The 288358-nt window shown below is 39.4% G+C and overlaps 10 protein-coding genes, 5 long non-coding RNA genes, 1 other non-coding gene and 1 pseudogene across 27 annotated transcripts in view; 11 read left to right on the top strand and 6 right to left on the bottom strand.

Annotated features, from left to right (window-relative positions):
• Window positions 1-1650, top strand: part of LOC122651924 (chalcone--flavanone isomerase-like) — a 19653-nt gene extending 18003 nt beyond the window's left edge. For 2 of the 6 annotated variants that reach the window (XM_043845503.1, XM_043845502.1), the window contains 3 exons: window positions 719-877; window positions 1004-1227; window positions 1339-1636. In XM_043845503.1, the coding sequence (XP_043701438.1) occupies window positions 719-877; window positions 1004-1227; window positions 1339-1602 (647 nt within the window). In that variant the 3' untranslated portion in view covers window positions 1603-1636. Of the gene's footprint in view, window positions 1-391; window positions 544-718; window positions 878-1003; window positions 1228-1338 lie in introns of those variants that run through there. The other 4 variants (XM_043845497.1, XM_043845499.1, XM_043845500.1 and 1 more) reach the window with 4 other exon arrangements.
• An 8960-nt stretch (window positions 1651-10610) lies between these two features.
• On the bottom strand, window positions 10611-34582 carry LOC122652327 (probable NOT transcription complex subunit VIP2). Its single transcript, XM_043846037.1, has 15 exons — window positions 34439-34582; window positions 31866-31980; window positions 31611-31789; window positions 31373-31421; window positions 31039-31257; window positions 27268-27477; window positions 27077-27178; window positions 22213-22301; window positions 21809-21997; window positions 21276-21707; window positions 21135-21187; window positions 21005-21046; window positions 11034-11178; window positions 10846-10936; window positions 10611-10807 (listed from the first exon to the last, which is right to left on the bottom strand). Exons 1-14 carry the CDS (start codon window positions 34454-34456, stop codon window positions 10877-10879), a joined length of 1902 nt encoding a protein of 633 aa, XP_043701972.1. The 5' UTR covers window positions 34457-34582; the 3' UTR covers window positions 10611-10807; window positions 10846-10876.
• On the top strand, window positions 31866-31952 carry LOC122653325. Its single transcript, XR_006331758.1, has one exon. It is a non-coding gene; the product is annotated as a small nucleolar RNA snoR35 (small nucleolar RNA).
• A 12144-nt stretch (window positions 34583-46726) lies between the features above and the next one.
• Window positions 46727-48482, top strand: LOC122649895. Its single transcript, XR_006331339.1, has 4 exons — window positions 46727-46913; window positions 47981-48038; window positions 48141-48197; window positions 48278-48482. It is a non-coding gene; the product is annotated as an uncharacterized LOC122649895 (long non-coding RNA).
• A 13934-nt stretch (window positions 48483-62416) lies between these two features.
• Window positions 62417-64822, top strand: LOC122649894. Its single transcript, XR_006331338.1, has 5 exons — window positions 62417-62511; window positions 63122-63275; window positions 64346-64403; window positions 64513-64569; window positions 64653-64822. It is a non-coding gene; the product is annotated as an uncharacterized LOC122649894 (long non-coding RNA).
• Window positions 64823-105904: 41082 nt separating this feature from the next.
• On the top strand, window positions 105905-119647 carry LOC122649896. The gene is made up of 2 exons (XR_006331340.1): window positions 105905-105940; window positions 119586-119647. It is a non-coding gene; the product is annotated as an uncharacterized LOC122649896 (long non-coding RNA).
• A 13013-nt stretch (window positions 119648-132660) lies between these two features.
• On the top strand, window positions 132661-133045 carry LOC122650191. The gene is made up of 3 exons (XR_006331394.1): window positions 132661-132714; window positions 132804-132848; window positions 132935-133045. It is a non-coding gene; the product is annotated as an uncharacterized LOC122650191 (long non-coding RNA).
• A 6226-nt stretch (window positions 133046-139271) lies between these two features.
• On the bottom strand, window positions 139272-174237 carry LOC122650095. Its single transcript, XR_006331378.1, has 3 exons — window positions 174147-174237; window positions 151800-151815; window positions 139272-139560 (listed from the first exon to the last, which is right to left on the bottom strand). It is a non-coding gene; the product is annotated as an uncharacterized LOC122650095 (long non-coding RNA).
• Window positions 174238-184194: 9957 nt separating this feature from the next.
• On the top strand, window positions 184195-184961 carry LOC122652408 (protein RGF1 INDUCIBLE TRANSCRIPTION FACTOR 1-like). Its single transcript, XM_043846138.1, has 3 exons — window positions 184195-184308; window positions 184414-184614; window positions 184718-184961. The coding sequence occupies exons 1-3, from the start codon at window positions 184306-184308 to the stop codon at window positions 184889-184891; spliced, it is 378 nt and encodes a 125-aa protein (XP_043702073.1). The 5' UTR covers window positions 184195-184305; the 3' UTR covers window positions 184892-184961.
• Window positions 184962-199941: 14980 nt separating this feature from the next.
• Window positions 199942-200454, bottom strand: LOC122649782 (mitogen-activated protein kinase kinase kinase 20-like). The gene has a single exon (XM_043843022.1). It carries the CDS (start codon window positions 200452-200454, stop codon window positions 199942-199944), a length of 513 nt encoding a protein of 170 aa, XP_043698957.1.
• A 522-nt stretch (window positions 200455-200976) lies between these two features.
• Window positions 200977-204246, top strand: LOC122649856 (receptor-like protein kinase HERK 1). The gene has a single exon (XM_043843108.1). The coding sequence runs from the start codon at window positions 201407-201409 to the stop codon at window positions 203918-203920; it is 2514 nt and encodes an 837-aa protein (XP_043699043.1). The 5' UTR covers window positions 200977-201406; the 3' UTR covers window positions 203921-204246.
• A 2871-nt stretch (window positions 204247-207117) lies between these two features.
• Window positions 207118-209644, bottom strand: LOC122649857 (annotated as a pseudogene).
• An 8767-nt stretch (window positions 209645-218411) lies between these two features.
• On the top strand, window positions 218412-219160 carry LOC122649860. Its single transcript, XM_043843113.1, has one exon. The coding sequence runs from the start codon at window positions 218711-218713 to the stop codon at window positions 219155-219157; it is 447 nt and encodes a 148-aa protein (XP_043699048.1). The 5' UTR covers window positions 218412-218710; the 3' UTR covers window positions 219158-219160.
• A 4274-nt stretch (window positions 219161-223434) lies between these two features.
• On the bottom strand, window positions 223435-234894 carry LOC122649859 (protein RDM16-like). 4 transcript variants are annotated; one of them, XM_043843109.1, is made up of 7 exons: window positions 233882-234155; window positions 225829-226110; window positions 225600-225694; window positions 225221-225521; window positions 224909-225103; window positions 224648-224808; window positions 223435-224492 (listed from the first exon to the last, which is right to left on the bottom strand). In XM_043843109.1, the coding sequence occupies exons 1-7, from the start codon at window positions 234020-234022 to the stop codon at window positions 223616-223618; spliced, it is 2052 nt and encodes a 683-aa protein (XP_043699044.1). In that variant the 5' UTR covers window positions 234023-234155; the 3' UTR covers window positions 223435-223615. The 4 variants fall into 4 exon arrangements, with proteins under 4 accessions (XP_043699044.1, XP_043699047.1, XP_043699045.1 ...); XM_043843112.1 differs by having other exon boundaries at window positions 225221-225694; window positions 233882-234894; XM_043843110.1 differs by lacking the exon at window positions 233882-234155 and having other exon boundaries at window positions 225221-225694; window positions 225829-225952; window positions 226030-226110.
• A 23609-nt stretch (window positions 234895-258503) lies between these two features.
• Window positions 258504-267735, top strand: LOC122650382 (calcium-transporting ATPase 1, endoplasmic reticulum-type-like). Its single transcript, XM_043843799.1, has 8 exons — window positions 258504-260034; window positions 260298-260367; window positions 260446-260567; window positions 261683-261964; window positions 262084-262461; window positions 263195-263304; window positions 266487-266715; window positions 266842-267735. Exons 1-8 carry the CDS (start codon window positions 258622-258624, stop codon window positions 267421-267423), a joined length of 3186 nt encoding a protein of 1061 aa, XP_043699734.1. The 5' UTR covers window positions 258504-258621; the 3' UTR covers window positions 267424-267735.
• Window positions 267736-270424: 2689 nt separating this feature from the next.
• Window positions 270425-275075, bottom strand: LOC122651488 (metal tolerance protein 1-like). Of its 4 annotated transcripts, none has more exons than XM_043844882.1 (2): window positions 275004-275075; window positions 270425-271899 (listed from the first exon to the last, which is right to left on the bottom strand). In XM_043844882.1, exon 2 carries the CDS (start codon window positions 271894-271896, stop codon window positions 270655-270657), a length of 1242 nt encoding a protein of 413 aa, XP_043700817.1. In that variant the 5' UTR covers window positions 271897-271899; window positions 275004-275075; the 3' UTR covers window positions 270425-270654. The 4 variants fall into 4 exon arrangements, with proteins under 4 accessions (XP_043700817.1, XP_043700818.1, XP_043700816.1 ...); XM_043844883.1 differs by having other exon boundaries at window positions 270425-271896; window positions 275002-275023; XM_043844881.1 differs by lacking the exon at window positions 275004-275075 and adding an exon at window positions 274492-274533 and having other exon boundaries at window positions 270425-271896.
• An 11314-nt stretch (window positions 275076-286389) lies between these two features.
• Window positions 286390-287662, top strand: LOC122649779. Its single transcript, XM_043843018.1, has 3 exons — window positions 286390-286413; window positions 286508-287093; window positions 287208-287662. The coding sequence occupies exons 1-3, from the start codon at window positions 286390-286392 to the stop codon at window positions 287660-287662; spliced, it is 1065 nt and encodes a 354-aa protein (XP_043698953.1).
• The last annotated feature ends 696 nt before the right edge of the window (window positions 287663-288358 follow it).

Genomic DNA, 288358 nt, shown 5'->3' with positions numbered 1-288358 from the left:
GGGGCTGCTCGCAGCGCACCGAAGTGGGGCCAGGCACACATCCCAAAGCACGCTACGAGCAGTTGGATGCCTCACTGGCACGAGAGGAGCCGAATCCGTGGTTCAATGGTGGGGAGTGGGGAGTGTCGCTGAAGGACAGATCCAAAGAGAAGAATGATGGTTGTGCTGTGGGAGTACTTGTCCATGTGTATGAGCGTTGCTCCACGTTCTCGCTCTAACAGTCTTTCAGCTTGATCGTTGTGATCTTAAATTCTAACCTAACCTCCATTACCTACCTACCCTCTATTGCCGGATTACAGAGATACCTACCTTAGTTCCTTTATTACAGAGAGAGTTCCTTTCTGTTGTTGTTCGAGCTGCGAGTAGAGCTATCTTACTATCCTAATTGCGATTTGTTTGGAGAGAGAGAGAGACAGAGAGAAATGGCTAAGCTAATGGCTCCTGGTCCAGTAATGGTATCGGAGTTGAAGGTGGAAGACGTGAATTTCCCTGGGAGCGTGAAGCCTCCAGGTTCAACCAGCACCCACTTTCTGGGTGGTGCAGGTGGGTTTTAGGGTTCTAGCAATTTCTTCCCCCAACTCCTACACCTCTGCCTTTTGATGACATCTTCTGCTATTAGGACGGAGAAATTTTTTCACTCAGTCCGTCGTCGATGGCTCTGTTTTCAAAAACTGAATGAGAAATAATGGGTGGTGTGGTTTGTGTATTTTAATTGCAGGTGTGAGGGGATTGGAGATACAAGGACAGTTCATAAAGTTCACCACCATCGGCGTCTACTTAGGGCACGAATCCCTTCCCTCACTCGCATCTAAGTGGAAGGGCAAGAACCCCGATGAACTCAACTCCTCCATCGATTTCTTCACTGATATCGTCTCGGGTCGGTAAACCTCTCTCTAGATACCCTCAAAACAGACACAAATTACAGATTACGGATCACTGAGCTCTCTAACTAGAAGGGAAATAGAAGAATTGAAATTGAGCATTGTTTGTATTATTTGCGCAGGTGAATTCGAGAAATTCATAAGAGTGACGATGTTAAAGCCATTAACGGGACAACAGTACGCTGAGAAGGTGACGGAGAACTGCGTAGCTTACTGGAAAGCTGTGGGGATTTACACAGATGCAGAGGCCAAGGCGGTGGAGAAGTTCACAGTTGCCTTCAAGGATGAGACTTTCCCACCTGGATCTTCCATCCTCTTCACTCTCTCCCCTCTTGGTTCCCTCACGGTTCGTTCCTTTCTTTGATCCAATAATCATTGCTTTTTTCCTTTATAGTGATGTGGGTTTGATTCTTCCTTTTCTCTTACCTCTCTCTTGTCACTGTGATGTGATTTGAAGATTGCATTCTCCAAATTAAAAGATGGGGCGATACCAGAAGTGGGAAGTGTTGTGATAGAGAACAAACAGTTGGCGGAGGCAGTGCTGGAGTCCATCATCGGCAAGCATGGAGTCTCCCCTACGGCCAGGCAGAGCTTGGCAGAGCGCATTCATGGATTGTTGCTGGAATTTGATGCTGTCAATGTCAATGGTTTGGGTGGGGACAAAGTTGAGGTTGCCAAGCAGGAAAATGGGGAATCTCTGCAAGCAGTAAAGACTGCATAGAGAGAGAGAGAGAGAGAGAGAGAAGGGGACTATGGTTGTGTAATGTGTTTGATATTTTTCTTGCTGACCAAATGAATATGAATCAGAGATAAATAAAGAAGTTTTTTTTCAGATGAAAACTTTGAATTTGATTGCTCCTTTCCTTCTTTGTTTTGTACAAGTCTCTAATTTGCTATTTGCTCAATGCCTTGTTTCTGGTCATGGTGAGGACTGGGGGTATCCTAGAATAGCATGGATTAAATGCCTCGGAGAGAAAAATCGGAGTGTGGTGGATTGGGCTACTAAGAATAGTTTAGATCGCTTTGCCATGGTGGAAATGAGTGTCAGAGAGGAAAATTTAGATAAGATCTACCACCTTAGAAGATTTCCAAAGCACATTTTTGACGTAGTAAGGGTTTTGTGGATTATTATCCTCTCTAATTCTTAAAGCTCAGTAGTGCGGTAGTGTTAGGTGGAGATGTCGATACATGACAGTTCGGACATCCAAGCATTGCCATGTGTCTGAGCTGCCACGTGTTGACATCTCCACCTAGCACTGCCACACTACCTAGCTTTAAGGAATTGGAGAGGATAATTTTCCGGGTTTTGTAGGTGAGGGGAGGGACTGGATCTTTATCGTCGCCATTTTTTCTGCCCCTCCATTTCCTCCATTACATCTAATAGGGGGCAAAAATGACCATCCTACCCCTTACCTGAACACACTACCCAGGAGGGGTCCACTCCCCCCTTTTAGATGTAATGGAGAACATGGAGGAGCAGATAAATGGAGACAATAATTTTTCGGGAGGGACCATGGGTAATAGGGATTTGAAGTTAAAAAGGTGAGAAGAGGAGTAATAGTTTACTATTCTGGCAGAATCGGAAAAGAAATTTCCCCTATCCTTCTTCCTAATCCTTAGTCCATACATGTAGGGGGTTATATTCTTTTTGTTTGGTTGAATAGGGGGTTATATTCTACAACAAAAATGGTATTACACTTATAAAAGGGAAAAAGAACACTGTCCGACAACATAGTTTCTGCCCAGACACAAAAGGGGGCCAAAATGATCGCGCTGCTCCACAACCCCCTCCCCCCAAATGAAAAATCCCACTCATGTTGATGTTCCAACATGTGTTGTGATTGGTCCCCACGAACATAAAGGCCACACTGCCAGGAAGACAAACCTATCTACACTCAATTAAAAGTTTTTTAACATCAGATTATATAATTGTTTTCTGTCTTATTTGGTCCACAACTTAATAAAACCATGCTATTATGTGATTAATTGTTAATTAGTTAGCCACGATCTTTCATCTGTCCTTAATCACATTTAAGGACTTTCTTCTGTCCTTGATGGGGACTACTAATAAGAACAGGCTAGTGTTTAAAGGTAAAACTCTTGATCCTTGCCAACCAATTACTCTTGCACATTTTCTTTTGGAATCTTATTTTTGGCATGCTACTTGTTAGGAGTGCTCAGTTCATTCCTGCATGTGAATGATTTTTGTGTTTTCTATAAATAATGAGACCTATATGACAATTACATCTCTCTTGTGAATTCACTAATAAAATTTTGGAAAACAATCCTCTTGGATTAAGATTTAAACTTTGATTGCATCTTCTCTATGGGACTTTGTTCGATCAACCTTGATCGATCCCTATTTCAACAAATCTGACGAATCTTGGCTTGTGGGTATTTTTGGGATTACCTTTTACTTCATATGGTTTGCTAGGGAAAGATGTACCTTTCAGAATGACAAACCCGGCGAAATGAGTCTTATTTCACTAGCACATAAAGGCATGTTTCATTCAATGTTGCTTTTTTTTCTTCCTTCGGTGTGAGTGTGATTTTCTTCCTCCATCGTGAGTGTGTCTCCCTTTCTCCGGAGTGAGCGTCCTGATCTGCAGCCATGGCTTACTTCCACGACACCTTCATTGAGGCCTTCGTAGACCCTCTAGTGTGTCACCTCCTCATAACCACGCTCCTGTTCGCTCACTGTTGTTTGGAGCTTTTTGGAGCACTGGTTTTCCTGGTCGAGTACTTACTCTAGTCGCCTTTCCCCTTGTCCCCTTCTTCTTTAATCCCCTCCTCCTTCTGCTTTGCTTCCTGTATTCCGTGTTGTTTTTTCCCCCTTCCCTACTGGGCAGTTCGTTTCTCCTTGCCTCATGGATAGGGGTGAATCCTCTCGACCTCCCCCACCTGCTAAAGGTAAGGCACCTCTATACACAACCCCCTCGCCTGACTCGAAGGAGGATAACTCGCTACTCCTTGACGATGAAGCAGAAGACCTTATCAACTCTCACTCTAAACTCATACTCGTCGAAAAAGTTCTCGATGGTAAACCCTTCCGCCAACAGGCAGTTCACGAAGCCCTTATTGCAGCCTGGCATCTCCTCCACGACGTTCGCGTCACCGCGATGGATTCTCACCGCTTTCTCTTTCATTTCAGCCATAGCATCGATGTGCGAAATGTTCTTGAACGTAGCCCTTGGTCAGTTTCTGACAATCTGCTGCTCCTGGAGCGAGGCAGTGACCCTAGCCAGTGGTCCTTTACCACCGCCGAGTTTTGGGTCTAGCTACACGGTATTCCAAGTGAACTACTGCACCTGGACTTTGGTCTTCAACTGTCCTCAAAGTTAGGGACCCCTTATAAATCGATGTTGATCTCGGGAGGTCGTGGGGCTCAATGTGCTTCTTATTTTCGATCGAGAATCCAAGTGGACATCCACAAGCCCCTGAAGAGGGAACTGGTGATAAAGCGTCGGAATGGCTCCCAAATCCCAGTTCAGGTCCACTATGAGAAGCTTCCAATATTCTGCTATTACTGCTGATGTTTGGGTCACGACGAGAAGCGTTGTGAACGTTTTTTCGTTGCACAACAGCAACATCAGAGTAGCCATGGATGCAGAGAAGTGACCAGGTGTTGCCATGCCCCCCCTCTCCCTTTTGGCCCGCTGCTTCGAGCCTCGATTCCTGAACCACGGCTGCTAGACGAGGCCCCCCTTATCCTGGCCGAGGGCCCAATTGAGTCAGGGCAACAACTGAGGGTCACTATGCTTCCATCACCTCATCATCCCCCTGCCAGTGCCGGAGAAGAAACTCAACCTTCTGAGAGCCTCACAAGTAAGGGCACGCGTGATCTCTCCCCAACTTCCACCACGACACGCGTCAGGTACAGGCATTACCCGGCACACCCTGCCACCTTGCAGCTCTGTCACCCTAATTCCCAGAATCAGTCTATCTCTGTCACACCATCAGACCCTAGTTGTCTGTCCAACGAAGCAATGATTTCTGCTTTGGATCACTTCCATTTTCAAATCCCATCCATTAATCTCTCTCCAATCAATACCCTGACTCCAATCGTTAACATTGAGGATTCTTCCAACACCCTGATCGCTGCTCTCCAGTCCCACCTGAGTCATTTTCCTGGGGACGTTACCCCCCTTCTAAGCCTTCTTCCAATGTTATCCAGTTTCTCTATATCCCCACTTGGACCGCTTCCTAACGCCCTTAACCCCATCGTGACCTATAAGACTCCAAATCCCAATGGGCCTGGACCCAATACTGCTGTCCCCTCCTCTCTATCAGGTACAACAGAATCCCTTTCCCCTGAACCAATGCCTGCGCCGAACCTCACACCAACCTACCAGCTGCCCTCATCACCCCTTCCTGCACCCACAGTTCCCATCCTCCCTTCACTTCGGCTCAAGAAGCTGGCCAGAGAGAACCAACCTAGACTTATTGATCGTCTGAAACCGTCTGATAAACGAGCTTTTAAACCAAAACCCAAAAGAGCTAGAGTCTTACAGCAGGAGGTTACTGATTCTCTTAAGACCCCATCCTCTCAGGTTAATTTTTTAACGGATGGCCCCTCGGTGGTTGGGGGATATCAACCCCCAATGGATCCATGAAGGTCATCTCTTGGAACTGTCAGGGACTAGGGAGACCCCTAACGGTCCAATCTCTGTGCCACCTCTCCCAAGCCGTTCACCCTGACATCCTTTTTCTTATGGAGACCCATAGTTCGCGGAAGAAGATCTCGGCTATTGGGCGGCGACTAAAGTTGATGAATCAGTTCTCGGTGGATTGTATTGGCACAGCAGGTGGTCTGAGCCTTCTTTGAAGTAGTATGATATCCATTGAAATTCTGTATTCGGATCATAATATTATTGATGCCAAGGTGACTTCCAAATCAAATCCCCCTTTCTTTTTTACTTGTGTTTATGGTGATCCAATGAGATCTAACAGGCATTTTGTTTGGGAGCGTATCATCCAATTTGGAGCAGATAGACATGAAAATTGGATGGCCATGGGGGACTTCAATTCCCACTTATCGTGGCACGAGAAGTTGGGGGGAAACTCTAAGGCTAGCAGGGACATCTCCATCTTCAGGGGCTTCCTCGACTCCTGTAGTCTTTTTGACATAGGGTCCCACGGTCTTGTATATACATGGAATAACAGAAGAAAAGGTCCTGCCAATATCAGAATTTGCCTCGATCGAGTTCTTTCTAACCAAGCCTGGAAGACTTCATTTTCGAATGCCATTGCTGTGGTGCGGTCTATAATCGGATACTTTCCTGTAGTCGTCGACACTGAGGGTGGTAGATCTACTGGAAAGAAGCCATTTCATTTCGAGGCAATCTGGTTCTCCCATGCTGAGTGTAAAAATGTGGCCTCGGATGCTTGGAATATCCTAGTTACCGGTTCTGCTTCTAATCAAATTCACCTGAAGGCTCTGATTTGCAAAGATAGCTTCTCCAAATGGAATCGCGAAATGTTTGGCAATGTGCAACGCAAGATCGAAGGTTACATGCGGGAATTGGAAAAGATTCAAGATGACCTGTCTGAGATCTCCCAAGCCAGAGGCCGTGATATTGCAAAACTTCTCGAAATCGCGCTTCAACGTGAGGAGACGTTGTGGCATCAGAAGTCTCAAGCACACTGGCTGACCTGCGGGGACAGGAATACTCGCTTCTTTCATGCGTCTACTATTATTTGCCGATAGAGGAATAAAATTTTGCAGCTTTGATTGGGAAATGGCCAGTGGTCCAAGTCTGAAGACGAGGTTTTCTCAGAAGTTGTGTCTCGATACCAAAACATATTTGCATCTGAAGGGACTGACGACGCAGCCCTGTTTCAGGTTCTTCAGTGTGTCAAACCTTCGGTGTTGGAATCTGTAAATGACTTCCTTCTGAGAACCCCGGATAGCATTGAAATTAAGGCTGCTCTCTTTGCTATACTACCACTGAAATCCCCTGGTCCTGATAGTCTTCCCCCGGCGTTTTTTCAAAAATATTGGGACATTGTTGGATCAGACATTTGCAACTTTGTGGTTGAGGCTTTCCAGTCTGGTGTTCTTCCTAAGATTTCTAATGAAACATTCATTTGTTTCATTCCTAAGGTGGACCAGCCTGAGAATGTCGATCAGTATCGCCCGATCAGCCTATGTAATGTCATTGTCAAGATTGTCACTAAGATCACAGCTAACTGTCTCAAAGACCACCTGGAAGACATCATCTCCCCCTCCCAGTCAGCTTTCGTTCCTGGGCGCGCCATATCTGATAATATACTTCTAGCCCATGAGGTATTTCATTTTATAAAGAAGAAAAAGAAAGGCAAAAAGTGCTTTATGGCTCTCAAATTAGATATGGCAAAGGCGTATGATCGCCTGGAGTGGGCTTTCGTGGAGGGTGTTCTATTGCGCCTGGGTTTCTGTAGCAGATGGGTCTCTTTGATCATGTCTTGTATTACATCGGTTTCCTACAATCTTCTAATCAATGGGGCGGTCCGAGGTGCCATTACTCCTTCTCGAGGTATTCGGCAGGGCGATCCCCTCTCGCCGGCACTCTTTGTTCTTTGCACCCAGGCTTTGAGTTCGGTCCTTGAGCAGGCCCAAAACTAGGGGTCCATCAATGGCATGAGGGTACGCAATAGAACTTCCCCCCTTTCCCACCTATTTTTTGCTGACGACAGTCTGTTGTTCTCCACAGTTTTTCTTACGGAGATTCAAAATTTGAAAGACTGTTTGGATCTCTATTGTAAAGCTAGTGGTCAAGCTATCAATTGCCATAAGTCCTCTCTCACTTTCAGCCCCAACACGCCTCCAAAGTTCAAGAGGTGGTTTTCTCAGATCCTCAAAATGCCATATGGGGAGGGTCCGAAGAAATACTTGGGTCTTCCAAGCGAGTTTGGTGCTTCTAAGGTGAGGTTGTTTAGAGATATTTCAGAGAAGTCTTTGGCTCGGCTTCAAGGGTGGAAGCAGCAGTTCCTTTCTCAAGCCGGTAAAGAGGTTTTGATCAAGTCAGTAGCCTTATCCATGAACACTTTTGCGGCTTCCCACTTTAAGCTGCCAGCATCTCATCACTCAAAATTGAATAGGGTTGCCTCTCATTTCTTTTGGGGCGAAAAGGAAGGACGTAACAAGATGAGCTGGATATCATGGAAGCACCTGTGTAGATCGAAAGACAAAGGAGGGTTGGGCTTTAGGGATTCAGCTATCCACAACAAAGCCCTCCTGGGTAAGCTAGCTTGGAAGCTTTGGCAATGCCCTTCCTCTCCTTGGGCTGTGTTTATGAAACAGGTTTATTTTCCTCACTGTGACTTTCTTCATGCGGGGCTTGGCTCCAATCCTTCTTGGGCATGGAGGGGGATTATAGAAGGTCGAAAATGCATCTTGGATGGCTTGCTTTGGGTTGTCGGTACTGGGGAACAGATTAATGTGTGGAGTGATCAGTGGATACCCACCTCAAGTAATTTTAAAATCCAACATGCCCCTAGGCCCAATGCTCCTAATGCCGTTTTGGTTTCTAATCTCATCGACTTGGTGAACAAAGTGTGGAAGCAGGATTGGCTAAGTCAGGATTTTCACCCTCAAGATGTCGAGGGTATCTTGAATATTAAACTTGGACTCTTCCCTTCCTCTGATAAGCACGTGTGGGGAGGCGCAAAATCTGGAGTTTATTCTGTCAAGTCGGGATACCATTTCCTCTGCAATCAGAGAGATCGTCGTGAGCTTGTGGCATCCCCTCCCTCTACGACCTCCAGTTCACCTCTCCTTGTTCCTAAGTCGGTCTGGAGGAAGATTTGGTCCTGTAACACTATGCCTAAAATCTGGAATTTTTTGTGGAGGGCGTGCAATAATGGGTTGGCTACTAGGGTAGCTCTTTTGCAAAGACGCACAACCATTGATCCTTCTTGTCCTCGTTGCAGTGCCCTGTCTGAGACGATCAACCATATCTTATTGGATTGCCTGTTCGCTTGAGCTATCTGGTTTGGATCTTCGCTGTCTTATAGTCCTTCTTGCCTATCACCTTCCTTGGTTACTTTCATCAACCATTGGGGGGACTTTGATAAGCAGGGGAAACAAGCTTACACGCATGTAATTTGCAAGATCTCCTTCTTGTGCTGGAGCATTTGGTGCGCTCGCAACCGGCTTATCTTCGATGGATCGTGGTCTACCCTCAGGAAGTCCTTCATTAGGCAGAGAACCTTTCCCTGGAATTTCTTATGACTACCACTCCTCAGCATCGCCCCTCTAATCTCTCAGACTCAACGGATCCCAAGCCCCCTAGGAAGGGAGTTTGGTCTCCACCTCATCCTCCGTCCTTTAAACTCAATACTGATGCAGCCATCAAGTATGGGAAGCAAGGAATCGGATTTGTGATTCGTTCCTCTCGGCAAAGGATTATTTCAGCTGTGTCCAAGCCTACGCCTTTCTCTTTAGTGCTCTAAGGGGAAGCCATCGCGGTGCGTGAAGGATTGCTTTATTGTATCTCGTAGTGTATCGACGATGTCCTTGTGGAGTCAAATTGTAGGGAGCTCATATTGTACCTCACCGATCCTAGTCTACCCCCCCCCCCCCCCAAATTGAGCTAATCAACATCATGCAAGACATCCGTTGTTTGAGTCCTTGCTTTAATGCATATAATTTCCACCATGTTCCAAGAGAGATTAACAGCGTGGCTGACTCTCTTGCTAGGAAAACCGTGTCTATAGCGTGTGAGTCAGTCTAGCCACCTTCCACTCCTTGGATTTCAGACTTACGTAATTCGGATTCCTCGTGCTCGACACGCTTCAATGAATAAATTTACTTCCTACCAAAAAAAAAAAAAAGAATGACAAACCCAATCCCTCGGGGATCATGCAGTGCATCTATAAGTGTGCTAACGAACTGGGCTTTCTGTCTTCTTCATCTCATTACTAAAAACAAAAATCTGTCACTCTTCAGAATGGTTTTGATTCTATCCCTTGCACGAACAAGCTTGTGACGTTAAGAGATGGAAGTGATTCTAAGGGGTCTTGGCAAAGACCACCACCTCAGAATTAAGAGGTTATAAGTTCAACACTCCTTAGTACTAAACTATCAGAAAAAAAATGGAATTTTTTCGATCTTGACTCTGAAGGATCAGGTTGAGATCAGTTCTCATTATCAATGGCAATGTGTAATCAGGTCACTTACATTGTGGATTTTGGATCATCCCAAGAAGCCAAGATCCAACCATCAGACAAGGCCTCAATGGAACAATGCCAGTGGGAGCGAAGCACATAGAGGTATGGTTGGATGACAGTCAATACTTCAGCTACTTGACTTGGCAAAGGCAAATGATGAATTTCAAAATGAACACACTACTATTTTTTATTACAAGAGTTGAGAAAAAAAAAAAAAAGAGCTAATAAAGATAAGAAAAGAACTGAAGGGTCGGAGCTTTTGGTAAGAAGCATGGGTTCCACTGCTGTTTATATTGAAGGAGGCACCCTTTATGTCTTTAGACTTTTCAGAGAGAGATTCCTTGTCCCGTTGAGTTTGATGTGGTTATCAAAGACATTAGTATACCTTCTAGGTTGGGAGATTTCTTCACTGCCCAGTCTTTGCTGCAGAGCCACTCAATGCCAAATCACAGGCTGCAGATAGGCTTGCTGTTAGGGTGAGCTCTACGTACTCTGTTTTCGTTAATAATATAGTCTTTTTTGGTTTATAATAATATCCAATTTCAATTAGCTTCACATTAATATCTTAGCATTTGCAGGGGCCAAGAAGTTATGGACATTTAGACCAATGAGGTAGGCAAACTACAGCTACGAGCAGCAAAATGAAGGAAACCAGTTATATAGTTACCGAATGAAATAAAAAGAAATTAAATTACACGGCAGCAATGTGCCTAATGAGCTTCTTCTTTCTTTTTCTTTTTCTTTTTCTTTTTTTTTTTTGGGGGGGGGGGGGGGCGCGGGTGTGAAGGAGTGGTGTGGTGGGGGTTTGGAAAAATGACCTGAACCTTTACATGCAAAATGTTCTGTTAATGTTGAGGTAGCAATGGTCTCTTCTCCAACAACTCATAATGGAGAACAAAGTTATCCTGCACCATAAACCTTCTCGTCAACAGGGCAGCTAACTTCAAACAGTAATTCCTAAATTTTATATGAGAAGGCATGAGGGATGTGTTGGATCAAAACCTTGCGAACTGTTTCCCATGTGTTTGGATCAAAACATAGGTAGGATCCCCTCTCGTAAGTGTTTGTCTTAACAAGTGGCTCCATGTTAGTGATCCTTATGAACCATAGACGGTTTTCTTTGTGGTAGAACCACCCTCTATTACACCTGTAAAACAAATAGTAGAGCATCACCCCAAGTGATTCTTATTGCAGACAATTATATTAAGCTAGAGGGAACAACCCTAAAGTAGCCACATCACCTTTCCAGGCGGAAAAACTAGCTGAGCCCGTCTTAAAAAGTGTTTGGACTATCGCAACCCATAAAAAACTTTTGCCAAAAATAAAATAAAATAAAAAGCAACTACCACTGCTGCTACACAGAGAGCCTTTGCATTATCAGGCAGACATGATGTCACTATTATCAAAATACAAACAACCCAGATGCAGCTGAAAGGCTTTAGAAACATAACCAATAGCACTGACAACATCCTACTGCCACTGAGGTACAGTCCAATTGCTAGGATGATACATTAAAAAAAGAAGCTCAAGGGCTCCAATACTGTAGTGCTGCATCTGGATATCCAATGCTGCGAGAGTTGAAGGAACCTTGGTGATGAATGCTAATCAGTCAATTTGACTGCAAGGGGAAGAAATGTATCTAACATGCCTTTACCCCCTATTCCTATGCCTTTCCCCCTGCTCCTCCACCCCACACCCCACCCCAAAAATAAATAAATAAATAACATACTCAGCAGGGTCTCATCCCCTTGTTTGGTATGAAAATTTTATTCTGGGCCATGGATGGGGGCCTAGTCATTTCTCACACCACCCTCATTATGTGAGGGAAAGGAGGGCTGATATCCTCTAGCTACTACAGAAAAATAACATACTCAGCAGGGTATTATGATTGTTTTACGGGACTTCTATGTGGCAGAATGGTCGGCCTAAACAGCTAAGGCAATTGCTGGGGACTACCATTGGGTCAGAAACCACAGGAGGCAGAACGGTTCTGAATATCTCCCATGAAGAAAGCTAAACTGGGAAGATCTGGAGGAGGCCAGAGAGTAAATGTCTAGAGAGTGGATCTGGATTGATATGACCTATGCTGGCTCTGTTATAGTTGTTTGAATATCTTGTATAAGGGTAGTTCTGTCATTGTCTTGTTATAAGACTTGACCAAGTTGTTATTCAAATATCCTGTATAAGGGTAGTTCTGTCATTGTCTTGTTATAATACATGACCAAGTTGTATTTTTCCTTTTCTTGTTTTATTTCTCTTTACCTCCCTAGGGAGGACTGTGTAATTTGGAAGACTTTATTAATGAAGTAATATGTGTGTTGAGAATAACTCAACACACACAATCGATTCTCCCATCCTCTTCTCTTCTCTTCTCTCCTCTCCTTATTCTTCTTCTTGCTGTAAATCTCTTCTCTCTTACTAGATTCGATCTATCTCTAAGTTCCAACCGGCTCCTCTATTTGCGATTCCGTTGGAAAGATGGCTTTTTGTGCAACTCTCAATCATATTTGGATTGAGCGCAATATAAAGAAATGGACGTCCAATTCTCAATCTTACCAGAAGATTTGGGATTCCATTTCTTTTGAAATTAAAGCAAAATTATCGCTAGCTCCTCCTTCCCATTGTTTAGACACCCCAAGGAACAGGCTCATTGTTGATTCCTGGGATCTCTCAAATGTTTCTTTTGTTGCTCCAGCCTCCCTTAGCTAAGGCTTTGGCTTGCTGTCTTTTTCTTTTTCCCCTTTGGGGTCCCTCGTAATTCTTTTTCTCTTCCCTTTTGGTAATGAATTTATTTATTCACCCAAAAAAAAAAACATTTCATCAAAGAGAAGATTGACTTTGGTGACATATGCACCCCTTTTGTGAGGACAAGCGATCAATTGGCTAACATCTTCACCAAAGGGCTCACTCCTCATCTATTCAGTACCCTTTTGTGCAAGCTGGGACTGTATGACATTTATTCTCCAACTTGAGGGGGAGTGTTAGAGTTTATGTAATAATGGTACTGTGGGAAGTCGTTTATTATCTAGCTGACTTGTATTGTATTTTTACTTATCTTTGTGTATGTAATTTTTAACATCATGTTACTAAGTCAATATAGGTGGGGAGAAATCTTCTCTCTCACAAGTTTGGTTGGACATTTCTTTCTCTTCTTCTCTTCTCCTCCTCTCATCTTCTCCACTTCTCTTCTAAGCTCTTACCTTCTCCTCTCTTCTCTTGAATCAATCCTTAACACTATTTCCAACTCAGACGGGGTACTAATAGAAGTGTTGAAGAGCATTGCATTGTATGGTTGATCTTGGTTAACCAAGTTGTTTAACAAGATTATGACCACAAAGAGAATGCCAAATGAATGGAGAAGAACCATTGTGGTCCCGATCTATAAAAATAAAGGTCATATTCAGAGCTGCAATAACTATAGAGGCATAAAACTAATGAGTCATACTATGAAGTTATGGGAGAGGGTCATTGAAACCCACCAAAGAAAGTAAACTAATATTTCAGTGAACCAATTTGATTTTATGCCAGAAAGATCCACGATGGAAGCTATTTTCTTACTTAGATCCACGATGGAAAGATATAGAAAGGACAAGAGGGAGGACCTCTATATGGTCTTTATTGACTAGAAAAAGCATACAACAGAGTCCCTAGAGAGTTGATTTGGAATATACTGGAGAAGAGAAGGGTGTTATGTAAATATGTGGACATAATTACAGATATGTATGATGGCATGGTGACTAGCGTAAGAACTATGGGGGGTCAAGGTAGTGAATTCCCAATTATAAGTGGGTTACATACTTACATCACGGATCAGCCTTAGGCCCTTATTTGTTTGTGCTTATCATGGATGATTTAACCAAAGACATACAAGATGAGGTTCCTTGGTGTATGCTTTTTGCAGACGATATTGTTTTGGTGGATGAGACAAAAGCAGGGATTAATGCCAAGTTGGAGCTATGGAGATCAGCATTGGAATCAAAAGGTCACAGGATAAGTAGAACTAAGACTGAATATATGGTCTGTAACTTTAGCTACACTAGGACGAATAATGAGGTGGTGAAAATAGACGAGAGGGAGATTCCGCAGAGTGATTATTTTAGATATCGGGCCTCTATCATAAATAAAGATGGTGACATAGATGATGATGTTGCTCAGAGGATTAAAATAGGCTGTAGAGAGGCGCATCCAGTGTGTTGTGTGATCGGCATATTCTTTTAAAGCTTAAAGGAAATTTTTATAGAACTGTACGACTGGTTATGATGTATGGTGCGAAATGTTGGGGAGTTAAGAAGTGTCATATGGATAAACTAAGCGTAGCGGAGATGAGGATGTTGAGATGGATGTGCGGCAAAACTAGGAAGGATAAAGTAAGGAATGACCATATTAGAGCTGGACTGGGTATAGATCCAATCTAGGATAAGCTTCAAGAGAGTCGTTTGAGGTGGCATGGCCATGTTCAATGGAGGCCTTCAGATGCCCCCGTAGAGGAGTGATTTGATTCAGATTGAGAGAACCAAAAGAGCTAGGGGCAGGCCTAAAATTACCACAGGTGAGGTGGGAGGAAAGACATGCTTAGCTTAGGCCTAGTATCATGTATGACTTTGAATAGAGCTGTTTGGAGAGCTAAGATCAATGTGGCCGACCCCATTTAGTTGGGATAAGGCTATGTTGTTGTTTTTGTTGCTGTTGTTGTTGTTGTAAAGAGGAACTGAAGTGCCAAATTTGAAGGATTTTGTAAGAAGTAACATAAGAGATACAGAGATAGAAAGCAAGTGATAAATAGATCAACAAGGGTACGCAGACTAGGAGTAATCATAAGAAATGGGATGGAGGAAAGATCACATCTGGTCAGCAGGAATTAGTTCTGGAGGAAGGAATAGAAGAGACACATAATAGGCCAGTTCTGGAATATAAATCCCGTATGTGCAGCTGCACAGCATCAAAACTCACAAACTCAAAATTCTTTGCTCAAAATCCTGTGTAATTGAGGGGAGGGCCATACACATATATAGTCTTTCAATATTCCTAAATCAACTCATAAAAAGACTCCAAATCACTCTCTCACACTAAAATTAAGAAAAACAAAACTCAAATCTGGAGTCTATTCTAGCTAATAAGAATCCTAACTAACTCAAACCCATCTCACTAAACAGAACTAAGACTTAATACTACTATACCCGTATGTAAGCTTAATTCCCCCAAATTTGGACTTATAAATTAGGCATGTTACAATGGAACCATAAAAATAAAAAGTCCAACCTATATTATAACTACCTATAGCTTGTCCTCAGTGATTGGACTACCCGCAGCACCTTGTGGGCCTCCCAAGCCTGCGCCTAGAATGGCGTCCAACCAAAAAGCCCGAGCTTCAGGGTGAGGAGGCCTTTCCGAGGTCATAAACCAAACTGCCGCACACTACCCGACCGATGTGGAACTAAACTCCCCTCCCATTCCTGGCCATGGAGCGCATTCACTGCATCAACTCCCCTCAACTTTGGGCCATGGACCCCCACATGGCCGGTGCACGGACAACCCACTCTGATCATGGTTTAAAGTATCGACCGATACGATATGGACCAATACATATCGGTATCGGTCGATACCGATACGATACATACTGATACGTCTCCTTTTTTTTTTAAATGAACTGTCTCGAATTGTATCGAAATGTATCGACCGATACGGGCCAATACGATACGATAAGATCGATACGTCCAGTAAAGGGTTCAGTGAGTGGTTTAATACGAATCGACACGTATCGACTGATACAACTCGATACATACCGATACGCACCGATACATACCGATACATTCCATAAAAAAGCCATTTTCACTCACAGACTCGATACAATTCCTAATCTAACGAAAAAATGAAGGAAAACTCTTAACCAAGAGTCTAAAATCTTGCATTTAATCTTGGTTTTTCACATTTTAAACTAAAAAACGAATCAAGGAGTGCTACAACATCATCCTTTGCATTATCCTATACTCTTCATGGCTATAGACGATTACTAACATGTGAGAAACTTCATCTTTTATAACAATTTCAATTTAATGCACTTGTTTGGTTATACATTATTCACCATTTTAGGTTTTATGCATGACACTTATTATATATTGCTTATTTATATTGTTTTTTGTTCCAAAAGTGTATTTCCATGTGTATCTTGACCATTTCTATGCGTATTTGTATTGTTTGATATGTATCTCCGAAACGATACGATACGATACGTCTCTTAAAATCACCCAACCAATACAATACCCGATACCGATACTTTAAACATTGGCTCTGATACCATTTAAAAGTGTCCAACCCAAAAGCCCGAGCTTCAGGGTGGAGAGGCCCTTCCAAGGTCATAAGCCAAACTGCCGCACACCACCCGACTGTGTGGGACTAAACTCCCCTCCCATTCCTGGCCATGGAGCGCATTCACTGCATCAGCCTAGGCTTCCATATTGGACATATTGATCCATCCACTCAAAATGCAACTGCATCAAGGGGTGAGGAGAAAAATTCAGCAGAATTGTGCCTTCAACTGCTACATGGAAGGCATGTGGTTGAATAAGCAATCTTCATTCTCTATCAATCATAAGATTGGACAAGATTTTCACTATAGTTGAGTTGGGGAGGTAGCCTAACATAATACAACAGCTATTAGTGACCACGATTCCATCACTCCCTAGAGGTAGGAGATAAGTGGCAGATCTAGAACATAATGATTTGAGAATGTCCTATTCGTTAATAAACGCAGAAAAATGGCAAAACCATTCAATTATGGAATTCCATCAAAAGCTGCAATACTTACAAAGGATTAAGGACTGGAGTGAGGAGAACATGGGAGATATAAACAGAAGAGTGGGGGGAGAGGACAATGAAAACGAGGGGAAATTCTGAGAAGAACTCAGAGTTGCATGGAAGAGGGGAAATGGCATAAGAAGGGGGGGGAGAAGAAGATCGCACAAGCCACAGCCACACGGGTCTTCAAACTCAACTTTCAATTCATTCTCAAATCTAACCTTGCTAGTTACAACCAAGGTTCAAGATCTCGTCTAGTCTCACCATTTTGGGCAAGTCGAGATTTCCAAACTATCCGAAATTTACCGAAATTTCGAAGAAATATGGTATTTTTTCTGCCATATTTCGGCAGTCCATCTCGATAGGTTTTTGGCCATATTAAGGCCTGATACTTCATGTACACCCTTATTTAAGCTAAATAAACACATTTAAATCTTCATATTGCAAAAAAGTGAGCTCAAAGTGGTGTTTTGGGTTTGCACCCTTGACACCCTTGACTGACAATATACGGTCGGACCCTGATGTATAAATAGTTAAATACACATTGTATAAGTACTAAAGGACATAATAACAAATTTAAACAAAGTAATTAAACAAAAATAAAATCAAATGTAGCCTTTAGTTTAAACTTTATACTCATAAAGTCATAAGTACATAAGTTCATAAGTCATAACTCAGAAACTCCATAAAATTCATTAGTTCAATAGTCAATACACAAAGTCACAACTCACAACTCATAAGACTCACAACTATCATAAAACAAATCCTAGTAATAATTGCTATGCCTTCCTGGATCGACCCCACTCATGCTCCGCTGGAGTCAACGTCCATTGCTCTCTGTCTGAAGGACATACGTGGACCACGGTATAGTTTCGGAGAAGAAATGAGTGTAGTCATCCACAATTGCCAAGTAAATCCCGAAATTTCGCCGAAATTTGTACTTTTTTCATTTCGTATAGCCATTTCGTCTCGGTAGTGTCGAGATTTCCGAAATATGCCGATATATCGGCAATATTTCACAAAATCTTGAACCATGGTTACAACCATGTATTTAAAGACTCAAACAACCCATAATCCTAATCAAAATCTAAAACTGAACATAGACTTTAAAAGTGACTCAATATAAATCCAAATAATAAAGAAAACCACAAAAGACTCATCCGACTCATACTCAACTTCTACAAGACACCCAAAGTAAATAAATTACGAATGTCCTACTAGAAACACTCAAAGTGGACCCAGTTCATCTCCGTCTGGATGCCCAAATGGGTTTGGGTTGATCCAAGATGGCGTATTTGTATCAATTCCCCCAGTGTTGAGAAAAACTTGCCTACAAGTTTTGTAAAACGAGAGAATCAACACCACGCGATCGTCATCTACAAACATCGGCTTTGATAGGGAAATGATCCAGCACATCTCATGATCAACCGTCACGATCTTCTGATGGTTCTTAGCAAATGACATCTCTTCAATGGGAATCTGATCATGGGATTTCCCAACTGAAAATGGACCGTTGATCAATTCTTCACCTTCAAACTTGATCAGACAGTGTATTTCAGTTTGATCATCGCTTTCGTTGTCCACCTTTTCTAATCCGCCTTCTGTAGATTGTATCATGTTTGACACCTTATCATAAAAGCAGTTATTATTATCAGCAAGCTCCTGACAACCTGTCTTCAAATCAAGAAGCCCTGTATGGAGATTACAAAGTTCTGTTTGAAATTCATAGAAACCATCTCTAATCGATAGGAGTAAATCATATCGATCAACCTCCATAATGTAGTCTCAGGATTGGCTTTGCTGTAAATAAATAGAATTTCTAAGGGCTATTGAGACATTAGAATAAGGAAGGAAAGGTTCAGAATTAAAGATGGAGGGTAAACTAGGAATGGAGGTTAAAATAAGGACAAAGTAGAATAAGGATAAAGGGAGGGGCAATTCTGGAAAACAACAAAAAATGAATAATAAGAAGTAACTGACGAATAAGTGGGAGAGAAGTTTAATTCTGAAAATAAGGGTAGAATAAGAATTAAATGAACTAAAAGAATAAAGTGGGGGTAAAATGGGGAAATTGAGTTTAAAGGGGCAGGGGGTGGAAGAGGTGTTGCAATTGTCTTCTTCCTTTGTCGGTTGGAGATGGCGGAATCAAAGAGACCAGCGTGGGACTTCGACTCCAACTAGGACACGAAATCAGCAAGTTCAACTTGGGCAAGGGGATGTTGCAACTTCGAGGATCAGGGAACTGAGACTTTGATTGAAGAGGCGGCAGGAGCTTCGACCCAGGTATGCAATTTCTCCTCTCTTTTTTTCCTTTTGCTTTTTGTTTGTCTCTCCCTCTTTCTTCTTCTTCTTCCTTTTTTTTTTAATGCTGGAGGAACCCTAAGGCGAGGGGGTAGGTCAAACATTGTTGCAGGAAAAAAAAAAAAAAAACTAAAGGACGACGGTGGAGCTATCACTGGGAATCGTGGAAGGGGATTTTGATGGTAGGAACGAAAAGGGCTTCTGTAGGATTCAAAAGGTTGGGATAGGATAGGGTTTCAGTGGGAGATGGTAGAGGGAGAAGATTATTGCGGGTTAGAATTTTTTATTTGGTTGCTCTCAGTAGAGGAACTGAAGTAGGTCTAGGGGGAAGGGAAAGAGAAAATGTTGATCGAGAAGGACAAAGGAGATCGATCCTTAGGCTCTGATACCAAATTGGTGGAAGGGCCAATGAGCAATGAGAAAGAGGAAATTCTGAGAAGAACTCAGAGTTGCAGGGAAGAGGGGAAATCAAATAAGAAGAGGGGGGGGAGAAAAAGATCGCACAAGCCACAGCCACACGGCTCTTCAAACTCAACTTTCAATTCATTCTCAAATCTAACCTTGCTAGTTACAACCATGGTTCAAAATCTCGCGATGTATCGCCGATATTTCGGTATATTTTGGACATCTCGACACTGCTGAGACGAGATGACCATACGAAATTTAAAAAGTCCAAATTTCGGTATATTTCTTGAAATTTCGATATATTTCATGAAATTTCGGTATATTTCGTGAAATTTTGGTATATTACTTAAACAATGTGTATTTAACTATTTATACACCAAGGTCCGACCGTATACTGTCAATCAAGGACGCAAACCCAAAACACCACTTTGAGTTCATTTTTTTGCAATATGAAGGTTTAAATGTGTTTATTTAGCTTAAATAAGGGTGTACATGAAGTATCAAGCCTTAATATGGCCAAAAACCCACTGAGATGGACTGCCGAAATATGGCAGAAAAAATACCATATTTCGGCGAAATTTCGGTAAATTTCGGATATTTTGGAAATCTCGACCTGCCCAAAATGGCGAGACGAGAAGAGATCTTGAACTATGGTTACAACCATGTATTTAAAGACTCAAACAATTCATAATCCTAATCGAAATCTAAAACTGAACATAGACTTTAAAAGTGACTCAATATAAATCCAAATAATAAAGAAAACCACAAAAGACTCGTACGACTCATACTCGACCTCCACAAGACACCCAAAGTAAATAAACTACGAATGTCTTACTAGTTACAAACACTCAAAGTGGACCCGGTTCATCTTCGTCTGGATACCAAATGGGTTTGGGTCAATCCAAGGTGGTGTATCTCTATCAGGGGGGAACTAAAATGTGAATTAGCAAAGCTACAAGAAAAGGAAGAGGAAGCAAAAGTGAAAAAAATAAGTTATTCAGAAGTTTAGAGTGATTGTTCAGAGGAGGGATTGGTTGAAGAACAAAATTGCAGCCTTGATGGTTAAAAGTAAGCAACAAGAATTCAGGTTTCTTCCATGCTTTCGCACACGCAAGGGTTGATCATATTAGCACATTAAGGGTGAATATATTTTCATTTACAGAGAAGCACGTGGTAAAGGAAGCTAAAGAAAACTCTACAGACAGTGAGTGCACAAAAATAGATAATGTCCTTTGATAAGCCTATCACAAGAGGGAGCAGAATATTTTGAGAGGATGAAATATAAAAAACCATCGAAGCCTTGGATGGCAACAAGGCTCCAGGTCTGCATTGGTTGATCATTGCCTTTTACAGGTCCCAATAAGGGCTTGGACTTGCTCAAGGAAAAACACGCCATCCATTCAAAATGACCAGGCATGGAATAATATAAAACAAATACAGAACTGCAGAAAATTTTAGTTGTGAAAGCATACAGTTCATTAGCCGCATACAACTGGGCCTCATCTTTCGGCATGCTGCACAAACACACAAAAAGAAAAAGTGTGGATCATTTTATGCATCAAACAATCATTGGGAAAAATTAAGACATGTAAAATAGTGTACCTGTAAAAGACATAAAACAACGTTTCCAACTGGTACTTCGAAAAATACATTTGCTGCATCCATCAAACAAAGGTCGGAATGAAAAATATGGATAGGAAGATCTAAAAGGAAACTCTAAAATAAGAGTCAATGTCAGCTTACATGTAGCACAGGTGGTGGCTTAGTATAATAACATTCTGGCACACTGTACTCTGGCTCTCCCTTGGCAGGCTCATCGGACCATGGGGAACCAAAAGTTTTGTGAAGGTTATCCGTTGAGTTCAAATTTAGCCCAAGAGTTGTCAGATCAATTCCAAGTGCAAGGGACATCAGGACAGGATCACTCATCTTTATCACACTTAGTAAACCAAGCAAACCAAATCGATCAGGAACAGCTTGTGGCACCTGCATTGACTTCGGGCCCTGATCTCTAAACGACTGATTCACAGCTGACATTTGCTGCAGCCGAAACTGTGATTGATTTTGGTGTTGTTGATACTGTTGAATAAGCTGATCATAAGAGCCTATACCAGATACTGAATTGGGAGAGTTCAAAGGTCTCAATCCAATTCCAGGTTGAGCACCAGTCTGAACCTATTAAGGGGACCAAAAAATCCAAAAAAAGTTGAGGAGAATGTGTGCAGTATGAATCAAATGCCATAATACCACATTCATTGATGGAATTCAATGATCACCTGTGAATGATAGGCCGCATGGGAAGATGGGACCCAATGATCAGAGTTATGTAAATGGAGCATATCCTGACTGTTAGCAGGAGTAAAGGAAACCCCACTGCCACTGACTGATGGCGCATGTTGCTGCTGTTGCTGTGGACGATGAGATGAATATGTTCCCCCCAAGTTGAATCCAGCAGACCTACCCATCTATATTTTGAAGAAAGTAACAGTAACTACAAAATTTATTGTATGTGAAGCAAGTGAGGCTAAACTCAAAAAGCACAAGAAAGTCACACTTATATAGTTCCTGGGAATAGCCAACCCAAAATTTATTTTTTGTTTCTCACTTTTTATATTTTAATTGCAGGGTATGTTAAGAATGGACCAGTCATCTAAATCTTGCATATAGAAGCCATACTTACTGGGTAGTGCTGAGACTGCATCATGGACACAGCATTGTCATGAAGCTGTTCTTTCTGATGCAAATCCATTGCATAATCAGAATTTCCTCCTGCACAGCAATGAAAAAGCAGAACTTAAACAAAGAAATATGCAACCAGTTCAACATCAGAAAGATATGATCTCCAATGTCAGTAACATATTAAGAGGTTTTTTTTTCCTCTTAAACCCTTTTATGCACAAGAGAATTCTAGCTATGGATTTCAATAGCTGTAACAGTAGATCATAAAGCAAACATGTCAATATGTTGCACGATACTTAAAAAACATAGCAAGCTGTAGAGCCCAGACAATTCTACCATTCCTCTCTGTGTTACATTCTTTCATTTGCATATTTCTGCGTCCATAGATAGTCTTAACCCCCCCCTCTCTTCCACATACATGCCTATTTCTATTGTTCTACTGTACATCATTGTTGATCCACCCAAACTTCAGATTTTGAAGCATGCTGAAAATGAAATGGGGACATCTTATATGACAGGTATACGTTGCAAAGCCAGGGCCATCTTGCTACCAAATTTCAGATGTGGGGACCATGGATTTTGACACACAAGCGCCATTAAGTTCATTGAAATGCCAAAAGCCCCAGCTTTATTGTTACAATATTCATTTAAATCTTCTTAACCTTCCATCACACCACCCCCCAAATCCACCAACAAAAAAAATTAAAGAACAAAATCTGACCAGAAGGGCATTCCGATAAATGAAGGAACCAACATCAGGCTGATCTTAAATTTGGGCTGGTTCATCATATTTAAAAAAGTAGTCAGGCTGTTGGATTCCCTTGGATCATTCTATTGGTGATCCATCAAAATTGATCTTATTTGAGAGCACAATGGTCTAAGAAATCCAAACAACTAACGTCAGACATGAGAATCAAAACTCTTCTGCTTGATCTTCATCACTTGGTCAACAAAATACATGTAGTTGGAGGGTTTGATTGAAGCCAGGCAATACCATCATAAACCCCAAGGTCAAACATGATAGATAAAATGTCTGATCACAAAAATGTCATTGATGCAGAAGCCAAGCTGTTTGGCAAGAAATACACTAAGGGAACTCATGGGAGAAAGGCTGGTTCACTTCACTAATTGGTGGACCAATCCAAAAGGCCATAGGGCCAACCAACTTTATGTTGGGCCAGCCCAATAGGGCTGGGAGTTGCTGGGTCTCTCAAACCAAGAATCGTGGGGGCATTATTGTCAATTTTATTGACAATTTTGTGACTTCAAGTGCTGGCCGATATCACTTATGGTGGGGACCACTTGAAGGAGTGAAGATCTTATTATGTTTTTAATTTATTTCAGTCATAGTTAATTAGATTAGTTTCTATTTTTTATGTTGCAGTTTATTAATTCAAGTTTCTATTTTCTTCTTACTTGAGGTGCAAGTTCTGCCCTCTTTATATTGTAAGGCTGTTTATGCCTCTCCCCACAATTTCTATAGTGAATGAAGATTGCTGTTAGCACATTATGTTTCCTTTCTCAAGTTTGACTGTGACTTGAAGGGCTGAAGGAGCCTGGCAGAGAGAGCCAAATCCACCTATCCCAACCCCTGCATTGTCATCTTCTAGATTCTCTTTCTTCTCCATCGAGTCAAAGCTGCTGTGATCATTCCACTGCCCAGAATACCATTTGAGTGCTGTTGCTGCTGCTGTTACTGGAGATCATCACTCAAGGTTGAAGACACCTCTCCATCATCTCCTTCGGGTGCAACTTACCAATTCCATAACTCCCCCAATCCTTCACCAACACTGCTGGGTTTTGAAACACAATTTCCCTCCACTCAATCTTCACTCCCACCCTATTCCACGGGCTGAAACCTTCTATTTTCATTCTCCTTCCATCTTCACTTTTATCCATCAAGATTGACCCAAACTTTCAGGCCAAGCTTCAATCATCAAGTCCAACACCTAGTTACTGTTGGAGTCCTAGAACAACACTGTTTTGAGGATCTCTCATAACCTTCTAATTTGGTGTCTCACTAATTAATGTAGCCTAGGTGAAATAAATCTCACTTAGGACCAGGTTCTGTCTTAGGGCTGGCCGAATGGACAGATTAGGGTTACTAGGGCAGAAGTTAGGGTTAGGAATGGGAGATTGAGTTAGGGTTTATTGGATAATGGTCTGCAGATTTTTAGCAGTCTATTAGTATAGGATCTAACTAGGTTTAAATAAGAAATAGAAATTCAGAATATTAGGGTTAGGGTTTTGGGTTTTAGGACTAAAGAGGATAAAGGGATCTAGGGTTTCTAGAGGGAATCAGGCCAAGAGCTTCTGGCCGAGTGTCACAGAGGTAGGGAATAGGGTTCGGCTGAAGTATGGGATGATTTGGATGGCTGGTTAGGTCTAGGCAGGTTTAGGGTTGTTGCGGTGTAATGGAGAAGAGAGGAAATTAGGGTTTAGTTGTTGAGATGAAGGCTGCAGGTTAGGTCGAGTGGAAGGTCTGCTGTGAGGGATCTGTGGTTAGAAGTTTAATGAAAACTGATGGTCAGATCTGTAGTTACGAAGGAATCCTAGTTAAAATAGGAGTTGCAGATTTAATGGGGTTGAGGGTTATGGAAATTGATAGAGGATGTAGGGCTGGGTTAGGGAATAAGAAGGAACTAATTAATTGCAGAATTCTGTAACAGCTTACTTGTAATAGAAGAACTTCAATGGCAGCAACTCGAAGAGTTTGATTGAAGAAGAAGAAGAACCTCCCGATCTGCGAGATGCAAGGAGTTGCTGGATTTCTTCAACCCTAGCCCTTGATATAACTCACAAGGGGTCTTGATATGACACACAAGACAGAGAAGCAGCAGCAGTCATGGCGGCAGCAGCAAGAAGAAACAAAATTTCAAACATAATAGGTGGGGGAGCCTCCCACGAATCTACCATTTATAATAATAAAGGGGGGCCAAAAGGCCTTACAAATAATCAATCTAAAGTAATCCTAATCAGATTAGGAGTTCGGATTCCTAATCTGAATCCTAATTATAAAACATAGAATAGACTTATACTCTAAATAGGAGTATAAGTGTAAACAACTAAAACAAATAAAATACAATACTAATCCCTCTAAAATCGTGGAGGGGAACTAAGAAGATAAACCATGAAAAAGACTGTTTTAACCCTAGGCTAAAAGAACAAACAAATACAAAGGCTCCAACGAAAAATCAAAGAACAGCCAAATTAATCATGGTTTCGGCTTCTGCATCACTAATATCTCCACACCATGGAAGAAGAACTTGCGAGATCTTGACGAGTTTCTCGCTTTTTGAATTTGTCGAGACGAGATGCTACACGAGTTGAGAAAATACACCATCTCGGTTGAAATCTCGGTCGAGTCTCGAGATCTCGACCCGACCCAGATTTTGACCCTTTTTCCTTTAAAAACTTCTAGAACTCGACAGATCTCGCGAGTTCTCTATCGAGTTCTACTGAGACTGCCATATTTTCCCCTGTGAGCTGCTGCAGCCTCATTTTGCACCTGGATTCCAACATACAACCTACCGGAGACTACATTCAGCTACAAAATTGAAGGATTTGCATCATATTTGTGATTTTTCATCTCAAATTGAAGGATTTGCATCAAATTTGTGATTCTTCATCCTAAGTTTCGGAAGCATGAGAATAGATACTACCAGTGAGCATCAGTCGTGGCATTCATCTCAGCCTCATCATGACTATGATTATGTCCAAGAGAGCACCGGTTCCGAATATATGACCATGGTCAGTTTGGGCAGTCAGCACTTGAGTTCGACAATCAAAGCAATGGGTCAGGTTTTGTGGACATATTCCTAGTCCCAAACCAGCCACATCCATACATGCCTCAGTATGACAGTAGCAATGGATCTCATGCCTCATGGCAACTGGCTCTTCTGTACCCTTAGGGGACTTGGAATATGTGGATGACAACACTTATATGAGTTCTGTGGCAAACTATGTGCAACACTACGGCAGCATTATGACATGGGAAGAATATGTGGACCGAATTGTTCTAAATGAGTGATTCGGTCACATTTTATGGGATGATAGATGTAATATGTTAAACAGATTGATGTATTGTACACTTTAACATTTGTAATGTTTATTTAAGTTGTTTTAAATTAATTGTATGATTTTTTTGTTTTAAATTAATTGTATGATTTGATTGCTTTTAATTACTAAATTATGTGTAGAATAGGCGCTATTAGTACGTCGTCGCCTACCAACCTAGGGTCCGAAGTGAAACTCCTATTTGGACTTTGTTTTTACAAAATCTGATAGTGTCATTGTGTTTAAATGGCCTAAAATAGGCTGAGTACCAAGTTTCAGCCTCAAAATAAGTCTAAAACCTATCAAAACCAGCCATTGAATTGAAAAAAAAAAAAAAACTACCCCAACTAGCTATTTTGGCTGGTCGAAACCTGTACTCGAGACAAGTTCTAGTTCCTTGCTCCACATCAGGCCATCAGAATTGAACCAAATTTGGAATCAAGCATCCTCTTACCATCCTATACACTCGATCCAAGTTTGGTGACCATCACTAGGCTGGTTTGGTTTGAAACCCAAACTTTTAATTCTGAGTTTATTCTAATTTCAAATATTTTGTGTGTTTTTGGGACTAGCAACCTAATCTTACATTAGTCATTATCCCATAAAAATCAAAAAAGATCTTAATGGCTGGATCTTCTCCATGATTAAGTATGCAAGTACTAAGATTTCCACTATAGTAGATGTCAGCTACAATAGTTCTGCTACTGATATCACCAGGCAAATATAAAATTGAGAAAAGCCAAATTATAGGAATAAGCATAGCATGTAGCTTGACCACAATTGCAGCTTCTCAGAGAATAAATTAGCACCGTTAAATCCAGGTAAAGCTGGGAAATCTTCATTTTGGATGCTGAATTCTTGGTTCTGTTGGACGATAGGACTAACACCAACATTTTGCTTCCGTATAGAACCTGCAAATTCATGGCTCAAATGTTATCCCTGTCGCAAGAAATAAGCACCTAAAGAATAAATCAGCAATAGCAAGGGAACTTTCTATTACCAAATTGTCCGTGTGGCCCTCCAGCAGAATTAGGGCGCCCAGTCAACTGAGGGAAATCATTCATGTCAAAAGGAGAACTGTCATTGGAGTTCACATCATTAAACATTCCCATTGAGCTTAAATTATTCCCTGCTTGGACTTGGCTTTGAGGTAGCGGGCCTCCAGCTGTAGGATATGAATTTCCAAGCATTGAAATCATCTGCAGTGATGCTGAATGCAGTAAATGTTATTTTCATAGCAAAAATCCAGCTGGCAAATCAATAGAAACAATTAATCTTTCATCTTGGAAAAATACAATCTTTCAAGTGGACTACTTCAATAAAATAGATAATAGGAAAACAAAATTTACCTACAAGGATCATACAGAAACATATTCTGAGAAAGATTTTCTTAAACATGGTAACCTAAGAGAGAGCTTGTTCAAAACAGATTCATAATGAACTAACTAATACAGACAAAACTTCTAAATATAAGCATCCAGGAAACTTACCTTAAACATAATATCCTTACATAACATTCAACTACAAACTCAGCCTTATCCCAACTTAATGGGGTCGGCAACATGGATCCAAACAAAACAAACTGGGAAAACTGAGGTCTAAGCAAAACAAGGGAATGAAGAGATGGGGGAAAAAAAGAAGGAAAATGACAGATGACAGATGAAAGATGGAAAATAAAAAAAACAATGAAAGATTAAAGTTTAAAGTAAGAGGAAAGAGGCATAGCCTAGTAAGTCAGGAGAATCTCAGCTAGATGGGGTCTGCTACATGGATCCTTGCCCTCCAATAAACTCTATCTGAGGACATACTAGGTACAAGACCTAGACAATGCATGCCCTTCCTCACAACTGCTCCTATAGGCCTGCCCTTGGCTCCTTTAGCTCCTTCAATCGTTATCATATCACTCCTCCTTACTGGGGCGTCCATAGGCCTCCGTTGAACATGACCATACCATCTCCAATGACTCTCTAGGAACTTGTCATTGATCAGGGCAACTCCCAAGTCAGCTCTAAAACGATCATTCCTTATTTTATCCTTCCTAGTTTTTCCGCACATCCAGCTTAACATCCTCATCTCTGTTACACAAAGCTTCTCAATATGACACTTCTTAACTGTCCAACACTCAAATGACATTTATCTCATATGACATCAAAAACAGTGAGTAGAACAAAGGTACACCAAACAAAAAATGAGTTTTCCTTGTATTTACTTACAATAAAACCCAGTAGTACAGAGAAAAGTGGGCAAAGTATTGTACTCTTGCCTGTTTGTATATATCATGCCATAATCCATATAAGCAAGTCAATTGTAAGTTTGCTAAAGGCAACACATACATACGAACATATATTTAAATTCATTATAATACATTTTAGTAAAGTGGGTTTAAGGCTGCGTACATTACGACCCTCCCCAGACCCCTTAGTGGCGGGAGCCTCGTGCATTGGGTATGTCATTTAATACATTTTAGTAAAACTAGTTAAAGCAAAAATCTAAAACGAAATTTTGGACAGAACAGAAACGTCAAACTACGAGTTAAAACATAGCAGCCTAGAAAGACGTATCAAGAGAGAGCTTATGCGAGATGCGACCATAGTTCAAAATCTCGCCAAAATTTTGGAAATTTTGGATATGTCAAGAGATGAGATGCTATGTCAAAATGAAAAAATACAATATTACAGAAATTTCCATTTCAGTCATCTCGTTTCGGAAATTTTGGTCTAAAAATGCACCGTTTCGTTGAAATTTCGGTCATCTCTGTCATTTCGTTTCGCTATTCCGGTCATTTCGGCATTTTACACCCCAAAAAGGCCAAACAAAACTCATAGAAAAAATACAATGTTTTGGCGGTATCTCGGAAATTTCGGTCTGGCCAAAATGGCCTTCTGAGACGAGATTTAATACTATGGATGCGACAGCTGTATCCAAACAAGTGTCTAACAGTGTCGACATGAGGGTCCAACACATACCTATGTGTAAAATAAGAAATCTACAAAGGCTAAGAAGGGGAATTTGACCTAGTAATGTAGTCCTAGATAGGTAGGAGACCTACTAGGAGCCAAACAACAAGATCAAACAACAAAAGAGGCTGCTGGTTCGAATGGACAGCACTAGGATTTAGGTCAATTCCTAGGGTTTGGGTTGGATATTGGGAAAGGGGTTTATAGGGTATTAATGGGCAGGTCTAGGGGGTCAATATGGTATTAAAAGGTTAGGGGTTGGATGAGTTTTGAAATTCTGCAATTCTGGACAAAATTGAGTTGCAGGTTTTGGGTTTAATGGAGTGGAGGAATGGAGGGGTTAGAGTGGGAGTTTGGGGCTGAAACTTGGATCGAGTGCCAACAATGATGTAAGGGATGTATGCTGAAAGTTTGGTTTGAAACTGATGGACAGATTTGAAGTTATGGAGGTTTCCTAGTAGAAGTAGGAAAGAGGGGTAAAACTGTAATTTTAGACAATCGACTGGGTGGATGGTGCTGAAATTTGAATCGAGTCTCTCTTAGGGTTTGAGGAAGACTCGATCAAATTTTTAGCAGGTTCTAATGGTTAAATTTGGCTGGGCAGAATTCTCACGAAAATCACCTTGTATGTGACCTTCTAGAAGGAAGAAGAATAGTTGCAGAATTTCTTAGTTGTTGCAGGTCTTCAATGGCAGCAGCTTTGAAGATGAACAATGAGGTCTCCCGATCTTCACGATGCAAGGAGATAAGTAGCAGCCCTCCCGATCTTCACGATGCAAGGAGTCGATTGGAGATCCACCAATCCCTTCAACCTTGATATTACTCACAAGGCACACTGAAAATGGAGCAAAGGCAGCAACAAAGGCAGCAAGCATAAAGATAATTTTATTAATCAAATTCGTGTTCAATACATGGCCCCCTTAGAACCTTATATAAAAGACTCAAAATTAGACTTAGACACTAAAAAGGAATGGCCTAACCCAATCCTTAACCTATTAACTAACTTAAACTGACTAGGAAGCTGAAATAGACTCAAAATAGAGTCCTAATGACTTAAAAACAACTTAACTACTTAAAATAAAAGAAGATTCCCTAATAGCCAATAGGATATAAGAACCTCTTAGCCAATAGGATCACTTCACTTAAATTAGACCAATTGAACCAATTGGATGCAACCAATTTAAACCGGTTCAATTAAAAACACTAGATAAAAACTAAGTATTGGGCTAATCCCGTATGCAACCTATGTACCCCTATTTTAGGCCCAGAAAAGTGGCCTATTACATTAGAAACCCATGGGATCAAAGGCCCAACATGTATGTAACCCAACCCTAGACTTATTCCCAGTGAAACAAGCCCTATTTGGTGATGAATCTGCATCACCCAGGTATTGCCATAACACTCAAGTCAAGAGAGATGTGATGGACAAAAACACAAAAATCCCCTTAAGCGCTACTTACCGTGCAAATCAAATCAAAGTATAAGTAGGCACATAGCAAGCAAGTCATGCAATAAGGATTCCCAAATCATGAAGGAAAACATGAAGCAAAGCATTATTGCACATAAAATCTAGTTAGCCAGAGAAAGCATGATAGCCAACTCACTCATAACCATTCTTTAGGGTAATGCAGCAGAAACATGGGGGAAATGAAAGGAAAAGTAGCAAATAGTGACGTCTTTTTTCTTCTTTTTTTTTTGGGGAGGGGGGGGGAGACCCTCGAGGCCTCAATGATGACATTCATCAAAATGAAACCACCCAAAACAAAAAAGAAGAAGAAATCAATGATGGACTTTAATAAGGCTAAAGCCACTACCTGGTTGAAGCACACCACTCATTAATCTGTTAGGTCCATGCACACCCAGACTTCCAGATCCACTATTAGCAGTCAAGTTTAGGCGTGAAGCAAGACCAGGTACTGACAATCCTCCACTAGAGTTTATGCTCCTTCCAATGTTGCCCCCGCCAACAATGTTTCCCATCGAGCTTGTTATTCGAGGACCTGCATTTCCCAAAATTGGAGAGACTCCCAATCCTGGAACAGCAATTTGGTTACCAATTGCAGCAGAGGTTGGGAGAATCCCAGGAATAGAACCACCAACTCCATTAAACGCTACTACTTAATACAGGATTTAATACAACACTTGTACCTCCTCTATTTGTGACCCCTGAATGTCCATGTGAGTTGCCATGAGATATCTGCATCAAAAGGGCATAGAGCCAAAGTTCACAACTAAAGGAAAAAAGAAAGCTTACCCAACACAACTCAATTCAACTAAGTCTTATCCCAACTACATGGGCTGGGTACAAGAAACCTATCCCAACAGAATTATTTATAATATTACAACCAATTTGAAGAAATCGCATGCAAAATGTCTGTATCAGTACCTGTGAAAGAGCAACAGGAAGATTGTTCGATGCAAATCGTCCACTAGAGAGGCTTCCCATTGGTTGCTGAATGCCACTTGAAGGGACACCATTCAGTGTTGAATTTCTTGATGCTACTGTGCCTGGCATGTTGGGCACATTGAAACTCCCATGCACGTTATGCAACCCTTGTATGGTTCCTATCAACAAGAACAACTGAAATTATTTATGGTATATTTATAAGCAATATTTACAAGATCCAGCAAAGGTACAAACCAGCGTGATGATAAACAGGGGATGCTGCTCCAGATGCAGATTGGGAAGAAAAAGATGTCGCAAAGGATCTAGCTGTCGTGTCTGGGAGATTTGAAGTTGACCCATTCAAAGCAGACTGCAACCATAAGTGCAATACGCTTTAGAAGAATAAATAAAAATGAAATAAGAAGATACATGATAATCCAAATCCCTAATGGAGACAGTAGTAATAGTAGTAGCAGTAGTAGACTAGTAGTAGAAACTGCAGCACCAATATTAAAGCATTTATCTCAGGCATGTACATTGCACTTTGGCACTACTTCACCAAGGCACACACCTTCCTGTGCCTTTAGCACCTTCTGTACATTTGTGTGCTTCCTCAGCTTCAATCACTACATTATCGAAGAGCCCAGTGTTTCTATTCCATAAGAACCATATAACTGCAAGACAGATACTCCATACATTTTCCCTTTTGATGTTCAGAGCCCTTCCTTTCCAGCTCTGAACACAGATGATAAACTACGAAGACAGAGACAGATACACTAGGTTGCAGAGAACTCAGCTACATAACACCAAATGCACATGGAATAGGGATCATCACTGCACATGCGGCACAGACTCCTATTTGTCACAGGAACAGCATGCACTTGGTGTCCCAACCTCTTCAAATGAGTTGTATCAATAGCCAGAATTGTCTTTATATTTCTCCAAATGAAGAACTGTAGTTTACTGAGGAATCTTCAATTTGTGAATCATTTAAAATAGGTTACTCCTGTCCCCATCAGCATGTTGAATATGGATTTTATTGAATAGACTCCCTCATAAGTCTCTCCAGCCAGATTCTCTGACAAGGTTAGACTCAATACATGAAGATTGTAGCACCCCCACAAGGGACGGAATAAATTGGATTTCCCAATCATTAGAATTACAATGGAGGCCCTCAACAAGTCATAGAAACTCTACAAAGGCATCTCTAAAGTCAGATAAGTTAAAGAGATCTGGGAACCTTGCTTGAAGTTTGCTTCACACACCAAAGATTGGAATTTCACTCCACAGCTCTTTCCTACACTGACCCTGGTCCTCCCTTAAAAATGTTTAAAACCCACATGCTAAATCCAAAACACCCACCAACCGCTCTCCCAACCCCAACCACCGCCAAAAGAAGAAAAAAAAGGAAAAAGGAGAAATTAAAATCCAACAATCAAAATTGAAAATTTGCCCAGGAACTAAACCGACTCTACAACTCTATCTTCAAATAATAACTAAATCGTACTACTATTTTGTAATAAACTAAAAATCAAATTCCTGTTACAATTCCAATCTTTTAATATTAAAAAAAAAACAACATAAAATAGTAATAGGACCCAAACAACTTGAGGTGGGTCTCATAATGGGAGTGGAACCCATACAATTCTCCTTATGTGACTGCTAACATGGAGTAACGAAGTTGACACACTTGGAAGTCACATACAACTCCGGCATTCACCCACTCAACATGTATACATCAAGTAATAAAAGAACGTATATAAATAATAGTATCAGACGTGAATAATTAAACATCCACATTAAATTATATAACCAACATAATGAAGGGGGGAAAATGATTAAGATTTGTGATAGTAAAAGATCATAGTAAAGGGTTGTGTCCAATGATGCTTGGGTCATCAGTCCAGTAATCATGTCAAAATATCCTACCATAACACAACCTGTTAATAAATGAGTCATGTTTAGTTCTCCCCCTCCCCCCCACACGCACACAAAGCTTATCATGTCAACGTCATGTCAGTTCCATGCCAACGTGATGTACCGAGTACTGTTCAATTCATAACAGATGATCTTATGTAGTGTTTTTTCTGTTAATGGTTCAGTTCACATCAAGGTTGATTCATGTAATATGAACAGTTGTATGTAATTGAATTCAATACCTCTTTACAAAATGACGATAGTAAGACTTGAGCTTCAAACCTTGTGCATTGAGATGCATAAATCAAACACCGAGCTACACACTCCATAAATTTTTATATCTTTTTAGTATCTATCATCAAACAGTTCTCATGTCAAGAGGGTAGCATGGGCTACACACCCTCAACCCTGACATAATAACCCTTAGGAAAAAGGTTCCCTGAACGGCCATGCACCGTGCATGGTCCGGTCCCCCTCTCACAATAGGGGGTTGAAATGACATAACCACCCCCCATTTGGCACTTCGTAACACGTCCCCTAATGCGGTCGTGCATCCCCCTAACCTTTATTAATCATTTGTTGTGTTTGGTCATATTTTTTCAATTTCATTAACCCAAACACTCCAACATAGTGTCTTGTTCACATCAGGTAGGAAGGTTATGTAGGAAATTGCCACCCTTAGTTCATTGTATCTAGCAAGGATAAGTCAACATTAACACCAAAATAAATAAATAACACAAAGCATCAGCATGAAGAAATACTAATAATTGCGCATAAATCTATGGAGCTAGGCCCACATGAATCCATTCACAAAAGTGCTGTAGCCTTAGAAGTTACAACCCAACCAGCACATGCAAACTATTTCCAATACCATATAATATTTAAAGAGTAGTATAAAGAAGGAAATGTACATTAAGTAGCCCAGACATTGTGGAGATATCAAAAAGATCTGCAGGAAACCATTCTTTGCCTAGAAGCACCCCTTCCTTGTCCTGATTGTGACTTGACAAGGGAGTTTTCTTTCCTGCTGAACCGCACTAGTCTGAAAAGCCATCCATGACAATAAGAGATGAGTTTTCAAAAATTCTATATTCAGATAGCAGCTCTCACCTAGTATTGGACATCAGCAACCAAGGAATGAAACATTTAAGAAAATTACTGAAAGTAAATAGAATTGTAGTTTCACATCTAATACCCCTCCCCCCCCCCCCCCCAATAAAACAATTTAATAGGCCATATATAGCATGCGACAGTTATGAAACCTCTAACATTTAGCATTTTAATGCCCATTATTTGCAGTATACTGCTTTCATTTCTTTGAGGTTGCCGCCTAATGTATAAGAAAAGAATATCATTGGTAGTAACCAATACGTACAATGTGTAAAACTGCAGGAACAACACAACAAAACAGAAAATCAGTAGGGATGGCAACAAGGTGGGTCAAACCTGAGACCGTTCTTGCTCCACCCCTAATAGTTATAGGTTTGGTTTAGACTTTTCGTATTGACAAAGTCCATCCCAAACTGAACCTGCTTCCACCACTAAAAAGGCGCACTTCTTTAATCATGACAAGGCTGCCAATACAGCACTTGTTATAGATCAAAAGATCTCATAGTGGAACAGGCTCCCCACAGCTAATATGAACTCTGCTACACTGTCAGGAAGGGAGATAGTAGATCTACCGCTCCACCTGAACAAGATGTTTAATATGAAAGCAATGTCTGAAATCCGAAATGTGCTCAAGCGTCGAAAACTACAGGTTTTTAGCACCCTTCGTATATTAAGTTAAGTTTCTTCACCCGTAACCTCTCATTAAATGAAAGATCACCATGGGTCAGACATGTCTCTGAGAAGAAAGCCACAACTCCTGACCGATCACCTCCAACCAACAACCCCTGAAACCAACAAAGCTCCCATGCTAAAGATCAGTTAAGGTTTAAAATCTCAGTTCAAACTTAGGATTTGACCTGGTTTAAAACTGATTTTGTTGTCAATTTTAACAGAGTTTGATGCCCATTATTTAAAGGGAGAATGTTTATGAAAAATTATTAATCCTCATCATTTTATCTCTCTCCATGACCTCATCTTTTCCTTTTCCCTTTCCCTTTTCCTCTCTATTTCTCTCTGAATTCTCTACTTTTACATTTTCTATACTAAATTATTTGAAGTCCTAGTTTTACAGATTTTGTTCCAGACTCGAAACCCAAATGAAGCACCAGAGTTCCAATATCACCAATAGTTTTTAAAACTTTGCTTCTAGAATGGCTAGTGTCCCTACCCAAATGAAATCATCTCTGCAAACCATACCCAAATATCCACATAGGCACATACTATTAAGCCTGTATGTAATCTTCAAACCCCATATACCTAACAGCCCAAGATTACCAATAAATCAACCTTCAGACTTTTATGCCGAGCTAATCTCTTACCAGTGGAGATCCAGTGGAAGATCAACTTGTGATACGATCGCACGTAAGGAATAAACGAGATTCCAAAAGAATTTTAGTAACAGAGAATCAAGGGATTAAACTCTGCAAGTGTTTGCTGCTGGTCCCAAACTCGGATAAAGGAGGAGGGTTGGTGCGTCAGGTTGGCAGCCGACACCAGGAAAAAAAAGAACCACCTAGACAAACCCTTTTACATGGATTCTACAACCTTATATTATTGTTGTTGTAGAATCAAGGGATTAGATTCAGCCCAAATTCTAGTCAAAGCCTCTAATTGATGGAAGAATGTAATATTAGAAATCAAGCTTGTGTTGAGCACAGGATGCATTGTGCTAGTGTTGTCATTGTTGTCAACATACTCAGTCAAGGGTAGAGCATGCATAAGTTTGACTGAGCAAGTAGTGCACGTATCAATGCAGTGGGCAAAAGCTGTGGAGATGTGTTGTTGATAGTGTGGCAGCTACTGAGTAGATGAAAGGCGGTTGGTAGAGTGACAGAGAAATTGAAAATACTTGTTAAGTTATGAAATGTAGCAGTGGTAGGTGGCAGTGGCAATGTCAGTGTCAGTGTCAGTGAGATGGCTCAGTTGGCATATCTGGAGAGTTGGCTAACAGTCGGCAGCAAGGCTGGTACAGTTGGCATCATCACGAGGTGATAAGTGGCAGTTGTAAGCCTTTGAGTACATGAGGTGTGTTGCCAAATGTGAAGGATGCAATTATGTGAGGAAAACTGCAAGTTTGTGTCGGAGCAGCAACTCAAATAAATTCTGGAAAAATAACAATGGATCTCTTAAAAAAATAGGATATCTTAAAAAACTCATGGATTCACCAAAAAAAGAAACCTTCGGTGGAAGAAATCACCACCGAGGGGTGGGAAAAAAAAGGAGAGCCGAGAGTGGGGAAGCATTAGAAGCTGGCGGCGGAGGCGGTACATGAAACCGAGAAAGAGAGAGAGGCAGCACTGGAACCAAGGAGGGTGGCAGCACTAAAGAGGGGAGGCAGCGCTGGTGTTGGAGGGTGGTGGCGCTAAGAGGTGGAAAGTGCTAGGGTTTTGGCATTAGGGTTTGGATCCCAATGTTGATCCTCGCTCTGATACCATGATGGAATTGAGAATAATGGCTTGTGACGTTATGTCCACAGCCCACTATTTATAATAGACTAGAGAGTGTTCTAGAATACGTACTAGTACAAGAATACCCCTAAGGGAATAAAATAAGACAAATAAGACAAAACTACCCTTGTACTCATATTACAACAATTTCTTTATTGCAATGAAGACTAAAGAGGAGGTATCTACCCATATTTGGTGGGCCCATGACAGCTTGTGTGGAGTCCTTAAGAGTCTAAGAAATTTGCTGCCTTGCATGGGGTTTGAGAAGTTTATTATTTATATATTTTCTACTATTTTTTTGTAATACTTAATCGGTGAGTCTCTAATTTCATATTAGGAATAGGAGTTTTATATTAATTGGGATTTTTGTTTTGAGATATTTCTAGAAGAAACTAGGATATAATCGGTGGATTTATAAATAAAGGTATAGGCTGATAACCAGCCAAGTCAATTTATAGACCTATGAGAGGGTGAAATACAGCGAGGTGAGAGGCTTAACCCATCCTATCTTCTTCTATTTGTCATCTGTATTTTCTATCGATTTCAGCGAGTAAGCTGTTCAAATCGGTGTATCGATCCTCCTGTAGAGTTGGTTCTTAGTTGAATTGGCATCTACATTACTCACAATCCTGATTTGTAAAGTAGTTATCTTAAATGACTTTCAGTATCATGGTGGCACTGTTGTGTCTATGTGAGTTTTCAACTGATTACAAAGAAAAAGCATTTGTAAGCTGCAAGGCCTATTAGAACTACACCAGCAAAACAAATGTTGACTACGTTCTACGGGTGATTACTGTAACTCTGTAAGTAAAACCAGTAACACAGATCACTCCTAGCCCAATTCCCATCTTCCCACTACTCACTGTATAATTTTTATGAAGACCCTGTACACATGCATCAGTAAAGAGCACAAAAATTGTAACTATGACAAAATATGACAAATGACCTTCCAAAGTACCCTCACAAGTCACAATCATTCATCTTAATTTTTGAAATTCATCATTTGCCATCTAGATTTTTCATAACTATGACAACAGCATAGGAGCATCATTTCACTGGAATTACAGAAGAATCACCAACCGCCAACCTAGATCAACCTTCTAATCAGAAGAACCTCCAACTGCAAACCCACAGAAAGGTTGTTGCAATTTGTAACAAAATCTAGAGCATGTCTAATCACACAATTCTTGGACCATAAGCTGCAAAGAATACAGAGCAAATAAACTTCCCACTTAAACATATTCCTTTCCCCAGGCCAACAAAACCTTAGACGTACACCATATGTTCGACACAGCGACAGTTTTTCCCCTGACTACCTCTTCCACCCCGAGGATACAACAAAAATAAATCATCAAATGAAGCCAAAAGAACAGGAACTACCAGATTCCTAATTTTGTTCATCGGATTTAGTTGGTATAACTCGAATTAAAAAATAAATAAAAAAAGACGTGGATGGTAAGCACTGATAAATAGCATATCGTGAACTGGTCTCTTCGATTTCAAGACCCTTATCAGTAGCTGAAAACATCATAGTCTTCACCTTCAAAACGAACCATCAGAATCTGAAATTATCCCTTCAAGACCAACAAATTAAACTGGATTTTTCCCGTCCAGCCAGTCTAGCGTAAGCAGACAAATCACGAGTTCCATAGTTGAATTATAAAGGCAATATAACTATGATTCTGATCTAAACTTGCTACAAATATATGTAAACGAATTTTTCATCAGGTATCTCATAGCATACTCACTGATATTAGACAACAGAAACCCTTTCGACGAAGAACTATAGTCCCTGAAATCTTTGGGGGTTGAGGAAAGAATGGAAGACACTGTAATCTCTGCAATACCTCAAAATACCCTGACTACGACAGAAGCGACAATCAGAAAGGAAGAGGGAGATCGACGAATAAGGTCCAAGAGGATAAAAGTCAAGCTATGAGCTTCGGCTGTTTTGAGTATAAAGGGCAAAAAACTAAGGGGCAGTTTCCTAGATCTACGAGTAAGAAAAAGTTACAAACAAAAGTAGGTTTAAAAGAGTATAAGTGGAAACAAAGTCAAACTTACTTGTTTTGTTGTTAATTTTTTATTTTTTTCTTTTATTTCTTTGTTTTTGGAGATAGGAGGTGTATCCGACTTTAGGCCAACTAAATCCCCCGGGACTCGTATATGACCCCCGTATCACGCACGAACCGGGAGCTTTTGGGCCCTAGTGAGCCTCAGGCTGGTGGCCCCAAGAAATTATGCAGCGGCGAAGGTTTGATTACGAGACCTCGCTTCCTGAGGCAGAGTCTCATGTCCCCTCCAAGCCAACTGCGCTAACCCCTTGGGGTTTTGTTGTTAATTTTCTTTGTGGGGGCGGCACGAGAGCTCGCTACTACATGGACGAACTCTCATTTGGACGATGCGGATCGATTTGGAAATCCTGAGTGTGGTACACATGCAATGGACATAATGATTTCTTAATTTTGGAACCAACTCGATCTGCACTTGCCAGAAGAGAGCTCATCCATGTGGCAAGCTCTGGTACCGCGCCACAAGATCTGTAATGCACCCATGCATTACGGAGGAGCCGGATCCTATTTCAGGTGGGGCCAGGCAATTCAGCATAGACATTGTCATCATGGGGATCTTGTTCTTATCTCCTAGATTTAAGCAAATTTTCAAAAAAAAATATTAGTAAAGAATGATTTTTTTTCTTAGATAAAGTGTTTCTCTCTGCATGCACACATAGAGTAGTTCCAACCATAGTTAGCAAAAATGATAATGAAAAAAAAAAATAGTCATACAATATGAGTTTTAAACTGTAAAGTGCAGATGGATAGTCAAATAAAACGGACAAAAAACCAAAGAACGGACGTTACGAGCTTACACATTTATATTTTAAAAAAAAGAAGCGACACTATTCTCATATAAATTGAGGAAATATTATTTGAAAATACATGCTTCTAATTTCAGTCTGTGCATTGACCTTGAAGTGAAGGTGATATTATGAAAAATGTAGCCCTTCAAGTCATCTTTACGTCGGTGAAAGAATCAGGACAATCAAAGTTCAAAAAAGAGATATATGGTCAGTTAAGTAAGTAATTGTTCAAGAAGTCCACAGTCTTAAAAAACGCTAAAAAAAATAAGAACGTATTTTAAACGTGTTTAAACCGTTTAAAACGAGAATGCTTGTCGTTTGTTGTCTTTTCCCATATATTTGGGATACATACGTACGGCAAAGCGTGTTTACAATGGTAAAAAATGGGAACGGTTTTTGCTAATAGTTCCAACACAAAAAAGTTTACATGTTTAGAGGCATCAAAGTTGCAAGATTTATTCTTGGGGTTTCTCATTTACTTTTTGCTGATGATACTTTTATTTTTGGTTGGGAGAGTCTAGATGATATATTGACCATCCAAGAAATTTTAAACATTTTTCATGATTTCTCTAATTAACGCATTAACATTCACAAAAATAGGTGTTTTTTTAGCAAAAATATGCCCTAAACTCAAAACCCAAATTTGTAATCAATTAAATATGAAAGAAATCTAATCTTCCTCCCTTTATTTAGGATGTCCCTTATTATGTGGTAAGAGTAAAAGTGGAATTTTTTCTTATGTTGTTAACATAGTCCAATCTAAGCCTGCAAATTGGAAAATGTGTACCTTTGCTCTCCTAAGCTGGTTGGTCCATCCACAATAAATATGTTTAAAGCTCTGACCCCACTTATCTCATGTCTTGGTTCCTCTTCCCTAAAACTATTTGTTACAAATTCGATACTATTGATGCTAGAAGAACTGTCATGGTGAATAAACGAACAAGAAGAGACTGGCTTTAATCCATTAGAAAGAGTGTTGTAAGCCTTGATCCATGGGAGGATTGGGATTTCACCTACATAGGGTTCACAAATGAAAGTCCTTTACAGCATTCGGGATGGCAACTACTTACAAACCCCTTTACTCTTTGGGCCAGAATCCTTTGAGCCTGATATCTCCCTAAGGAAGATTATCTAGTTCTAATTTTACTACCAAGAGAGGTTCATGGCTTTGGAATGGGTTTTTCACATTTTCCTTCTACGATGAGACTTGTCTATTGGAAAATTGGTATTGGCTCCTTAATCAATATCTGGACCGATCCTTGGCTACAAAAGTGGTCAGAGGTATACATTTGGCCGGGGGAGGTGGGGTGGTTTACCTTTCCCCTTGTATCTATCTCCATGATTTATTAAGTGGCGGTTAGTGGAATTTTTCTCTTATTTGTTCGCTTTTTCCTCATCATGTAGGAAAATTGATTTAAAAAATTCCTCTAAATTAGAGCATGATAATTTTATTTTTTACCATTTTGCAAAGAATGACATTTTGACCACCAAAACTACTACACACTTTTTGATTTTCCATTTTCCATTACACAATGATACCATTAATAGTGACGAACCCCATGATTTCGAAATTTATAGGAAAATTCTATGGGTTTCAAAAGGTCATCCAATATTCAAGCAGTGTTTGTGAAAACTCTTGCATGAAGGCCTGCTCATTAAAGATAAATTGTTGCGCGCGTTTTCTTTCAGTTGATGAGTAATGTGTTTTTTGTGGTGAGCACAAAGAAATCGTATGGAATGTTATTTTATTTGCCCATTTTCCAAATGAATTTGGGCAGTTGGTCCTTCGGGTTTAAGAATGAAAAACCTTACTGCCCCTTCAGTAAAAGCTTTTTTATTATTTTTTTCATGTCTTTGATTGGTAAAGGATAGACAAAAGGTAATATCCTCTTCATCTTTGCAATCATTCATTACTTTATTAGGAATGCTAGAAATCAATGTGTTATTTCACCTTCTAATCCCAATTCAGACGTAATCTTAACACAAGTTAATATATGACTCAATGACTTGTATCTTTGAGAGGGTTTATTACTGTGTACTACAAAACATCAATTTGCCTCTCTAATACTTAATCTTTTCAATTTTTATGCTGTATTCGAAGTTAATTTGTTCATAATAATATTCGATGAATGAAAGTTTTTCCAGCAAGACTAAGGGAGGTGGCAACCATCTGTGTATCGGATAAACAATTTACTATTGCGATAATAAAATCTGGTTTTTTTAGGAAACACACAAGAATTCGAGGCAAGAGCCATCTACTATCGACTACAAAGAGCCAAAGATCTAAGCTCTACAACCATCGATGTTTGGACTGATAGTCGTAATATGATGGACTGGTTGACAAATGATCATGAGAACTAGCCGTAAGAAATATTTTCAATCATATATAATATTTTTTGGTAAATAACAATCATATAGAATAATAAGACTCTAATCAAGTTTTTTTTTCTTTCAAAAATCTATTAAGTCAAATAATTTTTTACGGTACAGTTTCATTACATTCGCTCATAACTTAAAATACGTTTTTGGTGAAAAACGGAACAGAAACGGACGTAACGTTACACTTGAATGGAGAAGATTAGAGTACGTCTGAACGACAATATTTGTAATTTTCTTTCTTCATAAATAAAAACCCTAACCGCTAGCATTCTTCTTCCTCATTTCACGATTTCTTCTCACCCGTCTCCTCCTGCCACACTACCACTCTACAAGCAGTGGCGGCGGTGGCGCTTGGGCTCGCCCGCTGCGAGACTCCAGAGAGCGGTTGCCGGTGCAAGGGCCAGAGCAGCAGCGGCGCGGCTTCTTCCAGTTCCAGGATTCTTTCGAGCAGCAGCGACCGCCTTGCAACTTCCAGGTGTGGGACTCCTTCGAGCTGCAGCCACTTTCGGGAAATAGGTTAGATTCTTAAATATCTCTCCCCATTCTACAGAGACCTGCGGGCCCATTCTCCATTGTTGTTCCATGGACTGGGAAAATAGTTCTGCATTGTTATTCCATGGATTTTCAAGTGCTGTATTTTTAAAGGACATTGGTTGATGTAATATTGATATATTTTGGATGACATGAATCTTTGGATGATGTGTTTTGGATCTTTTTATTGATATAATTTGGATGACATGAATCTTTGGATGATGTGTTTTTGGATCTTTTATTGATATGTATTTTGGATGATATAATAAGTTGTGAATTTGGAATGGAATATGGGTACCATCTGCATTTATTTTGGCTGTTATATTTGTTTTAAAATGTGGATGCAGTAATTTAGGTAATTGTCTCCCAATTTATGAATGTATATTGCCTTATTTTTGTCCCGTATTGTTCAAATTTAACCGTTTAAGACTCGTACCATCCGTTTTCATTTTTTTTAAAAATTTTTATTGTTCTCGAAAAGTTTGACCGTCCGCGTTCTCAATCTGATCCATCTGCCCTAGCCGATATAAATAGATTTGGGGTGAGGGAGGGTCTCCACTCTCCATCTATTGTGACAGACCCCTATTATCTTTGCTTTACCACCGGGAAGCTCTCTTGTGGCTCCATTCTTTTGAGGCTTTTAGTCTGGTTCTTCTTCAGTCTTTCTCTCTCCCCAAGCTTTAGCAATATCAAGATGTGATTCTTCAATTTAATTTTGTTGTTTCTTTAAATACTCTCTCTCCTTCTTGATTTTTAACCTAAGCAAACTCAATAGATCTTGGTTGGGATTGTAAAATGGATAAATTTATATTGATCATTGGCAATCCATCTCCTTCATTTAATTCTCCCCCACCTTTTCTGCCTTACTTTGCTCCATGTAACTTTAGATCAAGTGATCAACCTTTTCCTTTTGCTAATTACTCTTACTTTCTATGGCATGTTAATTTTTTTGGGGGATGAAAAAAAAAAAAAGCATGTTAGTCTTAGCTGTTAAATAAATTTAGCCTGGTGGAGTTCTTTAGGGGATCTTATGCGTATAAATCAAGGCAAAAGAAATAGGCATTGCCTTATTTGCGAGTGGGACTAGAATGACCTCTTTTTCCCTTTAATCCAACGTGTTGGACTTATCTATCTGGGTCATTTAGAGCGCTCCAGTGATTAGCTGATTTGGTTTTCCTTTTTCCTCTTTCGCGTTATTTCTTATCCATGTTTCTCTTCTACCTTAAAGATCACAAGGTGGGATTGATCCTAAACTATCCCATTACCCGAAAGAAACGACTCCCTGTAGTAAAGAAGGTTGCATGGAGAAGAAATCCAATAAAGGGGCAGAAAATCCACGCTTATGCTCAATAGTTCATCCTCAGAAACTGGTTTGAGTTTCATGTTTTAGCATCTGGTTCTACCTTTATCCTATAATTTAGGTTGCAAAGGTGGAAACCACCGTGGTGTATTTTCATTTAAGGCAATTTAGAGTGCCCACTGATTAAAAACAATTGTGTGTTGGTATACTCCTTGGAAGGATGGAGAGGTGGCAACAATTGTATAACATGGAAGATTCATATTCAGATCTTATATTTTAGAATGTGTTATCCTATAATTTTTTTTTAATAGGTAACCCTATTATTGTTGTCTTGCAGATAATTTATGGCCAAATACCTATGGAACAATCTCCTCTCTTGCATTGTAATTACAACTTTCAAGGTATTGGCTGTTCTTATTTAACCCATCTTAATTCATTGCTCAATATAGTCATTAAATGTATGATGCATGGAAGTGATAATTATCTTTCCATTCTCAGTTAATCAATGATATCGAGGATGTGTGCACAAATCGGACCAACGATTTACCAGAGGATTTTAAGGTTTGTCTATTTCTTTTCATGCAATTAATGTTTTTTAAATTAGAACTTATATATTTTGTGTGTGTGTGTGTGTGTGAACATTGAGATGGCATTCTATTACCCATGAAGCAAAAAGCAGTAATATTTATAACCCAAAAGAAAACACAGCCCAACAGTAGGTACTGGATTTCTTACATCTAATAAATTCTAAACATAATGTGAACTTGATGTACTTGTAGCAGATATTCCTTAATCGTTTGCAGAACTTGTAGCAGATCACACAGTGAATTCGATTGAAATAGAAAAAAGAAAAAATAGAAGATATGATAGAAGGATAAACAGGATTAAGTCTCTCACCCTCTCATAGCTTAGGCTTCTTGAAAATATTTCTCCAAATAAAGCTGGAGGGGAATTAATCGCCATTCAATTCAGTAAGATCCATAGCTATATTCTCCCCCAAAATAAGGCTGTCTGATAGCTATCCTTGGGCAGAATATAGGCTAGGGAATTGGAATTAAATAATCCCATAATATGGGCCAGGTATGAACTCAGTTTGAAACCCAATCGAAATACCAATTCTGCATCAATAGAGACGGCGGTTTAGAAACCGGAACCATATAGTTTCTAATACCCTTTCGCAATCCCGCTTATTTTCCCTCTCGCGTGCTCAATTCCTCTGTCTTCTGTTGAAACCCTACTGCTCTCGCTCTTATCTCTTTCAATCTCTTTCACTGAAACTACTGAAATCCTACTTCTCTCTCTCTCTCTCAATCTCTCTTTTAGCTCTTTCTCTGATCAATCCCTCTCTTTCTCTCTCACTGAAACCTCTGACGCAATATACCCTTCTATTGCGGTAGAAAATAATTCAAGAGGGGGGGGGAGTTTGGAGTGTTAGGGCTTCACACTTGCGCTTGTTTGTTGTTCTAATTCCAATCGACAGTGTAGAACGATCATTGTGTAAATAGGTATGCGTTCTTACCTGTTCTTCTATTTCCTTTAGCCCCTTGCCTTTGGATGCTAGGATTCAGTTAATTATTCTCTCATTGCATTCCTACCATTACTAGATTCATTTTCCCTTGAGCCTGTAAAGGTCAGCTAGCTGCAGTGGATTTGTTTCGTGCACGCAGTAGGGATACGGTGCATGCATAAAAATTCCCAGAGGTTCAGATGTCATGTTAATACAGAATTGTAAGCCATTGTTAGTTTAATAACAAATAAGCTTGAAATTTATAGGTGGATAGGCTATGCCAAAGTGGGGAAGTGGTGCCTGACATTATTAAACGGTTGGCTGAATTACCAAACTAGGAAGCATAAAAATACAACAGTTACTTTTATAATGGCATAAGGTATCACACAAAGGATCATAATACCAATCGACGCTCTTAAAACAACGGGGTCTTAGTAACGACAATAACGCCAAGCTATTCTGGTTCAACAGATAATCGGCCCATCGATGGAGATGTACTCTATGTGTTGAAGGAAGTTCTTGAGTTAGAATATTCTGGGAATCTGAGAACAATGCTATTTTGAGGTGATTGGTTTGATACAGAGGGGTTTGTCAAATAAGACTTCGGGTTTACACGTGTGAACTTTAGTCGTTTGATGCATTCCGGCGAAAATGTTCTTGATGAGCCATTTGTCTTCCCAAATCAAACAAAGCAAGTGTTTTATGTGTCAACCCCTTAGACCATTTTTGGTTTGTTGCTTTAAAAGCATTGATACACGATATGTATGATATAGAGTGTGATGTTGTTGAATTCCAAATTCTAAATGTGAATAAGTTGCACATACCAGGGTCTTGTTGTGCAGTAGGAAGGTGATTGCAGGTTATGCAAGAATCTTAGACTTCTGTCCTTTATAAGGGTAGTTAGCTACCCAGAGTACCTTTACAGTCATTTTTTCCCCAAGATGATGCCATCTGGTGTGCTCTCTGATTTACTGGCAATATATTGTGCTTACTTGATGTCTCTCTTTCTTTTTTTTGGGGGGGGGTGTTTCTTCTTGGTTATCTCATGCATTTTCTGTGTTTATACAACTTGTTTGGAATTACAGAACATCCCAGAAGGTGATTGGCATTGTCCATATTGCAAAGATAAATTTGGCTCTGGCAGAAAAGCACCTACTAGGGATTCTTCAACCACTATGAAGCCAATTACGATTAGGTTGACAAGAGTTGTCGGGGCACCAGCAATCCAAATAGGTGGTTGTGCTGTTTGCAGGTAGGTTGCCATCTCTAGCTAATATAAATGGTACAGTATTGGTACTCTGACATACAAAGTTTGCTATTTTAATGGGTTTGACTTTCAGGTGATGTGGTCCTTCCTAGAAATCTTTTAGGCAAGAAGATGTGTTAAATCAGTCAATCCAATGGACCTGGCAACCCCTTGGAGATTATTTTTCTTTTCCTCTTTTTGAACCCATAGTCTTTTTATGATCCAGAAACAGTAGAGCATTATTGGATAGGAGAAGTCCTGCTAGGTTAAAATGACCCTTATTGGTTGGTCTTGATTATTGTAGGCAGTGGTTAAATGTATAATTGCATATCGAGAAAGATTCTTTTGGCTATTCGGACAACTGTTATATATCCAATTGGACCTTTTACCATATAGGAGTTGTAGTAGCATGGGCTCTTGAGTTCATCAAGTTGTTCTCTTTCATTCTCGTGTATGTAGAGAAGGTAAATGAATATATTTTACTGAGACCAAGGTTTTGAAAACCAGGAAGGAGCTCAACATGGTCACATGAGCATGTTTCCAATCTTATCAGACAGAGCAGCCCATGGGAGGGTGTTTCCATATCTTGGAATTATGATAGAACAGGAAGAATTAATTATAATCTGGTTTTAGCATTCCAACCAGTTGGATAATGTTTATGAGTTAAAGTGGAGTTTCGGACTGGCCTTCAAGTGTGTTTGGGCATGAGTTCAAGCCATATAAAGGCTTGCACTTGAGAAGTTATGTCCAACGTTCTGATCTAATTTTGTTTTGAAATACTTTCCAATGTCCAGAGTTTGTATTTTATGATATATAACAGGGATTGGTTAATTAACCTTGGTTACATGGATGAGGCCTGTGATCTTGACATGGTCATTGTTGGAATTTCTAACTTATTTGTATATTCTAGGAGAAAGTTTGTTCAACCTTCATATGCAGCTAATATTTCTATTTTCAGTATAGATTAGTTTAGTGATTCTCTTAAGGTCCAACTTTATTATTAGAATGAATATTCCCTTCTACGTACTTGTATGTCTACAAAGTGATTTTCTTCTCTGACATATTTCTTTTAGGGCCCATGACTTCATTGACAAAACATTTGATGAGTGAACAGTTTTGCTCTGTGACCAAGTATGTATCTATTTTCCTTGTTTGGTCATGTGATTGTACCCCCCCCCCTCTTTTTTTTTTCTTCTGGGATTCTCATCTTACTCTTTTTTTTGGCATTCTTAGTGTGAGAAAGAGTTCCATGTTGTGTGTTTGAGGGAATGTGGACTGTGTGATTCGAAAGTAAGTATGGAAGCTTTCTACCATCTTCACTAGCGTATGTGTGCAATTGAAAATTTTAATGCTTATCATGTTCTTTGTAGGAAATTCCCAAAGGCAAGTGGTTTTGCTGTGAGGACTGCAATAGGATCCATTGCGCTTCCACAGAACTTAATTCTCCGTGGAGCAGAGATGATTCCAAGTTCAGTTTCAGGTGTGATAAAGAGGAAGCTCATAGAGAAAGGCCTAGTTGATGCAACCGAAGATAATGTGCATTGGCAACTCATAAGCGGGAAAGACGACTTTCCGGATTGCGCTTCACAGAACTTAATTCTCTGTGGAGCAGAGATGATTCCAAGTTCAGTTTCAGGTGTGATAAATAGGAAGCTCATAGAGAAAGGCCTAGTTGATGCAACCGAAGATATTGTGCACTGGCAACTCATAAGCAGGTAGAATATCCACGCTTATGCTCAACAGTTCATCCTCAGAAACTGGTTTGAGTTTCATGTATTAGCATCTGGTTCTACCTTTATCCTATAATTTAGGTTGCAAAGGTGGAAACCACCATTGGGTTTTTCATTTAAGGCAATTTAGAGTGCCATTGGTTAAAAACAATTGTGTTGGCATCCTCCTTGGAAGGATGGAGGGGTGACAACAACTGTATAAGATGGAAGATTCATATTCAGATCTTATTTTTTAGAATGTGTTACCCTATAATTTTTTTTTTTCATAGGTAACCCTATAATTGTTGTCTTGCAGATAATTTATGGCCAATTACCTATGGAACAATCTCCTCTCTTGCGTTGTAATTACAACTTTCAAGGTATTGGCTGTTTGTATTTAACCCATCTTAATTCATTGCTCAATCTAGTCATTAAATAGTGTGATGCATGGAAGTGATAATCTTCTTTCCATCTCAGTTAATCAATGATATAGAGGATGTGTGCACAAATCGGATCAACGGTTTACCAGGGGATTTTAAGGTTTGTCTACTTCTTTTCATGCAATTAATGATTTTTCAATTAGAACTTAAATATTTTCTTTGTGTGTGTGTGAACATTGAGATGATATTCTATAACCCCTGAAGTAGAAAAGAGTAATGCATTTTTGGCTCAAAAGAAAAAACAGTCCAATACAAGGTACAAGATTTCTTACATCTAATAAATTCCAAACATAATTCCCCCCCCCCCCCCCCAAAAAAAAAAAAAAAAAACTTTTTGAGTCTTATTAATGGTTTTAGGAATTGGTATTGGATTTAGAAACCTCAGTCATATAGTTATATTTAACGGAGAGATCACGATGAACCTAGCCAGACAGGATCTTCTTGAACAAAGTTTAATGCTGGTTTTGTCTTAAAAAACTGGGCAATAATTGATGAACTTGTAGCAGATATTCCTTAATCGTTTTGCAGAACTTGTAGCAGATCACACAATGAAATCAATTGAAATTAAAAAAAAGAAGGGGAAAAATAGAAGATAGGATAGAAGGATAAACAGGATTGAGTCTCTCACTTTCTCCCTTGGGCCTCTCACCCATTATTGATTTTAACCAAATTCATTCTTTTTTCTCAATTGTATCTCACAACCATTATGTTCATTTTTTCTTTTCATTGTCACCTTTCTTTTATCAGCGTCCATTATCCTTTTTTTTTTTGGATCCATGTAATCGACCTCATTAAGTTGGAATAAGGCTGAGTTTGTCGTTGTTGTTGTATTCTTTTTTCTCAACTCAACTTGGCTGGTTATCAGCCTATTCCTTTATTTATAAATTCAACCGATTACATCTTAGGTTCTATAAATATCTCAAAACAAATAATGGATGCTTTTTAAAAAAAAAGTTTACTCAATATATACTTATTATTGGTAAGTAGTTTATTGTCCAAAACATTACTTTTATTTTTAAGTTCACAGTTACCAAATAAATATACTTATTGTCATTGGGATCTTGTTGCAATGCAAGTTTAGAGAATGAAAACCTCTAATTCTAATCGTACCAGTATGCCAGGGATCTCATTATGTATTACCATTTATCTTTAATTTTTGAAAAGATATTATCATTGGTTTCATAAATTGACACTACACTAATGACTAATTTGGTTTGACCATTAACTGTAGACTCTGGGCCGAAAAGAGGGTATGATATTCAAGATTCAAGGGCCCTCAAAACACTTGCCATGAAGCCCGGAGAAAAGAGGCCAGTGAGACCAAATGACCGTAACCAATTTGTTGGCATTAACTGTGCTGAATTCGCTATGTACTTGGGCACATTAGTTTGGTCTGCCAAAGAATTGCCAGTCAACTACCTTGATTAAAGATATGTGCCCAGACATCATGAAGAGGGTTGGTGGTTCAAACTTCTGGTATGCTGATAGGCTAGCGAGAGATTCAATCTCTTAATCACATTATGAACATATATATATATATATATATATATTTTTTATTTCTACAATATTTCTCCATTGTCTTGTAGGAAAAATTTGCAATAATGGAAGATTCTAAGAAATAAGGGCATAAAAAAAGAGGGACAATGTGGCGGGCCTACAAACTCGAATTGAAGAACCAAACATTAGCGAAATATGGCAATTTTGATGATGCCATAGCCCATGTGATGATCAAGTTCCTGCAGAACAGTGGGTGTAACTCATCTATTTGGAAGTCCGAGAAAAAACAGGTAAATTTTTTTTCCTAAGATGCATTGATAAGTTGTGTACTTTTGACCCAACATATTTTAATGATGTTTTCAAATATTGTAGGATATTAGTGTGGAAATTATAACAGAAAAGCTCAGACTATGAGTCATAATGCTGGAAGGAAGCTTTTTGCTCAGATCTACGACGATGAGGTACGTTTTTTGAGCAAGTATGTACTTTAGATAATGATATAGGGTACTTGTGAATTCTGGTTTTGATGCAACACTTCTAGCTGCTACATGGTAATTATTTATGTCCAATGTATTGGTTATCACTGCAGTAAAAACTTGTATGTTTGGTAATTTGGTTTACATTGAGTTTAGGTACTGCTTGAGAAGGAGATGTCTCAGGTGTCACCAGAATTGAGAAAAGATAGCGATACCGTCGACGACATCTTAACCAAAGTGTTGGGTAACGAGGGTCACAGCCGAGCGCACTGTTAGGGCTAGGCGGAAGCCTAAAGCAAGTTTCGCTTACAAAAGCTAGTGTTGAGGGCAAAAAACAACAGAAAAAGCATGAACAGAGGATGCCAGAGGAGGTGCGGGAAGACTTTGCTGAACAAAGTAGTAAGTGGGAGAAAAAGTTGGTAGAGCAAGAGCAACAGTGGAAGGACGATATGGCAAGTTTGCAAGCCCAAATAATTCTATTTACACAACTCTTGGCTAGAGGAAGCTCTTAGAATACCGTTCATTTGTGTAAGTCGGAAATTTAGGATGCATGTATTGACACAACACTAGATTGATCCCATTCTGTTTTGCAACACCAAGAAGTTAAGTAATAGACCATGCAGCTCCTCTGCTTCTCTATCAGTCTTCAACATGACACTATTGGGTAAAGCCTATTCTCCCCCCCCCCCCCCCAACCCAAAAAAAAAAAAAGAAAACGAAAAATTTCTTCCTTAGTCAATTAAAGAAACATGAATCTTAGACCTTTTCCTGTTGTGTCCGTATTCTGTTGAGAAGTTGTTTTATGTTCTGTTTTAAGCCACAACATATTCTCCATTGTTGTCATATCAGTGTTCAGTTGCTCTTCCTTTGTCCCCTATTTTTGTTCTTGTTTGATTAATGAAGACAACTGTTTTGACTGTTGACCCAAAGATGTGTAATTTGTAATTGAGCGGAGGTTTTCTGTCCGGGATCATGGTCCCTGCGCCAATGTGGGGGCCAATAGGAGTGCGCACTGAAGTATCAGCATGGGCGGGATATTAACCTTTCATAGGTTGTGGTAGTCATTTTGCCCCATCCTGTGTCTGGGTGCAGGGACCGCGATCCTTGACAAAGTCCCTCCCTTGTAAATACAGTGACAGCCTTCTCTGCAAAGCTTCTGAACAGGTTCTAGGTGTTGCTGTCTGTTGGACCTTGAGGAGAATGTAAAGAACTAGAACCGATTTCATACAGAAATTCTTCTTTGAATTTTCTTTCTTTGTTTCCTGTACTTTTACGAAGGCAAATCCAGACATAACATGATCTTTGGGTGAAAGATGAAAGGTGCTGATGATGAAGAATAAGAAAAAATGAGGATATTGGGGGAGGGGGTGGGGAGGGGGGGGGGGGTGGGGGAAGAGGATATTGGTACTGAGGATTATGTGGTTCCCATACCTGCTTCCTCCTGCATGTAAGGTAAGGAGCAAAACCACCATGAAGTAAGAAGACCAATGAGGCTTTTTTTTTTTGGGGGGGGGGGGGGAATATTTTCTTCAGCATTAGGCAAATAATAGAAAATTGAGGGACCTGGTTGGGATGAGTGTCGTAGGGATTGTGAATGTAAGGAAGATAGCAATTCTGCAAGTTGTATCTGGCGGTAGGAGTCAGATCTGTTGTAGAGTTCAATCTTACATTAGGGGTGATGTTAGGGCCTAAGATTCTAAGCTTTAGGTCACCTTTGAAGGGGCTTCCTCTGCTCCAAATCTCAGGCCAAAAGGCCTATGATAAGGATATCCAACAGTTCTCATTCGTGCTTATACCAGAGCCCAAAACAGAGGACCCGAAATTTACTTAAAACAAATTGGATGTAGCAGAAATAACCATATTATAGCTGAGTTGGGAGTTGCCCAGAATTTTTTACCTATTAGCCTCTGCACAATAGCTTATAAAATTGTAGCAAAATTAATTGCTAATAGATTTCAAAAAGTTATCTCCGATATTATTTCCCCTTTTCAGACAACCTTCACTAAAGGTAAGCAAATTTCGGATAACATCATTATTGCTCATGAGATCATTCATAACATGCGTCAGGTAAACAATATTGGATTGTTGTTAAACTAGACAAGTCAAAAGCCTATGATTGGCTTGAATGAGATTATAATTGCGGTTTTTTGGAATTTGTTGGTTTCTCTAGCCATTGGTGTGACCTAATAAGTTATCTTATTTCTTCTGTAACTTACTCCATCAAACTTAAAGGTTTGGCCTTCAATTTTTCTGAACCATCTCGGCATTTTCTTAAGGATGCACCTTTATTTTTTGTCGGGCTATGATGTAATGATCATTTAGGAAATTTTAAACCTTTTTCATGATTTCTCGGTCAAGATATTAACATTTATAAGAGCGAGGTGTTTTTTACCCCCCTAAACTCAGAACCCAAATTTGTAATTAATTAGATATGAAGGAAATGTCATCTTCCTCCTTTTATTTAGGATCTCGTTTATTAGGTGGTAGGAGCAAAAGTGGATTTTTCTCTTTATGGTTTTAATAGTGTCCAATCTAAGCTTGCAAATTGGAAAGTACCTTTGCACTCCCAAGCTCATTGGTCCATCTTTATTAAATATGTTTTGAGCTCTATCAACACTTATCTCATGTCTTGTTTCCTTCTCCCTAAAACTATTTGTCATAAATTGGAAACCATTAATGCTAAATTCTGGCGTGATGAATACATGAACAAGAAAAAAATTGACTTTAATACTATGGAAAGAGTGTTGTAAGCCTTTATCCATGGAAGGATTGCTATTTTGCCTACATAGGGTTCAAAATGAAAGTTCTTACTCCATTTGGATTGTGACTACTTACAAATCCCTTTACTCTTTGTGCTAGAATCTTTCGAGCTTGATATTTCCCGTCAGGGGATTTCTTGAGTTACTACTAAGAGAGATTCATGGCTTTGGAATGAGTTTTATCACATTTCTCCTTTTCTGAGGAAAATTGGTATTGGCTCCTTAGTCAATATCTAGATCGACCCTTGGCTGCCAAAGTAGTTATCGGTATACCCTTGGCTGCCAAAGTGATTATCGGTATACATTCTGCTTGGGGGGGGGGGTTTACCTTCCCCTTGTATCTATCTTTTTGAATTATTAATTGGACGACAGTGGAAATTTTCTCTCAACATGTAGGAAATTTGAATTAAAAAATGGGAGAAAGAATGCCACCTGATCACGCAGTGCGGCGTGTACCTATACCCAGACACAGCCGTACCATCAAAATTGTTACACACTTTTTGATTTTCCATTCTTCCTTATACAATGATACCACTGATAGTGACGAACCCCATGGTTTTATATTTCTTTGGAAACTTCTAGGCTTCAAAAGGTCATCTAAAATTCCTATTTTTGTGAAAACTTTTGTATGAAGGCTTGCTCACTAAAGATAAATTGTGTTTTCTTTCAATTGATGATTCTTGTGGCTTTTTGCGGTGAGCACAAAGAAACCATCTGACATGTTATTTTTTCGTGCCTTTTTACTAAAATTTGTTTTACTAATTTTTTTCATGTCTTTAGATTGGTCCAAGAGAGATAAAGTTAATGTCCTCTCCATCTTGGCACTCTTCTGTTATGTTTTTTTGGAATGTCAGGAACCAATGTGCTATTTCACCCTCTAGACCCAAGTCAAAAATAATCTTGACACAATTTAATAAATGGCTCAATGACCTGGAGCTTTGGGAGACTACATTTCAATGTACTGCAAAACATCCCTTCGTTTTTTACACTTTTTTCGAACCTGATTTATTCATAATTGTATGTGATGGAAGTTTTTTCAATGAGACTAAAGTGGTTGGTTGGGCAGCCATCTGTGTATCGGATAAATAATTTAGTACTGCAATAATAGAATTCAGTATTGTAAGGATTGCACAAGAGTTTGAGGCAAGAGCCATCTACTGTAGACTACAAAGAGCTAAAGATCTAGATGTCGCAACTGTCGATGTCTGTAATATGGTGGAATGATTGACAAATGATCATGAGAACTAGTCATGGAAAATATTTTCGAGCATATAGGATATTAAACGAATCGTTATCATCTACGGTTCCTTAACTAGTGCGATTTCCTAGTGCCTCTCACAAGAGGGGGTGGGATCCATCCAGGGCACCTGACGGAACACTCTACCCGGGTAGGATCCACCCTCCTCTTGAGAGAGGCACTAGGGAACTACACCAGAAACCGCATACGATAAAAATTTGATATTAAACTCTAACCAAGTTTTTCTCAATAAAGCTTTCCCCCAAAAAAAAAAAAAAAAAAGAGATTCAAATAAAGCTGGAATGGTGAAGATTAGCTTTATGTGTAAAGGACAATATTTGTAATTTTCCTTTCTTCCTACAAAACCCTAACATTCTTCTTCCTCGTTTCACATTTTCTTCTCACCCTTTTCCTCCTCCCACACAAGCATTGTACAAGCGGCGGCTGTGCTTGTGCTCGCCTGCTGCCTGACTCCAGAGAGCGCCGGCCGGTGCAAGGGCCAGACCATCAGCTACGCAGCTTCTTCCAGTTCCGGGATTCCTTCGAACATCAGCGATCGGCGTGCAACTTCCAGGTCTGGGATTCCTTCGACCTGCTGGTACCTTGGATAAATAGGTTAGATTCTTTAAGCCCTCTCTCCCTCTCTGCTCGTGGGCTACGCCGCTACAGTTACCTGCGGGTCTGTTGTCTATATATCCAGATCGTCATCTATAGACTGCAAATTTTCTTAGAACCATCAAAACATCAGTGTAAACTGCTGCCATGTTCATCATACCCATCCTTTTTAGCTTGGTCCTACTCATCCAATATGCTGAATGTTTCTCGCTTTGGCCGATTTACAAGCTTTGCCCTTTTCCCACTTCTTGCACATAACCAAAACCTATGAAAATTCTAAACTGAAAATCCAAAACAATCCTATCTCCATTTCTACAACTTTATGATGGTAACATTAGACTTTCATTGAAATTCTGTAGGTGTGCTTCGTTCTTTGTGTACTAAGGTTCATTGGATTTTGGGACTACCGAGACCTGCAGGCCTTTTCTGTACTATGGTTTCTGTGGTTCTCATGGATGATGCAAAATGAAAATGTGTTTCTTGTATTAATTGCTGTCTGTGGGACTATCTTCCTCGTTTGCATTGTTGTCCCATGGACTGAAAAAAGAGTTCTGCATTGTTGTTCCATGGCTTTTCAAGTGCTGTATATTTAAATGACATTGGATGATGAAATTTTGATGCTTTTTGGTTGAATTTGGATGATATTTAATCTTTGGATGATGTGTTTTGGATCTTTTATCGATCTCGGGATGATGTACTTTGGATAATATTTGATGATATAATTGGTTGTGAATTTGGATTCCATCTGCATTTATTTTGGCTGTTATAGTTGTTTTAAAATGTGGATGCAGGAAATTAGGTAATTGTATCCCAATTTATGCATGTATAATGCCTTTTTTTGGTCCCGTATTGTTCAAATTTAACCGTTTAAGACTCATGCCATCTGTTTTCATTTGTTTTTACTGTTCTCGAAAAGTCTGACTGTCCTCGTTCACATTCTGATCAGTTTAGAACATGCCCGTACCGAACACAGATTTTTTGTCGTTCCCGTTTTAACTAACTAGTCTCTAACCTTTGTTTTTAGTCTATTAAAAAGTTGTTTTGAGGCAGGGGAGTGCCTCCGTCTACCCTAGCTGATATAAAGAGGTTTGGGGGTGAGGGAGGGTCTCCAATCTCCATCTACTATGGCGGCCCCTAGTATCTTTGCTTTACCACGGGGAAGCTCTCTTGTGGCTCCATTCTTTTGGGGCTTTTAGTCTGGCAACAAGTATACGATGGAAGATTCACATTCAGATCTTATTTTTTAGAATGTGTTACCCTATAATTGTTTTTTTTCTCTCTAATTTTTATAGGTTAGCTTATAATTGTTGTCTTCCAGATAATTATATCCAAATACCTATGGAACAGTCTCCTCTCTTGCATTATAATTTCAAGGTATTGGCTGCTCTTATTTAACCCATCCTAATCCATTGCTCAATCTAGTCATTAAATAGTGTCATGCATGTAAATGATAATCATCTTTCCATCTCAGTTAATCAATGATATAGAGGATGTACGCACAAATCGGATCAATGATTTACCAGGGGATTTTAAGGTTTGTCTATTTCTTTTCATGCGATTAATGATTCTTCAATTAGAACTTATATATTCTCTCTTTGTGTGTGTGAATATTGAGATGACATTCTATATCCCCTGAAGAAGAAAGCAGTAATGCATTTATGGCTCAAAAGAAAAAACAGCCCAATACAAGGTGCAAGATTTTTTATATCTAATAAATTCTAAACATAACCCCCCCCCCCAAAAAAAAAAAATCACTTTTTGAGTCTCATTAATGGTTTTAGGTATTGGATGATGTGGATCTGCCGTATTTGCAGATCTGTATTGGTATTGGTTTTAGAAACCTCGGTTATATAGAATGGATCACGAAGGACCTAGCCAGTCAGGAACTTCTTGAACAAGATTTATTGCTGGTTTGGTCTTAAAAAACTGGGCAACAATTGATGAACTTGTACCAGATATTCCTTAATCGTTTGCAGAACTTTGTAGCTGATCACACAATGAAATCAATTGAAATTAAAAAAAAGGGAAAAAAATAGAACATAGGATACCCTTCTCAATTGTATCTTACGGCCATTATTGATTTTAACCAAATCCGTTCTTTTTTCTCAAACTCGACTAGGCTGGTTATCAGTGTATTCCTTTATTTATAAATTCAACCGATGACATCCTAGGTTCTTCTATAAATATCTCAAAACAAAAATCCCAATAGAACTTCTAGTCCTAATCTTTTTTTTTTTTTTGACAAATCCTATTCCTAATCTAGAAAATAACTAAAATAATAATCTTCTAAAGCTCCACACACGGCAGCAACCTTCTTGGATTCAAAGTACTCCACGCAAGCTGTCATGGGCCCACCTATTCTGGGTAGATACCTCCTCCTTAATCTTTATTGCAATAAAAAAAATCATAAATTATCTCTAACTCTAATTACATTAAATAACCGATTAATATCCTAATTAGAAACAAAGACTAATCTATCTAACAGCCTTCCACTCAATTGCATTGGTCATTAAAAGTATGTGGCCATGGGGCCCACAAGATCTTGCAATTATCTCCAAGCTAGCTGGCCGTGGGCCCGACATGATCCGATCATTATCTCCCCCTTAACTGTGATGCAGTTGGGCGTTGGAAAATTTTGGAATTAAATTTTTTAAGCTTAATTTCAGTCGTGGATACAAGTAGTGTTTGAGTCAAAATTGTTCTAGTTTTACAGTCCAATTAGAGTTGCAATTTTGTTTCGTATTAAGTTAGAGTTTAGTTCTGATTTCAGATTTAAAGTAGGATTAGGATTTCTTTTGCTTAATACTATAAAATAGAATGTAACCCACGATGGGATTCAGTTTTGGATAATGAAATATTATGTGGTTTAGTTTGATGGCTGCCGTGAGCTGTGCGTGCATCTCCTCCCACGTCTAATTCTTTCTTCTTCTTCCTCTTCTTTTACCCATCTGCTGTTTGCATTACTGTACTGAGAAAGGAGTGATCAAACTCCTTGCGGTTCTCTGGTTTTGGTCTGAGATCCTAATTGAGGGCAGTACCCACATAGGCGATCCTAATCCAGGGGTTTCATCACTCAAATCAACCTCTGTTTGAAGATCAAGTCGAAGTAAGGACCTGCTTCCCTGTTTTACTGCCAGATCTGGTTTCAGGTGTCTTTGGTCCCTCTGCTGCTACTTTATTCCCACTGGTTGCTGGTGCTATTGAGAGGCCTTGGGGTGTGGTTGCTATTCTCAAATTTTCAGAACGAAAGACCTCCAGTTGAGCGAGAACTCACAAGAATCATGAAGCCCTGCTCCGCCTGGTTCTGTTTGCCAAAGGTTGAAGATGAGTCCCCTTCATGCACGATCTAATTAGGTTCCTCTATTATATTACCCTCTTATTGTATTTTAATTTCCCTTAATACCCCTCCCTTTTTACCATAATCTCTTTTGGTCCTTATTTTGTTTTATTTCCAAGTTTCCCCCTTGTTCTATTACGTTGCATCCACTCACTTTGTTTCCATTAATTTCAGTTCTGCTCTTCCTCCTTTATAACTTCTGATTAATTACAATTCTGCCATTAATCTTTATAAATCTTGATTTATTTACTAGTTTGCCATTCAACTTTGGATTTGAGTGCTTTTCTTGGGTGGCCCCTTAAGCAACCCAATAGGGGTTATTCCAACCTGGGTCTGCATTAAATTGGTATCAGAGACGAATTTCTGGCAGTTACTAACCATGACAGGTGGTCATGTCACCAACGCCGAGTGGCGCTAGTTGTATCTAAAATTGCTTGTGAATCAACAAAAGAGTGAGGGCAGGTTTGAGAGGAATGAAGCTAAACTTGACAAATTTATGGAAGAGATTCTTGCTTTTATGAAGAGACCTGACAAGCTAGTTGAAGCACCACCTCCTCAGTTTCATACCTTACAGACCGAAGGTACACCTCTAAGGCAACCTGATCCAGTTATACCCCAAGACATCACCCTACAATTTTCTGATAGGGACTATGGCATCAAAGTTGAAGTTCCAGAGTTTAGTGGTGAAAAGGGTCCAGAGGAATTTCTTGATTGGCTTACCAAGGTTGAAAGGACCTTTGCTTATAAATCCTTTCCGGACGAGAAAAAGTGTGAACTTATCCTCACCAAATTTATTGGGTATGCATGTTCATGGTGGGATGATGTATTACACTCGAGGCTTATCAGGCGACTTGGATCAGTTACCAATTGGGAGGTTGTGAAACAGATTCTGACCGAGAAATTTTTTCCTCCTAATTATGAGACGAAATTGTTTCACGAATTGATCAATATTCAATAAGGCAACAAGAATGTGGATACTACACTCCGGAGTTCCACAAATTATCTTCAAGGTGCCGACTTTAGGAGACAGATCGACAACGGTTTATGAGATATATTAGCGGGTTAAATACTAAGATTCGATTAGAGTTGGCTAACATTGAATTTAGGTCCGTTGATTTGGCTGCAGCTCATGCCAAGACAACTGAAGAAAAGTATAGTTAGCTGAAGAATATGCTCAAGATTCCTTCAGCGTATAAATTCCCACTACCATAGTTGTCATGGCGTTGCCATAGGGCCCTGGTGTTGGAGAAATGGCCATATCGACCTACGCCATGGCGTCTGTTTCCCTAAATCTCCATCAATCTCTTGGTTGCAAGTTTTTTCAATTAGATTCTTGGTGCCCTTGAGAGAACAGGTTGTGGCGACTCTTGCCTGAAGCTTCTTATTGACTAGGTTCTTACGAGGAAGGCCCACCTTCGAAATAACTTCCATTCTGCCACTGGGTTATGGTTCCTTCTTTGGCTGAGTCGTGAGGTTGAAGAAGACTGAAATCCTTTGTTTTTTGTTTCTCGATTTCTCATCTATTAAACCCATTTTCCTTAGTTCCCAACATTTCCCTTTTCTTTTACTTTTATTCCCACCATCTATTATTTTCCATTTTGTTTCAAGTATACCCTTTACCCATCAAACGTGCTATCCCACTTCTTGGTTTATTTTCTTTATTAAATTGATTTCCATTAATTACAGTTCTGCCACTCCTTCTTTAAAACTTCAGATTAATTACAATTCTGCCATTACTCCTTTAAAACTTCAGATTGATTACAATTCTGCCATTGCTCTTATAAATCTTGATTTATCTACTAGTTTGCCGTTCAACTTTAGATTTAATTACAATTCTGCCATGGTTGACATGATCGCCATGGCAATGCCATGGCAGGCGATGTGTCGATATATCGATCAGACACCCCTCCACCGACTTGGATCGCCGTGACGCCGTGACAACTATGCCCACCATGGATCGAAGAAAAGAAGCTTAAATCCCATAGAGTGGACGGAAGAAGCTGGAATCTAACAAAGACAATGATTGGTTGAAGAACATTGTGTGCCGTAATTGTGGCGAAAAAGGGTCATTTTGACAATAAATGTCCCAATAGAACTCGCCCCATAAATATAGTAGAGAAACAACCAATAGAGAAGGATGATTCTGATGGTGAAGGTTTTGAAGCTTACCCACCTGACGAGAATGACTTCACTTATGATGATGATGAAGTTGAAGCTCACTCTGCTAGCCTTGCATCATTTGCAAAGGGGCTTGTTGATAAAGCTCCCCTCTTCAGGCAAAAGGGTATACTTTTGTACGGTTGGTGAATGAGAATAGACTACGTTGGAAGGCAATTAGAGAGGCCAGGTAGGGAAGCTATGACGAGGGTTGTGGCCCTTGAACCAAACCAACATGCAGCAAGGAGCGATTGGGGCATGAGTTCTGATGAGATCCTAAACTGACTTAGAACTAAACAAACCCGTAGAGGAAGGAGACAAACAACAACATCAAAATCCAAGCCTTATCCCAACTTAATGAGGTTGGATACATGAATCCTATAAGATGCAATAGATTAAAAATAAGGAAATAAAAGAGGGGGGTGGGGAGGGGACAACATGGACACAACTAAAAGGGTGTCGATAGAAAACATTAAAGCAGGGGGGGGGACAAACAACATCGACACAAACTCTAGGGCATCGACCCGTCTTAGCTTCATACCACTTCTTAACTGCCCAACAAGTCTGCTCTAGGTCTCGAAGAGGTGTGAATACAAAAACAACATCACAACAACAATGTCCAACTATATAGGGTCGAACGCATGGATCCTTGATCTCCAATCAGAGGAAGGAGACCAAAAAACAGTATCACCTGAACCTTTAGTTCTTTGTGGGATGGAAGGCAAGGCATCCCAAACAGTGGCCAACTGGGGGGAAGGGAGAGGAGCCCAACCATCAAGGAGAAGAATGTTCGCAACCAAAGGATTGCTTGTGGAGCCTCCCAAATTGTAGATGGTTCTGTCACTGACTAAGGGAAGGAGCACACTAAAAGGGTGCCAATGGTCAAGCCAGGGACTTGTGGAGGCACCATTATCAATCTTAGAGATAGCAACTCCAAGAGCTTGAGGTCTGAGATTTATGATCTTCCTCCTAACACAAGTATCAAGACCAGGAGCCACAGTCCAAATAAAGTCATTACACAGAATAAAATCAATTATTGTTTTCTTTAAGGACTTTACAGTATTCTTTTTCTTGGATGAACAGATTAGCCCCTCACAATTTGAAGCTCATGCTGGATGGGTAGCTAGGCGTCAACTGTGCCTCTGATGTACTTTTTAATCAATCATAGTTGGTTAACATGGATTTCTAATTAATTTTTTGGTGTACTTACAGATACCGTCACATCTGTACATCAAATGGACTGTCGCTTCATGATCTATCAATTTCATTGTCAAAATGGTAGTCTCACTGCTAGTGACAATGATGATATTTGTACAGTTTGTGGAGGAGGAGGAGATTTGATCCTTTGTGATGGATGTCCATGAGCATTTCATGCAGGTATGTATTCCACATGAATCATATATGTTCTTTTCAGGCATTTCATATTGCTTTCATCTCCATTTAGTGCCCTTTAGGTATCCTGTTCTTTGAAAAATTCTGTTATGTAGTGGTTCAAATGATAAGGGGGCTGGAAAAGAGTTCCATTTTCATGGCTAAGTTCCATTTTTATGACTATCTCAAATCAATTATGGTGAATAGATGTTCTAAGGAAAAGAGAAGTGGTAAAATGCATAGTTATCAAGGCGGAAGGCGACCATGGCGTTTTAGAGGGTCAAAATTCAAGGCGACACCGCCATGGCGACCAAGGAGCCTGGATGCCATGGCAACGCCTTGATAAGTCTGGTAAAATGTGAATAAGTTGCACATACCAGGGTCTTATTGTGCAGTAGGAAGGTGATTGCAGGTTATGCAAGAATCTTAGACTTATGTCTTTTATAAGGGTAGTTAGCTACCAGAGTACCTTTACAGTCATTTGTTTCCCAAGATGATGCCATCTAGTGTGCTGTCTGATTTACTGGCTATATATTGTGCTTACTTAATGTCTCTCTTTTTTTTTTGGGGGGGGGGGTCTTCTTGGTTATCTCATGCATTTTCTGTGTTTATACAGCTTGTTTGGAATTACAGAACATCCCAGAAGGTGATTGGCATTGTCCATAATGCAAAGATAAATTTGGCTCTGGCAGAAATGCACCTACTACGATAAGGTTGACAAGAGTTGTCAGAGAACCAGCAATCCAAATAGGTGGTTGTGCTGTTTGCAGGTAGGCTGCCATCTCTATCTAATATAAATGGTACAGTATTGGTACTCTGACATAGAAATTTTTTTATTTTAATGGGTTTGACCTTCAGGTGATGTGGTCCTTCCTAGAAATCTTTTAGGCAAGAAGATGTCTTAATCAGTCAATTCAATGGTCCTGGCAACCCCTTGGAGATTATTTTTCTTTTCCTCTTTTTGAACCCATAGTCTTTTTATGATCCCGAAACAGTAGAGCATTATTGGATAGGAGAAGTCCTGCTAGGTTAAAATGACCCTTATTGGTTGGTCTTGATTATTGTATGCAGTGGTTAAATGTATAATTGTATATAGAGAAAGATTCTTTTGGCTATTCAGACAACTGTTATATATCCAATTGGACCTTTTACCATATAGGAGTTGTAGTAGCATGGGTTCTTGAGTTCATCAAGTTGTTCTCTTTCATTCTCATGGATTTAGGGAAGGTAAATGAATATTTACCGAGACCAAGGTTTTGAAAACCAGGAAGGAGCTCAATGTGGTCACATGAGCATGTTTCCAATCTTATCAGACAGAGCAGCCCATGTGAGGGTGTTTCCATCAGTTATCTTGGAATTATGATAGAACAGGAAGAATTAATTATAATATGGTTTTAGCATTCCAACCAGTTGGATAATGTTTATGAGTTCAAGTGGAGTTTTGGACTAGCCTTCAAGTGTGTTTGGGCATGAGTTCAAGCCATATAAAGGCTTGCACTTGAGAAGTTATGTCCAACGTTCTGATCTAATTTTGTTTTGAAATACTTTCCAATGTTCAGAGTTTATATGTTATGATATATAACAGGGTTTGGTTAATTAACCTTGGTTACATGGATGAGGCCTGTGATCCTGACATGGCCATTGTTGGAATTTCTAGCTTATTTGTATATTGTAGGAGAAAGTTTATTCAACCTTCATATGCAGCTAATATTTCTATTTTCAGTATAAATTAGTTTAGTGATTCTTTTAAGGTCCAACTTTATTATTAGAATGAATATTCTCTTCTACGTACTTGTATATCTACAAAGTGATTTTCTTCTCTGCGACATATTTCGTTTAGGGCCTATGACTTCGTTGACAAAACATTTGATGAGCGAACAGTTTTGCTCTGTGACCAAGTATGTATCTATTTTCCTTGTTTGGTCATGTGATTGTACCCCCCCCCCTCTTTTTTTTTTTTCTGGGATTCTCATCCTACTCTTTTTTTTTTTTTTTGTGCATTCTTAGTGTGAGAAAGAGTTCCATGTTGGGTGTTTGAGGGAATGTGGACTCTGTGATTTGAAAGTAAGTATGGAAGCTTTCTACCATCTTCACTAGCGTATGTGTGCAATTGAATATTTTAATGCTTATTATGTTCTTTGTAACAGGAAATTTCCAAGGGCAAGCGGTTTTGCTGTGAGGGCTGCAATAGGATCCATTGCGCTTTATAGAACTTAATTCTCCGTGGAGCAGAGATGATTCCATGTTCAGTTTCAGGTGTGATAAAGAGGAAGCTCATAGAGAAAGGCCTTGTTGATGCAACTGAAGATAATGTGCATTTGGCAACTCGTAAGCAGGAAATACGACTTTCCGGGCCATCGATTGCTGCTTTCCAAGGCTGCTGCAATCTTTAGAGTAAGTCTCTTCTACTAGCAAGGTGTTTTTTTAAGAGGGGGGGGGGGAAGAGGGTTTGGGGTCAATTTATACTGTCATTGGTATGTAATTGTTGTTGAAAAATTGAAATACTGCTTGTGTGGTCTTCGAGCTGCTTTGCGTGCTTGCAATGGAATACTTTTGTCCTGGCTGTTGTGCTAGTTGAATTATGTTGAATAGTATTGTCCTCTAACAAAAAAAATCCAAAGGTATGCCAAACATTAGGGACTCCCACTATTGAAGTTGAGAACCCGCTCCAATAAGAAAAGAAAGGAAGGAGAATGTCAACTTGCGGAGAGTTTTTTTTTTAAGAGGGGGGAGGCTTGTTACTTGTTAGAAGCCACCCAAATTGAACTAAAGGGGGAGAGATGCAACCAATTCTTTTGCTTAGTTCTTTCCACTATCGTCTCCTTGATTCTTTTTGCTTCATGGTAATGGTTATTAGTTTGGACTTCAGAGGAGATTGATTGGAAAGTGTGGAGAAGATTGATTATGACACAAGATGTGGGAAAGTTAACTGAGATGGTTTGCCTGTTTCAGTAGAGACTGGGGACAGCACTTGTGAGAAGTTATACAGTGCAAATGAAAGCTCTATAAGAACTAAGAAATGGCCAAAACAGGCTCAGGTTGAAGTTGTGAGACAAGAAAAAAGGCTTATAATTCAGTGAAATATATGGGCCTAGATAAGCATGATGCTCCTAATGGGACAGTTATTTAGTAGTAAAAGGATCCCCTGGTAAATGACAACGTAGCCATTTCAAATAGAGAACTCTAGCTATTTTGTGAAACAATGATATCTCATATATGAAATTTAGCAACAGCAGATAGTCCACCGACTGAAAAGTTAGGTTTCTTTGATGATCAAATAAACAACTGGATGGGAAAACAAGGACATCTTAATACCCTGAACTCTTGTCATGAAGGAAACCTAAGAGCAAAGATTCAATACCACTCAGCTTCCATGTTAGTATACTTGAACCTATTTCACCTGCATGGCTGCATCCTCTTTGCAAACCTTAATTGTTTCTCTAATTAACCTACAAACTGTTTGACAACTAGGGTGAAAAAAATGTGGCTGATGCTCCTGATCCGTGATGTGGGAACTGGGAAGGACAACTTTAACTCATTGTCGTGGAGCCATCCTTTAGAGATTTGTGATGCATACAAGTCACCTAAAGGGTTTATTTTATTTGAAATAAGCTGTAGATTGGGTTATGTATGTGTTGGGACTTCGATCCCATGTGTTTTCATTGTAATAAGCCACTTTAATGGGCCTAAAATATGGGTAAAAGGTAGGCATACGGGATTAGGCTTAGGCTCTTTTTGGTATCATTTTTATTTTTTTCTATAGGCTATTTAAAAAAAATCATTAATGAAAATAATTTTCGAACAAAAAATGAAAACCGTTTGGTAACCATCAGATATAATAGAGTATGGAATGAGAAGCCGTTTGGTAAGTACCTAGCTGTAAATAAATTTTTATTACACGTTTGAAGAAATTGGTCCAAGCCCATATATTTTAAGTAGTGGGTGAAGGGAGTCCCCCTTCACTCATCTTCCATCTCAATCCTTCATAAAACCAAACTGTAAAACAGTATTCTGTTACATTTTATTTTAGTTGGCAAGATGCAGGTCCGAAGGACCCGCAACCTAGTGCTAGTGTAGGCTTTGCGGGGGCTGGCTGCAACTCGCCATTTGGGCTCTGGTCTCTCGACTTTCAGAGAAAACCGATTTCGCTACTTCTTCTTCTCCTTCTTTCTTCCACTCCGAAATAAGGGCAATTTCTCCCTACAGAGTCAGGTTGATTCCATGCTTTGATCAGCAGCCCTGCATCTCTGGTTGGGCCGTTTATAAAGGTAAAAATTCATACTTAAACTTTGTTTTCAAAGGAAGATTTTTCTCTTCAAAGAAATCAATTCATCAAGCCCGACGAATTGAACAGTCCCAGAACTGTAAATTCTGATTCTTCAGTCATATTGGAGAAGGAAAATGTCAAATCCGTGAAGAGCAGCAAAGGAAGCTTTGGTGCCATTTGTCGACAGCCGATCGTTAAGAATGGTGGTAAACAGCAGTCAGCAGCAGTAAAAGGAGGAGATCAAAGGGAAAGAAGCTCAAAATACCTTGAAGCAGACGCCGTTGGCAGTTCACAGTTCTGCTATCAATTCGACTTTGAAATTGCAAAATATTCTTGACATAAAGGATGTGTCTTCTTCTGTTTCACCAATTCTTGCATCGTTGCTTCGCTTGAATCGAATTAAGACGAGATCAGGGCCATTGCCGCAGGAGAGTTCTGTGGGTATCGTGCAGACAAGGGATCTACTCTCAGTGCCAGCAATATTTCAAGGCTTGCTACTGATGAGTGTTCTTCTTCGGCTTTGTTGTCTGCTGAAGGGAGGAGTTCTGGAAAGAAGATGGAAGCTTAGAAAACAAATAACATGACTTCTCAAGACAATGTCCCCTGGTAGTTGGGTGGACAATGGTATTAATAATGATAGCATGTCAGCTGAGTGCGCAGTCGAGAGACCAGAGCCCAAATGTACAGGGTGAGGGTGGGGTTGGAGGGAATGGAGTGGGACGGGGAGGGTGCAACGGGGTTGCGGGATATGGTGGTGGGGACGGGTGGGGTTGCAGGAAGGAGGGTCGGGGGCTTGCATTTCTAATAACAAAATCAAATTACCCCACAGTTGTGGGACTTATGAGCACATGCTCATTAAAGTGTCCGCATAAATGACCAAATATGATTTTTGGCCATAATATATAACTGGGTCTTGACTCTATTATGGTTTTTCTATTATTTTATTTGTTTTAAGTTAGTGGAGTCCACTCAGCTTTTAAAGGTTGATTGTGTTTTTACTTAATTTCTTATTACTATATGCTTGTCTTTTTTTCTCTCTATTTTCACTGACATTTTTGAAACATTATTTCTTAAGTGCTTCTCTTGTTTACTTAGGTATTCTTGAACATTGTCCAAAAAAATATTTTTGTAGTTTTCTCTTACTCATGATGTAAATAACTCAATTATGAAGATCCTCCTTAACTGATGTGACTGCTCATAACTTCATATTAGATTCTTGAAAGGGTTAGGTTTATGGGTCTGCTTGTTGGAAAGTAGTGGAAGTTTTTTTTTTAATTGTACTCAATATATGCTTTTTTTTATTGGTAAGTAGTTTATTGTCCAAAACTTTTATTTTATTTTTAAGTTCACATTTACGAAATAAGTATACTTACTCTCATTGGGATCTTGTTGCAATGCAAGTTTAGAGAATGAAGACCTTGAAGTCTGATCGTACTAGTATGCCAGGGACCTCATCAAGTATAACTGTTTATTTGGAACTTTGTGAAAAAAGAGGTAAATTTTTTTTCCCTACAACGTATTGATAAATTGTACTTTTTACCCGATATATTTTAATGATATTTTCCAATATCGTAGGAGACTAGTATGATAAAAAAAAAAAAAAACCAGAAAAGCTGAGATTATGAGGCATACTGCTGTGAGGAAAGCCTTTTGATCAGATATATGAAGATGAGGTACGTTTTTGAACGAGTATGTACATTATATAATGATATAGGGTACTTGTAAATTCTGGTTTTGATCCAACACTTGTAGCTGCTAGATGGTAATTATTTATGTTGTATGTATTGGTTACCACCACAGCAATAACTTGTATGTTTGCTAACTTAGTTTACATTGAGTTTAGGCATTGCTAGAGGAGGAGATGTCTTAGGTGCCACCAGAATTGAGAAAAGACTGACACCATCGACAACAACTTAAGCGAAGTGTTGGGTAACAAGGGTCACGACTGAGTGTGCTGTTTAGGGGCTAGGCGTAAACCCAAAGCAAGTTGCGCTTACAAAAGCCAGTGTTGAGGCCAAAAAAACCAACTGAAAAGGAGTGAACAAAGGATGCAGGAGGAGGTGTGGGAAGAGTTTGTTGAACAAGATAGTAAGTGGGAGAAAAAGTTGGTAGAGCAAGAGCAGCAGAGGAACGACGATATTGCAAGTTTGGAAGCCCAAATAACTCTATTTACACAGCACTTGGCTAGAGAAAACTCTTAGGTACAGTTCATTTGTGCAAGTCAGAAATTTAGGATATAGTTATTGACTCCACTATATTGATCCCATTCTGTTTTAACTCTTTTCTCCACTATCTTTTGGGTTTGATTTGAGAAGTTCATCAAGTGTATAGGATATAATTGAGACTTAGTTATCATCTTATTTGTCTGTTAAAGGTCTCAACGGTATATTCTTAGATACTGTTCTTGTTGTGTTCAGTTGTTGTCAAGTATTTGATGTTACTAGTTACAATCAGGGTAAAATAATCCTTTCACACCAATAACTAACAGTAGGCTAACACCGTTACCGTAGAGGTAGAGGGGGGTGATTTGAGTTTTTTCAAAAATCAGGGGGTAATCTGAGTTTCGTTTGAAAACCAAAGGTTGACGGGTAATTTACCCTTTTAATTTCAAAAGTCTCGACAAAGGTATGTTTTTTAAGGGGACATAAATACTAGATTTTATCATGCCGTTCCTAACATCTACCTTTGGGCTCAAGCTAATGATCGTATAAAAACTGCTGTTGGTACTTTAGTTTACGACCCACCAGAAATTACCAATGTTTTTGCCCATTATTTTTTGAGTCTCTTTTCCACTTCCTTTCCTAGGGATCCATCTATTTTTTGCCCCCATTTTTAAACCGGTCATCTCAATTGAAACAAACATGGATTTGGTTCAGTAACCTTCCGAGACTGATATCCATGATGTTGTTTTTGGACCAGGATCCTCTGCAATACTGGCGGGGCGGTAGTGCATATCCGACGGCACAGTAGAGGTTAGGTGGCACACATGGCCTCTACTGTGCCGTCGGATGTACACTATCACTCTGCCGCTATTGCAGAGGATTTTCATGCGTTGTTTTTAGCCTATGGCCTTTAAAGCACGGATTTGGCCCCTTTATAGCTTGGGTTGAGTGGCCATCATGCTATGCTCAACCCACAAGCCGCCATGTAGAATTAATGTCGATCCAATGATTGGTAGATGGCGACTTGGCATTTTTTAATTTTGAAAGGCTGTTGTCCACCAACATTAGATCAGCATTAATTCCATGTGGCGGCCTATGGGTTGAGCGTAGCACGATGACCTCTCAATCCCAGGCCATAGAAGATGCAAATCCTTATAGCACTTGGTCATAATGGTTTGCTTGTGCTTTTTTTTTTTCTTTTCAAAAAATGTTGGGATTTCTTCCAATCTCAGGCCATAGAGGATCCAAATCCTTTGTTAATGAGTTTTTTTAATCGTATTTGCCTTCCTCACGGTATTAATCATACTTTAATAACTCTTAGTCCCGAAAAAGAAAAAACTTTCACTTCTGAGGATTTTTAATCTATTATCCTTTGCAAAATAACTTATAAAATTGTAGCAAAATTAATTACTAATAGATTTTGAAAATTTCTCTCAGATATTATTTCCCCTTTCGAATCAGCCATCTTTAAAGGTATGCAGATTTCAGATAACATTATTATTGCTTATGATATCATTCATTACATGCGTCATTTTAAAGATAAATGAGGTTGGATTGCTATTAAACTAAACATGTCAATAGCCTATGACCGGCTTGAATGAGGTTATATTTGTGGCTTTTCGGAATTTCTTTGTTGACTGTTGGTGTGACTTAATAAGTTATCTTCTTTCTTTTGTAACTTACTCCATCAAACTTAAAGGTTCTGTCTTCTCGTACAAAAAAAAAAAAGGTTCTGTTTTCAATTTTTTCGAACCCTCTTGAGGTATTTGTCAAGAATGTCCCTTAAATCCATTTCATTATATTTCGATAATGGAAAGCTTTTCTTGACTGTTGTCTCTCTATAGAGAGCTTGACATGTTTAGAGGCATTGAAGTCGCCAGATCTACTCTTGAGGTTTTGTCTTTTACTGTTTGCCGATGATACACTTTGTTTTCAGCTAGGCTAATCTGGATGATGGATTGACCATCCAGGAAATTTTAAACCTTTTTCATGATTTCTCGGGGCAAGATATTAACATTCATAAGAGCGAGCTCTTTTTTTAGCCAAAATACTCCCTAATCTCAAAACCCAAATTTTTAATCAATTAAATATGAAGAAAATGTCATCTTCCTCCTTTTATTTAGGATCTCCCTTATTAGGTGGTAGGAGTAAGAGTGGATTTTTCTCTTCTGTTGTTAATAAAGTCCAATCTAAACTTGCAGATTGGAAAGTACCTTTGCTCTTCCAAGCAAGTCGATCCATCTCATTAAATATGTTTTGAGCTTTGACCCCATTTATCTCATGTCTTTTTTTTTTTTGTCTTCCTTCAAACAATTTGTAGTTAGAGCATGGTTCTTCTCGCACCTGAATGAGAACCAAAAACACAGGGAACCAAGCAAAGATGGTTGTTCTTGGAGCAGAAAGGAACAACAACAGATCTTTGTTTGGCAACAGATACAGCGACGCTGGCTGCCATCTCCTATGGCTACTCCGACTAAGTGAGAGGAGTGACGGAAAGGTTCGCAGTGAGGTCAAAGAGGAGAGAGACTAGAAAAAAATTCTCCCATGCACAATGATACCACTAATAGTGACGAACCCTATGATTTTAAAATTCTTTGGAAAATTCTATAGGTTTCAAAACATCATCCAAAAATGCTAACTGTTTTTGTGGACACTCTTGCATGAAGACCTGCTCAATGAAGATAAATTGTATCGTTTTCTTTTAGTTGATAATTCCTGTGTTTTTTGTAGTGAGCACAAAGAAACCATTGGACATGTTATTTTTTTATTGTCCCTTCACTAAAAGTTCTTTTACTGATATTTTATATCTTTAGGTTCGTCCTGGAGAGACAATAGTAATATCATCTACATCTTTGCAATCATCTATTACTTTATATGGAATGCCAGAAGCCAATGTGCTATTTCACCTTCTAATCCAAATTTAGACGCAATCTTAGCACAAGTTAATAGGTGATTCAATGACCTGGACCTTTGGGAGAGTACGTTACCATGTACTACAGAACATTAATATGCCTCTATAACACTTAAATCTTTTGATTTGACACTCATTTTCAAACCTAATTTGTTCATAATTATATGTGTTGAAAGTTTTTCTAGTGACACTAAGAGTGTGGGTGGGCAGCCATCTGTGTCTCGGATAAACAATTTACTATTGCAATAATGAAATTTAATTTTTTAGAGAGCGCACAAGAGTCCAAGGCAAGAGCCATCTATAGTGGACTACAAAGAGCCAAAATTCTAAGCTCCGCAACCGTCGATGTTTGAACTGATAATTGTAATATGGTAGATTGGTTGACAAATGTTCATGGGAACTAACCGTGATAAATATTTTCAATCTCTAGAGAATATTAAGATTCTAATCAAAATTTTCTCTTCTATCAAAAAAAAAAAAATAAAAAATAAAATTAAGTTTTTCTTAAAAATCTGTTATATCGAACAAATTTATTTTTTTTGGTTAAAATGTTATATCGAGCAATCTCCCACGATAGAGTTTTATTACATTATCTAATAACTTAGCAAATAAAGCTAGAATGGTGAAGATTAGATTATGTGTGAAGGGGGGACAATATTTGTAATTTTCTCTCCATAAAATAATTAAAAACCCTAAGCCCTAGCATTCTTTTTCCTTTGTTCACATTTTCTTCTCACCCTTTTCCTTCTCCCACACTACCACTCTACAAGCAGCGGCGGCGGCGATTGGGCTCGCCCGCTGCCAGACTCCAGAGAGCGGAGGCCGGTGCAAGGGCCAGAGCAACAGCGGCGCGGCTTCTTCCAGTTCCAGGATTCTTTCGAGCAGCAGCGACCGGCGTGCAACTTCTAGGTCTGGGACTCCTTCGAGTCGCAGCCACCTTCGGTAAAGAGGTTAGATTCTTAATTCTCTCTCTCCATCTCTCCCTCTGCTTGTGGGCTACGCAGCTACAGATACATGCGGGTCTGTAATCTGTACTTCCAGACCGTCATCTAAGTACTACAATGTTCATCATACCCATCGTTTTAGGTTGGTCCAACTCATTCAATATGCTGAAAGTTTCTCTCTCTTTTGTTTGAGTTTCATGTATTAGCATCTGGTTCTACCTTTATCTTACAAATTGGGTTGCAAAGGTGGAAACCACCGGGGTGTTTTTCATTTAAGGTGATTTAGAGTGCCTACTGATTAAAAACAATGTGTTGGTATCCTCCTTGGAAGGATGGAGTGGTGGCAACAACTGTATATGATGGAGGATCCGGCTTCTCTCCAGGAAGCTCAGCGCCCAGGGAGTGCCCAGGGGGCATCCAAGGGTTGGGCTGTGCCGCACACATCTCGGCGCACGCCTAGGGATGTGTGCGTCACAGCCCAACGGCTGGATGCTCCCTGGGTGTGAAAGCTCAATCCACATTCAGGGCTTTTTTTTTTTTTTTTAGAATGTGTTACCCTATAATTGGTTTTTTTTAAATAGGTAACCCTATAATTGTTGTCTTGCAGATAATTTATGGCCAAATACCTATGGAACAAACTCCTCTCTTGCGTTATAATTTCAATTTTCAAGGTATTGGCTGTTCTTATTTAACCTATTTTAATTAATTGCTCAATCAAGTCATTAAATATTGTGATGCATGGAAATGATAATCATCTTTCCATCTCAGTTAATCAATGATATAGAGGGTGTATGTACAAATCGGATCAACGATCTACCAGGGGATTTTAAGGTTCGTCTATTTCTTTTCGTGCAATTAATGATTTTTTTAATTAAAACTTATATATATATATATATCTCTCTCTATGTGTGTGTGAACATTGAGATGACATTCTATAACCCCTGAAGTAGAAAACAGTAATCCATTTATGGCTGCAAAGAAAAAACAGCCCAATACAAGGTACAAGGTTTCTTACATTTGATAATTTCTAAACATAATTTCCCCCCAAAAATAATAAATTTTTGAGTCTTATTAATTGTTTAAGGAATCGGGATTGGATCTGCCGTATTTGCAGATCTGTACTGGTATTGGTTTTACAGAGAGAGAGAGAGAGAGAGAGAGAGTGAGTTATGACATTTGAATTGGAGCATCAGGTGGAACAGAAAAGAAAAAAACTTTTTTTTCTTCCCTGTTTGACCTTATTTGGTTGAATTGTTACTCTTTCAGGTGCATCCAAAAAGGAACTACCAATATGTATCAACAGCCTTCAGAAATTACTTGATGCAAAGGTGTGGTCTGAGGACTAAATTGAGAAAAGCTTTTGATTTACTGCATAGTTGTCTTGCTGTTGTATTCTTGTAGATTACTCTAAGGACCTGGATCAGTACCTCCTCTTGTCTCACTTCCATATGGACCCTTACATTTGTTATTCACACCACAATGTGGATGGACTTATTATTAGCTTTTGTGGAACGCAAAAAATATCTCAAAAATAAAAAATTGTCCTGTTGGATAATCACTTCATGGAATTCATTTAAATGGTAACATTTGGAAAACAAATAAAAAGAAGATGATAGCTGTAATGAGAGATGAGCTTCATAAGTGCAGAATCTGCTCCCAGTTGATTAATCACTTCATGGAATTCAGTATATAGATAACTAGGCCCTTGTGTAGATATTATGCAGAATAGGATGCTGCAATCCTAGAAGAGAGAGAGAGAGATTTACTCTTTTTTTTTAATTAGGAAATGTTCTCTGTGATTATTTCCATCTGCTGTGTCTTTTATTAGAAAACTTTCCCCATAGGGATAGCTTTTGCTGTCACATAGACTGATGAGGTATCACCAGTAGATAGATGGGGAAGTCCTTAAATTAGCCACATGTCAAATTTGGTATCCTATTTCAATCATATGGGCTCCTCCCCCTTCTTTTTAGCCATAATTGTCTTGCCTAGGCATCCAGCCATCCAGGTGCCCTTTACTGGGAGGGAGCCTTGTTGGTTTTGCCTTGACTTCTACCCTTCAAAATGTTGGGTTTCCTAGACGTCATGACAACTATGTTTTCAACACTCCCTGTTCTTCAAACAGTCTCAACTATGTTTTCAACAGTCCCAAACAGAATTGACTTTCTCATTCAATTTTGAAAGCATATTTAACATGTGGAGAAATTGGATCAGTCTGAACATTTTCCCACGATCTAGAACATGACATGGATGGCATGTCTAGATAGTCTGGGCAGCTCTGTATTGGTATTGGTTTTAAAAACCTAGGTCAGGAGAGAGAGAGAGGATTTTCTTGAACATAGTTTAATGCTGGTATGGTCTTCAAAAACTGGGCAACAATTGATGAACTTGTAGCAGATATTCCTTAATCGTTTGCAGAACTTGTAGCTGATCACACAATGAAATCAATTGAAATAAAAAAAAAAAAGGGAAAAAATAGAAGATAGGATAGGAGGATAAACAGGATTGAGTCTCTTACTCTCTCCCTTGGGCCTCTCACCCACTCATAGCTTTGGCAAATTCATTCTTTTTTCTTAATTGTATCTCACAGCCATTATCTTTCTCTTTTGGGGAAATATCATCCCCCTCCCCTCTTAAGTTTCCTTGATATCTACCCAAGCCCCAAGTTTTGAAAAAGATAATGCCCTCCCCTACTTTTTAAAGAATCTATCAACCGTACCCTAATTGACTAACTCTGTTAAAACATCATATGAAAAGACGATATTACCCTCGTTTTTAGCAACAAAAGCCATAGATTCATCAAAATCCAGCCCAGATTGCGAATAAGCAACAGGAGCTTGAGAGAGTCATTGGGTCTGTGAAAGAAGCTCGTCATCTTGAAGCACAAGGTCGAACCAAGCCGCAGGAGCTGACCGGAACCGAGAGAGCCTTGTGGGTTCAAAGCCATCGGCGCCAACACCACCTCCTCCCCCGCTAATACCCATCCATTGTTGCATCTGCAGCTGTGATGGGTAGTAATTTGTTCAACAAAAGCAAAAATTTCAAAAATCTGAACAGAAATTGAAGCCCTTTTCTTTAATCCTTTCAATCTCTCTGATTTCTGCTATCTTCTCTCCTCTACTGTATAATTCTCACTCATCTTCTATATACTCTGCCAATTAACCCTCAATCTCTCTCCTGATTGTTCTCCCTATAACTCTCCGACTCATCTGCTATCTCCTCTGCCCCAATTAACCCTCTCAATTTCTCTTTGATTTTTCTCCAAGCCATCGATTGGAAGTTGTGACACAAGGTGGAGTGCGGCCCCATACAGTGGTGACTTGCTGTTAGATGCCGACGCTGATGGTGTTGCTAAGGACAGGTTGGTCTGCGTTTGAAGGGGCAGACGAGTCTGAAACCCTTAACCATTAGTGACAAGCACTAAAGATATTGAAGCGGTGAATACTCTCCGGCTGCGCGAAATTGAGATTGGGAAAAGATTTACAGCCCCGAATCGTCTCTGTATTTCCTTTTTCATCGCTCTTTTGATTTGTGAGGAAAAAAGGATAGCAAAAGAAGGATCTCGGCTGTGTTACTAAGCAAACCAGAGGGATTAAGTTTACCATAACAACAAAATTAAGCAAACCAGAGCCAAAAAAATTTCTTGTTTCACACCTTCACTTCTCCGTGAAGAATAAGAAGCACCAGAAAGTTTGAGGTCTTGCTGACTGATTCCAATCGGAATCAATGGAGATTGACCAGTGACCAGGAGATCTTTTTGATGTTGCAGGTGTGGGACGTGCGAGGAAGAAGAAGAAGCAAATGTAGAAACGAAAAAGGGGTTTTTGGGGGAAAAAAATGAAAAAGGGTTTTGGGATTGAAGAGGGTAAAATTGGACTTAAATTATATTAAGGGTAATCTGGGGTTTTAGAAAAATTGTACATGCCCACGTCATCACTTACTGGCGTTTTTTAACGGTTAGGGTACAGTTGATAGAATCTTTAAAGAGCAGGGGAGGGCATTATCATTTTTCAAAACTTGTGGATTGAGTTGATATTAAGGAAACTTAGAGGGGAGGGGGATGATATTTCCCCTTCTCGTTTCTTTGCATTTGCCACCTTTCATTTTTAGTGTCCTTTATCCTTTTTTTAATCCATGTAGCCGACCACGGTATGTTGGGATAAGGCTGAGTTTTTTGTTGTTGTAGTATTCTTTTTTCTCAAACTCGACTTGGCTGGTTATCAGCCTGTTCCTTTATTTATAAATTCAACCGATTACATCCTAGGTTCTATAAATATCTCAAAACAAAAATCCCAATAAAACTCCTATTCCTAATCCTTTTTTTTGACAGATCCTATTTCTAATCTAGAAAATAACTAGAATAATAAACTTCTAAAGCCCCACACATGGCAGCAACCTTCTTGGATTCAAAATACTCCATGCAAGCTGTCATGGGCCCACCAAATCTGGGTAGATACCTCCTCTTTAGTCTTTACTGCTGTAAATAATAGAAGGGAAAGAAGAAGAAGAAGAGAAAAGAGAAGAGAGTGAGGGAGAAGCTGGTCTCTCGTTATTGAGAAAGACCAGAAATATCTCATTATTATATGGATCTCTTTACAGGGGCTGAATGGTAAAAAACATAAAACAAAAATAAGAAGGAAGGGTAATACCCTTTCTTCCCTCCTACATCATCTCATACTTCTAACAACTGCAATAAAGAAAATTGTCCTAAATTATCTCTTAACTCTAATTCCATTAAATAACATTATATCCTAATTAGAAGCAAAGACTAATCTATCTGACAGCCTTCCACGCAATTGCATTGGTCATTAATAGTACTTGGCCATGGGACCCACAAGCATAGTTCTAAAACTCGCGAGATCTCGACTGAGATCTTGGTTTTCCAGGGGGTCGAGATGAGATCTCATATGAGTTCTAAAAGTGCATTTTCTCGATCGAGATCTCAAAATCTCAACCCAAACTCCTTTATATGAGTGCTAGATCTCGAGATCTGGGCGAGATCTCGGTGGGAAATCTTGGTATACAGACACCTATCTCTTGGTATACAGACACTTATTTATGTCAGAAATTAGGACAGACACTTATTTATGCCTAATATCATTTAAGTAAATTTCATTTACTTAAGATATAATTCATAAATAAGCAAATACCCCCTGTTTGAATCCAATAAAAAAAGTAAAAAAATCAAATTCCAAAAGGAAAAAAAGAGAACCCCCCAGTTCAAGAATAAAAACTAGATTTTCGACGGTAGGTGCAATTTTCAACTTTTTAATGCTGGGTTTTTTCTCAAATCTAAAAATTCCATAAATCTTAATGTGGTAAAGCATTGCAAAAAACATAAGTGCGGTAACATATTCATTTATTTTGATGTCCAAAAAAATATTTCCATTCAAAGCGATTTTGACAGCATTCGCGCACTCCAAAATAAATTTGACCGGTACATAACTCCAATATAAATTGAATGTATTGCATGCTTTCTATTACTAAATTATGTGTAGAGTAGGGTATTTTAGTACGTCGTCGCCTACCAACATAAGGTACAAAGTGAAACTCCTATTTGGATTTTGTTTTTGCAAAATTTGATAGTGTCATTGTGTTTAAATGGCCTAAAATAGGCCGAGTACCAAGTTTCAGACCCAAACTAGGTCTAAAACCCACCGAAACCAAGTTTCAAGTAAAAAAAAAATGCACCAACTTGACCGAGATCTTGGTTTTTCCTAGGGTCAAGTTGGGGTCGAGTTCAGTTTTAGTACCTTGCCCACAAGATCTTGCAATTATCTCCAAGTTAGTAGGGCCCACACAATCCGATCATTATCTCTTCCTCAAGTGGGTCGATATCCTCCCAAATAGGCAGGGATTATGGAAATATCTCCTTGAAATCAGCAAGCTCGATGGCCCTAAGATCTCAAAAAATTTCTCCAAATAAAGCTAGGGGTGTCAATAAAGCCCGCTGAACCCGCCGATCCGCCGAGCCGGCCCGGACCCGACCGATTTTTCAACCCGAAGGGCGGGTTAGGGTTTAGAAATAGCTTGACCCGCGGGTCGGGTCGGGCTCGGGTTTAGGCCTCGGGTTGAGTCCGCCCCCCGACCGATCATGAATTGTTTATAAGTATATATATATACTTTTATATATACAATATATAGATATATAGATATTTATAAATATTATATTCTTCTTTATACTAACAAAAATAATAAAAAACTCAAAACCCTTGAAACCTAAAAGCGATGCACATTTCGCTCTTTCCCTTCTCTTTCCCTGCATCGTCCCCAAACCCTATCTCTTTCCCTTCCAAATCCCATCTCTTTTCCCTCTGCGATGTCCGGATTAGCCTGGCGATTCACATTTCACTCTTTCCCTTCTCTTTCCCTTCATGCGCCGTCTCCAAACCCCATCTCTTTCCCTCTGCGATGTCTGGATTAGTCTCATCTATCGTTCTCGTTTGGACTTTGGAGGAGAAGGCTGACGAGGAGTCTCCAAAACCCATCTCTTTCCCTCCGCAATGTCTGGATTAGCCTCATCTATCGCTCTCTTTTGGACTTTGGAGGAGAAGGCTGACAAGGAGAGTTGCAAGGCGAGTTTGACCCATTAGGTATGTCCGATTGTTCTTCTTGTTCTGTATCTCGCTCTTGATTCTGTCCCTCGCTCTCTTCTCTTTGCTCTTTCTCCTCTTTTTTTTTTTTTTTTTTTTTTCACTGGGTCGAACCCTAGAAGGGGTTAATCGAAGTTTCAGAGGACCGTTATCTGCCTATAAATTTAACAGTTTCAGACTTCAATTTGTAACTTTTTTTGCGCCTGTTTCAGTTCCGTGTTCTTCCCCATTTAACCATGGAAGTAGAAAGAGTAAATCTTCATCAGAAAAGGAAGTGTGACTGGTCATTGCTTCACAAAGATCTTTTCGATTTAATTCTGGAGATGTTAGGTCTTGCCGATCTGATTCAAGTCAGCTGCGTTTGCAGTTCCTGGAGATCGATTTCGCCTCCTTTCCATCTCTGGCTGGTACTGCAAAAACAGGGGTGGTGGGCGCTTTGGGAATCGACAGTGGTTTTTTTTTTTTAAAGTCAAATGGGTGGGTTGTATTAACAGATGAATAGCTATTTGTTTGAGGAATCAATGGCAAAATTTTCCAAAATATCCAAAACGTATCTGTAAGAGGTGAATGATCTGCTTGAGATCGAGAATTTTGCATGCCTTTTCCAACCCTTTGGCATCATTTGTTGCCTACCACTTGTTTTATAGTTTATGCTGATTCTTAACAGTTTTTAGATAGCTAAATATATTGTATGAAAGGGATAGTGAAAATTATTCTGGTTACCTGATAAGGAAAATCATTCTGGTTCTGTAGTCTTTGAAACCTCAAAATTTAGCTCTAGATCAAGTGATCAAGATATTTTCTGAAGTGGCTCACCAACTGAATGCATACATATAAATATAGAGTCCTGGTAATGTTCATGAAGCTCATAACCTACACAGTTTTGATTATTGAATAAGATTGGCTTTGCCTTCTTCTAATTCTGTGTGATTCAGAATATTGTTGTGAGATGCTGAGGATCAGTGGGATTCCAATCTAGTTCCAGGAGAGATGCTTGGTCTATATCCTTTTACTTCTCTTCCATTCTTCTTCATTCTGTTCACCATCAAATCTGGTCAGTGTTTTGTTTTCTATTCTCTTCTTGTGAATACCCTACTTGTTGCAATTTCAATTTCTCCATTGATTGCATCTGTGATTCCAAGTCTGATTTCCAGTTCTACTCTATTTTAAAATCAGATTTGATTTTCTGTTTCAAATTACTATCTTCATATTATTTGCTGAAAACTGTTGGTGTTTTTGATGCACTTTTGATTACTGTTTGAACCCATTAAGATCTGCTATTAGTAGTCAATTCTAGAATTCTATTTAAAGAATCCTATCCCTAATATTTTTATTATGAATTTTTATAGATGTATGTGAATTATTTTATTTAAATTTACAAGTCCCTCTCTCCCTTTCTCTTCTTACCCTCTTATTCTTCTTCTTTAAAGAATTTCTCAGGTTTTTTTAGATATATTCTTTGATATATATCAATCAGGGTCAAAACAGCGTCAACTCGACCCTGCCCGACCCTATCAGGGTCGGGTCGGGCCGGCCGGTTAAGAAGACCCTGACAGGGTCGGGTCAGGGTTGAGGGTTTCTTGACCCTGCCAGGGTTGGGTCAGGGTCAGGGTTTAGGTTAAGGGCTCTAGGTCAGGGTCAGGGTTTAGGCAGGCCCGGCCCAACCCGACCCATTGACACCCCTAAATAAAGCTGGTCGACCTTGAATTAATCCCCTTTCAATTTGGTAAGATCCATAGCTATATTCTCCCCCCCCCCCCCAAATAAGGCTGGCCGATAGCTATCCTTGGCCCGAATATAGGCTGAGAAATTGGTATTAAATAATCCCATAAAATGGGTTAGTTATGTACTCAGTTTGTAACCCAATCGATGTACCAATTCTGCATCTATAAACTGCGGTTTCGAAACCGTGGCCATATAGTTTCTAATACCATTTCGCATTCCCACATATTTGCCCTCTCCCATGTGCTCAATTCCTGTGGCTTCTACTGAAACCCTACTGCTCTCGCTCTCTCTGATCTCTATCTCGCTCCCAATCTCTCTCTCACTGAAACGACTGAAACCCTACTGCTCTCTCTGTCTCTCTCTTTTTGTTATCTCTCTTACTGAAATCTCTGATGCAATATACCCTTTCTTCTATTACGGTAGAAAATAATAGAAGAGGGGGGAGGGGGGGAAGAGTTTGGGGTGTTAGGGCTTTACACTTGCGCGCGTTCGTTGTTCCAATTCCAAGCGGCATTGGAGAATGATCGTCGTGTAAAAAGTTACGCGTTATTGCCCATTCTTCTGTTTTCTTTAGCCCATTTTCTTTGGCTGCTAGGATTCAGTTAATTATTCTCTCATTGCATTCCTACCATTACTAGATTCATTTCCTATTGAACCTAAATAAAACCAAGTATTTTTTTGCCTTCTCATCTTGTCGTGGGGCTTATGTAAAGCTCAGCAAGCTGCAATGCATTTGTGAATTTTTTTATATACCTACAGTCCAACCTACCCTCTCTTGTCCCTCATCGTATGTACACATATAATTCTTCACTCCCAAAAGTTATGCTGTGGAAGTATAGAAGGAAGAAAATATTTCTAGTTTGTCTGCAACGAAGTTGTCATTCTAGTGGTGGTTAGTATGCTTATCCAAAAAGCTCAACTCCAATAGTCTTTCCAAATATGAGATCGCAATACGAAAGGAAATAACCCCAACCATTTGCAAGAGTAAAATGAGTTCCATTCATGTGAACTGTTAGTTTATTCAAAAGTATTCATTTGCAACTCATAATGTAGATGCCATAAGGAAGAGATTAAAATGAAGTTAACACTATAGAAGTCGTGCACGTGGTAGGGATATGGTGCATGCAGAAAAATTCCCAGAGGTTCGGATGTCATATAAGTAATAAGGTTTCTTCAGCTCAAGTTAATACAACTAAGCTTGAATTGTATAGGTGGCCAGGCTATGCCAAAGCGGAGAATAGTGCCTTATATTATCAAATGGTTGGCTGAAGGACCAAATTGGGAGGCAAAAAAAATACAATGGTTACATATATAATGGCATAAGTATCAGACAAGATCGTGAAACCAATCAACGGCGTTAGAACATTGGGGTCTTAGTAACGACAATAACACCAAGCTATTCTCGTTCTATAGATAATCGGCCCATCGATGGGAATGTACTCTACTATGGTGTGTTGAAGGAAGTTGTTGAGTTAGAATATTTTCGGAATCTGAGAACAATGCTATTTTGAGGTGATCAGGTTTACACGTGTGAACTTCAGTTTGATGCATTCCGGCGAAAATGTACTTGATGGGCCATTTGTCTTCCAATTCAAACAGAGCATGTGTAGTATGTATCATTCCCCTTTAGATCATGGTTGGTTTGTTGCTTTAAAAGCATCGATGCACGATATGTATGATATAGAGTGTGATCTCGTTGAAGTCCAAACTCTAAATCATAGTTGTCACGGTGGTTAGGCGACCCAAGGCGGTGGAGAGGGGCAAAATTCAAGGTGACACTAACTAGGTGAATAAGGCGTCCAAGTCGACCAAGGCGCCGCCTATGCGACGCCTTGACAACTATGCTCTAAATTATCAACAAATGGGAATGCAACATAGATACATACCTTAATATGAGAAGAACAAACATGGAGGGAACAATATTTGACACCCTGGTGCAGATCTGAAGACCTACAGCCGTAGGAAGAAGCCCAAGAGAGGCCAACTTGTTGCCTAGTTCTTTTATGCTGTCTTTACTTGGTTCTTTTAAGTGTCTTTGGTTTAGTTCTATTGAACCAGTTCTATGTGGTTCAATTTAAGTGGCAATGTTTGTTTGTTTTAAGTTAGTGGAGTCCACATCAGCTTTTAAAGGCTGATTGTGTTTACTTAGTTTCTTACTAAGTTTCTTATGTGCTTTTTTTTTTAATTTTTTAATCTCTTTATTTCACTGCAATATTCTTGAACATTATTTCTTAAGTGCTTCTCTTGTTTACTTAGATATTTTTGTAGTTTTCTATTACTCATGATGTAAATAACTCAATTGTGAAGATCCTTAACTGATGTGACTGCTCATAACTTCATATTAGATTCTCAAAAAGGTTTGGTTTATGAATCTGCTTGTTGGAAAGTAATGGATGCTTTTTTTTTAAAGTGTACTCAATATATACTTGTTTTTATTGGAAAGTAGTTTATTGTCGAAAACATTGCTTTTATTTTTAAGTTCACAGTTACGAAATAAATGTACTTATCGTCATTGGGATCTTATTGCAATGCAAGTTTAGAGAATGAAAACCTCTAATTTTGAATCGTACCAGTATGCCAGGGACCTCATCAAGTATTACCATTTATTTTTAATTTCTGAAAAAATATTATCATTGGTTTCATAAATTGACACTACACTAATGACTAATCCGATCTGATCATTGACTGTTGACTCCGGGCTGTAAAGGGGGTATTATATTCAAGAATCAAGAGCCCTCAAAACACTTGCCATGAAGCTTGGAGAAAAGAGGTCAGTGAGACCAAATGATCATAACCAGTTTGTTGGCACTAACCATGCCGAATTCACTACGTACTTGGGCACATTAGTTCTGTCTGCCAAAGAATTGCCAGTCAACTACCCTGATTGGAGATATGTGCCTGGACATCCTGAAGACAGTTGGTGGTTCAAACTTCTGGTATGCTGATAGGCTAGTGAGAGATTCAATCTCTTAATCATATTATGAACATATATATATTTTTATTTCTACAATATTTCTCCATTGTCTTGTAGGAAAAAATTGCAATAATGGAAGATTCTAAGAAATATGTGCATAAAAAAAGGGGCGGGCTTTCAAACTCGAATTGAAGAACCAAACATTAGAGAAATATGGCAATTTTGATGATGCCGTAGCCCATTGTGATGATTGAGTTCCAGCAGAGCAGTGGGTGTAACTCATCTATTTGGAAGTCTGAGAAAAAACAGGTAAATTTTTTTTTCCTAAGACACATTGATAAGTTGTACTTTTGACCTGACATAATTTATTGATGTTTTCCAATATGGTAGGATATTAGTATGGAAAATAAAACAGAATCTGAGACTATGAGTCATAATGTTGGAAGGTAGCTTTTTGCTCAAATCTATGACGATGAGGTACGTTTTTGTGCAAGTATGTACATTAGATAATGATATAGGGTACTCGTGAATTCTTGTTTTGATCTAACACTTGTAGCTGCTAGATGGTAATTATTTATGTCATATGTATTGGTTACCACTGCAGTAAAAACTTATATGTTTGCTAATTTGGTTTACATTGAGTTTAGGCACTGTTGGAGGAGGAGATGCCTCAGGTGTCACCAGAATTGGGAAAAGATAGCAATACCGTCGACGATGTCTTAACCAGAGTGTTGGGTAATGGGGGTCACGGCCGAGTGCACTCTTTAGGGCTTGGCGTAAGCCCAAAGCAAGTTTTGCTTACAAAAGCTAGTGTGGAGGACAGAAAACAACTGAAAAACATGAACAGAGGATGCCGGAGGAGGTGCGGGAAGAGTTTGCCAAACAAAGTAGTAAGTGGGAGAAAAAGTTGGTAGAGCAAGAGCAACAGAGGAAGGATGATATGGCAAGTTTGCAAGCCCAAAAATTCTATTTACACAACAGTTGGCTAGAGGAAGCTCTTAAGAGTGCAGTTCATTTGTGTAAGTTGGAAATTTAGGATACAGTTATTGACACAACATTATATTGATCCCATTCTGTTTCACAAAACCAATGAGTTAAGTAACAGAGAATGCAGCTCCTCTGCTTCTCTATCAGTCTTGGACAGGATACTGTTGGGTAAGCCGGTTCTCCCCCACCCTCCACAACACCACACCCCCGCCAAAAAAAAAATCTTCCTTTGTCAAAGCAAGATATCATAAATTGATGAGTAAAAGTAAATCTTAGACCTTTTCCTGTTGTGTCCGTATTTTGTTGATTAGTTTTTTCATGTTCTGTTTTAAGCCCACAACATATTCCCCATTGTTGTCATGTCAGTGTTCAGTTGCTGTTCCTTTGCCCCTTGTGTTTGTTCTTGTTTGATTGTTGAAGACAACAGTTTTGACTATTGAGCCAAAGATGTGTAATTTTTAAATGAGCCGTGGTTTTCTGTCCAGGATCGTGTTCCCTGCGCCAACGTGGGGGTCAATAGGAGTGTCAGCATGGGCAGGATTTTCACCTTTCATTGGGTGGCGTGGTGGTCATTTTTTCCCATTCTTTCTCTGTCCGCAGGAACCATCCTTGACAAAGTCGCTTCCCTTTGTAAATATAGTGACAGCCTTCTGTGCAATGCTTTTGAAAAGGTTGTAGTTGTTGCTGTCTGTTGGACCTTGAGGAGAATGTAATAAAACTGTAGCCGATTTCATACAGAAATTCTTATTTGGATTTTGTTTCTTTGTTTCCTGTACTTTTCTTTTTGTACTGAAGTCAAATCCAGACATAACATGACGTTTGGGTGAAAGACGAAAGGTGATGATGATGATATTATTGTGAAGAGATCTCAGATTGTGAAGATTTATTGGTATATACTGATTCCTACCCCACTCCCCACCCCCTATCCCACTCTTTTCGCCCCTATTTTTTGGGTTTTATTTGAGAAGTTCATCAAGTGTATAGGATATAATTGAGTCTTATAGTTCACGAAAGAAACATGAATTCAGTGGTAACAAGTAACAAGACTTCTAGAAATCGATCCAGTGCTTCAAATTGGGCTTGCTGGAGAAAATTATGAACGGGTTTGTATTCCCCAAAATTTTCAAACCCGACCAGATAACACTAACAAAAACTAAAGGATTGAAGCAAACAAATTCTACAAGTTGTATCTGGCGGAAGGAGAGTCAGATCTGTTGTTGAGGTAGATGTGCTCTTTTTTTTTTTGTACATGTAGATTTTATTTTCTTTGGCTTTGCAAGTATCCATGTAGGCGACCCCATTTAGTTGGGATAAGACGTAGCATTTGTTGTTGTTATCATAAACGTGATAATATTACATTATTTTGAGAATGAGTTTACTTCTCAAAGCCTTACACCGTTTGCATAACTTGTTCTATTTATTTTGGGGCCTGCAACGGTTGCAAGGAGCTTTCATCTAGCTCGATGGTTTGACAGATTTTGGGGCCTTTTGAAACAGGTTCGTGGATGATTGTGCGGAACAATGGCCATGGGAACTGTTTGCTATTTTGCTCAATCTTTCTAAGTATCTGAAATGTTTTGTTTATGTAAATATTATTAGGAAGCGATGCCCTCTGATACATTTAGTTTCCTATTTGCCTACTAAGATTGTGGATTTACGGTTTCACAGGGTTCTCTAATTTGTGATGTACTTCCTAATACTTTTCTACAATATATATATATATTTTTTTGCTAATGAAAAAAGGTGGGTTCTTTGAGCAAGCGACATAAAGGGGAGCACCAATGGACTGCACCAAAAAGTTATAGGCCACATGAGGTCAATAAAATCATTTCATAAGAGGAGGAAAGAGATAGACACAAAAGTGTTAGCGTATTCTACCCTAACGACTCAGAGAACCTTTCCACCACCACCCTAAAAAAAAAAACTGTAATACGGCCTATCTTATTGCAAAACAAATAGCAAAAAAGGTGAACATGAATAAAATCTGTTTAAAACTCACTTTATTCGTGTATCTGTTTTTGTTTTTTTTTTTTTTTTTTCCTCTAACGTGAAAAAAAAAAAATGCTAGTTTTACTTAAACCCAATTTACCTAGTTCAACCCATCGACCAAAATCCAAAACACAAAATCCCTTGATCTTTTGTTTTGTTTCAACTCACCAACTACTTTGATAGATGACGTGATCTTTGATCTTTGATATTTGAACTTACCTTGGAGGTATACTCTCATCAATCTTCATCCAAGAAGCATACAATAAAAAACAAGAAGAAAAGTTTTCACTCATGAAAATTTTCAACCTATTAGCCTTTGCACGGTAGCTTATAAAAGTGTAGCAAAATTAATTGCTAATAGATTTCGAAAAGTTATCTCGGATATTATTTACCCTTTTCGGTCAACTTTCAATAACGGTAGGCAAATTTCGAAGAACATCACCCCTATTGCTCATGAGGATCATTCATTACATGCATCAGTTAAACAAGGTTGAATTGTTGTTAAACTAAATATGTCATAAGCTTGAATGAGATTACATTTTGTGGTTTTCTGTAATTTATTGGTTTCTTTGACAATTGGTGTGACCTAATAAGTTATCTTCTTTCTTCTGTGACTTACTCCATCAAGCTTAAAGGTTCTACCTTCAACTTTTTTGAACCTTCTCGGCGTATTCCTTAAGGATGCACCTTTGGTTTTTTGCCTGGCTAATCTATATAATATATTCACCATCTAGGAAATTTTTCATGATTTCTCCGTCAATGTATTAACCTTTATAATAGCGAGGTGTTTTTTACCCCCTAAACTCAGATCCCAAATTTGTGATAAATTAAGTTTGAAGGACATGTCATCTTCCTCCCTTTATTTAGGATCTCCTTTATTAGATGGTAGGAGCAAAAATGGAATTTTCTCTTATGTTGTTAATAATATCCAATCTAAGGTTGTAAACTGGAAAGTACCTTTGCTCTCCCAAGCTGGTCGGTCCATCCTCATTAAATATGTTTTTGTGCTCTGTCAACACTTATCTCATGTCTTGTTTCATTCTCACTAAAATTATTTATCACAAATTGGATACCATGAATGTTAAATTCTAGCGTGGTGAATACACGAACAATAAGAAACTGACTTTAATCCCATGGAAAGAGTGTTGTAAGCCTTGATCCATGGGAGGATTGCTATTTTGCCTACATAGGGTTCAAAATGAAAGTTTTTACTCCATTTGGTATGGCGACTACTTACAAATCCCTTTACTCTTTGGGCTAGAATCCTTCGAGCCTGATATTTCCCTTTGGAGGGTTTCTTGAGTTACTACCAAGAGAGGTTCATGGGTTTGGAATGAGTTTTCTCACATTTGTTCTACTCTGAGAAAAATTGGTATTAGCTCCATAGTCAAAATCTGAACCGACCCCCGACTACCAAAGTGGTTAGAGGTATACATTTTGCTTAGGAGGGGTTTACCTTCCCCTTTTATCTATCTTTTGAATTATTAATTGGACGTCAGTGGAATTTTTCTCTCATCAGTTTGATTTTTAGATTTAAAAAATGAGAGAAAGAATGCCACCTAGTCGCGCAACGCAGCGTGTAGCTGTGCTCAGACATGGCCCCACCACCAAAACTGCTACACACTTTTTGATTTTCCATTATCCCTTACACAATGATACCACCAATAGTGATGAACCTTATGATTTCAAATTTCTTTGGAAACTTCTATGTGTTGCGTCAAGAAATCGTCGAGCGGTTCTGCGAGTGCCGTCACCTGCAAGTGGACCAAGGGGTCAACAGAGAGAACCGGTGTGGTTCCGGCCTGGGGCTCTCTGATGCCAAAGTTAGATCTCCTGGCGCAAATAGATGAATAGTGATTATTCAGTATGAGTTTTCATGTCCCCTGATGGGGTTGTGTACCTTGCCTTTTATAGTAGCGTATGGCGGTGTGGAGAGTCCCAGTTTGATGGCGATTGTGCTGTTGAGTGGATAGAGGCCCTGGGTAACGGGGTTCTATCCTGATTGATCATCTCCCCGCGGGAGGGAGTGTCCTAGTGGTATCAAGATCCTTGGTGGATAGATACCCGCGTGTGGTGATAACGTCCTTGGTGCTTGAATCCGTCTGGGTGACGTGACTTCTAAGCGGTGGCCTAGAGTCTTGGTGGTGACATGAGTCTGTAGCGATACGATCGGGTCATAGGTGAGTAGCCCCCACCTCACGTCTGTGCCCACGACGCTGTGCCTGGGCGACAAGCCGCGCCTGGGTGTCGCCACGCCTTGGTGAGGCCGCGCCTGAGTGGTGGCCACGCCTGGGTGAGGCCGAGCCTGGGTGTGTGGCCGCGCCTAGGTGAGATCGCGCCCGAGTGGTGGCCGCGCCTGGGTGAGGCTGTGCCTGGGTGTGGCTGCGTCTGGGTGAGGCCGTGCCTGGGTGCTAGCCGCGCCCGGGTATTGGGACCCCGGTTCGTTCCCCTTGGTTATGGAGCGGTCTGTGACACGTGGCGGCGCTGATTGGCCCGGTGAATATTGGATGTATCATTTGCCCCCCACTCTCTTGGGATAGGATGTCCAAGAGAGTAGATGCCTTTACATAGTGAGGGGTCCATTGCGAATAGACTTTCCTAGCGGGGCTTGCCTGTAAATCCATTAATGAGGTAGGAGAGGTTGGGGGTTCAAACCTTTCCTCCTACACTTTTTTTTCTTTTGTTTTTTGTAGGTATATGTTCCTTTCCTTCACTTTCTCTTCTTTCACTTCTCATTTCTCTTTCTTACTTTTTGTCTCCCATTTTGCTCTTCTTTAATTCCCCCTTTGCATTCCACTTTTTATCTTTTGTCCTCTTTGTGGTGCCCACCATGTGCTTGTCTTTGGGTCACCTACACTAGTATCCATTTTGCTTGATTTTGGGTCCTTGTGTTTGCTTTGTGCTCACTTGGTGCCTTGGTTTGCTTGTAAGGCTTGAGTGGTGCTTGACTTGAGTGCCTTGCCTCTTGTGATCTCTCACACTTGATAGTGCCGGTGGTGTGGCCGCGTCGTCGTGTGCACCGCACACCGTGCGATCGCCTTCTCTCCGAGGTAAGTTCGATCCCTTTTCTTTCTTTTCCTCTCTTTCTTTCTTTCTTTTTTTTTTTTTGTAGGGCGGCACCTTGGTGAGGCTGCGCGGGTGTGGCCAGCGCTGGGTGGCTGCGCTGTGGGTGTGGACGTGCTCTTGGGTGTGGCGCGCGGGTGGCAGCTGGGGTGGCCGCGCTGGGTGTGGCCATGCCGGTGGGCCGCGCCATGCGGGTGGCCGTCGCGCTGGGGTGGCGCTGCCGGTGGTCGTGCTGGGGCGCAAGGCCGGGTCGCCGCTCTTGTGGGCGTGAGGCCGCTTGGGTGCCGCGCCCGGGTGGCCGTCACCTGTGGGGGTGAGGCCGCGCCTACGGTGGCCACGGCATAGGTATGATGGACCCTCGCGCTTCTTCACTTTTCTTCTTCTTGTATGTGATGGATCTGCTGTTTATATTTTGCAAGTGGCATTCCTTTCATTTTTCCTTGCTAGCTTCTGAGAGATCGCTTTGTCGAGTAAGTAGTTCATTCCTCTCTTGTCCTTCATGTCGTTCTCGGGTGACCTTGGCCCTGCTTCAGTCGGGGTTGGATCTTCAGAGGAGCGTTCCCCCGGATCGCCTTCTTCTGTGGGTACTCCCTCCTCTATACCCTCCCCTAGTGCTATTGATGGAGGTGTGGGACCTTCTACTGTCTCCGGTCCCAGTAGGGATCGTCGGCCCTCGGGGGCGGCATCCTCAGTCGCCGGTCCTGCTCATAGGTTGGGCCCTATTGCTAGCATCTTGTCACCTTCTGACTTGGTCTCCCTCCGTGAGGAGTTCCATATTCCAGCTGAGGTCATGTTGCGTGCTCCTGGGCCTGGCGAGTATGCCTTCTCTCTCCGTGTGGGTGAGATCTGTCTCTACCGTTCATTTTTTCTCCAGGGCCTTCGCCTTCCTATCCCTCGCTTTGTCGAGTTGGTGTTAGAGCATTGGCACCTCACCCCTGGGCAGGTGTTGCCCAACTCTTGGAGGGTGATCTTGGGTTTCTATGTCTTCTTCGCCCGCCTGGGGCGTGCCGCCACTGTTCCCCTGTTCTCCTACTTTTATCTGTTGAAGAAGGGGAACCATGGATGTTATCACTTTGCTCGCCGCGTGCTCAAGGGGCCCTATGCCTCTGTGGAGCTTCTCACGGGGATCACTAGCCACGTGAAGTATTGGAGGGATCGCTTCTTTTTTGCCACGGTCCCCCGATGCCCACTACGGACTGTTAGGGAAGTTATTGACCTCAAGAGGGTCAATCAGGGGCTTGAGCTGAGTGATTTTGAGGTTGACTCCCTCAAGTTGTGCCTGGGTAGCGATCCGTTCCACGTCCAGGAGTTGGACTCGGAGGCCTTCCTGTCTCTCTAGAAGCTGAGTCCTGGTAAGAGCACTGTCTTTTGTACTTGATTGGCATGTTGGTATTTGAATGTATATGTCATCTGATTGGTTGGGCGGTCTATGCAGTGGATATGCGTCAGGACTTCAGTTTGCTCCATGGCAATCTGCAGAGGAAGGCTGCTTCTCAGGGTGGTCCATCTGCTGGAGTGACCGATGTTGGTGGTGCTTCTGTGCCTGTGGTTGTTGGAGCGAAGCGGAAGGGTGGGCCAGGACATGCCCACGTGACGAGCTCTGGTGTGCGTGTCCTCCTTCCCCATACTTCTCCTAATGATGATGGCATTTCGGGCTCTGTGCCTCTGCCTCCCTCTGTCGCTCCTCTCGGATCTTCTGTATTGCCCCTCTCCAAGGGGAAAGGTGTAAGTTCCTTTGGTGGTACTGCCACTGATCTTCTCACGCTGGATGAGTCCTTGGTGATCACCTTGGGAGTACCGGAGGGCCCGACCTTGGCCGGAGCCGGCGTGTCGCGGGAGTGGGTGGATAGGGGCAGGCTCCCTACCGCGAGGGTGGCCTTGCAGAGGCTTAGCGATGCTTGTCTGGCTCAGACTCTCTACCATGATATGGCTTCGGTGAGTTATCCCTTTTTTGTCTCATCATGTTTATTGCTCCATTTATTCTTAGATTGTTTTATCGCCTGCCATGTTGATTGTAGGTCCATCACCGTATTGCTGAGGCGGTGCTTCGATTGGAGGGTGACGCTTCTCGTGAGGTGCAGATACAACGCACCCTGCGTGACGTGGAGAGGGAGCTCCAGGGACAGATCGATGCCCTAGAGAGGGCCGAGGCCGACGCACAGAGGGTGTCGGGGGAGCTCGCGGTGGCGTCCGGGAAGCTCCTAGAGGTGTCTGAGGAGCTGCGTGTGACCTCTGCTGATGCGACCGAGAGCTCGGCTAGGGTTTTTGCCTTGGAGGAGGAGCTTCATTCTTTGAGGGGAAGACATGAGGCGGAGCTGGCATCTATAGGTGAGCGAGCTGTGGCTGAGTTCCAGGCATCCTCTGCGTTCTCGATGCTATATCAGGCGCAGCTTCAGCCCGCCTATGAGGGAGGGGTCCGGGACTTAGCCGCTTGTGTCCTGGAGGTGACCCCCGATTATGACTTCTCTGTTTTGGGGTTCTCTGAGTTTGCTGCGGTGCTTCCGGGTGTAGCTGTGGTGGAGAGCGTTCCGGTGTCAGAGGTGGAGGCTGCCCTGCCTGAGGGGGGTGCTGCTGCGCGTCTTCTTGAGGTGGACATGATGTCTCCTGCTGGGTCGGAGGTAACCCACCACTCTGTGATCTCTTGACCCTACGGCCGTACCGATCCTGTAGACGTCTCAACCTTTTTCCTTTTTTGAACTTGAGTTGTAACTACTATGACTTTTCTATGTGATCGCTTTTGCTTCTCTTTGATTGCATTGTCTCCTGGTGATTGTTTGCGCGTTGATGCTCTCTGACCCTTGATAGTCATGGGATTTTGGTAGTGGCATCGTGCCTTGGTGATCCTCGGACCTTGGTGGGTTAACGCCTTAGGGGTAGAGCCTCAGTGTTGGCATGACGCCTTAGGCATGAAGCCTCAGTGTTGGCATGTTGCCTTACGCATAAAGCCTCAATGTTGGTATGTTGCCTTAGGCATAAAGCCTCAGTGGTAGCATGACGCCTTAGGCATGAAGCCTCAGTGGTGGCATGACGCCTTAGGCATGAAGCCTCAGTGTTGGCATGTTGCCTTAGGCATAAAGCCTCAGTGGTGGCTTGTTGCCGGCATAAAGCCTTAGTGTTGGCATGTTGCCTTAGGCATAAAGCCTCAATGGTGGCATGACGCCTTAGGCCTGAAGCCTCAGTGGTGGCATATCGCCTTAGGCATGAAGCCTCAGTGGTGGCATGACGCCTTAGGCCTGAAGCCTTAGTGTTGGCATGTCGCCTTAGGCATGAAGCCTTAGTGTTGGCATGTTGCCTTAGGCATAAAGCCTCAGTGTTGGCATGACGCCTTAGGCATGAAGCCCCAGTGTTGGCATGTTGCCTTAGGCATAAAGCCTCAGTGGTGGCATGACGCCTTAGGCCTGAAGCCTCAGTGGTGGCATGTCACCTTAGGCATGAAGCCTCAGTGGTGGCATGACGCTTTAGGCCTGAAGCCTCAGTGGTGGCATGTCGCCTTAGGCATGAAGCCTCAGTGTTGGCATGTCGCCTTAGGCATGAAGCCTCAGTGGTGGCACGTTGCATTAGGTATAAAGCCTCTGGGGTGGCGTGACGCCTTGATGTAGTGGCAGTGATTCGATTGAGTGGTAGAAGAAGACAAGTATTCTTGAAACATCTCTTTATTTTGAATAAAATTCAAATTGACACTTGGAATAATGATGTCGTCTACTACTACTGTTGCTGTTATCACTACCACTACTGCTACTCTTGATGGCTACTCTTGATGGAGCTGTTTGCTTCTACGGGTAGTACTTCTTCAGATGTTCTGAGTTCCAGGTACGGTCTACCTTCTTGCCCCCTGGAGTCTTCAAGCGGTAGGTCCCTGGACGTATCTGCTTGGAGACTATGTAGGGTCCTTCCCAGTTGGGTGACAGCTTCCCTGCCTTCTGTGGCTGTGATGCGCTTGCCCTCCGTAGTACTAAATCTCCCTGGTGGAATAGCCTCCTTAACCCTGGCATTATAGTACCTGGCAGTATGTTGCTGGTAGGCGACGTTCCTTAGTAGTGCTCTCTCACGGACCTCATCTATAAAGTCTAGGTTCGCCCATAGTTCGTCGATATAGGTACGTTCGTTGAAGTGCAGAACCCTATGGGACATGGCGCAGACCTCTACTGGCGCCAATGCTTCAGTGTCATATGCTAGGCGGAATGGGCTCTCTCCTGTGGGTATCCGTACTATAGTTCGGTATGCCCACAGGACGCTTGGTAGCTCTTCTACCCACTTGCCTTTGGCTCCCTCTAGCCTTTTCTTGACTCCTTCCAGTAGTATTCTGTTGGTGACCTCCACCTGACCATTGGCCTGTGGGTATGCTACCGACACAGGCCGATAGTCGATGTTGTAGCTGTGACAGAATGCTTAGAATTTGGGGTTGTTGAATTGTTTGTCATTGTCTGAGATGAGGATCCATGGTACCCCGAACCTGTAGATGACATCATCCCGGATGAACTTCTCCATCTCTGTCTCTGTTATCTTGGCCAAGGGTTTAGCTTTGACCCACTTGGTGAAGTAGTCGATCGCGATGACCAGGTACTTTCTGTTTCCCGGTGCTACGATGAAGTTGCCTCAGATGTCTAGTCCCCACATGGCAAAAGGTATGGGGTTGAGGATTGATGTCAACTTGGTGGCGGGTAGATGGGGTACTGGGGCGAACAACTAACATTGCTCGCACTTCTTGGCATATTGGATGGCCTCCTCTTGCATTCGTGGCCAGTATAGTCCTTGGCGGAGGATTTTGTAGGCTAGGGCTCGTCCCCCCATGTGGCTTCCACATATCCCCTCATGGACTTCGGCTAGGGCGTACTCTGCCCCCTTGGGTCCTAGGCACCAGAGTAGTGGTGTTGTTGCCCCCTGCTTGTACAGTACCCCGTCTAGGATGGTGTACTTTGCAGCTCTCATCCTGATCTTCCTTGCCTTGGCCTTGTCTTCTGGTAAGACATCGTTCTGGAGGTAGTTGAGTAGAGGGTCTCAACATAGACTGCGCTAGCCAAATTTTGGAGTTCCTCATTGGCTAGCTTGGATAGGGCATCAGCGGCGACGTTCTCATCCCTGGGAACTCAAACCATCTCGAACTTCACAAAACCCTCAATCAATGCTTGAGCACGTGCTAGGTATGAGGCCATCCTATCATCTTTCGCCTCATACTCTCCATTCACTTGATTCACCATGAGCTGGGAGTCGCTCTGGGTGGATAGGTGTGTGACTTGGATGGCTCTGGCCACCCGGAGTCCAGCTAGTAATGCCTCGTATTCTGCTTCATTATTGGATGCTTGGAAGGTGAATCGAAGAGCATATTGGATACGAAATCCCTCGGGGCTGGTTAATATGAGACCAGCACCGCTTCCTGCCGTATTACTCAACCCGTCCACGAACATGTCCCACGATCCATGATCCTTCTCTTCGGGCTCCCCTGTTTTTGATTCGATCTCAGACAGGGTACACTCTGCAATGAAATCTGCAAGAGCCTGGCCTTTGATGGCTGTCCTTAGTTGGAACCTGATGTCATGCTCACTTAACTCCACCGCCCATGCTATCAATTGCCCAGAGACGTCCGACTTATGCAGTATCTTCTTTAGGGGTAGGTCTGTGAGGACTATGATGGTATGGGCTTGGAAGTATGGTCGTAGCTTCCTGGCTGCAATTACCAATACATAGGCTACCTTCTCGATCCTAGTGTACCTGGTCTCTGCATCGATCAGAACATGGCTGGCGTAGTAGATGGGCCTCTGGACTTTGTCTTCTTCCTTCAACGATCTCGGCTGACCGCGACAGGTGGCGGCCAGTAGAGCTGCAACTCTTCGTTAGGTTCTGGTCGCCCAAGCAGTGGTGGGCTCTCTAGGTACTCCTTCAATTCTCCGAACGCCTTCTGGCACTCTTCCGTCCATGTGAAATCTTTAGGGCTTTGGAGGTTCTTCAGCGTTTTAAAGAATGGTAAGCACTTATCACCTGATCGTGACACGAACCTGGAAAGGGCGGCGACCCTTCCATTCAACCTCTGCACTTCCCTGACCATCCGAGGAGGTGCCATCTCTTTGATGGCCTTGATCTTGGATGGGTTGGCTTCTATTCCACGGACTGAGACCATGAACCCCAGGAATTTTTCGGACGTTACACCGAAGGCACACTTTGCAGGGTTTAGCTTCATCTGGTTCCTCCTCAGTACTGTGAATGCTTCCTCTAGGTCGGTCAGGTGTTGGTTGGCGTGGATGCTTTTCACGAGCATGTCATCCACATATACCTTCATGTTGCACCCGATCTGCTCCTCGAACATCTTGTTGACCATCCTCTGATAGGTGGCCCCTGCATTCTTTAACCCGAATGGCATAACGGTGTAGCAGTAGTTCTCTTTGTCCGTCCGGAATGCGGTGTAAGATTCATCATCCTCATACATGAGGATCTGGTTGTATCCAGAGTAGGCATCCATGAAACTCAGCATCTCATGGCCGGCGGTGGAGTTGATCAGTAGGTCGATCCTGGGCAGTGGGTACTCGTCTTTTGGGCATGCCTTGTTCAGGTCGGTATAGTCGACACACATCCTCCACTTCCCACTTGGCTTTGGTACCATGACCACGTTGGCGAGCCAGGTCGGAAACTTCTCCTTTCTGATGAACCCTGATCGGCTTAACTTCTCGACCTCCTCCTTGATTGCTGCTTGTCGATCGAGGGCGAAGTTACACCGCTTCTATTGAAAGGGCTTCCTGGTTGGGTCGACATGTAGTCGGTGCTCCGCTATGGAACGTGGTATTTCCAGCATGTCGGAGGTCGACCATGTGAAGACATCCATGTTCGCTTGGAGGAGGTGTCCAAGCCCTTCTTTCTGTTCCTTGCTTAACAGCGAGCCGACCTGAATGACCTTGGAGGGGTCATCCCGGCTAAGGGGCCATGGGATGAGTTCTTCCATTGGCCTTCCCCTTCTCTCTGTCAGTTCATCTCTCTGGTCACTAACCATGCTCTCTAGGCAGAGTGCCATTCCATGGGTGTTACCATTGTTCTTTTTCATGAAGGTGGCGTAGCACTCCCTTGCTTTCTTCTGATCTCCTCGGACTTCGCCTACCCCATTCTCGGTGGGGAACTTCATCTTCAGGTGAAGTGGTGATATGACTCCTCTAAGGGCTATCAGTGATGGTCGCCCTAAGAGGCCGTTGAAGGATACCACGGATTTGACTATCATGAAATTCACCATGATGGTTACTTATTGAGGGTGTACCCCGAAGGTGACGGGTAGCTCTATGGTACCTCTGATGGAGGCGGTGGCACCTGAGAATCCATGAAGATAAGTGGGCTCTGGTTTGAGCTGATCGTCCCCGAACCCGAACTGTCGATAGGCGTCCAAGGAGAGTACGTCAACAGACGCCCCTGTGTCTATCAGTACCATGTGTTATACCCGCACCCCGGATCATAATTAATTATTATTTCTTCCCCGTGACGTGTAGTTATCACTGCCACGTATGCTGGTGAGCTGTTCTCACTGGTGGTTAAACCCAGCTACAAAATTATTGACCACAGTACGAGTTTGCCTGTGGAGGAAACTATTCGGGGTCATGGGGGACAAACCATGATAAGGAAATAGTAAGTGCTAGCCCTTAATTTTATTTATTTATCCTTTTCCTCGATGCCCTCGAAGTACGGGTCAAGGTTTGGACCGCCCGGACTATTTTAGTTGAGTTGGGAATATTTTATTTGTGGGTCCCACTTACCCTGGGGAAACGTGTGAAGAGCAATTATACCCATATCATGTGGGCTCATCTTTTAATTAGGTTCATTCCTAATTATAACTAGTGGAGGCCCATTAGCTTAAGAGGCCCATTGGGTCTAAGTGACAATTTAACCTAAGGGTCCATCTAACTCTATTTGACCCAAGGTTGGGTATTCCTTTCTCTAACCCAAATAGAACTAATGGGTCAACCCATTAAGCCCTCTTGACCCATTTAACTTAAAGTACCCATTTAACTCTTGATCCATTTAACTTAAAAGACCCAAGTCACTTTCTATAAATAAGACAAAAGGGGGGGCGAAGCATTCTTTCTCTTTACTTCTCCCATCTAACCTAAATCGTGGAGGAGAGAAAGGAGAAAGAAGAAAGAAGAAAGAAGGGAAGAAGAATGGAAAAACTTGGCTGAAGGCTTGGAACCTCACCTTGTGGAGCCCTCTATATGGAGCTTTTCTATATCGGGGGTAGGTAAGCCATTAAATCCCACATCTTTTCTTCTATTTTGGGTTTTGGGGTTTGGAAAATGGGAGAGATTCGACCTAGGGTTCTCTTGGAACCCAAGGAATCGATGGAACCTCTAAACCTAGACTATGGTGGAGTTATTTCACTCCATTACAAGCTCTAAGCCTAAGCAATCTCTTTCCATTTGAGAAATTTAGGGTTTCTACCCTATTATGTCCTAAATTAGGTTCTCTTTGCTTTCCATCTTAAATCCTTGGGATTACATGGACCTAATGAGGTCTTAGAACCCTGATGGACTTAGGAGGAGGAAGCTTCCTTGAAGCCTCCTTACCTTTAAACCCCTTGGGAAAGGAACCCCTGATGAGAAACCTTTCAAATTTTGATTCTGCAGGTATGTGGTTTTACATGCGGTTTCAAGACCTACGAGAAACCACCCTTGCAACCACCCCCTGAATAAGCCCCTGTTAAAGTCGGATTTAGGTGCGGTTTCATGTTCTGAGACAAACCACCTGTAAAACCACCCTTAGCAGAGACCTTCCTAAGCCCCTGGTTAGCTAGGATTTACATATGGTTGCAGGAATTGGGCATGAGACCACCCATAAAACCACCCTACCTCTGAAACCTTATACTTAAATGATTTATGGGAGACCTTTTGTGGATCCGTCCCTTTACTTGATTAACCATGTTTTCACTCTTTATTTAGGTTTAAAGTTTTCGTGTTGCGACGTGTTACTTAATTGCGGCGATAACTCATAACATCGGAACATAACTTATATGTGAGTGGGTTTGGTTGTTTGGGTTTGATATTATTGCATTGTATATTATGTCATCATAATAAATTATTAAGCATGCTTGCGCATATTGCATACTTTTATATATGATTGTTATGATGTTGATTGGAGATGCTTTACTTTGATGGGTCTCGGTGCCGGTGGGTGCCGGTGCCGAAACCCCGGATACTATATACATTTATGAAGTAATTATGTTGAATGTCATGTTGAACTGTATGCGCCGTGCCGTGCTGGTAACCGGGCACTAAACTAGATGAAAAGTTGATGCGCCCGGATTACCTCTCGGGACGATAGGACTTGTATGTAGTATATCTGCGGCTAGGATTTTACACCCTTATGCTACGACCCTTACCAACAGGGGTTTAGGTGTTGGGTAATCAGTACACCAAATTCTGTGGAGGTGGGAGAGGCCAGTCATGGTAGTATTGGTTATCAAGGGTCTGCCACTGAGTGGTCTTGGAGGCTTCGATCAGCGTAGGTCCCAGGTGACAATTGAGGTTTCATTGTGGCGATAAGTTAAGTGACCCACAATGTCTCCCGAGTTGTCACAGTAGCATATACCTCTGACTTAGTTGTGATGTTAGGTGAAAAATTTATTTAACATATGCATGCATCATTGGACTATGTGAATTGTGTGTTTGTGCATCTCCATCCCCTCACTGGCTCAGTGGAGCAAACCCCCTTGTGTACACATTTTTTAGATTATGATGCAGGTACGGAGGAGCCGGAAGCTGTGTTAGAGGAACATGGCAACGGGTGTCCTTGTGACAATTGTGCCTACGGGCCGTGAGAATTCTAGGGACTTGTTCCCCTTTTGTTTATTTTAGGGCGTAGGCCCATGTATAAATATTTATTGTTATACCCTTGTTGATCATTATTAGATGGTAATGAAAAATAGATTAATTACAGTATTTATCATCTAGGCTTTGATCATCTTGTAACTATTGATTTTATACGCTTCCGTAAAACTATTGATCTTTTGGAATGTAATATTTTCCTTTCCGCACTCTGATATTATATTGTTTTAATATTGGTTATGACTGTGCGTTGGGACACTGTGTCAGTGATCCTGGCAACTTAGAAGGATGACACGCGTCGTCCTAGTCACCCCTTGTAATGTATTGTATCCCTTGTCTGGGATGGGGGCGTGACACCCTGTGTACAGGTCGGTTGGCTACCTCCACCTGTACTACCAGGGCATCTTCATGCGGGAAGTTTAGTCCTTCCAGGTCTTCATCCGAGAAGGAGATCACCCCCTCGGTCCTGGCTATCTTGCTTGGCTTCTCTGCCACTCCCACGAACCTGGCATGAGCTTTAGCTTTTCTGGTGGACTCTTGCCCCAGTCCTCCAAGTATGGTGAGGATAGGAGGTCCCTTGGTGCCACTAGGTTCTGTTGCATCTCTCTGCTCTTCTGGCGGTCTCTTTCTCGATCTGTTCTTCTTTCTTCTCGTCTCGGTTCCACTCTGTCTCCGTCGCGACCTCTATCTCCTTGGCTTGAGCGGTTGTCACGTCTCCCCTTCACATACTTGTTCAAGCTTCCTGCTCTTACCAGTTGTTCTATCTCTCTCTTCAATCGATAGCACTCCTCTGTGTCGTGCCCATTCTCTTTGTGGAAGAGACAATATTTGTTAGGGTTCCGCTTCTCTGGTCCTGCTAGCATGGGTCATGGCCAATGGAGTAGGTCACGGTCCTGGATCTGCATGAGTATCTGGGACCTGGTGGTGTTCAGTGGTGTGAACTCAGGGGTGCTTGCCCTCTCGCTTCTCTCTGGGCGGCGGTCTGTCCTCCTAGATGGGCGGTCGCTCTTCTCTTGTCGACGCTCTGTCCTCGACCTCTTGCCCTCTTTGTGGTCATCAGGTGCTGACCTCTTGTTGTCCTGTGGCTTGACCTCGATTATTTTCGTTCTAGCTTGCAGTACCTCGGCCATATTTGCAAACTCGTTGCACCATTCCAGGAGCTCTTTCATAGTCCTGGTCTCATGACGTGCTAGGTCCTTAATCAAGTCCAGGTCCCTAATACCTCCGGCTAGGGCTGCATGCTGTGTCTGGTCATCCAAGTCTCGAACCTCCAGGGACTCCTTAGTGAACCTGGTTACGTATTCCCTGAGAGATTCCCCAGGGTTCTGTACCACGTTCAGTAGATTGACGGTGGTCTTCTTCTGCTTGACGCTGCTTTGGAAATGGGTGACTAATTGTTTGCATAGCTCTGCGAACGAGCATATAGATCTCGGTCGTAGCCTGGAGAACCATGATGTGGCTGCTCCCTTGAGGGATGCAGGGAATGCCCGACAGGAGACCACGTCTGACCCACCATACAGCGTCATCATGCCATTAAAGTAGTTGATGGGGTCATTAGGGTCAGTGGTACCACTGTAGAGTTCAAAGGTGGGTAGTCGAAACCTGGAAGGTAGTATGGCTGACATGATCTCTGCCGAGAATGGGTGTTGTCCAGGTATGGAATGTGTCTCACCTTTGGTCTGCTTCTTCAACCCTTTTAGCTTCTCATCCAGGTCACAGAGTCTTTGATCGAGCTCCTCGTCCTGTGTCTGTCCCTCACGCCTGGCCGGACATTCACTGCGACCCCGTTCACGCTCTCTCCTGGATGTCCCCTCCCTCCTTGAGTGTGGCGGGATGGCGAATGGTCACGCCGTGATGACCCCTGTCGTGAAGGTGAGGGGCTTTCCTCTCTGTAGGTCCGGCTTCGTCGTGGTATGTGACCTTCTTCAAGTCGTCCGTCGAACACAGACCTCCGAACCGATCTCTGCGGGCTAGATACCCTCGCCCTGGGTATTGGCGTCCTCCCACGTTCTGACCGTGGCGAGAGGTCTCTTATTCTCCTGGGATGCTGGGAAGGCTCCCCCCGTTGCGGAGTGGGGGTTGTCCGTTGCGCTATTCTCTCTAATCTCACGCCCTTGGGAGATGATCTCCTAGGGTTCGGCTCTTGTCGAGGTACGGACTCCACCCTTGCTGATGGCGACGTCCTTTGGCGGTGAGACGTCGCACGCTGTGTCAAGTATTCTCGAAAGAGTCATTGTTCATCGAGGATCTGTCGTTGCAGGTCATTGATCTGACCCACAGTAGCTGGAGCATTGGGGTCAGGTATCACCTCCACCACCACATCGTCTGCCTCGTCATTGTTGGGCTCGTTGACCACGAACTGGTCATTAAGGGGGATCTCTTCCTCCAGAGGGACATGGTCCTGGTCGTTGGCTCTGCGGCGAGAGCACTCTGGGGGTGGTGATCCATTCCTTGCTCCGTTGTTGGTGGTGGTAGTCTTCCTTCGTGCCATTGAATGCATATGGAAGCGAGCTAGTAGCTGTAATGGCTAGCGTCGTTCCCACAGACGGCGCCAATCTGTTATGTCAAGAAATCGTCGAGCGGTCCTGCGAGTGCCGTCACCTGCAAGTGGACCAAGGGGTCAACAAAGAGAACCGGTGTGGTTCCGGCCTGGGGCTCTCCGATGCCAAAGTTAGATCTCCTGGCTCAAATAGATGAATAGTGATTATTCAGTATGAGTTTTCATGTCCCCTGATGGGGTTGTGTACCTTGCCTTTTATAGTAGCGTATGGCGGTGTGGAGAGTCCCAGTTTGATGGCGATTGTGCCGTTGAGTGGATAGAGGCCCTGGGTAACGGGGCTCTATCCTGATTGATCATCTCCCCGCGGGAGGGAGTGTCCTAGTGGTATCAAGATCCTTGATAGATAGATACCCGCATGTGGTGATAACATCCTTGGTGATTGAATCCGTCTGGGTGACGTGACTTCTAAGCGGTGGCCTAGAGTCCTGGTGGTGACATGAGTCTGTAGCGATACGATCGGGTCATAGGTGAGTAGCCCCCACCTCACGTCTGTGCCCACGATACTGTGCATGGGTGCAGGCCACGCTTGGGCGACAGGCCGCGCCTGGGTGTGGCCATTCCTTGGTGAGGCCGCGCCTGAGTGGTGGCCGCGCCTGGGTGTGTGGCCGCACCTAGGTGAGGCCGCGCCTGGGTGCTAGGACCCCGGTTCGTTCTCCTTGGTTATGGAGTGGCCTGTGACACGTGGCGACCGTTGATTGACCCTGAATATTGGATGTATCACTATGAGTTTCAAAATGTCATAAAAAATTCAAGCTATTTTTGTGGAAACTTTTGTACGAAGGCTTGCTAACTAAAGATAAATTGTGTTTTCTTTCGGTTGATGATTCTTGTGTTTTTGTGGTGAGAACAAAGAAACCATCTGGCATGTTATTTTTTCGTGCCTTTTTATTAAAAGTTATTTTACTAATTTTTTCATGTCTTTAGATTGGTTCAAGAGAGAGAAAGGTAATATCCTCTCCATCTTTGCACTCTTCTGTTATTTTTTTGGAATGTCAGAAACCACTGTGCTATTTTACCTTTACGACCCAGGTCAAACGTAACCTTAGCATAAGATAATAAATGGCACACTGACATGGACATTTGGGAGAGTACATTTCAACTTACTACAGAACATCAATTTGCCTTTCTAACACTTAACCCCTTCGCTTTTTAAACTCTTTTCAAACCTCATTTATTTATCATTACGAGTGATGAAGTTTTTCCAATGAGACTAAAGTAAATGGCTGAGTTTTACAGGAGCGCACAAGAGTTCGAGGCAAGGAAAACTCTTTGAAGTTTTACTAGACTACAAAGAGTTAATATGGTGGATTGATTGACAAATGATCAGAATAACTAGCCATGGAAAATATTTTCAATCAAACTTAATAAATCATAGAGATTCATTAACACATACCTTAGCAAATAAAGCCAAAATGAGAAGATTAGCTTTATGCTTAAAGGACAACATTTGTAATTGGGTAAATTACACGTTACTCTCTGATTTTCAAACGAAACTCAGATCAAACCTTGGTTTTTGAAAACACTCAAATCACCCCTTAGTTTAGACCCTAATATGACAAATTAATCCTTACTGTTAGTTTTATGTTGTTAAGTGATGATGTCAGCTAGTTAAATAAATTTAAATCCCTAAACCACCCTTGATCAATGTTGAAGATGAAAGAATGATAGTACTGTAAATTTAATTCTAATGTTTTAGTACAAGAATAAGATAATCCCTTCATACTAAAAACTAACAGCAGACTAGGACTCTTACTATAGAGGGGTGATTTGATTTAAAAAAAAAACCAAGGGTGATCTTAGTTTCGCTTGAAAATGAGGGGGTGATGTATAATTTACCCCTTTGTAATTTTTCCTTCTTCCTACAAAACCCCTAAATCCTATCATGTTTCTTCATCGTTTCACATTTTCTTCTCACCCTTTTCCTCCTCCCATACAACCATTCTACAACCGGCTGCGGCTGCGGCTGCGCTCGGCTCGCCCTCTTCTAGGACCCAGACTCCAGAGAGCGGCGGCCGGTGCAAGTTCCAGAGCATCAGCCACGCGGCTTCTTCCAGTTCCAGGATTCCTTCGAACATCATATGGCGTGCAACTTCCAGGTCTGGGATTCCTTCGAGCTGCTGCCACCTTCGGTAAATAGGTTAGATTCTTTAAGCCTTCTCTCCCTCTCTCCCTCTCTCTCTCTCTGCTCGTGGGCTACGCCGCTACAGATACCTGCGGGTCTGTGGTCTGTACTTTCATACCGTCATCTAAAGACTACAGTATTTCTTAGAACCATCATAACATCAGAGTAAACTGCTACCATGTTCATCATACCCATCCTTTTCCCACTTATTGCACATAACCAAAACCTAATAAATTTCTAAACTGAAAATCCAAAACAACCCTATGCCCTTTTCTATAACTTTATGGTGGTAACATTAAACTTTTATTGAAATTCTGTAGGTGTGCGTTGGTCTTTGTGTACCAAGGTTCATTGGATTTTGGGACTACAGAGACCTGCAGGCCTTTTCTGTACTATAGTCTCTGTAGTTCTCATGGATGATGCTAAATGAAAATGTGTTTCTTGTATTAATTTTTCAGTCTGTGGGCCAGTACTCCTGGTTGCGTTATTGTTCCATGGACTGCTAAAAGAGTTCTGCATTGTTGTTCCATGGCTTTTCAAGTGCTGTATGTTTAAATGACATTGGGTGATGTAATTTTGATACCTTTTGGATGAATTTGGATGATGTTTAATCGTTGGATGATGTCTTTTGGATCTTTTATCGATCTTGGGATGATGTACTTTGGATGATATTTGATGATATAATAGCTTGTGAATTTGGAATGGAATATGGATGCCATCTGCATTTATTACGGCTGTTATAGTTGTTTTAAAATGTGGATGCAGGAATTTAGGTAATTGTCTCCTAATTTATGCATGTATATTGCCTTTTTTTGGTCCCGTATTGTTCAAATTTAACCGTTTAAGATTCGTACCATGTGTTTTTCATTTATTTTTACTGTTCTTGAAAAGTTTGACCATCCCCGCTCACATTCGGATCAGTTTAGAACATTCAGATCTTATTTTTTAGAATGTGTTACCCTATAATTGTTTTTTTTTTAATTTTTTTTAATAGGTTAGCCTATTATTGTTGTCTTGCAGATAATTTATGGCCAAATAGCTATGAAACAATCTCCTCTCTTGCGTTACAATTTCAAGGTATTGGCAGTTCTTATTTAGCCCATCCTAATTAATTCTCTTAATTTATGCATGTATATTGCCTTTTTTTGGTCCCGTATTGTTCAAATTTAACCGTTTAAGACTTGTACCATCTGTTTTCATTTATTTTTACTGTTCTCAAAAAGTTTGATCGTCCCTGTTCACATTCTGATAAGTTTAGAACATTCAGATCTTAATTTTTAGAATGTGTTACCCTATAATTGTTTTTTTTTTTTAATTTTTATAGGTTACCCTATTATTGTTGTCTTGCAGATAATATATGGCCAAATACCTATGGAACAATCTCCTCTCTTGCGCTATAATTTCAAGGTATTGGCTGTTCTTATTTAACCCATCCTAATTAATTGCTCAATCTAGTCATTAAATAGTGTCATGCATGGAAGTGATAATCATCTTTCCATCTCAGTTAATCAATGATATAGAGGATGTGTGCACAAATCAGATCAACGATTTACCAGGGAATTTTAAGGTTTGTCTATTTCTTTTCATGTAATTAATGATTGTTCAATTAGAACTTATATATTCTCTCTTTGTGTGTGTGTGAACATTGAGATGACTTTCTATAACCCCTGTAGTAGAAAGCAGTAATCCATTTATGGCTCAAAAGAAAAAAAGAGTCCAATACAAGGTACACAATTTCTTATATCTAATAAATTCTAAACATAACATCCCCCCCCCCCCCCCAAAAAAAAGAAAAAAAAGAAAAAAGAAATCACTTTTTGAGTCTCATTAATGGTTTTAGGAATTGGTATTGGATCTACCGTATTTGCAGATCTGTATTGGTATTGGCTTTAGAAACCTCAGTTATTTAGTTACATTTAACGGGCGGGCAGGAAGGAGAGGTAATGTAGAGCTGGAACACAAAGGAGCTAGCCAGGCAGGAATTTCTTGAACAAGGTTTAATGCTGGTTTGGTTTTCAAAACTGGGCAACAATTGATGAACTTGTAGCAGATATTCTTTTATCGTTAGCAGAACGTTGTAGCAGATCACACAATGAAATCGTTTGAAATTAAAAAGAAAAAGGGGAAAATATAGAAGAAAGGATAGAAAGCAGTAATGCATTTATGGCTCAAAAGAAAAAACAGCCCAATACAAGGTACACAATTTCTTATACCTAATAAATTCTAAACATAGCATCCCCCCCTGTCCAAAAAAAAGAAATCACTTTTTGAGTCTCATTAATGGTTTTAGGAATCGGTATTGGATCTGCCGTATTTGCAGATCTGTATTGGTATTGGTTTTAGAAACCTCGGTTATTTAGTTACATTTTGCGGGAGGTAATGTAGAGCTGGATCACAAAGGAGCTAGCCAGGCAGGAACTTCTTGATCAAGGTTTATTGATGGTTTGGTGTTCAAAACTGGGCAACAATTGATGAACTTGTAGCGGATATTCCTTAATTGTTTGCAGAACTTTGTAGCAGATCACACAATGAAATCGATTGAAATTAAAAAGAAAAAGGGGAAAATATAGAAGATAGGATAGAAGGATAATCTGGATCGAGTCTCTCACCCTCTCATAGTTTAGGCATCTCACCCTCTCAATTGTATCTCACAACCATTATTGATTTAAACCAAATTCATTCTTTTTTCTCAAACTCGACTAGGCTTGTTATCAGTCTATTCCTTTATTTATAAATTCAACCGATTACATCCTAGGTACTTCTATAAATATCTTAAAACAAAAATCCCAAAAAAAAATCCCTTTGGACCAGTTCAATTTAAAACTTTTAAAACATGAAAATAAACTAAGTATAGGGTTAATCCCGTCTGCAACTCATGTACCCATATTTTAGGCCTATAAAAGTGGCCTAGGTTCTGGACTTCTTCCTACTTGGAGCTGCATCACACGGCAGCAACCTTCTTGGATTCAAAGTACTCCACGCAAGTTGTCATGGGCCCACCTAATTTGGATAGATACCTCCTCTTTAATCTGTATTGTGATGCAGCTCCAAGTAGGAAGAAGAAGAAGTCCTAAACTTAGGATTTAATTAGGAAGCCATAGTATAGGTTTATTTTGCTTGCATTTTCCATACTTAGTTTATTTTCTGTTTTTTAAATCAAACCGGTTTAAATTGGTTGCATCCAATTGGTTTAATTGGTCTGATTTAAGTGAAGTGCTCCTATTGGCTAATAGGTTCTTAAATTCTATTGGCTAGTAAGGAATCTTCTTTTAAATCAGTAGTTTTCAGTTAGAATCTTTTAATTTAAGTTAATAGGGGTAATTAAGACTTTTTAGGATTTTTAAGTTATTAGCTTTGTTTAATTAGGTCCCTTCCACGATTTTAAGTGAGGAGGTAATTAATTTGTATTAGGATTTGGCATAAAGCCATATTATAAATAAAGCAAAATCGTGGAGGCTCCCCCACAATTGAATTTTAGAAAAAAAAGACTGTTTGCTGGCTGCCGATTGCTGTTGCTGCTGCCGGTGGAATCCTGTGGTAAGTTTGAATTTAAATTCTGTTTTCTATTCCTTCTCCTTCCCCATTCGATCCCCCTTTAACTTCTGTTTTAATCATCTAAACCCTAATTCCCTTCATTCCCCATAAAACCCTAAAATCAATCTACATTCTGTCCAGCCCAACTTAACCAGCAGAATCCTCCCAAAATCTGATCGAACCAGCATCCTACTGCTAGCTACACTCGACCCAAAACCCAGCTTCAAACTCCCATCCAAAACCCTAAGTTTCACCCTAGAACCTGGAACCTAATACCCAAACCCTAACCCTAATTCTGCAGAAATTTTAAATTCATCCATATCCCAATATTTTTATAACAAAATAATCCCCTAGACCTGCTGATCATTACCATATATCACATTCACCCCTAACCCTAGCCTAAACCCTAAATTTGCTCTAAACTGCCCCAAATCTGATCCAAACAACAGACTCGACCAGACCTGATTTTAATTGGCTCCTAGTAGGTCTCCTACCTATCTAGGACTACATTATACTGCAATAAAGAAAATAATCCTAAATTATCTCCAACTCTAATTACATTAAATAACTGAAGTGTATCCTAATTAGAAACAAAGACTAATCTATCTAACAGCTTTCCATGCTATTGGATTGGTCATTAACAGTAGCTGGCCATGGGGCCCACAAGATCTTGCAATTATCTCTAAGCTAGCAGGTCATGGGGCCCACATGATCCAATCATTATCTCCTTAACTGTGGGTCGATATCCTCCTAACTTGGCAAGCTGGATTATGGAAATATCTCCTTGAAATCAGCAGCCTCGATGGCCATAAGATCTGGAAAATATTTCTCCAAATAAAGCTGGTCGATCTTGAATTAATGCCCCTTCAATTTAATAAGATCCATAGCTATATTCTCCCCCCAAATAAGGCTGGCCGTTAGCTATCCTTGGGCAGAATATAGGCTGGGAAATTGGTATTAAATAATTCCATAAAATGAGTTTGTTATGGACCCAGTTTGTAACCCAATCGATGTACCAATTCTGCATCAATAAAGACTGCGGTTTAGAAACTGTGGCCATAAAGTTTCTAATACCCTTTTGCATTCCCACATATTTTTCCTCTTTCGTGTGCTCAATTCCTCTGGCTTCTACTAAAACCCTACCGCTCTCGCTCTCAATCTGTCTCTTTGTGACTGAAACTAATGAAACCCTACCGCTCCCTTTGTCTCTCTTTGATCTCTATTCCACTCAATCTCTCTGTTATCTCTCTTACTGAAACATCCGATGCAATATACCCTTTAATGTAGTCCTAGATTCGAATAATCAAACTAGGAACCAAACCAGGATATTTTCATCAAAGGATAGTTCAGATTACGGAAAATGTTGATAACAGAAAATCAGATGGTTAGAATGATCCTAAATTCCATGAGTTTACTAAATAGGGACTGTAACAATTGCTGAAAAGCTCAAATTGATCCAATGGTTAGATCAGCTAATATGGGGGAATCCTAGTACAACTAGGAAAAGGGGAAAACAGTAATTTAACCAGGAAATTCAGAGATCTGAAATTAGTGTTATGTTCAGTAATCGAATATACAGAGGTCCACAAGATGCAAGGAGTCGATTGGAGGTCCACCAATCCCTTATAACAGATCCTCCCGGTCTACAAGACGCAAGGAGTCAACTGGAGATCCACCAGTCCCTTCACCTTGATATGACTCACAAGGCAACACTCAACAAACCAGGGCAACAATAGCAATGGCAGCAAGCAAAAGCTATTTTTTATTAATCAAATTCGTGTTCCATACTTTGCCCCCTACAACCTTATATAAGAGATTCAAAATTAGATTCCTACACTAAAAAAGAAAGGCCTAAATAAAACCTAGTATTTTTTTGCCTTCTCATCCTGTCGTGGGGCTTATGTAAAGCTCAGCTAGCTGCTATGCAGTTGTGAATTCTTTTATATACCTAGAGTCCAACCTACCCTCTCTTGTCCTTACCGTATGCACACCTATAATTCTTCACTCCCGAAAGTTATGCTGTGGATGTATAGAAGGAAAAAAAAATTCTAGTTTGTGTGCAATGAAGTTGTCATTCTAGTGGTGGTTAGTATGCTTGTCCAAACAGCTCAACTCCAATAGTCTTTCCAAATATGAGATCATGATACGAAAGGAAATAACCCCAACCATTTCCAAGAGTAAAATTAGTTCTATTCATGTGAACTGTTAGTTTATTCAAAAATATTCATTTGCCCTATTTTGATATCTCATAATGTAGATGCCATAAGGAAGAGATTAAAATGAAGTTACGCTATAGAAGTCATGCACGTAGTAGGGATATGGTGCATGCCGAAAAATTCCTAGAGGTTCGGATGTAATGTAAGTAGTAAGGTTTTCATCTGCTCGAGTTAATACAGAATTGTATGCTATTGTTTGTTTAATAACAACTAAGCTTGAACTGTATTGGTGGCCAGGCTATGCCAAAGTAGAGAATAGTGCCTGATATTATTAAATGGTTGGCTGAAGGACCAAATTGGGAAGCAAAAAAATACGAGGGTTATATATATAATGGCATAAGGTATCCACACAAAGGATCATGAAACTAATCAACGGTCTCAGAACAGAGGGGTCTTAGTGATTTAGATTTATCACCAAATCAGGCTTCTTTGCTTAGGAATAACTCCAGGGTTTGGTAATTAGGTTGCATACGAGATTAGCTTCTATAGTTAGTTTATTTTCATGTTTTAGTGTTATAAATTTTTTCGTGCTTTGCTTGTCATGATGGGATTCTCGCTTAATAAGCTTCTTGTTGAGAAGGGCAAAAAGACTCTGGGATGGAACAGGTCGAGTAGTTCCTCAAAGCCATGGGTCATTGACTAAGGGGCCGCAGACTACATTAATTTAGCTAGGGTAAGAGACCAAAGACTCAACAAAAGTTTACAGGATGAGAGAGTGTATCAGATTCCCTATGGTCGGTAAGCACGTACTTTTCAAGACCTTTTTATTGATTGAATGAAGCTAGCAGCTTAAGCAAGCCATGCATGCCCTGCATCACGTCACAGCTTCAAGGGCTCAGTGCAGAATGAATTGTAGGTTGAGCGACTCGCCCGAGCAAGGCGCCAAACAACGGACTAAGGCTTTTTTCGATTCAGTTTAAAAAATGAATAGAAAACTTTCCGGTTGGGTAATTAGGTTGCATACGAGATTAGCTTCGATACTTAGTTTATTTTCATGTTTTAGTGTTTTAAATTTTTTCGGTCCAAACTAGTTTGAACCAGTGGTTCAATTTAAGTGACTTGAGTCACCTTTTTTTTATTTGTTTTAATTATACGTTGGGTCCACACCATAGTTATCAAGACGTTGCCAAGGCGTTCCATGCTCCTTGGTCGCCTTGGGCGTCATGGTGGGCACCTTGCCGCCATGGCGGTGTCTCCTTGAATTTTGCCCCTCTAAAACGCCATGGTCGCTTTCCCGCCTTGATAACTATGGTCCACACCTCTCCGCGTGAGAGAGGCTGTGTTTTGTAATAGAGTCGGCTAGGGGCTTCTTAGTCTCCTAATCTGATTAAGAATTTGGCTTTAGGCCTTTAATAAAAGCCATTTGTGGAGCTCCTCTTTCCCTGATTGAATGTTTAGAAAAATTAACTCTTGAAGCTGCTGCTACAATTTGTCTTCTTCATTTGAAGATTGTCTGCGGCGATGTTTCTTCCTGTTCAGGATTCCGTCTAGCAGCAGCGACCGGCATGCACCAGCCAGGTCTGGGACTCCTTCGAGCTGCATTCACCTTTGGGAAATAAGTTAGATTCTTAAAGCTCTCTCTCTCTCTCTCTCTCTCTCTCTCTCTACTTTGGGCTACACCATTACCGATATTTGCGGGTCTGCAGTCTGTACTTCCAGACCGTCATCTAAAGACTACAATGTTCGTCATACTCATCCTTTTAGCTTGGTCCAACTCATTTAATAAGCTGAATGCTTCTCTCTTTGGCCGATTTACAAGCTTTTCCATTTTTCCCACTTCTTGCATAGTTGCACATAACCAAAACCTAATAAAATTTTAAACTGAAAATCCAAAACAACCCTATCCTCCCATTGCTAAATTTTATAATGGTAACATTAGAATTTTATTGAACTTCTGTATGTTTGCTTTGGTCTATTTGTACTAAGGTTCATTGGATTTCGGGACTACAGAGACCTTCGGGCCTTTTCTGTATTATGGTCTCTGTAGTTCTCATTGATGATGCAAAATGAAAATGTGTTTCTTGTATTAATTTTTGTTTGTGGGACTGTACTCCTGGGTTGCATTGTTGTTCCATGGACTGAAAAAAAGATCCACATTGTTGTTCCATGGATTTTCAACTGCTGTATTGTTAAATGACATTGGATGATGTAATTTTGATGCATTTTGGATGATATTGAATATTTTGATGATGTGTTTTGGATTTTTATTGATCTTGGGATGATGTGTTTTGGATAATATTTGATGATATAATAGGTTGTGATTTTGGAATGGAATATGGATACCGTTTGCATTTATTACGGCTGTTGTAGTTGTTTTAAAATGTGGATGCAGGAATTTGGGTAATTGTTTCCCAATTTATTCATTTATATTTCCTTTTATGGTCCCGTATTGTTCAAATTTAACTGTTTAAAACTTGTACCGTCCATTTTCAATTTTTCTTTTTGCTGTTCTCGAAAAGTTTGAGCGTGTTTTTTACCATCCCTGTTCACGTTCTAATCCATTTTGAACATGCCCGTACCCAACACCTTTTTTTTGCCATTCCTCTTTTAACGAACTATGCTCTAACCTTTGTCTTTAGCCTATAAAAAGTTGTTTTGAGGAGGAGTGCCTCCACCTACCAAAGCTGATATAAAGAGGTTTGGGGCATGGTACTAAATCTCGTTTCGGTGTTTCGGTCTGACCGAAATTTCCAAGATACCGAAATTTCGTCAAAATCTCGGTCGAAATATGGTATTTTTCTGTGGGTATAAAATGCCAAAAATGTCCGAGATTTCCGAAAGTTTCGAAACGAGATGACCGAAATTTCCGAAACGAGATGACCGAAATTTCATCGAAATTTCCGAAATATTCGAAATATTGCATTTTATCATTTCGGACTTGCATTTCGTTTCGGACAGGTCGAGATACTCGAAATATTCGATATCTCGACCGAAATTTGGCGAGTTTTAGTACTATGGTTTGGGGGTGAGGGAGGGTTTCCAATCTCCATCTGCTGTGACTGCCCCTACTGTCTTTTCTTTTCCACGTGAAAGCTCTCTTGCGACTTCATTCTTTTGGGGCTTTTAGTCTGCTTCTTTTTCCTCTGTATTTTTCCATCCCCAAGCTTTAGCAATATCAAGGTGTGAATGGTCAGTGAATCCTGCTGTTTTCTAACATCATTTCCATGTGAAATATATATTTTTCAGGAAAAAATAGATGGGCAAGAATGCCAAGAATTTGGAGGGATGTACTGTGTTGTTTTATGTGTAAAGTAAGTTGCTTCCTTGACATAAAATTTTCTTCTAGTTGGACTATATTATATTGTATACTGTTTCCATTTTACTGTATTGTTTCTTATCTCATGTGGTGATTGCTTGTGTATAACAACTGCAGGTCAGTTGTTGTATCTGCTGGAATTCTCAGAGTTTTCGGTCAGAATGTTGCAGAACTTCCTCTGGTAGCTACAAGTAGGGGAAACCGAGGAATGGTAAATATTAGATTATGGAAATATGGCTGAAATCATCTCCGGATAGTCAGAATGACCATGTCTTGAAATATTTAATTGCTACTTGTTCTGTGATTGGTCTTACCTTGTTAATAACCAAGTCATCTCAATTGATTCCATTGCATATCTTTGTCATCAACCAGTTACCCATAAGTATCCAGTGCACTTGTCCTTACATTTGCTCCGTGAAAGCATGGTCTTGTAACTATCTTGTTAAATTTTATCTTTCAGATTGATTGGCTTGCATCTGTAACATCAGTAGTTGTGGCTTATCTTGTATCACTCTAGCCAACCCAAAGTTCCCCTGAGGCCTTTGGAAACCTAGCAGGACCAAGGCCTCAGGTGTGTTTCAAATTTATTAAATGAATAAAAATAAGAGAGAAATTCAAAAGGGGGGGGGGGTTTGATTGCCACTTAGGGAATTGATTGATTATGCACTGATCTACGGTGAGGTCTTCATAATTACCATGACATAGGGAATCATCTTTTCTGAATGGTTCTTCCATAGGTTGACCAGTTCCTTGTGGGGCAATGCTTTGATCTTCATTTTTGGTGTAAATTATTTGATTCTTGACCAGTTGACCTTAATGAGGATGAAGAGATCGTTATTATGGGAGTTGGGAGACCTGCACATCTTAATGTGTTCCATTAATTGGCAAGGAACAAGGAAATTGTCTCGTGTTTCTGGTTAGTTATTTTTTGGTATGGAGCTGAATCCACCTGCGGTTAAATGATGGATTTCCATTCGATTGGAATGAAATTGTCTCGTTTTTCTGGTCAGTTATTTTTTTTTTATTTCTACAATATTTCTTCTTTGTCTTGTAGGAAAAAATTGCAATAATGGAAGATTCTAAGAAATATGTGCATAAAAAAAGAGGGACAATGTGGCGGGTCTACAAACTCGAATTGAAGAACCAAACATTAGAGAAATGTGGCAATTTTGATGATGCCATAGCCCATTGTGATGATCGAGTTCCAGCAGAGCAGTGGGTGTAACTCATCTATTTGGAAGTCTCAGAAAAAAACAAGTAATTTTTTCTCTCGCTAAGACGCATTGATAAGTTGTACTTTTGACCCGACATATTTTATTGATGTTTTCCAATATGGTAGGATATTAGTGTGGAAAACAAAACAGAAAATCTCAGACTATGAGTCATAATGTTGGAAGGAAGCTTTTTGCTCAGATCTATGACCATGAGGTACGTTTTTGAACAAGTATGTACATTAGATAATGATATTGGGTACTCGTGAATTCTTGTTTTGATCTAACAGTAGTAGCTGCTAGATGGTAATTATTTATGTTGTATGTATTGGTTACAGCTGCAGTAAAAACTTGTATGTTTGCTAATTTGGTTTACATTGAGTTTAGGCACTGCTGGAGGAGGAGATGTCTCAGGTGTCATCAGAATTGGGAAAAGATAGCGATACCGTCGACGACATCTTAATCAAAGTGTTGGGTAACCGAGGGTCATGGCCGAGTGCACTGTTTAGGACTAGGCGTAAGCCCAAAGCCAGTTTCACTTACAAAAGCTAGTGTTGAGGGCAGAAAACAACTGAAAAAGCTTGAACAGAGGATGCCGGAGGAGGGGGCAGGAAGACTTTGCCAAACAAAGTAGTAAGTGGGAGAAAAAGTTGGTAGAGCAAGAGCAATAGAGGAAGGACGATATGGCAAGTTTGCAAGCCCAAATAATTCTATTTACACGACACTTGGCTAGAGGAAGCTCTCAGAGTACAGTTCATTTGTCTAAGTTGGAAATTTAGGATACAGTTATTGACACAACACTATATCCCATTCTGTTTTACGACACGAAGAAGTTAAGTAATAAAGAATGCAGCTCCTCTGCTTCTCTATCAGTCTTGGACAAGACACTGTTGGGTAAGCCAGTTCTCTCCCACCCACCCCCCCTCCCCCCCCCCCCCCCACACACACCCACAAAAAGGAAATTTTTTTTTTCTTCGTTAGTCAATTGAGCATGATTCATAAATTGATGACTAAACATGAATCTTAGATGTTTTCCTGTTGCGTCCTTATTCTGTTGAGTAGTTGTTTCATGTTCTTTTCTAAGCCACAACATATTCTCCATTGTTTTGTCATATCAGTGTTCAGTTGCTGTTCCTTTGTCCCCGATTTTTGTTCTTGTTTGATTAATGAAGACAACAGTTTTGACCATTGAGCCAAAGATTTGTAATTTGTAATTGAGTGGAGGTTTTCTGTCCGGGATCGTGGTCCATGCGCCAACATGGGGGCCAATAGAAGTGTGCATGGAAGTATTATCCGCATGGGCAGGATTTTAACCTTTCATAGGGTGGTGTGGCAGTCATTTTGCCTCATACTGTGTCTGGGCGTATGGGCGTAGGAACCATGTTCCTTGACAAAGTCCTTTTCTTTGTAAATATAATGACAGCCTTTTCTGCAAAGCTTTTGAAAAGGTTTTAGTTGTTGCTGTCTGTTGGAGCTTGAGTAGAATGTAAAGAAACTATAACCAATTTCATACAGAAATTCTTATTTGGATTTTCTTTCTTTGTTTCCTATACTTTTCTTTTTGTACTGAAGTCAAATCCAGACATAACATGATGTTTGGGTGAAAGGCGAAAGGTGCTGATGATGAAGTACAAGAAAAAGATGTAGATGATGGTACTGAGGATTATGTGGTTTTCATGAAAATATGATACGGAATGGTGAGAACATTCAAATGAACTTTTTCATTATTCTCACATTCTGATCTCCCTCTCTTTCTTAGAATAGTGAGAAGGGGTGTTAATAATATTTGTTTATTTGCATTGATTTATTTTTTTAATTTTTCTGTGGATTTTCATTGAAGCGTAAAAATTGCGGCCCTGATAACGTACAACTTCATGTACTTGCTTTAATCATGTATACATTTGCACAAATTAACAAGGTGAGAATTAAATCTTTAGTTGAAAATGAACTCTCTTTTTTTTTTCCTTTTTTTTTTTTTTTGTGTGTGTGTGTGTGTGTGTGTGTGTGTGTGTTTGTCAAGCCTGGAAAAGTGATAAATTAAGAGGAGATCATTACAGAGTATGAAAGCTACAGAGAAAAGATTTTTCAGATTATCCTTCCCAAATAGTAATTCCGTGCTCAGTTTGTGATCTCAAAAGGTGTTTCAATAATTATCACATTTACTTTTATGACCTCAAAAAATGGAGGACTTGGTGGGTTGTCTCCTCAACCGCACACTACCTGTGGGACAAGCTGCTATCTCACATAAAATGGTTTCTTCTTCCTTTTTTGTCTTTGATACCGAAAAATAGCTTGTCATATGGTCAGAAAATGTACGTTCAGGCATATGAATTTTCCAAGGACACGCGAAAGTTGACCTGCACTATAGCTTATAAAATTTGTAGCAAAATTAATTGTTAACAAACGTAGAAAAGTTTTCTTGGATATTATTTTCCCTTTCCTGTCAATGTTCACTAAAGGTATGCAAATTTCGGATAACAGCATCATTATTGCTCGTGAGATCATTCATTATATGAATTAGGTAAAGAAGGTTGAATTGTTTTTTTTAAAATTTTTATAGATAGGGCCCAATGAGATTTAAATTCATGACCTCTTAATTATGAGGTGTTGGTCTTCGCCAACCGAGCTACCCCTTGGGGTTAACAAGGTTGGACTGTTGTTAAACTAAACATATCAAAAGCCTATGACCGGCTTGAATGAGATTTTATTTGTGATAAATGAGATTTTATTTGTGATTTTCAAAAGCCTATGACCGGCTTTATTGGTTTATCTGACAATTGGTGTGACCTAATAAATTATCTTCTTTCTTTTGTAACTTACTCCATCAAGGTTAAAGGTTCTGCCTTCAACTTTTTTGAACCCTCTCCGCATATTCCTTAAGGATGCATCTTTGTTTTTGGTCATGCTAATCTATATGATATATTGATCATCCAAGAAATTTTAAACTTTTTTCATGATTTCTCCTTCAAGATATTAACATTTATAAGAGCGAGGTGTTTTGGACCTAGATGGAAACGCCACGCGTATGAAATGACATTAACATTTCATCGTACTACAGAACATCAATTTGCCTCTCTAACACTTAATCCCTTCACTATTCACTCTTTTAGAATCTCATTTATTTATCATTACGTGTGATGATGTTTTTCCAATGAGACTAAAGTGGATGGCTGAGTTTTACAGGGAGCACACAAGGGTTCGAGGCAAGAGCCATCTACTGTGGACTACAAAGAGCTAATATGATGGATTGATTGACAAATGATCATGAGAACTAGCAATGAAAAATATTTTCAATCGAACAATCTTGCCATAGAGATTCATTAACTCATAGCTTAGCAAATAAAGCCAAAATGAGATAACTCCAAGGGGCAGTGTAGTTGCCAAGATTAGCTTTATGCGTAAAGGACAACATTTGTAATTTTTCTTTCTTCCTACAAAAACCCTAACCCCAAGCGTTCTTCTTCCTCGTTTCACATTTTCTTCTCACCCTTTTCCTCCTCCCACACAACCATTCTACAAGCGGCGGCGGCGGCGGCGGCGGCGGCGGCTGCTGCTCTCGGGCTCGCCCTCTGCCAGACTTCAGAGAGCTGCGGCCGGTGCAAGGGCCAGAGCATCAGCTACGCGGCTTCTTCCAGTTCCAGGATTCCTTTGAGCATCAGCGACCGGCGTGCAACTCCCAGGTCTGGGATTCCTTCGAGCTGCTGCCACCTTCGTTAAATAGGTTAGATTCTTTATGCCTTCTCTCCCTCTCTGCTCGTGGGCTACGCCGCTACAGATATCTGCGGGGCCTGTAGTCTGTACTTCCAGACCGTCATCTAAAGACTACAATATTTCTTAGAACCATCACAACAGTTGAGTAAACTGCTACCATGTTCATCATACCCATCCTTTTCCCACTTCTTGCACATAACCAAAACCTAATAAAATTCTAAACTTAAAATCCAAAATAACCCTATCCCCATTTCTATAACTTTATGATGGTAACATTAGAGCTTCATTGAAATTCTGTAGGCGGGCTTTTGTCTTTCTGTACTAAGGTTCATTGGATTTCGGGACTAGAGACCTGCAGGCCTTTTCTGTACTACGGTCTCTGTAGTTCTCATGGATGATGTAAAATGAAAATGTATTTCTTGTATTAATTTCTGTCTGTGGGACTATGTTCCTGGGTTGCATTATTGTTCCATGGACTGAAAAAAGAGTTCTGCATTGTTGTTCCATGGCTTTTCAAGTGCTGTACATTTAAATCACATTGGATGATGTAATTTTGATGCCTTTTGGATGAATTTGGATGATGTGTTTTGGATCTTTTATCGATCTTGGGATGATGTACTTTGGATGATATTTAATGATATAATAGGTTGTGAATTTGGAATGGATTATGGATACTATCTGCATTTATTTTGTCTGTTATAGTTGTTTTAAAATGTGGATGCAGGAATTTAGGTAATTGTCTCGTAATTTATGCATGTATATTGCCTTTTTTTGGTCCGGTATTGTTCAAATTTAACCGTTTAAGATTCGTACATGTTTTCATTTATTTTTACTGTTCTCGAAAAGTTGACCTTCCCCGCTCACATTCTGATCAGTTTAGAACATTGAGATCTTATTTTTTAGAATGTGTTAACCTATAATTTAAAAAAAAAAATTTGTATAGGTTACCCTATGATTGTTGTCTTGCAGATAATTTATGGCCAAATACTTATGGACCAATCTCTTCTCTTGCGTTATAATTTCAAGGTATTGGCTGCTCTTATTTAACCCATTCCTAATTCATTGCTTAATCTAGTCGTTAAATAGTGTCATGCATGGAAGTGATAATCATCTTTCCATCTCAGTTAATCAATGATATAAAGGATGTGTGCACAAATCGGATCAACGATTTACCAGGGGATTTTAAGGTTTGTCTATTTCTTTTCATGCAATTAATGATTCTTCAATTAGAACTTATACATTCTCTCTTTGTGTGTGTGTGTGCATTGAGATGACATTCTATAACCCCTGAAGTAGAAAGCAGTAATGCATTTATGGCTCAAAATAAAAAACAGCCCACTACAAAGTACAAGATTTCTTATATCTAATAAATTCTAAACATAACTTCCACCCCAAAAAACCACTTTTTAAGTCTCATTAGGGTTTTAGGTATTGGATCTGCCGTATTTGCAGATCTGTATTGGTATTGGTTTTAGACACCTTGATTATATAGTTACATTTGACGAGGGAGAGAGAGAGAGAGCTGGATCACGAAGGACCTATCCAGGCAGGAACTTCTTGAACAAGGTTTAATGCTGGTTTGATCTTCAAAAACTGGGCTACAATTGATGAACTTGTTGCAGATATTCCTTAATCGTTTGCAGAACTTTGTACCATATCACACAATGATGAAATTAAAAAAAATGGGGGGGGGGGGGGGAGGAAAATGGAGATAGGATAGAGGGATAAACAGGATTGAGTCTCTCACTGTCTCCCTTGGGCCTCTCATCCTCTCAATTGTATCTCACAGCCAGTATTGATTTTAACCAAATTCATTCTTTTTTATCAAATTCGACTTGGCTGGTTAGCAGCCTATTCCTTTATTTATAAATTCAACCGATTACATCTTAGGTTTCTTCTATAAATATCTTAAAACAAAACTCCCAATAGAACTCCTATTCCTAATCTCTTTTTTTTGACAGATCCTATTCATAATCTAGAAAATAACTAAAATATTAAACTTCTAAAGCCCCACACACAGCAGCAACCTTCTTGGAATCAAAGCACTCCACGGAAGCTTTCATGGGCCCTCCTAATCTGGGTAGTTACCTCCTCTTTAGTCGTTACGGCAATAGAGAAAATAATCCTAAATTATCTTTAACTCTAATTACATTAAATAACTGAATAATATCCTAATTAGAAACAAAGACTAATCTATCTAACAGCCTTCCACTCTATTGCATTGGTCATTAACAGTAGCCGGCATTGGGCCCACAAGATCTTGCAATTATCTCCAAGCTAGCTGGCCGTGGAGCCCACATGATCCGATCATTATTTCCTCCTTAACTGTGGGTTGATATCCTCCCGAATAGGCAAGCTGGATTATGGAAATATCTCCTTGAAATTAGCAAGCTCGACGGCCATAAGATCTGGAAAATAGTTCTCCAAATAAAGCTTGTCTACCTTGAATTAATACCCTTTCAATTCAGTAAGATCCATAGCTATATTCTCCCCCCAAATAAGGCTGGCCGATCACTATCCTTCAGCAGTATATGGCTGGGAAATTGGTATTAAATAATCCCATAAAATGGGTTAGTTATGTACTCAGTTTGTAACCCAATCGATGTACCAATTCTGCATCTATAAACTGCGGTTTCGAAACCGTGGCCATATAGTTTCTAATACCCTTTTGCATTCCCACATATTTTCCCTCTTCCGTGTGCTCAATTCCTCTGGCATCTACTGAAACCCAGCTCTCTCGCTCTCAATCTATCTCTCTCTCTCTCTCACTTAAACTACTGAAACCCTACCGCTCTCTGTCTCTCTCTGCTCTCTATTCCACTCAATCTCTCTGTTCTCTCTCTTCGATAATCTTTCTCTGTCTCTGTCTTTTTGTTATCTCTCTTACTGAAACCTCCGATGCAATATACCCTTTCTTCTATTACGGTCGAAAATAATAGAAAAGGAGGGGGGAGTTTGAGGTGTTAGGGCTTTACACTTGTGTTCGTTCGTTGTTCCAATTTCATGCAGCATTGGAGAGCAATCGTCGTGTAAAAATTTATGTGTTCTTGCCCATTCTTCTATTTCCTTTTAGCCCCTTTTCTTTGGCTGCTAGGATTCAGTTAATTATTCTCTCATTGCATTCCTACCATTACTAGATTCATTTCCTATTGAGCCTAAATAAAACCAAGTATTTTTTTGCCTTCTCATCCTGTCGTGGGGCTTATGTAAAGCTCAGCTAGCTTCAATGCATTTGTGAATTCTTTTATATACGTACAGTCCAACCTACCCTCTCTTGTCCCTCACCGTATGCACACCTTTAATTCTTCACTCCCGAAAGTTATACTGTGGAAGTATAGAAGGAAGAAAAGTTTGCTAGTTTGTATGCAATGAAGTTGTTATTCTAGTGGTGGTTAGTATGCTTGTCCAAACAGCTCAACTCCAATAGTCTTCCTAAATATGAGATCACGATATGAAAGGAAATAACCCCAACCATTTCCAAGAGTAAAATTAGTTCCATTCATGTGAACTGTTAGTTTATTCAAAAGTATTCATTTGCCCTATTATGATATCTCATAATGTAGATGTCATAAGGAAGAGATTAAAATGAAGTTGGACTATAGAAGTCGTGCACATGGTAGGAATATGGTGCATGCAGAAAAATTTCCAGATTTTCTGATGTCATGTAAGTAATAAGGTTTCTTCAGCTCGAGTTAATACAGAATTGTATGCTATTATTAGTTTAATAACAACTAAGCTTGAACTGTATAGGTGGCCAGGCTATACCAAAGCAGAGAATACTGCATGATATTATTAAATGGTTGGCTGAAGGACCAAATTAGGAAGCAAAAAAATACAAGGGTTACATATTTATTGGCATAAGGTATCCACACAAAGGATCGTGAAACCAATCAACAGTCTCAGAACAACGGGGTCTTAGTCATGCAGATTTATCACCAAATTGGGCTTCTTTGCTTAGGAATAAGTCTAGGATTGTGTTATATACATGTTGGGCCTTTGATCCCAAAGGTTTTCAATGTAGTAGGTCACTTTTATTGACCTAAAGTATGGGTAATTAGGTTGCATACGTGATTAGCTTCTATACTTAGTTAATTTTCTAATTTTCATGTTTTAGTATTTTAAATTGAGCCGGTCCAAAATTGGTTTGAACCATTGGTTCAATTTAAATGATTTGAGTGACATTTTTTATTATTTGTTTTAATTATAATTTGGGTCCACACCTCTCCACAAATTTGAGAGAGGCTGTGTTTTGTAATAGAGTCAGCTAGGGGCTTCTTAGTCTCCTAGTATGATTTGAATTTGGATCCGGCTCCTCTCCAGGGAGCTGTGCCGCACACATTTCGGCGCACGTCTAGGGATGTCTGCAGCAAAGCCCAATGGTTGGATACCCCCTGGGCGTGCTGGGCTCCTTGGAGAGGAGCTCAATCCTTAGAATTTGGCTTTAGGCCTTTAATAAAAGTCATTTGTGGGTTTTGTCTTTCCCCCCATTGAATGTTTAGAAAAATTAACTCTTGAAGCTGCTGCTGCAACTGGTGCAGACAAATGGCTGCTGCCAAGATCGATTCTGGTTCAATGGAAGGTATAGAAAAGGGCCACAGTTGGAGGGTTCTATGTAGAGAAAAGGCTGCAAATGAAGGCGGAATGAAAGGAAAGATTGTGATGAAGGAGGCTAACTTTGTGATTTCGGCTGCTTAGTTGATTGAAGTTGGTGATGAAGATGTGATTGGTGTTGGGTATGACTGTATGGTAAGGGTGATCGTTGAAGTTAAAATTAAGGAAAAAAAGATAAACAGAAAATAAAAGATAATTTTGGCTGCTAGAGATCCAGTAGAGCCCAGCGTAGGAGTCCACCTAGGTCCATCAAAAGAAATCCACTTTTGGATGTAGTTGCTGAGATCCACAACCCACCTGAGTCCACAGGATATGGTTCTTAAAGAGAAGAGTTCCTTTTTTGTTCAATTCTGGCTGCAGAAACAGCCTCCACGATTTCTATATATAGGGGAGGAAGAGCACAAAAATTCTCTTGGTTATATGCATCCCAAAAGTGGACTGTTGGTCTTCCCAATCTTTGTGGAGTTCTCACACCTACATTGAAACTATCCCCAATAAACTTAGAAACTAACTTTAATACCTAGGAACAATAAACAAGAAACTTAGAAACTAGTTGCAAGAAATAATAAATTCTTCTAGGGAGCTAAAGGCCTCTTTGGTATCACTTTTTAAACTTGTTTTTAATTACAATAATTGAAAACACCCCCAAAATGATTATAGACTCAAGAAGGGTAAAATAGACATTTGGTCATTAAAACAGAAATCAAGTCCCTTCTTCTTCTTCTTCCTTTCGTGAACCAGGAACCACTAAATCCAGTGGAAGCCCAACACGCTTCAGTCGATCAAACTCCCTCTTTCACGCATGGTTCAGCCTGAAATTTCGGGTGCTCGTTTGTAACACCAGGACCTATTGGTTCCTATCAAGCACCACTTCAGACCGAGGTCAAAGCTCAAAGGAAAATTACTGCTATTAGAGATATCAGAGCCAATGCCTAATTGGCACCCTGATCCTGGTACCGGTATTTCTTGCTAGCACCAGGTCCTCTCTTCCTGGCGATTATCTCTGCAATTCTCTTGAGTCGTGCCTTGTGTTGAGGTCCCTTTTGGGGCGTGCCTCAGGTTGAGGACTTAAGAACTGCCGTCTCAAACCGGTCTCAAAAAAAAAAATCTCTTAGAAGCACGGCCTGACCCTTCCGGCAAGCCGCTGCCCTCATATTTGTTTCCCTATTGCAGCCTCAACAAACGGGAGACAATTAATCTCGTGTTGACCCATCTTCTTTGCATCGACCTCTGCCCAGCTTCCGTTATTCTCATCTCTGCAAAAACTCTACTTGCACCTCCCATCTCATATTTCATTTCTTCAACCTTTATCTTCTTTTTTATTTTTATTTTAATCCCATGAAGAAACTTAAATCGGCAGCATGTTCTCCTTTTGATTGTCAGATTCTTCATTATTTTATTTCACAACTTCATGTTCAGATGTGGGCGGGTCTGCACCATTTGTCTCTTGTTTTATTTTTCTTTTTTCGTGAGATTTCCCCTTTTTCGGTGCTTTGCCTTCTTCGCTTGTTTAGTTCTTCTTTCCCCAAGGACCTCGGGATACTATTGCATCCCCTGAGCTGCAACTATTTTGCTCAACAACGTTGTTCGCTGCACCTACAGTCAGCTGGATCCAAGATTACTGACACTTCATATACCAGTCTGTGTAGCACCGAGCAACTCTTGACTGTCAATGGGCAATTTCCAGGGCCACCTTTACATATCATCTTGCACTGGCATGGAGTGTAGCAGCAAGGAATCCATGGTCCACTGTTTTTTCTTCATTTTTACTGTTTAGAGTTGATTTGGGAAAGAAGATAGGTGATGAGAGAACTTCTTCACCCATTTGTTCAATAATGTAATAAAAATTATTTACACATAGGTAGTTACCAAACGGTTTCTCATTCTATATTCTTTTATGTCTAGTAGCTACCAAACAGTTTTTCATTTTTATCAAAAATGATTTTTATTAATGACTTTTTTTAAATAGGCCATAATGAAAATGAAAAGTGATACCAAAGAGGCACTATGAAGTCACAAGACTTTTTGTTGACTTGTGGGCCAGAGCTTAGCTGTCCCAAGGGTCCACTAAATTGTTGTAAGGGCCAGAGTTAGTTCAGTCCAGGCTGGACAGAACTGGGCTGTTGCACCAGCCGGATGCTCTGCATCAGTAACTTGTTCTTCTTCCTTTGAAGATTGTCTTATGTTTTAATCAAGGCTGGTGGGATTGGTGTGTGATCCAATCTACAGTTTGCAATGTGAAGCCCGGGTGGTTCCTTTGAAGCTCTCTTTTCAAGTTCTTATTTTATTCAAGTTTTTGCATTCAAACAAGCTGCTGCCAAGGATTCTCTGCAACAATAGTGAGTTTTAATCTCCCAATCCCTCAACCTTTCTTCTCCTTATCCTCTAAACCACCCAACCCTAACATTCCCCCTTTTGTTTTCAATTTTCCCAACACCCAAATCCTGTCCTGGCCAAACCAGCCGGCCAAAACCCTCCATCTTTGGACCGAATTCTCCCCTGCCCCTTGGGAGAACTCAATCTACTTTGCAGCCCTATCCTCCCACTAAAACCCTAGACTTCCTACTTGCTGCCAATTCAAGTTTACAACCCTAACGCCATTAAAACTTAATGAGACCTTCACTGATAGAGTGATAGACTCCCCTGCATCAACTTGTAATGTAATTCTAGATTGGTAGGAGACCAACTAGAACCAATAACCTGGATCTACTAAGGGTTGGAGGAATCGGCTAGGTCAAAATAGGTGAAATTCTGAAATTAGGGTTAGAGTTAGATGGAATCTAGGTTTTGATGATAGGGTGTAGTTAGGAGGAGTGTGGATTATATGGGAGAGAAGAGATGCTGAAAGTTATAGTTAAATCAGATGACTAAATCTGAAATTATTGAGGAATCCTTGTAGAAATAGGATTGAGGGGTAAAAGGGTAATTTCAGACAATCGGCTGGGTGGATGGTAATGAAATTTGAATTGAGTCTCTCTTAGGGTTTGAGGAAGATTGGATCAAAATATCAGCAGGTTCTAATGGTTAGATTTTGCTGCGAAGAATTCTCACAAAAATCACCTTGCATGTGACCTTCTAGAAGAGAAGAAGAATAATTGCAGAATTTCAATGTCAGACTTACTCGTCGTTTGAAAATATCTTGAACCTTGCAGAGAAATTCCAGCAACTGAATATGTTTCTTCAAGAGATAGGCTATGGCAGAATTGAAACTTGAATAGAGGTCGATTGGAGATCGATGGAGGGGGCTGGGGAAGGGGATGGCTATCTCAGCTCACCCTGGGCATCTCACCCAACCTATCTCAAGATTTTTAACAATGGCCAAAGCCAATATTTCATTAATCAAATTCGTGTACCATGCTGGCCTCCCTTACAAACTTATATAGAAGACTCAAAAATAGATTTAGACACTAAAAAAGAAAGGTCTAACCCTATCCTTAACTAATTAATAAGGTAACCTAAATTGACTAAGAAAGTGAAATAACAAAGAAAACAAACTCAAAATAGGACTCTAACTAAACTAAGGAAGTAAATCCCGTTTTCCTATTTTCTACCAATATTTTAGGCCCATTAAATTGGCCAATTACAAAATAAACCCATTTTGGGATAAAAAAACCCAACACCTACATAACCCAACCGAAAGCTTATTTTCAATAAAATAAGCCCTCTAAGCGACTTATTTACATCAACTTGACATAATTCTACCATCAAACCCTATGTCCCATCAAATCCTAACCCTAATTTCACTATTTTACTTATTTTGACCTAGCCGAATTGCCCAGTTCATAGCCGATCTTGGTTATTGGCTTCTAGTTGGACCCCTTCCAATGTAGAACTCATTAATTAGTAATGATAATAACACCAAGCTATTCTAGTTCTATAGATAATCGACCCATCGATGGAAGTGTACTCTACTATGGTGTGTTGAAGGAAGTTGTTGAGTTAGAATAATTTGGAAATTTGAGAACAATGCTATTTTGAGGTGATTGGGTTGATACATAGAGGGGGTTGTTAAAGAAGACTTCGGGTTTACACATGTGAACTTTAGTTGTTTGATGCATTCCGGCGAAAATGTACTTGATGAGCCATTTGTCTCCCCAAATCAAATAGAGCAAGTGTTTTATGTGTTATGCCCCTTAGACCATGGTTGGTTTGTTGCTTTAAAAGCATCGATGCACGATATGTATGATATAGAGTGTGATGTTGTTAAGTCCAAACTCTAAATTATCAACAAACGAGAATGCAACATAGTGGCATGGGACAAGTGGATGATGGTGATACTTCTTAATATGACAAGAACAAACATTTAGGCAACAATAAGTGACACCTTGATGCAGATCTGAAGACCTATAGCTGTGGGAAAAAGTCCAAGAGAGGTCAACTCGTGGCCTAGTTCTTTTATGCTGTTTTTACTTAGTTCTTTTAAGTGTCTTTTGGTTTAGTTCAATTGAACCGGTTCTATGTGGATCAATTTAAGTGGCAATGTTTATTTGTTTTAAGTTAGTGGAGTCCACATCAGCTTTTAAAGGCTGATTGTGTTTTACTTAGTTTCTTACTAAGTTTCTGATGTGCTTTTCTTTTTTTAAATCTACTTATTTCACTGCCATATTCTGGAACATTATTTTTTAAGTGCTTCTCTTGTTTGCTAAGATATGTTTGTAGTTTTCTATTACTCATGATGTAAATAACTCAATTGTGAAGATCCTTACTGATGTGACTGCTTATAACTTCATAATAGATTCTCAAAAAGGTTGGGTTTATTGATCTGCTTGTTTGAAAGTAATGGACCTCATCAAGTATTACCATTTGTTTTTAATTTTTGAAAAGATATTATCATTGGTTGCATAAATTGACACTACACTAATGACTAATCCGGCCTAACTATTAACTGTAGGCACCGAGCCGAAAAGAGGGTATTCAAGAATCAAGAGCATTTACATGGCTTGCATTTGAAGGCACAATGAATTCCATCAAAGAGTTGCACAAAGAAGCCTTTGAGTGGTTGCACTAATGACTAATCCGGCCTAACCATTAACTGTAGGCACCAAGCCGAAAAGAGGGTATTCAAGAATCAAGAGCATTTACATGGCTTGCATTTGAAGGCACAATGAATTCCATCAAAGAGTTGCACAAAGAAGCCTTTGAGTGGTTACACTAATGACTAATCCGGCCTAACCATTAACTGTAGGCACCAAGCCGAAAAGAGGGTATTCAAGAATCAAGAGCATTTACATGGCTTGCATTTGAAGGCACAATGAATTCCATCAAAGAGTTGCACAAAGAAGCCTTTGAGTGGTTACAAAAAAGACTCGCATCCATGTGGTCTAGGTATACGTTTGATTTTAGATAAAAAAAAGTGACCATGTAACCAACAATATCTCTGAATCTTTTAACAACTAAATAGCCCCCTTGAGGAACAAGCCAATACTTACCTTAGTTGATGGGACGAGATTGAAAATAATGGATACTTTGCACAAAAGGTATGTACAAGGGTAAGGGTGTTCATTTGAAGGTAGAATGACACCAATGGTGAAAGAAGTTTCATGTGGCACCTGAGCTTGGCATTTTGTGTTAGATATTGTAAATTCAACCCTTTTTTTGAAGAAATATGGCAATTTTGATGATGCCATAGCCCATTGTGATGATCAGGTTCCAACAGAACTGTTGGTGTAACTCATGTATGTGAAAGTCAGGAAAAAATAGGTAAGTTTTTTTTCCCCTAAAACGCATTGATAAGTTGTACTTTTTACCTGATATATTTTAATGATATTTTTCAATATGGTAGGAGATTAGTGTGGGGAAAAAAAAACAAAAAAGCTCAGACTATGAGGCATACTGCTGCAAGGAAGTCTTTTGGTCAGATATATGAAGATGAGGTACGTTTTTTGAACAAGTATGTACATTAGATAATGATATAGGGTGTTTTGATCTAACACTTGTACCAGCTAGATGGTAATTATTTATGTCCTATGTATTGGTTACGGCCATGATAAAAATTTGTATGTTTGCTAACTTGGTTTACATTGAGTTTAGGCATTGCTCGAGGAGGGGATGTCTTAGGTGTCACCAGAATTGAGAAAAGACTGACACCATCGATGACATCGTAAGCAAAGTGTTGGTTAACAAGGGTTATGATCGAGTGTGCTGTTTAGGGCTAGGCATAAGCCCAAAGCCAGTGTTGAGGGCAAAAAACAACTGAAAAGGCATGAACAAAGGATGCAAGGGGAGGTGCAGGAAGAGTTTGCCGAACAAGATAGTAAGTGGGAGAAAAAGTTTGTAGAGCAAGAGTAGCAGAGGACCGATGAAATGACAAGTTTGCAAGCCCAAATAACTCTATTTGCACAGCACTTGGATAGAGGAAGCTCTCAGAGTATAGTTCATTTGTGTAAGTTAGAAATTTAGGATACAGTTATTGACACAGCATTATATTGATCCCATTTTGTTTTACAACACCAAGAAGCAAGTAAAAGAGAATGCAGCTCCTCTGCAGCTCTATTAGTTTTAGACAGGACACTGTTGGGTGAGCCAATTCCTCCCACACACACGCCTTCAATAAAACAAATTTTTTTAAAATTTCTTCCTTGGTCAATTCAAGCATGATATCATAAATTGATGAATAAACATGAATCTTAAACCTTTTGCTGTTGTGTCCGTATTCTGTTGAGTAGTTGTTTCATCTTCTGTTTTAAGCCACCACATATTCTCCATTGGTATCATACCAGTATTTGGTTGCAGTTCCCTTGCCCCCTAATTTTGTTCCTGTTTGATTAATGAAGACAAATCGTTTATACTATTGAACCAAAGACTGTAATAGGAGTATGCACGGAAGCATCATCTGGGGCAGATTTTCACCTTTCTTGAAGCCGCGTGGCAGTCATGTTGCCCTATCATGTGTCTAGACATACGAGCTATGAGCTTTTTTAAGGATGATTGAAGCTGCCATATTGTCTTATGGGATTTGCAATGATGATATGTACCAAACCTACATGTCTCTTCCCCCCTCAATTGATACTAGTCAATAGGTTCTGTAATGAAGCTCCCTTCCATGCCTAATGTTTAATTCTTTATAAGAATGGTCTAAAGAATTAAATGGAGCAAAATAAGGAAATTATGGCTATTGTGAAAAAGGAGGAATCTGTTCCTATTGTTAATTTTTTAAACTATCCATCTTCAAATAGTCTCAAAATCTCAAGAGCAAATTAAGAACATGTTTTTTATTCCCCAATTCTGTTGAACTCGACCCAATAACACATCCAAAAACCAAAGGATTGAATCAAACAAATTCTACAAGTTGTATCTGGCGGTAGTAGAGACAGCAAGATCTGTTGCAGAGTTCAATCTTACAGAAGGGGTGACATGACTTTTGTTTTTTAATAGGACATTTTAACCAAAATCTTTACCAGCATGAAAAATGTCAGGGTAAACCCTCTTTTTTTTTTTTGCCACTTCGAGTTCTGAGGTAATTAGTTTTTAATATTTTCTATCTTTTTTTGACCTCTTGGAGGTTCCTGTCTTTGGCTCTAAATTCCACTACAAGAAATATGATTTTTGCCGACGGTAGAAATAGAGTTTCGTAGCCAAATATGATTTTCGATGACGGTTAGTTTATTACCGTCGCCCTATATAATTTGGGCGGCGGTGTACAATTTTCCGTCGTGAAAAATATAATAGAACGACGGTTTATATTTATTCGTCGGTAAAAATAAAATTAAGCGACGGTTTATAATTTTTTGTAGCAAAATATAATATTGGGCGACGGTTTACATTTAATCGTCGGCGAAAATGGAATTGGGGCGACGTTCACGGATTAACCGTCGTCGAAAATATAATGGGGGCAACGTTTTATAACTATTCGTCGTTGAAATTGAATTTGGGCGACGCTTTATACCTATCCATCGTTGAAAATACCTTACCAAAAAAAAAAAATCGTTGAAAATAAATTTTGGACGACGTTTTTTAATTATCCGTCGTGGAAAATAGAATTTAGACGACGGTTGGATTCTTACCGTCGTCGAGGAGTAGCTTTTAACTTGGCAATTTTCCTCTTCCCGCTTTTCTTTCTCTTAAACCCAAACAACACCCATTATTCCCTCACAAAATCCCGCCATTCTCTCCTATCACTCTCCCCCCGAACTTACGCTCTCTCACTACTCAATCTCTCAAACCCTAATATCTCTATAGCCATAATCAGAAGTTCAGAACCCTATTTTCCCCCTCTATTGAAAATCCCTGCGCTCTATTATTCACTCAATCTCTCTCAAATCTTTCTCAATCGCTCTAATCCTCTTTCAATCTCTATTCTATTGCTCCACCGCTCCACCAGGATAAGGAGATAACGACGGAACTAGCGGGCTTGAAGTTGAATGCATTGGTACCAGGTATTATTTTTAATCCCATTTTCATCGCCCGTGTAAAAGAGGAGAGTAGAAGAGTAGAAGACTTTGAATAGCTAATGTCTTGTTATTCATCATCAGGGGAAGAAGGAGACGAGGAACCGACGCTGTGAGAGTTGGAGATTTCAGCCTCACTCTGCATTTTGCGATTTCATCATCTGAGAGATGGAGTTCTGGGGTAATCTTTTGCGCTATATTTGTTCTTTGATCATCTGAGATACTTTGGTGTCTATGTGTCTCCTTTAATCTTTTTCTCATATTCCAGATTTTAATGCATTTTATAGATTTCATAAAACTCCGTTCACAGAAAATCAAATCCTATTTGAATGACAGTTATGCTTGCCAATTTTCATTACCCTGGAGTGCTTTGAGTGACAAGCTTTATCAAATTTTCTGTGCAGTTATGTAATATGCTGCTTTTTTCTTCTCTTTTATCCAAAAGAAATACAAGCCAGGCATAAGTTGCAGCTCTTATAGCGGCACATTCAACCCTATATTTGTGAGATGGGAAATCAAAAGTTCTATTCAAGTTGTTTGTTGTTTCAAGTTGTATGAAACTATTTTAATTCTAATGTCTTTCAACTATTGCTACTAGAATTTTCGTGTTTAAATTGATTGGATATTCAACTTGCATTTACACTTTGATTGTATCGACTTGGCCATAGATGGTGCGTGATGCCGCAAGTCCGCCACATGGTACTGAAAGGTGACCTTCAATTTTCCTTTGTTCATTAAAAGGAAATATATTGCTTATTAGATTGTCCGGGTAGTCGTTTGTTGAAGGAGCATGAGATGAAGCTAGAGTGCAAGGGTTGATATAGTTGGAGCAGATGAGCTTATTGAGGGAATCAAAAATAGTAATTTGCATACTCCAATATATGAAATCTCCGATCTCGATAAATAAACCACGAGAACGAGAGGGAGAACTTTCCCTTTCAATTTATATATTATGACTGTCATAATACCTTGCCTTAATTTTTTAACACTATTATTTACATCCTTACGATAAATGATATCATACCAGAGGATCTAGAATGAGAATTGAGACCATGTAGAGAGAAAACAAAATTTCTGTTTTTTGGCTATCACCAAGTCACTGTTACTTATCATGTTATCTCACTATATAATGTTTTCTCTAATTTGAACTATATCTTAACTTATAAAACTTCTCAACTTGGATTCTTGCAGGTGGTGGAAACTCAATTTTGATAAGTGTATTGGGATGCCCATTTTCATGCCCCGTCTTGGAAAGGTATGGGATTTTTTATACTATTTATATTATGTATAACCAAATCAACTAGTACTTCTCTTCAAATAAAGGTTTTGATCTTCCTGTTACAGATAGCAAGAATTCTTGGACCACGTGGTTTGATGCCAAACCCCAAAGTGAGTTATCCACTTGTTGATATTGAATGGATGTAAACATATGGATCGATCGCAATGCCCTTAATTATTTTCTTCCTGCGACATAGCTAGTTTCAGTGACCAGTGATGTTACTGGGGCAGTGCAAGAGGTGAGACGTGGTCGTATTGATTTTAAAATTGACAAAACTGCCATTGTGCATGTGGGCCTTGGGAAGGTATGATTACTGATATACCATTTTTAATTGCATAGTTAAATTCAATTTTATTATCGCAGTGGTTGAATGTACTGTGTGATTAGTAAGCTTGTTAGCCTGCAGTGAGTCACTTCTTTGGTATGGTTGAATGTCAGTTCTGGCATGTCTTAATTCATTTAATGTGATTTATTATATAATAACATCAGCAAATATATAGAGGGAAAGAAAAATTAAAGTCTTACTATATTCTGTTGCCCAAACCTTGTTCTGTGTTGACCATATGTAGGACAATCACAGGATACCCAAATTTGATAGAAATTTGATCTAATAATAGGGTGCCACAATGGTAGTATCTCTAATAGTTGCAACTAATGCAGCCTCCAGCCAAACTAGGTAGTCGATTAGGTAAAAATATTCTAAAACTGTTGCTGTTTGCAGCAGGGGAAGACTAGTAGCTTGAGGGTTGTAGGATCAGTTTAGTGCTAGGGTTGGAATTAATGATGGGTGATGGGTAAGTTTGGATGGTAAAACTAGAGCTTTAGGTGAATAACAACAATGGTTTAGGGGACTTGAATAATTTCATGAACTGGGTTTTAGAAAATAAATAGGTGAAAAACACTCCAATTGGTGTCTAAGGTTGAAGTGAGCAGGTTAGGGGTTTTGTTGCATAGTGGTTTGATGGAGACAACATGGGGAATGATGGTTGATTATGTTATTGGGAACCTAGATTAGGTTGCCATAATGGTAAATAGAAACTAGAAGTGCAAGATAAGCAGAAAAGAGATAATGCCTAGGAAATAGGAATCCACCTACAGAGAGACCGACTCCACAACAATTTATTGATACTAATATTCTTGCTTGGGTTACCAACCTTTATATGGTTGCCTGCTGTGATTGAATAGTAAATAGTTGCTAAACTTCTTAACAGGCAGAGATGTTCATGACTCTTTCTGTACAAAGCAAACCATGCATATTTGCAGCTGTCGCTTTGGTTTTTATTTTAATAGTTGGTTATTTTGTTGATTACTTGTTCATCATATTTTTTCCTTTTGCCTGCAGAGAGTAGACTTTTGGATGTGCATCAAAGGCGTTTGTCAAGCTATGTTGGCACTTTCGCTTGGAGAGCACGTGAAGCAGATGGAGCAACTGATGCCAAACTACTTAAAGAGCTTTACCGCCGAAGTGATCCAGAAGGAGTGATAAGACTATTTGAAAGTCAACCTTCACTACATTCCAATCCCTCCGCACTTGCTGAATATGTTGAGGCATTAGTTAAAGTAGATAGGCTGGACGAAAGTGAATTACTCAAAACATGCAGAGAGGTGGGTTAGGAACTGTTCCATTCTTTTTGTTGTGAGGATTTTGATCCGCACTCTCATGTCTTATTGATGATTGTTGATGGTTTAATATGGTGACCTTTCTATTAACAAAATAGTGACATATGTAGCTTGTAGATATTTTTATTTTAGTTTGTGGTTTGTTTATTACATGAGAGGATGGCTGCTTGAGTGCTTGTGTATCTGTATATCGTAGATTATTGGTAAGTGTTTGTAGAGGATATCTGATGCAGGAACACTTCCTTGGACTAGCCCAAACTCGATGGGGAGCCCAGATGGAGATGAATCGGGTCCAAATTTAGTTTTCATTTAGTAGGATATCAAAGTTTATTTATTTATGTAGATCTAGATTTATCATTTGGATTTCTTGTCATCTTTTGTTTTACTTTCGATAGGCTAGGTAGTGGTAGAGTTTGATTTAGTGTTTGTTTCATTTTTAGTCTAGATATGAGTCTTTATTTCCCTATTTAAATACAAGGTTGTAACCAATGAAAGTTGCAGTTTTTTGAAAGATAGAATTTTGGTGTGGTGCATCTATTGGCTGTGTGGCTGCCTTCTCCTTCTTCTCTAGCCATCTTAGCTGTTCTATTCTTCTTCTTTCTTCAACCCTACTCTGTTGTAGTGGTACTAACAGTACCCTTGTTTTAATTTTGATCTTTCTCCTCCCTTACTTGTCCCTTCTCAGATCTTAGGAATATGAAGCCCTTTCATAGGTGGATATGGTTTGCCACTTCTTAGTGTCAAGATGATGACTTGTCAAGATGATCCCTTTTTGTTTATTTTAGTCCTTCAAAGGATTTTAACTTATTTGTAATTTGTTCATCTATGTTTCCTTCAGGTGCAATGAAGTTAGAAGCTAGAAAGTTCCAACTATGAAATTCGAAAGGATGGAGATTGGAAGGAGGACTAGATTATGATGTTCTTGATCTGCAATGTGGAGAGCAACGGTGATGAAGTATTTTATTGGAAAGAGTATTAAATTATGATGTTCCTTTGGCTAGAAACTTTTTCTCTTTGGGTTGTTTTTTGTTGGTGTTTTGGTTATAACAACATTGGTGGAGAGTTGATTGAAAGTGAATTTTAAAGGAATCCTTTTGAGTTTGTGTTAATGGAAAGCAATGCATTAATGCAATGTTTATATGGATTTTGTAGTTAATGGTTTTTCTTTTAGGGAATGAATATTATATATGGATGTAGATTACAGGTGAAAACTTCCCTTTCTGAATTACAAGCAATGAATACCCTATAATAAATAGGGGGGAAAAAAAAGAGAGGCTTTTTGGCGACGGTAAACATATGACCGTCGCTAAAGATTCATTTTTACCGACGGTTATTTAAATGTCCGTCATATAAATTAGATTTTTCCTGACGGTATACCAAAGACCGTCGCCTAATATTTACATTTATAGTGACGATTAAAACCGTCGTAAAACATAGATTTTTAGCGACGGAAAAGTATGTGTCGCCAAAAATATATTTTTAGCGACAGAAACACTAAACGTCGCCAAAAATATATTTTTAGCGACGGAAGCGTAAAGCGTCGCCAAAAATAATTTTGCTAGACGGGAGCAGTTTTACCGTCGTTATTTTCCCCGACATCACTTTAACCGACGGACTGGCGACGGTTAAAATTACCGTCGCCAATATTTTTAGCGACAGAAAACTATTTTTGGCAACGGTTTATTACTGTCGCGAAAAATCATATTTTTTGTAGTGTTCACTTGGTCTAATAGACAAATACTTCATCTTATTAAGGAGGTTTTGGATAGAGGAATTGGCCACCCTCTCTGATTTTCTTTTTAGTTCAATTCCATTCCGAGAATGAGATCCATGATTTTGTTTTTAGCCTAGTACCTTTTACCAAACAAAAAAATAGAGGCCTAGTACCTGGTCATGATGGTTTGCTTGTGTTTTTTTATGTTTTTCAAAATTGTTGGGATTTCTTCCAATATGATATTGTTACCTTTGTTCATGAGTTTTTTAATCATATCTCCCCGCCTCACGGTATTAATCACACTTTAATAACTCTCATTTCCAAAAGAAAAAAATGCTCTTACTCTCGAGGATTTTCAACCTATTATTATAAAATTGTAGCAAAATTATTTACTAATAGGTTTTGAAAAGTTCTCTCGGATATAAGTTCCTCTTTTGAGTCAGCCTTTATTAAAGGTAGGTAGATTTCAGATAACATCAATATTGCTCATGATATTATTTATCACTTTTGTCATTTTTTAGGTAAATAAGGTTGAATTGCTATTAAACTAGACATGTCAAAAGCCTATGACCGACTTGAATGAGGTTATGTTTGTTGCTTTGTTGAATTTGTTGATTTCTTTGAACATTGGTATGACCTAATAAATTATCTTCTTTCTTCTATAACTTACTCCATCAAACTTAAGGTTTTGCCATCAATTTTTTTCGAACCCTCTTGAGGTATTCGTCAAGGATGCCCTTAAGGTAAGGGTGTTAAAACGGTTCGATTCGATTTAAACCGTGTAATTAAATGATCTCAATTTTGAAATTATAACTGAACCATTTATTAAACAGTTTCACGGTTTCTGTTTTAAATGGTTCGGATCAATTTCGGTAAATAGTTTACTCGGCCATCAGTGTCTCAGATAAATAATTTACAATTGCGATAATGGAATTCGGTTTTGCAGGTAGCGCACAAGAGTCTGAGGCAATAGCCATCTTCTATGGACTACAAATAGCCATAGATCTAGGCACTGCAACCGTCAATGTATGGAGTGATAGTCATAATATGGTGGATTGGTTGACAAATATGATCATGAGAACTAGCCGTGAGAAATATTTTCAATTATATAGAATATTAGGATTCTAACCAAGTTTTTCCTCAAAACTCTGTTATATCAAACAATTTCTTGGTAGAGTTTCATTAGCTCATAACTTGGTTATTAAAGCTAGAATGGAGAAGATTGCTTATGTGTAACAGTGTAAAGGGCAATATTTATAATTTTCTTTTCTCATAAAAAAAATATACATCGCCCTGTCATTCAGGGGGCAGGGTGGTCATTTCGCCCACCCCATATGTTTGGCGCAGCATGCGCCACCAGCTCAGAAAGCATTCTTCCGAAAAAATAATAAATAACCCTAACCCCTAGCATTGTTCTTCCTCGTTTCGCATTTTCTTCTCACCCTTTTCATCCTCCCTTCCTACCACTCTACAAGCGGCGGCGAGCGTGGGCCAGAGCAGCAGCTGCGCGGCTTTTTCCAGTTCAAGGATTCTTTCGAGCAGCACGACCGGCGTACAACTTCCAGGTTTGGAACTCCTTCGAGCTGCAGCCACCTTCGGAAAATAGGTTAGATTCTTAAAGCCCTATCTCCCTCTGCTTGTGGGTTACGCAGCTACAGATACCTTCGGGTCTGTAGTCTGTATTTCCAGACCGTCTTCTAAAGATTACAATGTTCATCATACCCATCCTTTTAGCTTGGTCCAACTCATTCAATATGCTGAAATTTTCTTTCTCTTTGGCTGATTTTACAAGCTTTTCCATTTTCCACTTCTTGCATGTAACCAAAACCTAATAAAATTCTAAACTGAAAATCCAATACTACCTTATCCTCATTTCTATAACTTTATAATGGTAACATTAGTCTTTCTTTGAAATTCTGTAGGTGCGCTTTGGTTTTTGTGTACTAAGGTTCATTGGATTTTGGGACTACAGAGACCTGCGGGGCTTTTCTGTAGTATGGTCTATGTAGTTCTCATGGATGACGCAAAATGAAAATGTGTTTCTTGTATTAATTTTTTTTGTCTATGGGCTGTACTCCTAGGTTGCATTGTTGTTCCATGGACTGTAAAAGAGTTCTGCATTGTTGTTCCAGGGCTGTTCAAGTGCTGTATTTTTAAATGACATTGGATGATGTAATTTTGATGCATTTTGGATAACATTTGGATGATGTGTATTGGATCTTTTATTGATCTTTGAATGATATTTGATTATATAATAGGTTGTGATTTTGGAATATGGATACCATCAGCATTTATTTTGGCTGTTGTACTTGTTTTAAAATATGGATGCAGGAATTTAGGTAATTGTTTCCCAATTTATGCATGTATATTGCCTTTTGTGATACCTTGTTCAAATCTAACCGTTTAAAACTCGTACTGTCTGTTTTCAATTTTGTTTGTGCTGTTCTTGAAAAAGTTACCCTTTTTTTGACCGTCCCCATTCGTGTTTTGATCCATTTAGAACATGCCCGTACTGAACACCGTTCTTTTTGCCGTTCCCGTTTGAACTACCTATGCTCTAACCTTTGTTTTTAACCTATAAAAATTTGTTTTGAGGCGAGAAAGTGCCTCCGTCTACCCTAGCCGATCTCCAATCTCCCTTCTTTTGATTCTTAACATAAGAAAACTCGAAAGATCTTGGTTGGGATTGTAAAATGGATATATTTATCTTGATCATTGACAATCTATCTCCTTCCTTTAATTCTCCCTCCCCCCCCCCCCCCCTTTTGCCTCACTTTGCTCCATGTAACTTTGGATCAACCTTTTTCCCTTTTGCTAACTACTCTTACTTTGTAAAGCATGTTAATTTTTTTTTTTTGGGGGGGGGGGGGGGATGGAAAGACAAAGCATGTTAGTCTTAGCTGTTAAATAATTTAGCCTAGTGGAGTTCTTTGGGGGTTGGGGGGGGATCTTATGGGTATAAATCAAGGCAAAAGGATAGGCATTTGCCAATGGAACAAGAATGACCTATTTTTTCCTTTAATCCAATGTGTGGACTTATCTATCTAGGTCATTTAGAGTGCTACAGTAGTTAGCTAATTCGGTTTCCTTTTTCCTTTTTCCGTGTTCTGTCTTACCCATGTTTCTCTTCTACCTTGAAGATTACAATGTGGGCTTGATTCTAAACTATTTCATTACCATGGTCCGCAGAAATGACTCATGTACTAAAGATGGTTGCATGGAGGAAGAAGTCCATTAAAGGGGCAGAGTATTCTTGCTTATGCTCAACAGTTCATCCTTATAAACTGGTTTCTGTTTCATGTATTTGCATCTGGTTCTACCTTTATCCTGTAATTGAGGTTGCAAAAGTGGAAACCACCATGGCATTTTTCATTTAAGGCAATTTAGAGTGCCAACTGAATTGAAAACAACAATTGTATGTTGGTAACCTCCTTGCAAGGATGGAGTGGTGGCAACAACTGTATATGATGGAAGATTCACATTCGGATCTTATTTTTTAGAATGAGTTACCCTATAATTGTTTTTTTTATTGGTTAACCTATAATTGTTGTTTTGCAGATAATTTATGGCCAAATAATAGCTATGGGACTAAACAACTCTATTAATTGGTGCATCGTAGTTATCGCTGATGTGGAGTTTTCCATAGAACAATCTCCTCTCTTGCTTTATAAATTCAAGGTATTGGCTGTTCTTATTTAACCCATCCTAAAGCATTGATCAATCTAGTCATTAAAATAGTGTCATGCATGGACGTGTAATCATCGTTCCATCTCAGTTAATCAAGGATATAGAGGATGTGTGCCCAAATCGGATCAACGATTTACTAGAGAATTCTAAGGTTTGTCTATTTCTTTTCATGCAATTAACGATCTTTCAATTAGAACTTATATATTCTCTCTTTTTCTCTATCTATGCGTGTGTGTGTGTGTGTATGAACATTGGGATGACATTCTATGACTCAAAAGAAAAAACAGCCCAACACCAGGTACAAGATTTCTTACATCTAATAAACTTTAAACGTAATTTCCCCTTGAAAAACCACTTTTTGAGTCTCAAGAATGGTTTTAGGAATCGGTATTGGATCGGCCGTATTGGCAGATCTGTATTGGTATTGGTTTTTGAAACCTCAGTCATTTAGTTACATTTAATTAAAAAAAATAGAAGAGCAGGTCAGACAATGAAATCGATTGAAATTAAAAAAAAAAAAAGAAGGAAAACAGGATTGAGTCTCACTCTCTCCCTTGGGCCTCTCACCCTCTCATAGCTTGGGCATCTCACCTTCTCAACTGTATCTCACAGCCACTATTGGTTTTAAACATACTCGTTATTTTTTTTCAAACTCGACTTGGCTGGTTATCAGCCTATTGCTTTATTTATAAATTCAACTAATTACATCAAAATAAAAATCCCAATAAAACTCCTATTCCTAATATGGAAAATAACTAAAGTAGTAAACTTCTAAAACCCCATTCAAGGCAGCAACCTTCTTGGATTCAAAGTACTCCACGCAAACTGTCATGATCTCACCAAATCTGGGTGGATACCTCCTTTTTAGTCTTTTCCGCAATAGAGAAAAAAATAATCCTAAATTATCTCAAGCTCCCTTCTATACCCTGGATGAGCGTCATGAATTCTGCCTCAAAGTTGGATTTCACTCCCAGAAAATTCCGGAAAGAGAAAACCACCCTTGCTTTGTTATTATGAATAATGCCACCTGCTCCCTACCTGTCAGGGTTCTCCAAGGAACAACCATCCACATTAAGTTTGCACTGGTTTGGAGGACAGACCCAAAAAATCTCCAACATCCTCTGCGTACCTCGGTGCTGAAGCGGCATATTCATGCACATAGATTGTATGAGATCCTCTATCGAGGACACACGATGGGAGAAGATGGATGATTGGGCATTGAGCTCGTTTTGAACTAGGACCCAAATCTGAGATTGGTTACGCCTTCTGCCCTCAAAACAAAGTCTAATATCCTAATATCCTAATTACTCTAATTACATCAAATAACTGAGTAATATCCTAATTAGAAACAAAGACTAACCTATCTAACAGCCTTCCATGCAATAGCATTGGTCTTTAACTGTAGCTGGCCATGGGGTCCACAAGATCTCGTCAATTATATCCAAGCTAGTTGGCCATGGGGCCCACACGATCTGATCATTATCTCCTCCTTAGTTGTTTGTTGATATTCTTCCAAATGGCAAGCTTGATTATGGAAATATCTCCTTGAAATCAGTAAGCTTGATGGCCATAAAATCTGGAAAATATTTCTCCAAATAAAGCTGGTCGACCTGGAATTAATACCTCTTCAATTCAGCAAGATCCATAGCTATATTCTCCCCCCAAATAAATCTGGCCGATAGCTATCCTTGGGCAGAATATAGGCTGGGAAATTGGAATTAAATAATCCCACAATATGGGCCAGGTATGGACCCAGTTTGAAACCCAGTCGATGTACCAATTCTGCATCAATTCCACCCCCCCTAGAAAATTCTTTGACAAAGCTTCTTGTTGTGCACGTCCATCTTTATGGCTGATCATGGTAGGCTCTGGTACCAAATAATGTAGAGCTGGATCACGAAGGACCTAGCCTGGCAGAATCTTCTTGAACAAAGTTTAATGCTGGTTTGGTCTTCAAAAACTGGGCAATAGTTGAACTTGCAGCAGATATTCCTTAATCATTTATAGAACTTGTAGCAGATCACACAATGAAATCGATTGAAATAAAAAAAAAATGAAAAATAGAAGATAGGATAGAAGGATAAACAGGATTGAGTCTCTCATTTTCTTCCTTGGGTCACTCACTCTCTCTCCCTCTCATAGCTTAGGTATCTCACCCTCAACGGTATCTAACAGCCATTATTTATTTTAACCAAACTCATTCTTTTTTGTCAAACTCGACTTGCTAGTTATTGACCTATTTCTTTAGTTATAAATTCAACCGATTACAACCTAGGTTCTTCTAGAAATATCTCAAAACAAAAATCCCAATAAAAATTCAATTCCTAATCTTGAAAATAACTAGAATAATAAACTTCCAAAGCCTCACTGATGCAGTTAAGATTGTCCATTTTGGATCAATTGGGACTCAAGAGACTTTATTTTGGCCCATGGTTGGGTTTTATAGACCTCGGGCATCTTATTTTTTGGTTTATTGATGTAATGGCCCCAATTTATAAGCCCATAAAGTGGAGAGAATATTAGTACACGAGATTAGTTGTTAAATTGAGTGTTTGAGTTACATTAGGGTACTTAATGGCTAAATAGAATTCTATTATGAGTTTATTTACTTTATTGAGTGTGTTAAAGTGATTAGAAGCCCTTTTATGAGTCAAATTAGGAATTTTTGAAAAGACATGTACCATCAATTAAAGATGATTTGAGTAAAGAATGAGTTTTTTCTAAGAGTTTTGGTGTTGTTAATCAGGATTGGTATCCCAAATCTGATTTCTTCTCTTCTTTCTCCCAAGAAGATCGATCTCATCTCTTTTCCCTTCCCTTCCCTTTCCTTCCCTTCCATCATTCTGATTTCTTCTCTGAACAGTTGCTTCCTTTATCTTAGATTTCATCACAGATTTGATTATTGGGCCTGCTTGCATATGAGATCCTTAATCTGGATTTTCACATTGCATCGAGCAAATTGATATCTTGCCAAATAGGCAAGCTCGATCTGTTGATACAACAACAACAACAAAAAACTCAGCCTTATCCAATTTAATGGGTTCAGGTAGGGGTGTCAATCGGTCAGTTCGGTCCAGGTTCGGGCTGGTTTTTCGGTTTCGGTGTGGCTTTTAGGGAAACCGAAACCGAACCAATAAGGAATTTTCGGTTCCGGCTCAGTTTCAGTTTCAGTGCAGTTTGGTTTCTTTTTATGATAACAGGTTGATAACGGTTTGGATTTGGTTGGGTACATGGTTTTTTTAAACGGGTTGGGTTCTGTTTGTGCCTATTTTCTTCTCTTTCTCTTTTCAACTATATAAAATATTTCATTAGCCCCACACTTAAAAAGGAGATCAATGGAAGAAGCATTGTTACAAATCAAATTCCCTATTTTCATAACCTCATACTCATTGATTTGTAACAATTCTCCTTACAACCATAAATTTGCTCACTAATATTGAAATCAATTCAATTATTCATAACCTTATATTCATTTTTTTATTGGTTTCATTCGGTTCGGTTTTCGGTTTGTTATCGGTCGGTTCGGTGCGGTCCGATTTTCAGCGGGTTCCGTCATACTCCAGTCCAAAACCAATCTAACAAGGATCGGTTCGGTTTGGTCCGGGTTTTTCGGTTAGCTTTAACGGTCCGGGCTAGGTTTTGACACCCTTAGGTCATCTACATGGATCCAAACAAAACAAAATAGGGAAAACAAAGTTCTAACCAATTAAAAAGGGCAAGAAAAGATGGGAGAAGAGGGATGAGGAAAGAGATGAAAAATGCAAAAGGAAGAAAGACAAATGATAGATGGGAATTAAATAGGAAAATGAAAGAGGAAAGAGGTACAACCTAACATGTGGAAAGAGATTCTCAGTTAAATAGCCTAAATGGGGTTTGGTACAAGACCTAGACTGTGCATGTCCTTCCTCACCACTTCTCCTATGGTCCTTTTAGGTCTGCCTCTAGCTCTTTTAGCTCCTTCAATTGGAATCTCTTTCTTAGGCCTCCGTTGAATATGACCATACCACCTTAAACGACTCTCTCAAAGCTTTTCATTTATAGGGGCAACTCCCAAGTCCGCTCTTATATATTCGTTCCGTACTTTTTTTTCCCACACATCCATCTTAACATCCTCATCTCTACTACACAAAGCTTATCAGCATGACACTTCTTAACGGCCTTACATTCTGCCCCATACATCACGGCCAGTCGAACAACAATCCTATATAACTTTCCTTTAAGTTTTAAAGGAATGCGTCGGTCACATAGCACTCCGGATGCATCTCTCCACTTCATCCATCCCACTTTAATTCGGATAAAAATCCCCTGCAATGCACAATCTGGCAGTGCACTGGCGGAGCGCCCTTGAGTGAGCGACACGTGGCCAAAATGAGTCCAACGACTGTGAAACGTTTCTTTCACTCCACTCCATATTACCCATTGAGTCGACCCGATTGGAAGGATTACCCGCTCCAGGAAGAAAATGGGTATCGTCACTATCGTGAAATGAGGATTTGAAAATGGAAAAGAAAAGATTTCTTCTGCAAAGGATTTTTATCCTTTTGCTTCCATTTTGGTTCTTAGTGTTGTTTCATGACTCTTCTCTTTAACGGGGGATTGTTTTGATTTTGCGATCAACGTTTCCCTCTTTTAAAGAGAAGAAGAAGGCTCTGCCTAGCATTGGAGAGGGTTTCCTGATGCACTTATGAAAGGGTTCTGATTCAGGTTCATCATAGATATTGGCTTATTTCTTTAGAAATAGGCCTAGGGTTGGGTTATATACATGTTGGGCCTTTGTTCCCAAAGGTTTTCTATGTATTAGGCCACTTTACTGAGCCTAAATTAGGGGTACATAGGTTGCATACGAGATTAGCCCAATACTTAGTTTATTTTTATGTTTTCTAATTGAACCGGTTCAAATTGGTTGCATCCAATTAGTTCAATTTAAGAAATCATGTGATTTGGTTAAGTGGTCATGTGATGTAAGTTGGGCTGGATTAGGACTTTATAAGTCCAGCCATGTTTTGAGTCTATTTCCTTTAGTATTTTAGTTTCCTAGTCAATTTAAATTACCTAATAGGTTAGGGATAGGATTAGGTCATTTCTTTTTAGTGTCTAAGTCTATTTTTGAGTCTTCTATATAAGTTTGTAAGGGAGGCCAGCATTGTACACGAATTTTGATTAATGAAAAGCTTTTGTTTGCTGCCATTGTTGCTGCCCTGCTCTGTTGAGTGTTGCTCCTTGTGAGTGTGCATCCTTGTGGTTCTATCAAGGTGGAAAGGGACTGGTGGAATCCGGTTGACTCCTTACGCCGTGACGGCTGGGAGGATCTTCTTCAATTTGAAGGTGATTCTATCCTTCACATCTATTCAAGCTGCTGCCAGTGGAATCTCCAGTAAGTTTGACACCCAATTTCTTCTTCATCCTTTCCCCCAATCAATCCCCTTTATTTTGGTTTGAAGCCCATGAACCCTAACTCCATTAAACCCTAGATCTTGCTGCCCAGCCATATTTAACCATTAGAATTACTTTAAATTCAAACCACAGCCTCTCCTTAACACCACCTACACTCGACCCAAGCTGCTGCCCATATTTGTCTTTCAAAACCCTAAATTTGACCTAATTTCTAAAACCCAAAATCTGAAACCCTAACCCTAAATTCTGGAATTTTGAATTCTCATCTAAACCTAACCAAATCTAGCTTTCTAAACTCCCCAAAACCTGCCTAGTTTAATCGTATAAACTATATTCCCATTATCCTACCCTAACCCTAGGAATTGACCTAAATCCTAGTGCTGCCCATTCGAACCAGCAACCCCTTTTGTTATTTGATCCTGTTGTTTGGCTCCTAGTAGGTCTCCTACCTATCTAGGACTACATTAAGTGGTATCAGAGCTATGGCGGAGGGAAGCTCCAACCAAGGCTCGAAAGACCCACCTCGATTCGTTTTTAAGACCCGAGTTCGTCTACCCCAAGGTACTAAAACTCGGGTCTCGGTGCCAACTCGACTCTTGGAAAAACCGAGACGAGTCGAGATCTCGCCGAGTTGGTGCATTTTTTTTTTTTCAACTCGAAGCCTCAACTTTGGGTCAACCCAAGATCTGGACCCGAGATCCGAGATCTCGCCGAGATATGTCGAGTTTTGTCCAATTAGGTAAGGTATTTAAGTGGTTGGTGGGTTAAAATAATGGGTTGAAACCGAGATCCGAGATCTCGCCGAGATATTGCACTTTTGAGACTCGCAGGCAATCTCGTCTCGAGATTTCGAAAATCCGAGAAACTCGGCGAGATCTCGCGAGTTCTCGAACCTTGGTCTACCCAATGGGAGCACAACCATATTAATTGTTGATGAGAGGCGACGTAACAACATTATTTCACAATCCATGGTGGATATGTTGCCCCAATCAGGAGAGATTTGCATCATGCCTACAGGTAAAGTTTGTGTTGAATTTGAGTGTTCTTCATACCATGATGGTGCTTGGTGTCAGCCGGTACGGCATTCAAAGAGTTTTATTGCAGTAGGTGGTGATTGGTTGGACGAGTGACAAGGTTGGATTGAACCTGAAAACAACTTGTGTGTCCTACCTGATCGACACCGTCTATACCATTTATTTACTCTAAAAGGGTTACAACCAAAGGTAACCACATCGACTATACAGCCACAGGGACTGCCGAACATGTCAACTCAAACGCAAGTGGCATCGATTGTGTTTGAAGTTTCACCAATGGCAGATGCACCAACAGAAGATCCTACTGAAGTGAACTATATTGAAGAAACCAATATAGATAAGGCTGAACCAGTAGAAGATGAAAAGCTGATTGAGAGCATTCCAAAGGAAAACAATGACCTTCAAGATGCTGCTCTTGAAGAGGTGGAGCTGGTGTCTCATGCATTAGATGAGTTGCTAACACTGAAGGCTCTATGGACGAGACATTGACAGTTGCTGCTGATTCACAGGCAGAACGCTTAGAGTTTGTTATGCCACCATGGTTCTTCGAAGAGAAAGCTCCACGCATTGAAGACTTTATCCCCAATGTTCTTGCCTCATCGGAATTTTGTTTGGGGATGGTCAAAGCTGTTGATCACATGTTGATTCCCCCTCATCACTGCAAAATTCGAGGACGAATTTTTTCAAGTTGGGGAGAGTTGATGCAGGTTCATCATAGATATTGGCTTATGTCTTTAGAAATAGGCCTAGGGTTGGGTTATATACATGTTGGACCTTTATTCCCAAGGGTTTTCTATGTATTAGGCCACTTTAATGAGCCTAAACTAGGGGTACATAGGTTGCATACGAGATTAGCCCAATCTTAGTTTATTTTTATGTTTTCTAATTGAACCGGTTCAAATTGGTTGCATCCAATTGGTTCAATTTAAATGATCATGTGACTTGGTTAAGTGGTCATGTGATGTAAGTTGGGCTGGATTAGGACTCTATAAGTCCAGCCATGTTTTGAGTCTATTTCCTTTAGTATTTTAGTTTCCTAGTCAATTTAAATTACCTAATAGGTTAGGGATAGGATTAGGCCATTCCTTTTTAGTGTCTAAGTCTATTTTTGAGTCTTCTATATAAGTTTGTAAGGGAGGCCAGCATTGTACACGAATTTTGATTAATGAAAAGCTTTTGTTTGTTGCCATTGCTGCTGCCCTGCTCTGTTGAGTGTTGCTCCTTGTGAGTGTGCATCCTTGTGGTTCTATCAAGGTGGAAAGGGACTGGTGGAATCCGGTTGACTCCTTACGCTGTGACGGCTGGGAGGATCTTCTTCAATTCGAAGGTGATTCTATCCTTCACATCTATTCAAGCTGCTGCCAGTGGAATCTCCAGTAAGTTTGACACCCAATTTCTTCTTCATCCTTTCCCCCAATCAATCCCCTTTATTTTGGTTTGAATCCCATGAACCTTAACTCCATTAAACCCTAGATCTTGCTGCCCAGCCATATTTAACCATTAGAATTACTTCAAATTCAAACCACAGCCTCTCCTTAACACTCCCTACACTCGACCCAAGCTGCTGCCCATATTTGTCTTTCAAAACCCTAAATTTGACCTAATTTCTAAAACCCAAAATCTAAAACCCTAACCCTAATTTCTGGAATTTTGAATTCTCATCTTAACCTAACCAAATCTAGCTTTCTAAACTCCCCAAAACCTGCCTAGTTTAATCGTATAAACTATATTCCCATTATCCTACCCGAACCCTAGGAATTGACCTAAATCCTAGTGCTGTCCATTCGAACCAGCAGCCCCTTTTGTTATTTGATCCTGTTGTTTGGCTCCTAGTAGGTCTCCTACCTATCTAGGACTACATTAGGTTCCCTCGTAAAGTTTCTTAACGGAGAAAATGGAGGATTGACTCTACATTAAGGTTTTGGAGTACTTTTTGGAATTGGAGACTTGGATTTATGGATGGATTTTGCAAAGGATTGCCTTTCCCAATCCCAACTTCCCAACTAGCCGCAGGTTTCCATGGTTTTATTTGTTTTTCCCACGGTTTTGTTTATTATTTTAACTGGGATTTACTCCTTTCCTATCGCCACACAGACTTTCAGGAAGCTTCTCTTTTATTCCATTTTATTTCCTGCTTCCTCTTGCACACGAAAACAACTCAAGAAACCTTCTTTAACAATTTTAACCCAATATTTAAGTCCTAAAAAACTTGTGTTCCAAGGACTTCTTCTCTTCTCAATCCCTTTCTTCCTCTTGGACGTTTTACTTGGAACCAGCGAAGCATCACGACACCATCATCGTTTCAGCAGCCTCGCACCTCACTTCATGGAAAATCACCATTGTTGTTGTTGTTTGTTGACTCGCTCCATGAGCGGCTAAGTCTCCTTTCTATTCTTAGGTTTAGATGAAGTTTTGGTATTATTATTACATTTCTGGTTGTAAAGCATACTTGATTGTTTGATGTTAAAGACCCCTTCCCTTGTGGATGATTTAAATAGTTAAATCAGTTTAAAGTATTTGTCTCTGTGATTCACTTGTTCTATTCAAACAATGGTTTCTCTATATGTGATTTTTGGCAAACACCGAAGATTGCCTTTAACCAATCAAACTAAGCATGCCAAGCGAAAGTGGTAGACGATAGTGCTTGACAGGATAGGGTATACTTAGGGTAGCCTGGAATCATATTTCTTTTTGTGGTTGCATTGGAACTTGTAGTTTTAGTGAACCGAAGTATGCGCCAGAGATTAGGTAATAATGCCAAAACGGATTCAAAACCGAAGGATAGTTTGTTCTCATTAATTCACTTTGTTAATTAGCTTTTACTTAGTTTTAATTTAGTTTTAAATTTTGCAAATTTGATTTTCAAAACAACATTTACATCAATTTTAGTAAATTTAACCTTTCAGTTCCCCATAGATTCGATCCCTTCTTACCACTGTTCTAGCAATAATTTAGGGTTTATTTTTTATCATATAACGACACGATCAAATTTTGGCGCCATTGTCGGGAAAAGGCAATCCTCTGCAAAATCCATCCATAAATCCAAGTCTCCAATTCCAAAAAGTACTCCAAAACCTTAATTTAGAGTCGATCCTCCATTTTCTCCATTAAGAAACTTTACGAGGGAACCCTTTCGTAAGTGCATCAGGAAACCCTCTCCAATGTTAGGTAGAGCCTTCTTCTTCTCTTTAAAAGAGGGAAACGTTGATCGCAAAATCAAAACAATCCCCCCTGTTAAAGAGAAGATTCATGAAGCAACACCAAGAACCAAAATGGAAGCAGAAGGATAACAATCATCTGTGGAAGAAAGATTTTCTTTTCCATTTTCAAATCCTCATTTCACGGTAGTGACGATACCCATTTGCTTCTTGGAACGGGTAATCCCTTCAATCGGGTCTACTCAATGGGTAATATGGAGTGGAGTGAAAGAAACGTTTCACAACCGTTGGATTCATTTTCACCACGTGTCGCTCACTCAAGAGCGCTGCGCTAGTGCACTGCCAGATTGTGCATTGCAAAGGATTTTTATCCCTTTAATTCTCTGTGAAACATCATCCTCTATGTCACCTTCTTTATTTATGATTGACCCCGGATATCTAAAATAGTCACTTTGCGATACCTCTCTTTCCTCAATTCACACCATATCAGTATCCATTAATGTGACTAAAATTAAACATCATGTACTACGTCTTCATTCTACTAATCTTAAAGGCTCTTGTTTCCAAGGTTGACCTCCAAAGCTCTAACTTAGAGTTAATCCCCTCTTTTGTCTTCCACCAAAACGATATCATCGGCAAAGAGCATACACCATGGAACCTCGTCTTGAATGCTCTTGGTTATATCGTCCATGATAAGCGCAAAAAGGTAAGGGCTTAAGGCTGAACCCTGATGTAATCCAATCGCAAAAAGGTAAGGACTCAGCACTACCCCCTGAGGTATGCCATTATTTTAAAGCACCCACACTAAGTATACAAATGTCAACCATAACCCAGATTCTAATGGGGTTAATCTTTTAACTGTTAAGTAGTGATGTCAGCAGGTAAATTTTTTCTTAAAGACAATGCTGCCCTTGTTATGACATGAAGTGTGGATGTTTTTGTAATTTCACCTCCCTCCCCCTTTCTTCTCCGTCTCCGACTACCATGGCATCCCTCTCCCCTCCCTTGCCGAGTCCAGCTCCCGCTTGGGTGAGGATTTGTCTAGTGGTTTGAATGAGCTATCCACCGATGTCTAGAGTAATGATACTGGACTCTGATTTCTTAGGAAGAAACCCATAAAACCATGGCTGCATCACCTCTTCTGTCTCTGGTAAGGCTGGATTTCCCGATGCCTTTCCTCTCTCTCTCTCTCTCGTATTTTCTTGAAGTAATTTCATGAATAAAGGCAGCAAAAGAATCTGATACGTTTTTTTTTTAATCTCCAGGGAAACCTGAAACATGCCCTCAAACAGTGACGAAGATGAATCGGAAGATCCAGTCCTCTTCCCCCAACATACTGGTTTAGTCATATTTCCTCATCCTCCATTACTGCCGAAGACGACCTAAAGACAGCTAATCTCAAGGCATCCCAAATATGTAACTGCTGTTTTTGTGTTTTCTTTGCAGATAATGACTGTGTTGGAGAGTGCCACTAAACAGGACTTCCTCTCATCAAATTCTGAGACAACCAAGGAATTATTAGCTTCTTCCAGGTCTGCAGAGTGTGCTGTGGATGATTTCTTGGCACTTCATGGATCAGTTGCGGTACTTCCATGGTTACCAGAAATGACTGCTGCTGTGGCATTAAGGCTTATGGACATTGATTCATCCATCTCTTACATAATGAACCAGAAAGTGGAGTTTCAGAAAGACAGATGCTGGAGAAGTCATAGTGAGTTTCTGTTTCAGTATTTGAACTTTAAAGATTGGTAAAAAGGTAAGTAATAAAATCTAGTTAAGCTAAAGTAGGTTCAGATGCAAACCATAGATACTAGCCCTCCATTATTCCCCCATTTCCCCCCCTCTTGAAGAACTTCTGTCCTTGGATGTTTCAGGTATTGATCATGTATGTTTTTTTTTGGCAGATATGCCAATTGCAGGGGAAGAACTGGGTTTGGATGAGGATATTTGGGAGCTTGCTTTTCTTATTAGGGGGGACTTGTGAACTTGGTGAAAGTGTTTAAGATGCAGCAACCAGTTTAAGAACTGGGTTTGGATTAGGTTATTGGGAAGGTGCCACATCAGCACTGGAGTGGCGGTTACGGTGGTCCACAAACTCATCGGGAGCAGCGGCAGCACAGCCGGTGGCAGTGGCAAAGATGGGTCGCTTGTGAGGGCAAAGGTGGTGGCGGAGCTGGTCTCCGATGACAGGGTCATGGCGTTGTTTAACAGTGAAGAAGCGGCGAATGAGAGGACCACAATGCACGCCCTCCTCTGGAACTGGTGAGTATTTTAGTGTAGAGGGTAATTTAGTAAATTGCATTTCATAGTGTTAACCCTGTTAGAATCTGGGTATTTTAAAATAATGGCATACCTCAGGGGGTGGTGCTGATAATTTCCCTGTTAGTTTAATAATAACTAAGCTTGAATTGTATAGGCGGACAGGCTATGCCAAAGCGGAGTATAGTGCTTGACATTATTAAATGGTTGCCTGAGGACCAAATTGGGAAATAAAAAAAAATACAAGGGTTACGTATATAATGGTATAAGGTATCACACAAATGGTCGTGAAACCAATTGACGGTCTCAGAACAACGGGGTCATAGTAACGACAATAGCACCCAAGCTATTCTAATTCTACAGATGATCGGCCCATTGATGGAAATGTACTCTAGTATGGTGTTGAAGGAAGTTGAGTTAGATTATTCTGAGAATCTGAGAACAATGTTATTTTGAGGCGATTAGGTTGATACAAGGGGGGTTGTTAAAGAAGACTTGAGCTTACAGGTGTGAACTTTAGTTGATGCATTCTGGCAAAAATGTACTTGATGAGCCATTTGTCCTCCCAAATCAAATAGAGCAAGTATTTTATGTGCCATACCGTAAGACCGTGGTTGGTTTGTTGCTTTAAAAGCATCGATACATGATATGTATGATATAGAGTGTGATGTCTTTGAAGTCCAAACTCTAAATTATCAACAAACGACAATGCAACATAGTGGCATGGGACAAGTGGATGATGGTGATACTTATCTTAATATGACAAGAACAAACATGGAAGGAACATTGATTGACACCTTGATGCAGATCTGAAGGCATACAGTCGTAGGACATGGTTCAAGCTCTCGGTTTCAGACCTGGTTTTGGCCAGGCAGGAACCGAGTTGGACTTATATCTCGGTGAGTTGGTGCATTTTTTTTGTTGAACTTGTTGCTTGCTTTCGGTGGGTTTTGACCTAGTTAGGTCTTGAAACTTGGTCTACAGTCTATTTTGGGCCATTTAAACACAATGACACTATCAGATTTTGAAAATTCAAAATCCAAATAGGAGTTTGACTTCAGACCTTAGTTTGGTAGGCTACGAAATACATGGTCCCTAATAGGCTTTATTCTACACATAATTTAGTACTAGAAAGGATACAATTAATGTAAAACAACTTAAATAAGCATTAATCTGGCGATCTTGTTGTAGATCGATGTTTCCAAGAGTTTCTTGGAATAATCCATCGTTTTTTTGACAAAAAATGGGAAAAGAGATCAATTTTTTTAAGTCCACTACTTTTCCCACCAAGACCTATCGAAATCTCGACTGGTCTCGGTCGAGATAAGGGCCTTTTATAACTGGGTTTGATCTAGTTTCGGTCGAACCTAGAGCTTGACTGAGACACGAAATCTTAGTCGAGTCGACGTCTTTTTTTTTTGTATAAGGTCTCCTCTCGGACCTTTAAATAAACAAGATATTACCATGATCTCGGCATCTCAGCGAGACCTCATTCCATGCCATAGAAAGAAGCCCAAGAGAGGCCAACTCGTGGCCTAGTTCTTTTATGTGGTTTTTACTTGGATCTTTTAAGTGTCTTTTGGTTTAGTTCAATTGAACCGGTTCTATGTGGTTCAATTTAAGTGGCAATATTTTATTTGTTTTAAGTTAGTGGAGTCCAATTCAGCTTTTAAAGGCTGATTGTGTTTTTACTTAGTTTCTTATGTGCTTGTCTTTTTTGTTTTTTTGTTTTTTTAAATCTCTTTATTTAAATGCATATTCTTGAACATTATTTCTTAAGTGCTTCTCTTGTTTACTTAGATTTTTTTGTAGTTTTCTATTACTCAATTGTGAAGATTCTTAACTGATGTGACTGCTCATAACTTCATATTTGATTCTCAAAAAGGTTGGGTTTATGGGTCTTCTTGTTGGAAAGTAATGGGTTTTTTTTATTGTACTTGATATTAGAGGTGTAAATGAATAGCCGAAATTCGTTTCCGTATCCGTTTAGCACTATCTGAATCCGTCCGAAAGCTAAACGGATGCGGATACGGATATGGATAGGCTATAGCTATCCGAAAAGCTATATTTACATGTAAACAGATAAAATATCCGATCCATATCCGTTTAATACTATCCGAATCCGTCCGATAGCTAATCGGATGCGGATGCGGATATAGCACTATCCGCGCCGAATCCGATCCGTTTACAGCCCTACTTGATATATACATTTTTTGGTAAGTAGTTTATTGTCTAAAAATTTACTTTTATTTTTAAGTTCAAAATTACCAAATAAATCTACTTACTGTCATTGAGATCTTGTTGCAATGCAAGTGTAGCGAATGAAAACCTCTAATTCTAATCGTACCAGTATGGCAGGAGCCTCATCAAGTATTACCATTTATTTATTATTTTTGAAAAGATATTATCTTTGGTTTCATAAAGTGACACCACTAGTTAGTAATCCGGTCTAACCGTTAACTGTAGGCACCGGGCCGAAAAGAGGGTATTCAAGAATCAGGAGCCCTCAAAACACTTGCCATGAAGCCCGGAGAAAAGTGGTCGGTGAGACCAAATGTCCCTAAGCAGTTAGTTGGCACTAAGCGCACTGAATTCTCTATGTTTTTGGGCACATTGGTTCGGTCTGTCAAAGAATTGCCAGTCAACTACTCTGATTGGAGATATGTACCTGGACATCACGAAGAGGGTTGGTGGTTCAAACTTCTGGTATGGTGACAGCCTGGTGAGAGATTCAATCTCTTAATCACATTATGAACATGTTTTTTTTTATTATTATTTCTACATTATTTCTCCATTGTCTTGTAGGAAAATTTTGCAATGCAATAAGATTCTAAGAAATATGTGCATAAAAAAGAGGGACAATGTGGCGAGCCTACAAACTAGAATTGAAGAACCAAACATTGGAGAAATATGGCAATTTTGATGATGCCATAACCCATTGTGATGGTCGAGTTCCAGCAGAACAGTGGGTGTAACTCATCTATTTGGAAGTCAGAAAAAACAGGTACACTTTTTTCCCTAAAATGAATTGATAAGTTGTACTTTTGACCCGATATATTTTAATGATGTTTTCCAATATGGTAGGAGATTAGTGTTTGGGAGAAAAAAAACAGAAAAGCTCAGACTATTAAGTGTACTTGGAAGGAAGCCTCCTTTTGGTCAGATATATGAAGATGAGGTACGTGTTTTTTGAACAAGTATTTGCATTAGATAATGACATAGGGTACTTGTGAGTTCTGGTTTTGATCCAACACTTGTAGCTGTTAGATGGTAATTATTTTTGTCATGGATTGGTTACCGCTGCAGTAAAAACTTGTTTGTTTGCTAATTTGGTTTACAATTAGTTTAGGCACTGCTCGTGGAGGAGATGTCTCAGGTGCCACCAGAATTGAGAAAAGACAGCAACACCGTCGACGACATAAAGCAAAGTTTTGGGTGACAAGGGTCACGGTGGAGTACGCTGTTTAGGGCTAGGCATAAGCCCAAATCAAGTTGGGGTTACAAAAGCCAGTGTTGAGGGCAAAAAAACAACTGAAAAAGCATGAACAGAGGACGTCGGAGGAGGTGCGGGAAGACTTTGCCGAACAAGATAGGAAGTGGGAGAAAAAGTTGGTAGAGCAAGAGCAGCAGAGGAAGGACGATATGGCAAGTTTGCAATCCCAACCTACTCTATTTATATAGCACTTGACTGGAGGAAGCTCTTAGAGTACAATTCATTTTTGTAAGTTGGAAATTTAGGATACAATTATTGACACAACATTATATTGATCCGGTTCTGTTTTACAGCACTAAATTAGTTTAAGTAATAGAGAATGCAGCCAAGTGAAAGAGAATGCAGCTCCTCTGCTTCTCTATCAGCTTGGGCGGGATTTTCACCTTTCATAGGGTGGCAAGGCGGTCATTTTGCCCCGTCCTGTCTGTGGGCTCAGGAACCACGTCCCTGGATGAAGCTCTTGCCCATTGTAAATATAATGACAGCCTTTTCTGCCAAGCTTTTGAAAAGGTTCTAGTTGATGCTGTCTGTTGGATATCTCAGCCACTGATTTGATAGAAGAAAGGGCTGTGTTATTTTATTGAAGACTCGTACACATGATCAATGTTCTGCCTTATTATGTAATGAAGCTCCCTTCCATGCCTAATGTTTGATAGTCGTTGTTTGCTGTTGTACTCTATTTTGATATCACTTGTGAATGATGTTTAGTGCATGATAGAGTGATGTGAAATCCAGGTCAAAATATCTTAATGGGTTCACTATGGGCCCACAGAAGTGAATAAGAAATAATGATGTCAATGGCTATTTCATAAATATTTCGAGTGATTAGATCCATTTAAGAGGGGATACAGAATATGTGGTGGGTGTAATAGTAAATAAACTTTAGAGGACAAATCCAATATAAGAATAGTCTAAAGAATTAAATGGAGCAAAATAAGGAAATAAGGGTAATTGTGTAATACAGGAGAAATCTGTCTTTAATGGTAATTTCAAAAACTTTACATCTTTCAACCTTAGATTTCACAATAGAAAAATGTGACCCCAACGAAAACTCACCAAGATCTTCAAATGTGAAGCTTTCTATCTTGATGGGTCAAGTAGATTTACTCCATAAATCATGCATTCAACATCATTCTTACACCAAATCCGGCCTTGATTTGGTCTCCAATGCCATCGTGACTGAACAACTTTTTGGCCAGTGAACTTGCCAAAATCCGGCGATACTCTCGTTGTTGATTTTTCATCACTAAATGAGCCCTTGCTTTTTACGTTATGGGCAGCTTTCAGGTGCCTTTCCTTCATTAGAAAAATCTCAAATTTTCAGCTAAACAAACGCATAAATTTTGATAATATTCTGCTGTACCCATTTCACTATTTGCCTTAATCTTCTTCTTAGTTCTAACTTCTAATTAAGGGGGTCAATTTAGAACCGAAACTGAAACTGGCCGTTTAAAATCAAACTGAATTGAACTGAAGTAAATTGGTTCGGTTTTTGTTTTAGTTTCCAATGCGGCAATGCTGGAATCTTTTCTAGGTTTAGGTTTCATGCTTAAAACCGATTTTTTAATCAAAAGTAGATAATTTTTTTTCTTTCCATTTTCAATGTTTGGGAAAAGTTTGTTGAACTATGATCCTAACAAATAAGGGTTTTTTTATTTATTAATGATGTAAAAAAGTTGGTACAAAAATTTAAAATAGGACCTAAACTGAGTATGAAAACATATTAAAAATCCACTAAAAAGCAGAATACAAAATCGAATAAAAACCAAAACCGAACCAAAACGAATCGATTCGATTTTGGTTTTGAAAATATATTCCTATTCTCGATTTAGTTTGATTTTGATTTCTATATTCTATTTCTTAAACCGCATCGAAACCAAACCGATTGACACCCTTACTTCTAAGTTCTAACCCTTGGAAATGACAGAAAAAGAGGGGTCACCGCTTTGATCTATGCCAACAATGGTAATGGCGGCTCTTTACCAAGCACTAGATCGATGTTGCTCTACACCGTGGAGTTAGAACTTAAAACAAGATAGGAAGTGGAACCTCCATTCGAAAATCCATGGGAAAGGCTCAAAGGCTACAAAAATAATAATAGTTCAAACATGCGGTACCATAATTCTAGTTTTCTCAAACATTGGATACCTCAGTTGTAATTTACCATAAATGAATAACACAAACATTTCTAATAATCATAAAGATCGATCATTATAAATTTATAATCATGCGCCCGACTAAGTGCTAGCCCGACTCAGCCCGTCATGTTCAAAGCCCGTTAAAACCCGGTTAACTCTCGTTTATCTCGATTAAAGGTCAGTAGTCGACCGACTGTTTATAAATGGGATCATGCCTAGCCTATGAAGACTGATTACTTAAACGGGTCGATTGTAGTGCGAGGTCCTAAAGTGGGGAAGACCAACTAGCCCGACCGAAACTAGCTCTACTCAACCGATTGACATCCCTTCTTGGACATGTATACTTTATAAAGATGATCAATACAATAAAACGATTTAAAAAGTGTAGAAAATGGAAAAAATAAAAAATAAAAAATACAACAACTTGTCCTTATTGCAACTAAATGAGGTCAACCTTAGAAAATGAAAATAATGATATGCTCAAAAGATACTCACACACCCATCATTTTCCAATGTAATTACTTCTGATTGATTTTTTTTATATTTTTTTGGAATGAAAAATATATTTACACAAAAAAAAAAATAGAGAGAAAACAAAGCAAACAACAAAAAAGCCAAAGAGGCTATCCAAGGGCAAAAGCCCTAACAGAAAGAAACAAAACAATCATAAAATAAAATAGAGATACATCAAAACCCGGGGGATAAGGGGACAAAACAACCAACCAAGAAAAGGAGGGCAAGGGAAGAAACAAATTAAAAGATGATACAACAAATTCTTGGAAGTGCATGTTGATCGATCCCTTTAATTAGATGGATTTTCTTCTTCAACAACGATGTTCAGCCTTGCTATATATATATATATAAATATAGAATGGGGGAGAAAGAAGGCTGTTAGGCAGCGTGGAGTCTTAGTGATTACACAGGAAGGGAGAAATGACCATCCCACCTCCTGTGAAATGAAAATTTTCACCCCTATTGGATGCCCCCCACAAAATGAAAAACCAAAACAAAAGGAAAAGAGCGAGAGAAGAAAAAGAACATGATAACTGAAGGAATGCTGATTGGCTCACCTTGCGCAGAAGCAGCTATTGCAAGTAGAGATAGAAGAAGGAAGAAAATGTGGTTGGCCATGATCATAGCTAACGAGGATTTCATTGTCTTAGCAAAAATTACCTGAGAGACTTCGACCTTCCGAAGCCTTTTTATTTGAGTTTATGACCTAACAATTACCCAAAAAGAAAGCAACTCTTTTCTTAAAAATCACGTGGCCTAATTGTTAAATTAATCGGGTGTGTCTTTTGTTTAATCTGCTAGCTCAAAGGGCATGTGGGATCATGACAGATCTTTTAGATTTTGGTTCTATGAACATTGTAATGTCTTTTCTTGGTTAATATTTAATTTTCTTTTTTCATCAACAAAAATCTCTATCACGTGGCCTAATTGCTAAATTAAACTTTTCAAGGAATTTCTATACTTGACTTTTTATTATTCTTTATTGGGCTCATGTTTTCTGTGCCGCAACGCAAGCTGTGCCTAGACACATGGGCCTGCCACTTAGGGGGGGCAAGGTGGTCATCGTTCCCACCCCCATGTGTCTGGGCGCAGCCTGCACCCCTGGCACAGAGAACATTCTCCCTTCTTTATTATGAAAGATTTTGTCTAGTATGCTCCTAACATCTCACCTTTCCTAACATCTCCTTTAAAGGTGTCTGAATGACACCTACGATAAGTGCATTTAAAACTTGACACTTATTTTTATTCTCAAGAGATCTTTAAATTAGGGGTATAAAAGGATGTTTAAAAAATAAATTTAAAATAACATACATAATTTAGAGAAAATTACTAAGACACCCCTTGTACTATGGCCTAATTACTTAGTCTCCCCAGTGTTTGAAAGAATTACTTGAACACCCCCTACAGTTTACCATTTCTTTCAAGTTGGTCAAGTCCGTTAGTTTAGTGATGATGTCATCGGTTAAATTTTTGTAATGCCTAAACTACCCTAAAAGGGTACTGAAGTGACAGATTTACCCCCAAAGCCTTTCCTGATCCGAAACCCTTTTTGCAGACCTTGCATTTTCATGGGTGATTGGATTGATGTATGGAAAAAATGGCTTATATGAGAGTTCACTAAAAACCGGCAGCCCTGGTTTGTTTCCTGTATATGTGAAAAATGACTTATACATATGGGGCCCATCACTAATAACTCGTATTTGAAATCTAGTGAAGTGATAAATTATAATGCTTTGAAACATATCCATTGTCTGCTTACATGCTTCGGCATGGCTGTGTGTGAACTCTCAGCCAATGCAGACATCTGTAAACACCTCCTTTCTTTGTCTTATTTGAAAGCATTTAGCAGTGGAGAAGAATCGAACCTGACGAGAGAGAAACCCCCAATTGCTTCCTTCATTGTTCCGCCTCTATCTCCGAGAGACCATCTGCGGCTACCGCTCCTCCTCCTCCATCGCCGTCAACAGCAGTATCCACCATTCTTCAGATTCAAACCCTTAATTGATTTTCAGGTTCAAACCCTTAATATGAAAATCGATTAAGGGTTTTGGGTTATTTTGATTTGAAATTTGTTTAAGAAAAGAGAAATTTTCTGAAATCGATTGGGGTTTGAAATCAATTAGGGTTTGAAATCAGTAGGGGGTAGGGGTGGTGGGGTTGCAAGAGGAGGAAGAAGAAGAAGAAGCAGGGGGTAAATTTGTCAATTTCACTTTTTTCTTTTGAATAGGTGATAAGGGTAAAATGGACATTTCCAATTAAACACTAACAGCAAACTAACATCATCAGGTTTCGAGGGATGTCAAGTAATTGTTTCAAACGTTGGTAATCGTAAACAAAATTGCCATAGTATAGGGGGTGTCCAAGTAATTTTCTTTATAATTTATTATCAAAAGGTATTATTGTCTGATGTACGCAAGGCTTTTCTGCCCTTCCAGAACATTCACAGCTTGGGATCATTAAGCAAATTTCTCTAATGTGAAATGGAAAATTCAATCGAACGATTATACACCCACATCACTAGAAATTTATCATGACTGTTGGTGGCAGAGTTATGACTTACGTACACGGTAGGAAGAAGAGATAAAATAGAGAAGAAATATTCAAGAAATAACAATGGGATAGAATAGAATAATTTGGCTTTAGGTTTATTAGGAAGTAGTCGCCTCTTTTCTCCAAAGAGAAATCATAGGAACCCAACAATCAAAGTCCATCCAAATCTAATCATGCCTTGCTTTTTTTTTTTTCTTTTTTTTTTGGGTAAGAGTCATGCTTTGATTTCATTCATAAATGTATAGCGTACAAGATCCTTAAAGGGGCAATTACTATCACTACCCTACACTTAACCCATATTTACTAAAACTACCCTACCTTATACTTCCTTAAAGAATAGAATAATTTGGCTTCATGGACGAACCCATGACGTCCTAGTTTATTAGGAAGTAGTCGCCTCTTTTCTCCAAAGAGAAATCATAGGAACCCAACAATCAAAGTCTATCCAAGTCTAATCATGCCTTGGTTTTTTTTTGTTTTTGGTATGAGTCATGCTTTGATTTCATTCATAAATATATAGCGTACAAGATCCTTAAAAGGGCAATTACTATCACTATCCTACACTTAGCCTATATTTATTAAAACTACCCTACCTTATTTTTTTTTTTTTTATACTCCCGTGCTTTTAAACTTTTACATCTCTTTCTACCCTCATGTTTTTAAATATCCAAATTGACATTCCTTTTTACCTAGTAACCTGCTAATCTATTTAACCTAGCATTCTTCTTCTATTTTTTACTATTTTTGTCATTAAAATAGTTAAAAAGAAAGCACCCACCCGCTTCTTCTCTCTCCCATTTTTTACTCCATTTGGTTTTTTTTTGTTTTTTGTTTTTTCTTCAATCCTTCTATTTAATTAATTTTTTATTCAACATTTCATCTTCATCGTTCTTCTTCGAACAGATCATGGTAATAATGAAATTCAGTTTTGCAGGGAGGGCACAAGAGTCTGAGGCAAGAACCATCTATTGTGGACTACTAAGAGCCAAAGATCTAGGCATAGCCACCGTCGATATTTGGACTAATAGTTGCGATAGGATGGATTGCCTGACAAATGATCATGAGGACTGAACACTGAAAATATTTTCAATCTTATAGGATATTAAGGCTCTCACCAAGTTTTTTCTCAAAAGTCCGTTATATCAAATAATCTCTTCTTTTTTTTTTTTTGATGAAAGATTTTATTATCGCTAGAACAATGTACCAAAAGAGTCAATATACAATGGAAGAAAAATAAGATGAGGCAGCTAAACTTGCCAAAGATGAGGAGCTTGTGATCTTGCTCCAAGCGTTGCTAAGCAGTCAACCATTGAGTTGGCTTCTCTGAGTGTATACTTGAAAATGATATCATCGAGCATAAACGATAGTTGCCAACAATCTTTGATAATTGAAGCAATTCTCCACGGTATGGCATGGATATTTCTACTGAGAATGCTAATAACCAACAATTTATCACTCTCTATAATCAGTTTCTTGATGTTCAGGCTTGAAGCAGTCAATATTGCAACTAGCAAAGGCTTCCGCTACCAATGCATAATTCCATCCAATGCCCACTGAAAAGCAGCAATGAAGGAAGCATTTGCAGATCTACAAACCCCTTCGATTCCAATTCTTCCAGGATTACCATGACTAGCTCCGTCCACATTGAATTTTTCAAACGGGATGCTTGGTGGTAGCCACTTAACAAGTCGGTACCTTGTTCTAGATGTCTTCGATCAAAGTCTTGAACATGTTCCCTTGCACCGGCGATGGCTCTAAGGATAATGTCTCTAGGATTGAATCTAGATTGCCTTAAATCCCAATAACTATTCCAAATATGCCAAATGTTGTTGCAAAAGAGGGAGATGTTTAAACTATTATCCCTGTTAAGAAGTCCGAATGTTGATGAAGTTGGTGATCCCAGAGATAATATAATATAATCTGAAAAATGGCTGAGAAGTTCCACCTGCCACCACATGTTGTAATTTTCTTTCTGATTCGTATAGTTTACTTGGAAAATTTTTGCTGCTACACTTGTAGCAAGAATGTTCCTGTTACAAGGCTGGCAGCCAAGAAATTGGAATAATTCACTTCTCCTTTTCATAAATACCCTTTTAGGTTTTAGTATTTTCTAAAATACCCTTTAAAATACCTTTTCCTTGGCTGCCACTGGGGTGTCAATCGGTCGCTTCGGTCCCTTTTTTTGGGTTTCGACGTGGCCTTTAGGGAAACTGAAACCAAATCAATAAGGACTTTTCGGTTTCGGTGCAGTTTGGTTTTGTGTCGGTTTTGATTTATGATAACGGGTTGATAGCGGTTTGGATTCGGTTCGATACCGGGTTTTTTAAAACAAGTTGGATTCGATTTGTGCCTATTTTCTTCTTTTTCTCTTTTGAACTACTTAAAATATTTCATTAGCCCCACACTTAAAAAGGAGATCAATGGAAGAAACATTATTACAAATCAATTTCTTATTTTCATAACCTCATACTCATTGATTTGTACAATTTCCCTTACAACCCATAAATTTGCTCACTAATATTGAAATCAATTCAATTATTCATAACCTTATACTCATTATTTTTTTATCGGTTTCATTCGGTTCGGTTTTCGATTTGTTATCGATCGGTCCGATTTTCAGCCGGTCCCATCATACTACCCCAGTCTAAAACCAATCCAATAAGGATCAGTTTGATTCAGTCTCGGGTTTTTTCGGCCGGTTTTGATCGGTGTCTTAACGGTTCGGGCTAGGTTCTGACACCCTCCTTGTAGCAGAACAAGTGTAGCAGCAAAAAAGGGTTATTTCCAAATGCCCCCTAAAAATTGCCAAACTTACAGTTGCCCCCCTAAACTTTCACTAATGCCATGTGCCCCCCTGCTTTCCAAACTAAGTACCAATATGGTCCCTCCCGTTAGTCTGAGACGTTATAACATAACGGATCCTTGTTTTTGAAAACTTATGGACCATTCTGCCCCTTGATAGGGTAGAATGACCCATTTGCCCTCACTTAAGCATATGGCCATATTCCTCTGTTACACTTCATCTTTGCGGCAACCCTACAACTCATCCCTGCAACTCAACGCTGCAAGTCACCTTCCTCTCTTACACTTCATCTTCACGGCCAGTGAGGGTACTGATCTCCTCTCGTTCGTGCATTGCATCTTCGCAGCCAGGTGAGGGAATTGTTCTGCTCTTGCTCTTGCGCTTCATCTTCGTCGTTGTTCTTGGAGAAGAAAGGACCGACGATTGTAACAGAGAACCTGCAAGTCTTCATCTCATTACTACAACTTTCACTATCAGAGGACCTCATATACACTGTAAGTGAAAACCCCTAACAAACTAAGGTCTATCTCGTTGTGATTATTGTGTATACTGAAACGATGCTAAACTAGGGTTTTTTTTTGTGAAATAGTTAAGTTTAATTTCGGTAAAATAGGTTTAGGGTTTATGTAATTTGTTATTCAATTGGTTGAAATTGTTATGATTTTGGTTGAATTTGGATTTTGGATCATATTTCGTTATGTAATTATTGCTTAATTTGGAAGTTTAGGGATCAGATATGGAGTTTGGGTTTATGTAATGTATAAGTTTTATTTCCATCGGATATGGGGTAGAATTCAATCAGATCAGATCTCTGTTTGCAACAGAGGAAAGAATAAAATTTCTCCCTAAATACGTATAGATACATGGATTGTTTCTGAAATCAGAGTTATTATTATTGATTTGATTTATTTACAATTCTTATAATTGGATCTAAATTTATGATATTAATTCAATAAGTTTCATTCTAAGCTGAAGTTTAATGAAGCTAAGTAGCTACTTTATTTGTAATGGATCATGAAAGTGTTACCATTCAATTGGGTCCATAACTTGATGGGTTATGTTTGGCCAGAAGTCTTATAAGAGAGGACATATTTAAGATTCTGTAGCTGCCAAAGAATGGGTCATCTCACCTATTGCAAACACTTTTCCCTACTCACCCACCCACCCTTACCTATCTTTCCCTTTTTCCCATTTTCTAAATTAAGGACCACTCATATATAACCTGATTTGTTTATTGATTTGGGTTTAAGAATACCAACCAACAAGAGAAAACAACTTGAACAAGATCCACTTATTATTTCTTAGATCAGGATTAAGAATTGCTAATTTTCATCCAGCAAGTATACATGAACAATTTAAGAAGGAAAGCAAAAAAGGGAAAGAAAATCTATGGAGGATATAGTGTTGATGGGAAAAGGGTCAACCATATACAGATGTCAAGTGGTATAGCAAGAAGTATATGGAGAAAAAAGGTCAACTAGGTAGCATTAGCCTTTAGAAAGAAAGAATAAGAAGAGGAGATATGATGTCAAGTGGTATAGCAAGATCCACTTTTTGAGCCTAGAGTATTTCCAATCCTTTTAAGTTGTTTAATTGTTTATCCAAAGAAGACTTTTAAAGCTATTCTTGATAATCTATTATAACACCTCAAAAAGCAAACACATTTTGGTAAATCCAATCAAGGCATGGTTTGGTAAAGGAGCACATACAAGTAAAATAGTGGCAGCTGCTGTAAGATCAATCACAACCCTATTCCCCCCTCCCCCCTTTCCAACAGGGTTTTCTTTTACTTCATGCTTCCACTGGAAAGGCCTATTTATTCTCTTTTAAAGGAACTAGTGAGCCACTTACATGTGACATACTATAATACCTTAAACTCGTATTTTACCTAATTAACATCACTCAAAATGAACTACAACCAAAATCTTATGGGAGGGAAAACAAACATTTAATAGGAAATCAAAGGCACCCCTGCTCTATCAAGTTTTAGTACAAATCTAATAGTTGAACAGATTTTCACAGTGGACCAACATCAAAGGCATGACTTCTGAAATCTTGAAAATACCCATTGAATGGAAATGGATGGATTAAAGCAAAGTATTGATCCAGGATATTTTTCAATCTATGAATCTGATTTGTACGATCCTTTCTAATTCTTGAAAATTAAACCCAACCCAATGACTTGAATTTGTCTGTTCCAACCCCCATCCTTCATGTCTGTGTTCATACTTGAAGCCACAAAATTTTTAAACTGTTTGTGTTGATGCTAGAAGACATTGATTTGTTAAATTGTTAAATCTGTTTGACTGTATGCTTGAATCTAATATTTTGTTAAGCATTTGAGTTTTGTTTATGATTACAGGCATAAATTTGTTGAATGGCTAATACGGTTTGCATGGTGATGTATCATTATATGAGGGCTGAATCTAAATTAGTAGATGTGGATAGATTTAGTTATCTTGAGATGATTGGGGATATATACAACTCAGTTTTGAGTCATATACCCAAGGGAATGTCTGTCAATTTTAAAGTGAAATATGTAACACCCATGAAAGATGTAGATGTGCAGAGTGACAATGATGTAATAAAGATGTTTGATGAGTTCACTGAAATGGATGATATACATCTTTATGTTTATGATGTACAAGTGACCGAGCAAACTGGATGTACTACCATCACTGGACACAAAGTGGGAGTGATTGGTGGTGATACTGTAATAGATCGGCTAGAAATGCGAGCAGATGTGCTTACTCCTGTTGAGTTGATTGAGAGTCAAAATCAGAGACAAGTAAGTTTTAGTAGGCCACCAAAAGCTGCTATACGTAGGGGTGGTGCAATTGCAAGATCAGCCACACCCACAGTAGGTAGGGGGTACACCCATAGTAAGGAGAGAGGGGCAGTCCACAGTAGGTATGGGGGTTATACCTACAGTTGGGAGTATGATTACACCCGTTGTGGGGAATGCTATTGTGAGGACAGATTCTAGCCACACTACTGTTCTTGGAGGACCTAAAAGAAGTTCGGTTAGTATCTCATTTATCAATCAAAGTAATGTAACATTGAGTGACAGTGGTATGGCTTTTGAAGAGGTTGGCATGTCAAGTAGATGTGTAAGCAGAGGTGGTGTCTTTGTTAGGACTTCTAGCACAACTTCTACTACCATTAAGCAATATGTTCCTGCAGCTAGTAATGTACATGACAGTGAAAAAGGAGGAGATGAAGTGGAAGATACTGACACATCAGATGATGATTACATGGCAGGAGAATCAAATGACATGTTTGATAGTACAAGTGAAGATGATTCAGGATTTGAAGAAGAAGGAAATGAGGACATAAGAGAGCAGAAAAGTAATGAAACAACAAGTACAGAATGTGAGTCTGAAAAGGGAGAGGAAATGTTTGACATAGATGGTGCTGTAGACCAACACATTGTACTGAGTGTTGGTCAAGAGTTTATAAATGTTAATCAATTTAGAGATGTGTTGATGGAATGTGAAATTCAAGAAGGAATTCAGATTTTGAAGAAGAAAAATGATGAGAACAGAGTTACTGGAATTTGCAGTGGGAGAGGGTGTCCATGGAGGATTCATGCATCACCTAACAGTGATGGGATCACCTTTGTAATCAAGACACTTAATCCCAATCACACATGTCAGAGGCTTAGTATCAAAAAGGAGGGTGTAACTGCAGCATGGATAGCAAAGAAATTAGCTTCTAATGTTAGGGCAGATCCACATATGAACATCAATGTAATGGAAGACTATCTTTCAGAAAAGTATGGTGTGAAAGCTAATAAGACTAAGTTGTACAGGGCTAAATGTATTGTCAATGAAGAAACTGATGGCAGTCATGCAAGGGCATACAAAAAATTAGAAAATTATGGGCTTATGGTTAAGGAAAGAAACCCTGGGATAGAATTTGTGATTGAATACCAGAATGCAAATAGATATGGACAAGAGCAGCATGGAGTGATACTAGTAAATCCACAATTCAAATGACTGTTTATATGCTTTGATGCATGTAAGCAAGGCTTCTTGAAGGGATGTAGGCCATTCATTAGCCTTGATGGCTGTCATCTAAAGGGAGTATATGGCAGAGTATTGGTTTCAGCAATTGCAATTGATGGGAACAATGGAATATTTCCCCTTGCATATGGTGTGGTTGAAACAGAGTGTAAAGATAGTTGGTTATTCTTTCTTCATCACTTGCTTGGATGCATTGGGACAGTCACACCTGCTGGGAAACCATTTACATTCATGACAGACAAACAAAAAGTAAGTTGTCAGTTTGGTTGTCATCTATATAATAATAGTTTGTAATCCAAAAAATAGTTTATAATTTGTTGTTTTTTTATTTTGATTTGTAGGGTCTGATTGAAGCAATTGGAATCATGTTCCCATTAGCATATCATAGGCACTGTAGTAGACATCTGTATAATAATTTCAAGACACAGTTTGGAGGTGGGCCTGCATTGAGGGGATATTTCTAGAGAGCAAGTAAATCATATAATGCTACGGATTTTCAAAGGACTATGAATGCCGTGAAAGAGGAGAAGCCCCAAGCATATGAGTGGTTGATGAAGACTCATGTCTGTATGTGGGCAAGGCATGCTTTTGATCACAGAGCCAAGAGTGATCACATTACCAATAATATGATAGAGTCATTCAATCAGTGGGTTGGACCCTTGAGAGGCAAGCCAATACTTACCTTAGTTGATCAAATTAGATTGAAACCGATGGGTAGGTTTCAGAAAAGGTATGCTAAGGGTTGCACCTATGAATATGTGTTAACTCCCATAATGAAAAAGAAGCTTGATGTGTTGCTAAAAGAAGTCAGGTATTGTCATGCAGTTTATGTTGGAGCAGATGAATTTGAGGTGCAAGATGGTCTGAATAGTTATGTGGTTAACCTAAGAAACAAGAGCTGTGACTGTGGAGTCTAGGTAGCAACTGGTTTGCCATGTAAGCATGTTGGCTCAACTAGTAACTGGACCAAGGTAGGAGTGTTGGATTATTGTGACCATATCTGACTACAGAGAGGTATCTCATGGCCAATGGTGAGATGATTCATCCACTATCTGATGTGAAGAATTTACCTGACATTGCCTTGCTTCCTCCTGTTTTGAAGAGGTCAATTGGTAAACCTAGTAAAAATAGAAAGAGAGAAGCTGATGAGCCACCTAAGCAAGATAACAAGAGGAAGTCCTCCAGTATTAGGTGTCACAGATGCAAAGAATGTGGTCACAATAGGAGGACATGCAAAGGAGGTCCAATTAAGGGTAAAGGAAAATGGCCATCCTCTTCTCGAAGCAGTGGTGTCAAGGAAATTATTTAAAACTTCAAATGTTTGATTTTCATTATATTGTGTTAAGTACTAGATTAATTTACTGTTTATTTTCTAGTATCTTATATGTTGGTGATGCAATTTTTTAGAGGAAGCGCACGGATGAAGAGCCAACTCCCTCTCAGAGGGTAACAAGGTCTTCTCAAAATTCAACTACAACCTCTAATGTAGCTGAACAAGATAAGGCTTGGGCAAAAAGGTCAAGGAAGGGCTGCCAAAGAAAAGGCAAAGAGAGCTAAGGCAGCAGCCCAACAGCAAGGTCCAAGTTGATTTGGTATGTATCAGTTTGCTAAATATGTTGCTCATTAGCAACATTGATCAAAGTTGATGTATAAGCAAGGACTTATGTGTTTTATTTGATGTGATTCATCCATGTCAAGGGTAAGAGTTACTGCCAAAGGCTATTGGTTGTTGTCTAGGATGGAGAGTTGCTGTCAAGGATGGAGAAGCTGCCAAGGATGAAGTTGCTGTACTATGGGTAGTTTTATGTGTTTAGGGTGTTGTGTATGGTATTTTAAAACAATGAGCTGTTGTAATATGAGTGGTTTTATGTGCTTATGATGAAGTTGCTACAAGAATAATGAAGTTGTTATGTGTATGTTGTTTGAAATTATTGAACTTCCAGGATTATGACTGTAAGAGTTGAAAGTACTGAACTTCCATGATTATGGCTATAATTTGGAATATTTCAATCAAGCATTCAAGCTTCGATTTGGTTGTACCTTCTATTTCCAATTGTTGTCTCTGGAACTTGGTCTTCTCTTTTGGAGTTTTTTTTTGGTACCTAGAGTATGAGGAGAAGGAAGAGGTTATGAGAAGTTCAAGTTCCCACTATAGTTACTGATGAGCCATCAATAAATGCCACACTAGTACAATAATATTACTGTTTCTGAATCTTCTCATCTAAGAAAACAGCAAAAAAAATGGCATTTACAACATGGGTGTTTTAATTAGCTAGCTATTATATGTATCCTAATTCTTACTATATCCGTGCATTATAAGGTTTGAATTAAGGTTTATCTGGACCACATAAGGATCAGAAAGAGTTTGTTCTCTTTAATGAAATTTTGCCTAATTAGAACCATTTTCCTACATAGAAAACTTTGAGGGACGAAGACAGAACATGAATTCCTGCAAGTTGGATTCTTTCCCTCACTTTAATGGCCACTTAGTCTATAAGAATTTAATGAAATTTTGTGGATGTTATCCACATCTCTATCACGGGTTGCAAACAAACAACATGGATTATAAGATATATATTCACCTCTTCTCCTCTCGAAGCTCTGCTCTGGCAGTCCCAAGAGCCATGGCTTCTACACAAAACAGAGCAATGAGAAGCTCTGGTTCTAGTTCTGTTTTATTGGTCATGTTCATTGTTTTCCTTAGTTCTTCGAGATGGGTTTCAGGCCAATCTCCTATATTTGCTTGTGATGTTAGTAATAATTCTGAGTTGGGTTCATATGCGTTCTGTGATTCTTCACAAGGGAGACCACAAGTGTTGAAAATTCACTCTAGCAGCTCAAACTAGTACAATAATAATACTGTTTCTGAATCTTCTCTAATTCTTTAGGGCTGATGAGCCATCAATAAATGCCACACTACTATTCATTCATTCATTCAAACCACAAAGTTTTTGATACATGCAACATTCACCGGACCAATCAGCGGCTGCCACGTGTCACAGAGCGACCCGCTCTAGAACCAAGGAGAACCAACCGGGGGTCCCACCTGGGCGCTGCTAGCACCCAGACACGACCAGCACCCAGGCGTGGCTTGCACCCAGGCGCGGCCTCCCACCCAGGCGCGGCCTCTCACTCAAGCGTGGCCTGCACCCAGGCGCGACATCATGGACGCAGACATGATGTACACAGACATTGGGGCTACTCATCTATGACCCAATCGTGTCACTATAGACTCATGTCACCACCAGGACTCTAGGCCACCGCTTAGAAGTCACGTCACCCAAACGGATTCAAGCACCAATGACGTTATCACCACACGTGGGTATCTATCTGCCAAGGATCTTGATACCACCAGGACACTCCCTTCCGTGGGGAGATGGCCAATCAGGATAGAGCCCTGCTACCCAGGGCCTCTATCCACTTAACGGCACACTCGCCATCAAACTGGGACTCTCCACACTGCCATACACTACTATAAAAGGCAAGGTACACAACCCCATGAGCGGAGATCTGAACTCATATTAAATAATCACTATTCATCTATTTGCTCAGGAGATCTAACTTTGGCATCGGAGAGCCCTAGGCCGAAACCACATCGGTTCTCTCTGTTGACCCCTTGGTCCACTTGCAGGTGACGACACTCGCAGGACCGCTCGACGATTTCTTGACGCAACAATTTTCAAAGACATAATAGGATCTACACATTACATCTTCAGAATAATAACAAGAAGGTTCACTAGAAATAACTCTAACATAAATCCACACATTAACTTCATTATCTCATTTGACTTCACTAGAGCCTCATTTGACTTCTCTAGAGCCTTCACTCTGTACTTCAGACTATAGAGCTCTTCCCTACTCTGTGGCAGTATCCTCTGTTGCTCTTCTGCAATGTTTTCACCCATAATGTTGGACCCCATAATGTTTGGTGCATCATTGGTGAGGGCAACTTGACTTGGTTCACCCATTTGACCTAGATCACACCATTGAAAGAAGTTGCAACCACCCCTGAATTTGTCATCACAACTGTAGTAGGGTCTATTTGGGTTCTCTACTGAGTTCGAGACTCTCACAACAGCTCTTTTGCTACAATAACATTTCTTGAAGGGTAACTTCAAGTACCTTGATCTGCTTTCATTGACACTAACAGTAGACATATTCCCTGCAAAATTATCAACTATAATCATTTAACATTCAATCTTAACAGCAACAAACCTGAATTGAAACTTTTATGGATGATCAAATTCTAATAGTGAGCCCTAGTTCAATTGACTTGAAACTTTTATGGATGATAAGGGTTTTACTCTTAATTTCAGGTTCAAGGTCAGGGATGACCAATAACTTCATGAATATCTGACTAATCATCTAGATAGAATCTGTAGCCTTTTGAGTGTCTGATCAGGGTATTTGCATTTCTTGTCTCTACAGAAGTATCTGTAGTTCTGTACTCTACCATGTTTATTGATGCTATTTTACTTCTACACATTTTTTAGTGCCATCAACTGCTTTGCGTTGTATCTCAGCGACTTGACAACTAACAAGTGTTTTTGGCTAACCAATTTCAAGACTTATCTTGTTCTTATTCTTCTTACAGATCTGAATCAGAGGTAATAAGGGGAAATATTAACTAAGAAGGGTGATGCATTACCTTTTTAGGTCTCAACTGCAGCAAAAGGAAGTCTCAGCTCCTCTCAGTCGCAGCAGCAGCCCCACACCACTAGCAGCAGCCGCACAACACCAGCTTGTCCTCTCAAGTAGCAGGTCACAGCAGCAAGCAATGTGCACTCTGTCTCAGCTCCTCTCAATCGTAGTAGCAAGCATAGTGGTCACGACAAGCATGATGGTCACAGCAACCATTGTGGTCGCTAGGGGTGTCAACCGGTTGGGCTCGGTTGGGTTCGGTCAGGCCTAGTCGGGCCTCACCAATTGTGCAGGCTGCACCGTGTCCGACCATTTAAGAATTCGGTCCGGGCCATGTCGGGCTCGATTGGGGTTCGGTTGGTGTCGGTCTTTAATCGGGTACTTAAATCGGGCTTTAATCGGGTCTTAACCGGGTTGTGGGCCTGTTTAACTTTTCATCGCGCCTTACCCGGGTCTTAATCGGGCCTTTACAGAATTAAATTCCTACTTAAAAAAATAAAGAGAAGAAATGGATTTCCACCAAAACACATTCAAGACCCAAATCCAAACCCAATTTTTCAAACCATAATCTTTTCCTGAACTTATGTTTATTAGTTTCTACAAAAAAAAAGGAAGAATTTATGTTTATTTGTTTTTATTTACTGATTTGTTTCTTTTTGTAATTATAATTAACTCAAATTTATGAAGTGCTTATGCTTATCAGCTCAATCATCATTGACGGTACTGGGTTCGTCCTGCTATTTGTTTTCTCTTTGGAGCAAGAACACCCCCAACCCTTTTTGTATATGTCTGGTTATGATTCTATGAAATGAGAAACTTAATGGAGAAGAATATAAACATTTTTCTGAGTTAAGGAAATCCATTAATTGAATTGCCCATTAATTTGGGCTTAATGGGCTAATCATTTTAAGGAGTTAAATAGGAAAAGAGAGAGGGTTATCAGGTGGGCTAAATGGATTAATGGAGGGTGGTTTGCTCAAAGGGTCGGGCTGTAGCTAGGCGGGCTAGGTTGGGCTTGAAAACGGTAGGTCCGGTTAGGCGCCCGACGGGCTAGGACCCCACACCGAGACCGCCCTATTATAGCCCGACACGTTTAAGAATCGGTCCAGTCGGGGCCGGGTGGGCTTGGTCGGGCCTATCGGGCCGGGCCTGGAATTGACACCCCTAGTGGTCGCCAATCGCCAAGAGAGAAGATAGCTAGGGTTTGGGGGTTAAATGAGTTGCAAGGTTGAGTTGCAACCCTAAAGATCGATTCCCTCTCTTGCCTTGCTCTAAAGGTCATGAGGTCAAATGGGTCATTCTACCCTATCAAGGGGTAGAATGGTCCATAATTTTTCAAAAACTAGGTTTTGTTATCACTTAACGTCTTAGACTAACGGGAGGGATCATATTGATACTTAGTTTGGAAAGCAGGGGGTATATGGCATTAGTGAAAGTTCAGGGGGGTAACTGTAAGTTTAGCGATTTTCAGGGGGGCATTTGAAAATAACCCAAAAAAAAACCCTAATGCTAGCATTTTATTTCCTCATTTCACATTTTCTTCTCACCCTCTTACTCTTTCCACACTCCCACTCTACAAGCGGCGGCGGCGCTTGGGCTCGCCTGCTGCCAGATTCCAGTGAGCGGCGGCCGGTGCCAGGGCCAGAGCAGCATCAGCGCGGCTTCTTCCAGTTCCAGAATTCCTTCGAGCAGCAGCTACAGCGTGCAACTTCCAGGTCTGGAACTCTTTCGAGCTGCAGCCACCTTAGGGAAATAGGTTAGATTCTTAAACCCTATTTCACTCTCTGCTCAAGGCAGAAGGAATAGACATTGCCTTATTTGCTAATGGGACTTGAATGACCTCTTTTTTCCTTTAATCCAACGTGTTGGACTTATCTATCTGGGTCATTTAAAGCGTTACAGTAGTTAGCTAATTTGGTTTCCTTTTGTCCTTTTTCGCGTTCTGTCTTAACCATGTTTCTCTTTTACCTTGAAGATTACAAGTTTGGATTGATCCTAAACTATTCCATTACCCGATAGAAATGACTCGCTGTACTAAAGAAGGTTGCATGGAGGACAAAGTCCATTAAAGGGCAGAATATCCATGATTATGCTCGACAGTTCATCCTCTGAACTGGGTTGAGTTTCATGTATTAGCATCTGGTTCTACCTTTAACCTATAATTGAGGTTGCAAAGGTGGAAACCACCTTAGCGTTTTTCATTTAAGGCAATTTAGAGGGCCCACTGAATTGAAAACAACAACTGTGTGTTGGTAACCATCCTCCCAACTCCTTGGAAGGATGGAGTGGTGGAAACAACTGTCTATGATGGAAGATTCACATTCATATAATATTTTTTAGAATGAGTTTGTTTTTTTTCTTCTTTTTTTGATAGGTTACCCTATAGCTGTTGTCTTGCAGATAATTTATGACCAAATACCTATGGGACGAAATTATTCTATTAATTGGTGCATCATAGTTATTGCTGATGTGGAGTTTCCCATAGAACATTCTCCTCGCTTGTGTTCTAAAATCAAGGTATATTGGCTGTTCTTATTTAACCCATCCTAAATCATTGCTCAATCTAATCATTAAATACTGTCATGCATGGAAGTGATAATCATCTTTCCATCTCAGTTAACCAATGATATAGAGGATCTGTGCACAAATCGGATCAATGATTTACCAGAGGATTTTAAGGTTTGTCTATTTCTTTTCATGCAATTAATGAATTTTCAATTAGAACTTTTATATTTTGTGTGTGTGTGTGTGTGAACATTGAGATGACATTCTATAACCCTTGAAGCAGAAAGCAGTAATGCATTTATAACTCAAAAGAGAAAACAGCCCAACATAATTGATGAACTTGTTGCAAATATTCCTCTCTATCCCATGGGTCTCTCATACCCTCATAGCTTAGCCAGCTCACCTTCTCAACTTTATCTCACAGCCATTATTGATTTTAACCAAACTCTTTCTTTTTTCTCAAATTCGACTTGGCTGGTTATCAGCTTATTCCTTTATTTATAAATTCAACCGATTACATCCTAGGTTCTTTTAGTAGTATCTCAAAACAAAAATCCCAATAAAACTCCCATTCCTAATCTAGAAAATAACTAAAATAATAAACTTCTAAAGGCCCACACAAGGCAGCAACCTTCTTGGATTCAAAGTACCCCACACAAGCTGTCATGGGCACACCAAATCTGGGTAGATACCTCCTTTTTAGTCTTTACTGCAATAAAGAAAATAATCCTAAATTATAACTCTAATTACATCTAATAACTGAATAATGTCCTAATTAGAACAAAGACTAATCTAACAGCCTTTCACGCAATAGCAATTGTCTTTAACAGTAGCTGGCCATGTGGCCTACAAGATCTTGTCAATTATCTCCAAGCTGGCTGGCCGTGGGGCCCACAGGATCTGATCATTATCTCCTCCTTAACTGTGGGTCAATATCCTCCCAACATGGCAAGCTTGATTTTGGAAATATCTCCTTGAAATCAGCCAGCTCGATAGCCATAAGTTCTGGAAAGTATTTTCCCAAATAAAGCTGGTCGACCTGGAATTAATCCCCTTTCAATTCAGCAAGATCCATAGCTATGTTCTTGCCCCAAATAAGGCTTTCCGTTAGCTATCCTTGGGCAGAATATAAGCTGGGAAATTGGAATTAAATAATCCCATAATATGGGCTGGGTATGGACTCAGTTTCCTATCAATGTATCAATTCTGCATCAATAGAGACTGCAGTTTAGAAACTGCGGTCGTATAGTTTATAATACTCTTTCTCATTCCCGCATATTTTCTTCTCCCGTGTGCTCAATTCCTCTGCCTTCTACTGAAATCCTCTCGCTCTCGCTCTCTCTGATCTCTATCTCGCTCTCAATCTCTCTCTCACTGAAACTACTGAAATCCTACCTCTCTCTCTCTGATCTCTATTTCTCTCTCAATCGCTCTGTTCTCTCTCTTTCTGATCAATCTCTCTCACTAAAATGTCTGATGTAATATACCCTTTCTTCTATTATGGTAGAAATTAGAAAAAAATTGAAGGGAGGGAGGGGGGAGTTTGGGGTGTTGGGGCTTCACACTTGCGCCCGTTTGTTGTTCCAATTTCAATCGGCAGTGGAGAACAAGCATCGTATAAAAAGGTATGCGTTCTTGCACATTCTTCTGTTTCCTTTAGCCCCTTTTCTTTGGCTGGTAGGATTCAGTTAATTATTCTCTCATTGCATTCCTGCCATTTCTAGATTTATTTCCTATTGAATGCATTTTGTCACCTTTTGTTTCTTCCCAACATTTCCTTCAAGCTGACAATTACGATTTGGCTCTTCATCGCTTTTTGTGTCCAACCAACAAATACAGAATAGAAATCAGAGGAAGAAGGGTTCATACTTCATAGAAAGAGGGTTGAAGATGCCAAGAAGAGGCATTATTAGGATGACAATCCGACTCACATTGAACCCAACTACAGCATTATTACCATCGTGGTCACACATGTTTCTATAATTTTTCCTATTCCGAAGCTCTGAAAATGTCTGTAGAATTTGTAGAATTTCTTTTTATAGACAATACCACACTGGAAGCAGATTTTAGAAGCAGTTTGGTGCTTTTCGATTTAAGATTGCAATTATCCAGGTCCCAATTTTACTTGCTAACTCTCATTTTTGTGAATGACTCCTCAATGATGGATGTTTGGAACAAAAAATTGAAATTTTTTTTTTTGGTTTGTAAAAAATTTGAAAAATGGGACGAGGCAATTTTGTTGTCAACATAATCATTTCATGGGGTTGGCAGCGGGTTGAGCTTGACTTAGAGATCTGCAAGTGGATTTGGGATCTCTCAACATTGAATAGGGTGGAAAAGCATAGAAGAAGAACGAAGAAGAAGAGAGGAAGACAAAGAGGATGGAAAAAGGGGTTTACAGGGAAGACTTAGTTTCCGAATCTCTCACCTTTGGGAGGCTTCTTCTTGTCTCCTCTTGCCTAAGCGGCTTCCATTCGGAGAGGGATTTGCAGAAGAAAACCTCTCCCAGCCATCGGTCAGTTGTAGCTGGAGCAAGGAGAGAGAAAGGGGGAGAGAGAGGGTGTAACAACAGTGGAGGAAATAAGATTACAATAACTGACTGGTAGAACGTCTCAGATGCAAAATGGGAATATAACGATAAAAAAGACGTTAGTATGTAAGATACTATTACACAACGCTAGTGTATCTATCCTTCTACCCATATAATATTTAAGTTTGTTTACAAAGATTTAACCCAAAAAAAAGTGTATTTATGAAGAGCGAATTTTGTTTGAATTTTGCAAAGTGCATGAGAGAGAGTGCATGAGAGAGATCTAAGCTTCACAATTTTAACCCTAACGGATTCGGGTCAAGACAGTGAAATGGGAAGAAGATAATAGAAAAATTATTAATGGTTATAATATTAATTTTTATAATAATTTTCAATCCTTTAAATTGAGAAAAACCAGGAATCAATAAAGGAAAAAAACTTTAAAAAAGCACATTATTTTTTAGAATTTTATATGTATATATATATGAAGGGAAAAAGGAATCTATTGGGAGCGTGGCTCCTTTGCGCAGATACAGATGGGACAGAATGAATACTCTGCCCCCATGAAAAGCAAAAATATCACCGCTGTTGATGCTTTTGTGCGTGCTCCCATTGGCCCCCGTGCTGGCCCAGAGCCATGCTCCTGGACAGAAAACTCTTGCCCATATATGAAATACTGAAACTAACCAACAAGAACCTAATAAGAGTCCGCCGATCCAGTAACAAGACAATCCGAAATCAAAAGTTGGGTTTGATGGTATGAATCTGGTTGGACCCATTAACAGCCCAAAACCAAAACCTGACCCAGTCCAGCCATTGACACCCCTAAATTAACTGCTAGCATTACACAACACGTTTATAAACTTAAAACTGTTCTTCAACTCAACAACAAATAGTGATATTTACCAAAATGCCCCTGGAGGGCATAAATGTGGAAAATGCATGAAAAGTCATATTTAAACATCACCACTGTTCCAAACATGACTAAATACATTAATATTGCATATGTGAGATATTCCAAATATCTAAACTGCAAACAAGCATAAAATAGTGATATTTACCAAAATGCCCCCACAGGGCATAAATGGTAAAATGTGTAAAAAAAGATACTTAGAGGTACTGCAGACATAAAAAGTAATGTTAATCAACTTAATATGACCAAACATACCAAATAATGTCTTTGAAATGATGTATCAAAGCCAAAATCAATAAATTGCCGAAATCCTCCGAAAGGCAAAAAAAATGATATTTTATGTGAAGTTATAATGCAAGATGGACATATCTAAGCATAGAAACGAAATAAATAACCGTAATAAACATTAATATGTACAATAAAGCAATTATAATAATTTTTTATAAATTATTATAAAATATTAATGTTTATAATATTCTGTTACTTGTGTCTACAATAACTGCTGCTGGAGAGCCTCTTGAAGACCAGAATCGAACCTCCAATCAAACCCAGATCTGTTACTGCTGTATCCAACTAAAAGAAGGCAATGCACACCCTGCGGCTTTGCTATTCTTCCCAGTTTCTCCTTCCAACTTCAGATTCCAATATCTCTAGTTCTCTATAACAAGACTTCTGAATTAGCAGGGGTTTGGAGTATTGAATTACACAACCAGGTGCTCCATTCGATCCATTGTTTGAAGACCCAGTTTCCACTGGTTTGCAAGATCTGCTACAACCTTCTAATTTTGATTCCACCTCATATCTCAGTTGTTAGCCATCAGAATAGGCTGAGATTTGGAGCGCAGACTCTCCATTCCTCCTTCTCCACTTGATCCCAGTTGTGGCCCCTATCTCCTGCTCCTGCTGCTGCCTCCGCAACTCCTCACTTGAGCTAGGGTTTTAACCCCTTTATGACCTGCTGCTGTGTCTATCTTATTTTCTCTGTAAACAACCAAGGCTCTCTCTAGCACAGCCTTTGTTTGTGATTTCTATTTATTGCTGCTACTTCTGATTCTACTGTGATTAGTCTAAACTCTCTTCTGTTCAAGCATCATTCTCAGATTTGTTTGATTGTTTCTTCCCATTTAAGTTTGAGTTTATTGGAGTTTTAGGGCTATTATTGGGACTGTTACACTTGGTATACAGTCTTACATTATCTGCATCTGCTTATTCAGTATTTCCCCACCTCCACCCCCAATATACAAACATATTTTTTCTTTTGCCTCTAGAGATTCCTCCTTAATCTACAATCTGAGGAGCGTGGTGTTTATCAACAACTTGCTAAATTCTCTATTAACAGAAACCATTTTTTTTCCTTCCCTTTCTTCAGTTCTTACAGATAAAGTGATGAACACAGCAAATTTTACGGTAAAGGGGATATCTTAAAGTACAATAAATGTTGAAACATATTAGGTGATCACTGTCTAGAAGAACAGCAAAGCCTTGATCCCGGTAATGAAGCAAGTACCTTATCTCAAAAAGAAAAGAGGATACTATAGCATATTGAAACAAGTATTTCAAAAAGTACCAGTTTATCCATTATGATCTACCAGATAGATACTTTTACAGACAAAAAATCTATCAACAGAACAGAGTAAAAGTGCTATTTAGGTGTGTCTTTCAACTACCGAAGTATCGGTTTTAAACCCAACAAAGAAATTTTATGTTGCTGGACTTGAGCCACACAATCTATAAGCCCAAATTGTGACCAAAGAAACAAAACAGTTTATAATAATTTATATTAAATCCCCTGCAAAACACTAGATAGATTATATAGGATGTGAGGAGTCGGGACTAACTGGATTTTTTTTATTGGTTTAGTATGTAATTATGTATAATCAGTTTAATAGCATACCGGTGTTAATCAGTTCAAAACTGACAATTTAAATGGTTCTTCAAAATAAAAATTGAATCCACTTAATAAACAATTTCAATTCTTAAAGCCAAAACTCGATTAATAAACGAATTTTCAATTCTGATTTAAACAGTTCGATTTGATTTTAGGAAACTCCTTCCCCCTCTTAGTCACTCTCGAGTAGTTGTAGTCAATGTCCCACGGGGCAAGTTAGATAGGTAGACTTAAAAAAAAGAAGAGAGAGAGAGAGAGATGAAGAGTGTACTTCTTGTGATTTCTTTTTCTTTAGCAAAAATATACCACTTAATAAAATGTTATTGACGGTTTAGCCAAGGAAGTTTATCTTTAGTAGTCTACTTATCTGAGCTAGGAGCCTCTTTGAGTCTAAAAGAGTGTTGGATGAGAAGCCCTTTCCTAGGATTAACTATTTGTCAACTACTAAGTAGTTTTGAATCTCATTTCCACTATATGCCCCACCATATTAAGATCTTTATTCTTGTTTTTTTTGTTCATGGAATGAAAAATTTGGAGGGGGACTTGGCTGTAATTTGCTATATAAATAGAGGATAACATGGACAACATATCTACAAAGTTTGATCCCAAGGAAGATGCCATGAGAGAAGATATCTAGACCATATTGAGTCAAGAAAACTTTGCCAAACATAAAAGGAAAAAAAATTAATTAATTAAACATTTTGCAATTACATGTTTCTTTTCTTTTTTGGACTAATGTCAATGCTTTAAGATTGTTTTACTGATATTTATTACTTATGTTATATCAAACGTTAAAAATATATTTACTAAATATTAATTTAGAGATATTTGACAATAATATATTGGTTATTGAAGAAGTTGAAGAAATATTCCCATTATGGCGCTAATTATTTTGAGCATGCCAACTATTATCATTACTCTTACATGATTTCTATTTTACATAAATGTCAATATCTTAACACTTCATATTTTTTTGGGGGAGGGGAGGGGAGGGAGGACAGGGGAGGGGCTTTTTTTCTAACAAATTAACCAACATATGAAAATGTATATCTTTTAATTTGTGGTTATCCGCGATTAGGTTCGAAAATATATGAAGGGAATCATCAAGCCTGGGATGTTAATGACTGACCTATATGAAACTTTGGAGAACACAGTTCGTAGACTGATTTCAGAGAATGGTCTGGAAGCAGGCAGTGCATTTGCTACTGGTTGTTCGTTAAACTGGTATTTTCTTATATTTTGGCTTCCATTGTCTTGTACCTTCTTCCCTATAACGGTAACATTTAAAACTCGAGCGTATGTTTAAAGACGCCCAGCTTGTCTTTGTACATAATAAGAACCCCTATGTGCAAATTGTTTATTTAATTAATGGTTTTTATCTGGATTTTGTGCACATGAGAAAATCCTTCTGTTCTTTCCATCTTTGTCATTTACAGATGTTAGTTTTCTAGTAGAGATTAATGTCCTTAATCTATGTTTTTATATAATGTAAATTGTTTATCATCTTTTGTACTACATTGGATGGACATATGTTAACGTTTGGTCAATTCAAACTATTGAAATTTTTTAACACCTATTAAAAGAAAATTTAATGGGTTACGAAGTTTTTTTCCTTTTTGGTTGAAACATTCATTAGATATAGACCAAATGAAGTTGTGTACGTGTTTATTATGTACAAAGCATGGAGCCATTTTCAGTGTAACTTTGTTTGCAATGTCTTTAAGACAGGTTGTTTGAGGAGGAGAGAGATGACACATAGGATGCAGCATACCCTACCCCTGTGGTTCAAAGAATCTCTCTTTTAGGGAAAAAGGCCAGCATGTGAATGCCTTTGAACATGCCCCTCATAGAACCTCTCTCCTCTCTCATCATTAATATTATTAGTCCCCTGCATACGAATTCGACATCCATCGACACTCCTCTCCCTATAAACATGTATGATGCCTATACAAGAGGGCAGCATGTCAATTTCTCCCAAAATCCATAATCATTAGTGTTTAAAAGGGAAGTCTGAGATGCCACTTGGACGGAATGCGTGACTGCAACCCAAAGGGTCCTTTTCTTTGATATATGGGAAACTCTCCCCTCTTTGTGTGTGGTATTCAATGTCAAAAGGCCAAAAGAAAACCCTGGGTTGGTAGTACATGCTGAACTCTATTGTATAGTGTATCATTCCCTAAATGGTCTATTCCACACAAAATTAGTACTAGAACACACATAATTCAAATTAAATTAAAACAACTAAATATGCATTATGAATGAACGCACATAATTTGGGTCTGGCTTGTTTCTCACGATTGTACTTGTTCCAAGCTTGTAAGGGACTGATTTGGCAATCACAAAGAAACCAGGTTTGCAGGGTTGTTAAGAGTATAAACCAGCGAAGTGAACGAAATGGGTCACAATTAAAGATTCCAACAACTAGAAACTACTATAAAGCTAGGAAACTTGAAATCCTGAGTATCTAACTCTAACTAGAACGCCAATAAAAAAATAATAAAAAAATTACAAAGAACCCAAAACAGAAATATCCTAAATTACCCTACTAAACCAAAGACCCAAATTTGAACCTGGTTGTAGGTCTGGGTTCTCAAAGATGCTCGCCCCGGTACAAAGAAGTGCACCTGCATCAGCATCTTACCTGTAGTCCATGTTGCACAATATGGTACTGGTCATAACCCCCAAGGCGTTCAACTTCCACATACTTATCTAAAGAAGCGTAGACATCATGACAACCTCTCACATCAAGTCTGAGACCTGTTGTACAAATATATGGAGTTGACTACCAAGTAAGGGTATTGGTTAACACCATATAGTTCTAACCTGAACAACCCAGTAATGAAATTAAAGTACATAATGTAAAAAGACTCCATATTTGTAAACTTGTGGCCCACATTGACACAGTCAATGTAATTCATACGGTACCCTTCAAACAACTTTTGAATTCTACCCTCCACAGGAGTCCCTGAGCCAGTAGATAAAATGCTAAATTCAGATTGCCTCCATAAATCTTATAAAATTTGGGGCGGGGGGGGGGGGGGGAAGCAACAAGCACCTTCATTTTATCTTCCAAAATTTCACAAAGAACCCTATTAAATTCCATTGCATCATGTGGCATGTAACCATGTCTATCCAAGTGAAAAGAGTAGGACAATATCTCTTGCGAGATCTCAAGTCTACATTGTTTTGAAAATCTTGACCGAAATTTCGTTGAGATTTCCGTACTTGTTAACTGTCTCACCGAAATGTTACTAGACACCTTATAAATAGGCAAGAACTTGACCCTAAGTTTGAAAATTCGAACAAAACTTGCTAGTTTGTGTGTTTGGACCAAGAAAAGGTTTACAAAAGCTTGAATCTTGACTTTTTTTGCCACATCATCACTCAATACTGTTGAGATACACTATTGGGGGTTGCCACATCACTACGAAGAGATCAATTGCTGTGTATTGTGGAAGATTTGGTTACATCCAACTATTTCAAGTAGAGTTACTATTCACTAAAACTATTTTTTGAAAAAAATATGACATACTTTTAAGGGGGTAGATTTTTTATATGTTAGACACCGGAGGCCGATCTACCTCCTCACGGTGTCGAATTTTTTTTTCTTCTGTTTATATATTTATTTTTTATTTTTCTGGTAAAAAAATTGATTTTCCTACAACAAAAATGTGAAAAATTAGGGTTAATATAAACTTGATGGGGCCAATTATATATATGTTAATCACAGTGATTAAAAATGGTGCAAATCCAAAACACCAAATTGGGTGTTTTTTTTTACAATTTGAATAGTTAAATATGTTTACTAAGCCTAAAACAAGCTTCCTTAAAGTTTCAAAACCAACTATGACCAATTTACCCACTGAAACATCAAACTGAAAAAAAAATAACACTATCTCGCCGAGATCTCGGTCGTCGAGACGAGTTTTTTAACCTTGGTTGAATGCACTTTTTATTTTTATATGATACAATAGACATGATGATGTAGGTGCCCTACCTTGGACCGACCCAAACCCATTTGGGTATATATAGGAAGATGAACCGGGTCCATGGGTTTTCAAATTCAGTAGGATATTTAGGAATTATTTTATTTGGGAAATATATGTAATCTTTTATTTGGGTAGCAAGTTGAGTTTTATTCAGTCTCTATTTTTAGGGAAATTTTCACGTACCTCCCCTGAGGTATCACGTAATTACAAAAACACCTGTCAGTTTAGGAAAATTAAGCGTGCCCCCCTACTTTCGTAAAAAAGTTAACAAATGCACCCATTCCGTTAGTTGTTCAGTTACTTGCAAACTGTAAGGTTTTAATTCATATTATGACCAATATACCCTTCATAGGGTAGAATAACATTCTTGCCCTCTGCTTCTTCTTCTTCCTGGTTCTCACCCTCGTCTTCTTCATCCTCCTTTTCTAAACCCTAACCCAGAGCTAACCAGGAAATAATTTTGCTTATGATTTTCTTTGGTTACGGATTTCCGTAGCCGAATAAAGGCAAACATTAAAGCTGCTTCCGAAATCTTTCTCTCTCATTTTTTTTTTTCTTTCTTCTTTGATTTTGATAATATGGTTTTTTTTTGTTTTTTTTTTTTAATTTTGGTTGTGGCCAGGATTTCATCTTATTGTTCCATAACTGGACAAGCTGGGTATCGAGAATCAAGAGCAGAAGATTGGGTTGTGAAAGGCAATAAAAAAAAAGTCATGGTAAATTAAGGAAGAAGTCCCAATCATTCGATTTTACTTTCTTTTTCTACTCTCCATTGTTCTGTTTTCTTCGGTTGTAGATTGATTTTGTGTTTGTGTTATCAGGTGAGCCCAATAGTTGGAATGGGGAGCAATGATTTAAGTCCACTGTGGTTGAAGCCGATGTTGAATGCCAATTACTTCATTGCCTATAGAATCCAAGGCGATTCTTACAAGATCGAATGCAATATTTATTGCTTGGATTGCATGGGAAATGCCCTTTGTTCTTACTGTTTGATCAATCATAAAGACCATCGTGTTGTTCAGGTTTGTTTTTCCCTTTGATCTTAAAGATGATCGATCGGTGGTGCTTAGGCCATTAAAGAATCTAATGGCGGCTTTTGGTCTTTTCCGGTAACTGATGATACAGATACGGAGGTCTTTTTACCACAAAGTGATAAGGGTTAATGAGGTTCAGAAATACATAGACATATCAGCCATTCAGACCTACATTATCAACAGTGCCAAAATCGTTTTCCTCAACAAGCGGCCACAGCCAATGCCCGGAAAGGGCGTTACCAATACCTGTGAGATTTGTCGCTGAAGCCTTCTGGACTCCTTCAGGTTTTGCTCACTGGGTTGCAAGGTCATCTTCTAATCCTCTGTAATCAATTCTCCCCCTCTTATTCTTGATTCTCTAACCTACTTCTTGTTCATCTTTTTTACGAAACTCCATTACTTTTTAGTTGAGTGTGGGCATTGGAGCTTTCTCGTCTCAGCCAAAATTCCTATTTTTTCCAGCTTTTTACGGGTTCCATTATTTCCTGGTTGAGTGTGGGCATTGGAGCTTCTCGTCTCACACCAAATCTTGAATTAATTTCACTTTTGGAACCCAAATCTTCAATTAATTTCACTTCAATTAAAATCCCATTCCAATTAGATGAGAGTGCTGGATCAGAAGATGAGGGTGAGAACCAGGAAGAAGAAGAAGAAGAAGAAGAGGGCAAGAATGTCATTCTACCCTATCAAGGGTATATTGGTCATAAAATGACTTAAAACTTCTTACAGTTTGCAACTAACGGAATTTGTGCATTTTGTAACTTTTTACAAAAGTAGGGGGGCAGCTACGTGATACTGTATCACTTAAACAAATTCATACCAAATTGATGCTCCAATTTGCAGTTCTAACAAATCTTGATTTAGGTCAAAGAATAGAAGATTTTCAAGATCTCACAAATCAGGCCTCCTCAGAACAGGCCAAAACCCTGGTTGAGTGGTGCTCCTGGTGGTGTGATTTGATCCTCCAAATATCACCCAAGTTCAGAGCTCTGTGGACTTGAAGTTGTAGCAAGTTTCAAGGAGAAAACCAGAACCACAGGTGCTGGTTATGTTTTCTTATCAGCAACTAATGACAGCGGCAGCTTGAGGCTTCAACAGTAATTCTAATGGAGCTTGGATGCTCTCAGTTGCACTCAGGAATTGAAACAAGAATAGGGAAACAGAAACCGATGGGAGAAATAGAAGAGGGGAGAAGGGATATGGCTATCTCAGCCTTGGATATCACACCCAATGTCTCTCACCTCACAGCTTCTCACTGGGTGTCATTGCTCAAAGCAAACAATCAATCAAGTTCATTAAATCGTGGGCTTGTCCAGCCCCCCTTCTCTTATTAAATAATAAAACAACTATTAAATAAACAAAGGAAGAAATTACTGAAACTAGTTAGTGTTTTTGAGTTATCTATTGTAATGGGCCAATTCTATAAGCCCAAATATTTGGGATTTAGGTTTTATACGGGATTTAGTAGTTAGTTTCTATTTTGGTTACTTAGTAGTATCTTTGGTTTAGAGGGTGGACCTTAGTGCAACGGTAAGGTTGCTCCTTTGAGACCTAGTGGTCGCAGGTTCGAGTCGGGAAACAACCTCTCTCCAAAGTGGGGGTTAAGTCTGCTTACATGATGACCCTCCCCAGACCCGCAGTGGCGGGAGCCTTGTGCACTGGGCACACCCTCTTTTTTTCTTAGATGTTTTTGTAGTTTTCTATTACTCATGATGTAAATAACTCAATTGCAAAGATCCTTAACTGATGTGATTGCTCATAACTTCATATTAGATTCTCATAAAGGTTGGGTTTATGGTCTGCTTGTTGGAAAGTAGTGGACGTTTTGTTTTTTAATTGTACTCAATATATACTTGTTTTTATTGGTAAGTAGTTTATATTCCAAAACAGTACTTCTATTTTTAAGTTCACAGTTACCAAATAAATATACTTATTGTTATTGGGATCTTGTTGCAATGCAAGTTTAGAGAATGAAAATCTATAATTCTAATCGTACCAGTATGCCAGGGACCTTATCAAGTGTTACCATTTATTTTTAATTTTTGATAAGATATTATCATTGGTTTCATAAATTGACACCACACTAATGACTAATCTGGTCTGTGACCATTAACTGTAGGCACTGGGCTGAAAAGAGGGTATTTAAGAATCCAAAGCCCTCGAAACACTTGCCATGAAGCCTGGAGAAAAGAGGTCATTGAGACCAACCAAATGACAATAACCAGAATGTTGGCACTATCCGTGCCGAATTCACTACGTACTTGGGCACATTAGTTCGGTCTGCCAAAGAATTGCCAGTCAACTACCCCGATTGGAGATATGTGCCCAGACATTGCGAAGAGGGTAGGTGGTTCAAACATCTGGAATGGTTATAGCTTAGTGAGAAATTCAATCTCTTAATTACATTATGAACATATATTTTTTTAATTTCTACAATGTTTCTCCATTGTCTTGTAGGAAAAATTTGCAATACGGGAAGATTCTACGAAATATGTGCATAAAAAAAGAGAGACAATGTGACAAGCCTACAAACTCGAATTGAAGAACCAAACATGGGAGAAATATGGCAATTTTGATGATGCCATAAGCCATTGTGATGATCAAGTTCCAGCAGAATAGTGGGTTTAACTCATCTATTTGGAAGTCAGAGAAAAAACAGGTATTTTGTTTTCCTAAAACACATTGATAAGTTGTACTTTTGATCCAACATATTTTAATGATGTTTTCCAATATGGTCGATAGTGAGGGAAATAAAAAACAAAAAAGCTCAGACTACGAGTCATACTGCTGGAAGGAAGCCTTTTGCTCAGATCTATGAAAATGAGGTATGTTTTTGAGCAAGTATGTACATAAGATAATGATATAGGGTACTTGTGAATTCTGGTTTTGATCCAACACTTGTAGCTGCTAGATGGTAATTATTAATGTCGTATGTATTGGTTACACCACTGCAGTAAAAAACTTGTATGTTTGCTAACTTGGTTTACATCGAGTTTAGGCACTGCTCGAGGAGATGTCTCAAGTGCCACCAGAATTGAGAAAAGACAGTGACTCTGTCGATGACATCTTAACCAAAGTGTTGGGTAACGAGAGTTATGTCTGCGTGTGCTGTTTTGGGATAGGCTTAAACCCAAAGCATCGGGCTTACAAAAGCTAGTGTTGAGGCCAAAAAACAACTGAAAAAGTGTGAATAAAGGATGCAATAGGAGGTGCGGGAATAGTTTGCCGAACAAGATAGTAAGTGGGAGAAAAAGTTGGTTGAGCAAGAGCAGCAGAGGAAGGACATTATGGCAAGTTTGCAAGCCCAAGTAACTCTATTTACACAGCACTTGGCTAGAGGAAGCTTTCAGAGTACAATTCATTTGTGTAAGTTAGAAATTTATGTTACAGTTATTGACAACACTATATTGATCCTATTTTATTTTACAACAACTAGAAATAATAGAGAATGCGACTCCTATATTTCTATATCAGTCTTAGACAGGACAGTATGGATAAAGCCAGTTCTTCCCAACACACCACCCCTTTAAAAAAAAAAAAAAAAAAAAAAAAAAAGTCTTAGTCAATTTAAGTATGATATCATATATTGATGATTAAACATGAATCTTAGACCTTTTCCTCTTGTGTCCGTCTTCTGTTGAGTTGTTGTTTCCTATTCTGTTTTGAACAACAACATATTCTCCATTGTTAGTTATATCAGTGTTCAGTTTCAGTTCCTTTTTCCCCTATTTTTGTTCTTGTTTGATTAATGAAGACAGTAGTTTTGACTATTGAGCTAAAGATGTGTAATTTGTAAATGAGCGGAGGTTTTCTGTCCAGGATTTTGGCTCCAGCGCTTGTCTGAGTTGGTTTTCTTTACTTGCAGACCCAGCTCTATCATTTCCCAAGGTTGGTCCCTAAAGTAATTGTTGCCCATCTCTTTGCACCGAAAGGTAAATGCAACTTCTCCTCTTTTATGTAACGTGTCTGTCAGTGTGAATGAGAGATCTCTAATGCTTCTTTTAAGCAGTTTGCCTGGCTCACAAAGTCATTACTGCTTTGCTGGATCAGATTGTGAAGATTTATTGGCATATTATAGATCCCCCCCCTAATTCTCTTTTCTCCCCTACTCATTTAGTTTGATTTGAGAAGTTCATCAAGTGTATAGGATATAATTGAGTCTTAGTTATAATCTTCTTTGTCTCTTAAAGGTCTCAACAGTATTCTCGGATACTGTTCATGTTGTGTTCAGTTGTTAAGTATTGATGTTACAATCTTTTTTTTTGGTAGGAATTGTTACAATCGTTTCAGTTCATAAATGTATTGATGGATGAGGCTGCCATTTTGTTCTATTTGATTTGCAATGATGCCCTTCATTTTGGAAGGAGGGTTAGAATGATGGACTCATATCTCTGCCACTGATTTGATAGAAGTATGCAATGTGTTATATTATTAAAGATTCATATACATGATCAATGATCTGCTGTATTTTTGTAATGAAGCTTCCTTCTATGCCTGTTGTACTTTATTTTTAACGGATCCGGATCCTCTACTTCCGAGCTGCCCCTACTGCCGTGCGCCCCAGATACAGCAAGGCGGTAAAGACTGCCTTATCCCTTCTTGGGAAAGGCACTCGGGTAGGGGTAGAGCGGTTTTTTAGCTGCCTTGCTGTCTCTAGGGTGCACACGGTAGTAGGGGCAGCTTGGCAGTAGAGGACCCCGACGCATTTTTGATAGTACATGTTGGTGTTTATTGCATGATAGACTGATGTGGAACCCGGGTCAAAAAATCCTAATGTGTTTACTATTGGCGCACAGAAGTGAATAAGAAATAATGAGGTGAATGGCAATTTCGTAAATATTCAGAGTGATTAGGATCCATTTGAGGGGATACAGAATCTGTGGTGTAATAGTCAATAAACTTTAAGGAGGAGGACAAATCCAATATAAGAATAGTCTAAAGAATTAAGTGGAGCAAAATAAGGAAATAAGGGTTAAAAAGAGTAGGAATCTGTCTTTATTGGTAATTTCAAAAACTTTCCATCTTCAACCTTAGACTTCACGATAGAAACATGAAGTCAGTGGTAACAAGACTTTTAGAAATCGATCCAGTGCCTCAAATAGGGCTCCAAATTGCAGGAGAAAATTAGGAGCGGGGTTGGATTCACCAAGTCTTTCAAACTTGACCCAATAACACACCCTAAAACTAAAGGATTGAAGCAAACAAATTCTACAAATTGTATCTGGCGGTAGGATCAGATCTGTTGTAGAGTTTAATCTTACAGTAGGGGTGATGTTAGGGCTTAAGAGTCTACGCTTTAGGTTACCTTTGAAGAGGGGGGGGGGTTGGTTTGTTTCTCAGCTCCAAATCTCAGGCCAAAAGGCCTATGGAGAAAGGAGATCCAACAGTTGTCCATTGGATTGAAATGACCATCCCACCCCTTATTAAATATATGAAATTTAACCTTTGGCCGATTGGTCTAAGGCGCCAGATGTAAGCTCTGGTCCAAAAGGGGGTGAGTTCAAATCCCACAGCTGTCAATTAAATTAAAAAAAAAAAACTTATTGGTTGTTTTTGGAGGACACGGCAAACCAAAACCCTGTGTTTCCTTGTACAGATTCAACGCTTGTATAGTTGTATCCATTTTTTTTTTAAACTGATCTTGTGAAAAAAACGTCTTGGTTGTTTTTACATTTTTGAATCAGGCCAATGAGTCAATCCTTTTTTTTTTGCCCCGTTCAGTCTTATTCTGATTTTAGCAAGAATTATCAACAGAAGAGGACCTTTTGAAGGTGAAAATTTTGATTTCAATTTGGACCGTTGGATAGTCATTTGCCGACACGATAGAGTCAATGCTGCCAGCCTGCCATGCAAACTGGGAAGACGCGTATGCGTAAGCGTAAGCTGGAAAGCCGCGGCTGATGTCAATCCAATGATCACGTTGCTGCAGCAGATGACAAAATACACAATGTGGGTTTGAAAAGGACCTCTCTTCCGTTCTTTTGTAGTTTAGTATTTTTTTTTTTTTGTTTTTGGTAGGAGTAGTTTAGTACTTTAATTAGCAAACAAACAATCATTTAGTCGGTTGGTTTTTTTTTTTTAAATAAAATTGTCGGTTGGTTAGTAGTTTGTTGGTTGGGTTGCATGCTCCCAGGTGGTCTAGCGATCGATTCTCCTGATTTGTATATTGTGTTAAAAGAACACTGCGTGCAAAATCATCTTGGGGAGAGATTTTTGCCTTTTATTGAGGGTGAGGCAATCATTTCCCCCTCCCTTTCCACCGTGTCTAGGTGTGGATGGTACAATCTTTTATAGGAAATTTTTTTTTTTTTTATTTGGGATAAAGAACGTACAAACTATACTGTAGCACCTAGCGTTTCGTTCCTTTATCCTTTCTATTTATAAAAGAAATAACAAAAAATAAGGAAGTATTTTGTCTTGGAATGTGACCTACTTTAACACTTTTATGTGTTTATCCCTTTTCTCCTCAAAACTAGGAGGTAGAGGTGTTTTTTCAAATGGGGAGGAGAGAGAGAGACTTATGGGAGTGTTTGACTATAAGTGCTGGCATAGCCAAACAGTCTCGGACAAAGAACTTTCTCCTTAGAAAATATAATTAAGAAGAGGTTGATGATAAATGATGCTTGTGCTAACCCTAATTGGTACTGCCAATAATTAATAAGACCAGATCCAACTTTTGAGTGGAGCATCTCTCTCTCCAATGGACTTGGCTCTCATCCAACCGTGTCGAGAGTTGGAAGATCCAACATTTAAAAATCCCCCAAAAAACAAGAGTCAGGTTCACGTTCACGTACGTGAATGTATGAGAACGGCTCACAACCGTTTAAATGAAATCCACCTTGTGGAACCCACATGAAGTGGATTCCATCTAAAAGGCTGTGACGCACAAGAACGTGAGCCCAACTCAAAAACAGTGGAGGTTGGTCATTACCAAGCCACCCCTCTTTTGGAGCTCCCGCCGCGGCTGGAGGAAATCTTTTTCCCACTCCAATACCAACCCCAACCCAAACCGGAAGCATAAATAAATAAATAAAATAATAATGGGGCCATGCCGGACGGCTTTGTTTGATTGCATCTGCAAAGTTCTATCCATCCTCAACTCAAGTACGTCCAAACGCCGAGGAGTGATGGTGTGCCAGATACAATAATATTCCTGTTCGTACCTACTCCCTATTAAATATACCTACTAACAACCTTTTGAAATCTGGCTGACTTGGACAGTGTTTGGTAAGATTTCTTGGAACGCATTCTTGGCGGATTTTCTTATTCTCGTGATCTCGGGTGATAAAAACATTTATCTCCCAAGAATGTTTTTATCAACCTAGAATGTATACCAAACACAACCTTAATTTATGGAGGGACAGAGCTCTTCTACAGCACAAGAGTGTGCTAAAAGATGTCTCATGCACCCCAAGAGTTCGACACGTGATCCAGGTGTTGCTCAAATGGTGAGGATGGATGTGCACCACTAAACTGAAAATCCTTTTCTCCACTGCATGTGCACCATGCTTAGAGGTGCGCATCCATCCTCGCCATCTGAACAACACCTTGACCACGTGTCGAGTTCTGGGGGTGCACTGAACATCTTCCAACGCACCCCCGCTCCGTAGAGGAGCCTAGTCCTATATGGAGTGGTACGCAGGGTTTAAAAAATTAGAATTGGATCTAAACTTGCATTGACCTAGAATCAATTTATTGCGATTTTTAAACCATGGTGATAAGGGTGTCAAAGAATCAATTGGAAATATTTTTTTGTTTGCAAGTCCGATTTGATTTCAGGCTTTTTATTGAGTTGGCTTAACAAACTCTTATTGGCGCGTTATCATTATCATTAGGGATTTGGTTTTCTATGTATTTATAAGGTTGACGTTCTTTGTGAGGCAGCGGGGCCCCTACGAATACACGCAATAAATGAAGACACATGTGTTAACATCATGGGATGGAGCAGTCATTTCAACCCCTTCTGTGTCTGAACATGGACGGTACACTCCCTCACCAAGGCACCAATCAATTTAATTAGGTTTTCCCAAAAAAAAATAAAAATTTAGTTAGGTTTTTCGAGGAGTATTGAATTTTGACACCCTAAGAATTGTATAGACCGTATTGGTAGTTGGAGTTCGTAAACGGTGTAGGGTCCCACAGTCCCATCCAGTGATCCGTGTTTCATGAACCAACCAGAATCAAAGGGTTCACAAGGTGGTAGGTTAATTAGGAAGGTTGGTGTGTAGAATGCATTAATTAGGCAAAAAGGTAAAAAGTACTTGCATAGGTTTCATTATCCACGCATGCTCATTTACTAATTACGAAAATCCTAAGCTATATCAGAACGTTATGTTAGGGTTTAGGGTTTAAGCACAAGGTTGCTTAAAGTATTACACTCTGAGTATCTAGTTTGGAATACCCAGACTGTTGCCTCCAGCTAGTATTTATAGGAAAACTAGGGTTTAGGTCAGATGGGCTAATTACTAATTTGTCCCTCACAACCTGAGTATTAATACAAGTAGGATTATATTAGAACATATGAAGGGATATTACATAAATACCCTTACAATCTCCTCCTATGTTCTACATATATCCATTACACATGTATAGGAACCATTGTTTAATCAGTAATTGAATCAATATACATTGAATAAATTGAATATCAATAATTCAATAAATCAAATAAGTAATAAGTAAACTTCAAGAAATAAAACTAGGGTTTTAGATCAAAAACTAAATCCAACAATAAATTCAAAATTTCACATGCAAGTGGCTAAACCAAAAGAAATAATCAAAAGAAAAAGTTCTTGCAATCCATGTGGCTTTATTCATCAAGTAAGTCATCCTCATCGAGATCCAGATTCAACCGTTCTCCTCCATCTTCGTCATTCTCTGTAATTTGTCAAATATGAATTCAATCATTTGCACAATAGTATCTAGTTCAACATTAAGAACTTAGTCCATTTCATATATGGCTGAAGGTAAATCAAAAAACAATAAGCATCATCATCAAGTTTTTTTACAAGAACTCGATCCTATATAGTCTCTATCATAAGGACCATACCATGTTTCCATTTGGAATACTGTGTTCGTCATATCAGTCATAAATTTAGGTTGTATCATCAAATTTGGAATGATACACCATACTATGAAAGACATGTCATCAAATTTGGAATGACATAAAGACTAGCACAATATCATTGAAACATATCAGACATTTTCCATATTCCTTTGTGGAATAACAAAGTAAGGAAACTTCACATGAAAATTTGCTACACCATCAAGTTTGGAATGATTTCACAAAGCCCCATACTTATTAACCTAACTAAGTTATCTGAAACATGTAAACTGTCCCGAATGCTTACCAAGGTTAGATGAGATTCAAATAATTCAAAATAATACTGGGTTAGGTTAAGACCTGACTAAATGGTCTTTGACCCCATCTCCCTTATAGTTTTGAATGTTCGATCTTTGTTCAATCCCTTTGTAAGACATCTGCCGTATTATCCTTCGATCTCACATCAATCAAAGTGATAATCCCTTGTTCTATTCTATAATGCAGCATGGCTTGTTTCAGCCTGATGTGTCTCATCTTACCATTGAAGAGTGAGTTATTCACAATCATCGTTGTTGCTTGATTATCACAGAATATAGCTATGGAGTTTAACTTAAAACTCCTCAATGGAATATCCATGATCAGATCCTTTATCCACTCTGCTTCATCTCCCACAGAAGCTAAAGCATAAAGTTTTGATTCCATAGATGGCAGAGCAATACCAGTCTGTCTCTTGGATTTCCATGCTACAGCTACTCCTCCTAGTGTAAATACATAACCACTAGTGGATCTGCTGTCTCCCAAATCTGAGCATCAAGATGCATAAGAATATCTTTCCAAAGTTGGAGGATGTCCAGTATAACATAGAGCATAACCTTGAGTACCCTTAAGGTATTAAGGTATCTCATCAGCCTCGATAGGGCATCCCAATGCTCTTTTTCAGGATTACTAATGAAACGACTCAGCATGCCTACCGTAAAGGCTATGTCTGGCCTAGTGCAACTCATTGCATACATGAGACTACCAATCAGTTTAGAATAATCTAACTGATTCACGGTGTCACCTGTGTTAGGTTTCAACCGTTTGTTATAGTCATAGGGTGTCTCAATCGATTTACAATCACTGTATCCCCAACTAGAAAGTAGCTTCTTAATGTAATGAGTCTGACTAAGGGTGATCCCTTGCTCACTGAAGCTTACTCTCATCCCAAGAATGGTGTCTACCACACCAAGATCTTTCATGTCGAATTCTTTGGACAAGGTTTCTTTAATGTTACTCACTACAGAAAGATCAGAACCTAGAATTAACATGTCGTCTACATACAAGCAAATAATCGAGACCTTGTTTGACTTAGACAAAAAATAAAGACACTTATCCGAGTTGCTGGTTTAAAAACCAAGGCTTTTTACTGTCTTGTCAAACTTCTCATGCCACAATTTAGGTACTTGTTTAAAATCATAGAGAGATTTGTTTAATTTACAAACTTTTTTTTTAGAACCTTCCATGACAAACCCTTCAGGTTGGTTCATGTAGATTTCTTCTGTTAGGTCTCCATTAAGGAAAGCCATTTTTACATCCATTTGATGCACAACATAGTGCTCAATAGATGCTATGGCAAGAAGAATCCTTATCGTTGCCAAATGGCAGACTGAAGAGTAGATGTCAAAATAATCTATCCCTCTCACCTGTTTATAGCCCTTAGCTACTAACCGTGCTTTATACCTGGCTATAAACCCATCCGAATTAAGTTTCTTCTTCAGTACCCACTTACACCCTATTGTCTTGGCCCCTCTAGGCAGATCAACAAGGTGCCAGGTCTCATTCTGCATTAAAGAGCTCATTTTCTCATCAATGGCTTCTTTCTATAACAATGAGTCCCTAAATCTCATCGTTTTCTTATAGGTGGATGGATTAGCCTCTAAATGATAGGTCACAAAATTCTCACCAAAATTCTTGGGTACTCGATCTCTAGTAAATACTCTTCTAGATTCTGATTCAAGGAGCATTGTGGGAGTAGTGTCAGAAATAATTAGTTCAGATTCCAAAGGTGATTCTGTAACCACTTCAGTCAAACCAGGCAAGGTCAGGCCTTTATCTCTAAGGAATTTATCCTCAAAGAATATAGCATCCCTAGATTCTATCACCACATTGGTTGATAGATCCAAAAATTGGTCTGTAGTACTATCTTCTGCACAACCTAGATATATATACAAGTGTTTGTTCTAGTTCCCACCTTAGGTTTCCTAGGGTCTTGTATCCTAACATAAGCTATACAACCCCAAACCTTAAGAGTGTCATATCTACATGGATGATCATGCCATAGTTCATAAGGTGTAGAAGTCAGTTTTAAATGTGGTAGTCTATTTAGAATGTGATTTGCAGTCAACACTGCTTCTCCCCAATAGCAAGAGGACATGCCAGCTGTCAATAACATGGAGTTTAACATCTCTGTTAACGTCCTGTTCTTTTTTTTAGCTATGCCATTTGATTGAGGTGAGTAAGGAGCAGTAATCTCAAGGATTATGCCCGCAGAGGCACAGAATCCCTTGAACTCTGTCAATTTATATTCTCCTCCCCTATCACTTCTAAATCTTTTAATTTTAAAGTTCAACTGATTTTCTACCTTATTCTTAAAAATTTTAAAATTTTCAAATGCTTCATCTTTAGATTTTAACAAACATAAATGACAATATTTAGAAAAATCGTCTATAAATGTTATCAAATACTTTCAACCTCCTCTAGTTGTGTAGCTTTTAAAGTCATAAATGTCAGAATGTATAAGTTCAAGAAGTTGAGTGCTCCTATAAACCGGTCTGAAAGATTTTCTAGTTATTTTGGTTTGAGCACACACTTCACATCTGTTAAATCTAATTGAAGTGTCTAATGGTAAATTATGAATTTTAGCTAATTTGAGCATTTTCCTATAGTTCACATGTCCTAACCTACAGTATAGTATTTTAGGATCAAGTGAAGTATGGTTAACTTGGTTTATTGTCTCATTAGCTAAACTCAACCTAAACATACCATTCAGATTATAAGCACATCCAGAATAAAAGGAGTGAACAGATAATGTTACTCTACCACTACTAAAAGTAATAGACATGCCAGCATCAAGTAAAATTGCAATTGAAATTAAATTCTTTTCAAAATTAGGAAAAATTTTAACATTTTTCAAAGTAAGTATTTTACCTGATGAAAGAATCAGGTTCCCTGTCCCTTGTTGAATCACTTCCACGACGTCTCCATTTGCAACAGTGACAGTCTCTGCTACTTGAACAACATCAGTGAGCAGGTCCTTGCTATTGCAAACATGACAAGTCGCTCCAGAGTCTAACCACCAATCTGAAGATGTACTGGCCAACCCCTTACCCTTGCCAACCATGGCAACAAAGTTAGTAGGCTCAGTCTTGTCCACCAACATGTGAACTTCCTTCTGTGGTGTGTCAGTGTTCCCTTTCTTAGGACCTCTACATTCAGATGCATAGTGACCCACTTTTCATAGTTGTGGCACTTTCTCTTCTTTTTAAAGTTAGTCTTTTTGGCCTCCAACTATTGGGGTTCTTTCTTAGGTGACTTGGGCTGCCTAGGATTTTTCTTGGATTGTAAAATCAAATTGGCAGATGCCTGTTGTTGTTTCACCATCTCCAAGTTATTTCTGGCTCTGTTCTCATCTTCAATTCTAACGAACCGTTTGATATCATCCAACCCCACTTGTGTTTTCTTCCTATGCATCTTAGTTTTAAAGGAATGCCAGGTAGATGGTAACTTAAAAATAATTGCACCTACTAAGAATGCATCAACAAGAGGGATATTTTCTTGGTTCAGTTTTGTTCTCAAGTTCTCAAAGTTTGTTACTTGAGGAAATATTTCCTTGTCTTCTTAAAACTTGAATCCATAAACTTGTCAACCAAGTGAGTCTTTGATAGGTCCTCCTCCTTTTTGAATTGGGCTTCAAGGTTTTTCCAAATCTCTTTTGCAGTCTCATATTTACTATAAGTCGCTACCAGCCTATCTGACAAGCAGTTCAATAAGTAGTCTTTACAAAAGTCCTCCTCACTTATCCATTGGGCTTCAGTTAGATCCGTACAATCAGAAAATTTATTTACTACAGTGTAGAAAATATTGAGGTACTTCAGTCCAAACTGAGTCCTCCTTTTTCAAGAACTGAACTCAGAGCGACTAAAGTTTTTCAATTTGATCATCTCAATTGGAACAATGTGTTTCTCTATTGTTATGTGATTTGTTTATATATCCAAACAAAAATTCAAATAAAAATAAATGCTCCAAAGAACTATCACACTTGAGATGAAGAACCCTGAATTTAGGCGACGAAGGAAAGAATCGCAAAATTACAGTGGTATCGACTCTAATGCGGTGTTGGCTGTTCGCAGGTAGTGACCGAACCCAAGAAAAGATAACTGACCAAAGCTGTTTTTTTTTTTTTTTTTTTCCAAACAACCAAAAGGTTGGTACGGATAGAGAAGCTACTGTCAGAAAAGAAAATCTTCTAAAAAATGCTTTTGATTTGTTTTTTTTTTTAGGTTAAAACAAAGCAATAAAGCCTTCTCAGAATATGTTTTAGTAAGTCCTCTTGACTTTTGTCTACCGCCAACGTCCTTTCTTTCTTTTTTTGTTTTTTTTTAGTCTGTGTATCAATCAAAACCTTTTGATAAAAAAATGACAAAAAGCCTTTCAATATCAAATCGAAACCTTTTGATAAAGAAAAGACAAAACGCCTTTCAATATCAGAAATTGCATTGGAAACGTAATAAATACTTTGGAAAGATAACCAAAGCTTTGATCGAATCAAACCTTAGAGAGAACTGCAATCGTGATGTACGATTCCAAAGCCGAAACAAGAAACGATCTTCCAAGCGTAAAGTAATCTCCCAAATCTGAATTGTGAACCACGATCCCACCTAAAGCAGAAGATGTGAATCCGATCTTCAAAGGTAGAAAACAAGATTTTGTAATGGATAACGACAATTGAGGCGAACACAAACCCTAAAGCTGATCAAGGAGAGAAATAAAATTAATCTAATGCTTTAAGATTATTAGGGTTTAGGGTTTAAGCACAAGTTTACTTAAAGCATTACACCCTGAGTATCTAGTTTGGAATACCTAGACTGTTGTCTCCAGCTAGTATTTATAGGAAAATTAAGGTTTAGGTCAGATGGGCTAATTACTAGCTTGCCCTTCACAACTTGAGTATTAATACAAGTAGGATTATAATAGAACATATGAAGGGATATTACATCAATACCCTTACACGTTAATCCTATATTATTTTTTTGGGTTAATATTCTCTGTGCCGCAGCGCAGCCTGTGTAAGAGGGCAAGGTGATCATGACTTTCACCCCATGTGTCTGGATGCACGCTGCGTTGCAACATAGAGAACTTTTCTTAATATATTTTTTTTGACATTTTAGCAACATCGTAAAAGCAAAAAAAAAAAATTAATGTGTTTTTGGCGCGCCTTCAACATTGATTATATCTTTACCCAAAAAAAGAAAACTTGGTTTATATGGAATGCGTTTTTTTTTAAAAAAAAGACTCTTTTAATTATAAAAAAGTAAAACTATTCTAAATATTGGAAAAAAAATAACGACTAGTTTCCGTTTATGTTTCTTTAGAGAATTCAGGACACGTGTCTGATAACGAGCCTGCGTGAAGAGGACCCAGGATCGTTACTGTCTCCTACCCTCCACCAGCATTAATTTCTAAAGAGGAAGCTCCTACCATTTTTAATGAGAAAATTAAATCCCTCCTCTGTACTATGGCTTAATTACATCTTCATCTTTTTTATTTTCCTCAATTACACCCAGACCTTCTCTGGCTGACTGTGTTAACCTGCTGTTAATTATTGTTTAAAAAGACTATTTTATCCTTGTTCTAAAATACCACAAATAGATTTACAAAGATACCCTTTTCATCTTCTTCAACCTAAAACACCCATATCTTTTCTCCTCCACCGTCAGCACCACCACCAACACCACCATTACCATCGGCTGTTACGGAATTGAGATAGATTGGGAGTTCGAGGTCACTGCCTCCACCACCACCACCACCATCTCCATCGCCTCTATTCTGAGTGTTTATAGTGTTGTTCAAACGAAAATCAGAGTAGTCCAGAGATGCATAGGATTAGTTTTACCCTAGTTTTGGAGTTTGAAATGCTTCAATTGATGTGGGTTTTTTTAACCCATTTTTGACCCTTGGAGTTCATGAGCTGATAACATCCATGTCAGGCTCGCGATTCCAGGTAGGCTAGCCACTAATCATCTCCGCCACGACACACCTAAAAGAGCCCATATATTCGAGGGTGCTTCCTGTTCCTTACTTGCAACAGATTCAGGCGACATATAAAGAGGGGTTCCTCTCAAAGACAAAGAATGGAAGTCCTTCTTCTTCCTCTGTTCTTGCACGGTATTCTTGGCGGAACCAAAATCAGCAATCTTGGTCCGAAGAAGGAGACGAGCAAGGCACATGCAGAATATTCTAAGGCTTGATATCGCAATGAACATAACCATGCTCGTGAATGTGATCAAGACCCTAAAGAATCGAGCGGGTGTAGCACCTAACATTGGCTTCCAGCAATCCACCATTGGAATTCTTAATTTCAGAAGATAGGGTTCCTCGGAAGCGTACTCCAACAAGACATTGTAGGTTAACTGACCATTCCCAATAGTGATCTCGTCGCCGTAGCAGTAGAGAATATGAGGGCATCCTTGGAGCCTATTGAGTATCTCTCTCTCCTTCTGAAGCGTTCCAGAGTGGGAAACCTCAGCCATTTCACAGGAAAGCGGTTGGAGGAAGAGGAAGAAGAAGAAGAAGAAGGGTACAAAGGTCTATTTACATGGATCCAGGGTTAGTTGGGGATTAAATCAAAAAGGGTAAATGGGTCATCTCAGAAGGACATAGGGTTAGTTTGGGGATTATGAAGAATTTTACTAAGCCACGACTGCACTTAACAAACGGACACTAACGGTAGGGTTGTAATAGTAATTTTTCCGAAGTAGAGGGGGTTGGAGTAATTGGGGAAAATTTAGGGGAGGGGTATGTAATTTTCCCTTTTTTTAATTTAATTCCCTCTCTCTCTTCTAGTCTTCTTCAGTTCTTCCCCATCTCTTCCCCTTTCCGCTTTCCGATCCTCCTGTCAGTTATTGCAGGAAATAGTGGCTCTGTTTCAGCTTCGTCATTCGATTTAAGGTCAGCTCATCCTCTCAGCTGGGTTCTTTATTTATGTTTTCGTTATGGCTATTTGAGACTCTGCTTTCGCTTTCTTCTCTCTTTTTAGCCTCATTTAAATCCTCCCTTGAATCTGTGAGCCAGAACAAAATAAAAGGGGTGATCAATTATTTATCTACTCCAAAGTCTAATCCAGCTGGGGTTTGCAAGTCTGCAATACAAGTAAGTCTCCAGTGAAGATGTTCATATCTCTTGTTTTGATCGGAACACTGATGACAAGGGAGTTTTTTCACCTCTGTGGAAGAGAGAAATGGGCCTGCCTTTGCATTTGAGGCGGCTATGGTGATGGAAATTTTGGGTTTCTTTCCATCTGGAAGTTCTGATACATTATGTGAGGTGCCATCTTTTCTATTTTCTCTGTCATGGGTGTTTGATTTCAGTTTAAATTATTATATGATTGAATAGCGTTCTTGATGCTGTTCTTCCTAAACCCTAGGTTATTATTTTAGCTGAGCTTCAAGTTCACACCTTTCTCTCTTTCCTTTCTTCAACTCAATGTCTCCATCCCATCTCTTTCGTCTGAAATTTCATCCTGTGATGGGTGTTGGAGAACTTAAATTGCTTCTCTGGATTCTGTCGGTGTTGTCTTTGGTACTCATCTCCTTGGGATTTGTACCTAAAGACAATTACCTGATAGATTGCGGATCATCCACCAGCACGACGGTGATGAATCATGTTTTCGTTGCTGATAATTCCCAATACCTTAAGACCCAACGCAATATTATGGCCAGCACATCGAACTCCATCACTTCTATCATCGCTTCGCCTCTGTATCAAACAGCCCGAATCTTCAATGGAACAGCTTCTTACAACTTTCCTATCAGCAATCAGGGAAGGCACTGGATACGCCTCTACTTCTTCCCGTTTCAATACCAGGAATACAACATGAGTATGGCAATCTTCTCAGTTACCGCCCAAAATTTCGTCCTCCTCGGTAATTTCAATCCACGGAACGGTTCTATGTTCAAGGAGTACTCCCTGCCTGTAACTTCAGACAACCTCGTCCTCTCCTTCACCCCTGCCGAGCATTCCTTTGCCTTCTTAAATGCCTTGGAGGTTGTTTCGGTCCCTGATACACTGATCACCGACAATGCCCAAACTGTTAATCCATTAGGGGCATTTCAAGGTCTACTAATGAATGAAGCATTGCAGACAGTTTGGAGGGTGAATATGGGTGGACCACTGGTCACAACCCTGAATGACACCCTTGGGAGAACTTGGGTTGCTGATCAGAATTTTATAGTGAACCAGAATCTTGCCCAGTCTGTAACTGGGTCTGTCAATTATGTGCAAGGAGGACCAACCAGGGATATTGCTCCTGATACTGTATATGGCACTGCCACAGAGATGAACTCATCAAATGCACCCAACCCCAATTTCAATATGACATGGAAGTTCAACGTGGATGCTGGTTTTCAGCATCTGATTCGATTTCACTTCTGTGATATAGTCAGTACAGCTCTCAACAATCTCTACTTCAATGTTTATGTTAATAGCTGGGTTGTTGCTCAAGATCTTGATCTTAGTCTTGTAACAGTCAATACCTTGGCCGCTCCCTATTATATGGACTTTGTTCTGGGTTCAAGTAATAGAACCATACTCTCTGTAAGTGTTGGGCCTTCTACTACTGTTACTAGTGTTAGCCCGAATGCCATCCTAAATGGGCTGGAGATCATGAAAATGAGTGACTCTAAGGGTAGCCTTGATGGTGAGGCCTTTATCTCCCCACATGGTTCGAAGAAGAAGGTTGGTTTGATTGTGGGTGTGGTTCTTGGGGTGATTGCTGTGGTATTCTTGGGTACCATCCTCTTCTTCATCCTGCACAGAAGTCGACGACTGGCACATGATCACCCTTCAAAATCAAATGGAAGGAATGCTCACAGCACGGTTAGTAAATTCTCTAATGGAACTATAACTAGTGCCACCTCAGAACTTGCTCTCCGCTTTGCTTTTGTGGCACTGCAGGAGGCCACAAACAACTTTGATGAGAGCTTGGTTATTGGGGTTGGTGGTTTTGGGAAGGTATACAAGGGAGTTCTGAAAGATGAAACAACAGTGGCAGTGAAGAGGGCTAATCCCCTGTCCAAACAAGGCCTTATGGAGTTCCAGACTGAAATCGAAATGTTATCCCAGTTCCGCCACCGTCATCTGGTCTCACTGATTGGCTACTGTGACGAGCAGAACGAAATGATCCTTGTTTATGAGTACATGGAAAATGGGACCCTCAAGAATCATTTGTATGGCCAAAATCTTCCCAGCTTGAGTTGGAAACAAAGGCTCGAGATATGCATTGGATCAGCCAAAGGACTTCACTACCTTCATACCGGTTCTGTGAAGGCGATTATCCACCGGGATGTCAAGTCTGCCAACATCTTACTTGATGAGAATCTCAAGGCTAAGGTTGCTGATTTCGGGCTTTCCAAGGCAGGACCTGAGATCGATCAGACACATGTGAGCACTGCAGTTAAAGGAAGTTTTGGGTATCTTGATCCAGAGTATTTCAAACGACAACAACTGACCGAGAAGTCTGATGTGTACTCATTCGGGGTGGTTTTGCTTGAAGTCTTTTGTGCAAGACCTGTAATTGACCCATCCCTTCCTAGAGAGAAAGTTAACTTGGCTGAATGGGCAATGCAGTGGCAAAAGAGAGGAGAATTAGAGCAAATCATAGATCCTAATCTTGCTGGTAAAATTAGGCCCGACTCTTTGAGGAAATTTGCAGAGACAGCTGAAAAATGCCTGGCTGAGTATGGTGTTGACCGTCCCACAATGGGAAATGTGTTATTTAATCTAGAATATGCACTTCAACTGCAGGACACAACCACTCAAGATGAAACCGACGAGAACAGTACCAATCAGATAGGTGAGCTCTCCCCAATGGTGAACCATATCAGCAATGAGGAGACTAGTCTTATTGCTGAGCATTTAGAGTCATCCCAAGTGGATGATTTTTCAGGGGTTTCAATGAGTAAGGTGTTCTCCCAGCTGGTGAAAGCTGAAGGAAGATAAAGAGGAAAGAGTTTTATGCTACTGTAGATACTGGCCTTACATTTTTGCTATCAAGTCAAACCATGATGGACCTAATTGTATCAAATGACCAACCTTTCCCACCAAAGAAATGCTTCAGTAGTTTTGCTTTGTACAGGATGGGGAGCCAGAGAGGGTTGCTTCAAAAGAGTCTTGATCGAGGACCCTCTGTTTCGGATGAAGCTTCCTTGGTCTTAGTGGTAAAGCGTTACATTGCATAAAAATTATTATTGTTAAACTAGCTTGGTTTTATGTTTGCTCAATGATTTGATAATTCAGTTTGATTTTTTGATGTTGTACTGTACAGTGAGTTTTGTCTTTTCTTATTTTTCATTGTTGTTGGTTTTGGGAGATGAACTAGGATTTAGAATGTATAGAATGCTGGTTTAAAAAAAAGAGTCAATTTTAGTTTTTATTTTATTTAGTAAGGAGAAAACTCATAGACTAGTCTTCATTCACAGAGGTTCTGTCTTGTTATGACATGATTCTAAGGTTGTGTTTATAGTGACAAAAATATCTGGAGCTATTTGGTTCAATTCTATTGCCCAAAACAGATTAAACTTCTTGGGTTTAGGTGGTCAAGTCGGCGACCCTTTTTTTGTTATCCTCTCCTTATGATCTTCCACTTAATTGTGGTCACCGGAGTGAGTGATTGCTTCAGGGTTCTGGTTTGCGTAGTAGGTTCAGAAATTCTTTGCCTCAAGATATCCTGTTATATAAACATCTATCATCTCTTTTTAGCTCCATGAGTCAACCTGATTTCTAAAATGCTGGTTTGCCATGAGGGTCAATATTTGACAGTCATGAAGAACCTAATGTTGTTGTGTCCACATATCGGTTGTATTAAATGAATTTTCAAACGAAAAGTAAGTTTCAAAATATCTCTTTTTTTTTTTTTTTGGGTTTCCCAGAATAGTTGAATCATTAATCTCTCCGATTTTGCTTTTTATAAATTAAAAGGAGTGGAATTAGTCCCACATTGTTTATGGAAGAAAGTAGAATGTAGTTCGTATAGTATTATGGAACTACAAAGGTAGGGTTATTTGGAAGAAAGGCTTTTGTAGGCTCTTTCATAGTCTTTGCTTTCTCTTTATAGTTTTGGCCTATTGCATGTTGTTTTTTGGAGTTCCATTTGTTCCATTGTTTTGGTTGATTGAGCATAACTTGAATGCAACAACTTCTAGAAGGCATAAAGAATTATTTCATCTTGGAGATCGATTCATTAGAACTTGTATTGCACCATAGGGGGCGACTACTATCTTAACTTCTTAAGGAAAGTGATCCGTGGCATGACTCTTTCTTACCAAGTATTTGTGAATTTGGTTCGTGTTTCAAACTTTCCTACTGTACGTTGTTGCTTTATCAAGGGTTAACTGGTTGAGATAAGTTCTACAGTACTCTCAATTTATATCTAACATTTTCGAAGTGAAATTTTCACTCCAATACATTGTATTAAGTATCGATATCAAATCGGCATATCAATGTTGCCAAGATTGATACTGATACGGATTCGTAGTGTCGGTATCTATTGAGGGTATTTTAGTCCAAAAATTGATTTTTTTTTTTTTTTTTTTATCCAATTTGGAGGCAAAATGGTCCGATTTGGCCCGATACAGCCGATCTGTATCGGCATCGGCCATGACCGAGACTAGTGTAAAATCATTTTGATCATAAAAAAATTCTCATTTTTCAGCCCAAAGGAAATGAAAATGAAATTAACGTTTTAGGAATTTTGGCATTCCATGGATAACTACTAAAGAACATATGAAAGAGAGGATACGATAATTGCCCTATCTGTAGGTAGTCCAATTTAACTATTGTAACGAGACATGTAGAATTGGACCATTTGAATATACACATTCTAGTTTCATCTTAACAGTCTTGTATATAGAACTAGAAGAGATAGGGACTGTAAATAGATTGAATAAGAAATGGATGTAGACAAGTAACTCGGCCAGCCCCGTTCCCGACTTACCTCGATCTAGAACGGTACCGATGTTAATTCTAAGGTGACTTGTGGCTGGCCAATTTGTAATCGATTTGATCCGATTCTGGCGATCTAGAACAAAAATGCCACCGATTCCAAACTCTTGAACATTAGAAGGATTGGATCTCTTTATCAGATATGCATTGTAAGGATTGGATCTCTTTATCAGATCAATATGATAAACTGACTGCAGATTCTTAATTGATGTTTCCTATGGATTGGGGGAATTATTTTGGATGGGTGTCAAGGAACAATGAAGGGCAATTTGGACCTTCAACATGTAATGGGAAAGTAATGATGACCGTGGATTCGTGGGTGAACCCTTCACCACGGGTGAAGGAAAACTTTCTCCTTCTATATTTATGCACAATATAAATTTATATGGCTGATTGGTCGAACTGGTCTATTGTCCTCCATGAATACTCACTATCGTCAAAGCAGCATCCGAGAAGACAAAATAAGGTGTCTACAATTACCAAAACCTTTCTAAAATTTTCACTACTTCTTGTTATGTGTCGACTAGAGTCCACGTGTGCTGGATAAGGATGCAATAGTTCACAGAATCTTTTGACAGTAATGCAATATTATCTTTAATGGTATCAACCCACCATTTCTTTGATGCCGATAAGACCTCCATCATATTGTTGATATTCTGATAGTAAATATTGTCTTCACTAGATGATGATATAAGCTTGGATGAACTCTTGCTGATGGAACATTCTTCACCATCTGTGATCATCAATAGGTCTACTAGGAGCTCAAGCATAGAACAATCTATCACTTACAAAATCACAAATCCATAACATCTAATTTAGTTTCTATATTATTTTGATTAAAATTTTTTTTTTATCAATTTTTCCAAACCAAAACTATGTACTAAATTACACAGAATCAAAGCTTAAGGATGAATAACTGCAACAATAATACTAATCATGTATTCAAACAACTAAATTTTAATCATATCTTGAGTAACTTGAAGAACACTTACATATTAAGAACTCAGGACCTTTCATCAAAAAAAACAAAAAAAAGAACTCAGGATCTTAACACAAAGATGGAAGCAAATGAAAACACTAACCTTAGTACTCTTTAGAAGCAGCAATCTCTGGCCCCCCTCCTGTACAAGGCAAAACTACTGAAGCATTTGTTTGGTGGGAAAGGCTTGTCATTTGATACAATTTCCTTAATGTCTTCATTCAGCTTTCACCAGCTGGGAGAAGACCTTATTGAAACACCCGAAATATCATCCACATGGGATGATTCCAAATGCTCAGCAGTAAGACTAGTCTCCTCATTGCTGATATAGTTAACCATTGGAGAGGGAGAGAGCTCACCTATCTGATTGGTATTGTTCTCGTCGGTTTCATTTTGTGTGACTGTTTCCTGCAGTTGAAGTGCGTATTCTAAATTCCATAACACTTCCCCCATTGTGGGCCGATCAACACCATACTCAGCCAGGCATTTTTCAGCTGTCTGTACAAATTTCCTCAAAGAGTCCGGATTAATTTTACCAACAAGATTAGGATCTATGATTTGCTCTAATTCTCCTCTCTTTGTCCAATTCATTGCCCATTCAGACAAACCAACCATCTCTGTTGGTAGGGATGAATCAATTACAGGTCTTGCACACAAGACTTCAAACAAAACCACTCCGAATGAATACACATCAGACTTCTTGGTCAGTTGTTGTCTTCTGAAATACTCTGGATCAAAATACCCAAAACTTCCTTTAATTCCGGTGCTCACATGGCTCTGATCAATCTCAGGCACCGTCTTGGAAATCCCAAAATCAGCAACTTTTGCCATGAGATTCTTATCTAGTAAAATGTTGGCAGACTTAACGTCCCAGTGAATAATCGTCTTCACAGGACCAGTATGAAGGTAGTGAAGTCCTCTGGCTGATCCAATGCATATCTAGAGCCTCTGTTTCCAACTCAAGCTGGGAAGATTTTTGCCATACAAATGATTCTTGAGGGTCCCGTTTTCCATGAACTCGTAAACTATGATCATTTCTTTTCCCTCGTCACAGTAGCCAATCATTGTGACCAGATGACGGTGACGGAACTGAGATAACATTTTAATTTCAGTCTGGAACTCCACAAGACCCTGTTTGGACAGGGGATTAGCCCTCTTCACTGCCACCTTTCTTCCTTTTTTCAGAACTCCCTTGTATACCTTCCCGAAACCACCAACCCCAATAACCCAGCTCTCATCAAAGTTGTTTGTGGCCTCCTGCAATGCCACAAAAGGAAAGCGGAATCCAAGTTCTGGGGTAGCACTAGTACTGCTACTGTGAGTATTCCCTCCATTCAAGCAGCAGAATGGAACCCATGATTTTGAAGGGTGATCATGTGCCAGTTCTCGGCGACTTCTGTACAGTATGAAGAGGGTGATACTAACCAAGAATACTACTGCAGACACCCCAAGAAACAGACCCACAATAACCAAACCAAATTTGGTCTTTTTTGAACCAATCGGGGAGATAATTTTCATGATCTCTAGCCCGTTTAGAATGGCATTCAGCCTAGCATTAGGAATAATAGTAGAAGGCCCAACACTTACAGAGAGATTAGTTCTATCACTTGACCCAAGAACAAAGTCCATATAATAAGGAGCGGCGGCCAAGTTATTGAATGTTGCAGAACTAAGATCAAGATCTGGGGCAACAACCCAGCTATTAACATAAACATTGAAGTAGAATTTATTGACAAGAGATTTACTCACTATATCACAGAAGTGAAATCGAATCAGATGCTGAAAACCAGCATCCACATTGAACTTCCATGTGATATTGAAATTGTATTGATCTAATGGAATTGCCAAGTTCATCACCGTGGCGGTGCCATAGACGGCATCAGGAGCGATATCCCTTGTCGGTGCACCTTGCACATAATCGACCGACCCATTTACAGACTGGGCAAGATTCTGGTTCACTATAAAATTCTGATCAGCAACCCAAGTTCTCCCAAGGGTGTCATTCTGGGTTGTGACAAGTGGTCCACCCATATTCACCCTCCAAACTGTCTCCAGCACCTCGTTCAATAGACCATGAAATCTTCCTAATGGATTATTAACAGTTTGGGCATCATCGGTGATCAATGCATCAGGAACCGAAACAACTTCCAAGGCATTTAAGAAGGCAAAGGAATGCTCTGCCGGGGTGAAGGAGAGGACGAGGGTATCTGAAGTTACAGGAAGGGAGTACTCCTTAAACATAGAACCATTCCGTGGTTGGAAATTTCTGAGGACGACAAAATTTTGAGCGGAAACTGAGAAGATTGCGGAACTCATGTTGTATTCCTGGTATTGAAACGGGAAGAAGTAGAGGCGTATCCAGTGCCTTCCCTGCTTGCTGATAGGAAAGTTGTAAGAAGCTGTTCCATCGAAGATTCGGGCTGTTTGATACAGAGGCGAAGCGATGATAGAAGTGATGGAATTCGATGTGTTGGCCATTATACTGTGTTGGGTCTTAAGGAATTGGGATTTATCCACAAAGAAAACATGATTCATCACTGTCGTGTTGGTGGATGATCCACAATCTATCTGGTAATTGTCTGTAGGTACAAATCCCATGGAGATGAGTACCAAAGACAACACGGACAGAACCCAGAGAAGCAATTTAACTTCTCCAACATCCATTACTGGAAAAAATTTCACATAAAAGGGTTGTGATGGAATTAAAGAAAGGAAAGAGAGAAGAAATATGTGAAATTGAAGCTCGGCAATGTATTAGAACTTCTGGATATAGAGAAATCCAGAATCTCCATCACTATCGCCATCGTCGCCTTAAATGCAAAGGAAAACCCATTTCTCTATCCCATGCATAGAGGTGAGAGAACTCCATCGTCCACAGGGGTGTTACGATCAAAACAAAGAGACTTGAAAAGACTTCAGTGCAGACTTGTATTGCAGAGTGGCAAATCCCAAGCCGATTTGAACTCTGGATTAGATTGAAAAGAGGAAAAAAAGAAACATGAGTTTTCAAATTTGGAGCGTGGCCCCTGCACTAGCGGGGGTTCAGTGGCAACACACGTGGTAGGATATCCATTTTTCACGCGATCATTTGGGACCTGGCTGTCTTTCAGCAGTGGCAAGAGTTGGAGGATCCAACCTAAGCCAAAATAGAGAGTTTGGTCATTTCATAGGGGGCTCTAGCTCCCGCCACGGCTAGAGGAGAGCCGAATTAAGTTTTTTCGCCCCAATTCAGTCTACTCTCTAGTCTCTACTCTCTACTCAATGGAGGGTAAGTTGAAAGTCTTTTTCCCATTTAAATGAGGAATGCAGCTAAGCGGAAGACTAACCTGACCTTACGGGAAGAAGACAAGAAAAAGAAAGAGAAATAGGGATAGGGAAAGGTTGGGAGTTTTTCTCTACTCAAATTAATCCCGACGGACAGTGGATTCTATGTGATTGGCCCTGGAGGGTCTTGGATGGTATTTGTACAAGGAAACAATCCGTGCTCAATGGCAACTATTTTTTATAAGCTATGCGTTACATTCACTATAAAAAAAAAAAGAATAAATTACTCTGGCAAATACATGAACCTCACCTACGTTTCTGACAATTGCTCAAACTTCCCCTACTTTACAAACTTCATATCACTTAGTCCCAGTCTGTTAATGTTTTAAGGTTAGGTAACGTTTAATTTGAAAATTGATTTTTTATTGATCATACTACCCTTTATGGGGTTGATGTTACCTATTTTCCCTATAAAGGGGGTCCTAGAGAATATTCGGGTTATATATATAAATCCAATCGTCTTTAGCCTCTTGTCTCTGCTACCTTCTATTAAATCTCTCAACTCAACCTTAATCTGCAAACCCAATCGATCTATCCATTGCCCTAATTGTGCACAGAGACAAAGAAGCTTTCTTCTCCGGTGGAAAACCCTAAGAAAGCCCTCAGTGATCTATACTTGAACCTCCGGTAATGAACTAAGAATTCCCAAGGGAAATGAAATGGGGAAAAACTCTTGAAATGGATCGATTCGTCTACAATGCAGCCAAAATTACCAATTAGTATAGGATATTAAAGATCGATTCAGAAAAGAAAGGGAAACAAGATAATCTCCAAGAATTGTCTCTATATCTTTGCAATTTTTGACATCAACAGATCTTTAAAATGAACATCTTTTCTATCAGCGTCACATATTTATCTAGTGACGACCAAGCTTTTCTTTGTCTTTGGAAGGTTGGAATGATTGTTGAAGGGGAAGCTTTGATCCTGCCCACTTTGAGGGAGTGGGAAGAAGTCCACAATAAGGGCTTCTTTTAACCTCAATTACCTTTGAAATCAATCTCCAAAACATTTTAGAATCGGATCGAATTCACAAGAGGGCTAGGGTGTTACCAACTTGAACCCTAAAAGTGGCCAAGCACTATGGACCGTCGGATGTATGCTACAACCCCTATCGCGCTACAGAGGAGCCCAACGCGGAAATGATCAGTAATATTGAAGATCAAAACATATTCGAGGCCAGTTCAAAGAAGAGTTTGGGGAATCCTTATTAATTGGAATCCCCAATTCCAATCCAATTCTATGAACTATGATTTCTTTTCTGCCAAGAGGCTGAAATGCCAAAGCGATATTAATGGTGGCTCTCTTCTTCCCCTTGTCTGTGTTCTCTGCTTCATAGTCTTAGCCTTCCCTGTCCTTCTGTTACTCACCTCAGAAAACATAGAATAGGGTAAGCTCATCCATTCTAAGGGTAGGTATATGCATGTCTCACCTTTCCTCTGCGCAAGCTCATATAAATGAGTTGATGGAATTTATGTGTTCAACAAAATGGGTACTTACACCAAATATGCATTCAATACATATTTTAAGTAAATGTGGGATATACAGTTGTCACGGCATCTAAGCAATCCAAGGCGTTCATGGAGACCTAATCGCAAGGTGATAACCACAATTGATAAGGCACCTGGAATGTTCCTGTTACAAGGCTGGCAGCCAAGGAAATGGGAATGTTCCTGCTACAAGGCTCGCAACCAAGGAAATAGGATTTTAAAGGGTATTTTAGAAAATACAAAAACCTAAGAGGGTATTTATGAACCCAAAGGGGAATTGAATTATTCCATTTCCTTGGCTGCCCAGCCTTGCAATAGGTAGCAGCAAAAAATTTTCTGACACAGGACATGGCATGTAGTGAGCATACAAGGAGAGAGTTCTCACTCCTCGTACGAGGAGCTGAGCATGACTCACCTTCCCCCGTCTCTACGACCATCCATTCTATTGGGAAAATTATCTCCTCCAGTTCCTTGCACAACCCGGCCAGTTCCCTAGTTCCTCTAATAGGGGGTGGTGGATCCGACCAGTGTTTGGGCAGGGTTAAGATGGTCATTCAAGCCCCCCTTGTTAGAGGAACTAGGGAACTGAACTGGACAGAGAACTAGAGGTGATAAAGATCCGCCCCTCGCTCTGTACATTGAATTTTTGAAATTAACAACTGCGTTGTCTCGCATCGATTAAAAAAAAATGAAGAAACTATTCAAAATACAAATTCAAGATTGACACGCACTGATAGTTTACACAAGCATCGAACACAGACGGCAGATGTTGAACGGATTCTTGGATCCTCACTGCCTGCTATCGTAGTTCCTTTTCTTTCCAAAAATCCACAATAATATGGAGTTCCATTAAACTTGTCACTAAGACAGGATTGTATTTCCATTAAAATCTACCTCCCTAATTTTAGATATTCGTTGTAATTTGTCCTAAATTTTTCTTGCACAATCTTACAATTTTGGAAAGAAACTCTATATGAAGAAAGATATCAAATTGGGGAAATATCATCCCCCTTCCCTCTGAGTTTCCATAATATCAAGTTATTGATTCAATACCCAAGTTTTTAAAAATGACGCTGCCCTCTCCTACATTTTAAATATTCTATCAACCGTATATTAACCATTAAAAAATGCCATTAAGTGATGACGTGGCATGTACAAAATTTCTAAAACTCCAAAATACCCTTAATATAATTCTATTCCAATTTTACCCTCCCCTACTTTCCCATGAAAAGGAGGAGCAACTTTTAGGTTCTTTCTTTTTCCATTAACGCAAACATGATTTTACCATTTGTTGCAAACCGGTGTAGGACGTCCACTGTTAAATTAAAAACTTCAAAAAATTAATAGGTTCTGATCTGTTTCCAGACATTCTGGATTGATCGGTTCTAAGGTTTTGGAACTTGATTCTAGGGCTTGCTTGGATGGGGTTGCAAAGGGGTGGGAATAGGTGGAGGAGAGTGGGGGATTGCGGCCTGCGTGGATGGGGTTGTAGATGGGTGGGAGCAGGTGGGTTTGCCGAAGGAAGAAGAAAAAGAAGAAGTCTTCAAATCCTACAGAACTCGGTTTCACAAAGTGGGTATTGGAGGTTGCAGCGGTGGAGTAGAAAGAAACGAAGAAGAAGAAGAAATGGTGGGTCCCACTTCTTTATATTTAAAAATAAAAAAAAACATTAAGGGTAATAGGGTAACTTCTTAAAAGAAAAATAGGCATATTTGTTAGGTTTGCTTCGTTTTTTAAATTTAGCCGTTAATTTTCTGAATTGTCAGAAAAGTCAGGAGAGATCAGAATAATTTGCTCTTTTTATTTTATGAGGGCAAATAATTTCTTGAGTTCTTGTGTCTGACCGTAGGTTCCACGCAACTTGGCAAGAATCTTTTTGCTCTTATATTTTTTACCAATGTTGGTTTTTTGACTTTGTGAGTAAAGACCACTTTTAATTTTTTTCGTGTGAAAACAGCTCAAATCTGGTTTGTTATGGCGGGTAGGCAATGGGGATAATATCAACATCTGGACAAGCAATTGGCTGTCAAACTCACTAAATTTCAGGTTACGATACCAATCCCTAGAACCTTGCCCACTTACTATGCTTACGAAGCTGATTGACCACCTAAATAGGACTTGGCGGAGGGACCTTATCGATCAGTATTTCCACCCTGTTGATGCCGCAGCCATATTCCAGATCCAACTGGGACTGTTTACAACATCAGGCCGGAGAGTATGGGGTGCAGCAAAACATGGACTCTTCTCAATTAAGAGTGCCTATCACTTCTTGAGTAATGATTGGAGGGCAAAGGAAGGTTTCTTTGGTGCGCATACAATGACCTGGTTTTTGGTAGAAGATGTTGGAACCCAGAAGAGGTGATTGATGCAACTCAAACAACATACAAGGAATTCTGGTCGGCAGGCCCTCAAATGGGAAGTGAAGCTACGGCTCCATCACGCTATGTAAACCTGTCCTGGACTCCACCAACACAGGGTTTGTTAGAATTTTAGTTCTAATAAAATTTCATATGGACATAATTAAATCCCTAAATCAGGCTAATTAGGGTTTTGGTCTAATAAAGTGGGGTCATTAAGTTATATTAGAAGTCTAATGTGGACTGGCTTAGTGTGGGCCAGATAGATTCCTATTTGGACTGTGATGAGTCAGACCCTATAGGGATTACTATAAAGAGAGCTAGGTCCCCCCTCTACCCATCACAACTAATTATTCTCAATTGCTATTGAGGAGTGCATTCTTGAAAAAGAGGGAGATATTCAGTGTTCATCGTCCCTGCGCATTCGGTATTCTCATTAGGCCAGTTACTTTGGGAATAGAGAGGAAGCACTTAGATCTTGGTTCTTTATTTTCCGCTGCAATCATCATCACTATGGATGCGAAACAAGATCAATAATTATATCCCTGTTTTCTATTATTTATTTGATTGTGCTCTTGAATGCCCTATGGAGATCCTAGCTTTTGGGATTTTGTCCTTATTCGGATCGATTTATTCTAACAGGATTTTCACAAGCTTAATTGTGACACTGCTTTAAGCAAAGATGGTAAGCGTAGCAGCCTTGGCTTTCTGATTCGTGACCATCTGGGTCAGGCTTTGGTGGCGATCTCTAATCCTGTGCAATTCGATGACATCTTGGTGGGAGAAGCTTTAGCGATCAGGGAGGGTCTTATGGAGACAATCTCAGAAGGAACCTATAAGCTACTGGTTGAGAGCGATAATCAAGGAGTTGTAGCATATCTGGAGTTTCCTCAATCCTCTCCTCCTTTATCTCTCCAATCGATTCTAGAGGGATATTCGTTTTTTATCTTCCTATCTGGATGAATGTAAGTTTTTTTATACTCCAAGGGTCGTGAACGGTGTTGCGGATTCCCCGCAACACTGTTCATTGTGGGAAGACCAGTTTGGCCCAATTCTGATCCTTGTATAGCTGGTGATGTTGTTTCAGACCACATGAGCCTTTCCCGTGGTGCTGATCAATAGATGATCTTTCTACCCAAAAAAAAAAAGGATCACTTTAAAAGTTTTCCATGTGGAAATAGATCATAGGATTTTTGCCAATATTGTTTTTTTTTTCTTTGTGAATTGGGATACATACAAGGTTCTAAGAATTAGAATTAGTCGAACTGGTCAATTAGGATCAGAGTGCATTAGAATTGACTTGGGAGTTATCCCAATCAACAACAATCTACGTGAGAGTCGTTTGAGGTGGTTTGGTCATGTTCAACAAAGGCCTAGGGACATCCCAATAAGGAGTGATATGATTCCGATTGAAGGAGCTAAAATAACTAGGGACAAATCTAAAATGACCATAGGAGAAGTTGTAAGGAAGGATGTGCATAGTCTAGGTCTTGTACCAAGTATGACCTCAGATAGAGCTTATTAAAAAGCAAGGATCCATGTAACAGGCCCAATTTAGCTGAGATTCTCCTGATTTTCTGGGTTGTTCCTCTTTCCTCTTATTTTCATCTTTCATATTTTTTTTTTTTTTTTTTTTTGCAATTTTCATTTTTCATTTCCAATTATCATCTCTCATCTCCTTCCCCATTTCTTCATTCCCCTTTTGTTCAGACTTTAGTTTCCCTACTTTGTTTTATTGGATATATGTAGCCGATCTCATGCATTAAGTTAGGATAAGGCTGAGTTTGTAGTTATTGTTGTTGTTTTTTGGTCAATTAGGATCAAAATTAACCATGAGCGATCCCGATTCCACCAAATCCAATTCAAACATAGCTGGATGGACCCAAATCCAATCGATCCGGTCCACTCAATCAAGACCAGCCTATAAATGCCAAGCCTTCTTAACGCATATTATTTGCTTAACGTGAGGATGAAGGTTTCTTCAATCCTCATTGGTTGGTGTCTAGGATTCAAACGAAAAATTATCTCTTCCAGTTCTCTGTTCGGCCCAATTCCCCCATACTTCTAATAAAAGAGGGTGAATCCCACCCGGGCAAAGTGTTCAAACAGAGGTGGGATGATCATTGCACCTTCCTTGTTAGAGGCACGGGAAACTGGGCCAGACAGGTAACTAATGGGGATAAAGATCCGGATTCAAACCGTAGAGATAAGAAAGAAAAAGGTCAAAGGGGTTTCTAATTTATTGAAGTCCGAGCGATTCAACCTTTTTGCAGTAAATGGCGTAGGAAAAAAGCCGATGGAACCAAATCTTCTTTTTTTAAGTTCGAACCGTTATTCTCTCCTAAATGAACGGCGAAGAATCTTGTTAACATTGGACCCTTGACTCTGCAATGTTTAGATGGTAAGAAAGTAAAGAAAATATAATAACACAAAAATTATAATGAAAGTAATAATGCCTTTATGTGTTTTTTTGTTTCTTTATTTCCGAATTTCTTTCCTTCCAAACAAATGCATTAGCAAAATTAAGGGTAAGAATTGTAAACACAAACTGTTTACAAAAATCAAATCGACCCGATTAAACTTGAATTGAAATTTGTTTATTTACTAATCTATCAAGTTTTGGGTTTAAGAAGTGAAATTGTATATTAAACAAAGCAATTCTGATTTTAAGAAGTGAAATCGTTTAAACCATTGATTTTATTAACCGATTACACCTACTAAATCAATTAAAAAAATTGATTCATCATGGCATTCTATATCTCCAGTGTTTTTTAGTGAATTTACACTTTGTAATTTCTTTTAAGGGAAAAGGTTCTCTGAGCAGTTGAATTAGGAATTTTAACCCTCTCCAATTCCTTAAAGTGTGATAGTGTGGCAGTGCTAGGTGAAGATGTCGACACTTATCAGTTGTCGCATCCAACGGTTTGACCTCATTGATATGGACCGTTGGATGCGGCAATTACCAGGTGGAGATGATTGCTGCACAACCACAGTTTAAGGAATTGGAGAGGATTATTTTCCGTTTAACGGTCTAACCTCATTGATATGGACCGTTGTGTGTGTGTGTGTCTCTCTCTCTACTTTTCACATGAAATGACCTTACTACCCACTCCAAACCTGTTTTACTACATTTCATTGGTGTGCTTCTCTATGCCACTTGCTAAAAGAACCCTCTCCCTTAATTTAAACTATTTTTATTCTTAAGTCGCACGTGTTTGAAGTCCAAAAACATCAGATTTTTTTATTGGGCTTAAAAAAATGATTTGTTCCTAATTAGCCCAAAAAACTGTTAAGTCAAACCCACAAAAAAATAAAAACCAAATCCACTAAAAACCATTTAACTGAAACCATTTATTATACTTTTTAATGAGAGGAGCAATAAAATTCGAATTTGATTTCTATCCTTCATATTTTGAACCGAATCGATCAGCACGCTTAACCAAAATCACAATATTAAAAATATTGTGATATGAACAGATGATGTGGTTATTTTGACTTTAGAATAGAGAAGTCAAGGTTTTGATCACCATGCTCCCCGTGGATTGACATGGTTTCCAATGTATGTTTATTCACACCTATGATAGTCTGATCACTACTATGCACTCTCTTCGTAGCACTTAATTTTATTTTGTTTGATTGAGTTCAATTTTAAACAATCAATGTCGATTCTAGTTTTAAATAGACACCTTTACCATGTCAAGTCTTTATTGGACGAAACTTTTTCCCACGTAGTGATTAGTGTAGGGTAAAACATTCCTCCCACAATGTAAAAAATGGAGGTTTTCGTGCACGATTGTATAAAGGCCACATGACGATTTGTAAGATGGCTAGGGGGATTTTGGTCATTTCGATTCTACATTATTCTTATCTAAAGTCATTGTATATGACCATACACCATACACCATGCACGGTTATGCACGAAACCTTTTATTTAACAAAGTACCTTGTGGAGAACACATTAAATCATTCAAGGCTATTTTTGGCAACTAAATTTTTGTTTCTTTCCTTTTGGCCTTTTTAATATTCTTTTGACGAAGACTTTAAAGAAGGAATTCATCTGTAAGTAAAATTCTCTCCTCCTGCCAAGGAGACTCGGTAGCATGGTTCGTGATCTCGGTATCGGCTGGATTGGATCTGGATCGTCCAAATTAGGGCAAATATGACACTTTTGTCCTTATTTTCTTATTAGAAAAAACTAATTTTGTATATTTTTATTTTTATCCGTACAGCTGGATCAGATCGGTATTGGGATCGATCTCGACCGATACCAATCCAATCCGGCCAAAATCAGCCGATCCGATCCGAAGTGATCTTTGATCTTCCCCTCTCTCTCTCACTGCTTGAACTCCGCTCACCTAACAGCACCATTGCAGAAAAATAAAAAAGAGAAAGAAGAAACAGTCATGGCTAAGTCTAATGATTCCAAATCATTCCACGCTATTACTCATAAACACCACCCAAAACCACATAAATAATCCACTAAGAGGAGAAAAATCCTGATAAAGAAAGGGTTTTTTCTCTTTTTCCGTTTTCTCTTCTCCAATCTATTCATCATCACCAAATCTTTTCTTGCAATCTAAGCTACATTCCAGAGTATTTATAGCCTTCTCAGAAACCCATTACAGAGATCAAGAAAGGAAGAATGAATTCGGTCTGCATATCAAGCTGCGTCGATGACACCCGTGTTCCTGTGCGGGCGAATTACAGGAATCTGTACAAGTGGCCAGAGTCAGATGCAGAGTTCGTGAGATCGGTGAGTTCTAACTCAAATGGGAGCAGCAGAAACAGGGGAGTAGGAAATGGAAATCCAAGAGTGGTGGATAGCATTTCCTGTAGGCAAATGTACCTAAGGAGTTATACCTTCTCCAGGAAAGAGACAGTTCCAGAGAAAACTGTAAAGTGTTTTGGGGGAGTGAAAGAGAAAGTGGCTCACAGGAAACAGAAGAAGAAGAAGAAGAAAAGAAAGGGAGGAAGTAGGAAGAAGTATGCTGTAATGAGGAAAGTGAAGGATGGGTCTTGTGCTGCACTCTTCAGGATTTTTCGCAAGCTACTGTCATGCACCACTAGCATCGATGTGACAGATCGTTGAGAGATTTGATGTGGGTTGATATGATCTTGGGTTCTCTCACATTGTAAGTTGATTTATAGGGTTGAGTTCTCCCAAAGTTCATATCAATCTTGGTACTATATGTATTTGTTCATTTCATTCTACTTTGATGGTTGAATCTTAAGAGGGTTGGAAGGGAAGGGTTTGTGTGTACTTTCAGGATTGGATTATGAGTGTTTGGGTATCTTCACTCTCCTTCTCTAATTCTGAGTTTAGCAGAAGTAGATGTCTATAATGGGTTTTAATTAAGTTGTAACTATTAGATTATTAAAAAGAAAGCAAGATTGGTGTTGCTTTACTAATGGATTCCTTTTGTTTTGTACGGTAATTTATTCTTTGCTAGATGGATTTTATCTCTGCAACTGATGTGATTACAGAGGAGAAGAGTGAAGAAATTAACAATGTATACATCCAATTAGAGCAGGAGAAGTGGAATGGGTGGTCCTGTAAAGTAATTATATACGAATTTAACATGTTTAAATTCCATAATTTTCCTTTCTTTTTTTTTGGGTGGTGATACATCATATTTTATCCACCCAGTCCTAGAGCGACACCTGGAAGCTTGAAACCTAAGAAACACGTTTCGCCCAAGATTCACGTATCATGTGCAGGGCGGTTAAACTGATATAACCACGTTAGCACAGACGGTTAAGGAGAATCCTAAAGGCGTTATGAATGGTAACCGTAATCCACGTAAGGAAAGATTCCTAATTGTTGAAATGTAGGAGAACATCACTCCTCCATAGAGTATCCTAAAACGAGAACACCTCAATCTCTTGACAAAAAAGGAAATATATCGGGAAGATCTTTGTAAAGAGGATTGGGATGAAACTAGTATAAATAGAGGCCATTGAGCCCCAGATTAAGGGGATCAATCAATTGAGAAATCAAGACAGTTTCAAGAAAGTTCTTTGTTTCCATCACTAATTTCTGTGTTATAGAGAGGAAACCTGTAAACCCATCATGTTTCCCTTGCCATAATCTTAAGGGACATTTTCTGAATGATCATTGTTGTTTTAGTTGCTATTGTTGTAAGAGTAATGTTTGTGTCTTAATTCGAGAAAAGAAGCACAATAACTGACCCAAGGGTCCATAGACAAGAATGAGGAGATTTAAATCCTCTACGGCCTGGGGTTGTGCGGCCATCATGGTACGCACAACTCCCAGGTCAGCACCTCAGCACAGATGCCCATCCAATGGTTGGGCATCGAGCTCCTCAAGAATGCCACTCAAAATTCAAATTTGAAAGGAGCTCCGACACCCAACCATTGGATGGGCTCATGGGCGTATATGTGTTGAGGTGGCGACTTGGGGATTGTGCACAGCATGATGGCCGCAGAGGAGCCCAATCCAAGGCCGGTAAAGCACTATTTTGAAAAATCAGAATCAGATCAGATGAATTGGCCTATTCAAATCGAAGCGATCCACACTGGGTTTTTAGGTTCAGGTAAAATCTGGCCAATTCCGATCGATTCTCAACCTATTCCAATCAATCCGGAATGGAAATTACTGGACCCTATTCAAATACCGATTCCTTGTTTTGAAATCCTAGGTCAAAGTCAAATAAGGGTTGTTCTTGGATGGATGGCCAACTTGAGTTGTCAATGGAAGGTCAAGATCTAAGGTGATCTTTTTTATAAAAAAAACTTCTTTCTGGGTTTGAAATCTTAAGCTGATCATGTAGCACTCTCTAAATCAAAGATCAATACCTACAATGAGATAATATTATATTTTAAGTGCAAACAATGAGGAAATAATTATGTTATATAAGTGATGGGTCAGTCTAATTTTTATTAAATATGTGTAATCCTTATTAAATAGAAAATAATAAGTTCATTATTAACATATGCAACTTATAATACAAGTCTCTTTGGCTTCATCGGTTTTCTTTAATCTCCAAAGAGATTAATGTGATTAGCAATCCCACACCTTAAAAGTGAAAGGATCGAGTTTCATCATCCATGATGAAGAGGAATCTCTTTAGCATCATTGCGCTTAGATGAGACTTTCAGAACAAGGAAGGGGCATTTTAGACCTTCAACATACAAGGAGGTAGGTAATTACGATGGTAGATTGGGTGAAGAGTGGGTACATGAAAACTTTCTTTAAAGTGAAAAACCCTAATCATAAAAGTTGATATATGTACCATTAACTAAAGATAGGGCAGTGATTACATTGCTCGTCAAACAAATTGGATGATAGAAAAAAGGTATTTATGGGAATGTAAATATATTGGGGGAAAAGATGGATTTAATTACTAGAATGCTCCTATATTCCTTTACTGCAATCAATCAAATAACAAGACGAACACATGATCATCTTCTTTGTATATTAGAGGAAGCATCGAGTACATGATGAGCCATACAATTGAAATGAGAATTAAAATTTTATGATTATATAATACGATATAGGATTCTTTCTACTAAGGGGTACGTAACATGTGACTTCTCTAATTACATTTTTAATTCAAACACACCATAGAGGATACTAAGGCATAAAAACCTAAAAAATGAGGATTTACAAAAAAAAAAAAAAAAAATCCATATAATAAGAGGGTAAGATAATAAATAAATAAATATCCAACAGCTAATTGTTCAAGCGACTTCATTTGTGTGACCTTAGCATTTTTATACCTTTATCTATCCTAAAATCTTTAGTAATCAAATCAGCCGTTCACATGAATTGTCTCTGACCATTCAAAGAAATCAGAAAAAATCAAATGGTTGTTGTCGTTTGTTAAACAGCTAATTTAGATTTAGTTTTTAAAATATTCCTTTTAAGAGAGGGAAAGCTTTAATTTAGAGAGAGAGAGAGAGAGAGAGGTCTTGTGGACATATTCTACAAGAAACAATGACTAAAGATTGTTGGAGTGGAGCTAACGTAGGTAGCACATAAAATCACAAAATGGATTAGAGATCTGAACATTGGAAGCAGTCGATGCCTGGATATCCATAGCATCAACTAGATACTTTCCAGGTCCACAAGAGGATTTCTGGCCTCTGATTGGACCCCACTATATAATGATAAGGTACATTGTGAATGATACATCTCCAAAGTGTTATCGAGAGAAATGCCCCCTCTTTGGTACAAGTTTTTCTGAACAGTCCATCGACCATGAAATCTATATAGTGCCCACTAAGGTTTGCAGAATGAAAGGAAGATTTGGTAATTTTGAACATTGGAAATTCATGTGCATTGGTCCTGTCTCAAGTTCTATACTTAAATTCAATCTTATATCTTTTTATATATTGACATGCAACCTCCTACCAGTGCAAGCATTGGCATATACCAAGCATTAATCTTGAATTTCGATGTTTTAGTTTGTCACTTGACCAATTATATTTGAGCTAAAATTTGACGAGGACAAAAAACCTTGGGGTTTACTTATCAACAAAATCTCAGCCCATTCGATATGCCACACGGCCAAAAAAACATGTAGGAACAACCCCCTTGGTTGGATAGAAATTTATTCATATTCATTTTCTTTCACCCATGGTGAAGTTCACCATGGAAAGGTAGTTTCAACCTTGTCAATAAGAGGTCACTTCATCTATGAGAAGGAATTCTTCCTTCTTCAAGGATGAAGGCAAACTTTTGCCATTATTCACCAAATGAGGCTCCAAATCCAAGGATTACAGAGAAGCCAGAAATAGTTTGTAGACCACACCTTTCATGGCTATTAACTCCATCTGGAGAGAGAGGCTTGAGAGGGCCTTTTGATAGCTAGTTACTCCAGCAAGAAAAAGGTTCAAGAGCATGATTTAGGAATCTGGATCAGATTGGCTATAATGGAATAGTCCCACTAGGATTGGTTGGGACTGGTATCAAGTTGTAATAGGCCTGAACATAAATCCCTATTGTCTCCAAACTCGGCCATAGAATTGCCTTGGGTTGATTGGCAGTGGCCTATCCGATTCCAAAAGTCCAAACAGTAGAATCTTGCATGGGAGGGCTCCTTGCTATAGATAAAAACTCCCACCTTCGGGAGAGAGGCTTGGAAGATCAACCAGTTGTTGGTGAATATGCAATTGCAGTATGAGTATTTTGCATTGTATCCATCACTTTCCTACATCTCCCCCTTGCGTACTCGTCCGCATTCAAGTCGGGATACCCTGGAATGCGCATTATGGCATAAAATAAGCTCCCAACCTACGTTCAAGATACTAAAATACATAAGAAATGCACTAAAGAATGGGTAGAGCTATGAAGCTCTACAGACCCTCTCACCCCCCTGAGAGAGACTATTGCATGCAATCTCGGTGAATGATGAATTTATTATTAAGCAATGCAATATCCTGTGTCAAAAATATGCCATACAGGAGCAGACCACACCAGCACTACGAAACAAGGTGGGAGGGGGGCTATCAATAAGCACATACCATCTGAAACATGATCTGATTTCTGATTCCCAAACCCAGTCATCCATTTCACCATATATACTTAGTCATCCGTATAGTTAAGGGCCAGATCCCAATAGTGACCAACCCCAGCATCAGAAAACACTTTCCTTGCGGCAGCTTCAGTCCTGCACTGGTGAACAAGAAACCTGTTGAAGCTCGGCTTAGCAACACTGCCTTGCCACACTAAATCACACTTGTTAACAGGTTTGTCCTCACTTTCATCTTCACCATCTTCGTCAATACCCACTGAGGCAGCCCAATTAATACGCTTGAGCATCAACTTCCCATACCTCTTGATGGGCTTACTACCACCTTCCACGACCACCACACTAATGCCATCTGATATGACAGCACAGCCCGTCAGGCGATTCTCCTGGGCATTGACGTCAACCTTAAAGTGGGTCTGTGGATGTGAAAGGTCATTGATCCGATACACTGACACAAGGGTCTCCAGCGTATTTGGATCCTCAAAGAGCTTCCTCTCTTTCTTCCCACGGTGCTCTGCCGGTGTGAGCTTACGTGCAATGTTCCTGTCAACATGGGCTTGTTCACGCTCAGCAGCCGCACTCCGTATTTCCATTTCAAGCCTGGTGGGATCTTGTGTTGCTTCTGAACCAAGGACTTTCATGAGATTGCTCATCTTCACCTTGGGCTTTGGGGGTTCTAACAGACCTTGCCTTATCATTTCCTGCCTATCTTTTTCCTTCGCTAAGCGCCGTTGTGTGCGCAATTTCTTCTGCTCCTTCTTGGTAAGCTTCAGAGGTTGTGGAGGTGGTGGAGCAGGATCTGCAGGGGGCTCAATAGGAAGAGGATGCTCGATGTAAATTGTAATCTTATCCATTTTAAGTTCATCTCCAGTGATGTTACTACCTTCATTTAAGTCGCCATAGGTTCCAGAAAGCAAAATTGGTATATCCCTGGTTAATTCATTACACAAGATTAGGTAGGTAACGTGTCAAAGTCTTATAAGAAATTTTACCAATGGCCTTCAGTATTGAAGGGTCAAAAGCACATGGACCAACACATAGCAAGAAGTACCTTGCTCAAGGAAACAAATACTGGATCAACTTACCACCACTCAGTTTCCGGAGTTGGGTCCTTCGGTTTTTCCTTCTTGACAACTCTCTCCGATACCTCTATCAAATTCGGATTGATATCAGGCTCTGCCTTTGCCTTTGCCAGCTGTGCTTGTTTTGTCTTCAACTCTTTAGCTTGTGCTTCTCCAAATTGACTCTGAAAACCATAATAAAACCAAAAAAGGCACAGAGATTATCGAGCAGAGAGACAGCTCAAGAGACAAGAAGCCAATTTAACATCCTGGGACATTCAATACCTTGAATCTAATTATTTCTGCCTGCTTTGCCCATTTGCCTTCCTCTACAAACTGGAAAGACATCCTCTTGGGTCTCAACAGCTTGGTTTTATTGATTCCCATTCCAGGGTCGAAATGAGGATTCAAATCTGGATCAACATCCAGCTCAGGTTTAAGAATCTGGAAAGCTTCCTTTTTCTGTTTGTTGATGTTGACCTGAAGAATTTACATACACAGATAATTAGTAAGTACAGTAATGAATAGAAGTTTGAATATTACCAGCAATATATATTAAGTGGAACCAACTGAACAAACAGGGAAAATTGAACTAACCTTTAATGTGCTGAGATTTGTCAGTTTCGGCATATTGATTACATTTCCATGCTCATCTATTTCTCTACCAAGTGCATCCAAACGGAGAACAGGGGCTTTGGATGGCTTCTGCTGGACAGCAATGTCTGTTGTTGCGTTCCCTGGAAACATGTTTATGAGAGGAGCAAATTCTGGGTCCTGGTGAAATCCCATCTTTGCAGCAAGTTCTTGTGCTCGTTTTACAGCTTCATAGTTAGGTATGGTTGTAAGCCCAGGAAGGGCAGTCATGCCAGTGGTGGGGGGCTTCACAGAAGCCGTAGCTGCAGTAGGCACATTTGTTATGCTTGAATCTGCCCGTGAAATGGAAGCCACTGTAGCAGTAGCAGGTGGGATGGAAGCTTGCTGCCTTGCTGTGCTTGGTAGCTGAGTTTTAGGTTCCTCCTTGTCTGTTGATCCAAGCTGTAGGCTACCATCTGAGCTTGCTCCTTTATTCAACTAAATAAACAAAAAAGACATGGTTATTAGGATTACAGAACGAAGCAGAGAGTTTCACTTAAGACTTAAGAAAAAAGTAACAACAATTCATTATAAGACTCAAATATTATAGTAAGCTTTATTAATGAACTTACCAATGGAATCTTTTTCAGCTTTTCTGCCAATTCTTTTTGCATCTGTAAAGCTTTCTTAGCTTTCACTAAAGCATCAAGAGACAGACTTCCACTCTTGCCAGCAGCTGAAGTTGTCCCATCTGTACTGGATTTTCCAGGAACCTCATGAGATCTGGTAACACTAACTCCCTTATTTTCATTGGTGGTGGAAATTGAAGATACCTTGATAGGAGGGGATTGACTGGGTGCAGAAGTCTCAGGCAGTACCTTCGATGCCATACTAAGTGGTTCCAGAGCAGCACCCTGTAAAGATCAAATGTAACATCAAGAGCCAGGATATTTTTCCCTCCAGTGAATTCAGAAGGAAGACTTAATGGGCTCAGAAAACTTGATATCAACATGAAGCATATATAAGTGAAAACCATCGAAGATCCATTGCTACTAGGACATAGTACTTGGTTCACCCAATGGGGAAAAAAAATAGTAATGCACTTGACAGTTGCAATGCAGGAAATTAACTAAAGTAAGATTAAAAAATGTCTTATCACAGCATCAGTGAATCATCCATAAAATCAGTTAATGGCCTTCCAAGAACTTGGAAGTTTAAATGATATATTACAGTTGCCAGAAAACATTCTGATATTATGAATGGAAAATCCATATGTGCCCTATTCTGTTTGAGTGCTGAGATAGTACGACTATCAAAGTCCATTTATTGATGACATCATGCCAAAGTAGCTGTAGAATGCAGTAGGGCTGTCAAAGACCAAGTTTCGATTCAAATAGATCCAAATTTGATTCAGTAAGGACCTAATGTTAAGTATCTGACCCAATCCAATAAGCAACAGATCGAATCTGCGGATATACTTACAGCCAGAGAGCTTTTTGAAAATAGAGCGACAACTAGACTAGCCACTCAAGCTTTGGGGAATAGAGAGGGTGAGGAAGTCCGGCCGAGTATACACCACAAGGTTTCCTGCTCAAGGGATGACATGCAAGGCAATCGCTGAAGCCCATCCAGAGGGATCTGATGTCTTTGCCAGTTTGCAAACCTCCAAGGCAAGGAGCTTTCTTTCCATTAATGTCATGTCCAAAAATATATGTACAACCTTGAGGATGAGACTTATTGCCATCAAACATGCATCTTGAAGTGCTTCTGTCTCAGCTTTAAGCAGTTAATAGAAGTTGAACAGCAGGCTTTGGCATAAAGAAAGGATCTCCATTCTCTGAAGGCCTTCGTTCCTGTTTTGATGGTGAAGAAGGAAAACCAAACCATAACCAAGGAAACCTAATATCCCTGAACAGATTGATATTCTCCTAACCCTATACTAATAAAAACCATCAAATCCTTTTCAGATCTATCTTTCCAATCACTGTTCTATGTTGCTTCTGAGATTTTTGACTGACAAGGGATTCAAGCTCAAGGACATTAGGGTTTCGGGGCTATTTGTGGGGGAAGATTCAGAGGATGATATACACATGCAAATCATGTGGAGTCTCCGTATGAATTCTACAATGGCAAGATGGCCATGGCAAGCCCTCCGAGCTTAACAGATCACCTGTGGGGTCAATCGCATAAAAAAAACAAAGAATGCAAACGCTGGAGTTTAATAGATCTGATGCGGATCCAAGGGGTTCCAATAACCTGATTTGGATCGCTTATGGACCACCCAGATCTCAAATATCAAGTTGTAAGAATGGAGTGGTAAATTTGTAATAAACCAGAATTTGCAAGGGGGGGTTTTGGTAACTAACAGGCAATAGGTCACGAAGGGAATTTCTGATATTAAGAAGGGATAGACTAGGTAGCTAATAAGAGAGGGTATGGAGGCAATTAGTATTTAAGGGTAAGGGACAGTCTTGGAATCAAAGAAGAAATAAAGGATAAGAGGGACTTAAGGGATTAAAGAGGAGTAGTTTTGCAAACTCAAAGGAATAAAGGACTAACGAGAAGAAAGTAGAAAAGGAAGATCATTTTCTACCTTGGAAGGGAAACCTCCTTCACGTAATTCACTTTGGGCTTTGGAATTTGAAGCATAATCAAAGGTTCTCCGAGATTCAGGTAATAAGAGACCCCAACACTCACCTTCAAAGCAGAATAGCATTTCAGAATTCCTTGACTGGCGGTTAGGAAGAGGGCAGATTTGAAAATCTGAATGAAAGCCCCAACTGTGATGAGATTTAGAACCCTAAAATACAGAAGCTGGTTTATTTTTTCCTTTTATTTTTTTTTTTTTACCAGAATCACCTTCAACAATCTTGAACTGATCCAATGAGAATCAAAGGGAATCATTCTCACTGTTTGGGGCTGTAAGCACCGTCAGACACAGGGTTGGGCAAAGAAAATAGAAAAGAAATATGAAGAAGCAGCAGAAAAAATCGCAGGGAAGAGGAGAGAGAGAGAAGGGAATATGGTCACACGACCTGATTCGTACTAATCCGGCACAACTCAAAAATAAAACTTCATTCCAAATCTGAATAAAACGAAGGTTACAAAGTTGTATTTAAAGATGAAATTAAAAGACCCCTAACTAAACTTTAAGACTGAAATAAATTCCTAAATAAAACTCTAAACAAACTTTGAAAACAATTGCATGTTATCTCTAACTCCAACCCTATCGAAGACTACATCAATAGCAATATAAAAGGAGATTACAAAATAACTCAAATTCTTAATAGACTAAGATATCTTACTAAACTCAAAAATCCAATTGGACCCAGCTCGTCTTCATATCGGTCCCCCAACGGATTTGGGCCAGTCCAAGGCATTGCTCCTGCATCAAGATCGAATCAGAGCAGATCAGAATATCAGATATCCGATACTCTTATCGAATTCGAACTTGAATCAGAAAAGGCTTTTGTAGATCCACCGGATTATCAGATCATTTCAGATCAGGTGTTTTTCTTAACAGATCTGAATTGGATCATCTTATCCAACTCATATCCATTACAACCCTGCAATTCAGATCAAACCAAACTCAAAACAAAACTTTTCAAATAAGTCAAATTGGACCAACAAGGATTGATTTTGAGGTGGACCAACGAAGGCGCCAGCTGATCCAATGAACCGCATCATTCTCTATAACACACTCATAATATGCTCACAGTTGCACTAGATCAACCATATTTCTCTTTCTAGAAGTTCAGAAAACGTGGTAATAGTCACTTTCATTCCATTTTTGGAGTCAGTTTCAAGATGTCTGGGGAAATCATATCCAAGTTTAAAGTCAGGAGGAGTTTGTCTTTAATAACAGAGTCAACTGAAACTCAAAAGTCCTACTTTCATTTGTTTTGAGGACTAATTTCGGGGATGGTCTGTATGGCATGTTTTGGTGTCACTTAGAATAGTTTTTCCAGTTTCCCATCTAATAAATCCATGGTCTCATGGACAAAACTCCTATATCATTTAGTATGCTATGAAATTCAATTATTCGATTGTTTTGTCATAGATAAGAGTTTAAATATATGGGAATTAGAAGTCAATATAATAGCTTTCTGTAATTGATTCTACAAAAGTTAATGAATAAATAAAAACATATATTTAAATGATAGTTTAGGGATCACCCAATTCTTAAGGAAAGTGGAGTTTCAAAGTTCTCCTCCAAAAGCAATTTCAAGAGCTTCAACAGTGGCCCTAATAGAACCTTTCTTCTCTTGCTCTCTCTGTTAGTTTATTTTGTGTTGACTAACATCAACACTCTAAAACCTACGCCCTATCATAGCCAACCATAAAACTCTATAAAACATTCATCAAACAATGGCCCATACATCCATGCACGACCTGTCTTCAGAAACTTACCTAGACATATAACCAACTGGCCATCCCTAATAGCACTTTTTTTTTTTTTTACATAATCAAGATTGCACTCTTATGTCCTCTAATTTCAAATTTCCCCAACCTAAATCTCAAATTTTCTTTGATAAAAAATTATGAAGAAAACAGTAAATGATAGTAATAAAATCCTCAGAGAACGACTATCCAATATCAACCCTTGATACCAAAAACAAGAAAGCTAAATGTCAATTGCAATATCCGCAACAAATTTACTACCAAAACATACCTTTGGGTACACAGTTCTCATTTTGCAAGATCGCAGAGCCATCTCGTAGAATAAACTTGTAAAGAAGCTAATAAAAATTCTCAAATTAGGGACATCTTACCCCAATCAAGAAATCTGGATCAGATTTCATCATATCTGGCTGTTCTACTGTTATACTTGATTCTTGAATTCAATATTCAGAAATAGATCTGTGATCTCTGCCAGATCTTGTTTCTTAATCAGGATCACCAATATCAAGAATCTAATATCGTATCTACAGCACTTACATATTATTTCAACCTCAGCTGAGCCACCTGTTCCCATGACACCTTAAATCCTGTAAAACAACAGGATCAGATTTAATTCTACACCGAAACGCAGCAATAATAACCTCCCTACCTCAACCAGATTTAAAAAGGGGGGGGTCATACCCTGGTGCAAGTCCTACTTTCACAGGGTCCCATGAGGAGGTGGACTGGAGTCAGTCAACCTAATGCATTTTTGAAATAATAAGTCGCCACCCTCAGACTTGAACCAGCATCTTTCTGCTGGCAGGCAGCAGCAGAAGCTTTTATCATCAAACCCCTCGATATGCCTACAGTACGAAACAGAGATAAACATTTTGATCTCCTAAATTCGGGACTGCCAAGTTCCCCAAATTTTATACCCAATCAAACCCCTCAATTTGGCAGTTCCAAACAGAGACTTATATTTGGATCACTTCTTTTTCTTTTTCCCTTGTGCGTGTGTGTGCTTGGATCCCACAATATGAGACTACCAAATTCCTCAAATCTGATGCCCAATCAAACCCCTTTAATATGACAGCCCCAAAACAATGATCCATACCTATGCCAATGATCAGTATGGACTCCTCAACAAACCTAGTGGAGGGCCGATTAAAGAAGAGGATGAAATCTGATATTCTAGTTTCAAGGGAGAGAGGAATCACATAATCACACACTCATGTTTAGCAACCCAAACACTTTTCTATTTTTTCAGATCTGATTCTTTCATTGGGTACATGCAAATATATAAAGAGGAAAACAAAGACTCCAAACTAGACTCTAAAATTGAAACTAACTTGCAATCAAACTATATCTGTCTCCTATTCCTAAGTATCCAACCCAAACAAAACAAATCATGAACTTCCCAAGTTAATATGTTCTTTGAATTTATTCGCCCAAAAAAAAAAACAAATCATGAATAAAAGACATAAAGACTAACTAAACTACTACCGGACCTTATTGGACCAAAAACCCAGGTTGGGCCAGTTCTATCAGGGCTTGGATTTCAAAACCCGGTTGACCCGGTCATACTTGCCCAACCTGTCAAGTGTTACTGCATCGACTCTCCTCTGAAAAGAACTCGACCCCGTTAAGTTTGGAAAAGGACCAAGGAGTAGGTATTCGCATACCCATAATGTTGAGCCTTCTTATCAAAAATCCACGATCAGCCAAGAAGAATATGACACACCGTCAGAGGGAGGACGTCACGTTGCACTGTATCCACAAACTCACCAATAGAGTATTTGAGTAAACACCTACTACTAATCTTGAGATTGGTGTTTCTCGATCCAGCACTTCATACTTCATATCAGTAGGTAATCACATACTCAATAGTATTGTATTGTTGGGAGTTGGGACGTGGAGCAGTAGGGTGTCTGACTTCTGTATTGTTCACTGTACTTGGGTTAAATGTCTATGTAATATGCATTGTTCACACTTCATTGTACTTCGTAGTTTGCAGTAGAAACTTTAAGTCTTAGCTATTTCTTAAATAATTATTCAATATTATGTCTCTTCATCCATTATTGCATAATTTACTTGCTTTACTTGCCAATTACGTCTCATAGCACTCAAACAATGTGTAGAATAGGCAACATTACATTAAGGGTTCGACATTTACGGCCAACCAAGGGTGCAAATCCAAAACACCAAATTTGGTGCTTTTTTTTACAATTTGAAGATTTTAAAATGTTTATTAAGCCTAAAACAAACTTCCCTTAAAGTTTTGGAGCCAACTATGGCCATTTGCCCACCGAAACATCATATTGAAAGAAAGAAAAAAAATACACAAACTCACCGAGATCTCGGTCGTCTCAACCTTTTCGAACTATGACTCCAGTACAAGATGTCATCAGCACTAAACCGTAGGTAAGTTCTTAGGTCATTCTGATGCCTCTCTCTCTTATCTTCTTCTATTCTCCTCTACTTTATATTTTTTGTAGGAACTACCCCCATCACTGAGCGTGCTAGAGTCAACTGAAATAAAGTAATTGCTCTTCTTGGCTGCTTGTGTGATTGTAACTCGAGTCTCTAACACTTATTATCATTTGCACTAAATCCTGGGTAAGTGGTAGCACGTCTAATTGTCTTTCTCTCCTCTTTTTATTCTTTTTCTCTTTTACTGTATATTTTTGCATAGTGAATACTACTAAGATTACTACCACGCAATCAGAAGTTCAGTATTGGGGTCTACATTATGTAGGGCATTTCCTTGCTTCCATGCATTTGACGTTTTCCAATCTCAGATGCAACATTTTGCCATCAGATTATAATGGATCATTTGGCTCACTGACTGCACAAATTTTATTTGGGAGAGAGAGAGAGAGAAGGATACCATAATGGAACTTATCAAGTATAAATTACACCCAAACCTATGCCAGTAGCAAATACCTTGGAATTTTCCCTCTTCAGAGTTGACAATCTCCCTTGCCAGTCAAGTAATTCCAACCAAATTCTTTGTTTTTTCTATTATTTTTCTGAGTACATAACTGCCACCTAAGGAAACAATAGCATGTAGGAAAATATCACCCAATATAACTTATCCCAAAAAAATGCCAGTTCAGTTCTTTTCTCTGTTCAGGCTAGGATCTGAGTTTCAATTAAATGCACTTAATAAAAAAAATACATACATATTTCAACGAATAATTTAGAACTACTGTACCATGTGGATTTTCCCAAAAAAAAAAACCCCAATAGCTTTGTTACAGGAAAACAAAACAACAAATTCTTACGTAGCTCGAAGGATATCCTAGTACAAATCAATTGCTTTGTGCTATGAAGATCTCAAAAAAAAACATCCCCATCTATCTTCTTTTCCTTTTCTGACCTGATGAGATAGGTGCCCAACTCTAAGGGTGTTCCCATCAATGGTACAGTTTACAGACATAAAGCCAACCATGGATCCAGAAACTACTCAGATATAAGAATAAAACTGTAGGTTAAAAAAATGTAGTTCTCTCTTTACTTGTACAAAAGGCAGACAAGACAAACTTCCAACTAACTAACCTGCAGAATGAATTAGTTTGATTCTTCTATTTCAAAGTTCTTCACATTCCTCTTAAATCATACTGATAAAAATCTTTTCACCAAGTACAGATTGAGTATTTGAGTTATAACTAAAAAGCTAATGAATGCACAAGTCAAAAGATTCAGTATATTACTTAGCAACCAAACTATGATGAAAGAAGAATATACAAAAAGAGCTCAAGCCTATGATTCTCTATAATTTTAAGTCCCCTACAAAAATAATTTACAAGCCAAACTATTAGCAGCAGATATGGTGGATGATGTTTCATAGAAAATCAAATTAGAATGGATGAAGTGGAGAGGTATGTCTGGAGTGTTGTGTCATAGACGTATTCCTTTACTTAGAAAAATTTTATAGGACAATCATACAACTGACTATGACGTATGGGACCGAAGGTGGAACAGATAAGAAGCATCATACAGATAAACTCAGTGCAGCACAGATGAGGATTTTGATATGGATAACTGACAAAACTAGAAAGGATAAAGTAAGGAATGATCATATTAGAGCTGATTTGGGAGTAGCTCCGATACATGATAAGCTACGAGAAAATCATTTAAGGTGGCATGGCAATGTTCAACGGAGGTTGAGTTGTTGTTGTTGTTGTTGTATGGTGAGTTTCACAGAAAGGGAATAGGACAAATAGTGGCTACAGTGATATCACAGAACAAAATTTGTAACACTAAACCAAAGGAAGAGCAGATAATGAGAAACAAACTCACAATAGCTATGGAACCACTTCCATTTGAACTGACAGTGCTCTGAGCATTATCCACCCGCTCACCTACACCTTCCTTGTTCTCGAAGTTTGTAACCAAAACTGGTTCTATCTCTTCCTCCACATCCATCATACCTTCTTCCATTTGTCGATCCTCAAACTTTCGTCTTACTCTTCTTTCCTCCCTAGCACTTCCAGCCACATCTCTCGTTTCTTCTTCCACCCAACGCTTATCCTCAACAATTCCATTCAGAACCTTAGAATCATCAACAACCTTATCTCCAAACCGCCGTTTTTCTCTCCTCTCTTTCTTCGCTCCATCCCAATCCCTAACCTGTTTCTCGCTCTTATCCAACAGTTCCTCACTTTCTTCTCGCTCTTTTCTCTTATGTGAAGTGGATGATCGTCTCTCAATTGATTCCTTACGTAAAACTATATCTCTGCTGCCCTCTCTCCCATCCCTCTGCTCATGTGATCGCTCCCGCTTCGATTCATGATCCTGTGAGTGATCCCTTGATCGATGCCTATCATCCCTAGTGTGCCGAGCACCTGAAACTTTATCCTTGAGGCCCACATTGTCATCTCTCCCATCTTTATGCCTATCATCTTTGGAGTGCCGAGAACCCGAATTCTTATCCTTGACACTGTCGTTGTCCTTTAAAGAGTGTTTCTCTTCCCGGTATTTATCACTGTGGTGCCTTTCTTCAGATTCTCTCAAATGTCCATCTTTTGAACGATGCTTGTGGCCTCGGTCTCGTTCATGATCTCGGTGGCGATCAGATTCTCTTTGATGATCTTTGCTGTAATCTCTATCCCTATCTCTGTCTCTCTCCCATTCGTCTCTGCTTTTTCTACTTGATTTCTCCTTTTCAACAGTTTTGTCCATCTCTTTCTAGGGTTTCAATGTTCTTCACAATTTCTCTCACCCTGGTGAACCTGTTACGAACAAAACACTGGAGCCATGTTCAGTTGGTATTCAAATTCTGAGAATCCATGATGGACAGAAGTAGAGGAGGAGAAGCACACCTGAAGCTCCAAAGACTTGGAATCTTGGATCGTCTTCACAACCTTCAATCGCGAGTGAGAACTCTGAGTCCGAGGAAAGTATCACTCGGAGGGGGAGGAGATTAGAGATTCGTGGCTCTTGCAACCCTTCTTCCTTCCTAAGCCACCCGATCGTCTCCAATCACTTACGCAGCTCTATTGTCTGTCTCTGTTTTGTTGGCGGGAGCTGGAGGATCCAGCCCAGCAAAAACACCCAAAAACAGGGGTTGATCATTTAATAGAGGACCCACTCGATTTTTTTTCCTCTAAAGTTCCCTCACCCATACGAGAAATCCAACGACTGGCTTTTGAAGATGGTGGTTCCCAATGAGAGAGAGAGATGCCTCTCTCCACTCTTTCCTCAAAACCAGATTTGTCTCTCTCCTCTGTCCACGTTTGTAGTCTCCTCTCTCCACGATTGTAGTTTTCTAATGAAGCAGCAACTCTCTTTCCTCTATCCCGCTCTTGTCTCTCTTCTCTCTTTATACCATTTTCAAAAATCAACGAAGAGCGAAGCCGAGCTTGGTTACCTCTGCAAACTCCGGCGAATGCAGGTCAAGGAGAAGGCGAGTTAGGAGAACATGTAGGAAGAGAAATCTTTGGCTCGTTTTGGTCGTTTCAATTTTAAGTTCTTATCTTCCGAATTCCTAAGTGCAAAAGAGAACGACACAAAGGAGAAAAACGCAAAGAGGTAAGGAAATTGGATTTCTCCTTTTTCTCGCTCTTAATCTCACTCTTCTCTCCATCTAATACAAACTTCTGTGGTAAATAAAATCCCAATTCAATCGTATTTATCTCTCCAGAATTCAGTTTTATGTTCTTCTCTACACCAGTTGCTTCTCTGTCAATCCGAAAAGATCTACTTTAGAACCTCCATCTGTCTTTTTCCGATTTCCTCCATTGTTATAGAGCTAAAACGTTAACCATTTCTCACTCTTCTTGTTCATGTACACCCCACTTTGTCTCTCCCCTTCTTTCATCTGGTTTCCCTTCTCCTCCACAACCCAACTCACGTATTCTCTTCAACTGTTCAAGACCTTCAGAACTAACAAATCTCTTTCCTTCTTTTCTCAAAAAACTGCACTCATTCCTACGATTGCAGAGACCTGTCACATGTTTGGTTAAGGGGATAGTGTACAGTGGTTTTTTTTTGTTTCTTTTTTTTTTTTAATTAATGAAAGAGGCATATAATTCAGGAAACATATGTTGTTTAGTCGGCAGTTTCATTGAGAAATTGCAAACGTGGAGAGAGGAGAGAGGAGAGAGACGAGAGTGGTTTTGAGGAAGGAGTGGAGAGAGGAGAGAGAAAGAGTCACTCTTTGTTTGGGAACCATCATGAAATGTATCTCACCTCAGATTCGTTGGAATTCTCTCTGACACGTGTCGAACATCCCTAAAGAGAACCTCACAATCGTATGGGTGAGGGAATCTTCGAGGAAAAAAATCCGGGACCCACTTCGGTCCAACCTGTGAAATGACCAAAACCCCTGGAGGAGAGCCAAATTGCTTGCAATGTGTTTTCCTAAGGATAGAACTGTCCTGGACCCATGGGAAGTACCGCCTTGTCCCCATGGAAAGGCAGAAATCTCGTCCAGGTCATTGCTTCTGCGTGTGTTTAGACAGCGTGCGTGCAAGCTCTAGAGGCCCAGAATGCGTTCTCTTGCCCGTGGTTAAATTATACCACTGACTCCCACTGTGACTTTTTGGGCTTGGAGAAGCATGCTTGAGAAAAGAGCTTTGTCGGTTGGTCTTATTTGGAAACTTGGTGTTGGCAATCGTGTCAAGATTTGGAACGATCAACGGGTGCCTTCCCTCCCTGAATTTAAAATCCAACAAGCAGCTCCACTAGGAGGCAGCTGGCACAGCAGAGGTCATCCCCTAGGTGCAGTCTCTAAGCCATCTCAATTCTCTGAAATTCTTTTAGGGGAGATCTTGGCTATCAGAAGTGAAGTCCTTCAAGCTACTAAAGATGGCTTCCAGATGCTGGAAGTGGAATCTGATAATATGCCAGCCGTAAATTACATCAATACCAACAATGCATCTACTCCCAAACACCTGAATCCTATTGTAAATGACATCCTTCAATTGTCATCAACCTTACAATCTTATAGGTTTACCCACATTCCCAGAGACTGTAACAGCATTAATGCTGATACTCTGGCCGGGAGGGCTCTATCCGTGTCAGGTCGGATGGATTGACCTGTTTCCATTCCATGGATTCAGACTTCTTCGTAACTCTAAATTTACAAGCTTTACTCGTTTGAATAATTAAGCCTTTTTCTACTCCAAAAAAAAATGAAAAGTTGGTCTTCTTGAACTGTATTTCATTCCCATTGATAAGGAAGCTATTCTTATTATTCATTTGCCTCTCTTTCCGTCTGAAGACAACCAAATCTAGGGAGCCTCTAAGAACAACAGATTGTCAGTTAAATCTCTTAACACCTGCAACGCAATATTAAAAAATGGAAAGCATATGATTGCCCCTCTTCTTCCAGACTTAGTAGTTGGGCTTCCACCCCAAAATCGGTGTGGCGGCAAATTTGGAGATGCCCTTCGTTGCCAAAAATTAAAACATTTTTATGGAAGGCTTGTGCTTCTGGTTTAGCTTCGACTGAGGGTCTTTATCAACGCATTCTTCAGATATATCCCTAGAGCATGCGATGTGGGGCTGCAATGGAAACGTCTAATCATATTATCCTTCAATGCCCATTTGCCTAGATTGTGTGGTTCAGTTGTTCTCTCTCATTTAAGGTCCCTCAAGGTGATGGTTATACCTTAGCATAATGGATAGAAAGCTTGAGAACATTTAACAGCTTTCAAAAGAGATCATGTGTAGCTTTGTTGTCTGGTCCCTATGGCAGGTTCGCAACGACTTGGTTTTCGGGATGTATGATTGGAGCCTAGAGGAGGTGATCTCAACAACACACCAAGCCCATTTTGAGTTCTTCAAAACTCACCATCTTCAGATGTAGAGCACACCACCAAGCCCTCTCCCCTGTCGGATGCAGCTCATCCTTGGGTACCGCTGCCCAACCCTTTTCTAAAGCTTAACTGTGAGGCCTTGTGGAGCTCAGATCTCCACAAGTGTGGGCTTGGTATCATCATCAAAGACCACTCAGGCCGATCCATCCACGCCCAATTTGAGGTCCAACAATTCGACTGCATTTCAATTGGGGAGGCCTTGGCTATTTGTAGTGGGCTTTTGGAGGCTTTATCCCTACGCATTGAGAACATTCTTCTGGAGTCCGACTGTAGTGAGATCATCTTTACAGGACACTACAAGACATGTTTCCCTCCCAATTGACCCTATTATTGCAGACATCATCCTCATGTCTTCATACCTTCAAGTATATAAATTTTCTTCGATTCCTAAGGACTAGGGAGTAATGTTTTGGCTAACTCCCTAGCTAAGAAGGCCATGTCTATGTCGTGTACGACAGTTTGGTTGCTTTTCATTCTGTTTGGTTGATGTACTTATGGTGTCCTGCAGATGTTATTATTGGCGGTGGACTATTGATTTTGTTTTGTGGTCATTGTTTTTATGTTTGAATATGAATTTCAATTCTAATTATGCATTTCTTGTTGGGGTTCCACGCGAAAGACGGAAATAATACACATTGGATATGAATGGAAATATGAGAGATTTATAAGCATTTGAGCACCCTCTCCTTAACGGTCAGCCTTTGATATGAGTTTTACCCAAGTCCCTAACATATAGTATCAAAGTTTATTTTGAATTTCATATCTTTCAAAGTAAAGAAGCCAAGTCAATATAAATGTTTTGAGTTCCAATGTCTTCCGACATATAGAGATGAACAAAAGGTTTATTTCCTCATGCTTCTCTCGATTCTTTTTCTAATCAATAAATTGTACCTTTTCTTTCTTATTGTTATTAAATTCTTGATCATTCTTCGTATGTTTTTTGTTTTTTTTTTTTGGAGGATGGGTTTAATACTTTTTAACTGTTATGGTTGTAACCATATTTTATTTCCTTTTTTAACCTTAATTATATTTGTTATCATCTTTTTTAGTTGAGTGGTTTTCTGTAATTTCCCCCCACTATCCCTCTCCCTTCTTCTCCGTCTCCGTCTCCGTCTCCGTCTCCGGCTCCTTGTTCACCTCATTCTTCTTCTGGCTCTCCAGATCCCTCACCCCTCCCTCGCTTCCCTTGTCGGCACCGACTCGGGGTCCCCCTTCCCCTCTCCCTCTCCCTCTCCCTCTCCCTCTCCCTCTCCCCTCACTCTACCAATAATATATATCGTTAAAGTCTAGTTTGTTCCTGTGTAACGACTTCATCACCACCCTGGATTACTTCGACTTTCTCTATTAATAAAATTTCCCCTTTTTCATTGCTATGAAACTTTCCCTTCTAAAAAGAAAAGAAACCAGCATATGAAACAACAACAACCAAACAAAATATTTGAATCTAAATTAAACCAGCATTCACTTCATGTTCCTCTCTACTGGTCTTCTCCCTCTCCTTGTGGAATCTAATGGCATGGATGTAAAATTTTGCCAATTTTCACTCACTTTTGAGGCACTTTCCTTGTTTATTTGAGCAAAAACTTCATTGACTAGGTGGAGTCAGGGGGATTTGGATCCTCTCCAATAAACATCCTGCCCAATGAGGCATTTGACGGCTGGACTGTGTCACACACATCTCAATGGCGTCATCGAGATGTGTGTGGCACAGCCCAACCGCCCCATTAGATGCCTCATTGGGCTTTTCACACAATGAAGAGGATCCCATCGATTTAGGGTCCTCTACGATATGGACCCACTCATATTTGTCAAACCACAAGTGTGACAATTTTTTTCTTATGTAATACCAATGACATGCATAATGACGCCAAACTGTAACTGCCAATGATATTAAGGACTACAGAAATGGGCAACTTGGTTATGGGCTTTTTATATGGGTTGAGTAATTGGGTTACAAGTATTTGCCTCCTTCGGCTATTATTTTAGGCCTTAGGAAATAAGAATATGTACTTTCCTTAAATGTCCCAACCTAGACTTGGTAAATGGTATTGTGGTAAGCAGGGTGGTTTAACTAGGTAGGTAAGTCACTTTTACTTTTATCTCCCTCATTTAGCTTATCGGGTAAAGATTCCTCACCATGGGTGAGGAGGGTCTGGTGGACAATAGTCGATTGGACTGATAGGGAATTCATCCAGGCCTGAAAAGTGAATTATTTAATGCAATCAGAGACTGGGCCTATTGAAGGGACTTCCACAATGACAGGGCATCTTGTTGGTGAAAAATATCACCTCCCCCCCCCCCCCCCCCCCCGCGAAAAAAAAAAGTAGAATGCAAAAGTACTTTGTATGCCCATCGGATCGGGATCGTCTCCAGGGAGCCCAGCGCCCAGGGTGCTATCGAGGGCATCCAACGGTTGAATTGTGCTGCACACATCTCAATGCATGTCTAGGGATGTGTGCGACATAGTCCAACAAGTAGTAGCACCCTAGGCGTGCTGGGCTCCCTCGAGACGAGCTAAATTCATGCCCATCCCCCTCTCTCTTTCTCTCTCTAAAAATTAGTGGGTTGAGGCAAGGGTGTCAAATGGTCGGTTCAGTAGTATTGATTGGTTTCGATATGATTTTTTATTGGTTTTTTGTTATCGGCTTGTAATCGGGCTTCTATCGGGTTCCATCCGGTCTAGAATCAATTTTACATATATACATAAGGCAATCAATGGAAAAATCCTGGTTTTTTTGGGTTTTCTGTTTCTTATCAAGTTACTATCAATCCAGTCTCAGTTTTTTAACAGGTTTGGCCTGTTTTTCGATCTTGGTCGCTGTATTCTATCGGTCCAGTTTGGTTTTTGTTTCTATTGGTTCTATATAACCAATACCCCAACCCAAAAGCAAACCAATATGTTCGATTCGGATCGGATCAAACCGATCATTTCACACGGCCTAACCAATTCGTGCTGAACTTTGACACCCTTAGACCTTCAACTATGGCTCCGTCCCCCAAGCCAGCTTTCTCTCTCTCTCTCTCTCAAATAGGAGCTCTGCCTTAATTTTATATGCAAGAACCTTCCCTCTCCATTCTCTAATATACCAAAAAAAAATAGGTATTATGGGTGGAATAATACAAATAGTGGGACAAAATAAGTGTAACCAGGCAGACCTTTGCTTCATCCATTTAATCAGCTTTCGTCCCAATAGCTTCTATAATGCGGCCCATAGGGTTTTTACAATATCCATTATGAAAAACAAAAATCTTTATTATGATAAAAATAGAAATGTAAAAAGATTCTCATCCCAATAGTGTGGGGATCCTTTCCCATGTCATTGACACATCCTGATTTTGTAAGATCCACATTGACATATTCTCTCCTCCCCTTTCTCATTGACGAAATTGTTTCTTTGTATGATAATTGGTGTGGCATGGGAGATTCTTCTTCATATGTTGGCGGCTTAGAAAACCTTCTGGACCACTCTTTCTCGGTGGTCAAGCTGATTTACTGTTAGCACCCCTTAAGGCCATGTTTGTTTGGTAAACAAAAAGGATTGAGAAAAGAGACATTCTGGGCTCCATATGTAATGGGGTTAAAGAATAGAAAAGCGAACGAAATGAAACAATAGTAAACAATAGAATTTCATACTTTGATTCCAATGTGTAATAAAATTTTGGGTCTCATATGTAATCAAATCGTTTCCTTCTCTTTCACAAAATCCTACCCAAAATGGTGGGACTTTGGAAATGGTGGTGGTGAGCATAGTAATTAGTAAGTTCGGAAACGGCAACAATACGGGAACGGATACGTACGGTACTTAAATGGATTGTACGGCAATAATATTTTTCAAAAAATCCGACGCAATAAAACGCTACGGTAATAATACGATACATGTTTAATACGTGTATAATACGGTTGCTCTGTAAAAATTCGAAAGTAAAAATACGGGCATATATTCACTATGCAATAGACATGTATACCTAAAAGAACTAAAGATTACAGGCATATAGCCAATAAGGTATGCTTGAAGTGCAAATGAAATTATAGTCAAAATAAGAGAGGGTGGATCAAATGATAATTTGCAAGTAATCATATAAACAGATATCAAATGATATGGACAGTTGAAATCGTAGACAAAAGGTAAGTAATTGAATATGGAAAGACATAGTGGATCAAGTGAATCCATGGAGTCCTTCAAGAACAATATCCATCAACGGACCATGCAAAAAAAATTAGGGGAAAAGAAAGGCTATCTAATCATGTAGTGTAAGTATAAAAAAGGAAAAAGAAAATAAGTTGCAAGAATGAAGAATCGGAACAGTGTTACAGTCAAATGTAGGTGTCATTAGTGTATCATGGATGGCAATTTTCAGGACAAGCAAATAAGAATGATGGTAGATGATCACACTAGCATCAGAAGAATAGTAAAAGTAGAGTCACATTATAATTTCCTTTGGCTATTTCAGGATTCAACAACATAAAAATCCTATAGGGATATAAAATAGCTTGAAGCTTTAGAGCATATTAGGCAATTTTATAATGAAAAAGCCCCACAGCAATTGGTGATCCAGAAGTCAAGCACTCAGATCTTTCATTATTGCAATCTCCATTTGTAATCAATAGATAATAGAAGTCTAGTACTCAGATCACATATCACAAACACGAGAAACACAAAACACAATCCATTTGATAGGGTGGGGAATCATCATTTTACAAAGGGGGTTTTAGAAGTGAGTGGAGAAAAGGGGGGGTTTTGAGAAAAATCAGAGAGAGCGAGAGAAAAGCAAGGCAGAGTGGCAGACAGGAAGGGATTTTTATTAGAAAAATTCTGAGAGGAAGTGAGATCAGAGAGAAGGTAAATAGAATCTGCAAGGTCCTTCCTACCAACATTGTCATAAATACCTTTGTAGTCGCCGGCCTGAAGAAAGCAAGAAGTAACGCTGCAATCTCTGGCGTGAAGAACGCAAGAAGCACGCTGCAATCGATGGCCTGAAGAACGCAAGAAGCACGCTGCAATCGATGGCCTGAAGAACGCAAGAAGAAGAAGAAGAGACAGAGACGAATGTGGAGAGTGAGAAGTGAGAAGTAGCCGTTGGACGATGTTCCTTTTGTTTTTCGCTGGAGAAACCGAGAAGACGAGGGTTTGGTTAATTATATTTTAATTTTTTATTTTATTTAACGGTTAATATTTTAGATTGGTTTAACGGTTAAGATCGACTTTAGGATTTTTTTTTTTTAAATTTAAGTAAACATAGTATACGCGTATAATATGTGTATTATTCATGTATAATACGTTAGGTTTTAAAGTCAGTGTATTTATCTGACTCTAACATATTGTATGCAATACAATGACTTTTTCATTCATACGTTCAGGTATGCGTATTATACGCATATAATAGCATATTTACTAACTATGGTGGTGAGATAAATGACTTGCCACGTAGATAAACACGTTTCCTTTATTCATGGATGGTTGTTTGTTTGGTTTCCCATCTGAGAAAACCAAACACATGCCTTTCTAGATTTTTATGGAAAACCATACAATTCCGTCAAACAAACAAGGTTTAACAGTTTTGGTTTGATTCCCAAATAAAAATTTAAATCCATAATCCTAAGATCTTCTTAATCTATTTTTGTTTGAGCCGAATGTGAACCCTCGTAATTTTGATATGGGAAGAGGGTTCCTCATGATGTTAGCGTTAGGGAATCTCCTACACCACATCAATGATAATGCAAAAAATGGTATCATCCACATGAGGGCCCATATGGTCCGATAAGCGAGAATAATAATAAAACCGATGATAGGGTGATTCTATATTGACCTCACGGGAAACTTTCCCTTCTAATATATTTCTCTTAAAAAGCTGAGGAAAATTATTCTTATCTGGGAGTGTAGTCTCTGCTAGCGCTCCATTGTCTTGAAATGACCTCTCTACCCTTGTAATACTTCCTTTTCGAGGGCACTCATTTAGTATTTTTTTTTTTGCTGACGTAGGCTACTCTTCTGGACAAAAGCCAATACGTTTTTTCTTTTAATCCAAAAACAACCTCAATGTCATTTTCCTTTGCTTGTACTTACTTGACCAGCTGAAGCCACGAAGTTTTGTAAGCAAGAGAAGAATCACACAATGACAACGACAATGTGGGCTGGACCTTAGTTAGTAAGTTCGGGAACGGCAATTGAACGGGAACGGATACGTCGCGCTTAACGGATTAGCGGTAATAATACTTTTCAAAATCCGGCTTTAAAATGCATACGGTAATAATACCGCGTTTATCACGGATATAATACGGCATAGCGGCAATAATACTTTAAAAACGGACATATATTCATTATATAACATGCATTCACCACCTAATAAACAAAATAATATCATGATTTTATTAACTAAAATAAACACAATAATATAATATGCTATATAACATCTCTAAGATTATCATTTAACATACCAAAATATCAATAATCTACAAGAAATGAATGTAGATTGTCCGAAAATGACATGAGCAAGTTGAAAGACCAGAGAAACAAGAGGAGAGTACAAGACTTAAGTGCCGCTTTGTTGAACGGAGATGGCGAGATGATTGGAGATGGAGGCGGCTACTTTTGCCCTACGGTTGGATGTTCAACGCAAATCGAAAGGGACGAAAGGGAAAGTGAAATCGTTTCCCTAAATTCTAATCTTTTGGATAATTTTTTTATAAAAAAATGTATAATACGTGTATTATTCGAGTATAATACGTGCTTGCTTAAAAATGCGTTTTTTATAAAAATACGGGAAAATACGGGGGCGGGAGTATTATACGTTTAAAAATACGGGAACGCGTATAATACGCGTATGATACACGACTTTACTAACTAAGGGCTGGACTTGGAATTCCAATCTGTAGATGTTGTTGGTTCTAACAAAATTAAATCCAAGAAAAGAAAAAGGTGTTGGCTTTTGTTGAGAAAGAGAGAGAGAGAGTATAATGGAATAACGCATCCAACGAGAGAGACCTCAGTCAGTCCCTCAACTCTTTATGGTATACAAGAAAAAGGTGTTGGCAAGGCACTCGGGCAGGGGTAAGGCGAACATTGCACGTAGCGCTCTGTCTGGATCACACAGACCACTACGGGCAGGACATCGTAGAAGATCATGATCCTTATGGGCGACCGACCCATCAACCAGCGGCGAGCATTTTGTTAGAGAGCAATGCATAACAAAAGGAGCAGATCCATCAAAGAAACCTATTTCTGCCTTTAAATCATTGCTTTGGTCAATAATGTAAACCAATGAAAGCTTCTTCGTATCTATTCTATCCTCTTCATGGCTAACAAGTCACACACACCATTGGTTAAGCCATTTATGTAAACTAGCACTTTCTTGATCATAGACAAAAATCTAGCACTTTATTTAACATCCCCACTTCCAAAAAACAAAAACAAAAATACATTGGATCCCATTAGGGAAAATTTCTATAACTTCCTTATAGTTGGCCTTTTTACGGTCTCCAAGGTGTCACTATGTCTAAGTGAAGTAGAACGCTTCGCATGAATTAGTCCATGTGATAGAAGACCTCACATGCATCCAAATAGCAGCTCAAAATTCAAAAATGGCAAGCCATTGAGGAGCTCGTCTACCAACCATTGCATCAGCATGGAATCCATATGGCGGCTGTGAGTTGAGCGTTGCCCTATTGGAATTGAAATTGAGATATATAACTTATCTAGCACACGTAATTCTCATCAGAGAAGCAATAAAAAATTGTAGGAGATGTTGAAACACAAACAGAATCACAAACAATACTTTGTGAGGTTGAGTCGTGCCACCAGTCACTCTCCTTAAGATCGTAGTTGCCCCTTATGGTGCAATATGATTACTAGCGAATCGACCTCCAAGATAAAACAACCCGTAAGGCCTTTCAATAATTGTTGCACTCACGTACTGGATCACGTGAGAGCACTCTTAATCAAAAATAATAGAAATAGGGAACTTTGAAAATTGATAAGAATAATGGGATCAAAAGAAGAGGACAGAATTATGGCCTGAGTCGAACGAGATCGTTCTGTCCTTAAGACAGTATTTGCACCCTCCTATTCCTGCAAAGGGTTGTAGTAAACCTACCTCCCAAGATAAATCAGGTTGGTCTTGTTTCTGGTTGCAGAGACAGTAACCACTGAAGCTATCAGAGATTTTTATATATATTGGACTGAGAGAATTCGTGGCCCATTTATAGGCCCACAAGGCCTGTTCGGATGGATCACACCCATTGGTGGCTCATGTGGCTTGATCTGACAGGTCATGACTATTGGACCAGACTTTCATGGCTGTACGTGTGGGCTGCAACCATTGGGCTCAATGTTGAACCAATGGTTGCACCCCCCTTTGATTAGCCACCAATCCAACGATCGGATCGATCCTAAGCACCCTTTGATCATACATCGTCAATCCTGAAAAGATTAAGGCGACATACTGCGATGATGCGCACGACGATGCGCACATGCGAAGTGCACCATCAAGTGCATCAAAGCGCCACATTGCGCCTCACGCAGGCGCATGTGCATGGACTGTCACCGTCCTCGCTCGTAAATGTACTGTACAACCTTTTTCAAACATAACATGTGATAATAGCACACAATCATATATAAACCAAAGGAAACATTTCTCCGTAACCAATGTGGGACTAAATCCCACATCTATTATTTGGAAAAATTCCAACAAGTATGTTCTAAGCCAAAACAATGAGAGCAAGCAAAGAACAAAGGAGAGAGCTTTCAGCACTTTAAATTGATTAGAAGACAGCCAAGGACGTCATTTATTTATATAGGGAAGAAGCCCCTTGAAGATACAAAATGTGCACTGGGTGACTAACAAGGAGGCATCACCAACGACAGGCCTGCTGACGTCGACTAATACAAACAACAAGTCGAATAGGGAGTGAATGGTGTTGGTTAATGTTTTGACAAACCTCGACACCAATTGCTCTTTGTCTGACACTTGATGTATCAAAATTGACGATTTGACATTGGCCAAGATGAAAGACTAGTATAGAAAATCTAGTTTGGAGCAAAAAGATTTCACATGCTTTAAGACCTTATCTCACCACGCATGCACATGTGTGAAAAACACCCTTGATTATTCCAAACATGAGGGAGGAGAGATACATCTCTTCAAGGAACCTAACCCTTGTAGTTCCAATTCCCATATATATTAACCACTCTTCTTTTTCATCCACTTCCAATGTGGTACAAAAGTTTCCACACAATAAAAGACTTGTTAAAAAGTAACTCCCAAGAAAACAAATATTGTGGAGGAAAAACTCTAAAACCAAAATTCCAAAAAAAAAATAAAATAGTATTTTATGAAAGGGAGAGCATTGTGCATGCGTTAGCGATTGTGCCCAATGGAGAGAGTGGGATGGGTTGATGGCAGTGGATCATTTTCTATAGGGGGTGGGACAGAGATAGGCTCAGGCTAGGCATGCCAACCCTTTTTGAATTTCACTTTAATAAATCCATTTTAAAACAGGCCCAAATTTTTATAGTTAAGTGTATCTTAATGTTACATGGTCACATGGTTATATATATCAAATTTCATCTCAAACAAAGTTTACCAAGTGGCAAATAGAGCTATAGAATATCCAAGAACATAGAAGAGTACAATGTTGACATGGATGCACATATCTGAGAAGGAAAGGAGGCAAGGAAAAACAATGTTTTATTGCATTAGACCTTGTCCATTTTTTAAATGGAGAGTATTTGGATGTTTGTGCTCTCTTTCGGGGGTGGTTGAAGTGCATTATTTTGCTGTTTAAGATTTTAACACTATAGTCAAACAAACAGTAATTTTCGTCATGTGGATTATATTTTAGCAATTTTATCCCCACAGCAATCTCGATCATGCCCATATAGTTTCCCATAAGGACGATGGAAGGGCATGTCCCCTCTGGTTAAGATTAGGGTCTCATAATCATTAGCCGATATGCTTTTCTTTCATGACGATCTTCGTTCATGCATTAAGGATCTAAAGAATGGTATCATTCATATGGGTTCACATAAGACCTACATGGTTAGAATACGAGAGAGAGTGTTAGCATGGGTCACACTGTTTATCATATAAGAGGAATATAATGAAAGGGAGAATGTTCTTTGTGCTGTAGCGCAGTCTGCGTCCAAACACATAGGCCTCCCACTCAAGGGGGCAGGGTGGTCATTGTGTCCACCCCTATGTACCTGAGCGCAGCCTACGCTACGCCATAGAGAACAACGCCCCATAATGAAATATGAACATTCCTTTTCTCATATAATATTCAATAACCTCAAAAAAGAAAACAAGAATACTCCTAAAAAAAAAGATAAGGAAAATAGAAAAAAGAATTCTAAAAGGCAGTATGGCCGTTGAGTCCAGAAATAGGGATTGAAATGATTGACCCATCATGATCGCCCGATTGATGCCACTGCACGTACTCTCATTGGCTTCTGTGTTGACATAGGGGCCACACTACCTTTTGAAGAACCCTCGCCCAAGAAAAATACAATAGATCACTACTCAAAGGAGTATTCCACTATTGCTATCCACAACATAAACTAATTCCCAACCCTTTTTTTTTTCTGGTCAATATCATTACATAACTAAAATAAAATTTATTGACCAAGAACTTTCAATGTTTCCTTTTTTCCATTTTAAGAAAAATGAACAAGACAGTTATTATATCTTATATGGCATTAGTCTATAAAGTTGAAAGTGTGCCCCTTGGAAAGGTAGAAAAGGAAAATTCTAGGAAACATCTGAAAAAGTATTTAAGCGCACAAAAGTCAAGTCCGTAGAAACATCAATGCCATCTTTTTTTTTAGTTGAAAAGATGATGAAAGCTTTAAGAATTCTATTTGACTAGCCAACAGTTCCTTTACTCCATCTTGAAATTTTCCATTGGTAAAGATTCCAAGTTGTTCTTTGTTTGGTTCCGATCTTTTTTACTTCCTTGGCCGTAGTTTATGACTTTTATGTTTCTTTCCCATAAAAAACAAAGAAAAAAATCAATCAAAAGGAGAGATAAAACCAGTTCTTAAACCTTCTAACTAATCAGTTTGTTATTTTCAAAAATGTTTCTTGCTTCCTACGTTAGGCGTGAGAAACAGTTCAGTTCTTCCTTCCTTCCTTCCTTCCTTCCTTCCCAAGGCATTTGATAATACCCAAGAACTGAGATTAGGGTTGTCAAATCGTTCGATTTGATCCAAATTCGGTCACAACTAATCATTCTTCGGGTTGGGGTGGGTCGAGCTGAAGTCGGCCCGGCTAAGGGAAGGCTCGGGTTCGAACAGTTTCAATTTGGTCTGGTTTGATATTGGTTTATTTTAACTTTTATCAATTTGATATTGGGTTTTGTTGTGATTTGGTTTTGATTTACCATGTATATATTTAGGGAGAATGTTTTCTGTGTGGGATGCAGGGGCCACACCAACGCATAACAGGGGCCGGAATGACTGCCATGCCCCCATGTATGGCGGAAATTCGACCCCCTTTTGTACCACTGCATGCACTCTCATTGCTTGGCGTGTGCGGCATAGCCCCTACATCCTACCTAGAAAATAATGCCCCATATATTTAAATAATGGGAGAGAGATCGTTATCTGGGCCTCTAGAACCTGCACGTGCATACTGGCCAATGAGAACGCACAAGCAAACATACACTTGGATGGGATTTTGGCCTTTCCATAGGGACAGCATGGTACTTTTGTGTGCTTCTATTTCTAATTGTAGGACTTATGCAGGCCATGCAATTAGATAGCGTTATTTTCCCCTTAAATAATTATGGCAAATTTTTATTTTTTTTTCCTTTTTGATTGTTTGGATTTGTATCAGGTTTGCATCAAATTTGGTCGGGCTTCAGTTTTGATCGCGATCTGGTTTTTATTTGGTTGGTTCAGTTCAGTCTGTTTGGCCGGTTTGATTTTGTTTTCTACTCCTGGAGAGACCTTGAAGACTTGGAATGGAAGTATGAAGAAGAAGAAAAGAGGCTGCTTTGGCCTTTGGCTTTAGCTTTTACTATTTGTTGGTTTATGCGTCATTCCAAAGGTGAACTTCCACCCACTTTTTAGTTTCTCCGCACTCAGTTCAGTCTACGCTTGCCGTCATGATTCACGAATAACAAAGTTATCAAATTTCCACGAAACTTCTTTCATGTTACATTTCATCCTTCGTCAGTATTTTCAATTAATGTTCCCGTATGAGCTGACATCGTATCAGAAATCAATTTGAGAAATTAAACTTACTCTGGGAATCTACGCAGCCAAACACCCTCCGCCACACCTAAAGTGATCTCCAAGTAGGGTGGGTTTTAACACTCCACACCTACCCTGTATGCACTGCGTTCTGGCACGGTCAAACATTCGTTCTGTCATCTGTGGCTATTATTCTCTTTTTCATTTTTTGGTTGGTGCAATCTATGGCTACTATTCTCGGATCTGGCTCTCCTTTAGTCGTGGCCGAGAGTTGGAGGGTTCAGCGTTTGAAAACCACCCAAAAAACAGGGGGTTTGGTCATTTCATAGGTGGGACCCACTTGTAAAATGTCCAGCCCACCCTTATTTTTGCTGTCGTTTTGCGGGGCTACACCCTTTAGCTCCTCGGAGGAAATCCATTTCCACCATTCTCATGCCTCCAGGAAAACTCACCTTAAACTTCAAAAATTCTTTAGGAGTGCTATTCCCATGCCTCCATTATAAGCTGACTTTGCTGTGGTAAGTGATGATACCATGTGATGGGCATAACAAAGCATCATTGTTCGAGGAAATGGAATCAGCAATCTAAGGGCCTGCATGATAACAATTTTATTTATCTAGTTCTTTGTTTGGGGGTTTTTTTTTTTGGTACGAGGAACAAAAAAAGAGTACAAATCTGTTTGTTAATATTGGTTCTTTTTTTTTTTTTTTTCGAACTGAGTTGAAACAAAAATGTATTTGAGAAATTAAAAAAAAAAAAAAACCATTTGGAATTTCTCTATTCCATAAATAAAACGGAGAAATAAGGGGGTGGGGTGTTCGACCTATCTCCATGACTCTCATCTCCACAAGATTCCACCATCATCAAATTTTTGGATATTTAATGGCATTTTTAAAAATTTATTGAAATTCTGGAAACAGAAATTATTGTGTATAACAAACACATTTATATATGTTTCTTTTCAAGCCTAGAAATAAGATTTACTATGCATTACCAAACATGTTTTATTTTTTAAGAAATTTGGCCCAATAAAAGAAAAAGTTATTTATGGAATAGAAACATGGCCCAGAACAGAAACCCGATTTTTTGAAATGAGAATTTGTGAGAATGGGGAATTAGATTCAATCAATTCCGATCCAACTCAATTGTATAGTTGCCCATTTCAGCGTCAGACATTTGTTTTCGTTTTTGTTTTCACATCAGAAGTCTCTTTCCAATATTTATGTTCTAGAAAAAAAAATAGGATCATTTTTTCGTTAATTGTTCAAACCAGAAAGAAACTTTGGGATAACATTGTGGAAGAAATCTTCTCCAACCATCCATCCAACTTGGACATGCATCTCCAGGGGTTGGCAGTGTTGGGTTGAGTGTTCAAACCCTCCTCCCAGCCATTGGATGGGTTATTGGAGAGAAGTTGGATACCCAAATACTTGGGAAGATCCGGATCCTGTCATTATTGTCGCACTCGCACCCACTACATTGGATGATGGCATGACAGTGAGTTGAAAATCCTTGTAATATCATTGAGCATGTAGTGGGGGAATAATCTAGGCTGTATAAAAAAGAAGGGAGATAAATCCACATGTTACTTGCTTATTTAGGTAGTTTATACACTCAATTTTAAGTATTGGTATTTGATCGATTGTATCAGTTGATTCATATTGGTATCAATTGTAACCAATATCAATATCAATATCAATACACGACTAATACGAATGAGCTAATATAATACCAACATCAGATTTTTGTTGAAAAATGATATTTTGATCTCATATCGAAATCCAATATTCTAGCGATGCCATGAATCATATCTATTCTTACACGTCAAGTCAATAGTCGACATCAAAATAAAATATTTAATGAGAAAAAAAAAATATACAAATTTAATAAAGAAAGAGAGAAAAGAGCATGGTTCGTAAATTTAGAATTGGATCCATGGATTTGCTCCGTCAGATATTCTCCAATCCGAGACCAACCCACTTACACAACTCAAGGGTAAAAAAAGTAATAAAAACTGATTTTTATTAAAAGCAAGGGAGAAACCCTCAATTATAGATGTGTATTTTTCTTTCATCTAAAAAAAAAAAAAATGTGTATTTTCTTCTCTCAGACGGGAGATTAAAAAAAAAAAAAGAGAGAGAGAAGAGAGAAGGAAAGACAAGGAAGCCCACAATTATAAATTTGTACTTCCTTCTTTAATATAAAAAAAATGGAGAGGAGCGAACAGATAAAAGAGAAGGGAAGATTTATTTTTTTTAATAAAAGATAATTTTATTGCAGAAGGGGGCACGAGAAGCGCAAAGCCTCCTGATTACAAAGATCAAGAAACCAGGCATTGGACAAAGACCAAACTATCTTGCTTGCCTCAGATAGGGTGAGAACTGAGAAGGGAATATAAAGAACCCTACAATTACATATGTGTACTTCCTTCCCTCGTAAAAGGAGATTACAAAAAACAAAAACGAGAGAAGACAAAGAAGCCCACAATTATAGCCGTGTACTTCACTAGTTCCTTGATCCTTCTCTCATAAAATAAAGAAGATAAAGCAAATTGAAACTAATTAAAAAAAGAATAAAGAAAACAATAAGTACAGGGCATCGGATGGTCAGAGAATCCCCACGTCTTTTATACGAAACACTGAGAAAAGCTATTAAGGGAAACAAATTTTCCATTTTGCGAGACCCAATCAATCAAACAGGGAAAGTTCGCACGACTTTCCTTATCCCCAAATAACTGCGTCGTCCTCTAATGTAATATTATAATACATATGTAGTAGCAAATCACAATGGAGGGGCGTGCCCCGGTGCACGTCTCTAGTTCTTGGACTGAAAGCTTCATATTGAATGATTTTAAATAACCTTTTCTTGAAGTAAAACATAAGATCACCTGTATCTCTCATAACAAACTACAAAAATACTACTTAAAGGGATCATTGGATTCGAATCGCGTGTAAGATCGGGCCATTGATTCAGATCAAAGATCAGGGTTTTAGTAATCGGAATATCGATCTGGGGCTGGATCTGATGGATTTACCTTTGATTTTTATTATCTTTTTACCCTTGATTCGTGGATTGGTGTTAGATCGGCCAAGGCAGTTCCTGAATCACATTGGTATCAATTGTAACCAATATCAATATCAATATCAATACACGATTAATACGAATGAGCTAATATAGTACCAACATCAGATTTTTGTTGAAAAATGATATTTTGATCTCATATCGAAATCCAATATTCTAGCGATGCCATGAATCATATCTATTCTTACACGTCAAGTCAATAGTTGACATCAAAATAGAATATTTAACGCGAAAAAAAAAATCCACAAATTTAATAAAGAAAGAGAGAGAGGAGCATGGTTCGTAAATTTGGGATTGGATCCGTGGATTTGTTCCGCCAGATATTTTCCAATCCGATACCAATCCATTGATACAACTCAAGGGTAAAAAAAAATAATAAAAACTAATTTTTATTAAAAGCAAGGGAGAAATCCTCAATTATAGATGTGTATTTTTCTTTCATCTAAAAAAAAAAAGATGTGTATTTTCTTCTCTCATAGGGAGATTTATAACAAAAAAAAAAGGTGAGGAGCAAAGATAAAGAGAAGGAAGATTTATTTTTAATAAAAGATAATTTTATTGCAGAAGGCACGAGAAGGGCCCTCCTGATTACAATTATAAGGCATTTGACAAAGACCAAACTATCTTTGATAGGTTAGAAAAGAAGGAATATAAAGAACCTACAATTATATATGTGTACTTCCTTCCTCGTAAAGGAGATAAAAAAAAAAACAGAGAAGACAAAGAAGCCCACAATTATAACCGTGTACTTCACTAGTTCCTTGATCCTTCTCTCATAAAATAAAGAAGATAAAGCAAATTGAAATTAATTAAAAAAAATAAAGAAAACAATAAGTGCAGTGCATCGGATGGTCAGCGAATCCCCACGTCTTTTATACGAAACACTGAGAAAAGCTATTAAGGGAAACAAATTTTCCAGTTTACGAGACCCAATCAATCAAACAGGGAAAGTTCGCACGACTTTCCTTATCCCCAAATTAGTAACTAAACTTTATTAGTTCCTCTCCTCTAATGTAATATTATAATACATTGTAGTAGCAAATCACAATGGGGGGCGTGCCCGGTGCACGTCTCTAGTTCTTGGACTGAAAGCTTCATATTGAATGATTTTAAATAACCTTTTCTTGAAGTAAAACATAAGATCAGCTGTATATCTCATAACAAACTACAGAAATACTACTTAAAGGGATCAATGGATTCGAATCGCGTGTAAGATGGGGCCATTGATTCAAATCAAAGATCAGGGTTTTAGTAATCGAATATCGATCCGGGGTTGGATCGATGGATTTACCCTTGATTTTTATTATTTTTTACCCTTGGTTCGTGGATTGGTGTTAGATCAACCAAGGCAGTTCCGATTCACATTGGTATCAATTGTAACCAATATCAATACACGACTAATACGAATGAGCTAATATAATACCAACATCAGATTTTTGTTGAAAAATGATATTTTGATCTCATATCGAAATCCAATATTCTAGCGATGCCATGAATCATATCTATTCTTACACGCGTCAGTCAATAGTTGACATCAAAATAGAATATTTAACGCGAAAAAAAAAAATCCACAAATTTAATAAAGAAAGAGAGAGAGGAGCATGGTTCGTAAATTTGGGATTGGAGCCGTGGATTTGTTCCGCCAGATATTTTCCAATCCGATACCAATCCATTGATACAACTCAAGGGTAAAAAAAAAAAATAAAAACTGACTTTTATTAAAAGCAAGGGAGAAATCCTCAATTATAGATGTGTATTTTTCTTTCATCCAGAAAAAAATAGATGTGTATTTTCTTCTCTCATAAGGGAGATTTAAACAAAAAAAAAAGAGAAGAGAAGGGAAGACAAGCGAGCCCACAATTATAAATTTGTACTTTGTTAAAAAAAAGAAAAAGGAGGAGAGAAGAGACGACAAAGAAGCCCACAATTATAACCGTGTACTTCACTAGTTCCTTGATCCTTCTCTCATAAAATAAAGAAGATAAAGCAAATTGAAATTAATTAAAAAAAATAAAGAAAACAATAAATGCAGTGCATCGGATGGTCAGCGAATCCCCACGTCTTTTATACGAAACACTGAGAAAAGCTATTAAGGGAAACAAATTTTCCAGTTTACGAGACCCAATCAAACAGGGAGAGTTCGCACGACTTTCCTTATCCCCAAATTAGTAACACTAAACTTTATTAGTTCTAACTGCGCTCCTCCTCTAATATAATATAATACATTTGTAGTAGCAAATCACAATTGGGCGGCGTGCACCGGTGCACGTCTCTAGTTCTTGAACTGAAAGCTTCATATTGGATGATTTTAAATAACCTTTTCTTGAAGTAAAACATAAGATCACCTGTATCTCTCATAACAAACTACAAAAATACTACTTAAAGGGATCATTGGATTCGAATCGTGTGTAAGATGGGGCCATTGATTCTGATCAAATATCAGAGTTTTAGTAATCGGAATATCGATCCGGGGCTGGATCTGATGGATTTACCCTTTGTTCGTGGATTGGTGTTAAATCGGCCAAGGTGATTTCGTCGATCCTAGATCGATTTCTTGAACCATGATCAAGATGTTTCAGAGCATGGATGTCATCATGTCTCTCAATTCCTCAGTTGTAGTCGCGATTTTAATAGTCTATATCCAAGGTTTAAAACACAGTATCAGTCCCTATCGATTCCAATCCAATTTCTGAAATTGATCCCAAAAACCCTAAAATCGGCCCTTAGATCTGAACAACTAACGATTATAGGGTTTCGACCATGAATGGATTGTATCAAACCCGTTGGAATCGGGATCTATTTTTGCCAATTCCATCCGAATTGGCTGATTCATTGATCCAGTTCTTGATTCCTAAAATTGTGTCTGTATCAGTGTAATATCGGTATTGATCTCAGACGAACCCGATCTCGATAAGATATACAACTATAAGTGTGGTTGACATTACACTGGATTAAAATCGAACAATATCATTTGGTTTTGTATACAATATTGTACTTACTATTTATAGACAAGATAATCTTGGTTAATGTATAAGCATATAGTTGGTGATTATTGTCTTTGGCATCATATTTATTATTATTAAAATATATAAATGATATGGGGATTGTTGTCTTTGGCATCATATGAGGTCATAAGAATCAGATTTGTTTTGATTTAAATCCATTCTAATAGGCAATTACATTTATTAATTGAAATATTATTAAATTAATAATTGAAGATTTATAGGATGCCAAAGGGAAGAAGGAGGATCACATACGCAAGGAGAAAGTTTTTCTTTCACTCAAAGAATAGGTTCTTAGAGAATTGATGGTTGTAATTACTGTCCTTATAATTTAAAGTGATTGAAATACCCTTAACCTGTTTAATAATTTTAACCGTGGGTTAAAAACAAAAAAACTCTTTTCGACTTCACTTTAAGAAAGGAGAGATAACCTCTTTGATCTGACCTTCTCATGAGACTTACAAAAATGGCTGTGGGTATACTTACAAGTATTTGGTATTGAATCAATTGTATCAATCAATTCATATCGGTATCAACCATGATCAACATTGGAACAGGGGAGGATAAATTGGTAAAAAAAACCTAGGTATCGATTTTTCAAGGGGCAAAATGGTTCGATCTAATCCGATCAATCTATATCGGCATTGGTATTAACTGAGACAGATATGAACTAAATCCTTGCGTATCAGCCCCCTATGGGGAAGTTCTATCTTAACTTAGTTAAATGTGATGTCTTTGTCTCCTGGAAGAGTGTTTGGGTTGTCCTCACTCCTCCCTTCTTGAAGGGACTATCAAAATGACACCTTTATTTATTTATTTATTTTGGTTAAAAATCGATTTTTCTACATATATATTTAGAACTTGATCACATTCTTTTAATTTGCCCTTTGTCTTATTTAAAATTTTTTATTTTTATGATAATGGTATAAAAGAGTTTTCAAAAATAAATTGAAAACAACTAATTATTCATTACTATAAGTTATCATTGTCATTGACATTTTTTTGTATATATATATGTAAGCGAAAATAGTCTCTGCACTAGGGGCATAGGATGTGTCCAAACACATGAGGGTGAGTGAAAGGACCAGCCCACCCCCTAAATGACCGAAATGATGCGCCCATCCCACCCCATGCGTCTAGGTGTAGCCTACAATCCGTGCACTCCCGGACAGAGAACATGGCCCCTATATGTAGGGGGTATAGTGATCGTTTAGAGAGAGAGAGACTCTTTAGGGGGTAGAAGCATGAGCAGGCTCTGATACCATGTCATATTGAATACATTTCTTAATATTTGCTCTATAATATTATTGACAATTGCATGTGACCTAAAATCCTAAGGTTTGAGATGGAGTGAAGAGTTACATATGATAAGGAGGAGGTAAAATTATCCTCTCCAATTCCTTAAAGTGTGGCAGTGCGGCAATGCTAGGTGGTCTGATCTCCACCTAGCACTCAGCACTACCACACTTTAGGAATTGGAGAGGATAATAATCCTAAAGAGGAGTCGTAGAGATTCAGTGATTTTAGTTAAAGCCGAATAAAAGAATCCTAAAATAGAAAGATTCCTATATCGGCCAATAAGAAATCCCCTTATTTCAGACAAGAAATTTTACCAGTGCTTAAAGACCACTGATTTAGTATAATGTTAAATTCTGTCTCTCGAAATATAAAGATTCCAATCGGACATCGATGACATCATGGGATGATTTCATCATTAACAGAGAAGAACGATATGACGTCGATACACCCTAATGTCTCCTTTCCATATTTATTGGGGAAGAAGGAATAGCGTGAATCGTCAGGTTTTCTTTGATGAACCGGTGAGAGGTGGTTGTGTATCGGCCCTATCCTTTCTCATTTGCGATTGAAGCGCTCATTTCAGTTGTTCTCACAGAGTCACAGCGGGAAACAAATTCTCCTCTTTATTCTGTTTTGTTTTTCCCAATTTCAATATTTCTTTTTCACATTCTTTCTTTTTCTCACTTTTGGAGTTTTGGACTTTGAACTAAAGGGACGTAGAGAGATTAATAAAGGACACATAGAGAAGGAGAAACAGAGTAGCAGAGACTCCCACTAAAACGGAACTATTTAGAAACTCTGGTTGTATCTGGTAATCATAACTTCCAAATCTTTCCATTCTGAGAAAGCATCTCTTCGCAAATCGTGGTTTTATTCTCTCGATCATTTCTAATCCTTCTTAGTTGTTTTCGAGCATTGAACGCCTAGATTAATCCAGAAAAGTTGGATTTTTAGTTTATAAGTTCATCATTGGTTAGGGTTTCATCGAATTGGTTGATAAGAGTCACCTGTACGAAAAATTGATTTGTTTCCGGAGAATTTACCTGGAAAAACTCAACCTCTTTTCTCTGTTTTATTTATAAATTAGTGTTCTTCTTTCAGCCCTGCTTATTCTTCTTCTTCTCGAGTTCCTACAATACTGAATCTCGATGGGTAAAGGAGGGGAAAATTATGGAAAACGTGATGGTAATGGATCAAGGCCCCCTGACAAGGAAATCTTTCCGGCGTGGGCTAAGGACGTCGATCAGTGCTTGAAAAATTATGGGGTGGAAAAAGATTATGGCTTGAATTCAGATATGGTGGAGAAGCAGCGTCGGATCTTCGGCTTGAATGAGTTGGAAAAGCATGAAGGCCCTTCCATCTGGAGTCTGATTCTTGAACAGTTCAACGATACCCTTGTCCGGATTCTACTTGCCGCTGCAGTTATTTCTTTCGTCCTTGCTTGGTACGATGGGGATGAAGGAGGCGAGATGGGAATTACGGCTTTCGTCGAGCCTCTTGTGATCTTCCTGATCTTGATAGTAAACGCCGCAGTTGGAGTCTGGCAGGAGAGCAACGCTGAGAAAGCACTGGAAGCCCTGAAGGAAATTCAATCGGAGCATGCCATGGTGATTCGTGAAGGGAAAAAGATTTCTTCGCTACCTGCCAAGGACCTCGTCCCTGGTGATATTGTTGAGCTCAGGGTGGGCGACAAGACTCCTGCTGATATGAGGGTTTTGAGTCTGATAAGCTCCACCGTGAGGGTTGAGCAGGGGTCATTGACGGGAGAGAGTGAAGCTGTTAACAAGACCAATAAGGCAGTCCCCGAAGACATGGACATTCAAGGGAAAAGATGTATGGTTTTTGCCGGCACGACGGTTGTGAATGGGAATTGCATCTGCTTGGTCACCCAGACTGGCATGAATACTGAGATCGGGAAAGTTCATTCCCAGATTCACTCCGCTTCTCAGAATGAGGACGATACCCCGTTGAAGAAGAAGCTGAATGAATTCGGAGAGGTCCTCACCGGCATTATTGGTGTTATTTGTGCTCTGGTCTGGCTCATCAATGTGAGATACTTCCTCACTTGGGATTACGTGAACGGTTGGCCAAGTAATTTTAAGTTCTCTTTCGAGAAGTGCACGTACTACTTTGAGATTGCGGTGGCATTGGCTGTTGCTGCCATTCCAGAAGGATTACCGGCGGTTATCACAACTTGCCTGGCTCTAGGGACACGCAAGATGGCGCAGAAGAATGCGCTTGTAAGGAAGTTGCCAAGTGTTGAAACCCTAGGTTGTACAACTGTGATTTGCTCTGATAAGACAGGTACCTTGACTACCAATCAGATGGCTGTGGCAAAGCTTGTGGCAATGGGGTCTAGCACAAATATAACCAGGACCTTCAAAGTGGAAGGAACCACATACAACCCTTTTGATGGGAGGATTCATGACTGGCCAACTGGTGGCATGGATGCAAATCTTCAAACAATTGCAAAGATTGCTGCTGTCTGCAATGATGCAGGTGTTGCACAATCTGGAAATCACTATGTGGCCACTGGCATGCCAACTGAAGCAGCATTGAAGGTAAGTAAGACCCTTTATTCATTATTGTGTAGTCTGATGAGGCATGATATATTTTCATCGTGATTGTTGGAATTGTTTTGCAATGAACAAAGACGAACCTGAAATGCCAAACAAGGCTAGACAATTATCTTAAGAACATAGTCCCTAAACTTAGAGATAAGTAAAAATACATATTTCGTGCTTGTTGTTTTGATACATAGTCACTATACTTATAGAGAGATGTGGTAAGGTTCCTTTATGAGTTTCATTCTTTCTCTTTTCAGGTTATGGTTGAGAAGATGGGGTTTCCTGAACAACATGCTAACTCACCTTTGGGATCTACTGATGTTCTACGTATGTTTTAACCCAACTTTATTGTATTTCTTCAAGTACATGTGAATGGAAAATCATTTTCTTTGGGGTGTGCCATAGGTTGTTGCCAAAAATGGAGTGACATTGCACGTCGGATTGCAACTCTTGAATTTGACCGTGATCGCAAGTCCATGGGAGTTATTGTGAGATCAAATTCAGGAAGAAATTCGTTACTTGTGAAGGTATAAACACAAAAGTTCTGTGTCTCTCGGGTGTGTTCTGTTGTGAAGCCTAGCTGTGTGCCCTTATTTATTTCTGAAGTTTCCAGAATGCTTCGTTGCATTGTTTTCCTTTATTCGCTGAACAATTATGAATGAGGATTATATGTGTGTGCCCAAAATTTTGGTGTATTCTATTTATTAAAATGTTAGATTTAAGATGGGTATCTGTTTTTCTTTTGGGTTAAAATGGATATCTGGTTTTTGTGTGAAGTTTATTTGCATTATGGGACTTTTATTTGGTCACTGTCCATTTGGTTGGTAACTATTCTCAAGCTTCATGGTTTGTTCTCGGCCTCTTCTTGTTATTATACGTACTGTATTCTACCTATTGTACTTTAACTTTTCTTTATTAATAAAATCTTCCATATCCTATCCTGCCCCCCCCAATAAAAAGAATAACAAGAAAACAAAAGGGTAGCTATTGAAATCTGCTTGGTTGCTTCATACAATTTCTCAGAATTGGTAGTATCTTGGCCCTTTAAAGCCTTTAGCTAAATGATGCCTTTTGGAGTTTTGTACTCTGCTGTACAGTGTGGGAAGTATGTGCTTGTCATGTCTTTGAATATCTAAGTTATCCATTTGAAAGATTTGTGGACTTGGTTACAACGCTCCCTTCGCTTGTGTTTGGATCCTCAAAGAAGTTCAAGTTAGTGAGTTTGGATTTCTTAAGGGTAGTGGGGAATTACATTTACGATGATCCTTCCTCTGTATGATCTTTGTACAGATGACCATTGTGTTGCTGATATAGTATACACAAAATCTTAATAGAATTTCACCTTACCTATTGTGTGCTTCTGACTTCTCTCCGAACACACACACACACGCACACACACAGAGGGTTGTCTTTGCTTTTGCTCTTTTCTATATCTTCATGTCACACACACACGCACACAGAGGGTTATCTTTGCTTTTGGTCTTTTCTATATCTTCATGTCTCTTTTTGGTGAGAGTGGAAGCTAGCATGACTTACCCTACCTTTGACCAGTTCTATGTTTTCTGCTCCTTGCTCTTTAGTCAAGTTCATTGCGGTTGGAAAAAGTTGTGGCTATGTTTTAACAAGGACTATTTTGTGGCAGGGTGCGGTAGAGAATTTATTGGAAAGGAGCTCCCATGTTCAGTTGCTTGATGGCTCTGTTGTAAAAATGAATCAAAGTTCAAGAGATCTTATTCTGCGATCCCTTAATGAAATGTCCACGACTGCATTGCGTTGTCTGGGTTTTGCTTACAAGGAGGAGATTGCTGAATTTGACACATATGACGGTGATGAAGATCATCCAGCTCATAAACTCTTACTTAACCCATCCAATTATTCATCAATTGAGAGTGATCTCATTTTTGTTGGCTTGGTGGGACTGAGGGTGAGATGGCAAATGCTCTATTTATAATCCCCGCTTTTGCATAAGCTCTTTTGGGTTTTCCCTGGTCATTGGAACATTTGATCAACTAACAGCTTTTATATTAACGTAAATCATTACAGGATCCTCCTAGAGAAGAGGTCCACGGAGCAATTGAGGATTGCAGAGCAGCTGGCATTCGTGTTATGGTAATTACAGGAGATAACAAAAATACAGCAGAAGCAATTTGTCGTGAAATAGGAGTCTTTGGACCTCAAGAAGACATTAGCTCGAAAAGCTTAACTGGAAGAGAATTTATGGATCTTCGTGACCAGAAAACGCATTTGAGGCAAAGCGGTGGCCTTCTCTTCTCTAGGGCTGAACCAAGGCATAAACAAGAGATAGTGAGGCTGCTCAGAGAAGATGGGGAGGTGGTTGCGATGACTGGGGATGGGGTGAATGATGCCCCTGCTTTAAAATTAGCTGATATTGGTATTGCCATGGGCATTGCTGGAACTGAGGTATGTTCTTTTATGGTGGAATATCCTTGTGGATTTAGAAACACCCCCCCGCCACTCACCAAAAAAAAAAAATGCAATGAGGTCCAATCAAACTTGTATGTTTAAGAATTTCCTATCAAGGCATGCAATAGAGACTAATGGTCTTCTATGACCTCTATTTGTTTTGAGTCTTAATATTGAATGATGATCTGTGTATGGGATGCTAAGAGATTTATGTTCTTGTTGGCCTTGTTGAGGTTTTTTCCATTCCAGTGTCTGAGGATTGATGTCTGGTGTATTTTACTGTCACAATTTTTTTTCTGTTTACCAGCATTTCAACATGAATTTTAATGTTGATTCACTAATTTTCTATTTTGGTATATGCTTCCACATGTGGAGTTTTGCTTGTTCCAGTGTTCATGTTGCTGCCTGCCTTTTTAATGCTATTGGTGCTATGTGTAAATGTCCACATCTCAGAAAATTAGGATCTCCCAGAGTTTTGCTATTATAAAGTTTGTGCCCATCCTCCTCCCATACAGACGACCAACGGACATTTATTATCTAAAATTCATTTTAGTGTACTTATATGGTTAACGTTTCACATAGTTGTTCTTGATCGAAAAACTACATGATGCCCATTTTTAACTCATATTTTAACTACTTGAGGGGGGGGGGGGAAGGTCATTGCATCCATTTTAATTAACGTATATTCCATTATTTGTGTAAATATCTTTTTTGTGCCTCATCTTTACAGGTTGCAAAGGAAGCCTCTGACATGGTGTTAGCTGATGATAACTTCAGTACAATAGTTTCTGCTGTTGGTGAAGGTAGATCTATTTATGACAACATGAAGGCTTTTATCAGGTTTGCTCCCCCTTCCTTTACACCCCCAGCTTTTATGTATATAATAATAGGGAGAGCATTCTCTGTGGGGTAGCGCAGGGGCCATGCATGCGGCTGCCAATGAGCGCGCACGCTGGCATCTTGGGGGCCATAAGGCCCTGAATTTCCGCCTTTCATGGGGGCCGGGGCAGTCATTTCGCCCCTACTGTGTCTGGGTGTGGCCTGTGCCCCCCCCCCCCCACACACACACACAACATTTTCCCATAATAATAATGTTTAAAAAATGTAGTTGCTGATGGAAAATTCTATCAACTAATTTTGTGTACACTTGCTATGGGGATGGTGCCCTGTTGTTTATTGTCAATGATTTGAATACTTTTTGCGAACTGCCTGTCATACCCTACCATTTATAGGGGGTGATTTGCTAGGACTTTTAAGGTTGATGAGCAGAAAACCTACAGATGGTGGCTCAGTAAAAAGAGTCTAAACCTGCTTGTGGGCATCCCAAGCCATCCGGGATTTTATTTTTCTGACATGTGGCATGCCTAGGGTCACTTTCTCTATGGGAAATCTAGGTTCTATGGAGTAGCCATGGTATCTTGCTAGTTGCTACAGTTCAAACTTCCTAATGATGTGTACTTGAATTGGTTTGCCTACTTTCTAGGAGTCCGTTCAGTTTTTATTTAGTTTCTACTTTTAATTCATATATAAATATATAAATACAAATGTTGCTTGAAGGCTTCAACACATATACCTCAGGGTTGAGTGAAATTAAGAGTTGAAGAGAATGGACTTTCCTCTTTTACGTCTTTAAAATATGGGCTGCTGCTATGTAATCCATTAATCTATTATGATGAATACATATCCTCCGTTTGTGACCCATATCATATCCTACTTCAAATACAACGAAGAAAGAAAGAAGAAGATGCGATTCTTTGTTACTAATACTCATTTTGGGAGTAAAGAGACTTTTCTCTATCCCCATGAGTCTCACAATAGTATGCTACTGCCTCTACCTATATTAGTCCTATTTACTTTGTTCGTCGGATCCGTAGGCGGTCAAGGTCGCCCCAGATTATGGTATTCTACTAGTTTAATTTGTGAGGTTAGTCCTTTGTTTCCTCTTTTTCTCTGCTGGATTTTCCCTTTATTTGTAAACTGGTTTTTTCTGAAATCCAGCTCCTGTTGCAATATTTTTCCTCAAGACAACTGGATTTCTTTGATGTAACCAACTGAAACATCCCCAGATGAACCAGACCTCGTTGTTTATGCCAAGGATTATGCACCAAGGATTATGCGTATGTTCTTTATAAGTTCAGAAAGATTCCAATTATAAAATACTCCCAAGTGTGAAATCCTATTCAAATTAAAGTCTTAATCCTATTCAAATTAAAGTCTTTTCAAAATGCTTAAACTGCTGTTTGAGATGCTCGTATGGGGACACATAGCTAAGTAGCTAAATCACCCTCTAGTTGTGAAATTTTTTGGCCCACAAAGCATTTTTCCTTTTGGTGGCATTTGGGATCGTGTTTTGAAAAATGCTTGAATAGAGAATATATACTCAGAGAACAAGGGCATGAGATATGTAATTGGATACAAGGTCAGTTCAGAGACTCTCCTCCTCCCCCACCCCCCCCCCAAAAAAAAAAAAAAAAAAAAAAAGCAACACCGAACCAAAAAAAAATTGTCAATGGGAATGGAAATCTCGATTAAAGGAGTGGCTGAGTATGCTGCCTATGCTTTAATTGGGTCAAGCAAGGCTCAGATCCAGGAAAAGATCTGGCTGTATGACCGCCATATTTCTACCTATTGCTTGCTGAGATTCTCTTTGCCCTTCCCAAAACCTTGCACATCTTCTTAGCTTGCCTTTAGAACTCCATATAATATACCTTCAATCGAGAGCAATAACGGATCGGTTCCAGTAGATATCTGGCTGCTTTAAACCTATTTATAAATTTTGCTTTGTTAAGATTACCCCTGCCATGCCAAGAATCTTACTCCCATCCTTAGCTTACCCTTGGCATACATCTGTATATCCATCTACCAGCCATCATATTCTTCTTTGCCAACTAATATATTCAAAGTTCATTCAGCCATCGCTCAGCCCTTAATCTATTCTAGATTGCATCAAACTCTAATTTCCCTATTCCAGCGTAATATTAACTTTTCCAATTTGTCTGCTTGGAACTCTTACCAAAACTGATCCTACTTTTTAAGTAATCCAAGACCATGCTGGGTGGGGTGAGGTGAGTTGTGGATAGTTCAAATGGTATTGAGTATTGACCAGTCTGGTTTTCTCAAGGCTCTGTTTCCTGGTAAAGCAATGTAAAAGAAATTTTTTTACGTAAAATCTGTGTAAAGAAATGAGGTTTTGCCTGACGGTTTTCCTTTTATGTGGTTTTTACCTGGAAATAAGAAATGGAGCCTAAATGACCAATACTTTTGGAACTATTTGTTTAGGGTGGGTTCTCAGACTTTTTTTAAAAAAAAATCACATCCTACTGAGGGCCCATAGGCCACTAGGGGTGACACAGCCCAAGAGGGCGGCCTGGGTGGCCTATGGTACTCAAAAGTTAAATGCTTATAACAAAACTCGTTAGAACTTTCTTGTGCATAATTGGTGTAAATAGGCTACTACTGTCAAGATGGTTTTTCTTGTTTGGGAAAAGGTTCTCTGAGCCGACTGCAGAGTGTATAGTAGCACTGTCTCTCCTCACATGAAATGACCTCTCTGCCCCCTATGTATGAAAATGTGTCGTAGCTCCACATTGGTGTGCTCCCCTATGCCGCTTGCTCAGAGAACCCTCTCCCTCATTTATAACATGCTTGCCATGGTAAAATTCCAGTATTGCAGCTCAGGGTGATTATACGTTGACATATATGGAGATAGAAGATTTAAAAAGGTTTTATGATATTTGAAGATTCATTCTGAGGTTTAGTTGGAGATAATTTCCCACCTAGGATGATCTTTAATTGCCAAAGTTTCAACTATAAATACTCATTTAGTTGCTTGTTTGGCATAATTCTATTACAGTTGTAGGAAAGGGTCTGAACATTTGACATCATATTGTTCCTACTAATGTAAATTTTTTTGCTTCACTAAGGATTTCCATCTTAATAGTTACAAGTGCTGTTTCTCTCATCATAGTGCTCCGAACTACTTTTAGCATGGGTCTGATGTTTTGGTTTTCATTTTAATGCAGGTACATGATCTCCTCAAATATTGGAGAGGTTGCTTCCATATTTCTGACAGCAGCTTTAGGTATTCCGGAAGGCCTGATCCCCGTTCAGCTCTTGTGGGTCAATCTTGTTACTGATGGTCCCCCTGCAACAGCCTTGGGATTCAATCCACCAGATAATGATATAATGAAGAAACCTCCTAGAAGAAGCGATGATTCATTGATCAGTGCTTGGATTTTATTCCGTTACCTGGTAGCCTAGCTTTTTCCTTTCTTCTAGTAGAAAAGATTTCATGATCAACTTGTCACTCTCTGAGTTGCTATATCTTATGGAACCTACTCAATTTTTCTCTTAATTTACTCTTAAAAACTGGTGCAGGTTATTGGGCTCTATGTTGGACTGGCAACTGTGGGTGTCTTCATCATTTGGTATACACATGACTCCTTCATGGGCATTGACCTGAGCAAGGATGGCCACACACTTATCACATACTCTCAGCTTGCCAACTGGGGCCAGTGCTCTTCCTGGGAAGGGTTTACAGTTTTCCCCTTCACGGCTGGTTCTCGGGTTTTCTCCTTTGATAACCCTTGTGACTACTTCCAGGCTGGCAAAGTGAAAGCCATGACCCTCTCACTCTCTGTCTTGATCGCAATTGAAATGTTCAACTCCCTCAATGCCTTGTCTGAGGATGGGAGCCTCTTGACTATGCCCCCATGGGTCAATCCATGGCTCCTGCTGGCCATGTCTGTCTCCTTTGGCTTGCATTTCTTGATCATGTATGTGCCATTCCTTGCACAAGTATTTGCCATTGTGCCTCTCAGCCTGAATGAGTGGCTGTTAGTGCTGGGTGTTGCATTTCCAGTGATACTGATTGATGAGATCCTCAAGTTTGTCGGGAGATGTACGAGGGGGAGTCGCCGATCTGATGCAAGTAGATCACTGAAGCCCAAGTCAGATTGAGGTGTTGCTGTTGTTGTGGCCTTCATCCAACAGTGTGGAAACTCTTGCATTGTGAGTTCTATTCCAGTCACATCTCTCCAATTGAACAAAACTTGTGGTCTCCCCTCCCCCACTTCATCCTCATTTGGGGGTTGGTTTGGACCTTTAAGATCTAGATAGATATATTGCGAAGGAGGATATGGGACTCTTGAGTAAGAATATGAAGAGACCCAATTTTACTTGTCCTACTTTGTTGCTTTTTTCCTTTCTTTTCTGATACTTCTCAGAACACATTCAATTAATAGAAGGTTAATGGTGGAATCACTTGTCACAGATTTTGTCTTGCTACTGCTTGTGTGGTCGTGTTGTCTAGTGGCAGAGTTGTTTAGCTACTGCTTGTGTGCCTCATGGTTCCAATGAATGCCAATAATTTGCAGATTTGAAAAAAATACTTACCGGCGGCAATTAAGATACAGAATGATCAACTTCGAACATCTCATTTTAGATACAAAATGTCCATCAGTATTTTAAATAGAGCCCATGGCCGACCTTTCTTTTGCCCTTATGTCAACCATCGCACTAGGTCTTCTCATCTGTTCTTCGGATCCCTTATCAATTTGAATCGAATAAAACCGATGAATCTGTATAACATTGAATCGAGCCTAACCAAATTTGTATTAAACCTTACAATCATGTCTTTTTTATTTTTATTTTTTTAATGTAATACAAACCACATCCATGGATGGTGTGAGATTGACTGTGATGGTTAAACGTCATTGGAGTAGAACTATTTTCATACAAAGGGGGATGGAAGGGGAATACATTTTTTTTTTTTTTGGGGGGGGGGGGGTCCTCAAAACTGAGACCTCCTGGGAACCAAGTGCTCTACTGCACAAGATTCGCCCAGCTGCGCTAGCAGCTGTCCTCATCATTTGTCTTTGTTGATTGTGTGAAATTTCCTACTTTGGGTTTCTTTATTGAGTTGTTACAATGGGTTATTTCCCCTTAAATTTCTTTTGGGAAGATATTCTCTCTTCCACTTGGGCGGAGGAAAAACAAGTACAAACAAACAAAAATTGAATAAAAGATCGGAATGGAGTTCTCAATGCCCACCGCACTCTTGCATAAGTTAGCACCAATGATTGAACTTGAGTGATGTAGTTCACAGTATCGGGACTGATAATGATTATTGTTGATGAAAGCGATACTGATACTAATATCTTTGTTATCGAATTAACCACCGTTTTTCCATTAAAAAAATATATACCTGTCGGCTGATCCATATCGATTCTTAAAACCATGGTTGGAGAAGTCCACATTGGATCCGGATCCTCTACTTTCATTCTTCTTTGTATTGCCGTGTGTCCTAAACATAGCAAAGCAAAAAAGACCGCCTTACCCCCACTTGGACAAGACAGAAATAGAGTTCACATTGAACTAATTGGCTGTAGCAGAAAAAGAGGATGATAAAGCTCCATTAATTTTGAGAAAGTAGTTCACAATTACAAAAAAAAAAAAAAGAAGGAATTTTCTTGCTAACATTTATAGAGGTGTCAAATTGACCTTCATCCTTAATATCAACATTATTTAATTTATACTTAATACCTGTCTGATACGACCGATATCATTTGATCCGTTCAATATTGTATCAGTTTCAATCAAAGTCGAGACATTGATATCTATAACCTTGGTGACCCTCATCCTAAGAAATAATGAGGACAAAGTTTTCCTATAATGCCAGAATAAGAAATCACACCAATAAAAGGATGAGAGACAGATTCATTGAATGGGAAACCCATGATAATTTATATCAAATGACCCATGACTCATTTATATGAGAAAGACATGAAAAATATAATACTTAGTGGCTAGTGGTGGCAGCCGAATCCTTTCAACCGCCACCACAATAATTCCCTCGTGACTCATGAGTCAATTCTATTTTTGTAACTATAAGACCTACATAAGTGTATGGGTGCTAGATTGAACCAGTCTAATATGAAATAGGTTAAATGGTTTAATTTAACGTATTCCATCAACTCTGGAACTTTTGGCGTAACGATCAAATACTTAACAATTTTGAAGTTGAAATTTGTCACTCAGTATGGCCTATGCCTACCTAACAACGTTTCTTTTTTATCAATCTATTTTTAAGGACAAAAACGGTTCACAAATCTCTCTCATAGTACATCATCCTCTATAAAACCTTATCTGGTTTCTTCATAGTTTAAAAAATTGGAATCGGGAACAATTGTGCTCGATTCCAATTCTAAATTGATTGATTTTAGGGTTTTTGGAATTGAATAACTTGGGTTTTAAATATGAGAGGTTGATTCTAGGATTTTTTAGATCAATTCCGATTTGATTTAGATTGCTTGGATCGAAATCCGTAGGGACCGATACAATCCCCCATTCTAAGTTAAAAATCCTCAGTTTTCTCTCACAATAATTTACCACAAAAAATGGAAAAAAATAAAAATAAATTTTAATGAAAATTAAATTATTGATAAAAATAAAGCCTCCTACTGTCCTACAACATTTTTTTTACTTTACAATGTTTCCGCTTTAAAAACATTGATGGATATTTCTACTTTCAAGGAGCAATTTCACGAGATAATAACAGATTCAACAAAAAATCGTGAGGTGATTATGAATCGCGGCAAAGGTCCTTAAACTTCCACATGAAAAAAGGGGGGCAAAAACAGTCCCACAAAGTATTACCAAACGCAGCCTAAAAAAGAGGGACAAAATGTATTAAAATCCTCTACAGTACCGGTGGGGCAGCGGTGCACATCCGGCGGCACAGCAGAGGTCATGTGTGCAATATATGCCACCTGGCCTCTGCTGTGGCGTCGAATGTACATCACCGCCCTGCCGGTACTGCAGAAGATCCTGATCCAGGACAAAATACATCTGAACTCATATAAAAAGACTGCGGATCAGGTTCTCGTACAAAAACCATTCTTGTACAGCCTTAGCCGCACAGATGGAATCCAAGAGAGTGAGTGGATTCCATCTTTGCTGCTAATAAAAAGATCCATCCAGATTCCAATTTCCGCACCTCAATATGATTTGGCACTGCTAATAAGGTATTGTACACAAAGCAAGCTCTATTAGACTAATGCTAACTGATATAGTTGCTCTACAGTTAAAAAGAACCAATTTCAGGTTCCTGACTAGAAGAAAAGCAAATACTTCTCTTGCCACTAGTTCACTCTCACCACTGTTCTCTCCATCAAGAAGTGCAGAGCCCACCTAGCGCTCTATCTGTATGGTAACATGGCTGATGTTATATTCTCTCCTGATATAATCTATGACTTCGTCAAGCACCATGTCTGCATCTGCATCCCTTTTGATCTTCACATGGCAAGCCAACAGGACCTTTCCTACTGTTATTGCCCAAATGTGTAGTTCATGAACAGCCACAACCTCATCCATCTCACATAGGCCCCTTTCAAGCATTGTTGCATCGATCTCTCTTGGCGTGCTCTCCATCAGAACCTCCAGTATGTTCCGCAGCATTTGTATTGTTGTGCAAAGCACAACCACTGAGAAGATAAGGGTGCATATCAAATCTATAATCTTCCACTCGGGTTTATACCATATGATTGCCCCTCCAATCATCACTCCGATACTCTGGATGGAATCACCGAGTACATGAAGATAAGCTCCCTGCACATTGATGTTCCTTTGTTTCTTCTTCTGTTCATCACTGGCATTTGCTCTTTGTGCATCTTCTGAAGATTTCTGAAGCAGATGTTCATAAAGGTCGGCTTCATGAACATGATCATGCTCATCATGATGTTTGGATTGCCCTTCATGATGTGTCACAATGCTTATCCCATGGCTGTGGTTGTTGTGGCCATGGCCATGGTCACGACTGTGGTCATGATCATGTCCACTATGACTATGATCATGACCATGGCTGTGGCCGTGTCCATGGCCATGATCATGCCCCAGTAAGAAAGCCATGATGATATTAACCAACAAACCAAAAGCAGCAACAACAAACATCAGAAAGCCTTTTACCTCACCTGTGTCATGAATTAATCTAGAAATGGCTTCAAAAACCAGTATCCCGGCTAGGAGCCATATCATCTGGATGGAAACCAGAGCACCAAGGATCTCAATCCTAAAGAAACCATAAGATTGACGTGGATTTGCCTCCCACCCAGATGCCCACAATGAGAACAAGGAGATGGCAAAGGCTGCAACGTCAGAAAGCAGATGCGCTGCATCAGTTAAGATGGCAAGACTATTGGCTTTTATTCCTCCAACTACTTCTATACTCATAAAAACAACACAGAGTGCAACTGCAATGCAAAGCTTCCGCATAGATGCAGATCGTTCTTTGGCATCCTTCAAGCTGGCTTCAGCATCTGAGAATCCACATGGGGCTTCACCACAGACCTTAACCCCTCCTAGGCTTGGCCCACCATCAGACACATTTCGACTAATTTCGATAATCTGCTGCTGGTGAGGACTCTGGTCTTCCATCTGAAAGTTTATGATAACAACATGAACAACAAAGAAATAATAGCCATGAAGAACAGAGACTATATATGTAGATGACCCAAATAAAAAAAAAGACTACAAATGTTGGATGAATAACACACAGCAATCATAGATATTGGCTTCACCAAGATTTAAAAGAAAAAGTCCAGCCTGCTGACTTTTTCGTATTACTATGCCACTCTAATTACATAAGAATTGTAGGAGAATAATCATGCTGTCACATGATTTGGACAAACACCTCAAGGATCCCAGGAAAAATACTAACTCTGTAAAACAGATCTTCCAAATGATCAAATGGTTAATCAGATATGGAAAAGATACACTGAAGCTTTAAAAGAGGGGGGGGGGGGGAGAAGATAGAGAAAAAGTTAAGGCAATGAAAAGAAGTTCAAATTGCTGTGCATTGCCCTGTATAGCTTTTTCTTGGCCAATGGCTGATAAATTATGTTAATTTACAGAAAAAATGCTGGACATTGTAGAGAACAACTAAAAAACCTCCACAGGGATACCCAACACTAAATATTTTGCTCTAAAAAAATATTCATGAGGTAAATCAGAGCCAATACTGAAATATTAGAACCAAGCTTGCGTTTTGATGTGTCCAGTTAAAGAATTTTACACGAAGGTTATAGTTTCAGGTGTCAAGAACAGTGAACTGTCTATAATACTAATCATTATATAAATATTATAGAGACAGGACGAAGTTGAATGTGTCAGCTTTCAGTAGGAATCCTAGAATTTTCCTATTTTGACCATTATAGCTAATATTTGATTGCAAGTGGTTGAGATAAGGTCTAGTGAGTCGGGGTGCTTATCAGCTTGAATTTTGGCATTGGTAATCACTTCAGCAGGAACCATTTAGTTGTGGTTCCAATCCCTGAACATAAGGAAGGAGGCACGTTAGGGAGGTGTTGAAGAGTGGTGGTGTACAGTTAAGGAAACAGATAAAGTGGAACAGCAGTTCAGAAACTTTCTACTAGCTTACTCATACTGCAACAAAACATCTCACTTTTTTCGATTTTGGAACCCAAGTTTGGTAGAAACCAATCAAAAGGTGAGCAATATCTTCTACAGACTACAGGAACGGAGATTCTATTAAGAATTTAGGAAGAGATTGGGAAGCTGCCATATGAGATAGAGGATACCGTAAACGAAAAGGAAAAATATAAATAATGATGTCAGTGGAAGTTAGAGAAAGAAAGCTTAAATTGACTATGCTGGTGAGCTTCTAATAATCTCTCCCCCCTCTCCCCCTCCACATAAAAAAAGAAGGAAAAAGTCTAGCATGGTGCGTGAAGATGAAATATAGAACAGTCGTTCAAGATTTTCCCTGGTATATACCTTCGCAAAATCTTGAGAAACAAAGAATCAATTGGTGTAAAGTGGGAAACATTTCAAACACAAAAATACCATCAGTTGATGAATTTCAAAAAAATCATAGATAGTAAGCAGTGTCACCGCAATAAAGTAATTTTCAAAAAGTACAAATTTTAAGAAAATAGAGCGAAATTTTTTTCCCTCAAATATCAGGGAAATGATGATTCAATGACCCATATTTTTCTTCCTCCTGAAATGACGTTCATGTCATAGCTTCTTATTTCATTGAAGGATGACCTGACTACTTGAGCAGTCCCCAGGGACAGGATGCGAGTTAATTGGCTGCTCCCCAAGGACAGAATGCAAAATTAATAGGTGCACCTAGAAATTGACAAGCTGAAATTCAAAAGAAGTAGATGATTTAAAACATGATTTTGTCAATATTTATTGATGGTGGTAACTTCCTACTATAGTTCCAGAAAGAGACTGCATCTCAGATGGTCAGAAATAACCTAACATGAAGATTAGAGGTTTTAAGTTTTTCTGGGCAGGGCCAATTTGTAGAGCATGCTGACCCAAGTATTTGAGATAAAAATTTATTTTTCAACTACCAAAGTGATTGTCATAGAAAGGTTTTCTATAATGAAGTTATGACAAATGAAGATTTTGTGCAAAAATTATTATTTAAATCACATCCGGTAGATTTAGGAAAGAGAACAACAGTAGCACTTGAACTGAAGACCACAAAATACATCAGCTGAATTATGGATTAAAGAATCATTCAAGCGAGAAACGAGGAAATCACAGAGAAAGAGAGATGGGGAAAAAAGGCATCTGCAAAAGATCATTTTTGTTTCAACTATGAAGAAATTAGTGAAATTCAAAGCATAGCAGATGCTTCATAACTTTATTTAAATTGAAGAAATGAAAGATCCTAGGCTACCCTCTCTTGGGGTGTTTCTTCAAGAAAATGGTATCAAATACTCAAATATAGAATACTGGAATCTCCTATTACAAGCCATACCTGAGATGCAGTTTTAATTTGTATGGAAGGGCATAACATGTCTAAAAAGGTCCTTGGGTAGTTATGTAACTGACTGGTTTATCTCCTAAACTCTCCAGAAGTAAGCACCCAAACCAATACCTCATTTCACCAACATACTCGTTGAACAAGGATGTTAGGCAATAGATTGTAAAGTGGTAGAACAAAAACTTCCAGTTAAAGATAAGCAGTTTCATTGGTTTGGGAAAACGCCATACCTTTACAGCTTTACCTGATTTTATCATCCTAACCAACCAATGTAACGTCAATCGGAAGAATTAATCACAAACAAGAATTATTTGAAATAAGAAAAACCATAACAGAAGAACAACAAAATAACAGAGAATGTAATACACGAAAGGAATGCGAAACAAGCATATTCACCCAACAAAATATCTCGAAAGTTCCTGATAGTTAAAAGATATAAGGGCAACACCCAAATCCATCTTAACGAACAAAAACGTGAGAAAGAGAATTTAAGATTGATCCATCATCAAACCCACCCAAAAAATATCATAAAAAAACCTACCAATAACGTGAAGCAAACAGAAGCGAATCGAACACACAAGAATGAGAGAAAGAAAGGGGAATAAATCACCCAAAATTCAAAAATCTTGTGTGTGTGATCGAGTGTGGATGAAAAAGGGAAGATCGGCGGCTTAATTATTACCTAATAAACAATAAAATAAAGGGGATGGAGAGAAAAGGAAAGATGAGAGTAATATTACCTGAGGAAGGTAGAGAAATGGATTAAAGAAATTGAAGTTGTCGAGATTCTTAGAGCAATAATGTCTCTATCAGAATGACAGGCACAGAGAAGTTCTTAAATCAGTAAAACACAATCTTTCTCAGTACCCACTTCTCAGTAGTGAAGAAGAACCAAAGAGGCGTAAGAATGTGAGAGATCCTTCACCCAAGTCTCCACCTACTAGTCTCTCTCTCTCTTTCTGGATTCTCAACTCCAAGGAACCCTATAACCTGACACCGAAGATGATTCTCTTCTTCTTTCTTGTTCTCTCAACTCACTGGTCGTTTTGGAGGATTCTCCTTTAATTCACTTCCATTATGAAGGACTTTATGATGAATCTCTCTCTGTCTCTCCAGTTTCTACCAAAAAGATAAGAGAGACTGGGATATCCGAATCATAATATTATCTTCTTGTAGTGGTCCTCTGCACTCACCACTGGTTTTTTCGTAAATTTTGGCTTTTTTAATGATTATGTCGATTCCGGATTCCGGATTCCGATTCATCAATCATTCACGGCCTTTTAGATTTTACTCACGCACGTAGACGTGGTGTTTTTTTTTAATGATTTTTCCCATAATTCTCTTGGATTGCATATTGTGCCAAAAAAAAGGCATCTCTCCCCTCTCTTCCTAGTTGTAGATTGTGGGCTTGTCTTAGTCTTTCCCTTAGCTTGTAGTTGTCCTATGGGTCCTTGAGCAGGATATTCCAAAAAAAAAATAAATATAAAAAAATCCAAGGGTCTCAATCGGTTGATTGCCAGTTTCAATTGATATTGGGCTAAACCTCTATTAAACCATTAAGTGGAAGTTTGGTTCGGCTTGATCATGGTTCGGGCCTTCATTTTGGGTTTACACATTTGCCTATTAAAGTTTTCTAAAATTGAGAGAGGGTTGGGTATGCTATCAACTTTCAATAAGCTAGTGGCATGGATCAATCACAAGGTTGGATGCATGAGGACAAGGTGGTCTTTTTCAATGGGGGAGAAAAAAGGAAGACAAGTGTTAGCATCTTGGTGGCACGCCCAACCTATTCCCAATAATTATTTAGAATACAGAACCATGGAAAACTCAAACCACCTTCCTCCCCCCCCCCCACCCACCCACCCACCCAAAATAAAATTCATGGAAAATAACATGAGGTCAAGGTGGTCTTTTTCAAAGCGGGAGAAAAAAGGAAGACACGTGTTGGGCTTGTTAGTGGCACGCCCAACCTTTTCCCAATAATTATCTAGAATACACAACCATGAAAAACTCAAACCACCTTCCTCCTCCCCTGCCAAAATTAAATTCATGGAAAACATAAAGGAATATGTCCTTGTTGCATCAAGAAATCGTCAGGTGATCCTTCGGGTGTCGCAACCTGCAAAAGGACGTCAGGGACAAGGGTGAATCGGTGTGGTTCCGACCTAGGACTCTTTGATGCCTAAGTTAGATCTCTCTGAACAACAGATGAATAACTGAAATTCAAGATGGATTAATGGGGTATAATTAGGGATGTAAATGGATAACCGAAATCCGAATCCGAATCCGCATCCGTATTCGTTTAGGGGCATCCGTATTCGTTTAGAGATATCCGGAAAATAATCCGAATACTCCGATTAAAATCCGTCCGAAAAAAAATCCGAATACTTAATAATAAAAAATTAAGTAAATAATGATTTTGAGGATTTTTGAAGATTAAACAAGTTCTAGAATATGATAAAAAGAGAATCATGATCTAAGAGATGTGGATTGAGAGTGAATTGTATCTGTTAGGGGGAGGAAGGTCTGGGTTACACAAGACAGAGATGTAAATGGATGGTCGAAAATCCGAATCCGATCCACATCCGAATCCGTTTAGAGGTATCCGTATTCGACCAAGGAATATCCAGCTCCGATCAAATCCGATCCGAATCCGATCCGTTTACATCCCTAGGTATAATACCTGAGCAATTACAGCTGGGTATGGCGGTGGAGAGTCTAAGTAGTTGGTGATAGTCTCTTTGATAGTAGAGTCCATCACGTAGTAGATCACCTCCTCTTGGGAGGTAGAGTCCAGGTAGGAAAGTTGTTCCCTAGCAGATGGACATGTGTTTCCCTCGCTTATTGGATAAGATCCTTAAGGGTCATGCGTAGGTGAGGTTCATCTTCTTTGGGATAAGGTTCCTTTACCGGTAGGATGATCGATGTAAATCTGGATGGTGACCTTGGTCCTTGCATGACCTACTGGGTCTCTTCCTCTTAAGTCCAGCAGATGGGTCTTGATGTAGCTGGGTCTGAGTTATCCTCCTTTTATGCCATGCCAAGTGGCGGATCGAGGTTGGCCTCGAGTATTTATGGTTTATCAATCCCTAATTTTTTTTGTTGAACAACCAATTTTAGGCAGTTCACTTATTGAAATTTATAAATGAATAAAGGATCGAGTTTCCCTTCATGGGACCCATGATGGAGATAGAACCAAGGATTTGGTTCATAGTATTGACATTGATATTACTCGACTACAGTGATACTGATACGAAATACATATCTTTTGTATCAAGCGGTTTCAGGCCTAGGATCAAAACATCAAATTTTCAACAAAAAATGAATGCTTGTATTGGTCAGGTATTGGTATTGATCATGACAAATATCAATACGAATACACCTAAAACTGGGGAGAGAACATCTTCATTGGCTCATTTTACCTTTAGATTGGACTAGGGAAGGATGTTTTTACTTTTGTTACAACCATGGTGAATTAATGAGAGACTCCCCTATCTAATGTTGCAATCATAACTTACATCATGATGGATGAAAAGATTCTCTCCATCCTAATCGGAATTTTTCTTATTTTATAAGCTATCATTACCAAAATTTTGTAATGGAGCAAGAGAAAGAATTTTTGCTTTAATAGATAAATGTATAATATAGTAATCTACCATTTCAACAAATTTTTGTTTTGGAGGGTTTTAGAAAGAGAAGGTTGTGCTGCAAAAACTGTTTAATTTGCTTGGTCTAGTATGAGCATGGTTCGTAATCTCGGATCGGATTAGTATCGGTTGAGGTCGATCCTGAGATTTGACTGATACAGAAAAGTTTGATTGGATCGTTCTTTGGATTGGTCAACTCGGTTGGATTGGTCGAGTCGATTCAATCCTTGATCGATCCGACTGAATATTTTTTTAATTTTTTAAAAGTTTTAAAAGTTTTTTTAATTTTTTATATTATCTAGACCGATATTGATCGATACCAACCGATACTGACCGATCCGATCCCGAGATCAAAACATCCACTAACTTTGACCGATACATAATCCGATTAATAAAAAAAACTATTTTGGGGAGTTTTTTGACAGATCCTAACCGATTTGTACCGATCCGATCCAGATCCAAAAAGTTATGACAATGACCGATACCGAGTCCGATACCTGGATTTTAAACCTTGAGTATGAGGGCAATTTATCTTATAGCTAACTTGTAATTTTATTGATAGCCTCTACTTTCGTCCTAATCCGTATGAGAGCTACATTTGATTCATATGTTTGTCTTTTCCTTTAACTTTATTAAAATTTCCATTAAGATTATCCGCACTTGTGAATTTAATGTAAATTTCCATTAGAACCACTCTTTATCTTTTTATAGAAAAAATATTTCCCATTGACTCAAAGTCTCTCTCTATGTGAAGAGAACCTAGCCATTGAGGTGTCATGTTATTCTTTCTGCTTCTTATGGTGAGAAGTTTAAAATATCAATTTTGGAATCCCGTTAACGATCCACACCCATGATTAAAAGATTCTCATTTAACAGTGGAATTTTGGATAAAGTGATTCTCGGTTCTTTTGCTTTTACACATAAATAGAACGGTTCGTACCTATATAAGAAAATCTTGTTCTAATCAAGAATTCAAGATTGGTTACAATAAGATTGTAATCTCATTTTAAAGTTCTTTTAGTATGATATTCTTCAATGAGGGTAAATTATATTATTTCACATAAAAACTGTTTTAAATAACTTTCAAATTTTTAAAAAACCTTTCCCTAAATTAGGAGTGCAAGTTTGGCCCTGACGGCCCGAGCTTGCCCTGAGCCCGAATAGGACCCAGATTGAGATATCTTGAACCCAAGGCCTGAGGGTGGGTAAGGGTTGAGAATTTCTGGTCCTAAGTTAGGGACAAGCCGGGTTAGGGTTGAGGCCTTGGGCTGAGCTACCCTACTTTGTCTTCCTTTATTGTTGTTGTTGTTGTTTTTCTTCCGAGCCTAGCCAACCCATGCATCTCCTTTTCCCAACTTGACCAGTCCATGCATATTTCCCTTCTTCTCCTATGATCATGGCCAATCAGGATCAGCCCGTCCCGACCCTGAGGGAGGGTCAATATTAGATTTTACTGAACCTAAGTCAGAGCCGAGTCAGGCCTGGGCCAAGCTAAGGGGATTCAGGGTTGGACTGAAGTTTTCAAAGACCCGGCTCAACCTGATCCTGTTCAACCAACCCTAAATATATATACATACATGAAATATATGTCAATGCAATTAGATTCTAACATTCGAAAAGTGACTAATGTATATTATATACATTCGTTCAATGTGGCATTCTTCACTTCCTCACTTCTGACGTCAAAAGTTGTTGAAGAGTGACGCATTGCAATCAAATATATCAAAGCATTCGTACTCATTCGTTCATCGCGATATTCTTCACTTCCTCACTTCCGGGCCTTCCTCCATCCACTCCTAGCTATCATTCCTCACCTTCCTTCTTCTCCACTCATTTAAGCATTTCTAATCAAACCTTCGAAAGGAGACTGGGAAAGAAAGAACTGTGCTATTGATTGACCATTTCATATTGACTTCGAATCCATAGGCTTCCCCTTTATTCTCATTTTGTTTGAGGTGCGATAGTGGAATTAGACATCATCTGTCCACGTGATAAAGTACATTTTTGTGATCTAATTCGTCAAATTTATTTCGATGTCTCACCAATAAACGAAAAATCTGGATACCATTCATTTATTAAATAAGATTTAATTAGCTTAGTCCACACTAGCACGAGATGAGAGTGGACCCCACACTCAAAAACATGAACACGACAACATAATATGATACACTGAATGACTGGATCGCTTCTACCTAAAAAGAAAAAAGAGTGGATCGCATTCAATTATAGCATGAGCCGCCTCAAAAGTACATAAAATGACACAAAGCAGAAATAGTAGAACTTACCAGTCAATTCCTCACTCTTTTCTTTTTTTTAAATAATTTTGGGTTTGGAGGATTCTTTCCAATTTCCATTGGAAATTAGAGCTTACCAGTCAATTTTGAAGATTTTTTTTGTTTTTTCCTTTTAAAACATCGGTTAGACTGGTTAGTTTTGAGTTTGGTGGGTCTTTTCCATGGAAATTGCATTACTGTCCAAATGGAGAGGTGATAGGGAATGAATGCTCAATCAGATTTTGGGAAGACTCTTTGGATTCTCTGTGTTGAAAAAGAGTGTATCGAATATACGAGGTTCTCGTCATTGTGGGATCTGGGAAGGATCATAATGTACGTATTCTTGTATTACCTTCATTTTACAGAGTGACTGTTTCTTAACTTGAACCTACGACCACTAGATCGCAATGAAACAATTTTACTGTTGCGCCGAGGTTTGCCCTCGATGCAACCTTACCCTTGGATTCCCTCAATTGAAGGGCATAAATTACTCTCCAATAGACCTCCTAACTAAACAGGTTGGTATCTGACTTATTTAGCTTTGAGAACAACTCTCATCCCCAAGCAGTTGTGGAAGATATTGTGGAGTTCCAAAATTCCTCCCAAAGTCCATGTGTTCTTATGGAAAACATGCATAAACGCTTTGGCAAATTTTTTCAAAACTTGAAAAGAAGACAAATAGTTACCTCTAATGTATGCCCTTTTTGGTGATAAAGATATTGAAAGTGTGGAGCACATACTTCTTGGATGTCCATAGGTATGGTTTGCTTCCCTAGTCACCGTGAGAAATGACCTCTCTACCTCTTAGGTAATAAAGCATTTCATCGCTCCTCATTGGTGCACTCCCTATGGTAGTTTGGGGCATTCATAACTTTAATTTTTGGCCAAATGTTCTCTATGCCGAGGGCACAGGTTGTGCCCAGACACATGGATGTGGGTAAAATGACCACCCTGCCTCTCTGAGTGGCAGAAATACCCATCCCATGTGTTTGGGTGCAGCTTGTTCTGCGGAGAGAACATCAACCCTTAATTTTTATAAAGAAAAAGGTGTAAGGTTTCCTAGTTTGGACAAATCATATACAATTACTTAGTATACATAGCTACGTATACCATGTGGATGGGTAATGTGGCAATTCTAACCATTAGATGGCTAGAAAATGACATCAACGTGCCATGTGTCAAACTTTGACTCCGAATTTAATGATTCCCATGTAGGTCCATGCTCCCAATAGCCCATGCACCTCCCTCAAAGTTTTTTATTTTTAAATGTTTTGTTTTGCAACTTAACAAATATCGTTTGGATTGAAACTTGACATGTGAGTGGAGGACGTTAGGATCTTCCTCTCCATCATTTGCGTTGAAACTTGAAAATTTTTTAACCTTACCCTCCATGAAAGAGATGAATTTATTGTTCCTAAAACACCCATAGGAATTGATATGTAGGTTAATAAAAACTTAGAGAGATGCATTGGAAGTTATCCCCCTCATGGGTCCCAGGGTTTCAAAAAGTGGATCGGATCAATCAAGTCACATCGACCCGAATCGATTGGACCAATCGTGTACAAAATCTAGGGTTTAGGGACATTTTTCCTGATTTCCACCAATTCTAATCCGGATCTCGGTTTTTGTTTTTCAAATCCTGATGGGTCCGACTCCTAATCCTTTCAATGTATGATCCCTTTTTTTTTTTCCTGGAAAAAAACAATGTTTGTATGGCCTCTGCGGTCAGACACAGCTCCCCTGAAATGACCGCCCACACTAATGTAGGGGCCATGCGACAGAGCAGCGTTTCTTCTTCCCCATTTTTTTCCTTTTCTTTTTTAAAGAGATGAAATGACTTATCTATTGCGTGTATTGGGCCGCAGAGCTGCTAGCCCCAAAGACAAGACATTCCGTAAATGGGCCTTGCTAACTTAATTGATAATTGGACTAGACAGACATTCCATAAAATATAAATGGGCTTTGCTAATTTAATGGTAGTTGGCCTAATTGTCCTGTTTAAACATCTCATGTAGGATGGCTTCACGTAAGTCCATAAAATGAGGTGAGAAAACCGTATAAGATATTTGGGCGGATGTTCTCTGTGTCGCAGCATAGCCTGCACCCAGACACATGGGCCTGCCATTCAGGAGGATAAGGTCATCATTTCGCCCACCCCCGGCGTAGAAAACATTTGACCAAGAAATTTATAACCAATGATTGAACGGTACTCATGTAATTCTCTTGTAAGATTCCAAATAGGTCTTCCTCACGCTTGTTATCACTTTGGCAATATCATGTGTTTGGATCAACCATGATCCATCACAACCAATTCCAAATGGGTCAATGTTTGGTGTCTTTTATAAAAACCAGTTGATGAGTTTGGTTCAATTGTTGGATTGGATTGTCTCTTAGGGTCTTCTAATGGGAAAAGTAGAGATGCACTAAAGTAGAGAGAGTGGAAGAGTAAGAAGTCTCAAGAGAGTGGAGTCTTCTAAGGGAATGAAAGAAAGTGGAGCCTTCCAAAGTAAGTAAAGTTTTTCAAGCGGATGAGAGTCTTCTAAGAGAGTAGAAGTGGAGTCTTCAAGAAGATTGAGTCTTCCAAAAGTGGACAAAGAGTCCTATAAAAAGAGAGATGTTCTACCGTGATAGGCAGTGAGAAGCCAAAATGTGACAGTCCAAAGGGTACAGTAAGGGTGTTAATCGGTTCGGTTCAATTCAAATCATTTAACTAAACGGTCTCAACTTTGAAACCATAACCAAACCATTTATTAAACAGTTTCACGGTTTCGGTTTTAAATGGTTCGGTTCAATAAACGGTTTCTATTTTGTTTTGGTACATCTATGTACATTTAAGAGTGTGAAACGGTTTATTCGGTTAAACAGTTCAATTTGATACAAACCGTTTAACTAAACGGTCTCAATTTTAAAACCATAAAGAACCATTTATTAAACGGTTTCACAATTTCAGTTTAAATAATTCGGTTCGATTTCGGTTTGGTTTTAACCATATTTTTACCATGGAATAGACATTGTATATAAAACTCGATCTCTAAATTAATTTAGATGGTGTAAATCCACTATAAAAACTAGAGATGTATATAAAATGCAAAGGCTAATCGGTTTTTTTAACTGATTTAGTATTTCAATAGCATACCAATTCTAATCAGTTAATCTGCATAAAACCAATGGCTTATCGGTTCAAAACGAAACAAAATCATCAAGTGCTTTCTCTAATTTCGATTTGCGGTTGACACCCTAATTCTCTCTTACATAGGCTTTTTTATTATTTTCTCTCTCCTTCTTTGATCATGTGACTGGAAAATTATCTCCTCGAGTTTTCTGCCCGGCCCAGTTCCCTAATTCCTCTAATAAGGGATGATGGACCCCACCTGGGTAGAGTACGTGTTTGGGCAGGGGTACGGTGGACATTCTAGTCCCCCCTTATTAGAGGAACTGGGGAACTGGGCCGGACAGGGAACTGGAGGTGACAAAGATCTCCAAATGACTTCCATATGAATGATAAAACATTTTCAGTTGTACTATCGGTACAAGGACTTGGCTCTTGTGCAGCCGTAGTGGGAGCTGCACAGGTGCAGCATGAAAACCACCCCAAATACAGGGGGGAAGTGGTCATTTCATATGTGGGGCTCAGGTGGAACCCACCTGTGAAATGACTACCTTGCCCCTGTTTTTACTGTCGTTTAGCGGTGCTGCATAGGTGCAGCTCCCGCCACAGCTGCACAAGATCTTTTTCCATTGGTACAAAGTGTAAAGTCTTCCCACACTCCCACTGTAGGGAATCTTGTTTTCAGTGATTTCTATTTCCTTCTCCCAATTTTCATTTTCAGTATCGATGAAGTCTCGGTGACCTCTGCAAAACCCTTTTCATAGTGAGACTTAACAAAGGGGACAGTTGGGTAGTTGGCTCTTCATATTTCAAAGAAGAGTCCCAAGTAAAGTATTTATTTGTTTGTTTGTTGTTAAGACATTTTGGAAACCTGATACTGAAAGCTTGAAAAGTTAAACTTGCTAAGAATACGAGATTAAAGGAAATGATGCTATGAAGAGGAATGGCAAAATGCCAAGCACCACTCTTGAGTCTTGATCATGTAACCAAACATAGACTAATTTATTTTGGGGAAGCGTTTCTTGGCGTGGTGGTAGCTGCCATTTGCTGTAAAGAGCTAACCTAAGTCCTAGGGAGAGGTCGCTTGTTCAAATCTCCTTTTATTAGATGCTTGACAACTTACAACAACCCAGTTGTCCCCGCCTCTCACTGGGTATGACTTTATGAGTCAAGAAATAACCTCTCAGTGAAGTGAGGGTATGGTAGATAAAAATCTTCTACGATTCCTTCATCTTGCGGTGCCTCGACATGTGGAAGATGCTTCATCCAACGGTGCGAGTTCGATTGATCCAGTTTTTTGTTTTCTTTCTTATCGAGGTCAACATTGTTGGATGTCGCACCTTCCATGTGTCGAGCTCCCAGGCTCGAACTGCAAGGCACTGCAAGATTAAGGCATTGCAGAGGATTTTTTTCTAGGTAAGTTTACATACATTATGACCTTCCTCAGACCCCATAGTGAAAGGTTTGGGTCTTGTAACTTGTAATTCCCATTAAAAAAGAAAAAGGGGCACTATTCTCTGTGCCGCAGTACAGGCTGCACCCAAGCACATGGGGGTGGGTGCATTGACCACCTTGCCCCATTGAGTGACAGACCCATGTGCCTGAGCGCAGCCTGAGTTGCAGCACAGAGAACATTCTCCAAAAAAAAATAAAATTTACTTATAACTAAAAAGAATTGCAATTAAAGTCAGTTAATGTAGGAAAGAGACGAGCAACGAACACAACTTCCCCATATTATAAAACTTTGGGAATAGTTGCAGGTGTTAGGCCCCCCCCCCCCCTCCCATTTCTCATGGTATATACATGGCCTTAGCTCGATTTCTTGGTACGTGTTGGTCCAGCTATTTTAACTACTTACGCATCTACCTTACCCAACGGTCCACTCTTTTTTGTGTTCCTGTTCTGCTTGAACATCTAGAAACTCTCAAAATCGTTGGATTGGAATCCTATACAGACATAATCCCCAACCCCGTCATCCGTTGACATGGCCGTCCGATCATCAGATTACTTGATGATGAAATGGGCTTATTTTAGACTCTCTTTTTGGGTTGCATGCAGTGTTATGAAAATTGGAATCGGGGATTGAATGGATCAGTGCCGAGTCAGTTTATTGACCGATTCCAATCCAAATCATTTGGAATTGATCCAAGAAATCCTAGAATCGGCCTCTCAAATATGAAAACCTAGCGATCCTATGAGAAAAACCTGAAATCGATCAAAACGGAACATACAAAATCAAGACCAAACAGAGTATGGATTTTCTACCCACGTGGGGTGCCATCCAATATGGTGAGGACCAAAGAAGTGGAATCTTCATCCCATCTGACACAGAGATCAGAGGAGTCAGATTAAATGAAGATTTCATTTCATTATCTCTCCCCACCAGGGTTTTAGTAATCGCGATTCATATATCAGTCCGGATTGGCCCTGTTTTCTATGAAAAATTGATTTTTTTTTTTAATACATTTTTACTTCTGTTCGTATTAATCCACCGATACAAGATCGATCAAGAATTGATATCGATCTCCACCAATACCGATATGAGTCGGCTGATCCAGCTGATCTGATACTGATTCCTTTAACCATGCTCCCCATAACCCCTCACCGGACTCCACGTGGGTAGATGATCCATAGTCATGAATCACCTCCGAATCGCGAGTTCAGATTTGCTACCCACATGGGGACGGGTGGGGACAGATCTGAATCCTCCATGGGGTGTGTGACCCACGTCCCATGGAGGGTAGCAGATCCAGATTCCCAGATCGCCCATTAATCTGATTCCCATTTTCGAAACAGTGATTGAATGTGACTTAGCCATGGCCAATTTGATCCGAGTAGATGATCAACACTCACACCTAAATTAAGGAGAAAGTTTTGAAGTCTATTTATTTCCCCAACTGTGATTTTCTAGAGGCTAAGATTGGTAATCGTCTTTCCTGGGGGTGGAGAAGCCTGTTAGTGGGTCGTGAGGTTCTTCTTGAAAGGCTCATTTGGAGTGTAGGTGATGGATCAAATATAAAAATTTGGAAACATAAATGGGTTCCTTCTCTTCCTCATTTCAAGCTCCAGGGTCCTAGGCCAGATGGGTGTAGAGAGGTAATGGTGGCTGATCTTATTGATCAGGCAAACAGGTGTTGGAATGTGGATCTTATTCAATCTATTTTTCAGCCAGTGGATAGGAATGCAATTCTGAAAATTTCCTTAAGTCTTTTTCAAGGTGAAGACAAGAGAAGGTGGGGGGGTTACTAAAGATGGTCTCTTCTCAATCAAATCGGCATACAAGCTGCTTTCAAAGTTGGAAGAGGAAGGTCAATCAGCTAGGGCGTCTTCGTCGAGATCTAGGCCTTGGGAGAGTATTCCTGATGCTGTTTGGAATCGTGTTTGGTCCATTCAGACGCTCCCAAAGATTAAGGCCTTTCTTTGGCGTGTTTGCAATGAAGCTATTGCCTCTGGTGTGGGTTTAAGGCATAGGAATGTTAATATTGACCCGATCTGTGTTAGATGTGGAGTCCATAAGGAGACGAGGGATCATATTCTCTTGGGTTGCTCCTTTGCCCGTAGTGTGTGGTTTGGTAGTTCTCTTCAATTTTCTCCTTCGGATAACCCATCTTTGATTGACTGGATTCGTAGTTGGGAGGTGTGGTTTAGACAGGACAAGAGGCTTGCTCGTGAAGCTCTCTCTAAGGCTGCGTTCATTTGCTGGTATCTCTGGCGTGCGAGGAATGAGTTATCTCTCAAAGGAATTATTTGGACTTCTTCTGAAGTTCTGCAGCTTGCGGAGAAGGCATACTTGGAGTTTTCAGGTGCAGTTAATGGTCCTGTCGTTTGCCCTTAGGCTGGTGAGATTGGAATCTCTCGTAGTTGTTCTCAGTGGCACCTCCCTCCTGTTGGTTAGATTGTGGTTAACTGTGATGCAGCTCTTATCAAGGATTCTGATAAAGGGGGGTTGGGTATTATTTTCCGAGATCACACTGGGAGGTGCCTCAAGGCTCGTTCCATCCCCCATATTCTTGGTTCAATTATTCAAGGGGAACTGCTAGCCATTCGCCATGCCCTCAATCTTGCTATAGATTTGGGTGTTGATAACCTTCTAGTGCAATCGGATTGCAAGGATGCTATTTTGTTCATGGAGGAGAAGAAATCGCCGGATTGGGAAGTGGAAGGGCTAGTTGCTAATGTTGTTAGGCTGAAATCTTCTTTTGTTTCCATTTCCTTCTCTTTCGTTTCTAAGGCTATGAATAATGTTTCGGATGCCCTAGCCAGGAAGGCCCTGTCTCTTGAGTACTTGACAGATTGGCCAAACTCCATTAGGTGGTTTCAGGAGCTTTGTGATTCTGAAGTGAGTGGTTGTACTCACCCCCTTCCTCAATAAATTTCCCATTTACCAAAAAAAAAAAAAAAAATTAAGGAAAAAGTTTTCCCACACCGACGGTGCAGAAAGTACACCCATCAATAGTCATAAATGTTCTGTCCCCAAACCCCAAGGGTCTTGACCGTGGGTCTGGAAAAACTCAGTCTTTAAATTAATTTAGATGGTGTAAATCCACTACAAAGATTAGAGACGTGTATAAAATGCAAAGAGTAATCGGTTTTTTTAATTGATTTAGTATGTATAAGTGATTCAATGATTCAATAGCGTTCCAATTCTAATCAGTTTTGATCTGCATAAAATCAAAGCTTTATCGGTTCAAATTCCCAAGTAAAGTATTTATTTGTTTGATGTTAATATATTTTGGAAACCTGAAACCGAAAGCTTGAAAAGTTAAACTTGCTAAGAATATGAGAATAAAGCAAATGATGCTATGAATACGAATGACAAATTGTCAACTACCACTCTTCGCCATGTAACCGAACATAGACTAATTTACTTTGGGAAGTGTCTCTTGGTGTGGTGGTGGCTGCTATTCATCGGAAGAACTGGCCTAAATCCTAGAGAGAGATCACTTATTCGATTCTCCCCTCATTGGATGCTTAACCCCTTGTCCCTCCCCCCTCATTGGATATGATTCAAGAAACAAAATATGTTCGTTATACCTTTCATGACTCAATTAGAAATAACCAATTCATG

Source organism: Telopea speciosissima, chromosome 2 (assembly GCF_018873765.1).
Source record: "Telopea speciosissima isolate NSW1024214 ecotype Mountain lineage chromosome 2, Tspe_v1, whole genome shotgun sequence".
NCBI lineage: Eukaryota > Viridiplantae > Streptophyta > Magnoliopsida > Proteales > Proteaceae > Telopea > Telopea speciosissima.
Note: the sequence above shows the minus strand (reverse complement) of the source record. Positions and strands in the feature narration are given on the sequence as shown.

Bases quoted from the DNA above. Each gene is read 5' to 3' on its own strand.
- LOC122649859 (XM_043843112.1), bottom strand. From the start codon at position 234,763: ATGGACAAAACTGTTGAAAAGGAGAAATCAAGTAGAAAAAGCAGAGAC. The intron at 225,104-225,220 runs GTTAGTTCAATT...TAAATTCTTCAG, and splicing joins CAAATCTCAGCACATTAAAG to GTCAACATCAACAAACAGAA. The intron at 224,493-224,647 runs GTAAGTTGATCC...TGAATTAACCAG, and splicing joins ACTCCGGAAACTGAGTGGTG to GGATATACCAATTTTGCTTT.
- LOC122652408 (XM_043846138.1), top strand. The intron at 184,615-184,717 runs GTTTGTTTTTCC...CTGATGATACAG, and splicing joins AAGACCATCGTGTTGTTCAG to ATACGGAGGTCTTTTTACCA.
- LOC122652327 (XM_043846037.1), bottom strand. The intron at 31,790-31,865 runs GTTTGTACCTTT...TCTTGTTGATAG, and splicing joins CCCTGTTTATCATCACGCTG to GAACCATACAAGGGTTGCAT. The intron at 21,708-21,808 runs GTGATCATTGAA...TCCCCTTAATAG, and splicing joins ATGCGGCCTATCATTCACAG to GTTCAGACTGGTGCTCAACC.
- LOC122649856 (XM_043843108.1), top strand. From the start codon at position 201,407: ATGTCTCCATCCCATCTCTTTCGTCTGAAATTTCATCCTGTGATGGGT.
- LOC122649860 (XM_043843113.1), top strand. From the start codon at position 218,711: ATGAATTCGGTCTGCATATCAAGCTGCGTCGATGACACCCGTGTTCCT.
- LOC122651488 (XM_043844879.1), bottom strand. From the start codon at position 274,294: ATGTTATGCCCTTCCATACAAATTAAAACTGCATCTCAG. The intron at 271,897-274,255 runs GTATGGCTTGTA...ATAAACTTTCAG, and splicing joins AAATTAAAACTGCATCTCAG to ATGGAAGACCAGAGTCCTCA.
- LOC122650382 (XM_043843799.1), top strand. From the start codon at position 258,622: ATGGGTAAAGGAGGGGAAAATTATGGAAAACGTGATGGTAATGGATCA. The intron at 260,035-260,297 runs GTAAGTAAGACC...TTCTCTTTTCAG, and splicing joins CAACTGAAGCAGCATTGAAG to GTTATGGTTGAGAAGATGGG. The intron at 260,568-261,682 runs GTATAAACACAA...ATTTTGTGGCAG, and splicing joins GAAATTCGTTACTTGTGAAG to GGTGCGGTAGAGAATTTATT.
- LOC122649782 (XM_043843022.1), bottom strand. From the start codon at position 200,454: ATGGCTGAGGTTTCCCACTCTGGAACGCTTCAGAAGGAGAGAGAGATA.
- LOC122649779 (XM_043843018.1), top strand. From the start codon at position 286,390: ATGGTGGCTGATCTTATTGATCAG. The intron at 286,414-286,507 runs GCAAACAGGTGT...GTCTTTTTCAAG, and splicing joins TGGCTGATCTTATTGATCAG to GTGAAGACAAGAGAAGGTGG. The intron at 287,094-287,207 runs GTGCAGTTAATG...ACTGTGATGCAG, and splicing joins GGCATACTTGGAGTTTTCAG to CTCTTATCAAGGATTCTGAT.